Source organism: Stegostoma tigrinum, chromosome 36 (assembly GCF_030684315.1).
Source record: "Stegostoma tigrinum isolate sSteTig4 chromosome 36, sSteTig4.hap1, whole genome shotgun sequence".
Lineage (NCBI taxonomy): Eukaryota > Metazoa > Chordata > Chondrichthyes > Orectolobiformes > Stegostomatidae > Stegostoma > Stegostoma tigrinum.
Window position 1 is genome coordinate 1,506,273 of NC_081389.1, and position 228,283 is coordinate 1,734,555.

Genomic DNA, 228,283 nt, shown 5'->3' on the forward strand with positions numbered 1-228,283 from the left:
CAGGTCCTGCCCTAGTTTGCCTTCCCAAAATGCAACACTTCACATTTATCAAAATGAAGCTCCATCTGCTACTCCTTGGCCCAGTGGCCCATCTGATCGAGGCCCCGTTGTTCTCTGAGATAAGCTCTTTTGCTGTTCATTACACCACCTATTTTGGTATCATCTGCTAACTTACAAACTTTGCCTCCTATATTCACATCCAAATCATTTATAGAAAGCACAGAAACATTTCGCAGAAACAAGCTTTTGTGGTACAGACTTGATGGAGTAAAGGAGCTGTTCTGATTACAAAATCATGAGAGGCATGGAGAGGGTAAGTAGCAAAGGTGTTTTCCCCTGTGCATGGGTTTAAGGTATAAAAGGGACCTAAGGGGTTACTTTTTCACACAAAGGTTGCTGCGTGTATGGATGAGCTACCTGAGGAAGTGGTGGAGGCTGGTATGATTACAGTATTTAAAAGAGACTTGGATGACTTTAGGAATAGGAAGGGTTTAGAGGGTATGGACCAAATGCTGGCAAATGGGACTAGATTTATATGGAAACCAAAAGAACTGTGGATGCTGTAAACCAGGAACAAAAACAAGTTGCTGGCAAAGCCCAGCAGATCTAGCAGCATCTGTGAAGAAAAATCCGAGTTAATGTTTCAGATCTGTTGACCTTTCCTCAACCCTTTTCCAGCAACTTCTGCTTTTGTCGCTAGGTTTATGTCTGGTCGACATGGATGAGTTGAACCTAAAGCTCTGTTTCAATGCTGTATATCTCTGTGGCCGTATATGACGTAACTATATTATCCTATGTGATTTTCCGATTCTATGACATTCCACTTACCACAGAGGTGTGTAATAACTTCTCTGAACAGGTGATTAGAAAATATTCTATAACACAGTCCAGTTATAACACAGCAGGCCAAGCAGCATCATTCATCCAGCTCCACACTTTGTTATCTCGGATTCTCCAGCATCTGCAGTTCCCATTATCTCTGACTCCAGTTATAACACTGTTCTGCTATAACGTGGTTCTTTATTTGTGGTTTTGCTCTAATTTAGTTTCACCTTATGAACCTTAAAAGGCACATTATTGAGATATCCAATATGTGAAGAACTGAAGGTATTGGAATTTCTCAGCAAGGTTGAATTGTGCTTTGTTTTTGGATATGAGCTACACAATTAATGATGCTAGTGAAATGTGTAACACCAACTAAGAACACACTTGGAGCTGCCAGTTTGCTTCCAACTGTTTATTAAGACAACAAGCAACACAAAAGCCATCTCTTCAAAATATATCCTGAGGCTCTCACTGAGCCAGGAGACTGGAAAAGGAGATATCCGTGGACAACAAACAAACAGCACAATCATTTTAAAAAGGAGGAGGTGTGAAGTTTGGAACAATTAAGCAATACATGGGGAGATCCCAGAGGCAGATAAATCCAAGCAGTTTAGTAGCAGAGCCCTTCTACTGGACTGTATCACAGTCTCATGATTGTCATTGTGCACCAGTAATCAGATACCAGGATATAAAAACAATAGGGGCAGCAAGAGGGGGTGGGGAAGAAGGAAAAGTTCATGCAGTTTGATGCTGAAGATTGCATAGCTGGTCAGGAAATGGTCTTCGGTGTCTCCTTGCTCACTGTTTCACCAGTTCAACCCCATCCACTCCTAGTCTGCAAACATCGAGGCAAATTGACCCTCAAACAACGACACTGTGATTTCACAAAGAGTTGCTTTTGTTCTCGAGCGCTGATGGCTTTCTCAGGGGAGGCATGTACATAATCAAAAGGTCCAGGGAGCTTGCAGAGTCTGTCCATGATCGCACTGGTAACCGGTGTCTTCCAGGAGGAATGAGGCGAATGTGTCTCTCCAAATCAAGAAATCAACCTTGAGTTGTCATTAATACATCAGACAGCAAGCAATTACAAAACCACCATAGAAATATTTCTGTACTACCTTGATAAAGCGCCTTTGCCTGTCCTGATAGAAAATACTGATGTTTAAAGAGGTTTTAGCCCTAGTAAGTTTTCCTGTGCTTCCTGTGTGTATAAACTGAACCTTTCACTTTCATTATCTGCCTTGGCCTCCAGTAGAAAGTTCTGAAAGGTATAAGAGACAGGAGGTTGCTAGATGCTCTGGAATAGCCACGCCCAGGTATAGAATCGTGAACACTGGTTCCAAAGGCCTTCAAAAGTCAAATCACTGAGAGCTGACTGTGCCTGGCTCTCTGTTCACCAACAATTCAGGAAGCCCATTGCCCAGTCGTACAGACGAGAAGCAGAGACTTCATGTCTTCAGCCAAATGGGCTCCAAATCCAATCAAAGGGTCCAAAAGGTCATGGAATCAGGGGCAAGCCAGTCTCGATTTCCCACGTAGCCATCTCATTGCCTGCCTTCAGATACGAATGTGGAAAGTGCTGTAGAAATGGGACACAGAGAAAATGCAACTAGATAAGCAGCTCCAAATTTAAATGCGTCAATAAACAATCCCACTCATCTCCCCTTCCCTCTCTCCAATCCCCTCCCCTTCCCAAAACCATTCCAGACAGGCAAACCTAGTTGGAAGGTAAAATGTGTTAAAAATCAATCCAAGTTGAAGTTGCAATTTCGACCTGGTGTGATTGCAACCCACTGTGAAATAGCCCAAATAAATGATAGTTATATAGTCCTGCACTGTAAGCAGAATAAAAAAAACTAAGTTAATCTCTTACCATGCAGAAATAGGGTGAGACTTAATATCAGTCAGTTTGTATTTTGTGAGGGAATGAAAATTGTAAGTTTGAAACTGGTAGAAGAACCTATGGTGGTCTTCTCAGAGACTTGTGGCCAAATAAAGCAACCGTCAGATTATATTGGAAGTAATAGAATTGTAACCAAAAGGAGAACTGGGGTATCACAATAAAAAAAATGGAAAATGAAGATTCTACACTTGAGACTAACTAGTGCTGAGGAAATTTAAAACCTCGTTTCCAGAGGACTGTGGGAAACTTATGGTTTTTCTCCATGAAAGTAAGTAATGTAATAATTGGAATATATGAGAATTTTTGGGGGAAGGAAGAAGTGATCCTTAAGGCCTGGCATTTGTGGATGTATGCAACCATGCTAACATAATTATATTTGATTTGTTTAATTGTTTCTAGATGCAATGAAGTTTGTTCTGAAGAAGGGTTACTGGACTTGAAATATTAACTCTGCTTTCTCTCCACAGATGCTGCTAGGCCTACTGAATTTTTCCAGCAATTTCTGATTTTGTTGGAATAAAGTTTGAGCCTTCTGAAAAAAAATCAAGAAGCTTTGTGGTGTAGTTCTATTAATTAAAATAAGGTTTTCAGATTTCACTTTAAATCTTAATGTGTTCAGGAGGGTGACCACCTAACCCCTACAGGGGATTGGGAGCCCACAGTCTGGAAAGTAATTAAGTCCGTAAAGATTTTCCTAGCAATGGGAGGTGTGCAAGACAGGTCTAAAGATCACAAGTCCTTCACACTTTGTGCCAGGGCAGGAGTGTGCAGTCAGGAAAACTATGTTGTGTAATTTCCATGTAAGTGAGACCATTACAGACCAATTTGGAGCATGGATCAGCATCAATTTCTGGAACGATTTACAAAGCAATTTCGTACAAGTCCAATATATGCAGCCTTGCAGAGCAGATTAGAGAGTGCCAAATCACATTGCTAATGCCACCATTAAGCTAGTCAGAGACTCTCAGAGTTATAATTTAGCATGTTAAAATGAAATGCCTTGCAGCCACAGAGGATTCTAAAGCTCTTCTGTTCACATCCTGTCCCACAATAACATTGCCTTTTGCTCAGTAGGCTCAAGTGAGTCTAGCTGAATAAACAATCAGTATTATATGAAAAAGAATTTTGATTTATCAAGTAAAAACAGAGGAAAAACTCAGCAAGTCTGGCATCATCTATGAAGAGAAACAATTAATATTTTGAGTCTAATATGACTCTTCTTCAAATTACATATTTTATATCTGTTCCTCTGATGCTGCTGAACCTGTTGTGTTCCTCCAGGTCTACACTGTGTTACCAATTTTGGTGTTGTCAGCAATTCTGTTTTTCTGAATTCCATGTGCTTTAACCTTTTATGTGCAATCAGTTTTAATTAAAAGTGAGAAAATATTTACCATGCAATGCAAAGTAACTTTTCTATTAACAAATCTGACTTATAGGGATAAAATGCCACACTAGTACAGGTGAATTGACTTGTGCTAATTTCCAGGAAGACTTTGTCAATTTTTTTATTTGGAAGAGAAACCAAAAGTCACAGGTCAGTTGTAAATATCACTATGAGTTCAAGATATCTTGATTTGTTGTTAGTAGCGATTGAAAGATTCAAGACTGTTGGAAATTGCTGTTACCATTCATTAGGTCAGGTTCAAAAGACTTAGTTGCATGATCTGAATGACCAAGTTGTGAGTAATTGTCTAACAAAGCAATAGTTATTAACCATATCTTACTGAAACTTGCACAGCAAGGATAAAGTTGATCTCCTGACAGCTGAGGATACTGGCAGAGGGAGATGTATAATATTGTTAAGCGTTTAGATCAAATAAATAGAAATTGGTTCCATGTCTGAAGGCTTGATAAATCAATTGGTCCATAATTAACTTAATTCATGTTGATTGACCAAAGATCAAAAGGCATTGTGAGAAAAAGCACTTCTACAATAGTGGTTGGGATTTGGAATCCACTTCCTTTCTGATAAGGTGGTGTATACTGATTTAAATTAGTACTCAAAAGGAAATTATATAAATATTTGGAGGGAAAAAAAAGAAAGAACAATTTGGCTGGGAGTGAGTTGTTGTAGGATTGACTGGATTTGTCTTTGAAAGAACTGGCACCACAGTCAATGGGCTGAATGGCTTCCTTCAATACTGTACAATTCTATTCTATAAGACACAGTATATCACAAAGATGTTTAATGGAAGCTTTTGACAATTAAAAAGGCAAAAAGTAATCCTCTTTCCAAATCTGCCAGACGTGATATCAATCAAGCAGACTGGATGGTGTCAAGCTTCTTGAGTGTTGTTGGGGAATTGCATCACATCCTTTTCTTGTGTTTTGTAGATTTTGGATAAGCTTTTTGAAAGGCAAGAGGTGAGTTACTCGCTCCAGGATTCCCAGCCTCTGATCTGCTTGTGTATCCATTGTATGTGTAGACCTCAATTCAGTTTCTGGTCAATGGTAACACCCAGAATATTGATACTGAGAGATTCAGCAATTTCATTGGATGTCAAGGGGTGAAGTACAGATTCTCTTTTTCTGAAAATCATCATTACCTGGTACATGTGTGACCTGAATCTTACCTGTGACTTGTCAGCCCAAGCCTGGATATTGACCAGATCTTGGTGTATTTGGACATGGACTGCTTCGGTAACTGAGGAGTTGCAAATGATGCTGAACTTTGTGCAATTATCAGTGAGCATCCCCACTTCTGACCTTATGATGGAGGTCATCAATGAAGCAGCTGATGATGGTTGGGCCTAGGATCCTACTCTGAAGAACTCCTGTAGAGATGTCCTGGAGCTGAGATAGCTGACCTACAGCAGGCTCAACCATCTCTATGTCTGCTAAACGGAACCCAGATCAGCATAGAGTTTCCCCTCAATTAATTTTGCCAGTGTTCCTGGACACACCCCTCAGTCAAATGCAGCCTTGCTGTTAAACTGAACAAAAGGGTTACAGTGGGGTTAAAGTGGCCATCAGAATTCCCCATGCGACTCTCAGTAGTGAATTCAGGAAAATCAAGCTAATTTTATTTTCTATTTAGAACTAAAGCAATTGAAGTTGTAAATAATATTTGTTAAGAGAGATCAGTGATATATTTCTGAATAGATCAATGCACATTTAAGAAAGAATCAATGTGTATTTATAAATGGGTCAAGTATGTATTGTCAACAGGGCAGAGCAAATTTATGAATGGATCAATTATTTATTTATGAATGATTCTATGCACACACACACACATATATATATTTACAAATGTGTCAGCCATATGTTATGAATGGATCAATACATATTACTGAATGGATCAATCAAACATTATGAACGTGCCTGTGAATGGTAATGTACACCATTTTGTCGTGGAGCACAGGTAGGGAGAAGCAATGTTTTTACATTTCAGATAGATCTCTGTAATTTGAAATTGGCATGACTACACTTCACTTTGTGTGAAAAATCCCAGCTTCTTACTTGGCTTTCCATCATTTCAGAAATTAAGGTTCTAGTGGCTGCTCCTATATCCTGAATGAATCTTAATTGTCTCCAATCAAGAGGGAACTCAAAACGTTCTCACTTCCTAGTCAAGAAGGTAGACGTGGCTAGGATTGGATTAGAACAGCAAACAAAATTACCACGAGGATTTGTACCCACGGGAATTTCCAAATTGAAAGAGTTAAGTGTCAATTGTTTTCAATTCATCCAGCTGCTAAACAAGCTGCTAAATAATTGGAGGTCTTCCCAGTTAATGAAACACAGTGTCTCCTTGACTAACTTATGGAACATGTTGGGGGAAACGGTAGATCTATTAACTTGGCTTGGGAACAATGGCTGTTCTTATACAACAGAATTAACATAAAGAAAAGCCCAAAAACTGATCCATAGATAACAAAACTAGGTTTGTGGAATCATAGAGATGGAACCACTGTAGAAGAGATGGGAATAGTGGTTAATAACTTGATCAAGATGTATATTTAGGAATTCAGCTTTTATAAACTGGCCAGTGATTGTTTAGGAATAGGTGAGCTGTTTTCTTAGGAGTTGCATCAATGTGCATTTCAGAATAGAGTAACCAGAAAGGATAGATGCACATAACAAGTCAGAGTTGGAGGGCTGAAGGATATAGCTGGGTATATAATCAGTGTAGCCATACAGCAGAGCAAAACGTAGGGAGAGAGGGTGGTAGAGGGTTGTCGGGTGGAATCTCCAGCTCTCCTCAGTGCAATAAGTGTGTTTAATTCAGCAAGATAGTAGTTTACCCAAACCCCAGCAAACTACTCAACTACTCAGGAATCAGGTTCTCTAAGTGGGAAGGCCCATGGTTGATCTTCCCTTCCCACCACCAACTGGGGCCTTAAAGAGACCAATTAGGGAGCACTAAAGGCTCTTGAGTTGGTGCCACTGGGACTGATGCAGCTGCAGGCGAGGCTGTTATAATGTGGAGTTTACAGATGGAGGTTTCAGGGTCCCTCAATCCAAGAATCTCAGCCCCTGATCGAGAGACTGGACATCAGGAAGTGAGGAGAGACACCTGCTGAGATCCATCTCCCTAAGCCCTGGCCCCTGTCCTTCCAGCAACAGCCTACCACCTTTCTACCTGCCAGCTCAAGATTCTATCGGAGTGCGGTAAATTCAACAGAAGCCTAATACAAAGTGTTAGCAGACAGGGAGCTAACAGCCTTATCCTCAGTTCTGGACAATATTGCAAAAGTCCTTCCCATAAGCCTTATGTGGCCAATTATTGACTAGCTCGTACCTATTCCTGCCTGGCTCATAATTTTTTTTGCTCTAGGCAAGATGGGGAAGTGGCAGCCCAGTAAATCAGCAATGTTAGACTTTCAATCTGATACGTTAGAGAATGTCCCTCAATATACAATCATTTGTGCAGGAATGGGGTATGACCATTGGCCAGAGGGATATTCTATTGCACTTGCTTGGCCCCCACTCCTGATGCCCAACCCCAGAAACCAGAACCACTTTCTCCATCTTTCCCTGTTACCACAGGTCTCATGATCTTGGTTATCTTTCGAGCTGCAGCCTTGGTCCTTGTGTTGGTACTACCGAGTGCGGGACCCCCATCCACTTCCCATACCAAAACACACTTCATTCATTCCCACACTAACCCCATTACCCATCCACACACTAGCCGTGCCTTCCCATACTTGGACCAGCTCCTTTCCTCCCTTCTCCGTCCCAGAACCAGCGCTTCCTCCTGACTCCACACCAATCCCACCCCAAAACCCCATCCCCACTCCAGATTCTCCCCTCTCCTCCAAATCCCTTTTCATCCCTGCACCAGCCCATCTTCCCCATTCCTGAACAGCATCTCCCTGTTTCCCCTATCCCCACATGAGCCCTTCCCAACTCCCCTCATCCTTGCACCAGTCCCTCCACATCCCTACACCATCCCTCTCCCATTTCACACTAGCCCTTCATTCATCACTGCACCATCACCTTCCCATCCCACTTCCTCCCCCTTCCCATTCCCTTATTTCCACACCAGCACCTCCTCTGACCAGCGGCACCCACCTCCCCACACCAGCCCCTACCCCTATCACCGCTGCATCCTCTCCCCATCCCTCCCCCATCACTGCACCATTCCCTCCCCTATCCCTTTCAAAGGTGAAAGTACTTACACTGAACCATGTAATCTGTGTTCAACATTTACTCTAATTTTGAAATAGGATACATGCAAAGTCTTGCAGCCTTCAGAAACAGTCTGCTATGTAATCTAGATTCATTATTCTCCCTCATGGTCTTTCGCTGATTTTGAAGTACTGACTGAAGTGTCAGAAAGTTGCTTTTCTTATCCTGACCTACCTGAGGAAATCGGGTGCTTTGCCAATCATATTCTCAAAATCCGGGTAGTTAAGCTTCCCATCACCATCCAAATCAGCTTCTTCGATCACTTTCTCACAGACCAGGGTCACCTCTTCGGGTGCGAGCTCCTCCCGGGTCAGCTTATTGAGAGTCTTCTCCAGGTCAGATTTGCAGATGAAATTGTCCGTGTTGAAATCTTTTGGAGAGAAAAGCAATACATTGTGTCGATAACAAGGTGTAGAGCTGGATGAACACAGCAGGCTAAGCACCATCAGAGGAGCAGGAAAGCTGATGTTTCAGATCGAGGCTTCTGAAGAAGGGTCTTGACCCGAAACGTCAGCTTTCCCGCTCCTCTGCTGCTACTTGGCCTGCTGTGTCCATCCAGCTCTATACCTTGTTATCTCAGATTTTCCAGCATCGGCAGGTCCTACTATCTCTGTAACATTGTGTAGATGTACAGACAGATAGAAATAATGAATAGGAAAAGCTCAATCATCCATGAAGCCTACTCCACACTCACAACGGTTGGTGCTTTGTGATTAGCTACCAGCCAGCTCTCCCCACCATTCCCTTCATAGGTGGATAAACACTGGCGGTGCAAAATATCCTGGAGAATTTCCCTATTATTCCCATAATCCAGGTGATCACTTTAGATAGTTAATCAACTTTCCCACTATTTAACAGAGATCTCTGTCCTAGTCAAGAACTGTTCTGTCTCCTTCTTGAAGAATTAACTGTTATGACTAATAGTGGCTAAATTCATTTTGAAGTAAAGGACCGCACTAAAGCCTATCCTGACTCTGACCGTCTCTCTGTCAGACAGTAACCCAGGAGAAGTCAGCCACTTAATTTCATTTGGGGGGGAAAACCAAACAAAAAAAGGCAAAAAAAAAAGATAAACTTACAAACTTGTGACAGATGCAATTAACAAAGTAGAGTTTGGTATTGGCAGACAAGCTGGAGTTGGGCAAAAAGGAGAGGTATTTGCAGCAGCAGCTTGACATTTACCATTGCCAGAGATTTGGCTAAAGAAATGTTTGCAGCTTAAACATGAAAAGGAAATGACACAGTTTGAATTATAATGGAAAAAAACACAAGGGGAGAAAGTGTTTTTTAACATCACAGGTTGGAACTGAACACATAAAGTGGACTTAAAATAGCCGAGAGATAGGTAAAAAGTAGGAGTACCGATGTAGGCAGTGATGGAGAACACCTCCTTCATCGCTTAGACCCAGTGGGGATCTGTTTAAATATGTCCAAGCATCACCTAATTCGACAAGGAGGGTTTAAAAGCCTTTTCCATTTCATTTAAGAAAATAGCTAAACAAAGGAAATAGCTGGTGACTATGTGGGTTTTGTTGATCCAAATAAAGTTGCTAGATAGTGAGGTATTTGTATCACTGTCAGAGAAAGTATCTGGTGAATGTGAGGAGGTGACAAAAAAAATCTTAAACGCATATGAGCTAGTACCAGAAGCCTACAGACAATGTTTTAGGAATTTAAGGAGGGAAACTGGTCAAACTTACATTTAGTTTGAAAGGATCAAACAGAATAATTTTGATAGATGGACAAGAGCATTGAAAATAGATCAGACATATGATGCTCTTAGAGACAATTATTTTGGAAGAGTTCAAAAATTCACTTCCTGAAGTTGTGACAATCCATGTGGAAGAGAGAGTTAAGATTAGTAACAAAAATGGCAGATGATTATGAGTTAGTTCATAATTCAATGTTTGGCTTCCAACATCAATTTCAATCTGTGAGAGATAGAAACTGAGGAGCACAGAAAACCTCAGGTGGTAAGGGAAAAGGAAATATCATTGAAGATATTAAAGTTAGGTGTTTTCACAATAGTGAAGTCTCAATGTTGGTTTAGAGAAAGCACTGGAAAGAGATGCGGGAAATAGGATAAGCCAATGAGTTTTGTTGAATTGGTAAAGCAAACCACAATGGAAACTAAAAAGCTGCACCAAAATGCACAAGGGCTTGGTTGAGAGGAAAGTGCTAGATCTCTTTACAGAGTTTACCTGATTGGTTAAGGTTTATTCATGTGGACCAGAAGGAGTAAATTCAAGTTAAAAGCTACAAGAACAAGTCAATCCTTAGTGAAAGATGAGAAGATATGTAATTCAGATGCCAGAAACTGTGGTAATTTGTGGAATTCATAGTAAGAACAGCAGTGTTTGTTATATGAAGTGAGATTGGAGGGTCCAGTGAAAAGTGGTGAAGTGGTAGTAGAAATAATAAAACATTCTTTGTTCTGAAAATACAGTACCTTGGTGAGGATCCAGTTGGATCACAGCTGGGAGTGATGTCTACAGTGGTTAAAAAGCCAATGGAAAATCAAACAACTGAAGTGTTATATTTTGGGATTTTCCTGCGTGGTAACATGGTCACAAAGCCACAGGTTGAAGCAGGAGCAAAATCAAAGAGTAAAGATAAGGAAGGTGAAGTTTAATTCCAAAAACTATGTTCGATCAAATGGCTGAGAAAAATACAAGAAACAGGTTGCGGACAAAGTAGATTTTTTTTAGTTCAGGGAAGCCAGCTGAATTACAGCAGAAAGCTGAAAAACAATAGGAATTGTATCAAAAAGCTTACATAGAAGAATCTGAGTGTATCCCAGAATGTTACTATCTTAAATATGAAGTCTTGATGAGGACATGGAGACCATCGTGTATTCAGGCAGATGGGAAATGGGCAGAAGTTCATCAAAGGTAATATTGGTGAGTTATAGAAAATAGGTGATGCAGATAACACTTGAGGTACCAGAAGGAGATCACTTAGGAGTAAGAAAACCTCAAGCCAAAATGCAAAATGCTTTTCTATTGGCCTAGATGATATATGGATGTGGTTGAATTCAGCTAGTCATGTCACACTGTCAGCTTAAAGGAAAACCTCAGACAGTAGTCTAGACTATCTTCTTAATATATTTTGAGGGGGTTTAGTCTGGTCCATAACTGCAACTACAAGTAGAATATTTTTTATCACAGTTGAGGATTCTGTTACACAGTGAATTCCACTCTAACTCCTTCCAATGAGTAGTAAAAACAGAGTGCAGAAATTTTGATAAACTTGCGCTGTGAATCCCAAGTGAATGTAATTTATGAACAGCACGTTCAATATCACAGCTCAGATTGAAAAGGAGCCCATTGATAGATACGTGACTATATTAACATAGCTCACATATCTTGTGAATTCAGGCACCTGAAAGATGATCCTGTCAAAGATACAATTATCTTAGGAATGAGAGATCCTACCATGACGGTGCAACTGCTAAGAGAAAGGTATCTAACTCTCAAAGAAGTTATGAATAATGCACAGAAGCTCTGAGCTTGTAGATCAACAGCTACAGCATTTACACAGGAGGACAGAGGAGTTTGTCCATGATGTGGGGAAAATCCCAGGCCTGCACATTCCTTGATAAGCAGTTTAGACCTACCCACTGTGTCGAAACGCGGTCTATACCTTTCAAGTGCAAAAATGTGGAGGAAAGCAATAACTACTTATAGAAAGACCAACCAAAAAAAACAAAGTCCCTGGACAAATTACAAATAGTGTGGTCATCACAGAAGACAAAAGAAAGTACACCAGGCATCAGGAAACAATGCTTTATCTTCAAGAAGCTAAACTATTCTACATGCAAGTGTTTAGCTAAGAAGTAGACCAAAAACCATAAAGGTAATAACCACAAAGATATCAAGGCAATGATTTGTTTAAATTAATTGTGGCACCAGAGAGATTGTTGAATGAAGCTTTGTACAATTCAATCAATACCTTCGAGCAGGTTGACAACATCAAATCGCGAGGAGTAAAATGAAAACAGTTATAATGAAAACAGCTAAGTGAGATAATCAAATTAATACAAAATGCTGGGTAGACACTAGTGCTTCCTGAAACATTATGAGCTTTAAGGAACTATGTGAAGTTACAACAGATGGGAATCCAAGAGTGAAACCTTTGAAGGTAAAGTTGTGATGGAACACAGTAACTCTGCGATGGAATGATGCTCAGTCTGACAGGATAAATTAATCTGAGAGCCCAATGCTTGGCAAGATGTACAATCCAGAATTCCACATCTCAGCAGAAGTAAGTCAAAAGCTAAACCCCCCAGAAGGTATTGACACTGTTTCATAGGCCAGATCAACTGATAGACAGACAAAGAGACAATACAAGTCAGAGAGGATCTGATTGCCAAAACAATGAAATCTTGAAGCTGAAGTCACAAAATTACATGATTGCATTGTCAGACACAGGAAATGCAACTGAATGAAAGATGTGTTTAAGGCAACAGTGTTGTACAGATCAGTAAAGTCAGCTGAGAAGACTTTGAAATTGAATTATTATTCCAACCAGCAGATGTTGGATAAAAAGCCAACAACCTGCATGTGTGCCATCACAAAATCCAACCACTTTAAAGATTATGTGTGCCATGTGTGTAGAGACCAAAAGAAACAGAGTAACTAGAGTAATGAACACTTTGCAGAGGTGGAATGGAGTAATGAACAGGAAATCAGTTGTTTGTAAATTGGACAAAGTGGTTACTACATAGCCTAAAATAACTGTGCAACCTAAAATAAATTTATGTGCACTAAAAAGATGTTTGGATGGAAATTGCATTAATTGTCACAGTTATGTGACCTCTGCCATGAGATACTCACTAGAGGCAGTCATCTTACAATCAGTTCAATAATGACAAAGCACAAACTAGGTAAGGTGAGACTGGATCAGTCAGGGATACATTCACTGAAGTTTAGAAAAATGATGAGGGGGATCTCAAAAAAACCTATAACATTCTAACAGGACCAGACAGGGTAAATACAGGAAGGGTGTTCCTAATGACCGGGCATTAAGAACAAGGGAACACTGTCTAAGGATATGGGTTAGGCCATTTAGGACTGGGATGAGGAGATATTTCTTCACCCAGAGAGTGGGGGGCCAGTGGAATTCTCTGAGACAGGAAGTGTGTGAAGCCAAAGAACTGAATGTTTTCAAGAAGGGTTAAATATAGTTCTTGGGACTAAAGGGATCAAAAAGGACGAGGAGAAAATGAGAACAGGTTATTGAGACGGCTGATCAGACATGGTCAAGTTGAATGATGAAACAGGCTCAAAAGGCCATATGGCCTAGTCCTGCTCCTATTTTTTATGTTCCTATGTTTCTAAACATGTCCTGTGAACTCTGAACATAAGCCTCCTCCCACAGTACTTCAGGGGGACGTGCAGGAAGAGCCCTCCATCCCAGGGCTCCTTCCAGAGTTACTCATTTTGCAAAATACTGACTGCCCCAGGTCCCCACACACTGCAGTCAACTTCCCACTAACCCTTCAGATGTTTTGGTCATGAATTCAGCCAACTGATGAGGTCAATCCATTAAAGTTGACCAGATTTTCTGTTGGCTCAAGGTAGGCTGAATTCTCATCCAGAATGTTATTCCCTGTCGGAGAGACAAGACAGTTCTTCTTCAGACTAACTCTATAAGAAATTATTTGCAAGAACAGAATCTGAAGCATGAATGCTACAAAATTTGTGATGATTTTAAATCTACTTTAAACGAGAAGAACGGTTACGTCTTTCCAGAATCAACTTTCGGGTTTTGTGTTTCTGATTGTCCCCTTATAGTTTCTGGGTCTGTCTTGTTCTGCTCTACACACGATTCATTCAATAAATGAAGGAACTGATTATTGTACCATAGATTTTGAAGGCATAGATAGCTTTGAGCTCTCTGGGAGCCATTTCACTAAGCACCGAGAACATGTCCACAAAGTCATTAAAGCTCAGATTCCCAGCACCATCCTCCGAAAAGGTCTTCACTATTTGTTCCTTGAATGGATTCTCCTGTGAAAACAAACATGTTGGGTTTTTAAACAAAAAGAAACACTTTGCATTTGTCTCTCCCCAACATCCCCCATGATATTCCTTACTGGGTGTACTCTGAAAGGGTTAAACATCCAATTCTTTTCTCTCACTAGCCTCACAGTAATCCTTCACAAGTGTTAATATCCCGTTCTCATTCCTCATTACAGACCCACAGCATCGTAATAACAACTAATTCTGTTGTGAAGGCTGATGGAAAACATTCAGCATGTGAGATACATTCAAAATCGCAACATGTCCTGAAGCCCAATTCCTTGCAGATGATTTTTTTTTAGAAGCAATAAAACTTAAAAATGTAAATTCAAGGAGAAATAAATTAAGTAAAGGAGCATTACCCCTGCATTCACCTTCACAGCAAGTAATTAAATTAAACATAATCTTCAATATGTAGGGCTGAATTTTACAGATTTTTGACTAAGTATCAGTAACATTGAGTCTTTTGGAGGGTACCTCGCTGAGAGGCCAGGCGAGATTGCTCACTATATCTTATCAAATTTTCACTATGCACCCAACCCTCTGGTGTCCTTCATGTTCAATTCTATTCCAATCTTATCACATGCTGTTCCTGGAACAACTTGCCCTTCAGCCAATATCTGCCAAAAGACCAGCATTCCCTATGCCAACATCATCTTTGCGAGGCCACTGTGCAACCCAACAAGTAATCCAGTGTTGCTATGCACTAGTGGCACAGCAGCTGCACTGTCCACGGCACATAGTCAGCATGCTGGCATTCCCTCACACATAGAGCCCCATTCTCTCACGCTAGCTATTGTTTAACCCCCAACTCACACAGTTTACCTGTCCTTACCGACATCTTGTGGAAGCAGCCTTGCTAAGTCACTGCTACCCAGTCTCCAATGCTCACTGGACATCTGCAGCATGGATAGCTGGTAGCCCAGAAGGGAACATCACAGACAGGCAAGCAAACATGAGCTTTCATTTGCAGGTAACAAAGGCATTGGTAGCTGCAGACCAAGCGCACAATGCTGACCAAATGCAATTGCTATTTAATGTCCCATGCTGGTCTACTGTACCCTGCTGTCATTGACTGCAGAAAGTTATCAATCAGGTCCTGTCTGGCTTGCAGTGCCCAATGCAGCTGAGCTCTGTAATACACAAGGATAGCTTCCTCTTCTCCATGTCTTCATCATCCTCCACGGAATATTGCTCCCACTTCCCCAGTTCCTCAACATCCAGCACATCACATTATTGCCTGCTCCAGAGTACAACCTCCCAGGCCAGCAAACTTAGTCCAGACAATACACAAGCCCCCCACATCCCCACCAACAACCTCCACAGGCCCTGTCCCAGCAGTGGATCCATATTTCCTGGGTTACATCCAATTTGGGGACTGGACAATTTCCACCAATTGGAGCAAGTTCCTTAGCAAGAGACAAGATTGTAATTGATACGGAGACAGTAGGAACTGCCGATGCTGGAGAATATGAGATAACACGTGTGAGGCTGGATGAACACAGCAAGCCAAAGTTATTATTAGGCTTGGACTCTGTCAGTTAGATCATTCAGTGGGTAACTCCATGGACAGAAGTTAATGCTCTCTGCAAGGCATCCTCATGCTCCATTTCCACCTGTGAACCTGTTAAGTCAGGGGTGTCAAGGCTCTTAGACAGCCATTCAATTGGGCAATTATCACTGACAATGCAGTTGTCACACTTGTAGCCTGACAAACTCACCCTCTCATGTTTGCCTTAGAAATCCCAGAAGCTGGGGTGGGTGTTCCTAATTCAAAAACAGTCAGTGCCTTATCAAGGGTTCATTATCAAGATGGGTGGAGGGTGCTCTGAAAGCCATGTCCTCCACACCCCCCACTCCTAGTCCTGACCCAACTTGCAACCTCTACACCACCATTCATTCTCCTGGTGCTGGGGTTCCCTCGGCTTCTCTGCCAGCGATTAGCTGGCAGCAAACACCACTCCACCAGTGATTGGCTGGCAGCAAACACTACTCCCCCATTAATTGGCTGGCAGCAACAAATGCTCCCCACTAATTGGTTGGTATTTGCCAGGGCAATATCTTCAACCTCAGGAACACAGATCCCTCAGGGGTCTCAAGGGATCTTAATACACAGGCCTTCCTCAAACATGACAGGGCTGTCTCCAATTCAGATACATAGAGGCGGCGGTGAAGTTGGTTCCCGTGTGAGTTCAGGCAGCATCAGCAGCTGCTGCATCGGTGAGGTGGGCCCAGAGTGGACTCGTGGCAGGGGTGGAGTCAGTAGAGTTTGGAGCCAGTTTGGTACCCGGTAGCATTTGGTGACATCTATATCAGTGTACTCATAGCAGCAAGGGTGTTGGTGAAGATGAGGTCGTGCCAAAGAGTGATAACTTTCGATCCACCGGCAGTGTGGCAAAGGGAATTTGTGCCTGGCCACCAGGCCTGGACTATGTCAGAGCAATTCACACAAAGGACTGTAAAGTTGGGTACTTACTTTATTTCTTCACTTTTCTGCCTTCATATTCTGTTCCAGTTTATTTTTCTGTGTTTTAAAATGGTGCTGGTGAGTGGAAAATCTATTCAACATTTTTCACTGTATATTGTAACAAGATACACATGACAATTAATAAATCAAATATTTAACCTTTGCTCAAAAGACTGGAATACACAAGATCTAGGCTTAGATGATGCTGAGTGCATTCAGGCAGTGGTAAAAAGTTAGCAAGGGGAAAAAGGACATGTAGAGAAACTTGTTTACTCAGAGTTGTTAAGACTTGGAATGTCTTTGAATTAGGAACACCCACCCCAGCTTCTGGGATTTCTAAGGCTAACATGAGAGGGTGAGTTTGTTACCAGAAAAGGACAGAATGTGCAAGTGTCGTATTGTGCTGAGGAACCATAAAAGTGCTGGGAAATTCAATAAAAGAACAAACTTAAAGGCTGTTTATCTTCATGTACAAAGCATTCAGAACAAGGTAGTCGAATTGACGGCACAAATACAGGTAAATGAATATGATCTCTTGTTAGCTCCATGACGTAATAGTCATAGTCACAGGGATATATAGCACAGAAGTAGACCCTTCAGTCCAACTCGTCCATGCTGATCAGATATCCTCAATTAATTTAATCCCATTTGTCAGCATTTGGCCCATATCCCTCGAAGCCCAACCTATTCAAAAACACATCCAGATGCTTTTTAAATGTTGTAATTGTACCAGCCTCCACTATTTCCTCTGATAGCTCATTCCACAAACACACCATACTCTGTGTGAAAAAGGTACCCCTTAGGTCCCTTTTATGTGTTTCTACTCTCACTTTAAACTTATGCTGTTTGGTTTTGGAGAGTGGGAAAAGACCTTGTCAATTTACCCTATCTATACCCTTCATGATTTTATAAACCTCAAAAAGGTTACCCCTCAGGCTCCAACCCTTCAGGGAAAATAGCACCAGCCTATTTAGCATCTCCCTACAGCTCAAACCCTCCAACCCTGACAACATCCTTGTCAATCTTTTCAGAACCCTTTCAAGTTTTTGCTCTAGTGAACTATCCCTAATGCACTTTATGAAATCATTGTTGTAGATACCCTTTACAATTTGATTAATGCAAGTAACATGAATATTAAAGTCACGCCAATGTATTGCTCTATACTTTTTACATGCTCCTATTATTTGATGATTGATAACTTTCCCATCCCTCCTGTCTCTGAAAGCTCAAACATTCCTCAATGTTAAATTCCCTATTTTGAGATCATATTCATTTACCTGTATTTGTGCCGTCAATTCGACTACCTTGTTCTGAATGCTTTGTACATGAAGATAAACAGCCTTTAAATTTGTTCTTTTATGGAATTTCCCTGCACTTTTATGGTTCCTCAGCACAATATGACACTTGCACATTCTGTCCTTTTCTGGTAACAATCAGTTCCATCACTAATCTGTTACCCTACCTTCTCCTTTACCTTTGATTTTATAATTTTCCATGCAACTGAAACCTTCCCCCACATTATTTAATTTAAGATGCTACCTACAGCCCTAGATATGTAATTCGTCAAGACCCTGGTCCCAGCATGATTCAAGTGGAGCCCATCCCATGAACAGCTCTCGCCTTCCCCGGTACTGGTGCCAATACCCCATGAAGTCAAACCTGTTCCTCCCACACCAATCTTTGAGCCACACATTTATCTCTTTGCTCTTGTTTACCCTGTACCAATTAGCTCATAACTCAGGTAGCAATCCAGAGGATATTATCTTTCTACTTCTGCTTTATAACTTGGCCTTTTACTGGTCATATTCCCTCCGTATATTCTACTTACATGGACAACGGCAGCTGGATCCTTCCCTTTCTAGTCCGAGTTCCTCTGCAGCCCGGATAAGAAGTCCTGAACTTGGGCACAGACAGGCTACATAGTCTTGGAACTCTCAATCCTGGCCACAGAGAACAGTGCCTATTCTGCTGACTATATTGTCATCTTCCCAACAGACCCCATTCTCCCCAAAGGGAGCAAAAATTTCAAACCTGTTAGACAAGTTCAATGCCTGAAGCTCCTTCAGCACTCTCTCCTGGATTCCTCTACCTGCCTCTTTTGTAGTCACATGCTCCTGTTCCTAACTACTGATTTGATTTAAGTTGATTTATTACTGTCACACGTACCAAGCTAGAGTGAAAAGTGTTATTTTACGTGCTTCATAGGCAGACAGTATTACACAAGTACATCAGGATACAGAACAGGGTGTGGAATATAGTGTTACAGGTGCCAAGAAGGTGCAGAGAGAGATTAATATTACCATTTAAGAGATCTATTCAAAAACTTAACCCTAACAGTGGGGAAGAAGCTGTTCTTGAATCTGTTCATATGTGTATTCAAACTTTTATATCTTCTTCCCAATGGAAGTGAGTATAACCAGCTCAGAGGAACTGGGTGGGAGGGGTCTTTGATTGTGTTGGTTGGTTTTCCGAGGCAGCAGGAAGTATACTCGGAGCTGGAATTCCCCAAACAATCAACACTTGCTACAGATGCAGTCATGATGAACCATAATGGAGATCACCAGCTCCTGTGTCGTGTATTTACAACACATCTCCCAGCCCTGCATTGACTTCCTTAGTTCTTAACTTGTTTTTTTTTAATTCCTACTAGTCTTTTAGTTTGTAATCTGTAAATATTTATCCTATTTACCTTCAATCTGAAAGTAATCTATAACAGATAGTAAAATTAGTAGCTGTTACCAACCGGTGAACTCAAAGTTTTTCTGTGATGTCACTCATTGTATTGTGCTGGAACCCCAAGCCTGGACTTCAAAGTATCCTGTTATAAAGAACTTACAATCTATGAACCAAAGAGCAAGCAAAAAGCACTTCTTCCCCTCCGTACTGAATTCTCATGCTACTCCAAATTCCCAAACTATATTCTCACTTTGGCTGTGTCTCACTCCAGATATGATCTCTCCTTCTTGCAAAGCTTACTGAAGGTCAGAAGCGGGGATGTTTGTTGATGATTACACAATGTTCAGAACAGTTTGCCTGCCCTCAGATACCAAAGTAGTCTATGTCCAAATGCAGCAAGACCCAGGCAATATCCAGGCTTGGGCTGATAGGTGGCAGGAAATATTCATAACACACAAGTGCCAGACAATGACTATCTCTCATAAGAGACAATCTAACTATTGTCCTTTGATATTCAAAGGTGTTACCATCACTAAACCTCCCAATATCAACATTCCTGGGCCTTATATTGACCAGAATCTTACCTGAACAATATAAATACCATGGTTGCAAGAACAGGTCAGGGGCAAGGAATCCTGCAGTGAATAACACACCTTCTGACTCCCGAGTACCTGTGCACCACCTACAAGGCACACATCAGGCGTGTGATGGAATACTCCCCACCTGCCCAGAAGAGCGCAGATCCAACAACACACAAGAAGCCTGACACCATCCAAGACAAAACAACTGCTTGACTGGCAAAACATCCAACACCTTTAACATTCACCCCTTCCACCCTCAATGCACAGAAGTCGCAGTGTGTACCATCTAAAAGACGCACTGCAGAAATTCACGAAGGCTGCTCAAACCGCACATTCCAAACACACAACCACCATCATCTAGGACGAGGGCAATAACATAGGATCACTAACACCTGCAATTTTCCCTTCAAACTACTCACCAACCTGACTTGGAAATATATTGCTGTTCCTTCAGTATCACAGAGTCAAGATCCTAGAACTCCTTCCTTATGGGCATTGTGGGTATAGGCGCACCAAATGAACTGCAGTGGAAGGCAGCCAACCACCTTCTCAGTGGCAACTGGGGATGAGCATTAAATGTTGGCCCGGCTAATGATGCCCATGGCTCAGGAATGAATAAAGAAGCACTTCCTAAAGCAAACCACTGTGAAACTGCCGTGGAACTGAAACTCTGGGCAACTTTATCCAGCCCTGGAAGACATGGGCCTTTATGTAGGCTGCAATTCTCATTAACACAGTGAGCTGATTCTTAACAGTATTAGGAATATATAAAAGACCATGAAGCTGTCAGATTGTCATAAAAATCCAACTGACTTTACCAGAGTCCTTTAGAAAAGGCAATCCACTGTTCATTTCTGATCTAGCCTACATGAGACTCCAGTCTTATCCCAATGTGGTTGACTATTAACCTCACACTAGCAAGTCTTGTGTGCAGGAAAACCAGCTCATGGGAAATCACCCTCATCCTGAGATTAAATAATGATTTGGAACTACAAAATTCTTTATGTAGCCCCATGATGTGCAAGCTGTTTTCAGGATTGTCATGGTTAATAGCGTTTTGCAGTACTCAGGAATAAGGTATTGATAATGCATGTCACTTTCCACAGTTTAATTATATTAGTGCTTATGCTGGCAAAGGATGTGAATGATAAAATGCAGTTTTATCAAACAATGCCATGCCACATAAACGAGCTGCATTGACTGAGTCAGGTTGAGTCAACACTGTGACTATGTTTGATGCATTGAGGATAATTGGGCTGTTTACGGAATAGACTGTTCCTGTACACTTGGACCAAGTTGGCCTGATGAACAAGATAATAAAATGTGAGGCTGGATGAGCACAGCAGGCCAAGCAGCATCTCAGGAGCACAAAAGCTGACGTTTCGGGCCTAGACCCTTCATCAGAGAGGGGGGTGGGGAGAGGGAACTGGAATAAATAGGGAGAGAGGGGGAGGCGGACCGAAGATGGAGAGTAAAGAAGATAGGTGGAGAGAGTATAGGTGGGGAGGTAGGGAGGGGATAGATCAGTCCAGGGAAGACGGACAGGTCAAGGAGGTGGGATGAGGTTAGTAGGTAACTGGGGGTGCGGCTTGGGATGGGAGGAAGGGATGGGTGAGAGGAAGAACCGGTTAGGGAGGCAGAGACAGGTTGGACTGATTTTGGGATGCAGTGGGTGGGGGGGGAAGAGCTGGGCTGGTTGTGTGGTGCAGTGGGGGGAGGGACGAACTAGGCTGGTTTAGGGATGCAGTAGGGGAAGGGGAGATTTTGAAACTGGTGAAGTCCACATTGATACCATATGGCTTCAGGGTTCCCAGGCGGAATATGAGTTGCTGTTCCTGCAACCTTCGGGTGGCATCATTGTGGCACTGCAGGAGGCCCATGATGGACATGTCATCTAGAGAATGGGAGGGGGAGTGGAAATGGTTTGCGACTGGGAGGTGCAGTTGTTTGTTGCGAACTGAGCAGAGGTGTTCTGCAAAGCGGTCCCCAAGCCTCCGCTTGGTTTCCCCAATGTAGAGGAAGCCGCACCGGGTACAGTGGATGCAGTATACCACATTGGCAGATGTGCAGGTGAACCTCTGTTTAATGTGGAATGTCATCTTGGGGCCTGGGATAGGGGTGAGGGAGGAGATGTGGGGACAAGTGTAGCATTTCCTGCGGTTGCAGGGGAAGGTGCCGGGTGTGGTGGGGTTGGAGGGCAGTGTGGAGCGAACAAGGGAGTCACGGAGAGAGTGGTCTCTCCGGAAAGCAGACAGGGGTGGGGATGGAGAAATGTCTTGGGTGGTGGGGTCGGATTGTAAATGGCGGAAGTGTCGCATCATCCTCCGACACTTCCGCCATTTACAATCCGACCCCACCACCCAAGACATTTTTCCATCCCCTCCCCTGTCTGCTTTCCGGAGAGACCACTCTCTCCGTGACTCCCTTGTTCGCTCCACACTGCCCTCCAACCCCACCACACCCGGCACCTTCCCCTGCAACCGCAGGAAATGCTACACTTGTCCCCACACCTCCTCCCTCACCCCTATCCCAGGCCCCAAGATGACATTCCACATTAAGCAGAGGTTCACCTGCACATCTGCCAATGTGGTATACTGCATCCACTGTACCCGGTGCGGCTTCCTCTACCTTGGGGAAACCAAGCGGAGGCTTGGGGACCGCTTTGCAGAACACCTCCGCTCAGTTCGCAACAAACAACTGCACCTCCCAGTCGCAAACCATTTCCACTCCCCCTCCCATTCTCTAGATGACATGTCCATCATGGGCCTCCTGCAGTGCCACAATGATGCCACCCGAAGGTTGCAGGAACAGCAACTCATATTCCGCCTGGGAACCCTGAAGCCATATGGTATCAATGTGGACTTCACCAGTTTCAAAATCTCCCCTTCCCCTACTGCATCCCTAAACCAGCCTGGTTCGTCCCCTCCCCCCACTGCACCACACAACCAGCCCAGCTCTTCCCCCCCACCCACTGCATCCCAAAACCAGTCCAACCTGTCTCTGCCTCCCTAACCGGTTCTTCCTCTCACCCATCCCTTCCTCCCACCCCAAGCCGCACCCCCAGTTACCTACTAACCTCATCCCACCTCCTTGACCTGTCCGTCTTCCCTGGACTGACCTATCCCCTCCCTACCTCCCCACCTATACTCTCTCCACCTATCTTCTTTACTCTCCATCTTCGGTCCGCCTCCCCCTCTCTCCCTATTTATTCCAGTTCCCTCTCCCCATCCCCCTCTCTGATGAAGGGTCTAGGCCCGAAATGTCAGCTTTTGTGCTCCTGAGATGCTGCTTGGCCTGCTGTGTTCATCCAGCCTCACATTTTATTATCTTGGAATTCTCCAGCATCTACAGTTCCCATTATCTCTGGCCTGATAAACAGCTCATTTACTCCTTGTCTACCTATCCATTGTAATATTTAAATCTCATGTCCATGATTGGGCCTGTATACTCAATGAGGTCCCACTAGGTATCACTCAGTATTTTAATATCAATGAGTTATATGTTTTACTTCCTTAATAAATCAAAACATATGACAGCCCTGTTTAGCCCATCCAGAAACCATTTCTGTTGTTTTGTGTTACCAAAACAGTTCCTTCTTTTTTGTAAGAGACTCTCCAATTTCTTCAGGGATGTTTTTATAGTTCTCCAGTTGTAGCTCAGTGTGGTGCAGAAGACATTCAACACAATGTTACCTGTGCTGAAGCATTTTGGCTATGAAGAGAGATTAGGTAGGCTGGGGTTGTTCTCCTGCGAAAAGAAATGGCTGAGAGGAGACTTGATTGAGATGTATAAAGTTCTGTGGGGCATATGCAGGGTATGTAGGAAAAGTCATCCCTATTGTCAATAATCAGGAGGTATAGGTTTAAGGGAGGGAGGAAATTTAGAGGGGATTTGAGAGAACTTTTTCACCCAGAGGGGGATGATTATCTGGAACTCACTGTCTGTAATGATGGTAGAGGCAGGAACCATCGCAATGTTTAAAAACCATTTAAATGAATACTTCTGAAACACAATAGCAATACCAGACTTTGGGCGAAATGCTGGGAAATGGAACTGGAGTAGATTAGTGTTTGACAGCCAACACAGACATAATTGGCCAAAGGACCTCTTTCACTGCAGTAAATTTTTACGGCTATGAGTAGGTGATGGAAATGCTGCCCTGAACCAGGCACAGGATAATTCATGACAGCATCCTACAGTTTATTTTTACATTACATGGGTCAGTTTTAATATGCTGTCTTCCCACCATGCAGACTCAATATTGGCACTTTACTATGGGGAGGGGCAGGGGGGGGGGGGGACGGCTACATATGTCACAGAGGAGACCATTCAGCTCATCATGCCTGTGCAGTTCTTTGAATGAGCTGTTCAATTAATTCCCATCCCCCTCCTCTTTTCACAGAGGCCAGCAATACTTTTCCCTTTTCAAGTATTTCCCCAATTCTTTTCTGAATTTGAAACAAGTCTGCATCAGTATGAAGCAGAAATCAAAGTAGAAATTGTTGGGAAAACTCAGCATCTGTGGAGAGAAAGCAGAGTTAACATTTTGAGTCCAGCAACCTTTCTTCATAAGTAGGGAAAAGTAGGCACATATGCTGAAGATGGGGTAGGGGCAGCAGCAAACAATGGGCGGAGATGAAGCCCTGAGTCAGGACAATAGTTGGACTGACAATGGAGTGGGTGATGGTCAGTCTGTGGGAATCAATATCTGGTAATAGAGACTATTAGTGGCTTAAAATGAGGATGGCTGTGCTAGCAGCCCATGTGATGACAAGGCCTGGTATGTGGAAGTTTGGGTAAGGACATGGCAGAAGATGTTCAAGTCCTAAAATTAATAAACTCGACACTAAGTCACAAAAGTTGAAAGGTTCCCAAGCAGGAAATGAGATTCTGTTCTTCCACTGAAATTTGCTGAATCAGCGCAGCAAGCCTGGACAGGGTGTGGGCCAGAGAACATGGTGTGTTGAATTGGCAGGCAACAGAAAGTTCAGGGTCATTTTTGCAACAGAACACAGGTATTCTGCAAAGTGGCCACCCAGCTTGTGCTTTGTCTTATCAATGTAGAGAAGACCACATTGTGAGCAGCAAATACAAAGTACATTAGATTGAGTGAAGTGCAGGTAATTCGCTGCTTCACCTGGAAGGTATGTCTGGGGCCTTGGATAGTGAGGAAGGAGTAACAGAAACACAGAGCAGCATAGTCAGGGGAATAGATACTGTTCTCTGCAATAAGGACAGGTAGTCCCAAAGGTTGAATTGCTCACCTGGTGCCAAGGATCAGGGCATCTCTTCTGGGTTGGAGGGGAACTTGGAGTGGGAGGGGAAGGATTCAGTTGTTGTGGTCCACATAGGCACCAATGACATAGGTAGGATCAGGAAAGTGGTTTTGCTGAAGGATTATGATAATCTCAGAGCCAAATTAAAAAAGCAGAACCACAAAAGTAATAATTACCATTTTGCCACTTGAGCCACGTGCAAGGGAGTGTAAGGTAAATAACATTGTAAATGTGGGGCTCACATTGGAGAAATGGGTTCAATTCATGGGGCACTGGGAAAAAGAAACATTCTATATAACAGGCTTCACTATGGGAGATGACAGCCCTGTGGAATTATCACTGGGCTGTTAATGTAGAGACCAAGGTAATGTTCTGCGGACCTGGATTTGAATCCCGGGTTTGTGTTGTTAAATTATGGGTTATACTCCATGTGGATGTAACTGGGGAATTGATAATGGGGAACAGGGAAACAAACAAATAATTTAATCCTATAATTTGCATCTGTCTTCTTTGTAGAGGTGTCATAAATTTGTGTAGAGCGATCATGAATTGGAAGATAGGAGCCAGAACTCTTATAAAAAGAGAAGAGTGCATGGTTCCTTTAAGAGTTAGAGTGCCTTTCTAAGCTTAGAGGTTTGTACAGAAAATGCATCTAAGCAGCCGAATAGGTACAGCCAGTTCTGAAATGGAAACATGTATCAATTGGCTGTATGATTGGAAACCTTCAGCTTGTTTTGTTGTTTTGGCAATGAGCTGGAACCAGCCAATTAATTAAAATCAAGCGTTTGGCAATTGAAAGCGAATTGAATTTAAATCTGATGGTTTTGACAATCTCAGACCAATGGCATTGTAAGAAAATCAATATGTCATCCAAGGCGAGGGTTTTTGAAAATCGGGATGAGAGCGAAGTGCCATCTGAGAAAAAAAATTTAGCTCGCACAAAAAATTGCGAAGCTGTCTAAGAAATCACCATGTATCCATTTTTAGCTAAGAGTCCTCACAGAAGACTTCAGAGAGAAAACATCCCTGACAGCTGGATCAGCAGAAGAAAGGCATATAGACTTTGACAGACTAAGTTTTCTTATTACTTGGGTTTATATAAGTAGGACTTGTGTTTAGTGGAACAGCATACCAGAAGAATTTAGTTCAGTTAGGGAACAGTTAGTAGTTAAGGGAGAATTGTCCAGTTTATTAGTAATTCTATTAATTTGTTCACTGTTAGAGTTAGATAAATAAATTGTTGCTTATAAAGTGAATATCAGGGATTTTCTTTCATTTGATCACCCTTCTCCATAACAGTTTACAGATTAGGCAAGGTGAGGTGAATGAGGCCTCTACTGCCTCAGTAACAGACTGGAGGCTTGTGTTTCAATTTTAATTATCAGAGGTGTTCAATCTCCCTTTCCCTAACAGTTTGAGAGCTCATCTGGGATCTGGCCGGTTCATGTATGGGATCTGAATGGATTTGGACAGATTTAAGCAGATTTAGAGATTAGTGTCCTAGATCTTTAAATAAAACTTAGGTGAGAAAAACCTGTTTAGTTTTGGTTACTTGTGATTGGTTAAATCAAAAGCTAAAGAGGTTCTGGGATTTGAAGATGCTTCCAAATTTGCCAAGAAAGTTTAGAAAAACCGGGAAAGGATATACTTTTAGAATTAGCAAACAGGTTAGAATTGCATTCAACTAGGGGCAAGTGGAAAACTGAAATTGTGAAGGAGTTAGTCAAGTATTCAGGTGTACCGATGCAACAGGAATGAGTGGGGGAACTAGAAAAAAACTAAATTCTAAATAAGACAACTGGTGTTAGAGAATGAGAGATAATAGGAACTGCAGATGCTGGAGAATCCGAGATAACAAGGTGTAGAGGTGGATGAACACAGCAGGCCAAGCAGCATCATAGGAGCAAGAAGGCTGATGTTTTGGGCCTAGACCCTTCTTCAGAAAGAAGTTAGAGAATGAAAGGGAATTGAAACAGTTTGAATTACGGTTACAAGCAGAGGAAAAACAAAAACAAAGAATGTTCACGTTGGAAAAGATGAAGTTGGAGCAAGAAGCAAAAAGACTTAAAATGGCATATAGAAGTGAGGAAGAGCAAACCCATTGTAGCCAACAGCCTGGTAGGGATACATAAACAAATATGTCCAAACATTACCAAACTTAGATGAAAAAGATGTAAGAAGCCTTTTTTATTTCCCTTGAGAGCTTGGTTAAACAGATGAACTGTCCAGAGAGTGTGTGGGTAATGATAATTTAGACCAAGTTGGTAGACAGGGCTAGTGAGGTGTCTGCAGTGCGGTCAAGGGAAGTATCAGGAGACCATACAGGAGTGAAACAGGCTATTTTGAGCATCTACAAATTTGTACCAGGAGCATATAGACAACAATTCAGAAATATAACAAAGGAACCAGGTCAGACTTATGTTGGGTTTGAAAGAATTAAACGTAGCAACTTCAATAGATGGGTGAGAGCATTAAAGACAAATGAGGATCTTAGAGGGATTATTCTGCTGGAGGGATTTAAAAACTCACTTTCAGAGATGATAAGAACTCATGTTGAGGAGCAGAAACTTCAAACAGCGAAAAGAGTTGCAGAGATGGCGGATGAATAAGCATTAGTGCATAAATCGAAATTGAGCTCCTAACAGTAATTTCATTCCATGAGGGATAGGAATTAGGAAAAAGGGAGATCCTTCAATGAAAAACAAAAAGTAGATCACACTGGGAGCAGTTTACCACAGGTGAAAAAAGAAACCCAAGAGGGTGAAAGGAAGGTGAAAGGCCTCAGATGTTTTCACTGTAATAGAGGGGATCACACAAGTCACAGTGCTGGTGGATTAAGAGAGGCACTGAGAAAAAAGATGTGGTAAAAGGCGCTAACCCAGTGGGATTAATTGAGGTAGTGAAGGAAACCCCAAGAGAAGTTGAGGAGCTGCAGGAGAGTGCACAGCCTAGTTATGGACTGGATAGTGAGACACGCCCAATCTCTACAAAGACCTCACCTCTGTGGGCAAGGTTTACTCAGGAAAAACAGGGGGAGAAGGTAAAGAAGTTAAAATATTGAGAGATACCGGAGCTGGTCAGTCTCTAATAGGAAGAGATGAAAATATTTGTGCTCCTTCTGAAATGTTACCCGAAAGAGAGATAATCTGTGAAGTAAATGGAGAGAGATTTAGTGTTCCCCAATGCAAGATTAGGAAATCCAATCAAGACTGGGGAAGTGACAATGGGAGTGACTGAAAGAAAATCTATTCCAGGAAAATAGTTTATTCTTGGAAACGACTTAGCGGGATCAAAAGTGGGAGTGATGCTCCATGTGGAGGAGAAGCCGAAGGAAAACCATGGAACAGAGGAATTGAAAGAAAAATGCCCTGGAATTTTCCTGGACTGTGTGGTAACAAGATTCCACAGTCATAAGTTACAGCAAGAAGGAAAAACCAAAGAGAGAGATGTAGGAATTGAGGTCCAGTTAGCTGGCACCCTGTTTGATGAAATGGTAAGGGAAAACCTGAACAGGCAAAGGATCAGGCAGAGGTGTTTAGTTCTAAAAGATTACTGGAGTTACAACAAAAAGATTAGACAATAAAAATTTATATTATAAATCCTACTCAGAAAAGGAATCAGAATGTATTCCTGAGTATTATTATCGAAAGGGTAGAACCCAAAAGGATTGGGTGAGGAGAAATGGGCGGGAGTTCACCAGATTATGTTGTCAGTAGCAAACAGGCAGAAAGTACCGTGGGTAGGACACAAATTACTGGTAGGAGGTTAACGAGGTGTGAGGAAGACTCAGGCTAAGATACAAAAGCACTTCCCATGGCCTGGATTGCATAAAGGTGTGCTGAATTTTGTCGTACCTCTCATATATGTCAAATGGTAGAAAAGCCACAGATAGTAATAAAACTAGCGCCTTTGATGTCAATTCCTGCATTTGAAGAACCTTTCACATGGGTTATGATCGATTGTGTAGGGCCCCTCCCTAAAACCAAAAGTGGAAATCAGTTTGCTAACCACAATGGATGTCTATCAGATTTCCAGAGGCAATTCCATTACAGAACGTCACAGCCAAAAAGGTTATTGAGTTGCTTGCTTTCTTTAACTGTTATGGACTACACAGGGGGATTCAGTCAGACCAAGGGTCCATTTTACTACCAACCAGTTTAAGGAGGTCATGGATAGTTTAGGTATCAAACACTTTAAATCAAGTGCGTACCATCCTGAATCCGAGAGAGCACTGGAAAATTCACATCACACCCTAAAGACCATTTTGAGGGCTTATTACCAGGATTACCCAAACAATTGGGATAAAGGTGTCCCATTTATATTGTTTGCCATTAGAGATGCCCCAAATGATTCCACTTGGTTTATTCTGTTTGAGTTGATATTCGGACATGAAGTAAGAGGTCCTTTAAAATTAATTAAGGAAAATGTTGATAGGTCTGAGGTCAGAGATGCCACAGTGGATAATGTATCTGAAGTGATAAAAAGATTAAACAGAGCTGGTGAATTAGCTAGACAACATCTGAAGGTGACACAGCAAGAAGCGAGAAGCAGATAAGAAATCTATAATTGGGACATTTGCCCCTGGGAATAAAATATTGATGCTGTTACCAGTGGTAGGAGACCCCTTCAAAGCAAGGTTTAGTCGTCCTTATCAGGCTGAGAAGTTGAGAAGTGAATTATCTGGTAAAGATGCCAGATAGGAAAAGACTCTATCGAGTATGTCATGTGAATATACTGAAACCATCCCATGACAGGGAAAGGGAACCAGAGAAACAGAGATTAATTACTGCCCCTCAGAGTGCGGAATCAAAATCAGATGATTTGGATTTTGATGTGCCTCAAAGTAAGTTAAATAATGAGGAAATCCTTGGAGAATGGGATAGGGTAGTGAGTCATCTGTCTCAGGAACAGAGAACTGAATTGAAAAGCTTGTTGCAGCAAAATGAGGACATATTTAGGAATAGAATGGGGAGGACTAATATTCACTCATTGAATCACTACAGTGTGGAAACGGGCCCTTTGGCCCAATAAGTCCATGCTGAACCTCAGAGCATCCCGCCCAAACCCATCCCCCTGTAATGCACCTATGGGCAATTTAGCATGGTCAATTCACCTAGCTGGCACATCTTTAGACTGTGGGAAGAAACCCATGCAGACACAGGGAGATGTGCAAACTCCACAGAGATAGTCACCTACGGGTGGAATTGAACCTGGGTCCTGGTGCTATAAGGCAGCAGTGCTAACCACCGAGTCACTGTGCCACCTCTATACCATCACAGTACCTGAGACTGAATTAAGGAATGCTGTTCCTTTAACACAACACCTCTACAGGCCTAATCTTCTCAACACCACATAGGTACAGAAGGAAGTGGAAGTGATGCTGCAAGAAGATGTCATCGAGCCAAGTCAAAGTGAATGGAGTTCACCAATCGTATTGGTTCCCAAACCTGGTGATACTCAATGAATCTGCTTGGATTATCAGAAAGTCAACGCCATAACTAAATCAAACTCCTATCCAAATTCAAGACTGGAAGACTGTGTGGAAAAGATTGAACAAGCTACTTACATCACAAAGTCAGACTTACAGCGTGGTTACTGGCAAGTACCTTTGTTGGAGACAACGAAAGACGTTTCTGTGTTTGTAACCCCAAATGGCCTAAATCAATTAAAAGTAATGCCCTTTGGAATGAAGAATGCACCAGCCACATTTCAAAGAATTATGAACAGAGTTGTGGCAGGATTGTGGCAGGATTGACTAATTGTGCAGTCTTTACCAATTACAGTGATCTTTAGCCCTTCATGGAAAAACCACATGGTGTATTTGGCGGAGCTCTTTGAAAGACTATGGGAGACAAAACTAGTTATAAACTTAGCAAAAACTGAATTCACGAAGGCAGAAGTGATGTTTTTGTGACACGACATCAGACATGGAAGGTTAAACATGAAGACAAAGGCCATTGAGGAATTTCCAAGACCATCCTCTAAGAAAGAGGTGCTTCAATTTTTGGGACTGAGTGGATTATACCGGAAGTTTGAATCAAACTTTAGTAGTGTGGTGGCATCACTGCTGGATTTGCTAAAGAAGAACATAAAATTTCAGTGGATGGAACGATGCCAGGAGGCATTTGAGAACTTAAAAACCGTGTTAACCGGCGCACCAGTTTTAGACACAACAAATTTCTTAAACCTTTAAAGTCACGATGATGCCAGTGATCTAGAGCTTGGAGCTGTATTGATGCAGTAGGATGATGGCGGATTGGTTATTTTTCAAAATTCAATACACACCAGAGAAAATACTCCACCATTGAACGAGTTATTGGGTTTGGCACTGGCTTTACAACATTTAAATGTTTATGTTACAAACTATATTTCAGAGGTGGTTTTATATACATACTCACAACCCTCTCACATTTTTGGAAAGATTTAAGGTCAAGAATATGAGGCTATTTCATATGTCTTAAGTTATTGGCCATTAAGTTACAGGGCATATGTTACAGGTTGTAAAAATGTTATTGCAGATGCATTATTGTGGTCTTAAAAGAAAATATGTGTAGAAGATTGGACCGTACCAGTTCTGTGTCATATACATATGCAGAATTAGTATGAAAGGTGTAATTTTAGGCTACTGACCTGTGTATTTCGTGATAATGGTGTTAAGGTTTTTAAAAAAGGTCATTTTTTCATAATGATGGTTCATTTTTACCCTTAAGAGGCACTGTGTTACGAAGTTGTGTAGAGTAATCGTGAATTAGAAGGCAGGAAGCTAGAATTTGTATGTAAAGAATAATAAGGGAGAACAGTGCGTGGCTCCTTTAAGAGGTAAAATGCTTTTCTAGGATTAGAGATTTATACAGAAGAGAAAATGGTGTCTGTATGTCACTGAAGATGTACAGCCAGTTCTGAAATTGAAACACATTTCAATTGGTTCTGTGTTTGGAAACCTTTGGCTTGTTTTGATGTTTTGGCAACTAGCTCAAATCAGCCAATTAATTTAAATCAAGCAATTAGCAATTGAAAACCAACTGAATTCAAATCCGATAGTTTTGACAACCTCAGGCCTATTGTAAGAAAATCAATATGTCATCCGAAGTACCTAAGGAGAGGGTTTTTGAAAATCAGTGTGAGTGCGAAATGCCATCTGAGAAAAAAGCATTTAGCTCTCACAAGAAATTGCTAAGCTCTCTAAGAAGGCACCATCTGTCCATAAAAGTTACCATGGCACTTCTAGCTAAGAGTCTTCACGGGAGGCTTCACAGAGAAAACATCCCTGACAGCTAGATCAGCACAATAAAGGTGTTTATGACTGAGAACAGCAGAAGAAAGGCATATAGACTTTGAGACACTAAGTTTTAATTTATTTTCTGATTTCTTGGGTTTATATAAGTGGGACTCGCTTTTAATGGAAGAGCATTCCAGTAGAATTTAGTTCAGTTATGGAACAGTTAGTAGTTAAGGCAGAATTGTTCGGTTTTTTTTAGTAATTCTGTTAATTTGTTCACTGTTAGGGTTAAATAAACAAATTGTTACTTGTCATTTATAAAGTGAATATTAGGGATTTTCTTTCATTTAACCTCCCCTTCTCTGTAACAGTTTAACAGATTAGCGAGATGAGGTGAACCTGTCTTGGTTTTGAATTTCATTATTAGAAGGGGATGTAGGGTTGGCACGGTGGCTCCATGATTAGCACTACTGCCTCACAGTGCCCGAGACCCAGGTTCAATTCCAGCCTCAGGCGACTGTCAGGTTTCCTCCCACAGACCAAAGATGTGCAGGGTAAGTGGATTGGCCATGCTAAATTGTCCACAGTGCCCAGGGATGTTTGGGTTAGAGAAGGGAAATGCGGGGTAGGGGTAGGGGTAGGGGTGGGATGCTCTTTGGACAGGCAGGCAGGCAGTGTGGACTTGTTGGGCTGAATGGCCTATTTCCACACTGTAGGGTTTCTATGATGATACTCCCACCACAACAGCTTAGGCTTTTCAATTTTAATTATTAGAGGGTTTCAATCTCCCCTTCCCAACAGAGGACAGTATAAACATCACAAAGGTATCAAAAAAGCAAGTGTATAATGGGTGGAAAGGTTATGTAACAGTCTCTGTCAAGGGAGACAAAGCATTTGACAAACTGATGGGATTGAAGGTAAACAAGTCAGCAGGGGCCAATGCCCTGCATCTAGGAGTTTTAAAGGAAGTCACTCCAGAAATACCGGAGGCATTAGTGGAAATATTCTAGAACTCACTGGATTTCAGGACGGCTCCAACACACAGGAAACTATACCAGTTAATGTGACATCCTATTCAAGAAGGGAGGGAAATAGAAAGCAGGTAATTACATATCAGTTAGCCAAACACTTATAACTGAAAAAAAATAACAGACTCCAAGACTAAGGAATAAATAACAGGGCATCCGGAAAAGCTTATGGAATCCAAACAAAGTCAACATAGTTTTATAAAAGGAAATGTTTGACAAATTTGCTAGGGTTCTTTGAGCACATAATGAGCAGAGTTGATATAGGGAAATTGATAGATCTACTGTATTTTGATTTACAAAAGGTATTTGATAAGGTACCACAAAAGGTTATTGCAAATGTTAGGAGCTCACAATATTTTGGGTAATACAATAGCATAGATTAAGGATTGGTTAACAGACATTAGACCAAGAGCCAGGTTGATGGGTCTTTTTCAGATTGGAAAGATGTAAACGATAGAGTGCCACAAGGATCAGTCCCCTATGCCTCAATTATTTACAAGCTATGTTAATGACTTGGGGTGTGGGTAGGGGAAGGGTAAGGTGGGTGCCGAATATAATGAATCCAAACTTGCTGATAATCAAAAGTAGGCAGGAGGACATACTGCGATGAGTACATAACGAATCTGCAAGGGATATGGATAAGTTGTGAGTGTGCAAAATGTCAGCAGATGTAGTCAAATGTAGGAAAGTGTGAGGTCATAAACTTTAGTAGGAAGAATCAAAAAGCAGACCATTATTTAAATGAAGAGATTCCAAACTATTGCAGCTTTTCACTATGCTTCAGATTCCTGTCAGTGAGTCAGTGCACAAGAGAATACACCTTGTACTTTGGAGATAATGGGAACTGCAGATGCTGGAGAATCCAAGATAATAAAATGTGAGGGTGGATGAACACAGCAGGCCAAGCAGCATCTCAGGAGCACAAAAGCTGACGTTTTGGGCCTAGACCCTTCATCAGAGATGGGGATGGGGTGAGGGTTCTGGAATAAATAGGGAGAGAGGGGGAGGCGGACTGAAGATGGAGAGAAAAGAAGATAGGTGGAGAGAGTATAGGTGGGGAGGAACGTGGAACAGTCCATCTTCCGCACCTACACAGGCCCCAAACCCCACCTCTTCCTCCGGTACATTGATGACTGTATCAGCGTTGCCTCTTGCTCCCCAGAGGAGCTCGAACAGTTCATCCACTTCACCAACACCTTCAGTTCACCTGGGCCATCTCCAGCACATCCCTCACCTTCCTGGACCTCTCAGTCTCCATCTCAGGCAACCAGCTTGTAACTGATGTCCATTTCAAGCCCACCAACTCCTACAGCTACCTAGAATACACCTCCTCCCACCCACCCTCCTGCAAAAATTCCATCCCCTATTCCCAATTCCTCCGCCTCCACCGCATCTGCTCCCACGATAAGACATTCACTCCCGCACATCCCAGTCCAAGTTCTTCAAGGTCCGCAATTTTCCCCCCACAGTGATCGAGAACGCCCTTGACCGCGTCTCCCTTATTTCCCGCAACACATCCCTCACACCCTGCCCCCGCCACAACCGCTCAAAGAGGATCCCCCTCGTTCTCACACACCACCCCACCAACCTCCGGATACAACACATCATCCTCCGACACTTCCGCCATTTACAATCCGACCCCACCACCCAAGACATTTTTCCATCCCCACCCCTGTCTGCTTTCCGGAGAGACCACTCTCTCCGTGACTCCCTTGTTCGCTCCACACTGCCCTCCAACCCCAAAACACCCGGCACCTTCCCCTGCAACCGCAGGAAATACTACATTTTCCCCCACACCTCCTCCCTCACCCCTATCCCAGGCCCCAAGATGACATTCCACATTAAGCAGAGGTTCACCTGCACATCTGCCAATGTGGTATACTGCATCCACTGTACCCGGTGCGGCTTCCTCTACCTTGGGGAAACCAAGCGGAGGCTTGGGGACCGCTTTGCAGAACACCTCCGCTCAGTTCGCAACAAACAACTGCACCTCCCAGTCGCAAACCATTTCCACTCCCCCTCCCATTCTTTAGATGACATGTCCATCATGGGCTTCCTGCAGTGCCACAATGATGCCACCCGAAGGTTGCAGGAACAGCAACTCATATTCCGCCTGGGAACCCTGCAGCCTAATGGTATCAATGTGGACTTCACCAGCTTCAAAATCTCCCCTTCCCCCACTGCATCCCTAAACCAGCCCAGTTCGTCCCCTCCCCCCACTGCACCACACAACCAGCCCAGCTCTTCCCCCCCACCCACTGCATCCCAAAACCAGTCCAACCTGTCTCTGCCTCCCTAACCTGTTCTTCCTCTCACCCATCCCTTCCTCCCATCCCAAGCCGCACCCCCATCTACCTACTAACCTCATCCCACCTCCTTGACCTGTCCGTCTTCCCTGGACTGACCTATCCCCTCCCTACCTCCCCACCTATACTCTCTCCACCTATCTTCTTTTCTCTCCATCTTTGGTCCGCCTCCCCCTCTCTCCCTATTTATTCCAGAACCCTCACCCCATCCCCCTCTCTGATGAAGGGTCTAGGCTCGAAACGTCAGCTTTTGTGCTCCTGAGATGCTGCTTGGCCTGCTGTGTTCATCCAGCCTCACATTTTACACCTTGTACTTTGTTCTCTAGATGCACCTTATTGTCTGAAACAATTTCTTTGAAATTAGTGTCTTTGTCAACCAATGTTTACATCGCATGAGTCTGCCTTGTATCTTCAGACTTTTAGAACCGAGTCAATTGGCGGAGCTTAGCGTTAATGTTGTGGGTTCAGCCCATTGGATTGAGAACTAATGAGAAATCCATGTCTCCTCTCCTGGAGTACCCATTGCAATTTGAATTCAGGTCAATGGGCAGCATAAGCCTTGCAGGGTGCTGATGGCTGGGTTGTGCAGAGATCCCACCCCCGAGAGTGGCCTACCTACTAAATGCCTGCTGTTCTACAATGTTTTGTACAATGCCGGCAGGAGCCATGATTGTGATGTGAATTCGCACAGGCCTTCACCACTCACCATGGCTGGAATCTTGGAGCAAATGAAGGTGAGCTAGGATGTTGAGGGAGAAGTCTCTGGTGAAGGGTGCAAAGATGTAAGGGAGGTGGGGGCATTTTAAAGGCAAGGTTGGGAAGAAGTCAGGGAGCAGTGAGGGGGTGGGGTACCACTCCTCCTGATGTCAGGACTGTCAGAAGCACAGAATATTGTTATGGGGCAGAAGGGGGACCAACATGCCATTAAACAAACATCATTACGTAATGTCTTTCTCATGCTTTGTTCCCAAAACCTTGAACACCCTCTTGAATGCCTCAAACAGGTACTGAGGCTGAACCGCTGGCCCGGGAAACCATTGGCAAACTGAGTAATGATGGTCTTCGGGAAGCAGGAAAGTGAGACCCATATCCCAGAACAGCCACTAAACTTCAGTGATCTCAACAGTGGTGTGATCTGAGTGCCTCATTAATCTACTAATTAGCCTATGAACATGTTCCCCGCATCTGTTGGTACCCACCTGACAAAATGGTGGCCACTTTTCCTGCTGGTGGGCCTGATCTGCCCAATCTCCCCTATCCAGCATCGTCAGCTACATGAGGCTACTCCAAGGGTCCATCATTCCAAGCAATTATCTGTCAGTCCTGACAACATGAAGCTTGTAGGTTGAGGGGTGGTGGTGGTGGTCATCAGGTGCACTTGAAGTGTCTCTACTTGTGGGCTAGAAAGTCTGGGTTCAAGTCTCACTTGCCCCGGAAGTGCATCCTGACTGATTGATTTAAATTAATGAAAGCTCAACACTTTGGTTTAGATCCTCTTCCCATGCAGCCTTTGCCTACACTATTCTTTCCAATACATCAGCCTCCCTCTGAGCCTAGACTATGGACCAACAGAAGTTCCCTCCTTCCGGTTACCATCAGTACAAATATAACTCTCCATTAAGTGCAACATTCTGCCTATAATTTCTACCTTGTTAATTGAGGAAAAAGGAACCACTGACATTACCTGTTTGACTAAGCTTACATTACCCTGTTCAATTATATAAACATCCCATTACTTGTGAAAAATGCCCTGTGTTCAACAGTGAGTGGAGCTGCATACACAGCTCTCCCCATTCCAGTACCTTTAGCTCGGGCATGTTTGTTATGAGTTGAATTGGAATTTTGACGTCTGGCTCGTTCGTATAGTCCATTGGCACTATGTGTGGGGCCATCTCGTGGTATCTACCATGCAACCTGCAGAGAAACCAAAGGCAAGCTTAGAGAACCTTGACCATGCCTGTGTTCATTTGCAATTTAGCTCGGAGCCCTTGCCAGATTCCATTTACAGTTCATCTTGTTCCGCGCTCCATAATCACTGAAGTTGGCATGGTGCCTTTCTCCTACAACTCAGCCTCAGAACAGGGCAGGGGTCAACAAAGTAAATCAGAATCTTTTGGCATTTTGAGTAGTGTTATCACGTCTCCAAATGCGTGTAATGACTTTCATTGCATTTCAATGCTTTCACCCAGCCCCTTTACCATGTGGTACATGAGATTTAAATGTCTGATATGAAGAGATTTGTCTCACTTTCAGCTGAATTTGTTTAAATTCCTGTTCCTGGTTGATCAGATTTAAAGTAATACTTCTGCAAGGAGCTCTTGAAGCATCTCAGTTGGGTGAAATCTCATTGCTTAGGATCTAGGCAGCACAAGGCCATCCAGAGGTGTGCTGTGCGTAGCTCTGAAATACCTGATTGAGTGCAGTAAGCACCACCACACAGAAGGACTAGAAGACCGATATAAGGTTTGTGCACAGCCAACAGTCTCTATAATAACACAAATCATATTCAAGTAAATTGCAGCAAAGGTATAAACATCATTATTATTTACTCAATAAAACACTGATAGCTAAAACATGAGTATTGCTGAGGAAGAACTTGATGAAGCCTTTTATCTTGCACTCATCAGTCACAATTTGCAAGAATACCATTGTAAAGGAAAACAACATTTCTATATTGAACGAGAAGGGACTAATGTTTGGTTGGCAAGTGGTTTCTGTTCATGGCATTTCCATGGATGAATGAAAGAAAGAGCAAGTACATGAATTGCGTATGCTTCAATTCTATAAAATAGTTGACAGCCATTCTCTGATTCTCTCCTCAATGCCCTGATCAATCAGAGTTAACCTGCCCGGTTTAAATTGAAACGAAACTTTGCACTTAACTGCCAGTCATGATCTAATGAATATATTCTCCTGGCAACACCTCTGTCAATCAGAATCCAATTACCAACCACTCAACATACCATTCTCATTCAAAGTAAACAGTTTCCCACATTTACCTCAGCATTCTTCGTGACGTGTCCTGATGACAGGAGAGCTAGCCAATTGGAAACAAAATTGACTCAAATGTAGGCGATAGAGGGTGGTGGTGGAGGGTTGTTTTTCAAACTGGAGGCCTGCAATCAGTAGTGTGCCGGGTCCACTGCTTTTCATCATTAATATAAATTATTTGCAATTGAATGTAGGAGGTATGGCCAGTAAGTTTACAGATTACACCAAAATTGGTGGGGTAGTGGACAGTGAAGAAGGTTATTTCAGAGTACAATGGGACCTTGATCAGATGGGCCAATGGGCTGAGGAGTGGCAGATGGAATTTAATTTAGATAAATGTGATGTGTTGCATTTTGATCAGGCAAATCAGTTCAGGACTTATACGTTAGGCCCTGGGGAGTGTTGCCAAACAAAGAGACCTAGGGGTGCATAGTTTCTTGAAAGTGGAGGCACATGTAGACAGGGTAGTGAAGAAGGTATTTGGTACGCTTGCCTTGATTGGCCTGTGTATTGAGTATAGGAGTTGGGATGTCAGGTTGTAGCTGTAAAGGATTTTGGTAAGGCCACTTTTAGAATACTGCATTCAATTTCTGGTCTCCCTGCTATAGAAAATACGTTGTTAAACTTACAAGGGTTCAGAAAAGATGTGTAAGGATTATGCCAGGATTTGAGGATTTGAGCTATAGAGAGAGGCTGAATGGACTGGGGATTTTTTCCCTGGAGAGTTGAAGACTGAGATGTGACCTTATAGAGATTTATAAAATCTTGGATAGGTTGAAAAACTAAGATCTTTTTCCAGGGTAGGGGAGTCACCAGATGGCATAGGTTTGAGGTGAGAGGGGAAACATTCAAAAAGGGGTAACATTTTTATGCAAAGGGTGGTATGTGTATAGAAAAAGCTGTCAGAGGAAGTGGTGGAGACTGACATAAGTACAATATTTAAAAGGCCTCTAGATGAGTATATGAATAGGAAGTGTTTAGAGTGATATGGGCCAATGCTGGTAAATGGGACTAGATCAGTATAGGGTATCTGGTCAGCGTAGACGAGTTGGACCGAAGGGCCTGTTTCCATGCTGTATATCTCTATGACTCCATGACAGGAAGGCAAAAAACTTCAACAAAATTTTCAACATTACACAATAACTCTTCTAGTTGGAGCAGAAAAGTGGATATTCTCATCCCCGCAAAATCACTTCAGTCTTTGAGGAACACAAAACAACATGGTGCGGCACTATTAGGCAGCTACAACACATGTCCTTGGCTGAGTCAACAACTGAAGAGGAGGAGAATAAAGAATGACACTGTCTAATTACACGGACCTGGTTACCCACATGCACTGAAAGACTGTGACAGACTGAAATGGAGACAAATACTGCTTTAAAAGAAGTAACAGCTCACAGTAACCAACAAAACTGACCAGACTAGAATATATAGGGCCCAATGTTTTAAAAAGCATAACTCACAATGAAATATGCAGAGACCCATGGGGAATGCAAGGGCAAACCTCTTTATATGGCTGGTGGTAATGACTTGGGATTCACCTGCCTATGAGGAAGGTGGGAGTAGAGGCAATGAATGGTTTTAAAAGAAAAAACGGGTACATAATGGAAATAAATAGGATCAAGTGAGGAAGTGAGGCTGACTGGATCATTCGACAGAGAGCTAACATAAATGCAATAGGCTGAATGGCCTTCCTCCTTTGCTGCCAGAAATAACTTTATGACTGCATGTATTTTGAAATAGATATGAGAAGGGAAACCCCAGGATAATTTCTGTGTCTTTCCTTTGTATAAACGGTGATACCTCATACACTGTATGAATACGAAGGATAAATATTTAATTGTGCTCCCTGCACCAGGTTCTCAGGGCTATTTTTACCTGGTCCCAGGCTGACTGAAGCCACTTTAATTGTGGCTTGTTTTTCTGTCACTAGTGGAGGTGGTGGGAGAGTATTGGTTAGGTCATGGGCTCAATCCTCCACACCGATGGTTCAAAAAAGCTCTGCCTCCTTACCTTACCCCATTGTTTGTGGAATATTTATCCTCAAGCTCAAAATAACCAATTGTCTCTCATGAATGGGGAGAGACATCCCTGGTCTTTCATGGGTGACAGCTTGTTAAATTTGTTCCTTTTCTGTCACTGAGAGAGAACGAGGAGAGAGAGACAGACAACCATACACTCCTCTTATGTGAGACTTCAGTGCTGCACATTTATAACAGGAGAAAAGGTTAGATTTCCTAAAGTGTCTGTACTTTAAAACTGTCTAAGGCCATGGTTTAGTCTGCATTTTCTCAGATGGGATCAATAGTGTACAGGACAAAATATGGTATTATTAATGTTTTTAAATTCCAAGTAGGGTCAAAGAACATAACCATAAAATGGTGACAGCACAAAAGGAGGCCATTTAGCCCATTGTATCAGTGTCTGCTCTCTGAAAGAGCAATTCACTGGCATCAAACTCACACCTTCCCCTAGCCATTACTTTCCCTGCTGCAATTTCCCAGACAGTTTCATCTTTCCACAAAACCCACATTTAGATACAGCCATTTCCAACCCAGTGCCTGTTTACCTGCCTATATCCATAAGGGCTCTCACCAACTTTTACAGATGTGCCAAAGAAAACATCCTATCTGGGTGTAGCACACCTTGGCACGACAACTGCTGTGCCCAGGATCATAAAAAACTACACAAAGTTGTGAACACAGCCCAATCGATCACACAAACCACCTTCCATCCATTGATTCCATTTGCTCTTCTCAATGCCTTAGAAAGGCAGCCAACATCAAAGACTTCTATCCTAGTTACAATCGCTTCCAAACTTTTCTGTCAGGAGAAGACACAAAAGTTTAAAGACATGTAACAACAGATTCATGAATAGCTTCTTCCCCAGTGTTATGAGACTTCTGAATGGATCCCTCATATTTCAAACCTCATGTTGATCTTGCTTTTGTGCACCTTCCATGCAGCCATAACCTTGAATTTCTCACTCTGTTTAACCACACTATGATCTCTGCATGGTATGATTTGCCTGTAGTGTATATAATACAGAACTTTTCACTGTACTTACGCACATGTGACAATAATAAATTAAATCCAATGTTGGTATATCTCACACCATCTCTTAACAGTGACAAAACTGATCAAGCAATTGGATGTACCTGGTCCAGATGGCATGAGACATCAGTTTTCCTGTTGGGACTTACAGGAAATGCAAAGTCTAGTGACAGCTGTTGTGAAATCTAATCAAATGTGGCTGATCTACTAGTGATCACTTCATCAAGTTAATTAATGTTAACCACTAGTAAATGCTTTAGACATGTTAAACACAGCAAACTGCATTTGGTGAAGTTTCTTCCTGCTGATATCAATATAACTCAGTGAGTATCATTGTTCTTTGTAGTCAGAAGGTTGTGGGGTCAAGCCCCATTCGAACTCCATGAGCATGGCCTGAATTTTCACTTGCACTGCAGCACTGAGGGAGCTCTGCATGTTCAGAAGAGCTGACTTCAGATCCAGCATGATTGTTCAAATGGTGAGAATGTTCATGGTGTATCGGAAAATCGGGAAAGCTCACTCAATATCCACACCAGCACTCAGCCTTTAAAACCATCAAAAACCAAATGCAGCAGTTCAAGGAGGCAGCACACCTCCAGCTTCTCAAGGTAATTAGGGAACAGGCAATAAACGCTGGCCAGCCAATGACCCCACATTGCGCAAATAAGTCTTTTTAAAATCTGTAACACTTACTGTATGTATACATTTTTCACCCAGTCACCTCTCATTCTTTCTCCAATCCCTTTGAATAAATATTCCACCAATAGTACAATTTCTATCTACTCTTCTGAGACCCCTCATGATTTTGAATACTTGAATCATCTCTCCAGTCAAACCTCTCTCCTCTCTTTGATCAAATTTTTGGTTGTATGTTCTGATTTCTATTGAGACATGCTATACAAATACATGTTGTTGTTGTAAGTTTGCAGCATATACCCAGAGTTAGGCTGGCTTGGACCAGGTTTCTTCCCTAGAGACCCTCAGGCCCCGAACCCATTTCCAGCATGAGCAATTTCTTCCCAGGGAATCTGCCCTTTCCCTTTCACACAAATTCCTGAACGTTTAGAGGTTCAAAGCAATAGTTTACATTTTCTAATACAGTAGTTCCTTCTCCCTAATGAGGCTGAGAGTGTCAGAATGTCATGGCCTCACTGAGATCCTCCTTACTGTGGCACTGATGCCAGCTGAGCCGACAGGACAGCGATTACTTTCAAAGGCACCGTGCCGCTGGGTCCTGCAATCTCCCCAGTCCAGATAGCAGCAGCCAGCTTGTTAATGGGGCTCTTCACAGCTACAAGCACAGACATGTCTATCAGGACCATCCATTCTTTTTAATGAATGGTAATTATTACACTTAACACTCCTTATCTCATTGCAAGGGGCTGGCATTATTCTTGACAAGTGAATGAATTATCACAGCAAAGCAGATTCACAGCTTTGTATTGCTGCTGATTCAAATGAATTCTCCCTCAGTCTTCTGCAGGTGCTCCCCATGTATCTGTTTGAACATGAAATAGTTCCATTTTAGATGCTGCAGAAACAGGGCAATAAACCTCAGGAGTTTAGATCCATAGAATCCCTACAGTGCGGAAAGAGGCCTTTCAGCCCAACGAGTCAGAAATGAGCCTCTTAACATCATTCCAACTAGACCCAACACCACCCCTTATCCCGGTAAACCCCGCGTTTCCCATGGCTAATTCATCTAACCTTCACATTCCCGGATACTATGAGGCAATTTAACGTGCCCGATCCACCCAGCCTGCACATCTTTGGAATGTGAGAGGACACTGGAGCACCTGACAAGAATTTACACAGGCTCGGGGAGAATGTGCAAATTCCACACAGTTGCCTAAGCGTGGAATCGAATCCAGGTCCCTTGCGCTGTGAGGCAACAGAGCTAACCATTAACCCACTGTGCTGCCTGTATTAGTGTTTTCCTTCCTGTATCCATGGTACCATTTTAAAAGTATTCTGATTTGACAGCCGTGTCCCCTCCATTTTTCCACAGATTCCTGTCTCGGGCCTAGCCCCATCTGATTCTATTACTATAAGACTCCTCTCCATTTACCTGCCCTAGGTTCTGAGTTGTTTAGAGTTTTGGCGCCATGTTCTCATACTCAAGATGTCTGTCACCAACCTCTCCAACTCTGACTACCTTCTTCTGCGCACTGCAGATCTCCACTCTCTAACTGTGACTTATTCCAAACTCTGCAATGATCCTTGCCTGGAAGCAGGTAGGCCCAAGGCTTGTTAATTGGATGGTGAGTTGCAGAATGCAGAGAAAGCTCACTGTGGTTATTCGGGGATCAGGTTCGGGCACTGCCAAAATGTTGCTTTTCTCTAATACATCTGAATAATCAACATATGCCCTGAATATGGAGGAAAGAACCTGGTCATTCAGAACCTCAAAGTTATTCTACCAATTCAAATATTCACATGGTTGCTTTGTGCCTGAATTCCACAAATTCAACCTGGCTCAATCTTGAAATCCTTAATGCACACATTTGTCCCTTTTCCCAACCCACCAAAGAACTATCAATCTCAGCCTTCAACTGACTTGCTATGAACTGTCAGAATCTCCCACTTATTGTCTATCTCCCCATCAGAGAGAATAGTGTCTCTGTATCCACGCTATCAAATTCTTTATTATGTTAAACTCTTTGATCAAATCACACCCGCAAATTTCTCCACTTGGGCAACCGAAGATAAATTTATGCATTCTGTTCCTGTGATTTAAGTCTATTACGCCTAGGCTTGGAAGGTTCCCATCACCAAACAAGGACTAGCCAACTGTTCTCAACATGAATTGCAAAAAGCCATTTGTCGAGTTCTTGAAGCTGAAAGAACAGAGCCCTCGATAAATCACGGGGAAAGGACTACATTTAAATCTTGGTTCATGTTTGGTGTCAATGCTGTGGGGTGGGGTAAAAGCAGTTCAATTGCAGCCTAAGTCATTGCCATAGTGACACGAGTCCCATGGGAGGTGGAAGTGTGCATACAATTTACTGGAGAGGAACAGTGTTATCTTCATGCACCAGCAGTTACATATAACCCACTAATGCTTTCTTCATCTTAATATGATATGAATGGAGAATGCATAAAATTTTACAGTCCAGAAACCTGCTATTCAGCTGTTGATACTCCTCTCACTCCCCCGATCTCACTTCATCCACATATCCTCCTATTCCCTTCTCCATTATGAGCTTATCCAGGTTCCCCTTAAATATTGCAGGAATGACTCAGTGAATCGCAAGGCTCTGTGAATTGTGCTCCAAAAATCTGGATATCTAAGAAATTTCATCACAATCCTGCAAATGCTTCACAAAGACATGACTACAACTGTCTTGAGTGGCGAATCTGAAATAGCCACCTTCATAATCCAAACAAGGTTGTCTGAAGGAGTATTTATACCTAACAGTGGTTTTTCATCTCATTGCGGATTAACTGCACTCCGATGATAATCTTAAGTACTGCCTCAATGGAAAATTAGTTGAACTCAAGTTGCCTCTGTGAAGAGACTGAACTCCCATAGCTCCCATAGACATACACGACTGCAGTGTCACTATCCACTCTACACCACATTTACATCCCATTCTCTAACTAGTGGAGTGCCACAGGGATCAGTGCTGGGCCCACAATTATTTACAATATATTCATGGCTTGGATGACAGAGGCAACTGCACTGTTACCAAATTTGTACATTACACATAAATTAGTGGGAAGACAAGTTGTGAGGATGTCACAAAGAGTCTGTGGAGGACTATAGGCAGGTTAAATGTATGGTAAAATTCTTGGCAGATGGAATATTATGAGGGGAAATGTGAGATTATGCACTTTGACAGGGAGAAAAAGAGAGCTGAATATCACTCAAATGGCAAAAGACTGCAGAAAGCTGCAGCCCAGAGTTGGGATTCGGGAGTCTTTGCACATATATCACAGAGAGCCAGCATCCAAATTCAGCAGGAACAGGGAAGGCAAATGAAATGTTGGCCTTTATTTCAAAGGGCATAACGCATAAACATAGAGGAGTATTGTGAAAATGATACAAGGCATGAGTTAGACCACAGCTGGAATAGTGAGCAGCTTTGGGCCCCTCACTTCAGGAAATATATACTATCATTGGAGACAGTGTGGAGAAAGTTCACTAGACTGAACCAGAATGTGCACGAATTTTCTTATGAGGAGACTGAGTAGCTTGGGCCTTTACTCACTGAAGTTTAGAAGAATGGGAAGCAAAATACTGCGGATGCAGAAAATTTGAAACAGACAGAGAATGCTGGAGAATCTTAGCAGGTCTGGCAGCATCCCTGGAGAGAGAAACAGAGTTAACATTTCAACTCTGATATGATTGTTCTTCACAAAATTAATAGGGGACATGACAGGGTAGATGCTGAGAGGTTGTTTCCCCTTGTAGGAGAGTCTAAGACCAGAGGGTATCATCTGAGTAAGGAATTGCCCAGTTAGGATAGAGATGAAAAGGAATCTCTTAGACGGTAGGAAATCTGTGGAATTCTTAACCACACAGGGCGTATGAGGCTGGGTCATCAAGTATGAAGCTGTGATGGGCAAATGTGTAACTCATTAAGGAACAAAGGGTTATGAAGGAAAAGGCAGGAAAGTGGAGTTAAGGATTATCAACCATGATCTCATTGAATGGCAGAGCAGGCTTGATGGGTTGAATAGCCTACTCCTGCTTGAATGTTCTATGATCTTACAGTCTCGCAAGGTCTTCAAGTGTGCACACAAGAGACTTGGCCTTTCTTTGAACATAACCAGGACAAAATTGATATCAACCCACACCTTGTCAGTCAATATTCCACCTCTAATATTCCAGAACCTCTCCTTCAATGCATGGTACAAGTTCAGCAGTTCTCATACTTTGAAAGCCACTTATCTTAAAGGCCAACATTGACAAGATGATCCAATAGTGTGAATCAGTTGCAAAAGCAAAATTGCTGGAAAAGCTCAGCAGTTCTTGGCAGCAAATGAGAAGGCAAAAAACAGAGTTAACATTTCAGGTCTGGTGACCATTCCTCAGAGCTTGGGCAAGAGAAAAGATTGGAATGGGAAAACAATGAAAACATTGGAAAGAGGAGTAGAATTTCTTCAAAGTGGGCATGCCTAGAAGAGATGCGGCAGTGAGTGAAATACTAAATAAAAACCATGCTCTCCAGCATACACTGGCGCATTTTAGGTTGGGCAGAGGCCGAAGAAGAGAGGTTCTGAGAGGAAATCTGGGAAAGGAGGAATATCATGTACAGATGGAGAAAAATAACATCTTTTTACAATTTTTAGATTCATTCGTGGGACAATGGTGGCACCATCTGGGCCTTCATTTATTGCCTATCCCTCGTATGGGGACGCAGGATTATGGGTAGAAGGCAGCAGAATATCGTAGAGAAACATGTCACCCATGATCGAATGGGAGAGCTGGCTCGATGGGATAAACGTGTATCATATGGTTTATGGTCTTTCCTTTGAGGAGGTGGTGGGTAGCTGCCTTCCTGAGCTGCCGTAACCCTGCAGGTAGATCCATGGTGCTATTCTGGAGGGTATTCCAAGTTTTTGACCCAGCAACACTGAAGAAATGAAGAGATATTTCCATATGAGGATGGTAAGTAGCTTGGAGGGGAAACTGCAGCTGGTGGTGTTCCCATCCTACCTGGATGGAGCTGAGCTTCTTGAGTGTTGTTGGAGCTACACTCCTTTGGGCAAGTGGGGACTATTCGCTCACACTCCTGACTTGTGTCCTGTTGATTTTGGCTAGTCAGAAGGCAAGTTACACACTGCAGGATTCCTAGCCTCTGACCTGCTCTTGCTGCCACAGTACTTACGGGTCCATTACATTTTCTAGTTCCACAATGTTGATAGAGGAGGATTCAATGATGGTAACTGTTGTGAAGTTGCAAAGTATTTGTGAATTGGAAGGTAGAATGATAGTGGGGAAAAGATTGTGAAGTCTCTTTAAGCGGTCAGAGTTTTTTTTGTACTTAGAGATTTTTAAAAAAATGTATATCTGTGAGCAGCATCTGGAAGTTGCCAGTACAGAGAACCTCAAAAGGTGAAACAGGTGTATTAAAAAAGCCTTACAGGTGGCAGGCAAAACAGCAGTATTTTTTTGATGTTGTGATGAGTTTGAATTTGGCCAATTATTAAACAAGCACCTTGATACAGAGAGCCAATTGAATTTAAATCTGAGATAACACGGTGTAGATAACAAAGTGTGAAGCTGGCTGAACTCAGCAGGCCAAGCAGCATCAGAGGGAGCAGGAAAGCTGGCATTTCAGGTGTTGACAACATTGAACCAATCCTATGTAAGATGCATACTATTAAGTCATTACGGGTATAAGGTCTAAGGCATTTTTGAAAATCATGAGAGAGCCATCTGCCATCCGAAAAGGTGAGCCAATGTTCACCTGCAGCAAAAAGAAATTTAAGCCTGGCTCTCACAAACACTGTAAGCTCTACAAAAGTATCACAGCAGTTTATGTTAAAGACCTCACTGGCGAAATTGCAGAGAAATCCTTCTAACAGCAGGCTTGGCAGAAGAAAGGCATTTGCAGCAGAGAGTTCCAGAAGACATACAGTCTGTGTGAGTTTGGAGAGATTAAGTTTTAATTCTTCACAGAGATAGTAGGAACTGCCGACGCTGGAGAATCTGAGATAACACAGTATGGAGCTGGATGAATACAGCGGGCCAAGCAGCATCAGAGGAGCAGGAAAGCTGACGTTTCAGGTTGGGACCCTTCTTCAGAAATGGCGAGGGGAAGGGAGGCCGACGTCACTCCACCCATTGCCAACGTCGCTTTGCCCACCACTTTCACAGCCAGCATCTCGAGACAGAACAATAATACAGAGCTCTGCTGAGTCTTCAACGGTCAGTCCTCGGTAAGGGGCTCACCTTTGTCCCCCTCCACTCACACATTGATGAATATAACTCCTATCTAAATATTGAGCAGTTTTTCTGCCGCCTCCACCTCCACGCTTATTTCTTTAATCATGAAGCTAGCCCTCCTCTATTGACCCCTCCTCCTGCCTCCAATGCACCCCCTCCTCCTGGGCACCACCCCAAGGCCTCCTACACTCCCTCGACTTCTTCATCTCTAATTGTCAGAGATATCGATCACCTCGACCTCTCAACCCCCTCTCACCCACTTAAACCTCTCCCCCACAGAATGTGCAGCCCTCCGCTCCAATCCCAACCTCATCATTAAACCCGCGGATAAGGGAGGCGCAGTTGTAGAATGGCTACTGACGTCTACATTACTGAGGCCAGACGCCAACTCTCCGACACCTCCTCCTACTTTCCCTTGGATCATGACCCCAACCCCAAGCACCAAACCATTATCTCCCAAACCCGCCACAACCTCATCACCTCAGGTGACCTCCCACCCACAGCCTCTAACCTCATCATCCCCCAACCCCACACCTCCTGCTTCGATCTGCTTCCCAAAATCCACAAACCCCCCTGCCCCGGTCGACCCATTGTCTGCGCCTGCTCCTACCCCACAGAACTCATCTCCACCTATCTGGACTCTATTTTCTCCCCCTTGCTCCAGGAACTCCCTGTCTATGTCCATGACACTACCCACACTCTCCATCTCCTCCAGAAATTCTAATTCCTCATTTTCACTCTGGACATCCAGTCCCTATACACCTGCATTGCCCATGCCGATGGCCTAAAAGCTCTCTGCTTCTTCCTGTCCTGCAGACCCGACCAGTCCCCCTCCACTGACACCCTCATCCACTTATCCAAACTCGTCCTCACCCTCAACAACTTCTCCTTTAATTCCCCCCACTTCCTACAGATAAAGGGGGTGGCCCTGGGTACCTGCATGGGCCCAAGCTATGCCTGCCTCTTTGTAGGATACATGGAACCATCCCTCTTCCAAAGCTACACTGGCCCTATCCACCATCCCTTCCTCCAATACATTGATGACTGTTTCGGCGCCACCTCGTGGAGCTCGAACAGTTCATCCACTTCACGAACACCTTCCACCCCAACCTTAAGTTTACCTGGACCATCTCTGACACCTCTCTCTCCTTCCTGGACCTCTCTGTCTCCAACTCTGGCATCCACCTGGAAGCCGATATCCATTTTAAGCTTACCGACTCCCACAACTACCTGGAATATTCCTCCTCTCACTCACCTTCCTGTAAAAAAGCATCCCCTATTCCCAGTTCCTTCATCTCCGCTGCATGTGCTCCCAAGATGAGGCATTCCACTCCCAAACATCCCAGATGTCCTCTTTTTTCAAAAACCTCAATTTACCCTCCACAGTACTCAAAAATGCGCTCGACCGTGTCTCCCGCATTTTCCGCAACTCATTCCTCACATCCCCCATCCGCAAATATAACCAAAACAGAATCCCCCTTGTCCTCACATACCATCCGACCAACCTCCAAATCCAATGCATCATCGTCCGACATTTCCGCCATCTGCAATCTGACCCCACTACCAAAGACATTTTCCCTCCCCACCCTTATCTACTTGCTGGAGGGACAACTCTCTCCATGACTCCCTTGTCCGCTCCACACTCCCCTCCAGTCCCACCACCCCCAGCACTTTTCCCTGTAACCGGAGCAATTGCTACACCTGTCCCTATACCTCCCCCCTCACCCGCATCCCAGACCCTAAGAAGACCTTGCACATCAAACAGATGTTCAGCTGCACATCTGTTAATGTGATATACTGTATCCGCTGTTCCCATTGTGGCTTCCTCTACATCGGGAAAAACAAACGGAGGCTTGGGGACCACTTTGCGGAACACCTACGCTCAGTTCGCAACAGACACCTGCACCTCCCAGTCGCAAACCATTTCAACTCCCCCCCCACAGCTCTGACGACATCTCCATCCTGGGCCTCCTACATTGCCACAATGACGCCACCTGAAAGATGCAGGAACAACGTCTCATATTTCACTTGGGAACCCTGCAGCCCAATGGTATCAATGTAGATTTCACAAGCTTCAAAATCTCCCCTCCCCCAACCGCATCCCAAAACCAGCCCAGCTAGTCCCCACCTCCCTAACCATTCCTCCCACGTCAAGCCCCACCCCCATCCCCTACCCACTAACTCATCCCGCCCCCCCCCCCCCCGACCTGTCCGTCCTCCCTGGACTGGCCTATCCCCCCCTAACTCCCCACCTACACTCACCTTCACTGGCTCTAATCCCACCTCTTTGACCTGTCTGTCTCCTCTCACCCCATCTTCTTCTTTATCCATCTTCTATCCACCTCCCCCCTCCCCCTATTTATTTCAGAATCCCCTTCCCCTCCCCCAGTTCTGAAGAAGGGTCCCGACCCGAAACGTCAAGCTTTCCTGCTCCTCTGATGCTGCTTGGCCGCTGTGTTCATCCAGCTTCACACCGTGTTATCTAAGTTTTAATTTATTGTTTTCTTATTAATCAGGTTTAAATAAGTAGGATAACAAAGTGTGAAGCTGGACAAACACAGCAGGCCAAGCAGCATCTCAGGAGCACACGTGCTCCTGAGATGCTGCTTGGCCTGCTGTGTTCGTCCAGCTTCACACTTTGTTATCTTGGATTCTCCAACATCTGCAGTTCCCATTATCTTAAATAAGTGGGACTTGTGTTTATTCAAATAACATTCCAATAGAATTTAGTTCTGTTAGGGAATGGTTAATACTTAAGGGGAAATTGTTTGGTTTGTTAGTATTTCTTTTAATTTGTTCATTGTTAGGGTTAAATAATAAATTGTTGGTTGTTCCTTATAAAGTGGAGATCAGGGAGTGTCTTTCTTTTAACAATTTTGAGCAGATTACAAAAGGAGTGGTGAGATTCTCTGGGTTTTCCATGCGGCAATTATTAAAGGGGAACCCCTACTCCAGTCATAACTAATTGGGGCTTGTTTTTAGTTCAATTATCAGAGGGTTTCAGCCATTCCTCCTTCCCTAACATAACACCATTGAATGCCAGGGGCAATTGGTTAGATTCTCTTTTATTGGAAATGGTCTTTGCCTGTATCTGTGTGGTGTAGGCGTTACTTTTCAGCCAAACCTGGATGTTGTCCAGGTCTTATTACCTTTGAACATGAGCTACTTCTAAGATCTCCTGAATGGTGTACAACATTGTGCAAGAGGACTTCATGTTGAAGCGGGGCGGGTGCGGCAGAGACACCTCTGAGAGATTAAGCACACAACGACACTACATGGCAACAGCGCACGGTGACACTGCACATTGACAGTGTACAGCAATAGCACACGGCATCACTGTATGGTGACAGTGTATGGCAATAACACACAGTGACACTGCACAGCGACAGCGCATGGTGATAGCACATGGTGATACTGCACAGTGCCAATTGTTTAAGAAAGGCATTGGGAAAAGGTGCTTCCACTGCTGTAATGGGGGGGCACACAAGCTCACAGTAGATTTAGCAGTAATCTGTGGAATAAGTGGGAGAGATTTAACGTTCCCCTGTGTAAGATCAGGTTGGAAAGTCCAATCAAGGCTGAGGAAGTGTCAGTGAGAGTGATTGAAAGAATGTCAATTCCAGGAATACAGTTTGTTCTTGGAAATAACCTAGCAGGCTCAATGTGGGAGTGACGCTCCTTGAAGTGGAGAAGCCAAAGGAAAACCAGGAAAATGAGAATTTGAAAGAAAAATACCCTGAAATTTTTCTGGACTGTGTGGTAACAAGATTCCACAGTCATAAGTTACAGCAAGAAGGAAAAACCAAACAGAGAGATGTAGGAATTGAGGTTGAGTTAGCTGACACCCTGTTTGATGAAACGGTAAGGGAAAAACCTGAACAGGTAGAGTATCAGGCAGAGGAATTTCCAACACCACAAGAAAGAGGTGCTTCAATTTTTGGGACTGAGTGGAAGTTTGTACCAAACATTAGTAGCGCGGTGGCACTACTGACAGATTTGCTAAAGAAGAACACAACATTTCAGTGGACAGAGCAATGTCAATAGGCATTTGAAAATTCAAAAGCTGTGTTAACCACCTCACCAGTTTTAGACAGAACAAATTTCTTGAAATCCTTTAAAGTTGGTGTCGATGCCAGCGATGTAGGGGTTGAAGCTGTGCTGTTACAGGAGGATGATGGCAGAATTGAAAGGCCAACTGGTTACTTTTCAAGGAAACTCAATATCCACCAGTGAAAATACTCCACCACTGAAAAAGAGTTATTGAGTTTGGTACTGGCCTTACAGCATTTTAATGTTTATGTTACAAACAATATTTCAGAGGTGGTTGTGTAAACAGACCACAACACTCATCTTTTTGGAAAGATTTAAGGATGAAAGTATGAAACTATTTCATTGGTGCCTTATGTTAAAGGCTTTTAATTTATAAATTGTACATGTTACGGGTCATAAAACAATGCGTTATTACAGATTTAAAAGAAAATATACATATAAGATAGAACCGGTACAATCCAATGTTACATATATGTGCAGAATTCATATGAAACGTGTCACTTTAGATTACTGACCTCTGTATTCAGCGATAATGCTGTTGAGATTTAAACAAAAAAAAAGCCATCCTTTCATAATGATGGTTAATTTTTTCTTAAGGGAGAGGTGTTACAAAGTTATGTAGAATACTCATGAATTGGACAGCAGGAAGCTAAAATGTGTTTGTAAAAGTAAAATGGGAAACACTGTGCATTGTTCCTTTAAAACATGTCTTTTCTGGTGCTTAGAATAAACATGGATGTGTGGCCAGCTGCTTGAAGTGTAGATGCACACAGATAGCACCCAAATGGAAGCATTTTCTACCGAACAGCCAACCAGCATTTTTACCACGATGGTTGATTTAGCCAATCAATTTAAACCAAGACCTTAGATACTAAAAGCCTATTACATTTAAATCTGATGGTGTTGACAACCTGAAACCAATCATATTATAAGAATTTGATTTGTCATGGGGGTATATAAGAAAGGTTTTTAAAGATTGGTTTGACGAAATTGGGTAGAGTAATTGTGGGGTGGAAGGCAGGAAGCTAAAATGTATGGTTCCTCTAGGAGATTTGTGCTTTGTCTATACTTAAAAAAAACTTTAAAATGTATGTCTGTGAGCAGCAGCTGAAGTTGCTGGTATAGAGAGCCTCAAAAAGTGAAATGGTTGTATTAAAAAAAGACCCTTCCAGGCAGCAGACAAAGCAATAGTCTTGTTCTGATGTCGAGATGATGTTGGATGTTGATGTTGAAACAATTGCCACCTGTCTGAGTTAGCACCATTCAACTCTCAGAGGAAGCCCATCTAATTAATCAAAAGTACCACAGTATTTTAGCTCAAAGGCCTCATTGAAGAAATTATCAAGACAAAACATCCCTGGCAGCAGAATTAATGGAAGAAAGGCATTTGTGAAGAGAGTGGAGATGACAGAAGATTCTAGAAGACAGTCTGTGCGAACTTGGAGAGATGTAGTTATAATTTAAAGCTCCTTATTAATTAGATTTATATTAGATCTATATTAGATTTATGTTATATAAATTATATAATTTATATTATATTTAAACAGCATTCCAGTATAATTTAAAACAGTTAGGCAGTAGCTAATAGTCTAAGGGGGAATTGTCAGTTTGTTAGTAATTTTGTGAATTTGTTCATTGTTGGGTTAAATAAATAAATTGTTTCTTGTTATTTGTAAAGTGGAGATCAGGGATTTTCTTTCTTTTAACCACTCTTTTAATAGATTATAAGGGGAAAGACAAGCTTCTCTGGGTATTTCAGGGCAACTGTTTACAGGGGAACCCCGTCTCCAGTCATGAGAGTTTGGGGCTTGTGTTTTAGTTTAAATATCAGAGGGGTTCAGCCAATCGAGAACCAACTGCCAAGAGACAGATTACACGAGGAAAGACAAGCTTCTCACTGGTATTTCAGGGGTATTTTCTTATTTTGGGGGTAATTATTAGAAGGGACAGTGCATGGTAACAGCGCACTGGCTCAGTCAGCAATGCCCACATGCTATGAATGAATGTGAAAAAACACTGCACAGTGATAGCTCTCAGAGAAAGCACCATCTGGATAAAAAGGTAGCAAGGCATTTATAGGTAAAAGTCCTCACAAAAATAGTTACAGAGAAAAACATCCCTGACAGCAGAATCAGCAGCACAAAAGACATTTGTGACATGAGATTGACAGAAGAAAGGCTGGAGAAAGACAATCTCTCCAAGTTTGCATTGACTAAGTTTTAATTTATCATTGTCTTATTAATTGGGTTTATACAAGTTGGACTTGTGGTTATTTGAACAGCATTCCAGTAGAATTCAGGTCAATTAGGGAGCAGCTAGTAGTATGGCAGAGGCAGGGAGTTTTTCGGTTTGTTAGTAATTTTGGTAATTTGTTCATTGAAGAGAGTTCATTGGGTTAAATAAATAAGTTGCTTCCTGTTATTTATAAAGTGGATCAGGGATACTCTTTCTTTTAACCACTCTTTTAACAGATTACATGAGGAAAGACAAGCTTCTCAGTGGTATTTCAGGGGTATTTTCTTATTTTGGGGGGTAATTATTAGAAGGGACAGTGCATGGTAACAGCACACTGGCTCAGTCAGCAATGCCCACACGCTATGAATGAATGTGAAAAACACTGCACAGTGATAGCGCACAGTAATGCATTGAGCAATATTGCACAGCAATAATATACAATAATACCAAACAATATCACAGTAATACTGTACAGCCATACCACATAATAGAAACGCAAAATAACATCACAGAGCAATAGCACAGTGTGACAAAACAAAGCAAGATCACACAGTAATCCTGCAGTTATAATGCAGAGTGACATCACACAGGAATCTACATCACGTTGTAAAACTTCACAATAACATGGCAGAGTAAGACTGAACTGGAATACCATACAGTAACTCCACACAGAAATAATATCCAGAAACAACACATAGTAAGACCACTCACTAACACTGGCCTGTAACATTGCACAGTATTAGGGTATGATTACACATTAATTAAGTACATTATCACTGCACAATAACAACTGAGGCCATAGTGACAGCCCTTAACATCAAGATTACATTTGACTAAGTGTAACACCACATGGGAAAGCTGGGTTGATTTGGAAGGATGAACATGGATTTCTAAAGGGCAAATTGTGCTTAACTAACTTGCCAAAAGGCTCAATGAAGATAACACTATTGATGTGGTGTACATGGATTTCCAGAAGACATTTGATACAGTACCATGATGTGGAGGTACCAGTGTTGGACCGGAGTGCACAGAGTCAGAAGTCACAGGACACCAGGTCATATTCCAAAAGGTTTATTTGAAATCACCAGTGCTTTTGGAGCACTGCTTTCTTCAGCCTGAAAAATATCTATTGACCATTACTCTGTTTCCTATCACTTGGTCAATTTTGCATCCGGGTTGTTACCCTTTTATACCATGACCTACAACTTTTCTCATCTGTTTATGATGTGGTACTGTATCAAAGTCAGAAGTCACATGACACCAGGTTATAGTCCAACAGGTTTATTTGAAATCACAAGCTTTTATAGCTCTGCTCCTTTGTCAGGTGAAGTGGAAGGAAGTGCACAGACACAGAATTTATAGGTAGAGATATAGTGGCAAGATAATTCTAGGTAATTAAGAGTGTCTAAAGATAAGTTCAAATAGTGAGAGTGGAGTGTCGACAGGCTGAATAACAAGTTTTTGCAAGTGATCAAAAGTGTCAGATGGTGTGAGTAAAGTGTGAACAGTTGAATAGCAAGTGAAGGGATGATCTATGATCTGATTAATTAAAGCAGAGAGATAATTACAAAAAATTAAAAATAAGATGGTGCAAGAGACAAACCAAATGACTGCAATAATATGATAGATATAACAGTCACATTATGGGAGTCTAACCAAAGTAATAAGTAATCTAAAACTGTACAAACTAATTAAGGTAGAGAAATAATAATAAGCTCTCAAGGCAATGGTGTCAACACAGAACAATAAGGAAGATTTTACAGATACAGAACAGTGTGGTGGGGTTAATGTAGCGCAACATGAACCCAAGATCACAGTTGAGGTTGTCATTATGGGTGCGGAACTTCTCTGACAGTTTCTGCTCTTCGATTCTGTGTTGTTGTGTAGCTTCAAGGCTGTCTTGAAGGGTGTTTACTCGAAGATCAGAAGTTGAATGTCCTTGACCGCTGAAGTATTCCCCCACTGGGAAGGAAGGTGATTGTTGCACTATGTCCATTCAACCATTGTTGTAGCGTCTGCATGGCCATGCCAATATACCATTCCTCAGGGCATCCTTTCCTACAGCATATGAGGTAGACAACAATGACGGAGTCACGTGAGTTTGTACTGTGTACCTGGTGAGTGCTGTTTCCAGGTGTGATGGTAGTATCCATGTCAATAATCTAACAGGTATTGCAAGGGTTGCTGTGGCAGGGTTGTGTGGTGTTATGGTCCTGAAGGCTGGGTAGTTTGCTGTGAACGATGGTCTTTTTGAGGCTTTGGTGGGATATTCATTATCATCAATGACATGTTGAAGGCTGCAAAGAACGTAGCATAGTTTTTCCTGTCTGAGGATATACTGGATGATAAAGGGTACTCTATTGATCCATTTGAGAGAAGGTGGAATCAGATGTAACAGTATTACAGTTGAATAAAGGCAACTACAGATGCATGAGGGAGGAGCTGACCTGGAGAGGACACTAGCAAAAAAGACAGTGTAACAGCAATGGCAGGAAATCCTGGGAGTAATTTGGGAAACACAGCAAAAATTCATCCCCAGGAGAAAGAAGCATGCTAAAGGGAGGACAAGGCAACAATGGCCGATAAGGGAAGTCAGGGACAGCATAAAAGCAAAAGAGGAAGTATATAATGCAGTGCAGGGCAGTGGCAAGCTAGAGGATTGGGAAGCCTACGAAGGCTAACATAGGACAATGAGAAAAGAAGTATATAGGGAGAAGGTTGAATATGAGAGTAAGCTAGCTAGTAATATAAAAGATTGCAAGAGTTTATTTAGTTTTATACAGGGCAAAAGAGGCAAAAGTGGACATTGACCTGCTGGAAAATGACAGTGATGAAGTAATAATTGGGAACAAAGAAACACTCAGGAACTGAATAAATAGTTTGCTTCAGTTTTCATGGGTAAGACACAAGTAATATCTTCAAGAGAGTTAGGGGACAGAGGTGAGTATGTTGTGTTATGACAGGGAATGGCCGAACACCTCTGATAATTAAGCTAAAACACTAGACCCAATCTGCCACAACAGGAGTAGGCCTTCCCTTTAATACTTACCACTGAAACACCCAGAGAAGCTCATCTTTCCCCTTGTAATATGTTATAAGGGTGGTTAAAGAAAGAAAATCTCTGACCTCCATTTTACAAGTGAGAAGAAACAGTTTATTTATTTAACCCAACAATGAACAAATTGACAAACTGACAGTTGCCCCTTAAATTGTTTAAATAAAGGTAAGTCCCACTAATATAAAATCAATTAATAAGAAGCAATAGATTATAAATTAATCTCTCCATGTTTGCACAGACTGTCTTCTGGAATCTTTTGTCTTCTCCGGTCTCTTCACAAACACCTTTCTTCTACTAACTCTGCTGTCAGGGATGTTTTATCTTGATAACTTCTTCAATAAGAACTTTAAGCTAAAATACCACGGTACTTTTGATTAATTTGATGGGCTTTCTCTGAGAATTGAATGGTGCTAACTCTGACAGGTGGCAGTTGTCGCTCTCCAGTTTTCCGAGTGCCCTCATCTTATATACCCGTAATGGCACAATCAAATTCTTATAATATCTTCAGGTTTCAGGTTGTCAACACCATCAGTTTTTAAATTCAATTGGCTTTGAATCAGTGAGTTTGGGTTTAAATTAATTAGCCAAATTCAAACTCATTGTCCTAACATTGAAACAAGACTGCTGTTTTGCCTGCCGCCTGTAAGGTTTTTGTAAATTCACTTGTTTCACTTTTTGAAGCTCTCTATAATGACAACTTCAGCTGCTGCTCACCAACATACATTTTTTAAAAATTTCAAAGTACAGACAAAGCACAAAACTCTTAGAGGAATCTCACATTTTAGCTTCCTGCCTTCCACCCCACAATTACTCTACCCAACTTCGTAACGGTTGACCACCACCAAGGGGAAGGTGCTGGAAAAACTGAAAGGTCTGAAGGTGGGCAAATCACCTGGACCAAATGGACTACACCCCAGAGTTCTGAAAGGGATAGCTAAAGAAATTGTGCAAGCGTTAGTGTGACCTTTCAGAAATCAGTGGAGTCAGACATGGTCCCATAGGATTGGAAAATCATGAACGTAACCTCTCTATTTAAGAAGGAAGTAAGACAAAAGTTGGGAAATTACAAGCCGATTACCCTGACCTCGGTCGGTGGTAAGATTTTGGAATCCATTGTGAAAAATGAGATTTTCAAATACTAGGATGAGCATTGTAAAATAGGGTAAAGTAGGCATGGTTTCACCAAGGGGAGGTCATACCTGACAAATCTGTTAGAATTCTTTGAGGAGGTAATCAGCAGGTTACACCAAGGAGACCCTACGGTCTTCCAAAAGGCCTTTGACAAGGTGCCACACAAGAGACTGCTGAATAAGACAAGGGCCCATGATGTTAGAAGCAAGGTACTGGCATGGATAGAAGATACACTTGATTCACACTAAACAACTGCAACCCCCCACCCCCACCACCCCCCCCACCCCCCCGCCCAGTCGCAAACCATTTCAACTCCCCCTCCCACTCCTCAGACGACATGTCCATCCTGGGCCACCTGCAGTGCCACAACGATGCTACCCGAAGGCTGCAGGAACAGCAACTCATATTCTGCTTGGGAACCCTGCAGCCCAATAGTATCAATGTGGACTTCACAAGCTTCAAAATCTCCCCTCCCACTACCACATCCCAAAATTGCCCAGCTCATCCCCGCATCCCTAACCTGTCCTTCCTCCCATCTATCCACTCCTCCCACCTCAAGAACCACCCCCATCTCCTACCTACTAACCTCATTCTGCCCCCTTGACCTGTCCGTCCTCCCTGGACTGACCTATCTCCTCCCTACCTCCCCTCTTACACTCACCTTTACTGGCTCCATACCCGCCTCTTTGACTTGTCTGTCTCCTCTGCACCTATCCATCTTCTATCCGCTCTCCATGCTCTCCCTATTTATTTCAGAAACCCTTTCCCCTCCCTCATTTCTTAAAAAGGGTCTAGGCCCGAAATGTCAGCCTTCCTGCTACTCCTATGCTGCTTGGCCTGCTGTGTTCATAGAAGATAGAACATAGAACATAGAACAATACAGCGCAGAACAGGCCCTTCAGCTCTCGATGTTGCGCCGACCTGTGAACTAATCTAAGCCCCTCCCTCTACACTATCTCATCATTATCCATATGCTTACCCAAGGATAAGGATCTTCATCAAGCTCTACACCTTGTTATCTTGGATAAAAGATTGGCTGTTTGGCAGAAAACAGAAAGTGGGGATAAAAGGGTCCTTCTCAGTTGGGCAGCCAGTCACTAGGGATGTTTCACAAGGGCCAGTATTGGGGCACCTTTTCACTTTACATACTGATGATCTAGGTGAAGGAACCTAAGGCATTCTGGCTAATTTTGCAAATGGTACAGAGATAGGTAGAGGTACAGGTAGTGTTGAGGAGGGGAGGAGGCTTCAGAAAGAGTTAGACAGGTTAAGAGAGTGGGCAAAGATATAGTAGCTGGAGCAGAATGTAGGAAAGCGTGAGGTCATGCACCTTGGTAGAAAGAATAGAGGCATAGACTATTTTCTAAATGGGGATAAAATTTAGAAATCTGAAGTGCAAAGTGACTTGGGAATCCCAGTCCAGGATTCTCTTAAGGTAAATTTGCAAGTTGAGCCAGTAGTTACGAAGACAAATATAATGTTGGCATTTATTTTGAGAGGACTGGAATATAAAAGCAGCGATATGCTTATGAGACTTTATAAAGCTCTGGTCAAACCACATTTAGAGTATTGTTGGGAAATTTCAGGTTCCGTACCTCAGGAAGGATGTACAGGACCTGGAGCGGGTCCAGAGAAAGTTCACAAGAACGATCCCAGTAATGAAGGCCTAACATATGAGGAATGTTTGGGGATTCTGGGTTTACATTCGATAATTTGGAAGGAGTTTGGAAGGATGAGGGGGGAGCTAATTGAAACTTACAGAATACTGAATGGCTGGACAGATTGGACATTGGAAAGATGTTTCCATTGGCAGGAGAGACTAGGACCCGAGGGTACAGCCTTCTAGTAAAGGGAAGGCTCTTTAGAGCAGAGATAAGAGAAACCTCTTCAACCCAAGAGTGGTGAATCTATAGAATTCATTGGCACAGAAGGCTGTGGAGGCTTTGTCATTGAATATATTTAAGACAGAGATAGATAGATTCTTGATTGTCATGGGGATCAAGGGTTATGGGGAGAAAGCGGGAGAATGAGGCTAAGAAACGTATCAGCCATGATTGAATGGTGGAGCAAACTTGCTAGGCCAAATGGCCTAACTTTTGCTCCTATGGCTTATGGTCTTATGGTGTCCTGTGTTTGCCTTATGAGGAGGTCGTTGCCATTTTTTGCTGTGGAATATCAGAACCAGCGACTGATGGTTGAGCATCATATCCCATTCTTATGAGGGTGTCTTTCAGTGTCTGTAGGTGTCCGTCATGTTCCTCCTCATCTGAGCAGATCCTGTGTATACACAGGGCTTGGCTGTAGGGGTTTAACACCATCACCTTGAGAACTTGTTATTATCTCTCTACGTTAATTAGTTTGTACAGTTTTGGATGACTTGTTACTTTGATTAGAGCCTTGTCATGCGACTCTTATACCTATTACATTATTCCAGCTATCTAGCCATGTTTTATTTTTGATTTTTTGCAATTTTCTCTCTGCTTTCTTTAATCATCATTAACAGGTCATCCCTTCACTTGCTATTCAGCTGTTAACACTTTATTTACACCGTCTGACACTTTTGATCCTTGTTATTCAGCTTTTCAACACTCCACTCACACTCTTTAAACTTATCATTTGACGCTCTTAATTATCTGGAATTATGTTGCCATTATATCTCTGCCTATAAATTCTGTGCCTGTGCACTTACCTCCACTTCGCCTGACAAATCTCCGAAAGCTTGTGATTTCAAATAAACCTGTTCGGCTATAACCTGGTGTCACGTGACTTCTGACTTTAATACAGTACCACATCATATACATGTGAGAAAAGTTGTAGGTCATGGTATAAAAGGGTCAGTAACAAGCTGAATGCAAAATTGGCCAAGTGATAGGAAACAGAGTGTAACGGTCAACAGATATTTTTCAGGCGGGAGAGAGTTTGGTAATCACTAGATCATTCGAGGTCAGTGCCTGGACCTTTGGCTTTCCTGATATATATTAACGATCCAGATCTTGGGCTGTGTGAGATCATTTCAAAGTTTGCCAATTATACGGTTGGATCACACAATGAGGATTGTAAACTGTGAGAATAGTGTGGAAATCCAAAAGGATGTTGACAAGTTGATGAATAAGTGGCAGATAAGGTTCAATGTAGAGAAGTGTGAGGTGGTGCACTTTGGTCGGAAGAACATTAAGAGACAGTACAAAATAAGGAGTGCAATTTCAAAGGGGGTATAGGAGCAGAGGGACTTGGGTGGTACATGCACACATCCTTGAAGGTGGCAGGGCAGATGAAGAAAGCAGTTCATACATCTTACAGTGTTCTTGGCTTTATTAATAGGGAGATAAAATACAAAACACTTGTTGGACCTCAGCTGGAATATTTATTGTGTACAGTGTTCAAGCCACTTTATAGGAAAGATGTGAATGCAGCGGAGAGAGTACAGAAGGAATAATTCCAGGGATGAGGAACTTCAATGATGAGGATAGATGAAGGAAGTTGAAACTGTCCTCCTTAAGGAGTGAAGGCTAAAAGGAGATCTGCTACAGGTTTTCAAAATCACAAACAGGCTGGACGTTGTAGAGAGGGAGAAGTTGTTACTGTTCATAAAAGAAACAAGAATGAGAAGGCATAGATTTTAAAACAGATGCACAAATGAAGCCAAGGTAATGTGAGAAAAAACATTTTCACACAGCAGGTAGTTATGGTATAGAATGCACTACCTGGAAATGTGATGGAGGCAGGATCAACTAATGCATTCAAGATGGTGTTGAAAGATAATTTGGGTAGAAATAGTGCCCATGAACATGGGAAAAATGCAGGAGATCGACACTAGGTAACATGATGCAAGCATGATGAGATGAATGGTGTCCTTCTGTGCTGTAACAATTCTACAATTCTGTGAGGAAACTCAAGCAAAACTGAATCAACGTGTATCAGTGGGAAACTCTCTTCTGGTTGGAGCCATACCTGGCACAAAGGAAGGTTTTTGTTGTTGGTGGTGGTTAGTTATCTCAGCTTCAAAACATTGCTGCTAGTGTTCACTTGGATAATGTCCTAGGCCCAAAACCTTCAGCTGCTTCAGTGATATTTCCTCCATCATAACATTAAAAATGGAGATGTTCAATGACTGCACAATGTTCAGAACCATATTCAGTCCTCAGTTAGAAATAGTCCATGCCCAGATGTAGCAAGGTCTGGACAATATCCAGGCTTGGGGTGAAAGTGGTATGTAATATTCATGTCACACAAGTGTCATGCAATGGGCATCTCCAATAAGAGAGAATCTAAGCATTGCCCCTTGTTACTCAAATGGCATTGCAATCATTGAATTCCCCACTATTAACTCATCAGAGTTACCATTGACTAGAAACTAACATGAACAAGCCAAATCAATACTGTGGCTAGCAATCCGGCAGTGAGTAGCTCAGTTCCTGATTCCCCAAACCCTGTCTCCCATTTACAAGTCACAAGTCAGGAGTGTGACGGAGTACTCCCCATTTGCCTTGATGAGTACAGCTCCAACAATGCTCAAGAAGTTTGACACCATCCAGGACAAAACAGCAGCTTGTTTGGCATCACATCGCTAGCATTTCCTTCCTTCAGAAGAAGCAGAGTCCATTGAGATGCGCTGCAGAAAGACACCAATGCTCCTTAGACAGCACCTTCCGTACTCAGGACCATTTCTATCTATAAGGGTAGGGGCAGCAGATACATGAGAACACCCCATCACCTGGTGCTGTTTCCTTCAAACAGCATAGGGACATCTGGTTGCAAAAAAGGTGAAGCCAAGGGGCTTCACCAGTAACAAGTAGCTGAATAGCCTGGAGGTGGAGGTGAAATTGGAAGCCAAGCTGTAACAAGGTGGGGTACATTCATTCTGAATACTGGAGTTTGAGGGGGAATATCATGGGATTATTGAGTCCATAAAGGGAACTGACAAGGAAGGCAAAGTATCAGTTTGTAGCTTTAACTACAACTAAGGGGCTAGAGGTAAACACTGACCTGAAGCAGCACTTGCGGTAAATGAGATATATAACAGGCTTTTCTCTGAAAGGAAAAATAATCCCTCTTGGCCCAAAACTTCACAAAGGCTTACGGTAGACCTGTAAAACATGTCAAATGTCAGGTGGTAGGAGAACCTCAATATATGATTAAACCAGCACCCTAGATATTCATTCCAGGTTTTGGAATATCATTTAGTCACCTGTTGGTAGGTGTGGGATCATTACTGGAAACAAAACAGGGCATAAATATATCTTTACGATAATGAGTTTGATAACATCTTTCTCAGAAGACACTCTTTTAAGGACGAATACAGCTAGTGTTAACAGTTTTCTCACTCTTTAATGGGCTGCCAATTGAGATACAGTCTGATCAAGGTTCCAACTTTATGTCTAACATTTTCCAAGAAACCAGTTGCAATTTGGCTATAAGAAATTGAAGTCAACTGTCTATTATTCACAAACACATGGAGCTTTGGAGTGGTACCATCAGACTCACAAAACCATGATTAAGGCATACTGTCACAAATACCCACTGGATTGGGACAAACGATTAGATTTTTGACTAGTTCCTACCAGAGCCAATGGACTGACTGTAGCCCATTCCCTTGGCTGCAGTGGCATGGACACCCTGACCAAGACGTCCATGACCAAAAACCCAAACATGGTAAATGCCATGGACCCCCGATTTATAGCTGTCCCCACTGACTTTGTGCGGACACTTTGCTAAGAAATTAATACATGGTTGCTTGCCTGCTGGAGAGTGCAGAACTGAGGAAGGCTCACAGGACCCGAAATATTAACTCTTTTTTTTTTCTTCACAGATGCTACCAGACCTGCTGAGCTTTTTCAGCAACTGAGTGAGCAAATGTTAAGACAGCAAGTGCGCTGTCCTGAGGTGCAGCCTGGTCCAGTCTGCGAGCTGTGCCTGTATAAAGCGTCCCTGCCGCAGCCTTTCAATGCTAGTTGCTGGTGTGTCCTTCAGTGCATGTCTGAGCTAGCAGACTGCACTGCCAGTGGATGGTAGAACTGCCAGCATTCGATATATGGTGGCAGCTACCAAATGTCTGTGCTTAAATGGTGCATGCAGCTGGTGCCTGAGATATGCCTGAGGTGTTGCCATCCAACGTACAGCATGGAGGTGGTTTGGAGCAAGCAGCCAAATGAATCCACCAGGTACATGCCCTGATTTTCTTTCTGGCTTTTTCTGGCATCTAGCTTGTTTGGCAAGTTTGGTAAGACAGCAGCCTGAATATTAGTGGGGTGAGCTGTTGTGTTTAAAAGGCACTTAACAATCAATAATGACTGCCAACATGTACCTCACTGGTACCTAGTGAGAATCAGTTTTGTGAAAAATATAAAAGATTAGATTCGATTCCCTACAGTGTGGAAACAGGCCCTTTGGCCCAACAAGTCTACACTGCCCCTTGGAGTATCTCCACCCAGACCCATCCAGCAAGTTATCTCGACATTGAGATGGACCTTCATTGTCACTTGATTCCACCACATCTCTAGCAATAACCCATGTCAGTCTCACCCTTCTAAGATTCTGTATCTTGTAATACTGCACAGGAATGTCACACATGTAATACTGCATGGTAATACTGCACAGAGAGATTGCAATAGTGAATGCTCTGCACAGTAAAACCACACAGTAATCATCCTTCGAAAGATAAATGTTGAAAACACTGTCAGCGAAGTCTTGACAAAGTCTCTTCAAAGTTTCTTGTTGTCTTTAATGATCTGGTTGTAAGTTATCAGTAAATCTTGTAACTTTAGTTCCCATTTTGGTTCCCTCAGATTACTCAGAGAATTATGTCCCTTCTCCCTGTCCCCGTTGTTAACAGACATCAGATCCTGACTAATAGCTTTAGAAAAAAGAACATTCTTGGCATGTCTTCGGTCAGTAAGTAGTTGTGTGCTTTCTGCTCAACAGATAAAGTTAACAATGACACCTGTTATCACAATGCCTGTTCTTTGCATAACTCAGTTGAATTTTTGTTTCTAGTGACACATTTTCTCTCCTTCATAACTAATGGATGCACCACTCAATAGCAACAGGTTTCAGTCCTTCTGATATCCAAAAAGACCTTCTAGATTCATAGTCATAAAGATTCAGATGTTGGCCATTCATCCCATTGAGCCTATGCTAGTCTCTGTGGGGCAATCCAGTTAGTCTCATTCCCCTGCTCCATCCTTGCAAATTTATTTCCCCCAGTTGTCCATCCAATTTCCTTTTGAAATTGTTGACTGTCTTTGCTTCCCTCACAGGCAGAGAGGATCAGGTCATTATTGGAAAGTTACCAAGTTACAGGCAATGCAAGCTCCCATTAATCATTCATTGAATCTTTTGACCTGCACCATTGGATTAGTCATTTGCAAATGCGATGTTGAATTACCGTCTTGGGTGGGGATACTGTTTAGGAACAAAACAGGGGAATTCTCTCCAGTCCTGGCTGATATGCTATCCCTCACTCAAGATCATGAAAAACTAAATGTTTGCATTACAGATTGTGGAATCTTGCAGTGCATAAGATTGCTGCTCTATTTCCTATATGTTACAGGAACAGGCCATTCAGTCCAACTTATCCCTGTGGATGCTTATGCTCCACTTGAACCTCTTCCCATCCTTCCTCATCTAAATCAACTATTGTAACCCTTGATTCCGTTCACCCTTTCATTTGTTGAACTTCCCTTTCAATGTATTCATACTATTTGCTTCAAACACTCTCTGTGGGCACAAGTTCTACATTCCCATGACTCTTTAAGTAAAAAGATTTTCCCAAATTTCCTATAATGTTTCTAGGTGACAATCACATAATAATGGCCTTTCATTCTTATGGTCATGTCTACAAGCAAACATGTTCTCTGGGCTGGATTCTCACGTTAGGGGGTCAAACCCATGTTCCAATCCTGCATGTGATTAGAACGCAACGCAATTTTCCAAGAAAATGCTAATTGGTGTCTGCATAGGTGGGGGGACATTGATGGCCTAGTGGCCTATCACTAGGCTATTAATCCAGAGACCCGGGTAATGTCCTTGGGGATCTGGATTCATCTCACCCTGGCAGATGGTAGAATTTGAATTCAATAGAAATTGGGAATTAAGAATCCAATGATGATTGAGAATCCATTATTGCTTGTCAGAAAAAAAAATTCTCATTCACTATTGTCTTTTAGAGAAGGAAACTCCAGTCCTTACCTAGTCTAGCCTACATGGGACTCCAGATCCACAGCCAATGTGGTTCACTCTTAAACTGCTCTATGGGCAACTAGGGACGGAAAGTAAATGCTGGCCTAGCCAGTGACATCTTAATTCCATGAATGAACAAAATAAAACATAGATTTGCCAAAGGAAGGTCAGTTAAGGGTGGAGGTGATGTAATGGTCCAGTCACTAGACAAGTAATCCAGAAGCCAAGGCCAATGATCTGGGAACCCAGCCTTGACGGATGGTGATATTTTAAAAATCTGACATAAAATCTAGTCTAAGGGTGACTATGTACCATTGTTGATTGTCACAAAAACACATCTGGTTCACTAATGTACTTCAGGGAACAAAATCTGCTGTCTTTCCCTGGTCTGACTTACATGTGACTCCAGACCCACAGCAATATGGTTGTCTCTCAACTGCCCTCTGGGCAATAAGAGATAGGCTGGCATTTCCAATATTACTCATATCCCATGAACAATTAAAACTAAAGGACAGGAAATGGAGACTTCCTCTTGGCATATTTAGTAAAGTTTTGCAAAATAACAATGCCCCCCCACCTATGCAGACACCAATTAGCATTTTCTTGGAAAATTGCGTTGAGTTCTAATCACATGCAGGATTGGAACATGGGTTTGACCCCCTAACATGAGAATCCAGCCCAGAGAACATGTTTGCTTGTAGAGATGACCATAAGAATGAAAGGCCATTATTATGTGATTGTCACCTAGAAAGCTGCGAGAGTCCTCCAAAGCTGCGAGAGTCCCGTTCCGTTGGGCAATGGAGTTGGAAGGCAGCTTGTGGCTGTAGCAGTGACCGTGCAGACTCAGACTGACTATGATCTAACAGAGTTAACTAATCCCTGACGGGCGATTGATTATTAGACCATTATCATTCACAAGGCAATATGCTCCTGCCAATGCCGCAACTTTGCCCATGGATTAAGTCCCTCAATATGTTCACTATATTCCCAAATAAACCACTTTGGTTGGTCACAAGCCAGAGGCTCCAATGAGTCAGACCTTTTCAGGGATGTTTTGAGGATGTCCCTAAACAACAAAGATACCAGTCAACAAGGTCCTTCCCCTCAGAAATAAAATTCCAAATTCTATCTTCTCCCAAGATGCCATTAAGTGCCAACATGCCTCATTTTCCAGGCACTATATTAGAAAGCAGGACAATCTTATTTTGTAAGCGCATTTAGAGGGAGCAGAGGTTCCACCATCTGAATATTAATCAGACACTCAGTAGCTCTGTTAATCTAAATGAAGCTTTTTGTGTGTTCTATCAACTATTCATACCTTGCGGCTTTGGATTCATGTTTCTATGACTAAGGCAGGTTGGTGGAATATTTCTCCCTCTGTAAGCTCTGGAGTGACATTTCCCAGCAGCCTGGGCAATTATTTTATTCTGCATGAAACCAGGATGGCAGCGATCTTCTTTCCAAATTGGAACTCACAAGCTGTGCCAACAACTTTGAAGACACCCAACAATAGCAAGCAATGTAATATATCACAATTGTTATCTATTATCCTTCAAGATCCCATCTAAACATGGGAGAGTGTATATATTCCTCCCAATACAAGCCCACTGGTCATTTTGAAAGTAGCTGCTAAACAACTGAACTAAACATCTTATAATTCACTAGCTCACTGCTGGGAGCTTGTCTTTATCTACATCACCTTTCAGATCCTCAACCCTTCACAAAACACTTTAAGATCAATAAAGTACTTTCAAAATGTAGACACTGTTGTAATACTAGAAACACAGCTTATTTGCACACAGAAATTTCCCACGTTAGTGATGTGATGACAATCAAGTGATCTGCATTCAGTGATTCTGGTTAATTCTTTAAAATGTCTGCATGGAAAGTAATGAGCCCTGGACTCCATGGAAAACCCACTATGAATTCCCACTGGTCATGATCCTTATTGGGGAAATATATAATGAGCTCTGATCAATTTCTGATCTCTGCTAATTTGACAAAGGTCAGTCCATCAACAAGTGAAACATTGCTCTGCTGTCCCCGTGCAGAGGGAGAAATCTGATTCTTGGGATTTAAACATCAGTGGTTATTTTCAGGCTTTGTGTGGCATCCGTCAGTCTCGAGAGACCATGGATCTGCGCCTGGACAGTTTTGATTCAGCTGCTGGCGGTAGCGCAGTGTCTGTTGTGGCTGTACAGGCCCACACGGGAGTGACAGTTTCGGTTACAGCAATTTGAAGACAAGCTCCTCCAGTGTTGCCGTGTTGCTTTTTTTCCGTCGAGCTCGCTTTTCATCAGTGGCAAGCCTCAGTTTCTTCTCTCCTCGCTCCAGCCCTCTGTGTAGTTCCCGTCTCCAACGTGAACGATTTTTGCAACATCTTCCCATCTCTCGATGTCCAGGTCCATTGACTTCACATCTCTTTTGTAGACGTCCTTGAAAACGAAGATGAGGTCGTCCTCATGCTCTCTTGCCGATGGCCAATTCCCCGTACAGCATGTCTTTCGGGATCCTCCCATCCGGCATACGATGTACGTGACCCAACCAGCGGAGGCGGCATTGTTGGAGTAGGGTGAAGAGGCTGGGTACCTGGGCACGGGTGAGGACTTCGGTGTTGGTGACTCGGTCGGTCCACTTGATGTCCAGAATTCGTCTCAGACTGCGAAGGTGGAAAGCGTTGAGATGCCGCTCTTGTCTGGCGTAGAGGCTCCAGGCCTCACTGGCGTAAAGCAGTGTGCTGAGGAAGCACGCCCTGTAGACTGCAATCTTGGTGTTGGTAGTCAGCTTTTTGTTCTCCCAGACTCTCTCAGTCAGCCTGGCGAATGTGGAAGCTGCTCGTCCGATCCTCCTGTTGATCTCGGAGTCCAGGGAGAGGCTATCTCTGATGGTGGAGCCGAGGTATGCGAATTTGTGGACTACCTCCAGCTCATAGTTGTTGATGGTGATGACAGGGGGGTGCTCAATGCCTTGACCCGGCATGTTGATCTTCTTCAGGCTAATGGTCAGGCTGAATTCCTGGCAGGCTCTTGAGAGGTTGTCCATGAGGCGCTGCAGTTGCTCTTCAGAGTGTGCTGCCAACGCTGCATCGTTTGCAAACAACATGTCTCTAATCATGTCTCTAATTTACAGGCTAATATTTTAATTATTCATTTGGATTTCCCTGTGCCTTATTGGATAAGAGTCCAAGGGAAGTGATTTTAACTAGTTCTAATTGGTACAGACCAGCTGATAATGTTGATAAAATTACAATGACACACTTACTATCATGTTAAGGATAAAGGTCAAATACTGAATTTTGTCAGCAATTGATTAGCTCTGCAGATTACTTTACTTAACATAATAAAACACATTACAAATTGTGAAGCAGATATGACAGTTAACTGACTAATTTATGCGTATGAGGTTTGCCAACATCTCAGCAGATTGACTGCCAGGCAGAGTTGTAACATTGAATACATACATCACATATAGTCTTTAAAGGTGAATTCACTTCCAGGCAAGGTACACATACCATGTGTACTTTTGTGTTTGTCTCCATTCAAACTGCTACCAAGCAGCCAAGGACAGGGTGTCTATTGTTCTCTGAGAATCGGGATGTTTTGTCAGAGAGCCTCCCCTTCCTGCTCCCTAAGAGTATTTTTGGAAGGTCAGGAGAACCCAGAGATCTGTCCATGATCTCACAAGAATAATCAGGGTCTGTCTTCCCCCAAAGCAACACCCTTGGCAGCAATCATATAGCCACTGTGCCTGCACCATCTGATCAGAAGCAGAATAAAGTTTTAAAAACATTAAGAAAAGAGGGAAACCAAGCGGAGGCTTGGGGACCGCTTTGCAGAACACCTCCGCTCGGTTTGCAATAAACAACTGCACCTACCAGTCGCAAACCATTTCCACTTCCCCTCCCATTCTTTAGATGACATGTCCATCATGGGCCTCCTGCAGTGCCACAATGATGCCACCCGAAGGTTGCAGGAACAGCAACTCATATTCCGCTTGGGAACCCTGCAGCCCAATGGTATCAATGTGGACTTCACCAGCTTCAAAATCTCCCCTTTCCCCACCGCATCCCAAAACCAGCCCAGTTCGTCCCCTCCCCCCACTGCACCGCACAACCAGCCCAGCTCTTCCCCTCCACCCACTGCATCCCAAAACCAGTCCAAACTGTCTCTGCCTCCCTAACCTGTTCTTCCTCTCACCCTTCCCTTCCTCCCACCCCAAGCTGCACCTCCATCTCCTACCTACTAACCTCATCCCACCTCCTTGACCTGTCTGTCTTCCCTGGACTGACCTATCCCCTCCCTACCTCCCCACCTATACTCTCCTCTCCACCTATCTTCTTTTCTCTCCATCTTCGGTCCGCCTCCCCCTCTCTCCCTATTTATTCCAGAACCCTCACCCCATCCCCCTCTCTGATGAAGGGTCTAGGCCCGAAACGTCAGCTTTTGTGCTCCTGAGATGCTGCTGGGCCTGCTGTGTTCTTCCAGCCTCACATTTTATTATCTTGGATTCTCCAGCATCTGCAGTTCCCATTATCACAGAATAACACTGCAGTTGTGTCTCTATTAGGAGAAAGCCACTTTCAATATCATTGCCCAGGATCTGGCAAAAATAAATCAGGGCAGCTGGCAAGATGGATATAGAACTGGCTTAGACATTACAGACAGGGCGACGGTAGAAGGGTGCTTTTCAGAATGGACAATTGTGACTGGTAGTGTTCCACAGGGTTCAGTGCTGGGACCTCTGCTGTTCATGGTCGATAGAAGTGATTTGGAGAAAAACATAGCTGATATAATTAGTAAGTTTGTGGACAATACAAAGATTGGTGGAGTTGTGGATATTGTGGAGGATTATTAGAGTATAGGGAAAGATATAGATCAGTTAGGGCATGGGCAGAAAAATGGCAGATGGAGTTTAATCTGCACAAGAGTAAGTTGATGCATCTGGAAGGTCAAGTACAGGTGGAAATTATACATTGGTAGAATTATAGAACCCTCAGGAGTAGTGATATGCAAAGGCATCTGGTTCAGCAGGTCCACAGATCACTGAACGTAGTTAGATAAAGTAGTAAGAAAAGCCTATGGCATGTTTGGTTTGATTGGAAGGGGCATTGAGTATAAGAATAGCAAAATTATGCTGCAGCTTAATAGAACTTTAGTTAGGCCACATTTGGAATATTGCATACAATTCTGAGCACCACACTACCAGAAGGATGTCATAACCCTAACCCTAATCCTAATCCTATTTGGCCCATTGAGTCCACATTGCTAGACCAAAGACCATCCCTCCCAGATCCATTCCGTACCTACAACCTGCATTTCCCATGGCTAGCCCACCTAGCCTGCATAACCGTGGGCACAAGGGGCAATCCACCTAACCTGGACATCTATGGACTGTGGGAGGAAACCTGAGCACCTGGAGGAAACCCACACAGACACTGAGAAAATGCATGAGAAACTCCTCACAGACAGTTGTCTGAGGATGGAATTGAAACCAGTTCCCTAGCGTTGTGAGACAGCAGTGCTAACCACTGAGTCACTGTGCTGCTTTGGGCAGGGTACAGAAAAAGTTTACCAGGATGTTGCTTGGTATGGGAATTTTAGCTATAAAGGAAGGTGGGATAGTCTGGGTGTGTTTTCACTGGAATGCAGGAGGTTGAACGATAATCTGATAGAAGTTTATAAGATTGTGAATGGTATGCATAGCATGGAAGTATGCGGCTTTTTCCCAGGGTGGAGGGGTCAATTATTAAGGGCAACAGGTTCAATGTGCAGTGGGGAGATGGGGTTTGGGGACGTTTAAAAGAAGTGTAGGGAAGTTTTCCATACAAAGGGTGGGGAGTGCCTGGAACTCGCTGCCAGAGGAGGGGGTGGAAGCAGACACAATAGCAGCATTCAGGAAGCACCTGGATGAGTACATGGATAGGAAGGGAATAGAGGGGTACGTATCCTGTAAGTGAAGACAGTTTTAGTATGGAAGGGCAAAATGTGTTGTTGCTGAAAGGCCTGTTCCTGTACTGTATTGTTCTTTGTTCTTGAATTCCTCGCATTAGCTGAAGCAAATTTTGAATATGACTTTGAAAAATAGAAGAATGAGTTTGTCATTACCGCCTGGTTCAGATATAAGCAAATACTCAGTTAATAACACTGTCCTCTACAACTAGTAGGATTCAGGTTAAAGTCCCAACCCAAGAGGCCTGAGCACAAAATCTTGGCCAATTCTTCCAGTGCATGACTGAAAGTGTGCAATGTTGTCTGTTTACAACGATGACCATCTACGATCGTGTGTAACAGCCAAAATAACTAATTTGAAGAAGAGGAAGGGACTAATCCCTCATCCTGGGCAACATTTATCACTCAATCAACATCATTAAAGAAAAACATTGATATTTGCAGTTCGTTCTGTGCACCGATTGGCAGCCAAGACTTATTTGGAGAATGAAGGCCTTAATTCAAGAGGAAAGGTTAAAAATATTGGGCCTTTACCCACTGGGTTTAGAAGAATGAGAGTTGATCCTAATGAAACATGTCCAAGAGGACATCACAGGGTGAATACTGGGAGGGGGATTCCTCTTGTGAGACGGTCTGGAACTATGAGACAGAATGACAGTTTCAGAGCACAAAGTCTCCCTTATGTCATGTAGACAGGGAGAAATGTTTTCTTTCCAAGAGGCATGAGTCTGTAGAATTCTCTTCCCTGGAGAACACCAGACACCAGGTCATTGAATTTATTTGAGGCTGAGTTAGATAGATTTTTGATAGATTAAGTGAGTCAAAGGTTATGGGCACCAGACAGGAAAGTGCAGTTGACAGCACAGATCAGCCAAGGCTGTATGAATGGCTTCCTCCTAAGTGCTATGACCTATTCCTCATAACAGTCACATCATAAAAGAAAGAACTTCATTGACTAAGATAGCAAGGGTGCAAGAAGGAACAACATGAATGAAAGACATTTCCTTCACAAAGCAAGGCAGAAATTGAAGTGAAGCAGTAAGATGCCAGAAATTGGTGACTTAGTGTCACAATGTTTTTTTTAGAAATGCACCAATCTGTGCCATTGGGTAGGACATTGCGACAATTGAGAAGTGCTGTTGATAGCACGTGGAGTGATTATAAGTCTACTCACTGGACACAGAATCTGATTGGATGGAGTAGAATGCAGGCATTATGTCAAACCAGTTTTACAGACTTCAGAGACCGGGATGGTTTACCTCACAGAGAATAAAGACCCACCCTGGACAATAGCAATGAAACTAAATGCCCTGTCAAACAGAAAACTGGCATTGCATGGCAGGCTCTCGACTTGACCACACTGACTAACAATGGCCTTCTTCCTTGGATTTTGTGCAAAGGACAGGAATGATTCCTAAATAACCTTTTTAAATACAGCTGAACACTGACAATAATGGATGAAGCCACATAAACCCCCAGCCCTGAGAGTGAACACATTATTTGGAGGTTGTTAAAAGTCAATGCTTGAAAACCTCTCATTAAACCAGACGATTGAATTTAATCAGAGCTATATCTCTTCTTTACAGCTTCTTCCAGTGTCTGGAGTTATTCAAACAAATGTGTGTCTTGGAAAGGAATTGATGTTAAACACCACAGGACTGCAATATCTGCCTAATGGTGAAAGAGCAGCTAGCGAAATGTTTGATTACAGCTGCAAAAGTGTTGCTATCAAGAGCTGACTCAGCAAAGAATCCATGGAAAATGATGACAGAGTGGAGCTTGGCAGAATTCCATTGGCTAAGAACACCACAACATTGTCTTGCTCACTGGCCTGGAACCTTTGCAACACTAACACACAGTGATTCTCACAGTCCTGTAATAAAGCATTAACACCAAATGCAATCTCTCATACTGACTACAATGTTTCAGTCACAAGCCTTTGTACTACAGCAACATTTTCCAGACACACAGGTCCTGATTTTAAAATGTGGGCTGGGGAGAACACCTGCGCAAGACCTCAAACATTGGTCAAATCTAACATGGTCTCCTCATCTGTCCACTTGATTTTTTAAATTCATTCTCATAGTAAGATTTTTAATGAATATTTCTCCTCAGTGTTTACAGAGGAGAGAATTATGAATGCTAACAAAATAAGGGAAATAATTGGGGATGCGTTGGACGACATACATATGACCAGAGAGGATGTGTTTGCAGCTTTAGATTGCATTAAGGTAGATAAATCCCCTGGGATTGATCAAGTCCATCCTCAGACATTGTGGGAGGCTAGGGAAGAGGCCCTTGCAGAGATTTTTGCTTCATCTTTAGCCAATGGTGAAGTTCTGGAAAACTGGAGTTTGGCTAGTGTTGTTCCATTGTTTAAGAATGGTAGCAAAAACAAGCCAGAGAACTACAGGCCAGTGAGCCTGATATCAGTGGTAGACAAGTGATGGAGAGGATGCTGCAGGACGGGATCAACCAATATTTGGATAGTCAAAGTCTGATTAGGGATAGTCAGCATGGGTTTGTGCATGGGAAGTCATGCCTGACAAATCTTTTAGAATGTTTTGAAGTGGTAACAAAGAGGACAGACAGGGATTGGGCAGTGGATGTTGAACTTAAGTAAGGCCTTTGACAATGTCCCACACGGCAGGGTAGTCATGAACGTTAGGTCGCACGGGATCGAGGGGGAGCTAGCTAATTGGATTCAAAACTGGCTCGAAGATAGCAAGCAGAGGGTGATGGTTAAATGTTGTTTCTTGGACTACTGGTGTGCCACAGGGGACCTTTTTGGGGACATTTGTTATTTGTTATTTATATAAGTGATCTGGATGTGAATATACAAGGCATTAGTAAGTTTGCAGATGATACAAAATTAGGGGGTATCGTTGATATCAAGGAAGGTTATCAAAAATTACAGAGGGATCTTGATCAGATGGGGAAGTGGACTGAGGATTGGCAAATGCAATTCAATACAGATAAGTGTGAGATGTTACACTTTTGAAAGTCAAAGCAAGGTAGGTCTTAGACAGTAAATGGTAAGGTCCTGAGGAGTGTTCTGGAACAGAGAGACCTAGGAGTACAAATACACAGTTCATTGAAAGCAGAGTCACAGGCAGACAGGGGTGGCAAAGAAGGCATTTAGCATGCTAGCCTTCATCAGTCGAGGCATTGAGTATGGAAGTTGGGATGTTATGTTACAATTTTATAAGTTGTTGCTGAGTCCGCACTTAGAATATTGCGTGCAGTTTTGGTCACTCTGTAATAGGAAAGACATGGTTAAACTGGAAAGTGTGCAAAGAAGACTTACAAGGATAAAATCTGAAAGAACTGCGGATGCTGTAAATCAAGAACAAAAACAGAAGTTGTTGGAAAAGCTCGCCAGGTCTGGCAGCATCTGTGAAGAAAAAAATCAGGGCTAAAGTTTTAGGTCTGGTGGCCCTTCTTCAGAACATTCTGAGGAAGGGTCACCAGACTCGAAATGTTAACTCTGATTTTTTTCTTCACAGATGCTGCCAGATCTGCTGAGCTTTTCCAGATTTATGAGGGTGTTGTCAGGACTAGTAAACCTGAGTTACAGGGAGAAGTTGGCCAGGATAGGATTTTATTCCTTGGAACGTGGAAGAATGAGGGGTGAGCTTATTGAGGTGTATAATATATTGAGGTATATAAAATCATGAGGTGCATAGATAGAGTGAATGCATAAGGTCTTTTTCTCAAGGTTGGGGAATTGAAAACCAGAGGGCATAGGTTTAAGATAAGAAGAAATAGATTTAAGAAGGAACTGAGGGGCAATGTCTTCACACAGGTAGTATATGGGATATACTGGTGCGTGTATATGCATAAATATATACTGCGTATATATGGTGCATATATGGGACGGGCTGCCAGAAAAAGTGGTTGAGGCAGGCACAAAGCACCATTTAAAATACATTTGCATAGCTACATGGATTGGAAGTGTTTAGAGGGATATGGACCAAATGTGAGCAACTGGAACTAGCCGAGTGGGCCCTATGGTCAGCATGGGCCAGTTTGGGCCAAAGGGCCTGTTTCCATGCTGTATTTCTCTATGATTCTTTGATTCTACATGGGCATCGCTCAGCAGTAAAGTGGTAAATGATGTCATCAACAGTGCTATTAAGCAATCATGGGCAGCTGGGTGGCACAGTGGTTAGCACCCCTGCCTCATAGCATCAGGGACCCAAGTTCTACTCCAGCCTTAGGCAACGGTCTGTGTGGAGTTTGCTCATTTTCCCTGGGTCTGCATGGGTTTCCTCCAGATGCTCCAGTTTCCTCCAGATGCTTCAGTTTCCTCCTAGTCCAAAGATGTGTGGGAAGATATGTAAAATGGATCTGGATATGATGTTCTTTGGAGGGTCATTGCAGACTTGATGGACTGAATAGTCTATTCCTGTGCTGTAGGGAGTCTATGAATAACCTGCTTACAAATACTTAGTTTGGGTTCCGTCAGGGACACATTACAGTCTTGATCAAAACATATGCAAAAGAACTGAATTCAAGAAGTAAGGCAAGATTGACTGTCCCTGATATCAAGGCAGCATCTGACTTTGTGTGGAATTAAGGAACCCAAGCAATATGAGATTCAGTGGGAATCAGAGGAAAGCTTTCAATTGGTTGGAGTCATATCTGGCATAAAGGATTATGGTTATGGTTGTTGGGGATCAGTCACCTCAGCTCCAGGACATCTCTGCAGGAGTGCCCTAGGCCCAACCATTTTCAGTTGCTTCATCACAGTCTTTCCCTCTATCATAAGGTCAGAAATGGGAATGTTTGCTGATGACTGCTTGACATATATAATAATATGAGGAGCATACACAGGGTAGAGAGGCAGAAACACTTCTCCTTGATGAAGGGATCACTGACCAGGCATCACAAATATAAATTTTGAGAGGATGTGAGGACAGGAACGCACTGCCTGTAAGGATGGCAGAGGCAGAAACCCTCATAACACTTAAAGAAATAATTAGATGTTCACTTGCAATTCCAAAGCTGCAGGCCAAATGCTAGAAAATGGGATTGGAATAGCTAGGTATTAAAGTGTGAAGCTGGATGAACACAGCAGCCAAGCAGCATCTCAGGAGCACAAAAGCTGATGTTTCGGGCCTAGACCCTTCATCAGAGAGGGGGATGGGGTGAGGGTTCTGGAATAAATAGGGAGAGAGGGGGAGGCGGACCGAAGATGGAGAGAAAAGAAGATAGGTAGAGAGGAGAGTATGGGTGGGGAGGTAGGGAGGGGATAGGTCAGTCCAGGGAAGATGGACAGGTCAAGGAGGTGGGATGAGGTTAGTAGGTAAGAGATGGAGTTGCAGCTTGGGGTGGGAGGAAGGGATGGATGAGAGGAAGAACCCGTTAGGGAGACAGAGACAGGTTGGGCTGGTTTTGGGATGCAGTGAGGGGAGGGGAAGAGCTGGGCTGGTTGTGTGATGTAGTGGGGGGAGGGGACGAACTGGGCTGGTTTTGGGATGCGGTGGGGGAAGGGGAGATTTTGAAGTTGGTGAAGTCCACATCGATACCATTGGGCTGCAGGGTTCCCAAGCGGAATATGAGTTGCTGTTCCTGCAACCTTCGGGTGGCATCATTGTGGCACTGCAGGAGGCCCATGATGGACATGTCATCTAAAGAATGGGAGGGGGAGTTGAAATGGTTTGCGACTGGTAGGTGCAGTTGTTTATTGCGAACTGAGCGGAGGTGTTCTGCAAAGCAGTCCCCAAGCCTCCGCTTGGTTTCCCCAATGTAGAGGGAGCCACAACGGGTACAGTGGATGCAGTATACCACATTGGCAGATGTGCAGGTGCACCTCTGCTTAATATGGAAAGTCACCTTGGGCCCTGGGATGGGGGTGAGGGAGGAGGTGTGGTGGCAAGTGTAGCAGTTCCTGCAGTTGCAGGGGAAGGTATCGGGCGTGGTGGGGTTGGAGGGCAGTGTGGAGCGAACAAGGGAGTCACGGAGAGAGTGGTCTCTCCGGAAAGCAGACAAGGATGGGGATGGAAAAATGTTTTGGGTGGTGGGGTCGGATTGTAATAGCTGGAATAGCTAGGTGGCTGTTTTGACCATTGTGTATGCAATGGGCCAAAGTGCCTTTCTCTATGCTGTGACCTCTATGACTCTGTATTTAAAAAAGAGTTAACAAAGTAAGCATTGGTCCTGGTGAAAATGAATGTGGAAAATTAGAGGGTAAAGAGATGAGAGATCATTTACATCGGGCTCACGAGATGGGGTATAAGTAGCTATACCTGAAAATAGCTAAAAATCAGGAATTGAAAGGGAAGGAGAAACACAAGAAAATTATGATAACCAGGAAGTAGCACCAACTAAATTGTTGGAATTGCAACTTGACAAGGCCCCAGGTCTTGATTGATTATACCTAGGGTTCTTTAAAGATAACAAGAACTGCAAATGCTGGAAGTCTGAGTTGATACAGCATAGAGCTGGAGGAGCACCGCAGGTCAGGCAGCTTCAGAGGAGCAGGAAAGTCAACATTTCAGGTCAGGACCCTTCATCAAATCTTAAATTGATGCGTTGAGTTTTATTTTCCAAAATTCATTAGATCTGAGAACGGTCCCTTTAGATTGGAGAAGAGCTAACAGCTAATAGCTCCCTTATTGCAAAAGGCAGGGAGGCAGAAAGCCGCAAACTACAAGCCAGTTAGCTTAACATCTGTCATAGGGAAAATGTTAGAAAGCGCTCTTAAGGAAGTTATAACAGGGCTCGTGGTTAAGATAAAAGCAATCTGGCAGGACCCTTATCAAATGGAAATCATGTTTACTTAATTTATTGAAGTTCTTTGAAGAAATAACTTGTGCAGTAGATAAAGGAAACTAGCAGATGCACTGCACTTAGATTTCCAGAAGGAAGTTAATAAAATGCCACATTAAAGGTTATAGCAGAAAATAAATGCTCATGGCGTAGGGGACAACATTGGCATGGATGAATGATTGCCTTGCTAACAGGAAACAAAGAGTGAGTCTTTTTCAGGCTGGCAGGATGTCACGAGTGATGTGCCACCTGGGGTTTCAACTCTTTACAATTTATATAAATGTTTTGGATGAAGGGATTGAAGGCTTTGGAGCTAAATTTGCTGGTGACACAAAGAAAGGTCAGAAAGTGAGTTGTGAAGAAGACACAAAGAGCCGACAAAGGGAAACAAATAGATCAAATGAGTGGGCAAAGATCTGGCAAATGGAGTATAATGTGACAAAGTGTGAAATTGTCCATTTTGGCAGAGAATTCTTTTTAAAAAACCATCTTATCAAAATATTTAGAGGTTGCAGAGGGATCTGGGTGCCTGTGTGCATGGATTTGCCATACAAGTAGTATGGTTAAAAGAACAGGTCAGAGGCTGTAAATTCTGTGGCAAATAACACACCTCCTGACTCCCCAAAGCCTATCCACCATCTACAAGGCACAAGTCAGGAGTGTGACAGAATGCTCCCCACTTGACTGGATGGGTGCAATTCCGACAACACTCAAAAAGTTTGACACCGTCCAAGATAAAGCAGCCCACTTGACTCACACCATATCCACAAATATCCACTCCCTTCATCACCGAAGTTCAGTAGCAGTAATGTATACTGTCTATAAGACACAGTGAAACCTGAAATAAATATAGAAAAGGGTGGAGAATCTCAGCTGGTCTGGCAGTATCCGTGGAGACACAAACTGAGATAACATTTGACCGTTCTTTAGAAGCTGAATAATCTGCAGTTATCACTGGTAAATCTTCAAAACCATGTGTGACAAGACAATTGTATTTCAAACAAAGATTATTTGTTCATCTACATGAATATCTTGGCAAGGAATGTGAATGGTCTTACTTTGAAATGCTGAAAAATCTCCTCACCACACACCGAACCAACTTAACAGGAGATGGGATTCAGTTGACAAACGGTCAGGTATAGACCCATCACAGTAAAAACAAGGAACTTATCTGGGCCCACTAATTAAATACATAATGTACAGAGTCCGACAGACCATATGATCTGCCCCAGAAGCATTCTTTTCAGTTAGCAACCTTTACTAAAATGATCAGGTGTATTTTGATTGCAAACAAATATTCTGAGGTTGCAAAATCAAAACATTAACTGTGTTGTATATCATGGTTCTTTTACAAGACTTGACACTCATAACCGAAAATTGAAATTATCCAGGGCCAATTTTATGTCAAATGCTCTTGGCACATAACCTTGCCCAGCAGGATGGACTATCAAAAGTTTGCAAAACCCACTGCCAGCACAATTTTCTATTCATTAGTTTAGATGGATGAGCATTTCATAAATTTACCTGACATTATTACAATCTTTACAAATGCTCACTGAATTTCAATTTCACCAAGCTTTGGTTCCACTGTTGCCCTGTAACAAAAACTTCCAGCAGCATGGTTCCTTGGAGTGAGTGCTCTGAATATCTGAATTAATCAATAGTTAATTGATTGATTGATCGACTGGAGATCCAATTTCACCCACCCCAAAAACCCCTTCCAAAACTCCTGGTCCATGAGAGGTAATAATCCATTCTAAAAATCCTGTTGGCAATTGCTGGTGTTTAAAGACAAATCAAAGTACCTTGTAAATAATTATCAGGACTGCACCATGAGATTTCATCTTCATAACAAAAGCAACTTTATTGTATAAAAAAATTAAACAAATCAAGTACTATTAATTTAATACTAGAGTTTGTAGCTACTTATGCTTTTTACTTCCCTCCAACTGCTCCCTTACAAGACTTCTCTTATGCTTTATAAAAGTCCTTAAGTTTCATTCATTTCTGCGTAGAGGTCAACTAGAATGTACATCACACTGCCAAAGTCACTTTTATTCTTCTCTAAGGTATGACATTTCATGAAGATCTTTCCATTGACTTCCAGCTAAGCAATCATCCAAATTCTCTTCAAAACGCCCGATCAAAGTCAACTTCCCAACTGAAACTTAGGCTTCACAGTATTCTTGCCTATGATTAAAATATCAGGGATATCCTGGTTTTTGATAGCATTCTATGCTCCCACATTTACTGTACATCTACTTATCCCATAGCTGATTCCCAGTGTCTGGCAGCTGATTTCTCTCCGCCTATTCCAAGCTAACTATTCCCAAATGAACTACAAATTGCCTTCCATGAAGGTTGCTATAGATTTTTCGCCCTTCAAGCCAGACAAATATTCCAGCTTCCTTTCCCTTCTAAGCTGAACTCAAGCCTCACTTGCAATCCGCAAAGTAAACCATAAAGTTAGTGCTTATTCTGCTTAAGATGCAGGCCTGGCTCTCACATGTTTCTAACTTAGCGAGCCACAGTCTACACATGATACAAAACTGCATGACAAAAATCCGATCCCCACTGCCGCCCCCATGACAATGTGGCATGCTTAAGAATATTTTGAAATAGAAATATAACGAAGCTATTTTACCTTCAATGCAACTGTTTGATTTGGAAAACAACCCAATTGCTTAATATATTGTTAGTCAAGTTTTATGACTCTTCTGCAGATCTTCTGGCTTCACTAAAAGATTAAGGCCTAAGTTAATTAAAACTAGGCTGGTTTGATATCCCTTTACACTATAGAGGTATTTATCAGTTACTTAGGGCAGGCCTTTCCATCTTGCTTGCATTTAACACTTTAATTCCGAAAAATAACAGGTTTATTCTAACACATATGAATTATGAACTTTCTGACCCCACTACCAAGGACACCTTTCCCTCTCCACCCATATTTGCCTTCCGGAGGGACCACTCTCTCCGTGACTCCCTTGTCTGCTCCATACTCCCCATTAGCCCCACCACCACTGGCACTTTTCCCTGCAACTGCAGGAAGTGCTACACCTGTCCCTACACCACCCCCCTCACCCCCATCTCAGGCCCTAAGAAAACCTTACACATTAAAAAGATGTTCACCTACACATCTGCTAATGTGGTATATTGTGTCCGCTGTTCCTGATGTGGCCTCCTTTATATTGGGGAAACCAAGCAGAGGCTTGGAGACCGATTTCAGGAACACCTATGCTCAGTTCGTGACAAACGACTGCACCTCCCAGTTGCGAACCAGTTCAACTCCCCGACCCACTCCTTAGACAACATGCCCATCCTGGGCCTCCTGCAGTGCCACAACGATGCCACCCGAAGGTTGCAGGAACAGCAACTCATATTTCGCTTGGGAGCCTTGCAACGCAATGGCCTTCACAAGCTTCAAAATCTCCCCACCCCCGACCTCATCCCAATACCAGCCCAGCTCGTCCCCGCTTCCTTGATGTGTCGGTCTTTTCCCCCACCTATCCACTCCTCCCATCTCAATGACTAACCCCCATCCCAACTCCCTATCTACACTCACCTTTGCTGGTTCCATCCCCGCCTCCTTGACCTGTCCGTCTTTTCTCCAACCCATCTGCTCTCTCACTTCAATCCCCAACCCCACCTCCTACCTAACAGCCTTATCCCTGCATCCTTGACCTGTCCATCTTCCCTTGACTGACCAACACCCATCCTAATTCCCCACCTACACTCACCTTTACTGGCTCCATCCCTGCCTCCTTGACCTGTCCATCTCCTCACCACCTAACTGCTCTTTTGTCCACCTTCTATCAGCCTCCCCCCCCTCTATTTATTTCAAAATCCCCTTCCCCCCGCCTTCCTTTCTGAAGAAGGGTCCAGACCCGAAACGTCAGCCTTCCTGCTCCTCTGATTCTGCTTGGCCTGCTGTGTTCATCCAGCTCCACACCTTGTTATCCTTGAATTATGAACTTGATATTTGCAACAATTTAGTGGAAAGGGCAAATGTTACAAAATTCATTTATTAGATTTTATTTTTCATTATTTGTGTTGTAAAACAAACAAATATAATTTATAATAACTATTTTTTCAAAACTATCTGCTGTGGGTAGCATTATTTACAGCTGTATGTGCGACTTATCTTTTTGCTGAGTAGCTATTTGAACAAATTTGAAAGCTTTATTTTAGTGGGTGTGATTTTGACCATGCATGGGTCAAGTAACAATCTGGATTCAGTATTTTTTACATGAAGGTTTTGTCCTGGTTTCCACTCACATGCTGGAGTCACACGTTGTAATTATTGCATGTTCTGTCTATCTGAAGCCGATCACAATAAATTAAAAATTATCAGATTAGTTCAACTCATGTCCAGATTGATGGATGGTTTAATTTTGGATACACTGTGAAAGTTTACCGGAATTGCAAATCCAGGAGCAACTTAGGAATATGGATAATAACAGCAGATCTGAGCCAAACAGCCTCCTTTTCCACTGTAACAGTTCTATTAATTGTCCTCACATTCTCACAAAGTTATCCGGAGAGGAGGTCTGTTTATGAAGTTAGGTTAGAGGACTGAAATAATCTGGGGTAAAAATAATTAATAACACCCTATAGTTAACCCTAGCATTGATGTTTTATGATTAACAGAAGGTCCTTCATAGTCACGTACAAGGGGCTTGATTGAAGAACCAGCTTCAAAAAAGGGGCGTCCAATGAGAGCCATCCCTTCCTTTGCTGCCAACTTACTTCCCCATGACCTTTACCCCTTGATCCCTTGTCACTTTACTGCATTCCCTGACTCTCCATGTTGCCCTCACTAAGTTCTTCAGCCATCCTGGACCTCTGGAGAGTGCAGAGCTGGCGGCAAACATCTCTCCCATCGGTGATATTATGCAAGACATTCTGATTGAACATCAGATCCCTCTGGGTGGGATTTTTGTTGCTGGGCCTTTGATCCTGGACAAGGTCCAACACTGTCCAACGATTGTCACTCAATTCCCTTTCCAAGAAGTGGTGACGAGGGGCCCATTGTCTTTGCAGCCAGTGGGCAAGCCCCCTGTTGTATCCATTAAATATTGCCTGATATTTCTGCTCATGGGCAATCAAGACTGAGGATACACTGTATCAAATGAAGAGGTCTTTACACAAAGCTGGGAAGGAGTTTCTCCTCTCAGAGTGTTGAGTGTTTGGAATTCATTTCCCCAGAGAGCGGTGGAGGTTGGGTCTTTGAATATATTCAAACCTAAGTTGGCTAGATTTTTAAAGTGGTAGTGTCAGAGAGTCGTACAGCACAAGATGTCCTTTGGACATCAAGTCTGTGCCAATCTATCTATCCACAATAAACTCACATTCCACCACTGAGCCTTGAATGTCGTGACATTTTAGTGCTTTGTCCACGTGCTCCTTTAAGTTCTTGAGGTTTCGCACCTCTGCTACACTCCCAGGCAGTGTATTCCAGGCCGCCACCACTCTGTGGGTGAATACATTTTCCTTAAATCCTCTCTAAACCTCTTTCCATTCACCTTAAAATTATGCCCCCTCATTATTGGCCCTTCGACTAAGGGGAAGAGCTGCTTTCTATTCACCCTGTCCAAACCCCTCAATGTTATACACATCTATCAGGTTCCCTGTCTGCCTTCTCTGCTCCAAAGAAAATAACCGAAGCCTATCCAATCTCTCTTCATAGCCAAAATGTTCCATGCCAGGTGACATTGTGATGAATTTCCACTGCAATTATGTCCTTCCTATTGTGAGACAACGAGAGCAGCATACAGTACTCCAGCTGTAGCTAAAGCAAAGTTCCACACACCTCCAAAATTACCCTCTTCTCTTATAATCTATCCCATACTGATAAAGCAAGCATCCCATACACCTTCTTAATTACTTTGTTAACCTGTCCTGTCACCTTCAGGGATTTGTGAGTCAGCACCCTAACTTCCCTCTGTTCCTCTGAGCTTCCTAGATATTGAATCATGCAGCACAGAAATAAGCCCTTCAGCCCACATTGTCTATCCCAGCCAACAAACACCAAACTTGGTCTGTAGCCTAGTATGCCCTAGCATTTTAATTTCTCATCCAAATGCTTCTTTAACATGGTCAGCATACCTGCCTCTGTCACTCTCTCAGACGGGAAATTCTCTATTTCTACCACTCTCTGGGTGAAAGCATCTTTCCTCAGATTTCCTCTGAACCACCTACTCCGCACCTTAAATTTATGCCCTGCTGTTCATTGAGTATTCTTTTGTCTTACCTTTAATCGATAAATTGAGAGTCAAGATTTATGCAGGGACAAGGGATGGTGTGGAGTACAGGAAAATGGAGGCAAGGTTGCTATCAGATTAGCCATGACTTTATTGAATGGCAGAGAAGACCCATGGGGGCAAGTGGCCTCTTTATACTCCTATCTCATGAGTCTCCTTATTCTTAGCCTTGGTATTGAAATTTTAACAAATCTCTGCTGCATCTCCACAGTCCAAATTAAATGATTACATTTTTCCCTGGTGCCTGATTTCTTAATTAATTTTGGTCTCTTGATGTATCATGTATCTCTCTCTCAGAAAAGGTATCCATCCATTCATACAGCAGATTGAATCTAAAGGTCACGAAATGAGTCATAGAATTTCTATGTGATGTTGTAAACGTGATATGGTCACACTATGGGATTAGAATACCACACTTTAAGCCATCAACCACGATTAAATTCTTTAAATGGCTACTTGATCTCTAACAGCAATCTGGAAGAACAAGAAAATGGAAATATAAGATGGCCAGTTTAACTGCGTCTGCTGTAACATTTCCCTATTTCCATCTTTGCTAGTTCAAACTGAGCTTTATCCAGTTTAGGTTGTATAAGTCTTTCTTCACTCCTTTCCAGAACATCGCATCATTGAGACAGTGATCATCACTTCCCTCTTTGTCACACACTTATTGCTTCCTTCATATTTTTGCTGGGTAGTCGTCCATTGAATGAAGGAGCCATTTTTACCACAACTTCACACCCCACACAGCATCATGAACAGCAGGAGGCCATTCAGCTCATCAAGCCTATCCAGGTAGATCATGACTGACACCAGGACACTTTTCTAGATGATGAAATTTGCTCCCTTCTCAGGAGCAATAGTTAGGAAAGCTTAACTGGCAGCTACCAGGGAATAGCATGTCAGTGAAAATGGGTTCCCCTGTCTATACTTTTTCTAACTTTATACTAATTTACATAATTGTGGAGTTGGTCTGTGCTCTATTTATAAGCTACATTGTGGAGCCTAAGGGTATTATTCTACACTTCATTAATGTGTATGTATTAGGTTTGGATCATAATTATTTGAGTTACAAATTTATGTGGTGATTATAAATGTTCAAGTCTCAATATGGACCATTTTCCTCAGACTCTTTCCATGTGTTCATGCGATGTGGGCATTGGTGGCTAGACATGTATTGTCCATCATATTGCCCTGGAGAAGCTGAGGGTGAGCTGCCTTCTTGAACAGCAACAGTGAAGGGACAGTGATATAGTTCCAAAAAAGGATGGGGGCTGAATGATTTGGAGGGAGATTTACAGATGGTGGTGTGCCCATGCACTTAGGTCTGGAAGATGATGCCAAAGGAGCCTCATTAAGTTGTTGCAATGCATCTTATAGATGGTACGCAGTACTGACAGTGTGCATCAGTTTGGACGGAATGAACGTTGAGGTAATGACTGGGATGTCAATTCCTACTTTTTCCAGATATTGTCGAGATTCTTGAGTATTGCTGGAAGTATGGTCATCCAGGCAAATAAGGAGTTTTCCATCATACTCCTGACTTGTGCCTTGTAGATGTTGGATAAGTTTTGAGAGTCAGGAGGTGAGTTACTCTCTGCAGGAAGCCACAATATTTATATATTTGGTCCAGTTAAGTTTCCTGTCAGTAATAACATTCAGGAAGCTTATGGTGCTTCCAGACAATAGCTGCTGCACTGGGAGTAATCCAGAGGGAAAATAGGTGTTGTTCCTTAGCTTGTATTTTGCTGTTGTATTCTGCACCACAAACTCTCTCTCTTCCTGGCTTTGCTGAGACCAGACTGGATGTTATAACTGCCCCTGGGATGTGTAACCACTCTGTCACAAAGACCATTTTCTCCCATTCCTGTTGCACTGGGAGTGAAGAGGAGCTGGGTGTTCAAAAGCCCCTGGATTTGAAGGCATCAGAGACTCTATTAAGCTAAACTCTTGAATATCTGAACATTGATTGGTAGCACTTGACAACAGTGTGTGAAGCATTTTTGTTGAAGAAAATATGGTATTGTCATGGAAGCACATCAATCATTACAGGCACGGGGCTTGTTGAGATGGTCACTGTGATGAGTGATGACAACTTTGGTGTTTCCCAGGATGAATACTGATTAATTTTGTTTGCTCAGTGGCTTTTATCTCCCTGTGCAAGATGAAACTTATTAAACTTCAGTCAAAAACAGGAACACCTAAAGCACATTCCTTGTGGTTTGTGATTAAACAAACCAGAGATTCTTAGTGTGGAAATATCTCAATGAGAAATGCCGATCAGAAATGTAGATTGAAATAGGGCAGGCACCAGTGGAGATAACAAAGTGTGGAGCTGGCTGAACACAGCAGGCCAAGCAGCATCTCAGGAGCACAAAAGCTGACGTTTCAGGCCTAGACCCTTCATCAGAAAAGGGGGATGGGGAGAGGATTCTGAAATAAATAGGGGGAGAGGGGGAGGTGGGCTGAAGATGGATAGAGAAGATAGGTGGACAGGCGAGTATAGGTGGTGAGGTAGGGAGGGGATAGGTCAGTCCAGGGAGGACAGACAGGTCAAGTGGGCGGGATGAGGTTAGTAGGTAGGAAATGGAGGTGCGGCTTAAGGTGGGAGGAGGGGATAGGTGAGAGGAAGAACAGGTTAGGGAGGCGGGGATGAGCTGGGCGGTTTTGGGATGCAGTGGGGGGAGGTTACGTAGAAATGTCCCTCTTGTGTGCCAAAACTGGCCCTAAATCCCACCTCTTCCTCCATTGATAACCGTATCAGCACCGCCTCATGCTCCCAAGAGGAGCTTGAACAGTTCATCCATTTCACCAACACCTTCCACCCCAACCTGAAGTTCACCTGGACCATCTCCAACACATCCCACACCCTCCTGGACCTCTCTGCCTCCATCATGGGCAACCACCCTCCTGCAAAAATTCCATCCCCTATTCAAAATTCCTTCGCCTCTGCTGCATCTGCTCCCAGGATGAGGCATTCCGCTCCCGTACATCCCAGATGTCCTCATTCTTCAAGGACCGCGACATCCCACCCGCAGTGATATGGAACACCCTCGACCGTGTCTCCCGCATTTCCCGCAACTCATCCATCACACCCCGCCCCTTCAATAACTGCCAAAAGAGAATCCCCCTCGTCCTCACATACCACCCCACCAACCACCGCATACAACGCATCATCCTCCAACACTTCCGCCAACTACAATCCGACCCCACCACCCAAGACATTTTTCCATCCCCACCCTTGTCTGCCTTCCAGAGAGACCACTCTCTCCGCGACTCCCTTGTCCGCTCCACACTCCCCTCCAACCCCACCACACCCGGTACCTTCCCCTGCAACCGCAGGAAGTGCTACACCTGCCCCCACACCTCCTCCCTCACCCCCATCCCAGGCCCCAAGATGACTTTCCAATATTAAGAAGATGTTCACCTGCACATCTGCCAATGTGGTATACTGCATCTGCTGTACACGGTGTGGCTTCCTCTACATTGGGGAAACCAAGCGGAGGCTTGGGGACGGCTTTGCAGAACACCTCCGCTCGGTTCGCAATAAACAACTGCACCTCCCAGTCACAAACCATTTTTAACACCCCCTCCCGTTCCTTAGATGACACGTCATCCTGGACCTCCTGCAGTGCCATAATGATGCCACCTGTAGGTTGCAGGAACAGCAACTCATATTCCGCTTGGGATCACTGCAGCCCAATGGTATCAATGTGGATTTCACCAGCTTCAAAAATCTCCCCTCCCCCAAATGCATCTCAAAACCAGCCCATCTCGTCCCCGTCTGCCTAACCTGTTCTTCATCTCACCTAGCCCCTCCTCCCACCTCAAGCCGCACCTCCATTTCCTACCTACCAACCTCATCCCGCTCCCTTGACCTGTCCGTCCTCTCCAGACTGACGTATCCCCACCCTACCTCCCCACCTATACTCTCCTCTCCAGCTATCTTCTCTTTTATCCACCTTCGGTCCGCCTCCCCGTCTCTCCCTATTTATTTCAGAAACCTCTCTCCATCCCCCTTTTCTGATGAAGGGTCTAGGCCCGAAATATCAGCTTTTGTGCTCCTAAGATGCTGCTTGGTGTTCATCCAGCTCCACACTTTGTTATCTCGGATTCTCCAGCATCTTCTCAGTTCCCATTATCTCAGGCACCAGTGGAGCATGAGCAGACAACTGTAGTCACTAAGTGTCTCTCAGTACTGATCCTACACGTTACATTATAGTGATATGTATGGATAAAGTGATGCTACAGACAAGAGATTTCCAATAAGTGCATATAGGAGAACAAGATGAAGAACAAAGAGGAATGAGCAACCAGTTTCACTCTTGCTCTTGCCCTGCTGCTACTGAAGATTCATTAGCTTGGATAAATACTGGAGGCGGCCATTAAGACCCCTCCCCAGCCGGTTCCAGCATTAATTGCGATTCCAGTTAATCTGTAACCATCCCCTTATTTAGGCTTGTGGACCCATGATACAAAAATCTCTCAATCTCAGAGGTAAAATTTGTAATTGATCAAACACCAGTTGTCACTAATTGCAGAGAGTTCCAAACACCTCATCCTATCTGTGTACTAGTACTTCCTGATTTCACCCCTAAAAGGTCCAGCTCTCACTTTTAGATCTTCACATCGTAGACTCTAAGGCAGTGGAATTGATTGTATCTACCCCAATACCTTTTAATACCTCAAAAACATCAATCAATTCATCCCTTAACGTTCTTAATTCCAGGGAACTTGATCTCTTGGTGAGATACTGCAGCACATCTTGTAGATGGTACCTACTGCTGATGCTGAGTGTCAGTATAAAAGGACTGAATGTTGAAAGTGGTGCATAAGTCCCAAACAAACAGGCTGCTTTGTCTTGAATCGTACCAAGCTTCTTAGTGTGGTTGAAGCTACACTCATCCAGAGAGGTGGGGAGTATTCCATCACATTCCTGACTGTTGTCTTGTAAATGGTGCACAGGCTTTGGGGAATCAGGAGTTAAGTTGTATCCAGCTTCTGACCAGGTCTTTCGGCCGCTATAGTTATATGGCTAGTTCAGTTCAGTTCTTTCTCAATGGTAATTCCAGGATGTTGCCATTGAGGAATTTAGTGATGGGAATACAATTGAATGTCGTGAGGAGATGGTTAGATTTTCTCTTGTCGGAGATAGTCATTGCCTAGCATTTGTGTGGAGTGAATGTTATTTGCCACTTGTCAGCACAACCCTGGGCATCGTCCATACTTTGCTACATTTGGATAGGGACTGTTTCAATACCTAAAGAATTATGAATGGTACTGAACACTGTGTAACACTGTCAACCATCCCCACCTCTGCCCATCAATCCCACGATGTCTCTTGCTGCTCAACCAGTTTCCTAAGCAGGTCAACTGCGTGCCTTCAATCCCATGAGCTTCACAAGTAGCTATCAGCTTCTTATGAGTGACTTTCTCACAAAAAAACTAGAAACTATTTCCACTGGTTGTAGATTCTAGAACTAGGGGGCATAGTCTGAGAATTAGGGCTAGGCCATTCAAGACAGACATTAGGAAGTACTTAAACACACAAATTGTGACTGAGATTCGGAACTCTCTTCCACAAATGATGTTGGATCTGTTGTTAATTTTAAATCTGAGATAGGGTAATTGTTAAGAAAATGTATTAATGGATATAGGCTGAAGGCAGGCAAATGGAGTAAGGCAACGGATCATTAATGATCTCATTGAATGGTGGAACAGGCTTGATAGACTAAATGACCTACTCCTGTGGCTATGTTCCTATGCTTTCTGAAGTCCGTATAAATAACACGCGACAACATTCTCGTGTCTGCTACAATAATAATTTCTTCAAAAAACTTCAATCCTATACATCAGACATGACTTACTATTTACAAATCCATGCTGCTTTTCTCTGATCAGCTGCAAATTTTCAAGGTGATCCAGACACTCCATTCTTAATTTTGGACTCTGTTAATGTCGCTCCTACAGATACTAGATTAATTGGCTACAATTCCCTGTTTTCCTTCTGTGATTTTAGCAGACATGCACAATTTTCCATTCTAAAGCAACAATTCCCTCGTCAAAAAGATTCTGAAAGATTATATTAGAGTATCTATATTGTTCTCAACTACATCCTTCATGATTTTAGAATGGGAACAATTTGGTCCTGGGATTCTTAATGATGATATTAATTTCTCGACAAATAAAGGGGGTCCTATAGAAATCCATAAAACTCTAACAGGACTAGACAGGGTATGTGCAGGGAGGATGTTCCCAACAACTAGGAGTGGTGAATCAGGGTTCACAGTCGAAGGATAAAGTTTCCTTGATCTGTCTACCATGGTGATCACTTCCTCCAACTGTAAACATCAAAACTTAGTAATTATTCAACAGATCTGCTACCTTATTATCTCCACTGAGATTAGGAGATGTTTCTTTGATCAGGAAGTGGTAAGCCTGTGGTAAGTCTGCCAGGGAAAGCAGTAGAGGCTAAAACATTGAATGTTTTCAAGAAAGAGTTAGGTATAATTCCCAGGCTAAAAGAATCAAAGGGAGTAGGAAGAATACAGGAACACGGTACTGAATAGGATGGTCAAACGTGATCATAATGAATGGAAGAGCAGGTTCACAGGGCTGTAGTGTCCAGTCCTGATCCTATTTTCTATGTTTCTATGTTACCATGACTGCTATTTTGCTAATGTTAATTGTGGTTGCAGTGATTATACTGAAGTCAGCCAGATGGACTTCATAGCATATGAGTTGCCTGATGGGGGCTATTAATTTGGTCCAATCAGGGAGCCCTGGATGACAGATAAAAAGGCAAGTGTCAAACATTCTGACACACTGACAGCTGGCTCTGACAGAGCTGAACCAGTGTCAAGGACTGTTCATGTGTAAATAAAGGGTGACTTGGTGATGGGATACTGACCTCTGTGGAGTTATTTCAGTGGCAATGCAAGTTAAGCATGTTCTTGAAGAAACCTGCTCACAACAGTCATCCTTGAGTTTGGGATAACCATTTCTGGCATCATGCAATTATTTGGGAAGCTTGACTTGTTCAATCCCGCTTTCAAAGACTGTGCCCGTTATATGGAAAGAATGCATTATTTTTTCCAGGCAAATGACATTGGGCAGATGCAAAGCAATGAGTAATTAATCTGATTGCACAAGGGCCTGCAACATTGTGGTTATTAGGAGCCTAGCTTTCCCTGAGGCACCCGAAACTAAACCTTTCAAAAGTTGACAGATTTAGTTAAAGAATATTACAATGCTAAGCCTCCTCTGAGACACTATCATTTTTATTCAGCAATTCAAGAACAAGGGAAATATGTATTGAGATTTTTGTTTAGGTTAAGATGATTGGCAGAGACATGTTACTTTGGTTCAACTCTTAATGAGATGCTGTGGGATCATTTAATACGCGCAATTAATGATGCAAAAGTGCTGACTAGCTGAATGCCAACTGTGTTTCAAACAGACACTACAACTGACTTTATATTGGAAAATGCAGCAAGTGGAGCCCTTGCGTGGCAGGGTATTCCAATAGAAGTGGACACTTTCGCCAGTCGAACTAAGATTGGGTGAAGGCAGCTACATAGCCACGTTCAGGAAATACCTGAATAGAGGGACTCTAGGTCAGCCCACCCCAAAAATCCCAAAACAAAGCCAAGCATCAGACAAATGGTTAAAATTTTCTTCAGGATCTAGGCCAGCAAGCCATCATAGAAACTGCCGATATACAGATTCATGACAGCAAAAGAGTTCCACTGGGACCTAAACTGAATAAGATAACTTGTAGGCTGGTATCGGGGAGAGCGCACCCCGTGGAAAGTTCACCAACATCTGGCTAGGAACAGTTAAATTGCTCAGCAAAATCCAAATCAGAACCTATCAAAATAAGTAACTGGTTAAATGATCATCCATTTCTAACAGAGGTTGATTCCAGCTGTTTCTGTGATCACAGAACTAGTCATTTACTTAATTTGCTCTGGACTACAACCGTTAAGTTTGTGCAAGATCTCAGCTAGGCTGAGAACCTATACCAGGGAACCTTTACAGATTCAGGGTATAACTTTGGATTCTAGTCTCTTATAAGAAGCATCTGGCCCTGTTACCAGTGATTGTAGAAAAAGGCTCAGGCCCAACATGATGACGCAAAAGTGGTTGAAAGAGATGTACCTAGATTGGCTCAACGTTTTTCAATTAGAAAAAAACTGCTTGAGTGAAGTCATTCTTAGATATCTGTAAGTCTTTTAGGAAGTTCAATCGACTGTCAAAGGAGCCAAGGCCACCTTGAATGTTGACCAGGAAGCAAGCCCATGATTCTGTAAGGGCTGCCCAGTACCACTTGCCTTACAGGCAAAAGTGGAGGCAGAAATCAGAAGGCTGGAAAATGAAGGAGTTATCAAACTATGCCAGTTTTAGGAATGGGCAGCACTGGTCATATCGATTGTGAAGCCCCAAGTGTCAGTTCGCCTCTGTGGGGATGCAAACAAATAGTAAGCGGCATCTTGCATCTGGATAAATACTCAATTCCTTCGTGTAGAGGATTTATACACAAAACTGGCAGGGAGACTGCACTTCACAAAGCTGGACATGGGCCATGCTTATTTGCAATTACATTTAGATAAGGATTCCCAGAAGTATGCTATAATTAATACCCATAACAGTTTGTGCCAATATACGAGACTGCCATTTGGGATATTATCAGCCTGTGCCATTTTTCAGCAATGAGGGAAAACATTTTACAAGGTCTACCCCAGGCTGCTATTTATCTAGAAGTTATGCTAAGGGAGGACCAACATGGAGCACTTACAGAACTTGGACCTAGTCCTCACTGTTTCTCCTAGGTGGGTGTACACCTAAGAAGGGAAAAAAATGTGTTCCAGGAACCCCAAGTGATCTGTTTGGGCCACAGAGTCAATAAGACCAGATTACACCCATGTGAAGATGAAGGGAGGGTGATCACGTCTGTACCAGAGCTTAGGTCTTTCTTTGGGCTGTTGACTTATTACAGAAAGTTCATATATAACCTGGCCTCCATCCTGGCACTTTTGAATCAACTGTTAAAGAAGGGTCAGCCTTGAATATGGTTGCGTGGCTAAGCTTTCAGGGAAGTGAAGAAGCAGCTATCATTCTTTAAGGTGTTGGCATACCATGATCCCAAGCGAGATCTAGTATTGACACGCATAGCGTAAATACGCTCATATAGCGAAGCAAGTTCCACTAATAACTTAATGGACGTAAATTTGTAATAATAACAGACCATAAACCCCTGCTAGGTCTCCTTAAAGAGGACAAATCAGTGCTGCCCATAGCTTCAGGCTGAATTCAGCAATGGGCTCTAATCCTAGAGAACTTGGGCCTAGTCCTCAGCTGTTTCTCCTAGGCAGGTGCAAAATTACGCGTTGGAACATTGTCTTGGAGGCCAAATAGCAAAAGCGGATGCTTCCTGCTGGCAGGTACACCACTGGTGGTAGCACCATTGAAAGAGTCCATAATATTTTTAATTTTTTGGGCACACTTTCAGTCACAACCAACAATATCAGATTTTGGATACAGAAGCATCTCATCCTGGCAAGCCTGAAACTGGTGGTGATGGAGGAAACTAAAGGGCCATCATAACCTGAATTAAAACCTTTTTGGATGCAGGGAGATGAGTTCATGCCAGAGGATGTCATTTTTAATAGGGAGCAAGAGTGATTGTCCCCAGCAAATGTTACCACCAGATATTGGCTCAACTCCACCAGGATCATCCAGGAGTCTACAAAATGAAGATGTTGGCGAGACGTTATGTCTGGTGGTCAGGATTGGATGCGGACATAGCTGTGTCGGTGGGATAGTGCTCAGAGTGACACGGACAAAAATTACCCGCTAGCAGCTCCCCCACATTCGTGGGAATAGTCGGGTAAACCCTGGACTCGGTCACACATCAAATAATGCAAGTCCTTTCATGAACTCAGTGTTCTTGGGCATTGTAGATGGCCACTCAAGGTGATTAGACATACTTACAGCTTACTCGTCAACACAGGAAAGATGATGGAAAAGTTGCACACATCTTTTGTGATACACAGACTCCAGAAGTGTTGGTTATAGATAACAGACCATTGTTTACCAGCAGGGAATTTGAGTATTTCTTGAAGTGAAATATGATTTGACATATAAGGACAGCTCCATAACACCCATTGTCCGATGGTCTGGCAGAAAAAACAGTCAAAACTTTGAGGGCAGGCTTGAAGAAACAGCCTATAACTTCGCTAAATACCAAACTGTCCCAGTTCTTAAATGATTTTAGGATGACCTCTCATGCAAATACAGGGATCATTCCAGCAGAGTTGCTTAAAGGAAGGCTTTGCTCCAGGTTAAATCTGATCTTCCCAGGCCTGCGGGGGTTGTGGTTTGGGGGGCAGGTGACATAGCATCAGGAATCCCAGCACCAAATGCCAGACTCTGCCAAGCAAGAGAGGCCGTTTACTACAGGGGACAAAGGTTGGCATAGGAATCAAGAGAACAGACCTGTATGTTCAACACAAAGTGAGGGCCAGTGATGTACAAAGTTCAGTAGGAGCAACAGTCCCGAACAAGCACGTAGGCCATATGAAAGTTTCAAACCCGCAAACAGCGTGGGAGCAAATGTCCCCAGCTCTTCAGAACAATCGGAAGGACAGTCAGAGCCCATGTGTTCTCCTCTCTGTTAAGAGTAGAAGAGACTTCTGGTCTTTTCCACCAGAAGGGATGTGAACTGTGTGTTGTAAGCTGCCCATACCCAGCACAGAGTCAGAGGAACCTCACCTGATGCTAAAACATACCAGGTGATTCAAGAAAAAGGACTCAGATAGGGAGGGATGCAGTGATTGTAACAAGGTCAGCCAATTATAATGAGCTCCCTGATAGGGCTGTTAATCTGGTCTAAACAGAAAGCCCTGGTTGACAGATAAAGAGAACTGACTCTGAGAGGGCTAGATCAGTGTCAAGGACTCTCCACGTGTAAATAAAGGGGTGACTTGGTGATGGGATATTGACTTCTGTGGAGCTTCCTGTCTAAATTCAATAGTAACTTCCTTTATCTGCCTAGGATACTGATCACTTCCTTCACTGTAAACAGTAAGACATAGCAACACGTCTGCCGTCTCAACATCTTCATGGACAACATCATCTTCTCAGTTATAGAGTGCCCAACATTGCTTCTGATCACCTGATAAAGTGAACAGATATTGGGGTTTCATACAGTCTACGTGCTTGTTCAGGGCTGTCGCTCCTGCTGAACTTTGTTTGTCACTGGTCCTCACACTGTGTCGAACATGCAGGTCTATTCCCTTGGTTTCTGCACCAACCTTCGTCCCCTGTAGTAAACGGCCTCTCTGGCTTGGCTGGGTCTGGCATTTGGCGCTGGGATTCCTGATGCCATTTCACCTGTACCCCCAGTTTCCCCCCACCGAAGGTCAGATTTAACCTCGAATTCTTGCTCACAGGATCCTGAATAAAAAGTGAAGGGTTCAAATTCTACAACAGAGACTTTATCGCCTGAAATAAAAACTGAACGTGCTGGAGAAACTCAGCAAGTAGGGCGGCACGGTGGCTCAGTGGTTAGCACTGCTGCCTCACAGCACCAGAGACCCAGGTTCAATTTCAGCGTCGGGCGACTGTCTGTGTGGAGTTTGCATATTCTCCCTGTGTCAGCGTGGGTTTCCTCCCACGGTCCAAAGGCGTGCCCATTAGGTGGAATGGCCATCTGAAATTGCCCATTGTGTTCAGGGGGGGTGTAGATTAGGTGGGTTATAGGGGGATGGGTCTAGGTGGGATGCTCTGAGGTTCAGTGAGGACTTGTTGGGCCAAAGGGCCTGTTTCCACACTGTAGGGATTCTAGTTTGCAGAGAGAGTAATACAGTTAAAATTTCAAGTCCAGTATGGCTGTTCTTTTGCAGATCTCCATGCTTTTACTTCATCACATGACCTAGGTTGGTACTTCAGTGCAATACTGAAAGAATTGCTTCATCATTGGAACGTTATATCTCTGTGGCACAATGTTAAACTGAAACACTGAATCCCTTCTCAGAAGAAAGTTAAAACTATCTGGGAATATTACAAAGAAAAGCAGGGGATGTACCCCAGAATGATCCCTACGTGTTGATCTGGTTGCTTTTTTCACTGACATTTATGTGCACAGCTTGGCTTCCACATTACCTGTATTACAACAGTGGCTACGCTTTCCTAGCAGTAATGCACACTGAAGTGTCCTCAGGGAGTGTAACATGCTGTAGATAGGCTTCTGTTTTGGAGGAGATTTGCTTCTGTTCCTGGGAACAAAATCGGCATTTGTGGCACCTTGGTCACACCAACCCATTCTCAACACAAGACAAAAGAACAACAGAAATAAATTTGTTTTGTGGCTTGCTGGTGTCTGATGAGCCATCCTGTCAGACAATTGTATGAAAACCAGGAACATGTTTTGAGCTAAGATAACAAAGTGTGGAGCTGGATGAACGCAGCAGGCCAAGCAGCATCTCAGGAGCACAAAAGCTGACGTTTCGGGCCTAGACCCTTCATCAGAAAAGGGGGAATGGGGAGAGGATTCCGAAATAAATAGGGAGAGAGGGGGAGGCAGACCGAAGATGGATAGAGGAGAAGATAGGTGGAGAGGACAGTATAGGTGGTGAGGTAGGGAGGGGATAGGTCAAGGAGGCGGGATGAGGTTGGTAGGTGGGAAATGGAGGTGCGGCTTGAGGTGGGAGGAGGGGATAGGTGAGAGGAAGAACAGGTTAGGGAGGCGGGGACGAGCTGGGCTGGTTTTGTGATGCAGTGGGGGAGGGGGAGATTTTGAAGCTTGTGAAGTTCACATTGATACCATTGGGCTGCAGGGTTCAAAAGCGGAATATGAGGTGCTGCTCCTGCAACCTTCGGGTGACGTACATGTCGTCTAAGGAATGGGAGGGGGAATTAAAATTAAAATTAAGTGTGGAGCAGACAAGGGAGTCACGGAGAGAGTGGTCTCTCCGGAAAGCAGACAAGGGTGGGGATGGAAAAAATGTTTTTGGTGGTGGGGTCGGATTGTAGACGGCAGAAGTGTCGGAGGATGATGCGTTGTATCTGGAGGTTGGTGGGGTGGTATGTGAGGACGAGGGGGATTCTCTTTGGGCAGTTATTGCGTTGGCGGGGTGTGAGGGATGTGCTGTGGGAAATGCGGGAGACATGGTCAAGGGCGTTCCGTACCACTGCGGGGGGAAGTTGCGGTCCTTGAAGAACGCGGACATCTGGGATGTGCGGGAGTGGAATGCCTCAACCTGGGAGCAGATGTGAGCGGAGGCGAAGGAATTGGGAATAGGAGATGGAATTTTTGCAGGGGGGTGGGTGGGAGGAGGTGTATTCTAGGTAGCTGTGGGAGTCGGTGGGCTTGAAGTGGACATCAGTTTCTAGCTGGTTGCCTGAGGTGGAGACTGAGAGGTCCAGGAAGGTGAGGGATGTGTTGGAGATGGCCCAGGTGAACTTGAGGTTGGGGTGGAAGGTGTTGGTAAAGTGGATTAACTGTTCGAGCTCCTCTTGGGAGCAAAGAGGCGGCGCGGATACAGTCATCAATGTAACGGAGGATGAGGTGGGGTTTGGGGCCTGTGTAGGTGCGGAAGAGGGACTGTTCCACATAACCTACAAAGGGGCAGGCATAGCTGGGGCCCATGCGGGTACCCATGCCATCCCCTTAGTCTGTAGGAAGTGGGAGGAATCGAAAGAGAAGTTGTTGAGGGTGAGGACAAGTTCGGCTAGGCGGATGAGGGTGTCGGTGGAGGGGGACTGGTTGGGCCTGTGGGACATGAAGAAGCGGAGAGCCTTAAGGCCATCTGCATGAGGAATGCAGGTGTATAGGGACTGGACGTCAGCTTTTGTGCCCCTGAGATGCTGCTTGGCCTGCTGTGTTCATCCAGCTTCACACTTTGTTATCTTGGATTCTCCAGCATCTGCAGTTCCCATTATCTCTGATCACCTATTCTGAGCTATATACTGTATAAATACTGTCGCTACAAAAGCAGATCAGTGGGCAAGAATCCTGCAGCAAGTAACTCACTTCTCGAGTCTCCAAAGTCTGGCCACCATAAGGCACACATCAGGAGTGTGATGGAATATTCCCACTGGTCTGGAAGGGTGCACATCCAACAACACTCAAGAAAATTGACACCATCCAGGGCAAAACAACTAGCTTGATTGGTGCATCACTCACCAACATGAAGTCCCTCCACCATCGATGCTCAGTTGCAGCACTGTGTACTATCTACAAAATGTACTATGGAAGTTCACCAAGACTCCTAAGACAGGACCTTTCAGGCACACGGCCACTTCCATCTAGATATGTTGAAACACCACCATCTGCAAGTCCCCCTCCAGTTACTCACCATCCTGTCTTGGAAATATATTGTTATTCCTTCATTGGGTGGAACTCTTAGAATTCCTTCAGTTTCAACAGCATATGGGCTGCAAAAGTTCAAGAAGGCAGTTCACCGTTACCACCTCAAGAGAAACTAGGGATGGGCAATAAATATTAGCTCAGCCAGTGATGCCCACATTTTTTTTTGTGAAATAGGCACATCTCCAGGTTTCAGTTTAGGAGAGACTTTCTGGTGAAATAATAAAAAATACTTCCAGGAAGGTGGGCTCTAACAGTCCCTTTCACTTTGTTGTGTAGCAACAATTCTGACCATAGTAATGGAGAGCCCTGAGGAAAGAGTTTAGTGTATTTTTATATCCAGTTGAAATGCAGTTCGTAAAACAAAGGACAACAGATATTGAGGTTGGCCCCAGAATAAAAACGACGTCATCGCATGTTACTGTAAAGAGTTAGCATGAAAACATTAGGAAACCTGAGCGTGTATTATCATCCAATGGTAATCATGACACGCTTCAATCTGTGCCACGTTCCACTGAATTAGAAATCACATTTTCTTTGTTATTCACACCTAAACCTATCCCATTCACAGAGATTGACCATGCCACGAAACTCGCTTTAAAAAAACCCATATGTCAAGAGGATCCCTAAAGGGTTTCATTGAGTGGGACGTTTGGCAGATCTCATCAGTCTGGCCGCACAGCGTGAGATCTTTTACATGGAAATGATCAATGCTTAAATCAATCTTTTATTGTTGTCCCTTTGCAGTGAGTTATGAGCTCCAGATGGTCAGGCAGATACTGAGCAGGATGAGTAAAGCTGTCTCATCTAATCAAAGGCTTCATAGATTGCGCATAACATTACTGTAACAAGAGACAATTTGCAATTTTAACCAGCAAATAAAAAACAAAGTCAGTCCAGCTGTGCTCCAAGGGATTACAAAATAAAGAATAAGAAATATTTGCATTTATATAGTGCCATCACAACGTCTCAAATTACATCCAAAATAGATTTTAAAATGTCACCATCACTGTAATGGAGGAACTGCTGCTGCAAGTTTGCACAAAGCAAGATTTCAAATGTAGAGATTGGATCACTAATCTTTGTAACATTGCTCAAGGATAAAATTAGAAGTCACATGGCACTAGGTTATAGTCCAACAGGTTTATCTGAAATCACAAGCTTTTGAAGCACTGCTCCTTCATCAGAGTGCTCAAGGATAGGGATTGGCCAGGGTACTGACAGGAACATTACCATTCACTTTTAAAGTTTTCCCATGACATCTTTTACATTCATCCAAGATCGACTCTCCTACAGAGTGCATTCCCTCATCACTAAACTTCTGATAGGGTGACACTCCCTCAGTATTGACCCTCCAATAGTTCTAAACTCCCTCAATACTGACCCTCCAACTGTCTTGTGCTCTCTAAATACTGCAGTGAAATGTCTACTTTGAATCCTGTGCTGATGGCCCAGTTCTGTGCTGAACCTGGAGCCTTCTGAACTGAGACAGCTACCAGCTGAGCCATGGGTGATGGAGTTGGAATCCCAACTGGAGTTAATAATTCAGAAGTTACATTCATGGAGAACCAGTGTCCCAGTCAATGTGAAGCAAGACCATTCGATCCTGCCAGTATCAGCCCGCTCCAGACCATGAATGAATATGTTGGTCATTCTAAGCAAAACTAAGAGAAAAATTGAGGCATTGTTGATGCAAGGGCGAAGGTGAAGTAGGAATATTGGAGCAGGCAGAGGCTATTCAGCCCTTTACGTGGAATTGCCCCTGAGGGACTCCTAAATTTAAAGTAGTGTCCCCTGGATCTAGACCAACCCACAAGTGAAAACATCATCTCCACATCATCTGAACAAGACCATTCAAAGATCTCACACCCATCAATCATATCGTTCCTTCCTCTTCAAAGACTGTGTGATCACATTAAGATCACACCAACTTTTCTCTAATTTGGAGATTTCATATATGTTAAGGGCACATTTAAAGATGAACTAAATGCAAGGCCTCTTTACACGACCTCCACCTTTTGCAAGCCAAGGATACATCTTCAGTGATCAATCAAATCTCCAAACACAATAACACAAGGTCTCAACAAAACTCAGCTTGTATTGATCCAAACTGAACTAACATATGGTATACAAATGAACAGCTTTCTTCAGGGCAGCTGGTGCTGCCTTAATTTCCTTTCTGATCATTGTTAACAGTGAATGATGTTCTCTTCACTGTTGGCCCATTATCATCACTGTCACTCTGCTCCATATCAGCTATCCCATCTGTGTCATGATAAAGATTCACTTTGCAGATCTTCTGCTGCCCATGTATTAGTGCTCAATGATGACGAAAGGCCTGGTTCTCCAGTAAAGCCAGTCAAACATAACAACCTTCATAAACAGTTTGCAGCTTGATTTGTCTTCACCCTGTACAGTTTCTTCCACTAACAAAACTGCTCTGTGCATTACTTTGCAAAGGCATTGATTTCCTTCAGAACCTGTGCAATTATTCCCCCCTTCCCAGGATATTTACAAATTGTAGGAATTGTTCCAAGCTCTCACTGTGTCACGAGGCTTCTTTCACTGGGTCAGAAATCCTGACTGCTATGACCACAGTCAGTAGTGGCAACAATGCTAACCTGGTGACTAAACAACCTCAAGCTATCATTCAACACAACAGGGTCAAATGAGAGGTCAAGGGAACTGAGGAACAATCTTTAGATAAGAATCTAACTCAGAAATTCCCTTCCAAATTGCCTGTAAGCTCCTTCTTAAAAAGTATTTGGTCATCAATCCCAACATTTCCTTATATCAAACATAGATTGATAACAGTGATAACAGCTTTTGTGCTCCTGAGATGCTGCTTGGCCTGCTGTGTTCATCCAGCCTCACACTCTATTATCTTGGAATCTCCAGCATCTGCAGTTCCCATTATCTTTGATAACAGTGAAGTACTTTTGAATGATTTACTGCATTAACAGTGCCATAGCAACGTTGAAGTGAATAATAACCAATGTTTGTTCTGAAGAACCGATCTCACCTAAGCACATGGCTGTCATATATTGTGGTTTACCAACCAATGGCGGCTTTTGGTTGGGATAAAGTGCCGTCACCCATCCTTTTTTCTAGATTTTTAAATTAATCTGTTCAGAGGTGTTGTGACAGACCTCTGGAAAGGGTGGAGCTTGAAGCCAGTCCTCCTGACTCAAAGGTTGGGATGCTACCACTGCACAACAAGCACCATCAATCCTCCTGTCTACTCTTTACAAACACCCCAAAATAAAGTTAAGCAACTGTTGTAACATAAACACAAACAATTAATGGGAACTTATAAAAGATGAACAGAAACATACTAAATCCAAATCCCAGTGTCAGGGATGATAATGCAGCCCAGGTTCTGTGGTGCCTACCAGTCTCGAAAGGTCTTGACTATACCAGTGAGTACCACATGCTCCATCTCCAGGGGCACGTGAGCGTGGACATAATCATAAAGTAGGGGCAGACAGTCAGACACAATAAGCCCCTCCACAGCCCGCTGCCTGGACCTACAAATGGCCATTTTAACCACACCCCCAAGCAGGCCCATGAAGATGTCCTCCTACTTGCCCACGCTTCCCCACATACGGTTTGCACAGGGTTGAAGCTCAGCCAATAATTTAGGAGCAGTCTCAAATAACCCCACAAAGACTGGTATTCCATCACCAACTCACCCTTTATTTACATGTAGAAAATCCTTGACTGGGGCACAGCCTCAGCAGAGTCAGCATCTAGAATTTCTGACGCTCCTGCTTTTATCTGTCAGCCAAGGCTCCCTGATTGGACCAGATTAACAGTCCTAATTAGGGAACTCATATTCTATGATGTCCACCTGGCTAACTTTGTTACAATCAGTATGTCCCTGCCCCCCCAAGTCTGAGGGCTTGGCTGGTACATTTTCTTGGAGACACTCCTGGGGTGTTTTAGCACTGAACCAGGTTCCTCTGACTTGGGATCTAATATGGGCAGTGTGTAAAACATAGGAGCTCGCCTCTCACACAAGGAACACCTCAGTGAGAAATCATTCTTCTTCTGCCAGCAAAGGCATTGAGGCAGCTACTTCAGTCATGTCCATCTCAGTTTCCAGGGGTTCATCAATGCGTAACAGAGTGGTGAACCCGCGGGTCCAGGGAGCCTTTCCAACAGCACCCGCATTGTGTATGAGTTCTTGGCTTTCATATGGTCTGTGTGCTAACTCAAACTTTATACATCACTGGTCCAACATCACGTCAACCATGCCTCTTACCCATGCAGGATCATTGCCATGGTTTTTATCCCAAACTACCTTGTAATAAACTGTCTTGAGGAGTCTTGAGGCTGCATTAGCACTCCTGATACTGTTCACCTCCCCCATGGCACACCCAACTACCCCCATATCTGGGAACATTAGATTATAACCTGGCAGGGAGCCTCAGACCCATTAGCAACTCTATCAGTACTATCCCTGCAGTTGCATGAGGTGTGGTCCTATAATCAAACAGGAACAATGATAGCTTGGTATCTGATGAGGCTGTAGGCTGTTTCTTCAAGTCTGCCTTCAAAGTTTGGACTACTCTTTCTGCCAGGCCATTTGATGATAGATGTTATAGAGCTGTCCTTATTCGTCAAATACCATTCAACTTTACGAAATACCCAAAGTCCTTGCCTGAAAATGACGGCCCATTATCTGTGACTGACACTTCTGGGTGTCCATGTACTGCAAAAGATGCGCACAGTTTTTCTATTGCCGTCCCCATGTTTGACTGGACACTATGCTAGTCCAACCACTTTGAGTGGGCGTCTACAAAGACTAAGAACATTGAGCCCATGAAAGGACCTGCATAGTCAACATGTCACCTAGTCCAGGGTTTACTCAGCCATTCCCACTGATGTAGGGGAGCTGCTGGCAATTATTTTTGTCCTTGGCAGTCTGGGCACTGCTTTACCAGCTCTGTGTGCATCCAGGCCTGGCCACCAGACATAACTTCTCACCCGCATCTTCATTTTGGAGACCCCCGAATAACTCTGGTGGAGTTCGGCCACTATCTGGCAGTGGCCTTTGCTCGGGACAACTGTAGGCTGGTCTCTCTGGGTCCAAAAATATTTCAAGTCTGGTTGTGACAGCCCTTTCATTCTCCCCCATCACCACCAGTTGTTTCACTTTTGACCAGAATAGGTCTTTCTTCATCCAAAGTCTGACATTGTCATCTGTGACTATCCAGAAAATTTAAAAGCATTACAGACTCTTCCTACACAGGTAGTAGCACTGGTAGTGTATGTGCCTGTGGGAGGCAGCTGAATGCATCTGTATTTGTTATTTAGCCTCCTGGAGGGTGTACCTACTTACAATTATATGCACTTAGTATTAGAGCCCACTGCTGAATTCAGCCTGAAGCTATGGGTGGCACTGCCTTGTCCTCTTTAAGCAGACCTAGTAGGGGTTTGTTGTTCATTATTATCACAAGTCTTCATCTATAAAGGCATTGGTGAAACTTCCTGCCTCCAGATATGACCAATGATTCTTCTTTCTTGATCTGGGTATATTTATGTTCTGTTTTAGCCAAAGTCCTGGATACATATACTATTGGGCTACCTATGAACTAAAACCAGCCGGATGCCGTACAAGGAGGCAATGTAGGTCAATGCCAGATCTCGCTTGGGATCAGTGTGCCAACATCTTAGAGGTTGATAGCTGTGTCTTCACTTCCCTGAAAGTGAGGACTTGTCTATGTGACCATTTCCAGGGTTAACCCTTTATAATAAGGAGTTGTTGCAAAAGTACCAGGATGGAGGCCAGAATTTGTATGAACTTCCCATAATAACTTACCAGTCCAAGAAATGATCCAAGCTGCTAGACAGGCTTGAAAGCCAAGGACCTGTGATTGCCCTCACTTTATCTTCCAATGGGTGTTACCAGTCTTGTTGACTCTCTAGCCCATGTACGTCACTTAGAATGCCTGGAACACACATTTGTCTCTTAGGTAAACCTACATCAGAAAAATGTCTAAGGACTATGTCCAAGTTCTCTAAGTGTTCCTTATTAGTCTTCCCTGTTCTTTGCATGTCATCTAAATAAATGGTGACCTGATGTTGACCTGGCAAAATGTTCTCCATCATCCAGTGAAAAGTTGCATGAGCTGATAGTACCCAAAATGCTAGTTTTGTACATTGGTACAAACACTTATGGTTATTAATTCCAAACATACTTCTGGGAATCCTCATCTAAATCCAAATATAAGTAAGCGTGGCTCACATCCAGCCGAATGAAGGACAACCCAACGCCCCACTCCAGCTTTGCTCAAATGCTCTATTTGAGGATTGAGCATTTATCCAGCTGCAAAAAGCAGTGTACCATTTGTTTTAAATCCCCAAAAAAGGTAAGCTGATCAGTCAGGTTTCAAAATTGGAATGATCGGTACTGACCATTCTGAAAATTGGATTGGTTTCTTGATTCCTTCATTTTCCAGTTTTCTAATTTTTGTCTCTACATTTGCCTATAAGGCATATGGCACTAGGCAGGCCTTGCAGAATCATGGAATTGCTTTCTGATCAACTTGCAAGGTGGCCTTATCTCGTCTGATAGTCCCTGGACCTTCCTGGAAGACTTCCCGGTGTTTACTTAGGACTTCACTCAGGCAGCCATTTTCTAATTTAAAAATGTTGAGGTGAATCTTTCACAACTAATTTTCCCCCATCAACTTTGCCCCGAAGCTTTTTACTACAATGCTAGTAACTGAATTGGCTGCTTCTCATAAGAGACCAGAACCAAAGTTCTAACTTTAATCTGTAAAGGTTCTCTCATATATATTCACAGTCTAGCTGAGGTCTTGCAAAAACTTAGTTTTAGTTAGAACATAGAACATAGAACATAGAAAAGTACAGCACAGTACAGGCCCTTCGGCCCACGATGTTGTGCTGTGGAATAATCCAAATCCAAAATTAAATAACCTAACCTACATTACCCTCAATTCACTGCTGTCCATGTGCATGTCCAGCAGTTGCTTAAATGTCACTAATGACTCCGCTTCCACGACTACCACTGGTAAACTATTCCATGCGCTCACAACTCTCTGGGTGAAGAACCTCCCTCCTACGTCTCCTCTATACCTTCCTCCTAACACCTTAAAACTATGACCCCTCGTGGCAGTCAATCCTGCCCTGGGGAAAAGTCTCTGGTTATCGACTCTATCCATGCCTCTCATTACCTTGTACACCTCGATCAGGTCACCTCTCTTCCTCCTTCTCTCCAGAGAGAAAAGTCCAAGCTCAGTCAACCTCTCCTTGTAAGACAAGCCTTCCAGTCCAGGCAGCATCCTGGTAAACCTCCTTTGCACCCTCTCCAAAGCCTCCACATCTTTCCTATATTAGGGCAACCAGAACTGGACACAATATTCCAAGTGTGGTCTCACCAGGGTTTTGTAGAGCTGCAGCATAACCTTGCAGCTCTTAAACTCGATCCCCCTGTTAATGAAAGCCAAAACACCATATGCTTTCTTAACAACCTTATCCACCTGGGTGGCAACTTTGAGGGAGCTATGCACTTGAACTCCAAGATCCCGCTGTTCCTCCACACTGCCAAGTATCCCACCTTTAATTCTATATTCAGCATTTAAGTTCAACCTTCCAAAATGCTCCAACTTGGAACTTCAACTTTTTGATCAGTTCTTTCCCTTTCCAGAACAATTTTAAAACTAATAGAATTCAGATCACTTACCCCAAAGTGTTTCTCCACTGACACCTCCATCACTGATCCGACCTAATTTCCCAACAGAAGGTCAAGTATTGTTCCTTCTCTAGTAGGTACATTCACATTTTGAATAAGAACATTTTTCTTGATCACAGTTCACAAATTCCTCCCTGTACCAGCTCTGAACAGATTGACTGTGGCAGTCTATGTTTGGAAAGTTAAAATCTCCTACCATTATAACCCTATTTTTCTGACAGCTGTCTGAGATAGCTTTACATATTTACTTCTCAATTTTCAGCTGACTACTGGAGGGCCTATAATACAATGCCAACAAGGCAATCATCCCTTTCTCATTTTTAAGTTCCACACATATAAGGTCACTGGGCAATCTCGATTTGTTCATAAAACAAACTTTACTGCAGTCTTAGGAGTTGGTTAGTTCAGTTGGTTGGACAGCTGGTTTGCAATGCAGAGTGATGCCAACAGTGTGGATTCCATTCCTGAGGTTGTAATGAAGGTCGATCCTTTTCATACTCTCCTCTTACCTAAGGTGTCGTGACCCTCAGGTTAAAGCACCACCAATTGCTTCTTAATGAGACAGCAGCCCCATGGCCTGTTAAGACTATAGTTGAGAATAAAATGTTGTTTAAAAGCTGGTTCTGCGATCACCGATACGGCCACATTGGTATTAACTTCCAGTAGAACCAGATGGCCATTTAATCAAACATTTATTTGAATCGAGGAACAAATTACTACAGATGCTGGAAACTAAACTAAATCAAAAAAAAAATGCTGGCGGTCACAGTGGGTCAGACAGCATCCATGGAGAGGAAGCAAGCTAAAGTTTTGGGTCTGGATGACTCTTCATCAGCACTGAAAGAAGTGTCATCTGGATCTGTAATGTTGGCTTACCTGACCTGTTGTGATCTCCAGCATTTTTTTCTTTTCAGTTTAGTTTAATTGATCCTGATTTTAATGTTGCTAAGCAACTTAGCTGTTCCAACCTAGACTTCCAGGATATGCACTGACCTATGAGCTCTCTTATAGAATTTAGGTCTAGGAGAACTCTTTTACTGTCTCAAGTCCACATAGCGACTGCAAATGGCTTACTGGCTAGATCGTGAAGAAAATTTTAACCATTTTCCCAAGGCTTATCCTTGTTTTGGGGTTTTGCCGTGGGCCAACCTTGAGTTCCACCGATCAGGACACCTCCTGAGAGAGGCTAGTTATTGCCTGCACTCAAGTAGTGTACTCCAAGCCCAGACTGGCAAGGCTGCTCACTTCCATCAGAATACCTTGCAATGCACATGGTCCACTTGCTGCATTTTCCAATGATAAAGACAGTTGCAGCACCTGTCAATAGGCACTTCTGCATGGTTCCATCGTTAATCTCACATTCCAAACAGTCTTGCAGTATCTTAGGAGAGTGCGGGTAAGTGGAGTTGAAATGCCTATCAGCCATGATTAAATGGCGGAATGGACTCGATAGGCTGAATGGCCTTACTTCCACTCCTATGCCTTAAGACCATAAGATCATATCTCATTAAGGGATGAACCAAAAGTCACATGTCTCTTCTATTCATCTTAACCTAGCCAAAGATCCCAACACAGATTCCCTTGGTTCTCAAATTGCTGAGTAAAATGATAGCATCTTAGAATTAGAGCTGGCTTCAGTTATAATAATCTTTAACTGAATCTGACAACTCTTGAAAAGGTTTTAAGCGTCCGGTGCCTCAGGTAAAGTTAGGGTCCAAATAACCAGAAAAGCTGCAGGTCCACAGCTGCCAGGAAAATTACTCTTTGCTATTCATCTGCTCCAATATCACTTTCCCAGAGAAAATAACCCATATTTCCCCCCCACACACTAACCCAGGGTTTGATGGCAGGCTCAAATGAATCAAGCTTACCAAATAATGGCATGATACCAGAAATAAAATCCAAAACAACTGCAGATACTGTAGATCAGAAACAAAAAGAGAAGTTGCTGGAAGTACTAAGTAGGTCTGACAGCAGCTGTGAAGATAAAAAAAATCAGAATTAACTTTTCAGGTCCAGTGACTCATCTGTTTGAGGAAGGGTCACTGGACCTGAAATGTTAACTCTGATTTATTTTTTCTTCACAGACCTGATGATATCTGAAATGCTCATCCCAACTCAAAGAAGGCTATTACAAGCAAGTTTCTTCAGGAACCTGCTTTACTCTCTTCATCAGTGAAATAACTCCACAGAGGTCAGTATCTCATCACAAAGTCACCTTTTATTGAGTCTGAGTCAGCACTCTGAGAGTCAGAAGCACTGACATTCCTCTTTTTATTTGTCAGCCAGGGCTCTCTGATTGGGATTATTAATCCAGGCCAATCAGGGAATTCATATTCAATGAGATCCAGCTGGCTGACCTCGTTACAGTGACATCACAGCCCCTTTAAAAAACTGAAGAGGGACTGTAAATGAAAGCATAAAGCATAAATGTGGAAACCTGTCTCTCCCTGGCCACACAAACTACATGTGGCCTGGCACCTGGAGTACTTCCTAAGTACGTAATTGCATGGGAGACTGCTGCTGCAGATCCCTAGTGGAAAAGGAAAGGACCCCTTTGCAGAGGAGTCCCCTCCATTGGGATCTCTTCCAATTGTATCTGAGAGGCAAAGATGAGCACGTGGAGAGTGCGGCAGCAACTACACCATATAGGAAATGCTTCCGCACCATTTTGAATAGCGTGGGGGTAATTTCCCTGACGTAGATCAGATTGTGGGCATTGCATCCCAGGGTATAGGCAATTGCACAAGGCCAATCAGCATCTCAGGAGCACAAAAGCTGACGTTTCGGCCACCCTTCATCAGAGGATGATGAAGGGTCTAGGCCCGAAACGTCAGCTTTTGTGCTCCTGAGATGATGCTTGGCCTGCTGAGTTCATCCAGCCTCACATTTTATTATCTTGGAATCTCCAGCATCTGCAGTTCCCATTATCTCTTCACAAGGCCAATGTTGAGTTCTGGATGCACAGCGGGGTTCAGATCGTCTGAGCCTAATGCAGGTATAAACCAATTAATTCTTGAGCAGTAGCACAGCCAAGAGCTTCAGTCGTGAGGCTCACAATGACTCAGGCTTCATATTGGGCATTGGCCAATACCATCTTGGCCAACTGCTCTGGCATTATCCAGTCCACTCTTTCACCATCCAACACATCTCCATCTCTGGAGAGGCCAGCATCCCAAGCCCTCTCCTCTGCCAGCCAACAGAACATATACTGAAACAGGAACTTATTCCCGGGCAGCAACACCCTTATAACAGCCACTACTTCCGCAGGGAGTGTGTCCAGGAAAGAGCTTGTGAGGAGGAAACAATAAATCATTGCTCCTGGATCAGCTTCTGGAATTCCCTCACCGAAGTCATTTTGGGTCAGCCCACAGCAAGTGGACTGCAGCGGTTCAAGAGAGCAGCTCACCACCACCTTCTCAGGGGGTAGCTAGGGATGGGCAATAAATGCTGGCCAGCAAACAACACCGACATCCCACAAATGAAAAAAAAAGCTCACAGATCCAACCCTTCGGTTAACAGCTGAATACTCTGACCAACTGTGCCACAGAGGTGTACACTAGATATTATTTTTTTAAAATAACCTCGCTAAACATGTTACTGCACACCTCTGGCACAGATGGGACTTGAATCTGGGTCTCCTAGTTCAGAGATAGGGGTATTACCACTGTTCCGCAAAAGCCTTCAATTCTCCTCCAAATCTGAGGGCTTGTTTTGTTAGCAGTAGTAGAAAAGCTAGCCTATTGAAAAACCAAGTAACCAATGTCAATTGTTAAAGGCCTTCTAGTTCATTGATGCACTTTAGGGAAGGAAATCAGCCACCCTTACCTGGTCTGGCCAACATGTGACTCCAGATCCACAGCAATGCAGTAACATTCACTGTCCTCTGGGCAATTACGGATCAGAAAAATTCTGGCCAAGCCAGTGGGGCGCATGTCCCATAAATGAATTTAAAATAAATGATGATTTAATCTTAACGTGAAGAGGCATTTGTCTTAACAACAAAATAGCAGTAATTGCATGATAGCAATAAATACAAGTTACATTGACTAGTTACATGTAATTTCAAAAAGTACAAAGAGCCGGAGATGACATGTTTATCTCCCAAAGGACTTCATGTTAAACTGCTGATTCACCACCCAAAGGCTGTATGACATCATCAGCTCAAGTAGAACTTGATGCAGCTTCAGCATTAACTCTTTCAGGACCATTACCTTATATAACAATCCCTGGGCCAAATCAAGGAGCTCATACCTTAAATGGACATTTCTGTTCTTGCAAAATATACCTGATAAAATTTCACATGAAAGCCTGGACATTGATTGATTGGACTCTTAAATCATATGATTAATTCTGATATATTTTATTTTTAAGTAATTTGCAACATTTTGATCCTTTCTTTTCTCTTTCTTTCTTCAATGCATGAGTGTGTGAATGTACGCTGTGAGCTGTTCCCAATAGGTTCCGAAAGCTGCAATAAACTCTTTTTTGTTTTAACCTTATAGAATTTACTATGAGTCTATTCCTAAATCGAATTTCACAACAGGGTTTAGAGAAACACACCATTGCCTATTTTTAAAAGGAAAAATATTTTAAAAAGCAAGTTAAAAACCAACCCACTGTACAGACTGCAGTGGAAATTTAATTCCATCTGTGATAAAAGAGAAACTTATCATCTTTCTAGTATCATTTTAACTAACATAAATAAAAAGGGTGCGCTCCAGATCATGGGGTCATTTAGGTAAGTGGCCAATGACACCAAACCAGAAAGAATATTGAGTGTGATGCTGCAAAATTGATCCTCTGACCAACATTTACTTTGAATGTAGCTGGGAGTGATTCAAATCTAGGAAATCCTAATAACTGTTTTCAAGGTTATTCAAAGTGTTGGGGCTCATTAACTGGGGAAGAAAAACTTTGATATTGTTGTGCTCCTGTTCTGTTTTCCTAACACAAAGTTATCACTCACATAGTGTTCAAGTAAATGACGTAGGTTCAGTTTATTTGAAAATCTAACATAGGTTTGATCATCAGACAGAATGACTCCAGAAGTTCTGTACCTGTAGTTACATGTAACTGCACCCAGTACAGTAGTCTGTGACCCCTAATGACTGCTAGTCACAAGGTCCCTGGCTGATTGGCATACTCTAGAGATGGGAAGGAACCAGGCCTCACACTTAGAGTAGTCTATAATACAGCAATCAAGGTAGCCAGAAAATAGAGAAAAGTAGGTTAGGCCTCGTTGGAAATTTCTTAAGGGAAACTGAACTTGTAACAAATGCTGCAGAGATAGTAGGAATTGCCGATGCTGGAGAATCTGAGATAACACAGTGTGAAGCTGGATGAACACAGCAGGCCAAGCAGCATCAGAGGAGCAGGAAAGCTGACGTTTTCGGTCTTGACCCTTCTTCAGAAATGAGGGAGGGGAAAGGGATTCTGAAATAAATAGGGAGAGAGGGGGAGGCAGATAGAAGATAGATAAAAGAGAAGATCGGTGGAGAGGAGACAGACAGGTCAAAGAGGTGGGGTTGGAGTGAGTGAAGATGAGTGTAGGTGGGGTGTTAGGGAGGGGATATGTCATTCCAGGGAGGACGGACTGGTCAAGGAGGCAGGATGAGGCTAGTTGGTAGGAGATGGGGGTGGGGCTTGAGGTGGGAGCAGTGGAAAGGTGGGAGGACAGGTTGGGGAGGTGGGGACGAGCAGGGCTGGTTTTAGGAATGCACTGGGGGGAGGGGAGATTTTGAAGCTTGTGAAGTCCACATTGATACCATTGGGCTGCAGGATTCCTAAGCAAAATATGAAATGTTGTTCCTGCAACCTTTGGGTGGCATCGTTGCGGCGCTGAGGAGGCCCAGGATGGACAAGTCATCCAAGGACTGGGAGGGGGAATTGAAATGGTTCGCAGCTGGGAGGTGCAGTTGTTTGTTGCGAACTGAGCGGAGGTGTTCCACAAAGCGGTCCCCAAGCCTCCACTTGGTTTCCCCAATGTAAAGGAGGCCACAACGGGAACAGCGGATGCAGTATACCACATTAGCAGATGTGCAGGTGAACCTCTGTTTGATGTGGAAGATCTTCTTAAGGCTTGGGATGGGGGTTGGGGGGGAGGTATAGGGGCAGGTGTAGCACTTCCTGCAGTTGCAGGGAAAAGTGTCGGGGGTGGTGGGGCTGATGGGGAGTGTGGAGAGGATGAGGGAGTCATGGAGAGAGTGGTCCCTCCGGAAAGCAGATAAGGGTGGGGAGGGAAAAATGTCTTTGGTGGTGGGGTCAGATTGCAGATGGCAGAAGTGTCGGAGGATGATGCATTGGATTCGGAGGTTGGTGGGGTGGTAAGTGAGGATGAGGGGGATTCTGTTTTGGCTGTTATTGCGGGGAGGAGATGTGAGGAATCAGTTGCAGGAAATGCGAGAGATGCGGTCGAAGGCGTTTTCGACCACTGTGGAGGGCAAGTTGCGGTCCTTGAGAAATGAGGACCTCTGTGATCTCGGGAGCAGATGCGGCAGGAGCAAAGGAATTGGGAATAGGGGATGGCCTTTTTGGAAGAAGGTGGCCTTTCTGCAGTAATTAATGCTGGTGTTGCAATGGCACTTACATTCCATGAAAGAATAAAATACACAGACTGAATGCAGTTGATTTGCTCAGAGTTGGGTAGAGGTTTCACAATAGTCACTTTAACCAATTAGTTCTCACAGTTGATCTGATTGTCAGAACTGAAGGAAAAGCTAGAAATAACCTGCATTTATAAAGCAATTTCCACCACTTCACAAAGTACCAAAGTGCTGTACAGCCAATCAATCATTTTAGAAATTTAGTCACTGTTGTCAAGTAGGAAATAAACACTATATATGCAAAGATTTAATCCATGGCTTTTAGAATGAATTAGGTACAATTACAGAAGAAAATAGATACAATTAGTCCCAGACCAGCAGAGAAAGAAACCTGAAAAGTATAAAGAAATGATTGGACTCAGAGTTAGAAAAAAAAGAAACCATTTGGAAATGTTTTTAAAAAGATTTAAAATGTGATTTTTAAAATATGGAACATTTCACTACCTAAAGAAGAGAATCCAGTTTCCTTTCTGAACCAGATAGGTTGATAAGTTCACCATTATCATGGTGTTAAAAGAATACTTAGACTATTGATAATGAGAGTGGCACATTTAAAGGGCAATTAATGTCAAAATCTATTAAGAATAACAAACAGGCTTTACATAAATAGGCTAAATGTGAAATGTTTGTATAAAGCAATAACTTTACCATTACATTTTTAAGATTCGCCATTCATAATAGATGTCTTTTTTGCTATCAGTCACTGGTCAATTTGCACATTAATAATTGTGTGTACTATTTGTGTCACTTAGTTTCCAGCAATATCCAGCAAATTGTAACCATTGCCAGCATGAGTCAGAACTACAAAAAGCCATCTATATGATATATGCCATCTATAGTTTAAACACAACAAATATATTACAAGGCAAGAGATTTTCTATTCATGTTGATATTTAGTGAATATCTCTTGTTAAATATACCACTTTTAAATCATATTTGTGCAAACATGAGAGGAGGACAATTTTTTCCATGCAGTGAGCAGTTAGGTCAGAATGCACTGCTCAAGACTGTGGTGGTTATTTGTAAAGGAAGGTATTGCTGGGTAATGGGAAGAATGGCAGGAGGTGAACCCCTCATTCAGAGATCTAGCACAGCCACAATAGACTGAATGGCCTTCTTCAGTGATGCTACAATTCTGCAATTTTCCAAGTGTTATTTTGCGAACTCTTGATTTTGCTGGTTGCTGTTAGCATTAACAGAGTATATAACTCATTTATGTTTCATCTGACAGTGTCAGAGAGAGAGACTGAAATTTTCAAGCAGAATAATCTTTGTCTGATTCCACCAACAATCAAGCCATGAGTGGACATATTGGATTTCTCATGCTAAGGACTGTCTGGAGCAGCTCTGTAGCTAATTACTCCCAACATTTGCCAAAGAATTATAAAGTCTATCATTCCATAAGGTAGTCAGACTAGAATTCTGTTTCACAATGTTTAACCACAATAAATCAAGATTCGAAAGACTTAGGAAGTCTTTTTCTGATCTGATCCCACCTTCATTACAATGACACAATTGACACAATGAAAAGATTTTCATAGGATGTCTCTTGGCAGCCAATGACTTCAATGTGAAGCAGAGGAAACTCTCCGTTGGTTGAAGTCAAACCTGGCACAAATGTTATAGTCGCTGGAGATCAGTCTCTCAGTTCTAGGACGCCTCTGCAGGAGTCTCTCAGGATAGTATGTTGGGCCAACCATCTTCAGCTGCTTCATCACTGACCATCCTCCAAGCTAGGGTCAGAAGTGGGGATGTTCACTGATGATTGCACAATGTACATCAGCATTTGCAACTCCTCAAATACTGAAGCAATCCACATCCAAATGCAACAAGACCAGGAGAACACCAGGTGTGGGCTGAGAAGTGAAAGTAACATTCATTCCATACAAGTGCCAGGCAATGGCCATCTCCATCAAAAGAAAATATAACCATCCTGATCGCTTGACATTCAATGGCATCACTATCACTGAATTCCATACAATCAAACCTAGGCGGCTACCAAGACCAGAAACTGAAATGGGCTAGCTATATAAATACAATGGCTGCAAGGGCACTTCAGATGCTAGAAATCTTGCAGTGTTTAATTCATCTCCTGACTCCCTAGAACCTGTCCAACATCTACAAGGCACAAATCAGGAATGTGATGGAGTAATCCCTATTTGCCTGGAAAGCTTCAGCTCTATCAACACTCAAGAAGCTTGATATATCCAAAATCAGAACAATCTACTTGACTGGCACCATATTCATTCCTTTCACCACCAATGCTCAGTTGTGTCAGTGTGTACCCATCTCCAAGGTGCACCTCCGAAATTCACCAATTCGCCTTGAACAGACCCTTCCAAACCCATAACCTCTACCACTCCAAAAGATGAAGGTGGCAGAAACATGGAAAAACCACCACCTGCAAGATCCCCTCCCAGCCACTTGCCATCCTTAACTAGAAATGTATTACTGTTTGTCACGGGGTCAAACTCCTAGAAGTCTCTCCCTATCAACATTGTGGGTGTCCCTACACCATGTGGACTACAGCTGTCATGATGGCAGATCACCACCATCTTCTCAAAGGCAATTAGGGATGGGCAACAAATACAGGCCTAGTCAACAACAGCCACATCCTGTGAATGAATGTAAAAAGTGTAGTCACTGTTATAATGTAGGAAACATGGCAGCCAATTTGCGCACAGCAAGCTCCCAAAAACAGCAATGCAATCATGATCAGCCAATGCTTATGTGTCATGTTGTTTGGAGGATACATGTTGATTGGGACATTGAGGGAAATTCCACTGCTTGCTTTTGAAATATGTTCTAAGAATAAAAAAAGCCACTGAACTCTTTCGGAGCAAAAGGGAACCCAATATGGAGTCAGATAATGACAGTATTAGCATTGACCACACATCAAGCAGGGAGGATTTACAGATCTATGGTGATTGTTGGCAAAGTTACAAATAAGCAACAATGTAAATGATGCAGACAGGACTGTACACTGTAATTGCACTACTCAGTCTGATAGCTTCGACTGTTGTAATCTTAACCCACAGAATCCTGAGATGTTAAACCCAGACTCCAGTTGCTCTGTCTGGAGTCTCCTTGCTACAGAAAGGATGTTGTGAATCTTGAAAGAGGTCAACAAAGATTTCCAAGAATGTTGTCAGGGTTGGAGAGTTTGAGCTATAGGGAGAGGCTGGGGCTATTCTCCCTGGAGCTTCAGAGGCTCAGGGGTAAACTTACAAAGGTTTATTAATTCAGGAGGGACATGGATAGGGTAAATAGCCAGGGTCTTTTCCCTGTGGTGGGAGGGACCAAACCCAGACGGCATAGGTTTAAGGTGAGAGGGGAAATATTTAGAAGGGACCTAAGGGGCAACTTTTTCTCAAAGAGAGTGGTGCGTGTATGGAATTAGCTGCCAGAGGAAGTGGTGGAGGCTGATACAATTATAACATTTAAAAGGCATCTGTCTGGGTATACAAACAGGCAGGGTCTAAAGGGGTATGATCCAAATGCTGGCAAATGCCACTAGATTTATCTGGGATATCTGGTCGGCATGGACAATTTAGTCTGAAGGATCTCTTTCCCAGCTGTACATCTCTATGACTCTACGACTATAAAAGATCCCAACAACAATTCCAAAGAAGAGCATGAGAGCTTCATGATATCTTGGATAATGTTTATCCCTCATTCTCAAAACCAGATTATCATTATATCCTTTCTGCTTATAGACAGCTCAAGTCAACAACTGTGCTTCTCACATTGTTACTACAGTGACTACACTTCCAAAAGCATTCCATCAGCTGTTTTTGGACATTCTGAGAATGTGTAAGAAATAATCCAAATGTTCTTTCAATGTTCCATGGCACAGAAAATAGCTGCTCAGCCTGCTCTCATTTGCACGAAAATGGTCACTGTCTAATACCCAGTCCTGTAGAAAGTCAGAAAGAAAAAATGAGACAGAAGGAAAGGAAAAAAGAAAGACGGACAAATAAAGAAGTCAATGAAAAGGTAGAGAAAGAGGGGAAAGTAAGAGAGAGAAAGGCGAGACAGAGAAAGATAGATAAAGAGGAAGATGAAGGGAACAAGAGACACAAAGAGTGCACAGAGAGAAACAGAATGAGATGATAAAGGGCAAGAAAGGAACAGAAAGATTTTGAAGGAAAAAGAAAAAGACAGGGAAATGAAGAAAAATTGAGAATGTGAAGGAAAGAATGAAATTGAAAGGAGAAAATGAGGATGGATCAGAAATGACCCAAATGTGAGAGACAGAAGTTTTGTGCAATATTTTATAGAACAGATTTATGTATTTTACTGTCTGTTCAACGAGGTGTGGGGCTCTGCCTGGACGAAGGCCATTATACAGGTGTTCACTGGCCTGAAAATGTAACTCCAATAAAGGATGGATACAGACGAGAACTTCACACAGTGCATTGAAAACAGCAGACCCCTCTGACCCAGTTGATTGAGACTGTCTCTTAGAGATTAAGATGGAAAAATCCAAAATATCTGGGGAGATAGTGATGCCTTTGTTCATTTTCATTTACATCACAGAAGGAGCCATTTGGTCCATTGTGTGCATGCTGGCCAACAAAGAGCTGAGTACCCTAATCCCATTTTTCAGCTCTTGGCCCATAGTCCTCGAGGCTATGGCAATATAAGTAAATATTAAAATACTGCTTAAAGGTCCTAAGAATTTCTGACTCATCCATTCTTTCAGGCAGAGAGTCCCTTGACTCTCACCACACTCTGCTTCAAAGATTTTCTCTGCAAATATGCTTTTAGCCTTCTACTTCTTACCTTAAATCCATAGCCCCGGGTTGTTTACGTCCCTACAAGTGGAATAAGTACCTTCCTTTCCACCCTGTCCTCCTCATAATGTTATACATCTCTGTGACGTCCCTCTCAACCTCCACTGCTCCAAGGGAAACAATGCCAGCCTGTCCAATCTTGCATCACAGCTCAGACCCACCAGTCCAGCTGTATCCTGTTAAATCTCCACTGCATCTTCTCTGGTGCAATCACATCCTCCCTACAATGCAGTGACCAGAACTTTACACAGCATTCCAGTATAGACCTGACCAGCATTTTATGCAGCTCTGGAACAACCTTCCCTGCTACTCTGTTCTATGCTAATAAAGCCAAGGACCCTATATGCCTTCTTAACCATATTATCTACCTGCCGTGCTATCTTTGGGGAGTTCTGGCCACCAACGTCCCTCTGATCTTCAGTACTTTCTAGGGCCCACCATATAGTAATGTAATCTCTTGCCTTGTTGGCACTCCTCAAGTGCATAACCTCACACTTTTCTAGGTTATACTCAATTCCCACTGCTCTGCCTGACTGACCATTTAGTTGTTAACTTTCTGAAGTTTTCAGCTATCTTCCTCACTATTTATCATACTGACCAATTTTCACACCATCTGTGAACTTCTTGACCATACAATCTACACCTAAATCCAAATCATTAATGTACGCCACAAAAAGCAAGGGACCCAGCAGTGAGGCCTGTGGAACCCACTGGGAACAAACTTCCAGTCACTGAAACATCTCTTTACAATCACCCTCTATTTGCTGCCTCTCAGCCAATTTTGGATCCAATGAATTGCTTTGCCTGGGTTCCCTGAGCTCTTACTTTCTTAACCAATCTGCCATGAGGGACCTTATCAAAAGCCTTGCTGAAGTCTTTGTAGACCACATCAAGTGTATTACTCTCAACAAAATCTCAATTGATTTGTCAAACGTGACCTGAATAAATTCCTTAATAAATATATTCACAACTGCCTGGATTCAATAAGCATGGTGTCTGCTGGTGTTAGGCATGTTCCAGAGAAAGCATACTCAATGCGGCTTGTGGCTTTAAGTCCCACTATCCAGGCTTGAGTATCAAATGCTAGGTACTCCCTTTTCATTAAGATCCCAATGGGAGACTGATAGTAAAAGTAACAGCCTATGGGATCTAAAGAAATTTGGCAAATTGGGTCCTTAATTGGCTGAGTGGCAGAAAGCAGAGAATGGTGATTGAGAGGTTTTTTTCCCCTACCTGCGAATCTGTAACCAGTGAGGTCCCAAAGGGATCAGTGTTGGAGCCCTCGATGTTTGTGGTTTATATAAAACAATTTATACTTGAAAATGGGAGGGTTGATCAGTAAGTTTGCAGATGATAAAAACTTGGTGAGGTGGTAAATGCTGAAGAGGATAATCTTAGAATACTAGAGGATATAGATGGGCTGGTCAGACAGTAGCAAATGGAATTTAATTCAGATAAATTTGAGATAATGCACTTTGACAGGACAAACAGGTAGAGGAATACATGATGGACAACAAGGTCCTGAGAAGCACCAAGCATCAGAGGGACCTTCGTGTCCTTGTACACTGGTCTGTTGAGGTACAGGTGGATGAAGTGGTTAAAAGGCATCATGGATACTTGCCTTTATTAGTAGAGGCGTTGAGTTTAAGAAGAGGGAGATCACACTGGAACTGCATAAATCATTCATTTCAGCCACAGATAGAATATGGTGTGCAGATCTGAGGTACACATTATGGGAGGGATGTGATGACACTGGAGAGGGTGCAGTGGAGATTTACCAGGATGTTTCCTGGGCCGGAGGTTTTCAGTCGTGAAGAGAGATGGTCAGAGTGGGGTTATTTTCCTTAGGGTATAAAGGAGATTGAGAAGGGACATGATTGAGATGTACAAAATTATGAGGAGCATGGACAGGCAGACAGGAAGAAACTTTTCCCCATGATGGACGGATCAATGACTGAGGACAAATATTTAAGGTAAGGGTCAGAAGGTGTAGAAGGGATGTGAGGAAAATCTTCTTCACCCAGAGAGTGTTGGGAATCAGGAACTCACTGCCTATAACAGTTGTAGAGGCACAGGCCCTCCTTTCTATTAAGAAGTACTTAGTTGGGCACACAAAGCTTTAAGGAAGCATTTCTTTAATTTGCAAAATTAGAAACGACAAAGATCTGAGTGTGTACTTAATTCACTTTTTTCTAACTGGTGGGTCAAGTGGTTGAAAATGGGATTAGAATAGTTAGGTGGTTGCTTTTGACCAGCAGGGACATGATGCGCAGAAGGGCCTTTTTCTATGCTGACCATGACTCTATGTAGTCCAGAGGGAGTACTGCATTGTTAGAGATGACAACTTTCAGAGAAGACACACTGTCTGTCCTCTCAGATAAATGTTAAATACCCTCCAAATGTCATATAGATCTGGATGTGGCTGTGGCTGTGAGCTTGTGAGAAAGAGAGGTTTCAGGATTACAAAATAGTAACCAACTAAATAGTTTATGACTAAATATGAAATAACTCCACACAGGCCAGTATCTTCAACAGCAGGGTCAAATGAGTCAAGCTTTCCAAACAATGGTGTGATGCAAGCAATGCTTACTCCAACTCAAAGGCAAGTGATCATACAATCCCTACAGTGTGGAAACAAGCCTTTCGCCCCAACAAGTCCACAGCAACCATCAGAGCATCCCACCCAGACCCATCTCCCTATAACCCATCTACTCCACACATCCTTGAACACCATGGGCAATTTAGGATGGTCAAGCCACCTAACCTGCACATCTTTGGACTATGGAACAAAACCAGAGCACCCAGAGGAAACCCACAGAGACACGGGAGAATGTAGAAACTCCACACAGACAGTCACTCAAGGCTGAAACTGAACTCAGGTCCCTAACACTGTCAGGCAGCAGCACTAACCACTGAGCCACCATGCTACCTCAGTGTTGCAAGCAAGTTTCCTCAGGACGTGCTATACTATCTTTGCTACTCAAATAACTCCACAGAGGTTGATATCCCAGCACCACGGCACCCTTTATTTACATATGGATAGTCCTTGACACTGATCCAACACTATGATTGAACAGTATGTCTGACACTTCTGTTTTTATCTGTCAGTCAGGGTTCCCTGATTGGGCCAAATTAACAGACCCAATCAGGGAACTCATATGCTTTGAGGTCCACCTGGCAGACCTCATTACAATCACTACAAAATATTTTGTGAATATTCAGACATCAAATCTAACAGGGGATTTTCCAGCTACCACCTTCAGCAAAACAACATGAAGAGATGGGAAAAGTTGTGGAGTTATTGGATACAATGCCTACATACAGAGGAGGGAATGGGCAAGCTGGAAAGTTGAATGAAACCCCAGTAAGAACCAACATCATATGGACAAACAGGAAAATAGAGAATAAAATTTGGCAAACATTTCAGTGGGAGGCTGAACGCAACTTGAAGTTTCCCACAGAATCTATCATTTTCAATGCAACAGATCATTGGGATTACCTTGGAAGGGCCCATATCACCAGGCTGTCTGCGAGCCTCACCTTCTAACCATCAGTGCTTTGTCTTCTTTCCTGTCTCCTTCTGCATTCTGTGAGATTTGGGTATTTAGTTTTTGATTTCCACATAGGGACGCTCCAGAGGATCAGGGAGTGATTTCTCCTGAGATAGAGACTGGACCAACCTTGGCACCAGAAGTGGCCTCCTCCTTCACTCTATGTACAGGGTATACTTCAAAGTATATGATCAGTGTTTCGATACACCTACACCAGTTGGGACTGTCTCTTCAACCTGTTTCAGACTCCAACTGAAGAGCTGCTTCAATTACCTATCAGAGCCTGGTTTGAATAGCCAGCAATCCCACTGATCGGACAGAACATCACTTTGCACCAATTTATTTGGCTCTTCTCTGCTTTAGTGAAGCATTTCTTTCATTTTCAAAATCAGAAAGGGTGGAGATCTGAGCGAATAATTGATCTCCTCTTTTCTAATTGATGGGTAATACTGGAAAGGGCAATATGCAGTGTGCTAGTTAGTGCGCTGTGCAGTGGAGGTGTAATATAAATTTGTGTAAAATATTGAAAACATTGCTATGCACTAAATGCACAGTGAAATTCCACTCATGAAAGTGTATAGGTTTGGAAAAGAGGTCCACTTCTTTAAAGATTTTTGATTCTTAAGTCTTTTTAGATGCACAGATAAAGGGTAAAGGGTAATTATATAAGGCTGGCAATAGGAAAGGGTTAAAACCAAGGATAATGGGGCAAAGCTTGAGTGGAGATGTTGGATAGGAGTCTGAAAGTATAAAGAAGAGTTAATATTGGAAAATATTATAAGAGCTACCTGCATGATGATATCATCTGGATTTGTGGGCAGAACAGCTTAAGATCTTAAACTTCTTTGAAGTTTCTGTTACAATGTCTGCTGCTGGTAACTAACATGTAATAAACTAGATCTTATTAAAGCCCATTGGGATCAGACACTCTTTGAGTTACAGCAGGAAGTGCTTTCCTCTCCTACACTAGACCAAGCAGACCTTGGAGTCTCCTACTTTTAAAAAGGTTGGTGGTAGTAATTCTAGTCTGTGGTGCAAACTGAATTTAACTCAGACTACCATCTACACACAGACTTGCGGTTAAAAGGCTAATCTCACCCAGTGAGGGCACTCAAATACAAATCACCAGAGATTAAAATGGGAACTGTAAATCACTTGGAGCAGACAGACCATTAAATTTGACAGAATGTAGATATACATATATGTCTCCAATATATTGTACTCTTGCCATTGAGCCAGCTGTTTGGTATGTAGGTCCCACTTCAGAGGGAGTACTGCATTTTCAAGGGCGCTGTATCCAGACTTTGTGTTAAACTAAACAACCTCACTGCCTCCACACCTCCCACCACCAGCATCTGACTTTTCAGATCCCGCTGTTTGCTGGAAGAGAAGGTGGGGTTTTTTTATTCCCAATGTGATATTAAAGACTCTGATTAGTTGGTGCAAAATTCTGTACCTGTTTATAGAAGCTAATTGTGTACAGTTTGGCTGCTGCTTTAGAAGACGGACCACACTTCAAAGTTGACAAAGTTGACTATAGAGCAGCAACATTCTAAAGTCCTAACTATAGGCTCTCTCTTTCAAATGAAGGCATTCGTGAACAAATCTGCTTCTGAAATATAGACAAACTGAGAGGGCAGCAATTAGCCTTATCAATTTGGCTGCCTGTCAATCTGGCAAACATACAGACCTGTTAAAGCTTATTGGCTATCAGATTGGGAATATAAGAATCTCAATACACAGGAGAGCCACAAACCCACAACAGCCCAGTCAGGTTACCACTCACCGAAGGATCTCTTTGCGGGTAAAAAATGTGCAGTCCTGTAAGAGAGAAAACAGCAATTTTAGTTCAACTGTACTGAGGGAGTAACCACAATATAATGTCTCTTTACTGGGGAAGCCCATGCTTTTATGAATGACTGCACACGGCAGTCAACATCCACAGCCAGGCGCCTAATGGCAGGTCTGTCCTTCAATTGTTAACGATTCAGATTTATTGCACAGTAATCAATATTAGCTCAGTCACCCACATTTCAATAGGTTGATTGTTAAAATTACCAATTTGCTCAATGGCCTTTGCCACAAAAGATAATTTGGTTTCTTCTTTATTCAATGGTTCAGCCACATACCAGCAAGAGACATTGGAACAAGATTATCCTGCTTTCACAGAGACTGTGCATGTGGAATAGGAAACCTGCGTATCACTAAATTAGCCTTGTGTGATATGCCATTGTTTCCCAGGCCTCCTTATCAAAACCACACAAGGTTGATTGGTATTCCGACTGGGCACAGTCAATAGTCCTCACAAATCTCTCAGAGTTACCCAAGGTTTTAATATCACGGCATTATCTTGAGTGCACTACTGGAACGCAGGTCTTACCACAGCAACATGACCATTACTATGGGCAAGGCAATGAAGAATGTCCAAATCCAGCCCAGGCCAAATTAGGAATCAAACGCTCCTTGCTGCCACCACCAATTTGATCCATATGAACTGTCCAACTGAGCCACTGGTCAAGTGAAACGGTGTCGAGCCCTTTATTTGTATAATGTCAAGGCCTAAGCTTCCTGTGGATTCTGTACTCTGACCTTTTGGCCATTGCCCATTTGGAGCTCATTATTTCCAGATGCTATATTGTGAAGTTAGGTGGCTTTTCAGTGACTGAAATCATGAATTAATTTCTGGACCTTTCTTCCCTTCTTATCACTGTTAGACCATTCAGAACTATCTAATTCTAATACAAAATAATTGATAAAATAATAATAAATCAGTTGGAAGATTATTATAATTGGTGTGAGTTTGCTTCTGGCTGGTTATTTTACCTAATGCAGCAATTACTCCCCCTCATTACATTAGACCCTGGGTGTGAATATCAAGGTATTGAGAGTCCAACAGACTTTGATTACAGCAAACTAAGATATCTAAACATTACATTCACAGGCTAGCGTTAAGATGAGCAGTTATAAAGAACAGCATGCTTTAAGGAGAGTGCCACATTTTGAGTTATCCTTATGTAAAATGAAGTCAGAGACCTTTACACTCTCAGGTCACCTGCTATGTTATCATGACGGAATCATGAGCATGTCCCTTAAAGGTACCAACCATGTGACAGAACTTAACAATAACCAAATAAGGACTAAAATCTGATCAATCTTGAGTCAAAATTATTGAGACAGTGTCAAAAATCCAGAGTGTAAAAATGCCAGCCTGTTCAACATTCATCAATGGGCTAATGGTAAGATTCTTAGCAGTGTAGATGAGCAGAGAGATCTCGGTGTCCATGTACACAGATCCTTGAAAGTTTCCACCCAGGTTGACAGGGCTGTTAAGAAGGCATACAGTGTTTTAGCTTTTATTAAGAGAGGGATCGAGTTCCGGAACCAAGAAGTTATGCTGCAGCTGTACAAAACTCTGGTGCGGCCGCACTTGGAGTATTGTGTACAGTTCTGGTCACCGCATTATAAGAGGATGTGGAAGCTTTGGAAAGGGTGCAGAGGAGATTTACTAGAATGTTGCCTGGTATGGAGGGAAGGTCTTACGAGGAAAGGCTGAGGGACTTGAGGCTGTTTTCATTAGAGAGAAGAAGGTTGAGAGGTGACTTAATTGAAACATATAAAATAATCAGAGGGTTAGATAGGGTGGATAGGGAGAGCCTTTTTCCTAGGATGGTGACGGTGAGCACGAGGGGGCATAGCTTTAAATTGAGGGGTGAAAGATATAGGACAGATGTCAGAGGTGGTTTCTTTACTCAGAGAGTAGTAAGGGAATGGAACGCTTTGCCTGCAACGGTAGTAGATTCGCCAACTTTAGGTACATTTAAGTCATCATTGGATAAGCAATTGGACGTACATGGAATAGTGTAGGTTAGATGGGCTTCAGATCGGTATGACAGGTCGGCACAACATCGAGGGCCGAAGGGCCTGTACTGTGCTGTAATGTTCTATGTTCTATGTTCTATGTTCATCAATCTTTACTTGAATGCGTCACGGTACAATACAATTGAGCAAAAGGATGTCTGCTAATAATTTTAAAAACTCAGAAAATTCACTTAGGTGCAAGTGTTACCTAACTGATGATATGCAACTCCGTACAGTGAAATGTGAAACCAATGGCTGAGCACTTCAATTAAGAAAACAGAAGTTAATCTAGACCTTGGGGCAGGATTATTTAAGATGTCTAGTGTTACAAGATGAGCTCTTACACCTGACTCCCTTTAATTATTAAGGTTCTCTCTACCCTCTAACTATTTTTCCAATTCCCCAAGCAGCATATTGTGTCATCACATTGGGTTACCACAGTGACAAAGGGACAGATCTACCTGGCAAGTAACAGCAATGACTGGAACTGTGCAAACTGAAACAGGAGCCAGATTCAGTTCAACATTCAATTATTGAAGCATGCAGGACACGCAAGACTCAAACATACTTCAGATCCTCACTCTGTTTGCAAACTATCAACTGTTTTAAAAATTAGTTCACAGGATGTGGGTGTCACTGGTTGGACCAGCACTTACTGGCAGATAAGTATCAACCATATTGCTGTAGGACTAGAGTCACATGTGGACTAGACAAGGTAAGAACACCAGGTTTCCTTCCCTAAAGATCATCAATGAGCTAAATGGATTTGTCTTGTCCTTCCCCGCCTTCTTCTCTACCCTCATCGGAGACTCTAGGATCAGAGGGCATTATCTCAGATAGAGGGTTGCCCACTTAAGACAGGGATGAGGAGGAATCTCTTCTCTCAGGGGACAGTGAACCTGTGGACTTAAGTATATTCAAGGTTGCAATAAATTTTTAATCAGTAAGGGAATCATTGCCAATATGACACGCCTTTATTACAAATGAAAAAAGGCAAAAACTGGGTAATTTTAGATGAATTAACCAAGCACCTATTGTTGGAAAAGTATTGGCCTCAATTATTAAGGAAGTAATTAAAATAAGGAAGAAAGCTGGAACACAAAGGGACTTGGGGGAACCTGTACATGAAACACAGAATGGGGTAGCACACAGGTAATCAGGAAGACTAGTGGAATGTCAGCCCTTATTTCAAGAGCTTTGGAGTATAAGAGTAGGGAAGTCTTACTGAATTGTACAAGGTGCTGGTGAGACCACACCTGGAGTACTGTGAACACTTCTGATCGCCTTTTTAAGAAAGCTGATACCCCTCATGTGCACTTTGCTGCACTTTATCCATAATCCTTGATTCTCCTAATGATCAAAAATTTATCTATCTATATACACAAGGATTCCAACTCCACAGCTGTCTGTGGCATAGAGTCCCAAAGACTTACAATTCTCTGAGAGAAGATGAGGAAGGGAGGGTGGCTTTTGGCCTAATCTTGTCCTAATGCCTAATCAGGCATTGAATGCTTTTTAATGAGGGGAAACCCACCTCACCCCAGGATATGCTGGTAGTTTGAGGGAAGCGCAGTCATGCTACACCATTCATATTTAGCCCTCGAGCCACCAGTACATTCCAAATGACCAAATGACTCAATGGCAAGTCAAACTGATTCCCATTCTGAGTGGACAAGTTCTCTATATGAGCCAAAGCTCACCTCCATCTTAATCATTGGAGGTCTATTTGCTGCTGAGGCTGCTGGGAGTGCACCCAGTGTCCATGTCCCCTCACTCCCTCCCTGGCTGCATTTAGGCCAGCCTACGGAGCCTTATTTCATGACTTCCCAAAGTGGGAATCAGTATCAAGATGGCTAACTGTCATCCCTGCCTTGCCTCTACTCCGAAAGGACATCTCCTCACTCCTCGTCACTCACTGACGCGGTCGTAACAATTTTTATGCATTGCACAGTAGGAGCAGGTTTGGAAGGCACTGCTGTTTTTAATGCAGGAATGTGGGGACTGTCATATACAAGGGTGAAGAAAAGAACATAAAAATTGTCTGAGAACAGATATGGCAATAGGACACACAATAGCTTTAGATACTGCAGCCATAACATGTCTGAGGGTGCAACCGAAACTAGTGAGTATTGTCTTTTCAATGTAGGTTCACATGCCGTGTAACTGTCTGTCTGTGACCTCTGACATTGTCCATCCTTGAACTCCACTAATTCAAGGAGTACTTTATACGGGAGCACAGATCTATAAAACAATGCCCCAAAAATACACTCCACTTTTCAATTTAAGAAAATCAATGGCTGGTTTGCAAGGAATTCACAAAATAGTGTCAGAAATTTCAGCTTTTTATATTCTCTGTTCTGGATGGGCGCATCACTGGCTGGTCAGCGTTTGTTGCCAACCCTTGTGAAAGTGATAGAGAGCTGCACTCAAGAGCCATGGCAGTACATATGCTATAGGTAAGCCCACAAACAACATTCAGAAAGAAGACATGGTTTGCATTCCGTGTGGGAGTGGAATACAGAAAATTAATGATGTCCAAAATAGAAAGATTGAATCATTAAATTTGGGAATGATATTTCTCCAAAACCCTCCATGCCTGTTTTACACAGAATTCCCAATTGAGAGCTGATTTACCTCTTCTCAGAAATCCACATTGGTCACACAGCAGAACATTGAATGTGTCTGGTCCACTTCGTTCCAGCTGTGTTTTTGTCTCAACTCAGTTTTTACTGATTCAAAGAGTTTAGGAACTGAGTAATGATCTGAGTGAGTTGTTCAAATCAATAAAAGGATTGGAATGGTGAAAATATTTCCTCCACTAGGGAATAAGGAATGAGATGCTAATCATAAACTTCGAGCTGGACTATTCAGGAGGGAAATCAATAAAAGATTTTTCAAAGTTTGGAAGACATTTTTGTCCTCTAAACTATGATGAATTTTGGAGGTCAATTGAGGAGCTCATGAGAGATATTGATGTTTGCATTTTTAAGGGCATTAATGGTTATTGAGCTAAAGCGGTTAATGAATTGAGATGCAGATCAACTTAGACGCAATTGAATGACGGAGCAGGCTTGAATGGCTGGGTGACCTATTTCTTCCTGTTCCTACACTCCTCCGATCTTTCTCCTACGAGTAGGAATATTGTCCAAACCTCAGTGCAAATGAGATTGATTTCATCCAAAATTCCCTTCAAAGATCCATTATAGCATCTTCCAATACTGTAGTTTCCCACCCACTGTGGTTGACAGGGCCCTCAACTGCATCTGACCTATCACCAGTGCTTCCACCCAGGCCCCTTCCCATCACTCACAACACTGTGATCGAGCCTCTTTTGTTCTCACTTTTCATTTCACCAGCCTTCACATTCAAAGGATCATTCTCTGCCAATTCAGGCAATCCCAGCAGAATGCCACCACCAAACACATCTTCCCATCACTTCCCTGTCTGCATTTCACAGGGATCCTTCCCTCCAGGATACCCTAGTCTATTCCTCGACCACCAACACCACCTCCCCCCTTCCCATGGCAACTTCCCATATAACTGCAAAAGGTGCAAACACCTGCCCTTTCACCTCCAACATGCTCACTATCCAAGGGCCCTAACAGTCTTTCCAGGTGAAGCAACATTTCACCTGTATCTGCTCCAATCCTGTGTACTATATTTGTTGCACCCAATGTGGCCTTCTCTACATTGGAGAAACACCCACAGTCTGTGTGCAAACATGACCCTGGCTTATCTGTAGCCAGTCATTTTAACCCAGCATCCTTCTCACATGCCCACTTGTCTGTCTTCAGCATGCTGCAATGTTTGGCAAATCACAGCAAAAACTGGAAGAGCAATATCTCATCTTCAGGCTAGGCAGTTTACAACATTCTGGACTCAATACTGAGTTCAATACCTTCATGTTGTGAGCCTGTTCCTTCCCTTTCTTTTAGCTTTGCTTGTTACATTCTCTGTCACCAAGTCATCTCTCACCCTCCCCTACTCCAGCAGAACTGACTGTTTTTTCCAGTCTGGCAGTTAGGCATGCCATTGTAAAGAAAGATGAGCTTTCAAATTGGCTTCTATCTTTAGTGGAACTCATAAGAAACACAAAGACTCCTTCAAAGTTTATTAGTACTTAACAGTAATAGTATTTATCAGGCATTGCACTGATACTAGCAACCCAGAGGCATAAAGCATCATACAGTATCCTTTGACGTTACAGCGCTATTCACGTCCATTGACATCCCATTAGCCAAAGAAACACCGCACACATTACCAGAGAAAACAGAAATGCTGACCAACAGCTCCATCAGCAAGGACAACATACTCAGACTACTGAACCTATGCTTCACCACACACTTCACCTTTAACGGTCAAGTATACAAACAGATTAATGGCACACCTATGGGGTCACCCATCTCAGGACATATTGCACAGGCAGTCATGCAAAGATTGAAACACACGATCCTCCCCTGCACACAGCCAGAAATGTGGATATGATACATGGACGACAGATTTGTCATCATTAAGTGCACTAAGTTAGAAGAGCCACACCACCTCATCAACCACCAGGATCAAATTCACAAGAGAAAAGGAAAACAACAATCGACTTCTGTTCCTCGACTTCAGGGTAGAACGAATGATGAATGGGGAACTCCAAATGACAGTATGCAGGAAGGGAATCCATATTGGCCAAGCCATCAATTTCTACAGCAATCATTCCAATGTCCACAAATAAAGCTATGTAAGGGCACTATTCAAATAGGCTGCAATCCACCAGAACTTTGCAAGAAGAAGGAGGAGCACCTATACAAGGTCTTCACTATCAGTGGATAGCCCACCAACTTCATCTACAGATGCTTAATAGATAGTCAACACCAAGAGAACACAATATGCCCTAGCACACTGGCCACACTATCATATATCAAGAATTTATCGGAACTGATGGTAAGACTCCTATGGCCACTAGGAATCAGGATAGTACACAAATCCACAGCCACACTATGACAAGCACTCACCCTATATCCACAGTATGCAGGACCAACATAGTGTACAAAATACTGTGCAAGGACTGCCAAAAACATTACATCAGCCAGACAGGAAGGAAATGAGCCATCAGGATACACGAACACCAGCTAGCAGCAAAACAACACAATGAACATTTCAATATGCTCGGACAACGAAGGCCATCAATTTAACTGGGACAATGTGACAATCCTAGCTCAAGCCAACCATAGACACATATGGGAATTTCTAGAGGCCTGGTGCTCCATCCTGCAATCAATAAACATGTGTAATTAGACCAAATACACAAACCCTTCTAAAAAAGAACCAGAAATGACATAATACACATCAACAGACCAGATCATATAAATGCTAAGCAGAGTAGAACAACATTGCTTCATCAAAGGCCACACTGATGATGTTACCCAGCGTGGTGACAAAATGTTTGAACTACAACCAGCCAGCTTGGTACAGATGCACACAGACAGATACGGATGTACAGATGCACACAGACTTGCTGAGTTTTTCCAGCACTTGCTGTTTCTTTTTCGGATTTCAGCATCTGCCTCCCTTTGTTTTTAGATGACTGCACTTATACAGTGCTTTTAGTAAGATAGAAACGTGGTATGGTACTTCAAAGATTTGTTTCAATTTGTCGTCAGTAGATATTAATATGAAAGTGGGTCAAAGAGATAGGTTTTAAGTGTGACGGAGCATAAAATGCACCCACTCTGCCAATGTCAAGTTGCGCCCAAATTTTGACCCAATTTAATCAGAGTGGACCCAAGTGTAGTCATGGGAGAGTGGGGTGTAAAGCAGCAAGAACAACCTAGGAAGAAGAATCTGGAGTAGGAGGAACTCAGATAAGCAGCAAACCCATGTCAGGTACTTAGAACCTATACAAGATAGCTTAAAGAAAATTTCCAACTCATTAAACCTTCTGTTGTGCACATTCAGCATAAGATGTTAAGGACCTGTGATGGGGAAAGCTCTTCAACTTATAATGATTCTAAAAATAAACTATTTACAAGTACAGGAAGTGCAGAACAGGGCTGAATTCTCACAACTCTCTGGACACCATCTGGGAAGTGCAAGCACTGGGAGAATGGCTATGGTAAGGGTAGGGAGGCATGCACAAAAATCTTCCTGTAGCCTCAGCATGTAACCAGTGGTGGAAAACTCACTGGCGTAATTATCCACTGGGACACCAACTGAGACAAATAAGTGGCCAATAAGGCTTGGTGCAAACACCCACCTGTGTGTACCACCATTAGGTAAGGCTGCCTCTCTGAGATGGGGAGGCCCTTCCTTCTACTGGTAGCACAGTGGCTCAGTGATCAGCACTGCTGCCTCACAGCATTAGAGTCCTGGGTTCTATTCTATCCTAGGATGGCTGCCTGTGTGGAGTTTGCACATTCTCCTTGTGTCTGTGTGAGTTTCCTCTGGGTCCTCTGGTTTCTTCCCACAGGCCAAATATGTGCAGGTTAGGTGGATTTGCTATGCTATAGTGTCCAGGGATGCAGAGACTAGGTGGGTTAGCCATGAGAAAATGATGGTTACAGGGTGGGATGCTCTCTGAAGGTTGGTGTAGACTCAATGGGCCAAATGGCCTGCTTCCCCATTGCAAGGATTCCATGATTTGCTGGCCCACATATGGACATGCCTTGGATGATGCCCCAAACTCCCCTCAAACCCTCTGAGTGCCTTGGCCGCCCATCAGACTCCAGACCTTAAATTTTACTTCTCTTAAAGGGCCCTTTGACAGCGAGGCACCCTTTCCTTTGTCCTGAAATTCCGGCAATGGTCAGTCCTAGTAATGGCGCTGATATGGCTGCTGAGTTTTTTTTAAAAATTCATTCACAGGATGAGGGCAACGCTGGCTAGACCAGCATTTTTTCCCAATCCTAACTGTCAACCACATTGCTAAGGGTCTGGAGTCACATATAGACCACAGCAGGTGAGAACAGCAGTTTCCTTCCCTAATGAGTATTAGTGAACCTGCTGGGCAGCTCCTGCCCCTAAAAATCAATTCATGGTCATTAGAGTCGTAATTCCAGATTTTTACTGAATTCAAACTCCACCATCTGCCATGGCAGGATTTGAACCCGATTCCCCTGAACATTACGTGGGTCTCTTGATTAACAGCCCAGCAATAATACCGCTCGGCCATCACCCTTCCTTATTAGGAGGCTCTCTGATTGGGCCAACAATTTCAGGTGGCACAGAAAGGAGAGGGCACCCTGAAAATGGGCTCAATTCAATTGTGGCCTGATAGGCAACCAGAGTGTGGGGTGGGGGGCAGAGAAATGACATCAAAGACACAGGGGTGACCTTTGCCACATTGTCAACTGGATAATAGCACCAGCAGTGCTGTAGTAAATGGCCACCACTGGTAAAATGCACTTGTTGGACCCCAAGCAGAGATTTAAAGGGCAGCCTCTTTGGAAAACCTACCAGTGTCTCAGTGAATGGATTGTTGGCCTGAATGGAATGTAAGAAAAGGAAAGTCTTGCTAAAACTATACAAGACACTAGTCAGACCACAGGTGGAACATGATGAAGATTTTCGTTCCGCTTTTAGAAGGAAAGATATACTAGCTTTGGAGACAGTCCACAGAAGATTCACTGGGCTGATACTTGGGTTTGGGAGGACTATCTTATGAGGAGAGGGTACGTATGTTGGGCCTGCACTCATTGGAATTTAGAAGAATGACAGGCAACCTTATTGAAACATACAAAATTCTCAGATGCCTGACAGGGTCAATGCAGAGAGGTTGTTTCTCCTAGCAGGAGAGTCAAGACCAGACAGTATATTCTCAGAGTAAGAGAATGCCCATTTAAGACAGAGATGAGGAGGAGTTTCTTCTCTCAAGATGGTAGTGAGGCTGTGGAATTCTTTCACTGCGGGCTGTTGATGCTGGGTTATTAAGTATACTCAAGGCTCAGATAGACAGGTTTTTAAATCAGTAAGGATGAGGCATGAAAGTGGAGTTGAGGATTATCAGATCAACCTATTTCTGCTCCATGAACTGGACGTCCATGGTGAAAATGAGGTGTTGGGGACCGGGAAAAACCCTTCTCCCGCCTCCAACACAAATCCTCCTCCTGGACACCACCCCCAGGCCTCCTACCCTCCCTCGACCTCTTCATCTACAACTGCCATTGAGACATTAACCGCCTCAACCTCTCCACCCCTCTCACCCACTCCAACCTCTCCCCCGCAGAAGGGGCAGCCCTCCACTCCCTCTGCTCCAATCCTAACCTCACCATCAAACCCGCAGACAAGGGAGGTGCAGTTGTAGTATGGCACACTGACTTTTACATTGCTGAGGCCAGATGCCAACTTCCCGACACCTCCTCCTACTGTCTTCTTGATCATGACCCCACCCCCAAGCACTAAACCATCATCTCCCAAACCATCCATGACCTCATCAACTCAGGTAACATCTCATCCACAGCCTCCAACCTCATTGTTCCCCAACCCCACATGGCCGCTTCTATCTCCTTCGCAAAATCCACAACCCGCCTGCCCTGGTCAACCTAATGTCTCCACCTGCTCCTGCCCCACCGAATTCATCTCCACCAGTCTGGATTCCATTTTCTCCCCCTTGGTCCAGGAACTACCTAACTACGTCCGTGACACCACCCACATCCTCCACCTCCTCCAGAACTTCCAATTCCTCAGTCCCCAACACCTCATTTTCATCATGGACATCCAGTCCCTATACACCTGCATTCCCCATGCAGATGGCCTCAAGGCCCTCCTCTTCTTCCTGTCCCGCAGACCCGATCAGTCCACCTCCACCGACACCCTCATCTGCCTTGCCGAACTTGTCCTCACCCTAAACAACCTCTCTTTCGATTCCTCCCACTTCCTACAGACTAAGGGGGTGGTCATGGGTACCCGCATGGGCCCAAGCTATGCCTGCCTCTTTGTACGTTACATGGAACAGTCCCTCTTCCGCACCTACACTGGCCCAAAACCCCACCTCTTCCTCCGTTACATTGATGACTGTATTGGCGCCGCCTCTTGCTCCCAAGAGGAGCTCGAACAGTTCATCCATTTCACCAACACCTTCCACCCCAAATTCAAGTTCACCTGGACCATCTCCAACACATCCCTCACCTTCCTGGACCTCTCAGTCTCCATCGCAGGCAACCACCTAGAAACCGATGTTCATTTCAAACCCACTGACTCTCACAGCTGCCTGGAATACACCTCCCCCCACTCACCTTCCTGCAAAAATTCCATCCCCTATTCCCAATTCCTTCGCCTCCGCTGCATCTGCTCCCAGGATGAGGCATTTCACTCCCGTACATCCCCCATGTCCTCATTCTTCAAGGGCCACAACATCCCCCCCCCGCCCCGCAGTGGCCGAGAATGCCCTCGACCAAGTCTCCCGCATTTCCCGCAACTCATCCCTTATACCCTGCCCTCGCAATAACCTCCAAAAGAGAATCTCCCTCGTCCTCACATTCCACCCCACCAATCTTTGGATACAACGCATCATCCTCCGACACTTCCACCATCTACAATCCAACCCAACCACCAAAGACATTTTTCCATCCCCACCCTTGTCTGCCTTCCAGAGAGACCACTCTCTCCGCGACTCCCTTGTCCGCTCCACACTCCCCTCCAACCCCACCATACCTGGCACTTTCCCCTGCAACCCGCAGGAAGTGCTACACCTGCCCCTACACCTCCTCCCTCACCCCCATCCCAGGCCCCAAGATGACTTTCCACATCAAGCAGATGTTCACCTGCACATCCGCCAATGTGGAATACTGCATCCGCTGTACACAGTGTGGCTTCCTCTACATTGGGGAAATCAAGCGGAGGCTGGTGGACCGCTTTCCAGAACATCTATGCTCGGTTCGCAGTAAACAACTGCACCTCCCAGTCATGAACCATTTCAACTCCCCCTCCCATTCCTCAGACAACATGTCCATCCTGGGCCTCCTGCAGTGCCATAATGATGTCACCCGTAGGTTGCAGGAACAGCAACTCATATTCCGCTTGGGAACCCTGCAGCCCAGTGGTATCAATGTGCATTTCACAAGCTTCAAAATCTCCCCTCCGCCCACTGCTTCCCAAAACCAGCCCATCTCGTCCCCACCTCCCTAACCTGTTCTTCCTCTCACCTATCCCCTCCTCCCTCCTCAAGCCGCTCCTCCATTTCCCACCCACTAACCTCATCCTGCCTCCTTGACCTGTCCGTCTTCCCTGGACTGACCTATCCCCCCGCCAGCTCCCGACCCATACTCTCCTCTCCACCTATCTTCTCCTCTATCCATCTTCAATCCGCCTACCCCTCTCTCCCTATTTATTTAAGAATCCTCTCCCCATCCCCCTCTCTGATGAAGGGTCTAGGCCCAGAATGTAAGCTTTTGTGCTCCTGAGATGCTGCTTGGCCTGCTGTGTTCATCCAGCTCCACAGTGTGTTACCCTATTATTCTATTGGCATCACATCAGCATAACTCCCTATCTTGCTGATGCTCCCACAGTTCTTATAACATTGTAGCAGCTGTTTTAAGTTCCAAATATATGAATAATTAAAATATAAATAATTATGAAAGCGCACTTTAAATTCCAGAGAGTTGGAATAAATGAGTCCTTTTCAGAGAGGGAGTGGTGGGCAGTAATGAGTGGGGTACCGCAGTGTTCAATGCTGGGACCTCAGCTGCTCACAATATACATTAACAATTTGGATTAAGGAATTGAATGCAATATCCTCCAAATGACACTAAGCCAGGTGGCAGTGTGTGCTGTAAGGAGGATGTTAAGAGGCTGCAGGAGGACTTAGACAGACTGCATGAGTGGGCAAATGCTTGGCAAATGTGGCTAAATGTGAGGGTATCCACTTTGATAGCAAAAACAGGAAGATAGATTATTATCTGAATGGTGGCAGTGTAGGAAAAGGTGAGCTGTAATGAGACCTGGGTGTCATGATGGAACAGTTGCTGCAGGCTAGCATGTTGGTGCAGCAGGTGGTGAGGAAAGCTCATGCTGCCCTTCATAGCAAGAGTATTTGAGTATCAGATAAGAATGTCTTGCTGCAGTTATACAGGGCCTTGGTGAGGCCATACCTTGAGCATTGTGTTCTTCTAGTCTTAGGAATGACATTCTTGCTATTGAAGGAGTCCAGTGAAGGTTCACCAGACTAATTCCGGAGATTGCAGGGCTGGCATATGGATCAATAGGGCTTGTACTCATTGGAATTTAGAAGATTGAGTGCAGGGAAGGCATCTCATTGAAGCATGTAAAATCCTGATTGGTCTGGACAGGCTAAATGTGGGAAGAGTGCTTCCGTCGTTGGGGAAGTCCAGAACTAGGGGTCACACTCTTAAAAAATGGGTAAGCCATTCAGAATTGAGATAAGGAAGATTTTCTTCACCTAGAGAATTGTGAACCTGTGGAATTCTCTACTATAGAAAGCTGTCGGGGCCACTTCGTTAGACATGTTCAAGAGGAGCTGGATGTGGCCCTTGCAGCTAAAGGGATCAATAGATATGGAGAGAAAGCAGGAGTGGGATACTGAAATTGCATGATCAGCCATAATCATATTGAATGATGGTGCAGAGTCGAAGGACAAATGTTCCTATACTTCTAAGTTTCCATATTACTACAAAGTTATGAGTAAACAGGTTAGAGTTTGTAATTATACACCAGGATTTCAATTGTACTTCTCATCATAGAACATAGAACATAGAACATAGAACAGTACAGCACAGAACAGGCCCTTCAGCCCACAATGTTGTGCCGACCATTGATCCTCATGTATGCACCCTCAAATTTCTGTGACCATATGCATGTCCAGCAGTCTCTTAAATGACCCCAATGACCTTGCTTCCACAACTGCTGCTGGCAACGCATTCCATGCTCTCACAACTCTCTGTGTAAAGAACCCGCCTCTGACATCCCCTCTATACTTTCCACCAACCAGCTTAAAACTATGACCCCTCGTGCTAGCCATTTCTGCCCTGGGAAATAGTCTCTGGCTATCGACTCTATCTATGCCTCTCATTATCTTGTATACCTCAATTAGGTCCCCTCTCCTCCTCCTTTTCTCCAATGAAAAGAGACCGAGCTCAGTCAACCTCTCTTCATAAGATAAGCCCTCCAGTCCAGGCAGCATCCTGGTAAACCTCCTCTGAACCCTCTCCAAAGCATCCACATCTTTCCTATAATAGGGCGCCCAGAACTGGACGCAGTATTCCAAGTGCGGTCTAACCAAAGTTTTATAGAGCTGCAACAAGATCTCACGACTCTTAAACTCAATCCCCCTGTTAATGAAAGCCAAAACACCATATGCTTTCTTAACAACCCTGTCCACTTGGGTGGCCATTTTAAGGGATCTATGTATCTGCACACCAAGATCCCTCTGTTCCTCCACGCTGCCAAGAATCCTATCCTTAATCCTGTACTCAGCTTTCAAATTCGACCTTCCAAAATGCATCACCTCGCATTTATCCAGGTTGAACTCCATCTGCCACCTCTCAGCCCATCTCTGCATCCTGTCAATGTCCCGCTGCAGCCTACAACAGCCCTCTACACTGTCAACGACACCTCCGACCTTTGTGTCGTCTGCAAACTTGCTGACCCATCCTTCAATTCCCTCGTCCAAGTCATTAATAAAAATTACAAACAGTAGAGGCCCAAGGACAGAGCCCTGTGGAACCCCACTCACCACTGACTTCCAGGCAGAATATTTTCCTTCTACTACCACTCGCTGTCTTCTGTTGGCCAGCCAATTCTGTATCCAAGCAGCTAAGTTCCCCTGTATCCCATTCCTCCTGACCTTCTGAATGAGCCTTCCATGGGGAACCTTATCAAATGCCTTACTGAAGTCCATATACACCACATCCACAGCTCGACCCTCATCAACCTTTCTAGTCACATCCTCAAAAAACTCGATAAGGTTTGTAAGGCATGACCTACCCCTCACAAAGCCGTGTTGACTGTATTTGATCAAGCCATGCTCTTCCAGATGGTCATAAATCTTATCCCTCAGAATCCTTTCTAACACCTTGCAGACGACAGACGTGAGACTTACCGGTCTATAATTGCCGGGGATTTCCCTATTTCCTTTCTTGAAGAGAGGAATTACATTTGCCTCTCTCCAGTCCTCAGGTACGACTCCAGTGGAGAGCGAGGATGCAAAGATCTTCGCAAGTGGCGAAGCAATTGCATTTCTCGCTTCCCAAAGCAGCCGAGGACAAATCTGATCCGGGCCTGGCGACTTGTCAATCTTAATGTTTGACAAAATTTTCAGTACATCAGCTTCCTCTATCTCTATCCATTCCAGCATGCACACCTGCTCTTCAAAGGTTTCATTCACTACACAGTTCGTTTCTTTCGTAAAGACAGAAGCAAAAAACTCATTTAGGGCTTCCCCTACCTCCTCAGGCTCCACACACAAGTTCCCTATGCTATCCCTGATCGGCCCTACTCTTTCTTTGACCATTCTCTTATTCCTCACATAAGTGTAAAATGCCTTTGTGTTTTCCCGGATTCCTTCTGCCAAGCCTTTCTCGTGCCCCCTCCTGGCTCTCCTCAGACCATTTTTGAGCTCCTTCCTTGCCTGCATGTAATCCTCTCTAGCTGAACTTGACCCTAGCTTCCTCCACCTTTCATACTTTCTCATATCAGCAGCCACTAGTCCTGATGAAACTCACCCTCTTAGGATCCGATAATTTGTGTGCATTCATTGGCATGATTCGTTTGGATCAAACAATAAACAGTCGAAGCCAAAACATTTTTTCTGAGTTCCCACCATTTTGTTTCCTAGCAATTTTCTTGGGTTATACTTAACATCAGCTGACAGAGCTGGCTCTTTGAAAGAATAGTCAAGCTGAGCTCAAACCCCTGCTCAACTTCCTGTCAAAATGATTTAAATAAATCTGTTTTCATCACCTTATCAGGGCAATAATCCAGATCATGAATACTGTGAATTAAGATATTTAATTGAATACGTACAGTTTGGAAGCAGGCCATTCGCCCCATCACATCCACACTATTATGTGTGAGCTGAGATTATTCTGAAAATGACAGTTTGTCTGCATGGGATAAAGGGAACCCATTGTCATCTAATGGTGCTTGTCAGGAGTCACGTTTTATTAAAAACAAATGAGATAACATTACACTTCTGGGTACATTCTAAAAGAGGGAAAGCTATCAAGGGGGAACGTTTCTGGGAAATATGAGAGTTGCAAAAACTAGAAAGTAGTGATAATGGGGGATTCTAATTATCCTAGCATCAACTGGAATAGCACACAGGGCAGAAAGGGAGATGTTTTGCAATATTTTCAGGAAGTTTGCAGATCAATGTGTTCAACTCACTTATGTAGGAGGCATTTTTTGGGAATGCAGTGGGCCAAGCATATTAAGGTTCAGTAGAGGAACTTTTAGAAGACAAGGAATCATAGTATCATAGTTTAGGCTGGTTATGGAAAAAGAGAAGGAGAAATCTAGAGGAGTACGTTGGGTATATTGTGTACACTGGAATCAGGCATGACTATTTCAGGACAATAAGAACAGGTGGTGTGGGTACAGTTGAGGTGCTTTCTTTACTTTGAGGTGGAAAGGTAATGTAACAGATGCTTGAGCTCCCTAGGTAATAAATGTGATATGGATTAATATGAAGCAGAGAAAAGGAGTGTACAACATATATCAGGTGGATAATTCATTTAAAAGAAGACTGAATATAGAAAGTTCAGAGGAAAGGTGAAAAAAAAACTAAAATAAAGGAAAGAAAGACAGAGTCTAAGAAGAAGTTGGCATCTTATACAGGGTTACCTAGGACATATAACACAGAAACAGGCCATTTGGCCCAAATAGTTAATGATGGTATTTATGTTACACTTAAGTTCCCTCTCATTTTCTTCACCTAAACCTACTATTGGTTTCAGAGCTTCTTTCAAGCTCTGTTGGCCTGGAGGCTGCCCAAACCTGTTATGCACTCATATGCGTGCCTGGATCCCTCATAAATGAATTGATACTATTCACTTCACAGTAGTAAGTGCTACATTCTCACTATTCTTTTGGTGAAGAACTTAATTCTGAATTTCCTGTGTATTTCTGACGACTGTCTTATATTAATAGCCTCTGGTTCTGTACACAAGAAAACATTCGTGAAAACTTTTCATCATTTTAAAGACCTCTTCTGTGTCACCACTCAGGCCTAATTTCTTCAGGAGAGAAGGTATCCAGATTGTCAATTATTTTTGTATTGGTATACAGGGACTCCCTGGTTTACAAACGTCCAACTTATCAATGTGATTGGGTACAAGGCTGTAATTTTAAGGATCTGACATAAGAACATTTTCTGTACTAACAAACAACTGTTTTACTTTGTACTGCATTATTTGCATACAAATTGACTTGCAAACAGACTCTGTTCACATCCCAGGGCCTGCCTGTACTGTTATGATCACAATTTCTGGGAATACTGGACAGGTCAGACCCGGAGTGAAACCTAGTTTGATAGACAATCAGTTTTATATTTTGCAATTGGTTACAGCGCTGGTTAGTTACTGAACAAATTCACAACTGGCTCTCAATGTTCTTTTATTGCACAAAAGGGAAGATAAAACAAACCTTTATATACACAACTGGGCAAGTTCTTATCATAACCAGGGAAAAGAAAGATCCAGAGATAACAAGGTGTAGAGCTGGATGAACACAGCAGGCCAAGCAGCATCAGAGGAGCAGGAAAACTGATGTTTCAGGTCTGGACCCTTCTTCAGAAGGGTTTGAAAACTAGTCTACGCCCAAAACATCAGCTTTCCTGCTCCTCTGATGCTGCTTGGCCTGCTGTATTCACCCAGCTCTACACCTTGTCATCTCAGATTCTCCAGTATCTGCAGTTCCTATTACCTCTGAAACAGGATTCTAAGGCCTGGCCCAATGCACAGATTTTGCATAACTTCCCTATTATCTCTAAAAATAAAATTTACTGCTTAGTTTGTTATTCTGTGCCATTGATAACTCGAGGCACAACATTTGATTAGTGTATTCATGCTACAAGATTCCCTGTTTATTTACCCTACCTAAACTCACTTTCCAAATAATGTAATCTGCCTATTCTCCCTACCACATCTCTGCTGAACTTAATAAAAGGGAATCCGAATGCCTTCCAAAGACATATAAGTAGTAAAAGAGTAGGGGAGGAGTCTAGGTCAGACCAGGTAAATGATGGCCTAGTGGTATTGTTAATGGACTAGTAATCCAGAGGCCTAGGCTAAAGCTCTGATGATATGGGTTTGAATCCTAGTCAGATGGTGAAACTTGAATTCAAATAAAATCCGGAATTAAAAAGCTAGCTGAATGGTGTCTATTTTCAGAAACAAAAAACCCATTTAGTTCATTAACATTGTTCAGGGAAGGAAATTTGCCATTCTTACCTGGTCTGGCCTACAGCTTAACTCCAGATCCACAGAATTAGGCTTCTGGGCAAGTTGGGATTGATAACAAATGTTGGTCTCACCAGCATCCATGAACAAATATCTTTAAAAGCCAGAGCCAAGAAGGGAAATAATGCATCGGGAGTTTAGCTGACAAACTAATTAAATATTTTACATCTGCTTTTATCAAAACAGAAGGCCCATCTGATGTCATGGTGAAAGAGGGAATCTTTTACACATTAGCTGGACTAAAAATTGATAAAGAGGAGATAGTAAAAAGACTGTCTGTACTTAAAGTTAATAAGTCACCAGGACCTGCTGAGGTAGTTTGAGAATTCCAAGGAAAATTACAGAACTTTCATCATGATATACCAATTCTGCTTAAATATAGGTGGCAAAGGACCTTGTTCATAAAATGAGGCCAACAATTCCAGACTCCACTTTGATTACCACAGTGTGAAACTTTTAGAAATAATATTTCAGGAATATAATAATGGCCATTCAGACAAACATGGATTAATTAAGGAAAACCAACATGGTTTTGTTCCAGGTAAGTGAAGTTGACTGAATTATATTGGCTTTGTTGGTGAAGGATTGATGAGAGTACTTCAATAGATGTGGTGTACATGGATTTCCAAAACAGCTTTGATGAGGGACAAATTTGAGTCTGTGGAATAAAAAGGACAGTAACAAGATGATGTGAAGTTCACTGAGTTTCTTAAACTAGAGGAAGATTTATCGTGGACTTGCTCAGAGATCAACATTAGAACCACCGGTAATGGGAACTGCAGATGCTGGAAAATCCGAAATAACAAAGTGTAGAGCTGGATGAACACAGCAGGCCAAGCAGCATCTTAAGAGCACAAAGGCTGACGTTTTGGGCCTAGATCCTTTGTCAGAAGAAGGGCCTAGGCCTGAAACATCAGCTTTTGTGCTCCTAAGATGCTGCTTGGCCTGCTGTGCTCATCCAGCTCCGCACTTTGTTATGTTACATTAGAACCACTGCTTGGCTTTGATCAATAACCTTGACTTGATAGATTTAAACATAGGCATGGATTTAAGGAAAGATGTAAGTTTAAGAGGAAAGTTAGGGAGGACTCATTTCACAGTGATTGGCAGGGGTCTGGAATGCTGAGACGGTGGATGAATCAGAAACTCTTATAATATTTAAGTAGTATTTATTTATCCACTTCTGTTGCCATAGCCTCCAGGACCATGGACCAAGAGCTGGAAAATGAGATTGAATAGTCAGATTATTGTTGACCTCATGGGCATAATGGGATGAATGGCCTCCTGCTGTGCAGTAAACCACAATGAGCAATGAGCATATGACTTGAGTGTACAAACTGTAACATCAAAATATGCAGTAAACACAAAATTTGCAACGTGAGATGAAGAAGAATTAAAAGGACTCAGACAGATTGGTGGAATTGGCAAACAAGTAACAGTTGCCATTTAATGCAGAGAAGTGTGATGTAATTCACTTTCATAGGAAAAGTTGCCAGAGAGAAGTGATAAACTAAAGGATACAACTCTAAAAAAGGTGTAGAGAGAAGAGGAACTGGATGTAGATGGGCATTAATCATTGAAGTGGCAGAATAGTTTGAGGGAAAGATTAATAACATACAGCATCCTGGTATTTATCAATAGGGAAATAAAGTACAAGGGCAAGAACATTATGGCACTAGCTCCTCCTCAACTGGATCACCATGTCCAGTTTTAGAACATAGAACATAGAACATAGAACATAGAACAGTACAGCACAGAACAGGCCCTTCAGCCCACAATGTTGTGCCGACCATTGATCCTCATGTATGCACCCTCAAATTTCTGTGACCATATACATGTCCAGCAGTCTCTTAAATGACCCCAATGACCTTGCTTCCACAACTGCTGCTGGCAACGCATTCCATGCTCTCACAACTCTCTGCGTAAAGAACCTGCCTCTGACATCCCCTCTATACTTTCCACCAACCAGCTTAAAACTATGACCCCTCGTGCTAGCCATTTCTGATGCAACATTTTGGCAAGGATCTTACGGTATTAGAGAGAGTGCAGAAAACATTCAGGAGAGTAAATTAGAGAAGATGGGCAATAGAAGTGTTCAGGGTTAGGGGTCAATGGGCAATATTTCCATCAGTGGAAGGGTCAAGATTCAGTGGACACAAATTAAAACAATTTGTCAAAAGCAGAGGTGACTTGAGGAATCTTTTCCTTACATAATGAATGGTAGGAATGCACTGCTCAAGAGTGTGGTTGAAGCAGATTCAATTGTATTTTTCAAAAAGACATTTGATCAGTGAAACTGAGAGGTAAACGCAGGGCAACAGGTACAGCGAAATGGATCTTGTAGTAATCTGGTGCCACCTCAATGGGCTGAAGGTTCACTTTTGTATTGTAAATATTACATGATGCCATGATTAAAGATGAATTTTGACACTGAGAGTTATATCCTCCCTGTTAGCACATTTCCATCTTGAAACATTATCTTGGATTATATTTAATTATACAAAGTCCCCAGGGTGCAAGATTAATCACAGGATCTTGTAAATCTTCTACTGCAAATGATATGGAATAATAATCAGGAGACACAACCTAATTTTTACACTGAAATCATAAAACTATTAGCATTTAGCATTTGATTTAAAGAGCCATTTGATATTCTTGTAATATTTCTTCACTGAAACTAAGCTAAACTGAGACTTATTGGGTAGGTAGTGGCCTAGTGGAATTATTGCTGGACTGCTAATTCAGTGACCCAGGTAAAGCTCTGTGGACCTGGGTTTGAATCCTGCCATGGCAGATGGTGGAATTTAAATTCAATAAAATATCTGGGATTAAGAATCTAATGATGACCATGAGCTGATTGTCAGAAAAAGGCATCTGGTTCACTAATGTCCTTTCGGGAAGGAAACTGCCTAGACTGGCCTACATGTGACTCCAGACCCACAGTAAGGTGGTGGACTCTGAACAATTAGGGATAGGCAAATAAATCCTGCCTGGTCAGTGAAGCCCTCGTCCTGTGAATGAGTACCAAAAGAAACAGGACTGGAAACTTAGGAATGTAATTGCAAAAATTAAAGACTTGCATTTGTATATTGTCACCTCGAGACGTTCCTAGGTGTTTTACAGACAATAAAATATGTTTTGAAGTGTAAACACCGTTGTGACGTAGCCAATTTTCCTAAAGCAAGATCCCACAAGGAGCTACTCAATAATAAGCATTGAATCTACTCCAGTGATGCTGAGAATTGCGGGACAAATGTTGGGTCAGGAATCATTGGAGTAGCGGGAGAGAAATCCCCTGCTTTCTTGGAGAAGACACCTTAGGAACTTTTACAGACACCTCAGAGAGAAAAGTTGGTTTAACTACTCCAACCAAAAGATTGCATTTCTCTTGCCAATTGCCCTGGTGACTTTGTACTGTGACTTGAACGCCATCCTCATAGCTTAGAAATGGCGAGGAGTGGAAGAGGACAAATAACTGAGAACGCAGCTACCACCACACCATGGAAAATCTACTGCAGGATAAACGACAGCCGCTGGAGCTGATTTGCGATCGCCCTGAGAGGAGTTTCAGGACTATATTGTCATTAATGGCTCATGGATCATGTGCAGCTAACTGATGGGGATCTGCTGACATGCCGTTTCACTGCAATCTTACATTTTGCAGCATCGCTAATCACGTTCTATCGGAGTTTTGCAGTTCTTAGCTGGCTGCGCTGATACCAGTTCGAGCTCGTAACAGTCCTGTGAAATATTATCTGTTTATTCTGATGGGTGAATTGGGTTCATTCATGACTCTTTTGTAATTAATGAGTTTGTTTCTTCCCTTCATTCCCGTGCCTCTAAGACAGGGAACGAGGTTGCGGGTGGAGGAATCTGTCAAGAGCTGATTGTTTGTGCCAGGCAATAGTGAGGCGAAATATCCCCCGAGCAGGAGCAGGATGCGGCTTAATGCAGCTTTGTCTCGAAACCATTCACAGATACAACCTTCCACTCCGCACTCACTGAACTCGGCTTCATTTGGCTTTTAGTGTTAATGCCAAGTTTCATTTGCCTTGTCCCTGGTACCAATCCAATTCCCTCCCTTACCCAACACAATCTCTCCCAAAAATAAATCAGCCCCACGTTTGACTGAAGATCCCCCTTGCTTGGCCGCTGGGATCTGTTCAGTTAGGCAGGCTAGGCGATTTTTGAGGATTACCATAATCAGAGAGAGAGAAAAGCATTTTCTGGTTTTAGGCGTTGAAATCTGGAGAGTTTTTTTAAAGCACACAAAGATTTTTTTAAAAAGCTTGGAGCAGGGAAAGTTTATGTTCATTTCTGACCATTTTTCAATCTCCCTGGTTTACAACTTTGGTGGAAGTGGTGAATTTCAGATTGTGTATTGTTTTCTGGGTTGACGACGAAAGAAAGAAACGAGTAAATATGTTGATGACGGATGATCAACAACATTCACATCAGACACAACACTCGCTACTTGGAGAGGAAATATTTTGGCTGCAAATGAACAGGGATGCGTCGCTACTTAGTTTATTTTTTAAGAAGAGCTTTACTCTTGTTAGTATCACTGGTGGGGTGGGGGTGGGTAGTTTCATTAAGAGCTTCAGTGGCATTTACCCCCACACGGGTCATTCCTTCCCACACCCCAGCCTTCTCACCCTCTTACCTGATAGGCGTCTAGTTGTTCATCAGTAAATATCGTCTGCTTATTACCCATCGTACAGCACTGATATGCCTCTTGTTTAGATGCATCACATTGGCAATCCCGGGTGCCCCTACAGTGGGCATTTAAGGCATTTACACGGTGCGATCCCAAGCATGAGATTGCCAAGCCCGCATTAAATTCCAGAAGCGGCAACCATCATCAGTCAGTGGATGTGTACAGATGCTTTTCGAAAAAAAAATCTTCTCAATGTCGGGTACAAGTTATGAAGGTTCAACCGCTGACGCCAACCCTGGGCTAAGAAGGGAACGGCGACATTTTTCTCTTTTTTTCTTCTGATACCGAATTCTCTTGTGTTTTTTTTTCCTGAATTCCCACACCTTCCGGCCGTTCCAGCACCGAAACTGGGGGACAGCTCCTCCGAAGCTTCTGGCTTTCCTGCAGAGGGAGGAGAGCACCAGGGGGCGCTTTCTCTTCGACTGGAATGTGGTTGGAAGGTGTTTTAAACTCTCAAAGTAGTGCCTGTTATTATTTCCCAACAATGTGGATTGTAGCATGAAACCCTGTAATGCCAATGCAATTCCTACAGTTGCATCCTCCCCTTTAGTGAATGCAAGCACTGGGGGGAGGGCAGCTCCGTCGGTTGCGCTCCCTTTTCTATGAGGCATTAAACTGTATGGGCATATTTTGAAGAACATCTCTGACTTTGATAGGAGGATCGACAAAGGTGACTTGATTATCAAAGCATCCCAAAGAGCGGACATTTTCACTCACGTGACATTTTCCAATTTCAGCTCATCAGCTGCTGAAGCCCTCACTCGTGCCAATGTTAGTTTCGGACATGACTATTCTAATACTCTCCAGACAAGATCCTTACCTGCTTTCCTCCACATCCTTGAGGTCATCCGAAACTCAATCACCTGGGTCTGAACACTCACTCACTTCTCACCTCTGCATTCACTGATATACACCAGCTCATGATCCTACAATGCCTCCAGTTTGAAATTCTCGTTCTTTATTTCAGTTTTTCAGTCTTCCAATCTCTGCCACCTCCTCCAACACTACAATCCCTTTAAGATATTGGTGCCATTTCTCTGATTCCGGCCTTTAGTTCATCTCATTCTTAACTGTCCAACATTAGAACTTTCATTTGACAAGTTCTGGAATTTCCTACTTCCTCTAGGGCATCACTTACCTCCTTGAAGGGGCTCTCTTGAAACCTTACTTTGGGTCATGCTTTTGATCAGCTGTCCTAATGTCACTTCATGTGACTCAGTGCCAAATCTTGTCTGATAACACTGTTTTAAAATGCCTTGAGATGTCCTCTACATCAAAGGTGCTACAGAAATTAAAATACTTTTGTTGTTGAGTCACAGAGGCATGTTTTCAAAAGAAGACAGGAGAGTGAAAAATACCTGAGAGGTTTGAGAAGGGAGGTTAAGGGTGAGGGTTCGACACAGTCAACATTGGAGTGATGAAAATTGGGGATTCGTGAGGGGTTTAAATCGGAGGATTGCAGAGCTGAAAATGTAAATTGAAAAGTCAAGAAGGAGGAAACCACAGGCATTCTGCCTAGATAACAAAGTGTGGAGCTGGATGAACACAGCAGGCCAAGCAGCATCTTGGGAGCACAAATGCTGACATTTCGGGCCTAGACCCATCATCAGAAAAGGGGGATGGGGAGTGGATTCTGAAATAAATAGGGAGAGAGGGGGAGGCGGACCAAAGATGGATAGAGGAGAAGATAGGTGGAGAGGAGAGTATAGGTAGGGAGGTGATAGGTCAGTCTGGGGAGGACAGACAGGTCAAGGGGGCGGCATGAGGTTAGTAGGTAGGAAATGAACGTGCGGCTTGAGGTGGGAGGAGGGGATAGGTGAGAGGAAGAACAGGTTAGGGAGGCGGGGACGAGCTGGGCTGGTTTTGGGATGCAGTGGGGAAGGGGAGATTTTGAAGCTTGTGAAATGCACATTGATAGCATTGGGCTGCAGGATTCCCAAGTGGAATATGAGTTGCTGTTCCTGCTACATGGGTGGCATCATTATGGCACTGCAGGAGGCCCAGAATGGACGTCGTCTAAGGAATGGGAGGGTAAGTTGAAATGGTTCATGACTGGGATCTAAGGAAAGGGAGGGGAGTTGAAATGGTTTCTAAGGAATGGCTGGGAACCCTGCAGCCCAATGGTATCAATGCGGATTTCACAAGCTTCAAAATCTACCCCCCCACTGCATCCCAAAACTAGCCAAGCTCGTCCCTGCCTCACTAACCTGTTCTTCCTCTCACCTATCCCCTCCTCCCACCTCAAGCTACACCTCCATTTCCTACCTACTAACCTCATCCTGCTCCCTTGACCTGTCGGTCATCCCCAGGCTGACCTATCCCCTCCCTACCTCCCCACCCATACTCTCCTCTCCACCTATCTTCTCCTCTATACATCTTCGATTCACCTCCCCCTCTCTCCCTATTTATTTCGGAATCCTCTCCCCATCCCCCTTTTCTGATGAAGGGTCTAGGCCCAAAACATCAGCTTTTGTGCTCCTAAGATGCTGCTTGGCCTGCTGTGTTCATCCAGCTCCACACTTTGTTATCTCAGATTCTCCAGCATCTGCAGTTCCCATTATCTCCAACATTCTGCCTAGATTCTTGATTGGGGTGGGGGTGGGGTGGAGATTATCAGAGTTTGGTGGAAATGCAGATTAATCAGTAAACAGTCTTGAGGGGTCAAATGACCTATAAATGCTCCTAATTTTTCTGTTTCTGCAAAACAAATGAAGAATCAAGAATCCTGTTTCTAGTTTTTATTTACGCATATCTGTATTAACGGTAACCAAAATGCAAAGGACATCAAATCTGAAACAAAAAAACTAGAAATTGCTGGTGAAACTCAACAGGTTTGGAAACATCTACAGAAAGAAAACAGAATTAACATTTCAGATGCAGTGATAATTCTTCAGTTCCACAATATCTGCATTGGCTTTCTTCATTTTTATGAAAATGCTGAAAATCTATTTTACAAAACTATCTACTTAATAAAGTGAAGCCAATAAGTAAAACCCTGTTTGATTTGAAGGAGGGACAGCAGGAGTTTGCTATAAGTGCTCTCAAAACAAAGCAGAATTATTAGCCAGGTTGTATCAGTGATAATGGGAACTGCAGATGCTGGAGAATCCAAGATAACAAAGTGTGGAGCTGGATGAACACAGCAGGCCAAGCAGCATCTCAGGAGCACAAAAGCTGACGTTTTGGGCCTCGACCCTTCGTCAGAGACCCCTACATCTACTCAACCTCTCTTCAGGGCTAGCACCCTCCATACCAGGCAACATCCTGGTGAATCTCCTCTGCACCCTCTCCAAAGCATCCACATCTTTTTGGTGATGTGGCGACCAGAACTGTACGCAGTACAGAAGGCAATTCATCACCACCTTCTCAAGGGCAACTAGGGAGGGACAAAAATCCCCGAATTTCAGATACGTATGTTGCGTTGTTTTTCATTTCAACTGCTTCTTTGTGAGTCCCATGTCTCACTGCTCTCAACAACAGCAACTTACATTTAAGTAACAACTCTTGCATAAAGAAGTCTCAAAACATTTCATCCTGGTGTAGAAGGGTCACATTTTCAGAGAGAAAAAAATCCATACCATGCCTTAAAATGAGATACTGGGACACGTGATCAAAGAGATGAAGGAACTTCTCCTAAATTCACCTGTGGAACAATTGAGTTTGCTGGATGTGTTGAGATTTGAATTGATTGTAGAGGGCCAGGATAAAAGGAGGCTCAGGGCTGGTGTGGGAGAGTGAAGCTGGTCATAGCTCAGCAATGGTATTGTCTCTCATCCACCATCACAATAGACTTTCCAGGTGGACCCAGTGACCAGAAATAACACACGGTTGAGACACTCCTGAATCAATCCAGGTGTTGGGCACACCTTGCATCCTGCAAACTTGATTGATCATTTGCCTTCATCTGGAGACAACTTGTTATTTTCTCCACAACCATTGGCAGAAACGGGACTCACTTGCAAATTCTGCATCATCATAAGCATTCTGTCTTGCAGTAACTCTGCTCATCACATTGCCTCAGCAACGCACTGCTCAATTTACAACGTCCCTCTCTAATTCCATGAACTTTCAACTTGGTTGTACATTTTTCACTTTGTTGAATGGGTTCTGAAAGTCAAAATCAACAGCAAGCCATCAACCAGCTGGGGTAGACCCTGAAAGGATTGCAATAAATTGTTTGGGTCAGACATTTCCTCCATAAACCAGCATTGCTTCTGATTTATTTTGTTTTATTTCTCCTGATTCTTTGACCTCTCTGCCCCTCTGTCCCTAAGAACTGTTTTAAAACACCATGTGAAGCTTTTCATACTGTGATGATGACAGGAAAAATCACTCTCATTGCCCTTCTGTTTAGAGCTAGGAACACAGGCTGTGGAACAAGGTAAATCATAACAATTTATCCCAACACTTTGCTCCTGAATATTTACATATAAATTGGACATTCAAATGTTAAGATAGATTCTGGTGTTTAAAGGGCTCATATTATGAGGCAAGATTGCTATAGGTCAGACATGTGTTCTCACAGATATTGAAGCTTATGGGTATTAGTTGATGTTTCTACTGGAGAAATGAGATCTCAGAATGAAATGTGGCTCGATAGATCATTTCGATTTTCTTTCACATGTTGGTTGAATTAACTCCACAGGTATCCCACTAGATACTAGGTTCCTGCACTGATTCCTCTTTGACTATAGGACCACCCCTCATGCAACTACAGAGATACTCCAGCAGTGCTGCTGAAAGGGGGAAGACTCCACACCAAGTGAAATCGAATTTTCTTGGACCTGGCAGTGGCAGTAGTTAGTTCGGGGCGCGGTGGGGTGGGGGGGTGGTGCATCCAGAACACCAATGCCATACATAAGACTTTGTTAAGCAAAGCACGTAGTTTGCTGTACCACTGGATGATTGATGATTTGGAGCTGTCCTTATATGTTGAAAGTCATTTGTAAAAGTACAACTAGCTCAAATTCACCATTATTTAAAGTGCAATTCTTCCAAAAGAGTGTCTGACTGCACTTGCCATTACAACTCATGTTTACAATATACATTAACATTTCAGATCAAACATTCTCTGGATCTTGCAGCATCTGTGAAGAAAAATCACAGTTAATGTTTCAGGTCCGGTGACCCTTCCTTATCAGTCCCAAAATGTTAACTCTGCTTCTTCTTCACAGATGCTGACAGACCTGCTGATCTTTTCCAGCAACTTCTACTTTTGTTCCTGATTTACAGCATCTGCAGTTCTTTCAGTTTCAATTCTGTAGTTCTTCTTGGTTTCACAGTTTTCAGCTCCCCAGCATGTTACGATGAGCAGGTATTAGCCAGTGTCCTCACTTCACTGAAATTCTGAAGCGGCTGTCCAGAGATTTAGTGCTTACTTCATTGTGAACATTCTGAAAGTGCCAATCTACAACGTGGTCTCTAACAGGTCTCTGCACCAGAAGACCATAACTGATTTGATTGCCCTCCACTAGCAGCTGTTGCCTTGGTATGTCAGCCTGGGAGCAGCCACAGATATTGATTTTTGGGGGTTCACGATTAGATTCCCTTCAGTGTGGAAACAGGCCCTTTGGCCCAACAAGTCCACACCACCCCTTGAAGAGTCCCATCCAGACCCATCCCCCTTTAACCCACACACTCCTGAACACTACGGGCAATTTAGGATGGCCAATCCACCTGGCCTGCACATCTTTGGACTGCGGGAGGAAACCGGAGCACCCGGAGGAAACCCACGCAGACACAGGGAGAATGTGCAAACTCCACACAGACAGTTTCCCCAGGCTGAAATTGAACCCGGGTCCTTGGCGCTGTGAGGCTGCAGTGCTAACCACTGAGCCACCGTGCCGCCCTATGATCACAGTTACCAAATATAGAAGATCAACAGTTTGTAGCAATGTTCTGGTAGTTACGTTTGTTAAGAAACAGCAGTTTGGATCTGATACTTTCATTGATTAGATAAAGAAGGTGTGTAATTGTAACTTTTGGGGATGGTTCGCTGATACTAGAGAACCAACAGGATGTTAGGGCACATTGTTGTGTTGTTGTGCATAATGTCTTGTTGAAGTTGTGAGGGTAGCATCCTGTTCTCTAGCTGATCTGTAAGGAAACTCTTTCCCAGGTCTTCCTCAGGTCCATTTTCCATGTGGTGAAGATAGCTCTCTGACAACTATCTGATTGAGAATTTGCCTCTGCTCTAAACATTTATTTTTGGATCATATTTTTGGGGCCAGGTTATTTTCTCTGTGTCATCCAATTGCCTGAACCGTTCCGGTCAATGGCCATGGGACAGTTGCGCATTAAATCAGATGAACATTGTCTCCCTGCCCACCTTAATTTTCACTGCTAGTCCGATGTGCATTGTGACTTATGTGTTACTCTTAATTCTTCTCTTTCATTTTCCCATGCAGAATTTTGGAAAATGTTAATTGCTATTGTAATGTCTGTTAAATGATGTGGATGAGAACATGGGAGGTATGGTTAGTAAGTTTGCAGATAACACCAAAATTGGAGGTGTAGTGAACAGCAAAGAATAGTACAATGAGTCCTTGATCAGATGGGACAATGTGCCAAGGAGTGATAGAGAAGTTTAATTTAGATAAATGTGAAGTGCTGTATTTTGGAAAGGCAAATCAGAGCAGGACTTATACACTTAATGGTAAGGTCCTGAGGAGTGTTGTTCAACAAAGAGACTTTCGAGTGCAGGTTCATAGTTCCTTGAAAGTGGAATCACAGGTAGACAAGATAGTGAAGAAACCATTTGGTATGCTTGCCTTAATTGGTCAGTGCATTGACTATAGTAGTTGGGGGGATCATGTTGCAGCTGTACTGGCTATTGGTTAGGTCACTTTTAGAACTCTGGTCTCACTGCTATGGAAAGATGTTGTGAAACTTAAAAGTGTTCAGGAAAGAATTACAAGGATGTTGTCAGGGTTAGAGGATTTCAGCAATAGGGAGGGTCTGAACAGGCTGGGGCTGTTTTCCCTGGAGTGTCAGAGGCTGAGGGGTCACTTTATAAAAACATGAGGGTAACAGATAGGGTGAATAGCCAAGGTCTTTTCCCCAGGGTGGGAGAGTCCAAAACCAGAGGACATGGGTTAAAGGTGACAGGGGAAGGATTTAAAAGGAACCTAAGCGGCAATTTTTTCCACACAGAGGGTGGCACGTGTACGGAAATGAGTTGCCAGAGGAAGTAGTGGAGGCTGGTTCAATTATAACATTTAAAAAGTCATCTGGATTGGTATACGAATAGGAAGAGTTCAGTGGGATATGGGCCAAAAGCTGGCAAATGGGGTCAGCTTAATTTAGGATTTCCGGTCGGCATGGACAAGGTGGACTGAAGGGTCTATATCCGTGCTGTACAACTCTATGACTCTATATGAAACACAGTAAAATACTAGGAAATTACAGTTTTTCAGGGATTCCCCAATTTCCAACACAAAGCGCTGAGGTCTGTGTACAGATGATGGAGAAATTGAGAAGAAACTCGACATTTAAATTGGAGTTTGACCATTCAGAGTTAAGTCAAAGGCACTTCATTCCATAGAGTGGTGTGGAAATCTGGAGATTTTAGATAAAGGTTGTGGGGCAATGGTCAAATGGACATTTCAAAATTGAATGATACTTTCATTAGATAAGAAAGTAGATCCAAGTAGTGTAAATGCCTTTCGAATACACTCACAATTACCTAACTGAACAGTGGAACAGGCTCAACAGACTGATTGGCCTCTTCTTCTTCCTTACCATGAAGGGACATTTTTATCTTCTTCACCTCACCCATAACTAAATGTTGCCCATCTTTTGAACAAATCATCTCTTTCCACTGCAGTTAAGATGTGATGTGAATTTGTGCCCCCGATCAGGAAATCGATTCAAAGAAATTGCCAGAAATTTGCAGGATATTCCTCAAGCTTTGATCCAACTGATGAACATGGAGATCAATCATGCTCGTGGATTCCTAATGTTGATTTGCAATTCATCAAGTTTCATGCACAAGGCACCAAACAATTGTTGCTACTTTTGGGTGAACCGAAGTTTCCAAGATAACTTATTCCTTCTGGCTACTGCACCACTTTGCTGTCCTTTTGTTACCTACAATGGTAGTCATTATCAGAATGCTATCTGCGGATGCTTGCTGTGTACAAATTGTGTTTTGTACACAACAGTCAGATTTCTAAACTACTTTGTTAGTTAAAAGAGGGATTTGTGATGCCCTGCTCTGCTGCAAACCATAATACAATTACAAAATTTTCTTTCTCTTAGCTCATGGTAGGGCATCAATCATTTTGCACTGTCTCGCGGGGGCCCTGTCAACTGGAAGCCTGGAATCTAAATCTCAGTGAAGTTGTAGACTTGCTTGCCAAGCCAGTGCATTGGATTGCAACAATTTGTCAACCTGCTAGGTAACATCATCAGTGTGCCTCCAGTGAAGCATTGATCTTCTGTCCCGTTTGTTATTTTCATGCCTTAGCTTGCTGGGGTGGTCAGCGTCACTTCTGGTTCTGTTTTTCAGTGGTTTGCTTCTCAGGTCCTGTTCAATGCATTTGTTGATGGACTTCTGGTTGGAATGCTAGGCCTCCAGGAACTCCCTGGCATGTCTCTGTTTGGCTTGTGCTATTATGGATGTGTTGTCCCAGTCAAATCCGTGTCTGTTGTTACCAACACGATAGACCACAACATGGCTAGACACACTAGTCACCCGGAGATAGTTAAGAACTGCCAATGCTGGAGTATGAGATAACACAGTGTAGACCTGGAGGAGCACAGCAGGCCAGGCAGCATCAGAAGAGCAGAAAAGCTGACGTTACAGGTTAGGACCCTTCCTCTGAAGAAGGGTCATGACCTGAAATGTCAGCTTTCCTGCTACTCTGATGCTGCCAGGGCTGCTGCGTTCCTCCATCTCCACATTGTGTTATCTTATACTAGTCACCCTACCATACATCAGAGGCATATCAGAAACGACCACAAGACTACTCAGGCCCCTGTCAGGTATCAGCAAATCAACAACTACTCTGCAACAACTACTGACAAACATACCCACAACCAATAAAACTAATGTAATATCCAAAATACCATGCAAGAACTGTGAGAAACATTGCAGAGGCCAAAATGGAAGAAAACTGTTAATAAGGGTACACGAACAGCAACAAGCCACCAAGAGACACAAACTATTCTCACTGGTCTCAATACGCACGGACAAAGAGGGACGCAAATTCGCCTGGGACAACACATCCATAATAGCACAAGCCAAACAGAAACGTGCCAGGGAATTCCTGGAATTCCAACTGGAACTCCATCAACAGACACATTGAACCAGACCCAATACACACACCACTGAATAACAACTGGAAGTGATGCCGACCTCCCCAGTAAACCGAGGCACATAAATAACAAAGATAATGGGAACTGGAGATTCCAAGATAATAAAATGAGGCTGGATGAACACAGCAGGCCAAGCAGCATCTCAGGAGCACAAAAGCTGACGTTTCGGGCCTAGACCCTTCATCAGAGAGGGGGATGGGGGGAGGGAACTGGAATAAATAGGGAGAGAGGGGGAGGCGGACCGAAGATGGAGAGTAAAGAAGATAGGTGGAGAGAGTGTAGGTGGGGAGGGGATAGGTCAGTCCAGGGAAGACGGACAGGTCAAGGAGGTGGGATGAGGTTAGTAGGTAGCGGGGGGTGCGGCTTGGGGTGGGAGGAAGGGATGGGTGAGAGGAAGAACCGGTTAGGGAGGCAGAGACAGGTTGGACTGGTTTTGGGATGCAGTGGGTGGGTGGGTGGGTGGGTGGGGGGGAAGAGCTGGGCTGGTTGTGTGGTGCAGTGGGGGGAGGGGACGAACTGGGCTGGTTGAGGGAGGAATCTCCCCTTCCCCTACTGCATCCCTCAACCAGCCCAGTTTGTCCCCTCCCCCCACTGCACCACACAACCAGCCCAGCTCTTCCCCCCCACCCACTGCATCCCAAAACCAGTCCAACCTGTCTCTGCCTCCCTAACCGGTTCTTCCTCTCACCCATCCCTTCCTCCCACCCCAAGCCGCACCCCCCGCTACCTACTAACCTCATCCCACCTCCTTGACCTGTCCGTCTTCCCTGGACTGACCTATCCCCTCCCTACCTCCCCACCTACACTCTCTCCACCTATCTTCTTTACTCTCCATCTTCGGTCCGCCTCCCCCTCTCTCCCTATTTATTCCAGTTCCCTCCCCCCATCCCCCCCTCTGATGAAGGGTCTAGGCCCGAAACGTCAGCTTTTGTGCTCCTGAGATGCTGCTTGGCCTGCTGTGTTCATCCAGCCTCACATTTTATTATCACATAAATAACAAGCCGGGCAGAACACCAATGTTTCACTGGGGGCGCACTGCTGATACAACCTTAGCAAGGTGACAAAACATCCTGCTCAGTGAGCAAGTCTACAACCTCATCTACAAATCTTCTCAAAAAAAACTTTAAATCAAAATCTCAGTATTTAGAGATTATTTTGAACATCTTCAGCGCTGAGAGAGGATATTAACAGAAGAAATCCAGAACACTGGATACAGTCTGAGGATAAGGGTCCAATCATTTATGGCTGATGTAAGCACAAATTTCTTCATTCAAACGGACTGAGAATCGTTGGAATTCTCTTGCCTCGAGGATTGTAGCTGGTTGTTCCATTGTTGAAAGGGTGAGACAGGCTGTCAATTGGGAATTGGGGAGGGAAAGTGGAAGGGAAGGCTGAAATCAACAACAATTAATTGAGCAGCACTGAAGGTTGATGGGGCAAATGGTGTTCTTATGTCAAATAGTAAGTATTCCTTTCGGTTTACATTTTAAATATGTTTATACTCAAAATACTGTAAGTGAATGTTAAGAGCGTTACTAGTTACAAAATCAGATTAAATTATCTCAGGAGGATTGCCAAATTTGGTTGGACCTGTTCCTGGAGATTTGTTAGTTACATTATCTCCCGTCTTTATAAGTTATAAAACCACCTCTCTTTGTTTTTACTGCCTCTAAGTTTCGTTAGCAATCAATAAAGGTCTCTAAACACCCACCGGAGGGAGAACCTGTTGCTTCTTTCGTTCAGGCCTTCAGTATAGGGGGGTTAGCAACGCCTTCGGGGGCAGTCCTACTTTACGATACCAACGTAGCGGTCGGTTACCCCGGTGACAGAGTGGATCCTCCGGGGCCCGGACATGCGGGGATGGAGGTGAAAGACCGAGAGGGGAGTGAGTGTCCTCCAGACACAAGCTCAGGCTCGGACCCAAACCCTGACCCTCCCCGCTCCCGACTCTCCACGCTTCAGCCAACCTCTTCCTCCACCCCCAGGGGCTATCCCGCTCCGGCCACTCGCCCCCACCCTCGACCATTCCCTCTCCGGCCTCCCGACCTCCGACTCTCCCTGCTCCGGCCGCTTACTCACTGACCCCTGACCCTCCCCGCTCCGGCCACCTAGTCCCCTCTGACCCGACCACCTGTTCCTCGAACAGATCACTTTGACCCTGACCCTTCCCTCTCAGGTCATTTCTGCCCCCACTGACCCTCCCTGCTCAGGCCACTTTGGCAACTTAGTCCTTCCACCCTCCCCACTATGAAAAGGTCCCAGACCTTTCTGATTCAGGCCACTTGACCCTTCCAGTCACCAACTATCTGACCACCTGAACCTCAACTTCATCCCAACTATGAAGTCCCAACTATGAAGCCCCAACTTTCCCCCCCATTAATAGTTACCAATTTTCTATCTGATCCTGACCTCCAACCAGCGACATCACCCCTGATAAAATCCCTCCCTCTGACTACGTTACCTTGACTACCCCCACTAATCCAAATCCATCTGACCCAGACTCATATTCCTCACACCCACTTGATTTTGACCTCTGCCCCTCCACTCCCAATTACTTTAACACACAAACCACCCTCACCCAACCCCAACACATTACCACCTTTACCTCTTGATCTAATACTGAGCAAGTGTTCCTTTTCTGCATCTTTTTTCTTCCAGGTGATGAAAATGTGAAAGTCACAGTTCAGATGCTCAAATCCAGAACTGGACAATTTGAGTTGGAGTCAATTCTTTTTCTGAAGCTGAAGAATATTGGTGAGTGATGGGCAATTAGAACATTAGTGTGACCCATTATTCTGAATTTCTGTCAAACTGACAAGAGTTTGCGTCAGTTGCATCAGATTCATGTTGGTTTAATTTGATGCAGTGAAGTTACTTTCATTACAACATAATATCTAGTCACGATGGTCCAGTGGTTAGCACTGCTGCCTCACAGCACCAGGGACCGGGTTCGATTCCGACCTTGGATGACAGTGTGGAGTTTGCACATTCTCCGGGTGCTCCAGTTTCCTCCTACAGTCCAGAAATGTGCAGACTGGGTGGATTGGCCATACTAAATTGCCTGTAGTGTTCAGGGATGTGTAGATTAGGAGAATGGGTCTGGGTGGGACGCTCTGAGGGTTTGTGTGGACCTGTTGGGCCGAAGGGCCTGTTTCTACACAGTAGGGATTCTATGAATATATTGTTTATTTCTGTAGCTGTGCTCCTGTTATACACTACAGTGCCTTGTACTTTTGTGACTTATTAAAAAACTTTGTAACTAATAGATTACTGTTTGAAGTGCAAGGGTGTTTTGTATACAGAATAGTAACTAAATTTACATCCAGTAAAAAGCCAAAACCAACAGAAATAAACATCTAGATAACTTGTCTCTTTGCAGGTGATAGTAGGGGCTAAATCTTGTTCAGGATACCATAAAGCCTTCCCTTTAGTTTGCATTCTACCACATGATCCTTTCTAATTGGCAGATGTGGCTTCGGTTTAACTCCTCAGCTGCAAGTCTCTAATTAGCACTGTAATTAGGAGGTTGTTAATCATGGAAATATGGTCTTTATCTGAGTTTAATAGAAAACTGACATTACTATATTCTCTTGCTGCTGATTTAATATTTGCCTGAGTAAATCTGAGGATAAGCTAAATTATCAATGGTAATATAGTGAATTTATATGAACCTATAACTAAAATACTATGTTATGCTAAAAATATTAATTAACTGCTCAATTCTCCTTTGCAGCAATTCAATGCGGGAACAGGAATTGCCCTCTCAGCCTTTTGCCACCTTGCCATATTCTCTACATTCATACACTTATTTTTGAAAAGCACATCTTTTCTTCCCCTCTCTCCCTTTTTCAAAAATTATTTGCAATTATCTCTGCCTTAATTGGTTGGATTATAGGTCATCCCTTCAATTGTCATTCAGCAGTTAAAACTTTACTCTCACTGCCTGACAGTCTTGATCACCTGCAGAGGCCTATTATTCAGCCTGTTGACAGCTTGACAAGCATCAAGATCTTGAGACACTCCATTCACACCATTAGTATGATTTTTTCGATGTCTGATTATAAATTCTGTGCCTGTATGTCGTCTCCTTACTTCAGCTGATGATTTCGGCAGCATTCCAAAAGCTTGTGATTTCAAATAAACCTGTTGGACTATAACCTGGTGTCGTGTGACTTCTGACTTTCTCCTCCCTTTTGCTGGTCTCCTTTATGCTCTCCTCCCCCTACTTTTTTTTCTTGGCTGTGTATGTTGTGTAACAGAGGAGACAGTAGAGCTGTGGTAATGTCATTGGACTGGTTATCTAGAGGCTACGGCTAATGCTTGGGAAGGGGATTCTCATCAGAGAGGCTGGTATAATTGAACTAATTGGTGGAATTGAAAGCTCTTATCAGTAAGGGGGAATAAAAATAATTGATTGTCATCAAATCCACTGAAGACCTTTAGGAAAAGAAATCTGCTATCCTTACCCACTTTGGCCTACGCAACAGCAATGTGGTTGACTCTTGACTGTCCTTCGCAATGGCCTAACAAGCTGGTCAATTCAAAAGTAATTTGAAATTGGTGACAAATGGATAGCTGCAGCCCATCAAAGAATAAAGGAAACAAAGTTTCCCTGGCAGGAGAGTATAACTAATCACGCTGTGCTTTAAAGTCAGTTGCTGTGAAATATTGTGGATGATCCACTGTCTTTTGAGGCCTCCTGGGAGAAGTGTAGTAATTTCAGCACAGAATGTGGCCAATTAGCTCTTCATATCAGTGCTTGTCATACATCTATGCACCTAAGTTCAAATTAGTATCTTGTCATTCAGCAATCTCAACACACTTCCACCTCTGCCAAGTGCAAAGTAATTCATTTCCTCTGGCCCACTTTTTAACCATTCTTTATTATAAACCAGCAATCAATACTGAATAAAATAAAACTAGACTTTTTTGACCGCTTTCATTAGCACCGGACTGGACTTTGTTGCCAATTAAATTCTAACAATTTAACCATCCTACAGTTTGCAATATCCAATATTAGAAAGTAAAAGCAGAAACAAAATTAATTAAAATGGAAGAATATTCTTCAATTTAAAGATTTGCCAAGAATAAATGCAAAAAGAATGATTATTTCTGGTCTTGTTCACTGCAGGGATCAGCAATCTTGGGTGTATTGGAGACTGTGTAAATGTAGAAAGACTGGACTTGTCAGGAAATGACATCTCAAATCTCTCCCCTCTCTCATCACTGAAAATTCTGGCAGTGCTCAACCTGTCAGCCAATCGGATCTCAAATGTTGGTAAGCTGACTGTCTTGATCCACAAACAACAATGTGACAAGCTTTACATAGACCAGGAAGTTACATCTGTTCAGCAATTCCCACAATTGTAAACAGAGGCAACACAGCTATATGCATTAGAAATAGGTCATTCAGCTCCTCAAACCTGAGCCTGCATCAATCAGATGGTTAATGGATGATCTGATTGTAACCTCAACTTCACTTTCCATCGAAGTACTTTTGGATCCCTTGACAATCAAGAACAGTGTGTCTGTTTAGTTTGTCTCAAAAAGACAAACTCCTTGCATGTCCTAATGATTTGTGCAACTCTTGCCACTGAACAATCCTGAACACCATTGAGAAGGATGACAAAGGAATGCTAGCCAGACTTGTTTGAAAGATTTATTTAGCAGTTTACCTGTCCAGCAGTCGCATGAAACTTTCACAGCCAATGAAGTACTTTTGAAACGTAATCGCTATTGCAATACAGGAAAGGCAACAGCCAATTTTCACTGAGCAAGTTCCAGTAATGAGCTGATAATCTATTTTTGTGATATCAGTAGAGGAATAGATGTTTGCCAAATAATAACTGGGAATAATGCACCACTGTTCTTTGAAATAGTGCTGTGGAATTATTTGCATTCTTCCCAAGCCAAATAGGGGCAGGAGTAGGCCATAGCACAGGTGATCTTTGACCTCCATTTTGTTGAATACCCATATCCTTTAAATCCCTCTTGAGACAAGAAAATACCATTTTTGCTCAAAACTCTTCCAGCACAAACATCTTCCACAGTGTGACTAATAAAATGTTATGCAATGGGTAACAGGAAATTAAGGCCATCAAAATGTCAATGTTGGGATCAGATAAAGGTCAAGGAAAGTGAGTTCCTTTATGATTCCGAGTGAGCTGTAAAAATACTTTTCAACCTACCGTTCTCTAATAAGTTGTGGAACCTGGCCATCTTTTGGAGGTATTACCTCTTGAAATACTTGACTGTCATTTTCAGAATGTTATACTCAGCAAGTATTTTTTCAACAGGCTTATTTAACACTGAATCATGTGCAATTATTAATTATTTGACCTGTGTATCACATGAGCGACAATGGCTTGTATTCTTCTTGAGGGGAGAAGAATACTGCTCGTGTTGTCGGAAAGAACAGCTGAAATAGAAGAAATGATATGATTGGATGGGGGAGGAAGAAGAAAACCTCTGGAGGGCAAGTCATAAAATGCGACCTTGATATTCAAAGGTGCTTCAAAAGTATCAAGTGGTAAATGGAATGATGTGATTCAGAAATCCGAACATTAACAAAGACTGTCTGTGTGTATCTCTAATTGAGTGATTTTGTTGTTAGAAACTACAGCAATTTCAAATACTGAAGAAGCAGCAGGGGTTCAATATTGAGACATCTGTTTTAAAGACATTGTGACAGTTGATCTTGGTATAGATTAGGACGATGCTGGTGATTGTAACAGATGGCAAACCTGACACTATACCAATTGTTGTAACTTCAAACACAGACATGAGATGGTTTGGTGACAGTGGTTGCTGCCTTAGTAGATATAAAGAGTAATGATTAGACCAATAGGATAGAAACATAGGAAAAGCCTAAATCTAGCTTGTTTCTTAGTTGCATGATGCAATGAAATTGGATTTGTTGAGTACATATAACACTTGGTATCAATGAATAGACACAGATATGAGCAGAGGAAAATAGTGAGACCAATTGTCAGTCAATGCAACACAAAGCAACATCATAATTAGTGCTTGAACTGAGAAAGAAACAAAATTGGATAGGCTTCAAATGAGTTAGTATAGACACAGTGGACTGAATGGATAACTTTAAAAGGCATCTGGAAAGACACATGGACAGACAGGGAATGGAACAATACTGACCATGTGCAGGTAAATGGGATTAGTTTAGAATGGAACGATGGCTGACACAGACAAGGTGAGCTGAAAGGCCTGCTCCTGTGCGGCCCTGTTCTATATTCCCTTGCAATGAGGGAGGAGTTTGGGAAGCATGAGATCTAAAATTATCCATTCCCTGAAATTCATGCTGACAGGTACCACATGGTAGCTTTCAAGATCATCTCTTCCATAATCTCCCTCAGGGTTGATTACTCTCTCATTGAAATAATGTTTCCACAGATTAGTTGTGAATTTTCTGTCTTCAATCACAGGCCATGACCTCTGTTTCTACAGTGCTGAAAGAGGTGGAATAGCTTGTTATCATCGACAATATCTGGATGGTTTCTGGAATCTGAGATGTTAATGAATGCCATGAAACCCTGACCAAGTTACAACAGTCATGTTCCTGCTCTAACAGGCCTTCACCGAGTTTACACTTTTCAGGATTTCACAGCAGCAGTACTGGGATGGCCAAAACTGTGTGTCGTATTGTAGAGGTAAAGTTGTCAAAGAGATGACTGGTGGTGGTTTAACCTGAGGGTTACCACGCCTCAGGCAATGGAAGAGGTTGGGAAGGAGAGCCCTTCATGGCAACCACAGCCAGTACCGCAATTGAACCCATGCTGTTGGTGTCACTCTGCAACCTAAATCAGTCATTCAGTCAACTGAGCTAAACTACCCACTCCCACCCCAACTAAAGTATTGTAAAGGCAATTAATGATTTATAAAGCATCATAGGTTCCCTGGCTGATTCACTCTGCATTGACCTTTTAGTGAATTCCAACATTGGATTTGCTTTCTTCACTTCCATTGAGTATTGTTAGTAATGGCAATTCATTGTCAGTCATGACTCCCAGGGTTGGTCTTTGCTACACATTATTTTCTTTCCATTTTGAATTGTTTCCTATTTGGACAAGCTGCTATGCATCATATGCGGGCACCAGAGAGGCAAACTGTGGAGCTGAGGCCACATGAAGATCAACCATGATCTTACTGAATGGTGGAGCAGGCTTGAGAGGCAGAATGGCTTACTTCTGCTACTCAGTCCTATGATTGAATAATATTTGTGTGATGTTTCCAGGTTATTTCAGAGAGCTCACCAATTTCACAGGCCAACTTTGTAGGGTAGGTACCAGTCTATGTTTTAGAATAATGCAAAATGGAGTGAGTCCATTCAACCTACTGTGCCTGTACTAACTCATTGAAAAACTTATCCAATTTTGTTTTATTTCTTTCTCCTCCTACTAATGTTAGTGCCCCTGTGCTATACTGACTGATATTGACAGTATATACATAAGGAATCAAAATTCAGATGTTCCTGGACTACTACAAACATTGTGCAGAGTGTATGTTTGCAGAGCCTTCAGTGCAGTCCCAAAGCTTGGTTCTAGATGATTCTAGTCTTAATGACACCAAATAAAATGTTGAATATAGCATATGCTAAATTGTGTCAGGAAAGTATTTCCATTTAGAATCTAACCTGTAGTTATTATGTCCCTATATGATGGCTTTTCATTGAGATTTGTTTTTTCAGATTGTGTCTTGTCTTCATAGTTGAACAGTGATCAGAGAAATGAATGAACTGTTTCTAAATTATTAAAATCTGGTTTCAGCACCTCATTCCTCATTAGCTGAATGCGCTGCAAGTTGGTGCGGAATTTACAAGAAGCCTGATTAGACATGTACTTATACAGAATGAAGACTTCAGCGGAACGCTGAGTCACTTTGGTTTGCCTAGGGGCTCCTACTCAGAAGAAACCTGATGCTAGCATTTTGCTTTGTTCAAAGTCCAAATGGTTTTGGCATGATAGTTTTGTGTTGATTTGAAGCTTCTGTGCCCGCGGTTTCTATAACAGAAGAGGGTATTCTTGACTAACAACTAAGGGATCAGGAGTTATAAGCACTGCCGTACCTGGAAAGCTAGTAGATCCTGCATTCATATAGTGTCTCACATAGCATGAGTACATTCTAATGCATGTCATTGCCAATGAAGTAACTCCAAAGTATAATTTAGGAAACACATCAGCCAATTTATGCACAGTGGGCTCCCAAAGACAACAGTGGTGCAATAAGATTGAGAGACAGATTTTGCCTGGATTTTAATGTTTGCCTGAGAAGAATGTATTTTCCTCTTGCAGAGAGGTTTTCTTTCTTTGCAGAAGGATACCTTTTAAGCATAGAAATATAGAAAAAGTTACAGGAGTGGGCCATTTGTCTGTTTGAGCCTGCTCTGCCATTCAGTGTGATCATGGCTGATCATCCAACTCAGTCACTTGATCCCACTTTCTCCCCATAACTTTTGATCCCTTTATCCCTAAGTTATCTAACTCGTTGTAAACATTCAACATTTTGGCCTCAACAGCTTTCTGTGGCAGAGAATTCCACAAGTTCACTATTTCTACATGAAGAAATTTCTCATCATCTTTGTCCTAAATGCCCAACTCCATATCATTAGACTGCAATGCCTGGTTCTGAACTCATAGAATGATACAGGACAGAAAAGGTCCTTCAGCCCATTAGGTCTGAACCACCAGTGGAACACTAAATCTACATCAGTTTCACTTTCCAATAATCAGCCATAGCCTTGAATGTTATGATATTTCACACTCCTATCCAGATACTTTTTAAAGGATGTGAGGTTGACTGCCTCAGCTACACTCCCAGACAGTGCATTCCAGATCACCACCTGTCAGTGGAAAACTTTCCTGTATTTTTCTCTAAACCTCCTGCTTTGCACTGTAAACGCATGCCCTGTCAGTACTGACCTTTCAACTAAGGGAGCAGCTGCTTTCTGCTCACTCCGCCCATGTCCCTCATAAACTTATATACCTTTATCAGTTCCCCCTTAACCTTCATTGCTCCAAAGAAAACAATCATAGGTATAGATAGAGTAGACAGCCAGAGACTTTTTCCTAGGGTGGAGTAGTTACTACTAGAGGGTATAGTTTTAAAGTGAGTGGAGGTAGAGGTAGGGGAGAAGTGAGAGGTATGTTCTTTACGTAGAGAGTGGTTGGGCTGTGGATTGCATTGCCGGAGAGGGTAGTGGAGTCGGTCTTATTAGGGGCATTTACGCAGCTATTAGATAGGCATGTGGATGATAGTAAAAGGTAGGGGTGGATATACCTTAGGATTAGGGTAAAAGTTCAGCACAACATCATGGGCTGAAGGGCCCGTACTGTGCTGTACTGTTCTATGTTCTATCTCAGCTTATCCAGCCTCTCATCATAGCTAAAATGTTCCATATCAGGTAACATCCTGGAGAATCTCCAAAGTACCCCTCTCCCACACCTACCCAGTGCAATCACATCCCTCCTATAGTGTGGTGAACAGAAATGCACAGAGTATGCCAGCTGTTCCCTAATCAATGTTTTGTACAGCTCCAGCATAATTCTTTGCTCTTATAATCTCAGCCTCAATTGATAAAGGCAAATGTGCTGTGTGTGCTCTCTTAAGAACCCTGTTAACCTGTCCTGCCACCTTCAGGGATCTATCAGCAAGCAACCCAAGAACCCTTTGTAGGATCTTCCCTGTTTTTAACCTGCCTAGCCCTGTTATTCTAGGTATCTATGAAATCCTATCTCATTCTTCTGAACGCCAGCAAATATAGTCCTACCTTATTCAGTCTCTCCTCATAAGTCAGTCCTGCTATATTGGAATCTGGCTAGTAAACCTTCCAATGTAAACCCACTGAGCAAGCAGCAGACATTTTGTCACACCAACAGTAGCAAGCATGACTTGAATAAAATGGCAGTAAAAGCAGCATTGTGGAGGTGGTCCATCAATTTGAAACATAAATGGACTTGTCTGGTGTAGGCCGGGGATGTTTGTCCTCTCACTGAGTGTGAAAACACTTCACTTGTAGTGTGTTTTTTTCTTTTTTAAAATAACTTTGACAATGCAACATGTTACAATGAATGTGCAAAAGAAAGGGCTTTATTTCTGCTACAGCTGACAAGGGTGAACAAACTTATAAACATTATTGCCAGAAATTACAGTCCAAGTTAAAATAATGAAACATACCAATCAATATTTGATTGGAGATAATGGGAACTGCAGATGCTGGAGATTCCAAGATAATAAAATGTGGGGCTGGATGAACACAGCAGGCCAAGCAGCATCTCAGGAGCACAAAAGCTGACGTTTCGGGCCTAGACCCTTCATCAGAGAGGGGGATGGGGGGAGGGAACTGGAATAAATAGGGAGAGAGGGGGAGGCGGACCGAAGATGGAGAGTAAAGAAGATAGGTGGAGAGGGTGTGGGTGGGGAGGTAGGGAGGGGATAGGTCAGTCCAGGGAAGACGGACAGGTCAAGGAGGTGGGATGAGGTTAGTAGGTAGCTGGGGGTGCGGCTTGGGGTGGGAGGAAGGGATGGGTGAGAGGAAGAACCGGTTAGGGAGGCAGAGACAGGTTGGACTGGTTTTGGGATGCAGTGGGTGGGGGGGAAGAGCTGGGCTGGTTGTGTGGTGCAGTGGGGGGAGGGGATGAACTGGGCTGGTTTAGGGATGCAGTGGGGGAAGGGGAGATTTTGAAACTGGTGAAGTCCACATTGATACCATATGGTCCGACCCCACCACCCAAGACATTTTTCCATCCCCTCCCCTGTCTGCTTTCCGGAGAGACCACTCTCTCCGTGACTCCCTTGTTCGCTCCACACTGCCCTCCAACCCCACCATACCCGGCACCTTCCCCTGCAACCGCAGGAAATGCTACACTTGTCCCCACACATCCTCCCTCACCCCCATCCCAGGCCCCAAGATGACATTCCACATTAAGCAGAGGTTCACCTGCACATCTGCCAATGTGGTATACTGCATCCACTGTACCCGGTGCGGCTTCCTCTACATTGGGGAAACCAAGCGGAGGCTTGGGGACCGCTTTGCAGAACACCTCCGCTCAGTTCGTAACCAACAACTGCACCTCCCAGTCGCAAACCATTTCCACTCCCCCTCCCATTCTCTTGATGACATGTCCATCATGGGCCTCCTGCACTGCCACAATGATGCCACCCGAAGGTTGCAGGAACAGCAACTCATATTCCGCCTGGGAACCCTGCAGCCATATGGTATCAATGTGGACTTCACCAGTTTCAAAATCTCCCCTTCCCCCACTGCATCCCTAAACCAGCCCAGTTCATCCCCTCCCCCCACTGCACCACACAACCAGCCCAGCTCTTCCCCCCCACCCACTGCATCCCAAAACCAGTCCAACCTGTCTCTGCCTCCCTAACCGGTTCTTCCTCTCACCCATCCCTTCCTCCCACCCCAAGCCGCACCCCCAGCTACCTACTAACCTCATCCCACCTCCTTGACCTGTCCGTCTTCCCTGGACTGACCTATCCCCTCCCTACCTCCCCACCTACACCCTCTCCACCTATCTTCTTTACTCTCCATCTTCGGTCCGCCTCCCCCTCTCTCCCTATTTATTCCAGTTCCCTCCCCCCATCCCCCTCTCTGATGAAGGGTCTAGGCCCGAAACGTCAGCTTTTGTGCTCCTGAGATGCTGCTTGGCCTGCTGTGTTCATCCAGCCCCACATTTTAATATTTGATTGGGCCTGGCCAGGCACCGCCCCCCCCCCTCCCCCCCACCCGACCCCGGGTCTTGTCCAAGTTAATGCTTATGCTGACTCATGCATTTGAGTCTAGTTCAAACTAAAATTAATTGCATTAAATTGGAATCTGATGCCAGGAAAATTATGGTCCATTCATTGGTGGCAGTATGGTGGATGAGTGGGTAACACTGCTGCCTCACAACACATGGACCAGGGTTCGATTTTACCCTTGAGTGACTGTGGATTCCACATTCTCCCTGTATCTGTATGGGTTTCCTCCAGGTGCTCCGGTTTCCTCCCACAGTCCAAAGATGTACAGATTAGGTAGATTGGCCATGATAAATTCCCTGTAGTGTTCAGGGATTTTCAGGCTAGCTGCATTAGCCATAGGAAATAGGCTGGGGGTATGGTCCATATGAATGGAATGCTCTTCGCAAGGTATGCATGGGCTTGATGGGCCAAATAGCCCACTTCTGCACTGTAGGGATTCTATGATTTTATTTGGAGTTTGTGTCTTAGCAGAGGTAGTGGCAGTTATTGAAGAGCATTTAATCATCACGACGCATTGTGACAGGAGCTCCCGGGAGACTTCATTTGAAACTCCAGTGTAGTACTGGTGTAATGCTCCAGTTCAAGATGCAAATAGGACTAGATTAATTTAGGATATCTGGTTGGCGTGGGCAAGTCGAACCAAAGGGTCTGTTTCCATGCTGTACAGCTCTGTGGCACTATGCTGCCTCTGTGTGATGAGATGTTACACCTATTGTCTGATTGGGTTGATGTGAGAGATGCATTGCACTACTTTCAAGAATAACTATGATGTCAGATGCCCTGGTCATAGAGATGCGTAGGTTTCTGGGAAACATGCAGTTTTAATGTCAAGACATTTTTGCGCAAACGTGATGACTAGAAAGGCAAAATAGCGTGGATATGGAAATATAGAGTCATAGAGCTGTACAACTTGGAAACAGACCCTTCAGTCCAACTCTTCCATGCTGACCAGATATCCTATATTAATCTAGTCCCATTTGCCATATCCCCCTGAATTCTTCGTATTCATATACCAATTCAAATGCCTTTTAAATGATGTAATTGTACCACTTCCTCTAGCAGTTCATTTCATACACGCACCAGCCTCTTTGTGAAAAAGTTCCCCCTTATGTCCCTTTTAAATCTTTTGCTTCTTACCTTAAACCTATGCCATTTATCTAAATTAAACTGCATCTGACATTCATCAGCCCATTGGCCCATCTGTTCAAGGTCTTGTTGAATTCTGAGGTAACCTTCTTCACTGTCCACTACACCACCAATGGTGTCGTCTGCAAACTTACTAACCATGTATCCTATGCTCACATCCAAATCATTTACATAAATGATGAAAAGCAGTGGACCCAACACCGATCCTTGTGGCACACCACTGGTGTTACTCCAGTCTGAAAAGCAATCCTCCACCACCACCACCACCAGCTGTCTTCTACCTTCAAGCCAGTTATATATCCAAATGGCTAGTTCTCCCTGTATTCCATGCAATCTAACCTTGCTAGTCAGTCTACTATGGGGAACCTTGTTGAATGGCTGACTGAAGTCCATATAGATCACTGCTCTGCCTCCTTCAATCTCTTCATTATTGAAATTAAAGTAGAAAGTGCTAGAGAGACATGACAAGTCTGGCAGCATCTGTAGAGTGAGACAGAGTTGACATTTTGAGTCCAATATGAATTATTTTTTTCAGAACCTTCAGTCCTTCTCCAGCTCCAAAGAGGAGGCATGTTGGAATTGAAACATAGACTCTGTTTCTTCCACAGATGTTGCCCAGACCTGCACTTACTGTTATAGTACACAATCGTGACTTTTTGCCGTTAGTTGAATGTTATTGTTCCTATATATAATGCTCTCACTTGCAACACTGCATAGTAGGGTAGATAGCCTGTAAAAATAGATGGCATTTGCATAGATGCAGATAATCAGATTGTGTGCTACAGTTAGGTAGTAGAATATACTGACAAGATTGGAACTACTCCTGTCAGTTACTCACAGGCTAAACTAGCACAAACATTACGTGATAGCATTTTCCCAAGAGGCAAAGATGAAAGGAGATTCTCTGTTATTCTTAAACTTCCTGGGCTGGATGGGGTAAGCATGGGTAGTGGTGGCAAAGCGTCAGATAAATTATGTGTATTGACATGATAAAGAGTTTAGGAAACAGAATGGTTGAATCAAATACTATGACAAGATTAAAAATTAGGTTTGATTCACACAAAGTAAGGAACCAGTTGAAAAGAGATTGAGAGAAGGTGTGTGTGACTCCAACAAGGTCCAAATGGCCTCCTGCTTGTTGTAGAAGATTTAATCTTTATCACAGTTGGTCCATTTTAGTATTGCCTTTTTTGGGGCATCTACACATTTCACTCTATTGATCATCTGTGATAGCCTTTTTTTTAAAATAGAGCACTCTGCTCCTGAATGGTATGAATAGATTTTGAAGAAAGTTCTGCTATGGATTTTCAGATCACCAATTGTATTAAAATCCCTCTCTGTTTGAAGGTTCTGGAGCTGGGAATGTAATCATTCCACAAGGAATCCTAAGATTAGAAATAAGTTGCTCATATAAGTGTCATTTACTCTGAACATAAATCCAGAAAGGTTTTCATGACTAGCATATGCATGAGAGTTCTGATCTGCTCCCGCGCAGGGTTTGGTAACAAAGGTGCGCAACTTTGAAGGTTCTGAATCACTCCCAACTTGTCCCCTCCCATACTTTCTAGTCTGCCTTTCCCCTCCACCTCCCAACCCCACACTCCTTTCTCACACACTCACTCACATACTCAAACTCACATATACCCTGATCCCCACCAGGGTGTGTAGTGATGGGTGCCACCTTCAATTTGGAAAGAGCAGTATCAGTCACAGTGAAAAATCGGCATTCTTTAATCTCTACTTTTGAGAGACGTTTAAGAAGACATTTTATTTTGCTATCGTAGATCCCCTACGCTCCTGTGAAAACCTACAAAACCTCAATTTATCAGGAAACCTAATTGGCAGGTAATTGTGTGATTTTTTTTGCCTTTTATGTAGTGTTTAAATTGTGTTCTATACATTCCCATATTCGGCAAATGTTGCTGCATTTAGGTATTGCAACGTTAAGCAAAATCTTGCTTTTAAATACCTGTCTTGTAGTGTCGATAGTCTTCTTTCCCTCTCTGAGCTGAAGAATCTGGAGATGATTCGATTGAAAGACACTGTTTGCAACTTTAGTAATCCAGGTAACTTGTTTTACGCTGAATAATGGTTCAGTTTCTGTCAATTTTACTTCTGAATCAGAAGATCATAGATTTTCCTAGCAAAAACCTGGGCGAACAAGTGCATTGCTTAGGGAGTGCTGCATAGTTAGAGGTTGAGTCTTTCAGATGTGATATTCAATTGAGGCCCTACCTACTTTATTGGGTGCATATTAATGGTCTTGTGGCACTGCTGTCTTAAATAGGAACAGGGAAGTTATCCCAGCCAATATTTATCTTCAACTAACATCATTAAGACAGACTAACTAGTCATTCCCACATTATCAGTTGTGGGATCTTGCTGTGCATTAATTGATTGCCACAGTTTCAAACATTGCACAGTAGCAATAGTTCAAAACAGAAAGTACCTCAGTAACTGTAGAACACTCTGACATCCTGAGGTCATGATGACTGAAGATAAATGGAAGTCTTTTAATCTTTGAAAGCAATAAAATAATTGGACACAAATCTGGATAATTCCTTTCCTGATATGTTTCTTCGTCTGTGTAAGTGGCAGAATTGCATCAGTCGAGAGGCAGGAGATAAATCTTCAGCCTTCGATTATTTATGGTGCCTTGGCTGCAAGTAATGATGCAAGGTTAAAGGAAGGGTGTCTCATTTAAAGCTACTTAGTCACCGTGTAATGGTGCCTGTACAAATGTAATGCAGCATATATTTTATATGTGAAGTTAAAACGTTTTTAAAGGATAGAATAATTTCTGCTTCCATGGTAACACCTTGTTGGCACTGTAAAATGCTCAAGTCAAATGCAAAAGTTTTTGCATCAAAGCCAATCATTTTTACAGTAAGATATGATGGTGAAGTCTTGTTTTTCAGTTTGTATGAACACTGCGTATCACAGTACAATGTTGGAAATCTTTCCGAAAATAAAATGCTTAGATGGTGAGTAAACCTTCTGTATTACAGTTTACAACACAGTCAAATTTGTTTTGTTTTTAAGTTTGGATTGCAATGTAGCAGCTTTACTAATTTCCACAATGCTTAGGCCTCCATTGGGGCCACTTTTGGGCGCTCTGAGAACCTGGCAGAAAAGGGGAGTTGAGGCCTAGGGCAGTCAGCCATGATCTAATAGAATGCCAGGGCAGACCTGAGGGGCAGAATGACCTACTGCTCCTGTTTCTTACGTTCTTACGGATAAACAGATACTGTTGCAGCTGTGGTACTGGATTAACAACCTACAAGCTTGAATTTGAAAACATGGATTAGATAGTTGTTAAAATTTAAACATGTGAAATGTCCATAGGCAACTCTTTTCTCTCTCAAATCAGCCTTTTTGTGACTGCAAGATTGACTCTGACTGTTCCTTGTGGTGATCAACCAAGTTGGGCGGCATGGTGGCTCAGTGGTTAGCATTGCAGCCTCACAGCACCAGGGACCCAGGTTCGATTCCAGCCTCAGGCAACTGTCTGTGCAGAATTTGCACATTCTCCCCATGTCTGCGTGGGTTTCCTCTGGGTGCTCTGGTTTCCTCCCACAGTCCAAAGATGCGCAGGCTGGGTGGATTGGCCACGCTAAATTGCCTATAGTGTTCAGGGGTGTGTGGGTTGTAGGGGAATGTGTCTGGGTGGGATGCTCCGAGGGGCGGTGTGGACTTGTTGGGCCAAAGGGCCTGTTTCTACACTGTCGGGAATCTAATCTAAAAATGTTTGACAAGGAGAAGATTCCAATAACCTTTTGCAAACTCCCCAATCATCTCGTACACAAATCTACAGCAAGCACCATAAACTTGAAATCAAGATAGAATCCACATTCTCAGCTTATGTTCAAGATACAGCAGTACAATTATGAGACAATGCCAAACAGATGAGGCAACGGAACTACACCACCTACAAGCACACCAAGAACAAGAAACGGAAGAAACTTGGTATCGTCACCAGCAATAACCAAGTCTCCCCAAGTACCACAGTTGAAAGCAGTATTACCACGGGAAAATCCATCGTCAGCTTGTCTGACCACACCCTTCAACTAGACCAGATCGAAGTTCTCAGCTGAGGACTCAATTTCTGCCCCACCACCAAAATGGACCCCATCAGATTTCAGAGGAATTCTTCAAAGTTTCCTCCACCAGTCCAAAGATGTGTAGGTTAGGTGGATTGGCCATGCTAAATTACCTGTAGAGTTCAGGGATCTGTAGATTAGATGAGTGTGTAGGGGGATGTGTCTGGATGGGATGCTCTGAGGGTCATGTGGAGTTGTTGGGCTAAATGGCCTGTTTCCACATTGTAGGGATTCTATGATGATAATTCTACGATCTATGATTCATCAGCTGCACTCGTAAGGTAGCATCTCACCCAGATACAGCGCTATGCCATCTGTGTTCTCAAGACCAATCGCAATATTGTCATTAAATCAGCAAAGGAGGAACTATCATCATACAGAATAAAACTGACTACTGTATGGCTGCTTCAGCAGCTGAACAACCGGAACACTACAGACAACTACCTGCTGATCCGAACAAAGAACGCATCTGTCAACTGAACAGACTGGTCAAGACTTTTGATCCAATCCTTCAGAATTTCCCTACGCACTCTCATCCCACGTACAGCCCCCAGGAGACTTCTACTGCCTTCCAAGGATACACAAAGTCGACACACCTGGACGTCCCATCATATCAAGCAATGGGACCCTGTGTGAGCACCTCTCTGGCTATGCCGAGAGTGTTTTATAACCCATTGCACAAAGAACCCCCAGCTTCTGTTGCAACACTACAGATTTCTTAAAGAAACACAGCACCCACGGATCAGTCAAACCAGGAACTTTACTCGTCACGATGGGTGTTTCAACACTCTACACCAGCTTCCCCCATGATGATAGCATCACCGCAACAGCATCACTACTCAATACCACCCAAGTGCTAATCTCCAGAGGCCATCCTACAACTCATCTACTTCATCCTCGACCACAATGTCTTCACGTTCGACAACCAATTCTTCATCCAGACACAAGTAATAGCCATGGGGACCAGATTTGCTTCCCAATATGCCAAAGTCTTCATGCACAGGTTTGAACAAGATTTCTTTGCTGCACAGAACCTCCATCCAACGTTATACTCCCGATACATTGATGACATTTTCAACCTTTGGACTCATGGCGAGGGATCACCTGAAACAACTACGTAGCAATATCAACAAGTTTCATCCCACCATCAGACTTACCATGGACTACTCTTTAGGATCAGTCTAATTCTTGGACACCGACATCTCCATCAGGGATGGATACCTTACTCTACTGCTTTTGACTGAATATTTAAAGTTAGAGAGTGATCATTGCACTTGCACGGAAGTAGAGTTTTTAAAAATTGGAAAGTTCCATGTTGGCGGGAGAGCTGTTTCTGGTAAAACATTTTCTCCCTGTTCCATTACAGTTATTTGTTCTGGTGATATTCACAGCTTCTATTTTATATCATTGATGTGAAATAATTCAAATTGTGCAGTGAATGAATTTGATTCTTTTTGTTCTTTCAATTGAATTAAAAAATTAAAATATTGAGACACTTGAGGCTTTAAAAGTAGTTTTTTCTTCTGTTTTTATTTGCAGGGGAGAGGCTATCAGGAAGGGGTAGCGATTTGTACCAGCTCTGCAAAGAGATGGATGATTCTCTAAAAGGTTTAGTGCCTTTTTATTGTAATATTGGTAAGATTATAAATGGATGTGTGTTTTTGCTTTCAACCCAAGTGAGTGCTGACAATGAATCAGAGCCTGAACTCTTTAAGTTGAGTGCTTTTTGGTTCTGTGCTTCTAATTAAGTTTCTTTCATTGTAACCCTGATCTAGTTTATTTCTCTGGCACCTTGCTATTTTTATTTCTATATTTTCAGGAGTGTGATTTTGTTTCGTAATTAAAGTAACCTCACTGTCATTTGAGCAAACCTTGTTTTAATCCTTTGATGGTTAAATAACTTGGCCAATTATTTTTCCAAGCAATGTTTTGACTTTTTTTTCCTAATCTCCCACAGTTTTAATAAACAATATTGTAAGGTGTCGCTCTTGGCAAGTTAGTAAACAGGTTTTTTTTAATAACATTGGGAATGTTTGATAATAAAGTGCTGGAGGTGTTATTAATAAAGTATGACAAGACTAGTGTTATAGGGAATGTGTTCAACATTTATAGGATGTTATCAGTTTCATATCAGAGAGGCTTGTTGTAGAGCAATATAGCACTGAAAGTCACCATTCAGCCCTAAATTTTGTGATTTGTTTGTAACTTTCTGCAGTTCAAATGCTTAAGACAGATCCTGTTCACACTGGAATCTATTTTTAGGAGTTTTCTTCCCATAGTTTGATTACACTTCACTTTATTTTTAGCAGTACTGTTCTTTATCTTCCTGTACGTGTGCCTTATTTTAAAGTTGACGTATCTGTTCTGTTGCATTTCTGTTTCTATTTTTCTAATACACCGGTTCAGAAATGTTATTACCTCTGGAGAGGTGGGACTTGAACTCGACCTCCATGCCAGGGTAGGGACACCACCACCACTACGAATCTTCTCCTCAAAACCTGTCCACCATCTACAATACACAAGTCAGGAGTGTTACAGAATACCCTCTGCCTGCCTGGATAATCACAGCTTCAACAGCACTCAAGCAGGACAAAGCAGACTGTTCGTTTGAAACCTTATCCACCTTCTTCAATACTCACTCCGCCAGCACCTGCACAGTAGCAGCAATGTGTACCATCTACAAGATGCAGTACAGTGACTCAGCAAAGCTCTTTGGATAGTATTTTCTAAACTGGCAAATTCTACATCTGATGAGGACGAAAAGCATGGAAATGCCTCCACTGCAAGTTTCCTTCCAACCACACATCATCCTCACTTGGAAATGTATCAGCCATTCCTTCACCATTACTGGGTAAAAGTCCTAGAACTCCCACCCTTTCTGTGCTGTGGGTGGCCTTACTCTGTAAGCAGTGAAGTGGTTTAAGGAGACAACTCACCACCTTCTCAAGCGCAATTAGGGGTGGACATCAAATGCTGCCCCAACCAGGGACACCCTCATTCCACAAGCAATTTTTTTTAAAGTTTGTTATTGAAAACTAGGTGCATTCAACCTTACCATATTTGTAGCAAGTTTTATCTTGTGTTGTTGCTTATCCTCCTTATGTTGACAACTCATTCTAATGTTTTTAAAAAGAACAAGAGCATGACTGCCCCAAAACACACACAAGTATCTGTACAGATGCAGTACTGATGTTCCAAGTGCCAATAATGTGATATCGTCCAATTACTCAGTAAACTTAAATCATTAATATTAAGATTTCTGCCTTTTAAAATTTATTAAATGAGCAATCAAGGAGAACTAATTGGAAATGTCAAAGATTGGTTTTAGTTATAAAATGAAAGTTAGGAAATAGATCACGCAAATGTATAGTACAAATTATCAACTCACTTTACAGAAGTACAGATTTGGAAAAACTAAAGGTAGCTCTCTTTTTTCATCTGGAACTATATATACACCACCCTTCTAATTTAGAATTTTCTTTGTTATGTGAACACCTTGGTGAGTAATCAAGAAGTAGCAGGCCCCTGGCTGGAAGGCAGACAATTACGAGAAACTGTGAGGTTCCATAGTGTCTCTTTGGGCACCCTGAATAAGTCACACATATGTCCCACAGAAAATACAGATTGATTTTTTTGAGGATATGATAAATGTACATAGGTGCATATATATTTTATCATTTTTAAATGTTTTGTTTTATATTTTTATTTAATATTTTATATTTCATATTTTATATTTTAAATGTAGGAAATTTCATAAATAACTAATTTAAAAGGCTCCGCCTTTGAGGAGATGTTGCAGTTTGTGTTTTGAATTGCATCCCCACCACAGCATGTGTTGGGATATCAAAAGCAGGGAGAAATGGGTCTGTAATGCAGCCTGCCCCATTTTCCAACCATGTAAATGATTCAAATGTAAACTCAGATGAGATGTGCTGTACCATATGCAGTGTAATGGTGTGTCTTGAGTGTTTAGAGGAATCCCCTTAGACCTTCCAGCTTCTGAAGAAATGCCATACTCATGAAGAGAAAAGAAACACAGCAGCAAATAGTTTATAGAAATGCAATACTTTATGTAGAATTGTTGACCTCTGATGTAGCATTTATTTTTCCAGCTCTCTGACAGGTTTTGTTGCTTCAGTTCTCTGTATAATATGTAAATGAATGTGTTGTGTCATAGAAGGGAAAAGTGTAAATCACGTAATGACTGGAGGCATTCTCAGGACAACCCTAGAGCAGAACACAAAGCCATTCAGCTCACTGTCCAGCATTGTGGAAGGATTTTATTTTGGTTTTCCTTTAACTTACAAACATTGTTGACCACTGATGGCATCACTGGCAAGATGCCAACTGCTTAGATTTCTACGGCCATTTCAGAAGGAGGTTAAGAGTCAGCCACATTGGTGTGAGTCTGGAGTCATATGTAGGCCAGGTCAGGTAAGGACTTCTTTCCCTGACAGGCATTACTAAACCCATGAACTGTTATAACAATTATTGATAGTTTCATGGTCACCATCACTGACACTATCTTACATTTCCAGATTGATTATTTTTTAGAATAAAGTGATAGTCAATTAAACCAAATCAGCCTCACTATCATTGGATTCACAATACCGTGAAATTAAAACCTCCAAATTGCTCCATTGTTCCTAAACAGACTTTATGAATAATAGACCTTGGATACCAAGTTTATAACTGAAACAAAAATTAACATTTTATTATTAATGTAACTTTACCAAACTCAGATAAGCAATCAATTGATCATAATCCCTGCTCTCACACAGACAGGCAGGTACAGTTGAGGGATAAATTACAAAGAAAATACTGTGCCATTTCAGTAAACTGTTTCCAATGATGAATACCAGGCCTTCATGAAGTCCAACGAAATGATTTATTCACAGGCAGGTAGAATTGTACATCTTGTTTGAATTCTGAAGTCGCTGGTTAATGCAAACAGTTTCAGCAGATTCCTTGAAATATTTACTTATCTCTCACAGACCGGAATGCTTTGCTGAGAACATTCAACAGCTCGATAACTGGATAAAAAAAACCAGAGAGAACAAAACACAGAAGCCTCCAAAAATCGCTCTCATGCCAAAACCCAGTCAGAATCATTTTCTGATGTTTTCAATCAAAATTCTGTGGTTGCCTAAGGTTTAGCACTGGTCCTTCTTTAATTGACGGCTCAGTGCTGATTTGTTTACGGTATCCTTAGATCAGTAATTAAGTTAGTGTCATAGACTTATTCAGCATGGAAACGTACCCTTCAGTCCAATTTGTCCATACTGACCAAGTTTTCCAAACGAAAACTAGTTCCACTTGCCTGCATTTGGCCCATATCTCACTAAAACTCTCCTAATCATGTACCAGTCCAAATGTCTTAAATGTTGTAATATACATGCACCTACCACTTCCTCTGGCAGCTAATTCCACATATGAACTACCTTCTGTGTGTAAAGGTTGCCTGTAGGTCCCTTCTTAAATCTTTCTCCTCTCACCTTAAAAATATGCCCTCCAGTTTTGAACTCTGCTATCCTACATAAAAGACCTTTGCAATTCACCTTATCTTTGCCCCTCATGATTTAAAAACTCCTATACGGACACCCTTCAACCTCCCATGTTCCAGCCTTTTAACTCTAAGCCTCCAGTCCTGCAAACATCCTTGTAAATCTTTTCTGAGCCATTTCCAATTTATTTATATCTTTCCTGTAATGGGTGACTAGAACTGTACACAATTCTCCAAAAGTGGCCTCACCAACATCCTGTACAACTTCAACGTGACGTCCCACTCCTATACTCAATGGTCTGAGTAATGAAGGCAACTTTCAAAGAACTATGTACCTGAACGCCTAGGTCTCTTTGTTCAACGACACTACCCACGGCCCCAACTGCAACATCTCTGCATTCTCCTCACAGCTCACCCTTCCACCCAGCTTTATGCCATCTGCAAATTTTGAGATATTACGTTTAGTTTCTTCATCTTAGTCATTTCATTTATACTGTAAATAGCTGGGTACCTAGTACCAATCCTGTTGAACTCCTGCTATTCAGAAGAAGACCCATTTATTCCTGTTGTTTATTTCCTGTCTGCTAACCAGTTTATATGGTTATAGGAGGATGGGTCTGGGTGGGATGCTCTGAGGGCTGGTGTGAACTTGTTGGGCCGAAGGGCCTACTTCCACACTGTAGGGATTCTATGATTCATTAACTGTATAAGCCCTGCAGTTTTTTGTTTTACCAAAATACACTACCTCACATTTATCCAGATTAAACTCCATCTATTGGCCCAATTGATCACAATCCCTTTGTAATCTTCGAAAACCTACTTCCTTGTTGGCTATATCATCAATTTTGGTGTCATCCAGACTTAATAACCATGCCTCCTAAATCCACATCCAGACTGTTTATATAAATGACAAACAACAGTGGACCCAGCACCAATTCCTGTGGAACATCACTGGTCACAGACCTCCATTACCGCCCTCTACCATCAAGCCAATTTTGTATCCAATTGGCATGCTCTCCTTGAATGCTATTTGATCTAACTTTACTAAACAGTCGACGATGCAAAACATTGAAGGCTCTTCTAAAGTCCATGTAGACAATGTTGTCTATCTTTTTGGTCACATCCCTAAAAAAACTCAATCAAGAAATCATAATTTCCCACACACAAAGCCATGCTAACTACCCCTAATCAATCCTTGACTCTCCAAATACATGTAAATCCTGTCCCTTAGAATCCCTTCCAACAACATGCCCACCGCTGATGTCAAACTCACTGGTCTATAGTTCCTAGGCTTCTTACAGCTTTCCTTAGATTTGTATTGTCTTACTGGTTAGTTCCCAAAAGCAAACATTTGTCTTTGGTTTCATGTTTAAAACAGGCTACTATTCAAAATTTAACTCTTAACTTCAACCCACAGTTCTAAACCAATTAAAAGAGAAAAAGACTAACAGTGAGGACTTCTACATAATTGAATTTAAGTTCTGACAGCTGCCTTGACATGACTTGAACCAATAGTGTCAGTGCATTGGTCAAAACCACTGGATTGTCTGTACATTATCACAAAACAACCATCTATTTTCAGAATATCTGTGGTCACATATAACCTGCAATTATTTGAGTGGAATCCCATTTCTATTCATGAAAGTATTGACAGGAGCTCCCAGGTGGCCAGGAATTAAAGAACTCCACCAACCCCAAGTGTAGCCTCCCACCTTCTCCCTCCCACCCTTCACCAAACCCACATACATTTTGTTCCTCCACACATAGCCTCCAAATCTTGTTAGCCCATGTCTGATAACCCTCTCTGGTTTTCCTGTCAAAAATCCAGGCAGTGTGGCTATCTTCTTCCTGGGGCCTGCTTCCAGTCCCAGCAGAACTCATTATCACATCCTGATGCTATTGAGACTACTGGAGCTGCTAGCCAAATAGACTAGACAGGCTTTCTCATTCTCCCCTTACTCTCCTCTCTCATTTGGATTATGATTCTTTTGTTTGATCACATGTGCCTCACTGCCTAGTCCATCATTTATTGCCTGAACTTTGAGACGGTGGTGGTAAGCTACTTCATGAACCAGTACAGTCCATGTGCTGTATGAACCCCCACAGTACTGACAGCAAGGAAGTTCCAGGATTTTGACTCAGTAACACTGAAGAAATGACAGATTTCCAGGTCAGGATGATGTGTGACTTGGAGAGGAACTTGCATTTGGTGGTGTTCCCATGTGTCTGCTGCCTTTGTCCTTCTCGATGGTAAGGATTACAGGTTTGGATGGTGAAAGAATTCAAGTGAGTCATTGCAATGCATCTTGTAGATGGTACACAATGCTGCTACTGAACAATCAGTGGTGAAGGGAGTGGATGTGGTGCCAGTCAAGCAACTGCTTTATCATGAGTGTGTCATGCTTCTTGAGTGTTATTGAAACTGACCTCCTCTAGGGAAGTAACAAATATTTGGACATAAAATGGACAAGCATTGTATTGAAATTCATGTTTGATTATTCTTTTGTGTAGAGTCTGGAATGTTTTCCCACTTAAACATTTTAGCGTGTGTAAGCATATTTCTCGCTCGTGAGCCACACTAGATGTTGTCATCAATTTTGCTAATGTTTTGCATTTGACAATGCTGATACAATCTGGTACATTAGAAATTTCCTAAAGTTGGTCCTTGCTGGGGGAATAACATCTGTAATTGAAAGTTGTAACCAGCAGTTGGTAGTGTAGCTCCATATTATCACAGGATTTCATTTTCTTGACACACCAAAACTATTAAATAGAATTATTTAAATGTGAAAAAATTGTTCACTGTCATGGAATATGAAGAAATAGAACTTTATGAAGAAGAGTATGGGGTGTTCTCCTTTGCTAACATTAATCCCTCAACCAACATTGCTGTGGTGACAGATGGCTATGTGCATATTAGCTGCTGGGTTTCCTACATTGCAATGATGATTAGCCTTCAAAAGTAATTTGACAATGAGGTGGTTTTGGACATTGTGAAGTTGTGAAAGGTGCTACTTAAATCCAGTTTTGCTCTTATTTTCAGAAATGTGCAGCAGCGGTCATGTTGGTGAACTACCTGATCACAAAAAATGGGTTGAGGACAATTACTGGGAGCTCAAACCAATACAGAAAACTCAGCTGAATGAAGCCGTTGAGAAGTTTTATTGTAAGGGCTCTTCCCCTGTTGTTTGACTGACTGTACAATTTGGTGATTCTATTTTAAATGTAATTCTGACACTTTAAAACCTCAGTTACATTGTTAAATACTAATTATTCTGACATACTTATTTTTAATACATAGATATTTTGAAGGAATGCAGAGAGCTCAACAATAAGGCTGCTGATGTCATTGAGAAAACAGAAAGGACACTAAGTAGTGGGAAGGAATGAAACACACAGTAACCACAGTTACAAAACCGTGTAACTGTGAACCTGAAGTCTTCTCATCTGAATTATTTTTATTTCCTGTTCAAACCAAAGAAAGGGATGGTCCTTTAAAATTCTGATTGTTTTCTGAACAAATATTTAGGTGTGGTCAGTCATGAAAATGTGCCTCTTTGCCTTAGCCTCAGTAGTAGCTAAAACCACTGGTCTGTTTGTACTGGAGAGAGATGCCTATGGTCCTTTATGGACAATGGCTGATCATCTAAATAATTACCTTTAAGTGAAGTGTTTACAACTTGAAGCCATGAAAATAGAACATTATGGACCAAGGAAGACATCTAACCTACATGGATTTAAATCTGTTTCTCTACCTCACTTTTGACTGACAACATTGTATGTTTATCAATTTTACGCTTTCTGGACCCAATACTGTTACTTTTTTAGTCATTCACTACTGTAAAAATGCAATAAAATGATTTAATTCTGCTTAAAACTTGGAAATTTGACAACTTAGCTGGAACAAATTATTTATGTAGTGATTAAATGAAGTGATTTAATTCACCTTTGTTGTGCTGTATCTTGAAGTACCACACCCATATTAAATTCAGACTGAGGCTTAAGGAGCAGGATTGCCTACTGTTGCTCCTAGTTCTTATGTTTCACTACTCAGAAGACTTTCAATGACAGTAACATTAAAATGCAAATTTATTTCCTGAACATTGCTGCGGAAAATACATCTCCAAAATGAGATTTCTAAATTTTAACTTAGTTACACTGAACATATGAACAAGTGAACACCTTAACACCTTGCTTGGACAAAAGGAAAAACTTAGATAACTTTTCATATAAAACTTGTAACCTGCTTCTTTAACTTGACTTGTTTTACCTGCTGTCAGAGTTCAGTTCACTTGTTCCTTGGAAATTCATAATGATTTCTTATCACTGGAGTTTGAAAGGATTGATTATTTTCAAACGGAACTTCTGAAACAAACCTTATCATTGTAAAACAAGAGATAACAAGGTGTGGAGCTGGATGAACACAGCAGGCCAGACAGCATCAGAGGAGCAGGAAGGCTGATGCTTCGGGCCTAGACCCTTTTTAAGAAATGGGGGAGGGGAAGGGGGTTCTGAAATATATAGGGAGAGAAGATGAGGCGGATCGAAGATGGATAGAGGAGAAGATAGGTGGAGAGGAGACAGACAGGTCAAAGAGGTGGGGATGGACCAGTAAAGGTGAGTGTAAGTAGCGGGTTAGGGAGGAGATAGGTCAGCCCAGGGAGGATGGACAGGTCAAAGGGGCAGGATGAGGTTAGTAGGTAGGAGATGGGGTGGGGTTTGAGGTGGGAGGAGGGTATAGGTGGCAGGAAGGACAGGTTAGGGAAGTGGGGACAAGCTGGGCTGGTTTTGGGATGCGGTAGAGGGAGGGGAGATTTTGAAGCTTGTGAAGTCCACATTGATACCATTGGGCTGCAGGGATCCCAAGCAGAATACCAGTTGCTGTTCCTGCAACCTTTGGGCAGCATCGTTGTGGCATTGCAGGAGGCCCAGGATAGACATGTCGTCTGAGGAATGGGAGAGGGAGTTGAAATGGTTCGTGACTGGGAGGGGCAGTTGTTTATTGCGAACCGAGTGTGGGTTTCTGCAAAGCGGTCCCCAAGCCTCTGCTTAGTTTCCCCAATGTAGAGGAGGCCACAATGGGAACAGCGGATGCAGTATACCAAATTAGCAGATGTGCAGGTGAACATCTGCTTGATGTGGAAAGTCTTCTTGGGGCCTGGGATTGGGGTGAGGGGGGGAGGTGTCGGGGCAGTGTAGAACTTCCTGTGGGTGCAGGGAAAGGTGCCGGGTGTGGTGGGGCTGAAGGGGAGTGTGGAGCGGACAAGGGAGTCATGGAAAGAGTGGTCTCTCCGGAAAGCAGATAAAGGTGGGGAGGGAAAAATGTCTTGGGCGGAAGTGTCGGAGGCTGATGTGTTGGATCTGGAGGTTGGGGGGGGTGGTACGTGAGGACAAGGGGGATTCTGTTTTGGTTGTTATTGCAGGGGCGGGGTGTGAGGGATGTGTTGCGAGAAATGCAGGAAACATAGTCAAGGGCGTTCTCGGCCACTGCCGGGGGGAAGTTGTGGTCCTTGAAAAACAAGGACATCTGAGATGCACGAGAGTGGAATGCCTCATCCTGGGAGCAGGCGCAGCAGAGGCAAAGGAATTGGAAATAGGGGATGGCATTTTTGCAGGGAGGTGAGTGGGAGGTGTATTCTAGGTGGGACTCAGTGGGCTTGAAATGGATATCAGTTTCCAGGTGGTTGCCAGAGATGAAAAGACAGGTCCAGGAAGGTGAGGGATGTGTTGGATATGGTCCAGGTAAACTTAAGGTTGGGGTGGAAGGTGTTGGTGAAGTGGATGAACTGTTCGAGCTCCTAGTGGGAGTACAAGGCAGCGCCGATACAGTCATCAATGTAATGGAGGAAGAGGTGGGGTTTAGGGCCAGTGTAGCTACGGAAGATGGATTGTTCCATGTAATCTACAAAGAGGCAGGCATAGCTTGGGCCCTTGCCCATGCAGGCCACCCTTTGTCTGTAGAAAGTGGGAGGAATTGAAAGAGAAGTTGAGGGTGAGGACAAGTTTGGTGAAGCAGATCAGGGTGTCAGTGGAGGGGGACTGGTCGGGCCTGCGGGACAGGAAAAAGCTAAGGGCCTTGAGGCCATCTGCATGGGGATGCAGGTGTATAGGGACTGGACGTCCACGGTGAAAATGAGGTGTTGGGGACCGGGGAATTGGAAGTTTTGGAGGAGGTGGAGGGCATGAGTGGTGTCATAGACGTAGTTGGAGACCAAGGGGGAGAATTGTAAAACAAGGCTATATACAACTGAATTGTATCCTCGTCTGCTTTGTATTCAGCTCAATTCCATGAGCTAAAGTCCAGCTTTTCATTAGCCTTGACTATTTTTTGTGCCTCAATAATTTGTCTTTTGGACATACATTGAGTGACTTTGCTCTTCCAGTTTCCGGTTTCTCTTCATTTTGGAAGTATTCTTGTCATGGATACAAGGTAATATGATACTTTCCCACATTGAACTCCATTAGCCACAGGTAAATCGATTCACTTAGTCTGACTGTATCTGTTTCTAATTTCATGCCTCCATCTTTCATTGCTAACTGTTTCACAAATTGGTGATCTAGTTCAACTGTAATTAACAGAAATAGAATGGTTTCCATCTTTACCATAATCTTTCAGCTCATCATTTGCAGGCCAGATTATACAAACTGTGATACCCATGTAGATTGTGAAAAAATATTATATTATCTGCTTTGTTTAAAATAGAATGGTGATTTTTGGCAATTGTGTTTCCTGTTGCTTTTTCTGTAGTTTTAAACATTAGACATTCTTCTTGGATTCCTTGTCACTTTGCTCTCCCATACGTTAATCTTATACTTGAAAGAGGGTCCTTTGCTGCCTAATATCTGTTAGTGAACCCAGGGAACATCCTGCCATTGCGCTGCTATTTACTGCATTCTATCGCACTCCACCACATATTCTCCTTGACTTTGGAGGATGGAAGAACATTCAGACTGTGACTCTATACCTAAACCAGCAGAAAACTTTAGCGTTAAACATGTAGCTAGTGCAAACAGGATATTTATAGCCGTAACCTTTGCTACTCTCGAAACGTCAGAACAAAAGTATTTGTTCTGTGATATCAGGCTGAGCCTTAAAACAAATCTCATTGTCTGGTGCCTCAAACGTTATCCAGATGAAGCAGCGATATACATGTATTTCTTTCAATATGCTGTGTTTATTGCTCACACTGCAGCTACCCCTATACTGGAGACATGAAACACAAGATTTAATAGGCATTTATTTGCAGTGCTTCCACTCACTCTGCAAGCATGACACTAATTCTTATGTCATTTAATTCAGCAGCTTGCTTTCTCACTCAGACCTCTGCTCTGGGCATTTATTTTTCCATCTAATTAATTAATGAGTCACATCTTAGATGCTGCTTCTTAAAAACAAACTTAACTATCTGAAAATTCCTTACAAGTAGCTGATTCGGTGGTGGATCCTACTCTTCTTGCAGCAAAAGCTCATTAAATAACTGTCCCTGCTGCTGATTTTCCCATGATTTGTCATCATATCCATGTTACAATGCTGTAAAGATCTGTCTGGTTATAGAGTTATACAGCATGGAAACACTCTTCGGTCCAAATTGTCTGCACTGGCCAGACATCCTAATCTGATATCTAATGGTCCCATTTGCCAGCATTTGGCCCATAGCCTCGAAACCCTTCCTATTCATATACCTTTTATTCCAGATGCCCTTTAAATGTTGTAATATAACCGGCCTCCACCACTTTCTCAGGCCGGTCATTTCATACATGCAGAATCCTCTGCGTGAAAAAGTTAGCTTTTGGGGTCCTTTTTAAATCGTTCCCCTCTCACCTTTCAAACCTATGCCCTCTAATTTTGGACTCCCCATCCTCGGAAAATGCATAGACTATTCATCATATTCATGCCCCTCGTGATTTTGTAAGTCTCTGTAAGGTCACCCCTCAGACTCCACGCTCCAGGGAAAAATTGCTACAGCCTATTCAGCCTTCCCCTGTAACTCAAAGCCTGAGGATCACAGATTGTTACAGCTCAAAAGGATGCCATTCAGCCTTTTCTGATGAGTGTCTAGGCCTGAAACGTCAGCTTTTGTGCTCCTAAGATGCTGCTTGGCCTGCTGTGTTCATCCAGCTCCACACTTTGATATATCTGCCATTCAGCCCATTGAGTCTACACTCTAACCCTCACCCTGTATATTCTTCCTTTACAGTTAACACTTGATGCATGTCGTTTTGCATATTTTGATTTTTTTTATTTCGTTCATTGGATGTAAGCATCATTGGCTGGACCAGCATTTATTGCCAAGGAACTCAGGTGTTTGCAAGGCTACTTCAGAGGGCATTTAAGAGTCAAAACTATGGACCTGGAATCACATGTAGGCCAGATCAGGTAAAGAGAGCAAATTTCTTTCCCTGAAGGGCATCAGTGAGCCAGGTAGGTTTATACTTCAGTCAATAATGGTTGTTACATGGTTGCAATTTGACTGGCTTTTAATTGCACCTCTCTTTTCATTCAGATTTCATCATCTGCCATAATGGAATTTGAACCCATGTCCCCACAGTGTTGTACACTCTGAATTATTAGATAAGTGACATTACCACTGTATTGGAACCTTCCCCAATTTACCTGCCTCCATCACACTCTCAAGCAGTGTACTCAAAACCCGAATTACTTGCTGCCTGAGAGAGTTTATCCCAATATCACTTTATTTTAATTTTGCTTACCAATTGTTTTAATCTGTGCCCTCAATTTCAGTTCTGCCAGGCCCTCATGATTTTTGAATACCCCAATGACATTTTCTCTTTGTCTATTTTTCTCATAGGAAAACAATCCCAACTTCTTCAATTTATCATCAGAACTGAAGTTCGTCATCACTAGACCCATTCTTGTCATTAGAGTCATTGAGTCCCATAACACAGAGACATGCCCTTCAGCCGAAATGGGTCTGTGCTGACCAAAATGTCCATCCACGCTAACCCCATTTCCTTCTAAACCTTTCCTATCCATCTATTTGTCCAAATACCTTCTACGTGTTGTTAATGTACCCACCTCAACCGCTTATGTTGGCAGCTCATTCCATATGCCTACCACCCTCTGTGTAAAACAAAGTTGCCTGTCAAGTTCAAATGTATCTTTTCCCCTTTAAGGACAAAGGAGGGAAGTTATGCAGGAGTCAGAGAAAATGAGTGAGATTCTTGATTAGTAACTTGCGTCAGTATTCACTGAGGAGAGGGACATGACGGATGGTAAGGTTAGGTATAGATGTTTGATTACTCTAGGCCAAGTCGACATAAGGAGGGGAGAAGTGTTGGGTATTCTAAAAGGCATTCGGGTGAACAAGTCCCCAGGTCCAGATGGGATCTATCCCAGGCTACTGAGGGAAGCAAGAAAGGAAATAGCCGGGGCCTTAACAGATATCTTTGTAGCATCCTTGAACACGGGTGAGGTCCCAGAGGACTGGAGAATTGCTAATGTTGTCCCCTTGTTTAAGAAGGGCAGCAAGGATAATCGAGGTAATTATCGACCGGTGAGCCTGACATCAGTGGTGGACAAGCTGCTGGAGAAGATACTGAGGGATAGGATCTATTTACATCTGGAACAAAATGGGCTTATCAGTGATAGGCAGCATGGTTTTGTACAGGGAAGGTCGTGTCTTACCAACCTGATAGAATTATTTGAGGAAGTGAAAAAGTTGATTGATGAGGGAAGGGCTGTAGATGCCACATACATGGACTTCAGTAAGGTGTTTGTTAAGGTCCCCCATGGTAGGCTGATGGAGAAAGTGAAGTCGCATGGGGTCCAGGGTGTACTAGCTCGATGGATAGAGAACTGGCTAGGCAACAGGAAACAGAGAGTTGTAGTGGAAGGGAGTTTCTCAAAATGGAGAACTGTGACCAGTGGGATCCATGTTGGGACTACTGTTGTTTGTGATATACATAAATGATTGGAGAAATGTACAGTTGGTGTGATTAGCAAGTTTGCAGATGACACTAAGATTGGTGGAGTCGCAGATAGTGAAGGGGGCTGTCGGAGGATCCAGCAGAATATAGATAGATTGGAGACTTGGGCTGAGAAATGACAGATAGTGTTTAATCCAGGCAAATGCAAGGTGATGCATTTTGGAAGATTCAATTCAAGAGCGAACTATGTGGTAAGTGGAAAAGCCCTGGGGAAAATTGATGTACAAAGAGATCTGTGTGTGCAGGTCCATTGTACCCTGAAGGTGGTAATGCAGGTGGATAGAGTGGTCAAGAAAGCATACGGCATGCTTTCATTCATCAGACTGGGTATTGAGTACAAGAGTTGGCAGGTCATGTTGCAGTTGTATAGGATTTTGATTCAACCACATTTGGGGTACTGCGTTCAGTTCTGGTCGCCACATTACCAAATGGATGTGGATTCTTTGGAGAGGGTGCAGAGGAGATTCACCAGGATGTTGCCTGGTATGGAGGGCACTAGCTGTGAAGAGAGGTTGAGTTGTTCGGGATTATTTACATTAGAAAGACAGAGGTTGAAAGGGAACCTGAGTAAGGTGTACAAAATCAGGAGAGGTAAAGACAGGATGAATAGCAAGAGGCTTTTCCTCAGAGTTGTGGACTCAATTACTAGGGGGTCATGATTTCAAGGTGAGAGGGGAAAAGTTTAAGGGAGATATGTGTGGAAAGTTCTTTATGCAGAGTGTGGTGGGTGTCTGGAACACGTTGCCAGTGGAGGTGGTAGAGGTGGACACAATAGCATCATTTAAGATGTATCTGGACAGATGCATGAATGGCCAGGGAGCAGAGGGATACAGAAGCTTGGAAAATAGGTGATAAGTTTAGATAGAGGATCTGGATTGGCGCAGGCCTGGAGGGCAGAAGGTCCTGTTCCTGTGCTGTAATTTCCTTTGCTCTTTGTTTTTTATCTTAAACTGATGGCCTCAACTCCCCAACCCTGGGAAAGAGACTGAGTGCTTTCACGCTATCCATGCCTCTCATGGTCTTATATACCTCTAGAGGATCCCCTCTCAGTCTACATGCTAAAGAAAAAAGTCTTAGCTTGTCCAACCTCTATAACTCAGACCGTTGAGTCCTGGCAACATCCTTGTAAATTTTTTCTGCACTCCTTCCAGTTTAATAACATCCTTCCTATAGCAAAGTGACCAAAACTGATACTCTAGGTGCGGCCTCACCAACATCCTGTACAACTGCAACATAACTTCCCAACTTCTGTACTGATTGCCCTGGCTGATGATGGCCAGCATGCCAAAACACCCCTTCACTGCCCTGTCTACCTGTGACTCGACTTTCAGAGACCTGAACTCCAAGGTCCCTGTGTCCACTCCTTAAGGCCCTACCATTCACCATGAAACTCTTACCTTGATATGACTTCCCATATGACACCTCACACTTATTTATGTTAAACTCCATTTGCCATTCCTCAGCTTACTTCTCCAGCTGATCGAGATCCTGCTGCAATTTCTGATAACCTTCCTTATTGTCCACAGTACCGCCTATTTTACAGTCATCCACAAACTTACTAATTATTATGCCTTGTACATTCTCATCCAAATTATTGATACAGATAACAGCAGCAAAGGGCCTAGCATTGACCCCTGAAGCACACCACTAGTCACAGGCCTCCAGTCCAACAAGCATCCTTCCATTATTGCTCTCTATACGCTTCCTATCATCCAAGCAGTTGTGCATCCAATTTGCCAACTCTCCCTGGATTCCATGCGATCTAACCTTCCAGAGTAGCCTACTATGTAGAACTTTATCAAAGGCCTTACTGAAATCCATATAGACTACATATACCGCACTGCCCTCATCAACCCTCCTGGTCACTTGATCAACACATTGTAACAAATTTGTGAAGCATGAATCATTTCTACACCATCTCCAGAATTTTCACATTCTTCCAAAAGTGTAATGCTTAGAACTAGATGCCATACTCCAGCTGATACTGATCTAGTGTTTTATTCAAGTTCAACATAACTTCCTTCGTCTTGTACTCTCTACTCCTATTAGTAAAGACCAGAATACTTTATTCATGCTTTATTTAACCACTGTCTGAAGCTGCCTGGTTGCAAACAATGACTTATGCATATAAACACTCAGGTTCCTCTACTGTTGCACTCCCTTTACAGCATTGCGTCTTGTTTTATATTGTCTCAGGACTTGATTTCAAAATGTTGTACCCTGTGCAGGTAAGCCTATATTCTCAATAAACAAGAGTGTATCTTCACAGTCTCAATATTTGGGTAAATTTAATGAGGTTTGATAATATTCCCATCTAAATGGAATACATCATATAAGATCGTAAGATGTACGAGCAGAAGTAGGCCATTGGCCTATTTGAATCAGCTCTGCCATTCAATGAGATTATGGATAATCTGACAATCCTCAATTCACTTCCTACCTTTTCCCCATGACCCTTGATTTCCTTACTGATTAAAAATTGTCCATTTTCAGCTTTGAATATACTTAAAATCCCAGCCTTTACAGCCCTCTGCAGTAAATAATTCTACAGATTCACTGCCCAATGAGAGAAGAAATTCCTCATTTCTATCTTAAATGTGCTGCCCCATACTCTGAGATTAAGCCCTGTGGTTCTAGATTCTCCCACAAGGGAAACAACCTCTCAGCATCTATCTGGTCAGGCTCCATAAACATCTAATGCATTTTGATAAGGTCTCCTTTCATTCTTCCAAACTCTAAGGAGCACAAGCCCCATCTACCCAACTTCTCCTCTGAAGACAGTCCTTTCATACTCGGTATCAGCCTAGTAAACATTCTCTGGAGGGCCTCCAATGCTAGTATATCTTTTCTTAGATAAGGGGACCAAAACAATTCATAGTATTCCACCTGTGGTCTGACTAGTGCCTTGTTTTCATTTCTATTTGACGCCCAAGTCTTCAATAGCTAGGCCTCACAAGTCTTGGCTCAGCATACATTCATAGTTGTCGCTGTCTTAATAACTTTATTCATTGATCTGTATTTAAGTGCTTAAATTGTATTAAAGGAGTCCTATTAGAAAGTTCTCAATCCTTGCATATAAACAAACAAATCAAAACCTTCCTCAACTACATTAATTTCTATATCAATCAATGCTGCATGACAATGATATAACAACAATCTTTCAGAAGTTAACATAAACGATTATCAAAAGCCAATCTTATCTCTGACTGTGCAAAGTGTTAGGGAGTAATGGATTAAAAAAAAAGTGCAATGATACAATGAAGACAGACATGTTTGATTTTTATTCAGGATTGACACTGACAGCTTGATCATTCTTTCTGCAAAGTGCTATCTTATTCGTAAAATTTGTAAACCAAAGCATTATAAAAATAGTTAGGATTGAATATGACAGGTCTTTCAGGAAAATTCAACACATATAAAATCAACAAGATCCACTTGATTCAACTCAATATTTACACAATACAATACACACCATGTATACAGCCCAAGGGCAATTGGAAGTTAATGAAATGCAGTGATATAATCTACAGCACATTTCACCCGGAGTTGCCTCAATACTTTTCAATATTCTTGATTTACAACATGCACCGTCTGTGAAGCACTTGGGTTTTTATTGTTTTCTGCCCTTGGTACAAATGGCTGAAAGGTCTCAAATCTTGCTGCACAGTGCCTCAGCTGCCCCAAGCTCCAGCGAATCCCTCAACACGTATGCAACACTCAGCCAGGATAACTGGAAGACCAGTAGATTTTGGAGAGATTAAACAGCGTCTTTCCCAGAACATCCAGCAAACCACAATGAGGAAAATGTACCTGGGGGTACAGCAAGGCTTTCTGTACCATTTGCAAGCCTGACACTAGAGATCACTTTGTGGATAAGTCTATAAATTTCTGAATTAGCAGAAGATTGTATTCAAAATAATTTCCTGTCAAGGTTACAAATCAGAGACAAATCATATACTGTACCCAAATATGATGTTAAATTGTTCCTAATAGCTCTGGGAAGGATTAAAAAGAACATTTGAAGAAAGGATGCTAAGAGAAAATCAAAAAAAAACCTCAAGATAATTAAAGGAATTAATGGTGTAGATGTAGAGAAGATGTAGGAGACGTAGAACATAGAACATAGAACATAGAACAGTACAGCACAGAACAGGCCCTTCAGCCCACAATGTTGTGCCGACCATTGATCCTCATGTATGCACCCTCAAATTTCTGTGACCATATACATGTGCAGCAGTCTCTTAAATGACCCCAATGACCTTGCTTCCACAACTGCTGCTGGCAACGCATTCCATGCTCTCACAACTCTCTGCGTAAAGAACCTGCCTCTGACATCCCCTCTATACTTTCCACCAGCCAGCTTAAAACTATAACCCCTCGTGCTAGCCATTTCTGCCCTGGGAAATAGTCTCTGGCTATCAACTCTATCTATGCCTCCCATTATCTTGTATACCTCAGTTAGGTCCCCTCTCCTCCTCCTTTTCTCCAATGAAAAGAGACCGAGCTCAGTCAACCTCTCTTCATAAGATAAGCCCTCCAGTCCAGGCAGCATCCTGGTAAACCTCCTCTGAACCCTCTCCAAAGCATCCACATCTTTCCTATAATACGGCGACCAGAACTGGACGCAGTATTCCAAGTGCGGTCTAACCAAAGTTTTATAGAGCTGCAACAAGATCTCACGACTCTTAAACTCAATCCCCCTGTTAATGAAAGCCAAAACACCATATGCTTTCTTAACAACCCTGTCCACTTGGGTGGCCATTTTAAGGGATCTATGTATCTGCACACCAAGATCCCTCTGTTCCTCCACGCTGCCAAGAATCCTATCCTTAATCCTGTACTCAGCTTTCAAATTCGACCTTCCAAAATGCATCACCTCGCATTTATCCAGGTTGAACTCCATCTGCCACCTCTCAGCCCATCTCTGCATCCTATCAATGTCCCGCTGCAACCTACAACAGCCCTCTACACTGTCAACGACACCTCCGACCTTTGTGTCGTCTGCAAACTTGCTGACCCATCCTTCAATCCCCTCATCCAAGTCATTAATAAAAATTACAAACAGTAGAGGCCCAAGGACAGAGTCCTGTGGAACCCCACTCACCACTGACTTCCAGGCAGAATATTTTCCTTCTACTACCACTCGCTGTCTTCTGTTGGCCAGCCAATTCTGTATCCAAGCAGCTAAGTTCCCCTGTATCCCATTCCTCCTGACCTTCTGAATGAGCCTACCATGGGGAACCTTATCAAATGCCTTACTGAAGTCCATATACACCACATCCACAGCTCGACCCTCATCAACTTTTCTAGTCACATCCTCAAAAAACTCGATAAGGTTTGTAAGGCATGACCTACCCCTCACAAAGCCGTGTTGACTGTATTTGATCAAGCCATGCTCTTCCAGATGGTCATAAATCTTATCCCTCAGAATCCTTTCTAACACCTTGCAGACGACAGACGTGAGACTTACTGGTCTATAATTGCCGGGGATTTCCCTATTTCCTTTCTTGAAGAGAGGAATTACATTTGCCTCTCTCCAGTCCTCAGGTACAACTCCTGTGGACAGCGAGGATGCAAAGATCTTCGCAAGTGGCGAAGCAATTGCATTTCTCGCTTCCCAAAGCAGCCGAGGACAAATCTGGTCCGGGCCTGGCGACTTGTCAATCTTAATGTTTGACAAAATTTTCAGCACATCAGCTTCCTCTATCTCTATCCATTCCAGCATGCACACCTGCTCTTCAAAGGTTTCATTCACTACAAAGTTGGTTTCTTTCGTAAAGACAGAAGCAAAAAACTCATTTAGGGCTTCCCCTACCTCCTCAGGCTCCACACACAAGTTCCCTATGCTATCCCTGATCGGCCCTACTCTTTCTTTGACCATTCTCTTATTCCTCACATAAGTGTAAAATGCCTTTGTGTTTTCCCGGATTCCTTCTGCCAAGCCTTTCTTGTGCCCCCTCCTGGCTCTCCTCAGACCATTTTTGAGCTCCTTCCTTGCCTGCATGTAATCCTCACTAGCTGAACTTGACCCTAGCTTCCTCCACCTTATGTAAACTACCTTCTTCCTTTTCACAAGAAGCTCCACCGCTCTCGTCATCCAAGGTTCCTTTATCTTACCCCTTCTTGCCTGTCTCAGAGGGACATATTTACTCATCACTCCCAACAACTGTTCCTTAAACAGTCTCCACATGTCTATAGTTCCCTTACCATGGAACAACTGCTCCCAGTCCATGCTTCCTAACTCATGTCTAATCGCATCATATTTTCCTCTTCCCCAATTAAATATCCTCCCATTTTGCCTAATCCTCTCCTTCTCCATAGCTATGTAGAATGTGAGGCAGTTATGGTCACTATCACCAAAATGCTCTCCCACCACAAGATCTGATACCTGCCCCGGCTCGTTTCCGAGCACCAAGCCTAGAATGGCCTCTCCCCTCGTCGGCCTGTCAACGTACTGCGTTAGGAAACCCTCCTGAACACACCTTACAAAAACAGCTCCATTCAAATCTTCTGCTCGAAGGAGGTTCCAATCAATATTAGGAAAGTTAAAGTCACCCATTACAACAACCCTACTGCGTCCACACTTTTCCAAAATCTGTCGACCTATGATTTCTTCAATCTCCCTGCTGCTATTGGGGGGCCTGTAGTAAACCCCTAACGAGGTGACTACTCCCTTGCTGTTCCTAATTTCCACCCATACTGACTCAGTAGGCAGATCTTCCTCGACAATGGAAGCTTCTGTAGCTGTGATACCCTCTCTGATTAGTAGTGCTACACCCCGTCCTCTTTTTCCCCCCTCCCTATTCTTTTTAAATGTTCTAAACCCTGGAACATCCAGCAACCATTCCTGCCCATGAGAAACCCATGTCTCTGTTATGGCCACAACATCATAGCACCAGGTACTAGAGTACACCATTTTGCTCTTCAATGTCCCAACACCTATCTTTTTTCATTATCTCATAATATCTTTCTTGAACAAAAAATTTCTCAGTATTAATCAATTAATCAATTTCAAATTACTACTGCCATTTTCTCAGTTAAATTGCTTCTATTCGCACTCCTGACACAGCTGTCTCTAATTTTGAGGCCTAGTCTGATATTCCCCAACCAGACGTAATTCATCTCTATCTCTTCGTATATTACTCTACATATCATACAAACTTCAACTTTGTTAGTAAAGGAGCAATGTGGTGAGTGGAGGATTGGCTAACTAATAGAAAATAAAGTTGAGATAAGGGGAGCATTTTCAGTACAGCAGTGTGTGGTTAGGTGGAGTGCCATGAGGTTCAGTGCTGAGACTATAATTATTTATAATATATATTAATGGCTTGGTCGAGAAAAGTAAGTTTACTATCAACAAGTTTAGAGATGCCACAAAAATATTTGGAAAAGCAAGTGGTGACATTGACGCAAAGAATCTACAGATGGATGAAGGCAGTTTAAGCAAGTGGCAAAAATTTGAAGATTGAAGATATTGTGAGGAAATGTCAGGTTAATAGGCACCTTGGCAGGATAAATGGAAGAGCTGAATATTGCATGAATGGAAAAGGACAGCAGAAAACTATGGAACAGATGAATTTGGAAAACTTTGTGAATAAATCACTAAAAGCTAGCATATAAATTCAGAGTTAATAAGGACAGCAAATGGAGTGTTGGCCTTTATTTCAAAGGAAATAGAGAATAAAAATAAAGTTTTACTAAAATTATACAAAACTTCAATCAGTCTGAATCTAATCAGACTGTTCCCTTGCCAAAGAAAAACTACACTGGTGTTGGAGGCTGCCCAGAGAAGGTTGTCTAGGGTAATATTGGACATGGAGGGATTTTCTTAGTTGGAGAGGTTGGTTGGGTTGGGACTGCATTTATAACAACATAACAACTAGCAGTAAAAGAAAACAATTCAGACCCTCAAGCCTCCTCTGCCACTTAATAGAGTCATGGCTGATCTCATCTTGGCCTCAACTCCACTTCTTGAACGCAGTGGTGGAAGTGGTGAGAGCACAAGCTGGGGCAGCCGGGAGGAGAACTAATATATTCAGGCATTGGTAAACCCGAAACACTGCACATGTAGTGTCTCCCACCCATCCTCCTCCTCTAACCAAATAAAAACTGTATGGAGGGTCGATAAGGTAGGCTTTTCTTTTCTTTATTCTTTTGGCTATCTAAGGTAGAGAGAATGGAAGCTAGGGGCAGTTGTATGCTCCTCTTGGCGGATGTGGGAGGTAAGGTTCACCCACTAGTGTCCCTGCTGACTTCACCTGCGAGAAGTGCACCCAACTCCAGCTCCTCACAGGCTGCGATGGGAAATGGAGCTGGATGAACTCCAGATCATTCGGGAGGTTGAGGGGTTAATAGAGGGGAATTACTGGGAAGTAGTTACACCTAGGATACAGGATGAATGTAGCTGGGTGACCATCAGGAGAGGGAAAGGGAATAGGCAGACAGTGCAGGGATCCCCTCTGGCCATTCCCCTCAATAATAAGTATGAGTATACTTATAATAATAAATAATAATAAGATAGAGTTTACAGGATTCTTAAGGGGGAGGGTGAGCAGCCAGAAGTCGTGGTACACATCAGTGCCAATGACATAGCCAGGAAAGGGGATAAGGACTGAAAAGTGAATATCGGAAGTTGTGATGGAAGCTAAAAGTCTCAGGATTACTACCAGTGCCACGGGCTAGTGGGGGCAAGAATAGAGACCGAGTTCAGCTGAACACTTGGCTACAGAGCTGGTGTAGGATGGAGGGCTTCAGATATGTGGATCATTGGGATACCTTCTGGAGAAGGTGGGACCTCTATAGGAAAGACACGTTGCACCTGAACTTGGTGGGGGGGCACCAATATCCTGGGCAGGAGGTTTGCAAGAGCTGTTTGGGAGGGTTTAAAATAGTTTGGCAGGGGGATGGGAACTGGAGCTACAGATCAGAGGATCAGGTAGCCGGTGTACAGGCAGATATAGCAAGCAGAGGATCTGTAAGGAAGGATAAACAGTTCATAGGGCAATGTTTCAGTCAGAGTGATGGGTTGAAGTGTGTCTATTTTAATGCAAGAAGTGCCAGGAATAAAGGTGTCGAACTTAGAGCTTGGATCAGTACTTGGAGCTATGATGCTGGGGCCATTAAGGAGACTTGGATAACACAGGGGCAGAATGGTTGTTGGATGTTTCAAAAGAAATAGGGAGGGAGGTAAAAGAGGTGGGGGAGTGGCTTGCTATTCAGGGATGGTATCACAGCTTCAGAAAGGGAGGTTGTGAGGAGGTTTGCTCCGCTGAGTCAGTGTGAGTAGAAGTCAGAAAGAGGAAAGGGGCAGTCACTTTATTGGGAGTTTTCTATAGACCCTGCACCCCCAATAGCAACAGAGACACTGAGAGAACAAATTGGTATAGAAGTAATAGGATTATTGTCGGGGTGACTTCAACTTCCCCAATATAGACTGGAACCTCCTAAGTGCAAATAATTTGGATGGAGCAGAATTTGTCAGGCGTGTCTAGGAAGGATTTCTGACTCAATATGTAGATAGGCTGACTAGAGGGGAGGCCATATTGGATTTGGTTCTTGGCAACGAACCAGGTCAGGTGTCAGATCTCTCAGTGGGAGAGCATTTGGTCACAACTTCCTGACCTTGACTATAGTCATGGAGAAGAATAGGAGAAGACAATATGGGAAAGTATTTAATTGGGAGAGGGGCATTACAATGCTATTAGGAAAGAACTGTGGAGCATAATTAGGAACAGATGTTCTCAGGAAAATGCACAACAGAAATGTGGAGATAACCAAGTGTGGAACTGGATGAGCACAATAGGCCAAGCAGCATCTTAGGAGCACGAAAGCTGATGTTTCGGGCCTAGACCCTTCATCAGAAAACTTCTTTTCTGATGAAGGGTGTCGGCCCAAAACGTCAGCTTTTGTGCTCCTAAGATGCTGCTTGGCCTGCTGTGTTCATCCAGCTCCATACTTCATTATCTCAGATCCTCCAGCATCTGCAGTTGCCATTATCTCTGACCGAAATGTGGAGGTTGTTTAGGGAGCAGTTGCTATGAATTCTGGTTAGGTTTGTCCCACTGAGGCAAGGGAAGGATGGTAAGATGAAGGAACCTTGGATATCAAGACATGTGGAACATCTAGTCAAAAGGAAGGAGAAAGCTTTCTTAAGGTTGAGGAAGCAAGGATAGGACAGGGCTCTAGTGATCAACAAGGTAGCCAGGAAAGAACTGAAGAATGGACTTAGGAGAGCTAGAAGGGGGTATGAGATAACCTTGGTGAGTAGGATCAAGGAAAACCCTAAGGCTTTCTCTACTTAAGTGAAGAAAAAGGATGGCCAGTGTGAGGGTGGGGCCATTCAGGGATAGTGGTGGGAATTTGTGCACGGAGTCAGAGGAGGTAGGTGAGGTCCTTAATGAATACTTTGCTTCAGTATTCACCAGTGAGAGGGATCTTGATGTTTGTGAGGACAGCATGAAACAAGCTGATATGCTCAAACAGTTTGATGTTAGGAAGGAGGATGTGCTAGAAAAACATGTGGATAGATAAGTCCCCTGGGCCAGACAGGATATACCCAAGGTTACTACGGGGTGCGAGGGAAGATACTGCTGCCCCTTTGGCAATGATCTTTGCATCCTCACTGTCCACTGGAGTAGTACCAGAAGATTGGGGGGGGGGGGGGGGTGCATGGCAGATGTCATTTCCTTGTTCAAGAAAGAGAATAGGAATAATCCTGAGAATTACAGATCAGTCAGTCTTACTTCTGTGGTGGGCAAATCATTGGAGATGATTCTGAGAGATAGTATTTATGATTATTTGGAAAAGCACAATTTGATTAGAAATAGTCAGCATGGCTTTGAGGGGGCAGGTCATTGCCTCACAAGCCTTATTGTATTCTTTGAGGATGTGACAAAACATATTGATGAAGGTAGAGCAGTGGATGTGGTGTATATGGATTTTAGAAACACCTTTGATAAGGCTCCACATGTAGGCTCATTCAGGAAGTAAGGAGGCATGGGATTCAGGGAAATTTGGCTGTCTGGACTGACTGGCTGTCCAACAGAAGACAGAGGGTGCTAGTAGTTGGAAAGTATTCAGCCTGGACCTTGGTGACCAGTGGTGTTCTGCAGGGATCTGTTCTGGGACCTCTGCTCTTTGTGATCTTTATAAATGACTTGTATGAGGAAGTGGAAGGGTGGGCTAGTAAGTTTGCCAAAGACATGAAGGTAGGTGGAGTTGTGGACAGCGTAGAGGGCTGTTGTAGGTTGCAATGGGACATGGATGTAGAGCTGAGCGAAGAAGTGGCAGATGGAATTCAACGCAGAAAAGTGTGAAGTGATTCATTTTGGGAGGTTGAAATTGAATGCAGAATACAGGGTTAATGGCAGGATTCTCGGCAGTGTGGAGGAACTGGGGGGATCTTGGGGTCCACATCCTTGTATCTCTCAAAGTTGCTACCCGAGTTGATAGAGTTGTAATGAAGGTGTACGGTGTGTTGGCTTTCATTGAGTGGGAAATTGAATTTAAGAGCTGCTAGGGTATGCTACAGCTCTATAAAACCCTTGTTAGACCACACTTGGAATACTGTATTCAGTTCTAGTCGCCTCATTATAGGAAGAATGTGGAAGCTTTAGAGAGGGTGCAGAGGATATTTACCAGGATGCTGCCTGGACTGGACGGCAGGTCTTATGAGGAAAGGTTGAGGGAGCTAGGGCTTTTCTCATTGGGGCGAAGAAGGATGAGAGGTGACTTGATAGAGGTTTACAAGATGATGAGAGGCATAGTAGAATGGACAGTCAGAGACTTTTTCCCAGGGCAGAAATGACTATTACAAGGGGACATAATTATAAGGAGATTGGAGGAAGGTATGGGTAGCTGATAGGTTCTTTACACAGAGGGTGTTGGGTGTGTGGAATGCGCTGCTGGCGGTGGTAGTGGAGTCAGATACTTTAGAGACTTTTAAGCGACCCTTGGATAAGCACAATGGTGATAGTATAATGTACGGTATGGAGGGTAGTTTAATCACAGTAGGATAATAGGTCAGCACAACATCGTGGGCTGAAGGGCCTGTACTATGCTGTACTGTTCTATGCTCCACTTTCCTGCCTGCTTTCTGTAGCTTTTTAATGCAGTACTAGTTAAAAAACTGAAGATCCCTTCCTTAAATTTACTCAATGTCTCAGCATCCACTCCAATTGGTGCTAGTAGACTCTGTAGATTCATGATCCTTCAAGAGAAGTAATTTCTCTTCTTCTCTATTTTAAATCTGCTATCCCATTAGCAAAAGCTCATTGGATCTAAGAAGAATTAGAGCAAAATCTTTTTGAAACATTCTTAAGGGACGTGCTGCGAGATTGTTTTCCCTTTACAGAGAATTTGGGACCAGAAGGCATAATCTCAGTGTTAAGGGATCGCACATTTAAAACCAGAAGTCACACAAAACCAGGTTATCGTCCGTCAGGTTAATTTGGAATCATAAGCTTTCAGAGCACAGCCCCATCATCAAGTGAAGTGGGACAGAAGAGAACACAGAGACACAGAATTTATAGGCAGAGAGATTAAGGACAGAGATCAAAACATCACACAACTGGTATGAGTGGTGTGTCAAATAATAAGTCTCTGCAGATGACCAAGAGTGTTAGACAGGCACAGGACCTAAACAAAATTAGCTTAAGTATATCATCATTAATGGGGTAATTAACATGCAACCGAAGACTAACAAATCCCCAAGACCTGATGGTTTCTATCTGTGGGTTTTAAAGGAGGTAGGAGAGCACATTGTCGACGCCTTAAACATAATCTACCAGAGTTTTCTGAATTCAGGGAGTTGTACCTCTGGGCAGGAAATTTCTACGTCACTTTGCTTTTTAAAAAGGGTGACTGGGGGAAGCCAGTGAATAACAGACTAAACATCTGTGGTGGGGAAATTGCTGGAGTCCATAGCCAAAGATAAAGTGACTGATCACCTCAAAATATTTCGGTTAATCAGGAGGTTAGGTGATGCCCAACAAGTCAAATGTTTTTGCAAGAGGTGACAATTGTGGTGAACTGAGGTAAGTCAGTGGATATTACTTCTTTGGATGTCATAAAGACTTTTAGAAGGGTATTGACAAAATCCCACACAAGAGAACATAGAACATAGAACGTAGAAGATAGAACAATACAGCGCAGAACAGGCCCTTCGACCCTCGATGTTGCGCCGACCTGTGAACTAATCTAAGCCCCTCCCCCTACACTATCCCATCATTATCCATATGCTTATCCAAGGCTAAGGAGACTGTTAACTAAGGTGGAAGCCCACAGAACTAAGGGAAAATTACTGACATAGGAAATTGGTTGAGTGGCAGGAAACAGATTTGGAATAATGGGTAAGTCCTCAAATTGGCAGGGCGTGACTAGTGTTGTCCTTCAGGGATCGGTGTGGGAGTTTCAATTATTCACAGTATTCATTAACAACTTGGATAATGGCATAGAAAAATCAAATAGCATAAAATGACAACAAGATAGATTAGATGAATGGGCAAAACTGTGGCAGATGGATTTTAATACAAGATAGTGTGAGGTTATCCATTTTGGACTGAAAAAAGGTTAGATCCAGTAGCTTTAGAAGACACAAAGTTAAACTCAGTGAATGTCCAATGAGATTTGCGATCCAGGTGCATAGCTGTCTAAATTCCATGAAAGCGTGTAGAAGATTGTCAAGAATTCTGTAAGGGGATGCTGGCTTTCATGACTAAAGAGCTGGGGATATGGCTGCAGACGTTATGTTGCAGTCGCACAAAACTCTAGATAATCCTACTTAAGAGTACTGAGAGCAGTTCTTAGGAAAAATGTTTTAGCCGGAGAGGGAATACAATGCAGGTTTACAAGGATGATGTCTGGCTTTCAGTGATTATGTTGTGCGATTAGACAGGTTTTCAGGATGTTTACAGGGAAAGACAGGGTTAATAAAAATAAACTACTTCCACTATTTGAAGATTCTAGAACTATGGAGCATTATGTAAGGTTTAGCGCAAAACCATTCAGGAAAGATGTTAGAAAGCACTTGTACGTACAAAGAATAGTGGTCGTTTGGAACTTTCATCCTCAAACAGAGATTGATGTTAATTTAATTGTTAAATTTAAGATCACCTTTTTTTAAATTAAGCGAGGGTATCAACAGATAAGCGATCAAGGTAGCCGTAAGGAGATAGGCCATGAACTAGCCATGATCTGACTAAACTGCGGAGCGGGCTTGATGGGCCGAGTGGCTACTCCTCCAATTGTCTGGGGCCAAGACAATCTTGATTGACAGGGGGCGGGCCATGATGACGGAGATGGGCGAGTCCTGATCCCAGGCAGTGGGCGGGTTATGGTGATCGAATGGGAGCGGGCCCTTATCATTGGCAGCGATGGGTCATGTGATCTAGTGGGGGCGTGTCACAGTGATTGGCAGATGGCGGACCACGGTTGTGGCGAGTGCGGCGGGTCTAGGCGATTGACAGATTTTGCAACCTATAGAAATTCAGAATGCGTACGCGGTAGAAAATTCCGGTATTGATTGACTGACGCTGCAACCAGTGGCTATTAGAGGAGGCGGGAATTGCTCAGCGGGCGGGCTCTGATTTGGTGACGGGTGTGAACGGAAGGCAGGGCTGTGAGCTCCGGTTCTGCAGAGTTAACATGGCAGCGGCATTGACAGTGTGGCGGAGTGCGGTAAGGGCATCTGGGGGAACCGGTGAGAGGACTGCGGGGGCGAGGCATCTTGCGTGAGGCCCGGGGGGAAGGAGCCTGAGGCTGATTCAGATGGGCCTGGGGCGGGCGGAAAGGAAGCTGCGGCCTGTGACTGAGGGAGATGGCGGGTGATTTGGGAAGGGCTGTCGGTCCCACTGGAGCTGCGCTGACCTTCCCTTCCCTCCGTTGTGAACCCCTCAGGTACAGCGGCTACTCGGAGCGGGGAGGAGCCGGAGCACGGTTTCCAGGAGCTTGTCGGAGGTGAGTACCCTAGGGACGGAGAGTCCACTGAACCTGCCACCCCGCTCCCCCACGTACCTGACCCAACCCGCATCCACATCCCCCATGCCCCTCATCCTCATCCCTATCCCCCGCATTCCACATCGCCGTCCCCGTCCCCCGCATCCCACGTTCCCATGGGCATTGATCCATAGACGTGGATGGTGTACTGAGGACCTGGGTTCAAATCCGAATCTAAATTCGATAAATATTTGAAATTGAGTCTAGTGATGACTGTGAATCGGCAAAACCATCTGGTTCACCAATGTCCCTTCGAGAAGGAAAGTCACAGCCATCCTGACCTGTTTTCACCTGTGTGTGAATCTAGTGTTGACTCTAAACTGCCGTCTGGGTAATTAGGGATGGGCAACAAATGCTGCCTGGACAGCAATACCCTCATCCAGTAAATGATTTAAGAAAAATTCACCCATAGAACATAGAACAATACAGTGCAGAACAGGCACTTCGGCACTCGATGTTGTGCTAACCTATGATCTAATCTAAGCCTCTCCCCCTACACTATCCCACCATCATCCGTATGCTTATCCAAGGACTGTTTAAATGCCCCGAATGTGGCTGAGTTAACTACATTGGCAGGCAGGGCATCCCTTACCACTCTCTGGGCAAAGAACCTGCCTCTAACAGCTGTCTTAAATCTATCCCCCCCCTCAATTTCTAGCTATGCCCCCTCATACAAGCTGATGTCATCATCCTAGGAAAAAGACTCTCACTGTCCACCCTATCTAATCCTCTGATCATCTTGTATATCTCTTAAATCACCTCTTAGCCACCTTCTCTCCAATGAGAACAGACCCAGGTCCCTCAGCCTTTCTTCATAAGACCTTCGCTCCAGACCAGGCAACATCCTGGCAAATCTCCTCTGCACCTTTTCCAATGCTTCCACATCCTTCTTCCTGTAATTTGGCGATCGGAACTGCATGCAGTAGCCCAAGTGAGACTGCATTTGCGTTTTATACAGTTGCAGCATGACATCACGGCTCTGGAACTCAATCCCTCTACCAATAAAACCTAACACACCGTAAGCCGCCTTAACAGCACTATCAACCTGGGTAGCAACTTTCAGGGATCTATGTACATGGACACCAAGATCCCTCTGCACATCCACACTACCAAGAATCTTTCCATTGACCCAGTATTCTGCCTTCCTATTATTCTTCCCAAAGTGAATCACCTCACGTTTATCTGTATTAAACTCCATTTGCCACCTTTCAGCCCAATTCTGCAGTTTTTCCAAGTCTCCCTGCAACCTGCAACATTCTTCCACACTGTCCACTGCTCCACCAACTTTAGCAAACTTACTAACCCATCCAGCTATGCCTGCGTCAAATGACAAACAGCAGTGGTCCCAAAACAGATCCTTGAGGCACACCACTAGTAACCGGACTTCAGGCTGAATATTTTCCATCAACCACCACTCGTTGCCTTCTTACAGAAAGGCAGTTTCTAATCCAAACTGCAAAATCTCCCTCAATCCCGTGCCTCTGTATTTTCTCCAGTAGCCTACTGTGTGGGACCTTATCAAAGGCTTTACTGAAGTCCATGTGCACTACATCAACTGTCCTTCCCTCATCCACATGCTTGGCCACCTTCTCAAAAAACTCAATGAGGTTTGTGAGACACAACTTGCCCTTGATGAATCCATGTTGACTATCTCCAATCAAATTGTTCCTTGCTAGATGATTATAAATCCTATCTCTTATAATCATTTCCAAAACCTTTCCTACAACAGATATAAGGCCCACAGGTCTATAATTACCTGGGTCATCCCTACTGCCCTTCTTGAAGTAGGGCACAACATTTGCAATCCTCCAGTCCTCTGGTACTAAACCTGTAGACAAGGATGACTCAAAGATCAAGGCCAAAGGCTCTGCCATCTCCTCCCTAGTTTCCCAGAGAATCCTCAGAAAAATTCCATCTGGCCCAGGGGATTTATCTTTCTTCACACCTTCTAGAATTGATAACACTACCTCCTTACTAACCTCAATCCTTTCAATTCTAATAACCCGTAACTCAGTCTTCTGTACAATATTGTCCTTTTCCTGAGTGAAAACAGATGAGAAATATTCATTTAGCACCTCTCCGATCTCCACAAGGTCCACACGCAACTTCCCACTTCTGTCTTTGACTGGCCCTATTCCTACCCTAGTCATCCTCTTATTCCTCACATACCGAACGAAAGCTTTGGGGTTCTCCTTTATTCTACCTGCTAACGTCTGCTCATGTCCCCTCCTTGCTTTTCTTAAGTGTCTCTTTAAATCCTTCCTAGCTAATCTGTGACTCTCCATCGCCTCATCTGAACCATCTCGTCTCATTGTCACGTAAGCCTCCCTCTTCCGCCTAACAAGAGATACAATTTCTTTAGTAAACCACAGTTCTCTTACCTTATCACGTCCTCCCTGCCTGACAGGGACATACCTATCAAGGACACGCAATATCTGTTCCTTAAACCAGCTCCACATTTCGATTGTCCCCATACCCTGCATTTTGCTAACCCATTCTATGCCTCCTAAGTCTTGCCTAATTGCATTATAATTGCCCTTCCCCCATCCATAACTCTTGCCCTGTGACATGTTCCTATCCCTTTGCATTGCTAAACTAAAGGTAACCGAATTATGGTCACTCTCCAAAGTGTTCTCGTACCACTAAATCAAACACCTGCCCTGGTTCTTTACCAAGTACTAGATCCAATGCGGCCTCCCCTCTTGTCGGCCCTTTGACATACTGTGTGAGGAAACCCTCCTGCACACGTTGGACAAAACTGATTCATCTGACGTACTAGAGTTATAGCATTTCCAGTCAATGTTGGGTAAGTTCAAGTCTCCCATAATGGCCACCCTGTTTCTTTCACTCCTGCTCAGAATTGTTTTGCCAATCCTCTCCTCCACATCCCTGGAACTTTGTGGAGGCCTATGAAAAAAAACTCCCAGCAGTGTGACCTGTCCTCTCTTGTTTCTGACCTCAGCCCATACCACCTCAGTAGACGAGTCCTCGTCAACCACCGTTATACTGTCCTTGACTAACAAAGCCACACCTCCCCCTCTTTTACCACCTTCCCTGATCTTAATGAAAGATCTAAACCTTGGAACCTGCAACATCCATTCCTGACCCTGCTCTATCCATGTCTCCAAAATGGCCACAACATCAAATTCCCAGATACCTATCCATGCTGCAAGCTCACCTACATTATCCTGGATACTCCTGGCGTTGAAGTAGACACACTTCAAACCAGCTTGCTGTCTGCCAGCACACTCCTGTGACAGTGAAATCCTGTCCATGTCCTCACTACTTTCATCCTCCTGTATACTGGAACTACACCACAGTTTCCCATCCCCCTGCTGCGCTAGTTTAAATCCACCCAAATAGCACTAGCAAACTTCCCACCCAGGATATTAGTACCCCACTGGTTCAAGTGGAGACTGTCCTGTTTGTAGAGGTCTCACCTTCCCCAGAATGAGCCCCAATTGTCCATGTACCTGAAGCCCTCCCTCCTGCACCATCCCTGCAGCCGCGTATTCAGCTGAAATCTCTCCTGTTCTTTGCCTCACTATCACATGGCACGGGGAACAAACCAGAGATGACAACTCTGTTTGTTCTAGCTCTCAGCTTCCATCCTAGCTCCCTGAAATCCTGCCTGACAGCTCTATCCCTCTTTCTACCTATGTCGTTGGTACCTATGTGGACCACGACTTGGGACTGGTTACTATCTCCCTTCAGGACTCCAAAGACACGATCCGAGACATCACAGATCCTGGCACCTGGGTGGCAACACACCAACCGTGAGTCTCTTTCGTTCCCAACAAACCTTCTATCTGTCCCTCTAACTATTGAGTCCCCAATGACTAACACTCCTCCTATCCCGCCTTCCCTTCTGTGGAAGAGAGACAGACTCTGTGCCAGAAATCTGCACCCTTCTGCATGCCCCTGGTAAGTTGTTCCCCCCCACCCCCCCAACAGTATCCAAAACGGTATCCTTGTTTTTCAGGGGAATGACCGCAGGGGATCCCTGCACTGATGTTTTTCCCGCCTTCTGACAGTTACCCAGCTTTCTTCGTGCTTAGAAGTACTTCCCTCTAACTCTTATCTATCACGGACTCTGCCTCCCGAATGATCCGAAGTTCATCCAGCTGTCTCTGCCCACCGTCCCCATCCCCCTTCCAATGACCAGTTGTTCCTTTTGCAGGCCAACCGTCCATCACCCTCACCCCTGCTGGCTGTTCCTGACCCCTCATCCCGCCCACCCACTGTCTGTTTCTCACCCCCTGTCGTCCGCACACGCACATCTTACTTGTTTACGGGATGAGGGTGTCACTAGTTAGGAGCTTGTTAGGCAGCATTTATTGCCCATCTCTAAATGGTCAGAGGGCAGTTAATGAATCAACCACATTGCTGTGGGTCTGGAGTCACATGTAGGCCAGACCAGATAAGGATGGCAGTTTCTTTCCTTAAAGGACATTAGTGAACCAGATAGATTTTTCCAACAATTGACAATGGATTCACAGTCGTCGTTAGACTGTCAATTCCAGATATTTGTTGAATTCAAATCCACCATCAGCCGTGGTGGGATTCGAACCCGGGCCCCCAGAACATTGTCTGGATCTCTGGATTAACAGTCCAGCGATAATACCGCTAGGCCATCGCCTCCCCCTGCTATGAAGCTAACCCCTGAAGAAGCAAGCTAACATTTTGACCGCTGCTTTTAGATAAGATACTCTTTCTGCTCTACAGGTGACTTTTCAAGGACATTATGTTTGGTAATTGCTGATCTGGTAAGATAGTGCAGGCCTTGTACTGGGTTTTAAGTCTTTGCTTAAAGTCATTGAATTTACAAGTAAAAAGATGTAACATGGAGATGTTGGATGCCTGATATCCATGGGAATGCCCAAAGCAATAATGGTATTTGTTAGACTGCAAGCATGGCCATTAGAAGTATTTGTTAGGAATGATGTATGACTTTGTCTGCCTCCGGGTGTAGTACATCCTGTGATAAACAGTTATGAAATAAAGGGATCTGAAACAAATATAGAAATTGCTGGTGAAACACAGCAGGTCTGACAGCATCTGTCACAACTCAAAACATTTACTCTGCTTCTTCCCACAGGTGCTGCCAGACCTACTGAATTTTGCCAGCAATTTTTTTTTCCCAGTATCCACAGCAGTTTATTTTATTATGAAGTGAAGGGATGTGGATAGGCTTTGAAACTCACTTTATATGGTGAAGGGATTGTGAACAAACTGGCTGGTTCTGAATGTTCACAAAAAGCATGGCTGCAGAGCACACTGTAGCTGGATATCTGAAATGTCCCTTGTGTCTCTACAGATGGGATTGGATCATTTAGCTACAGTGCTCGGAATTTATTGATGCTGTGTCTGCTTTCAGTTCCTGATACAAGAGCAGTTGTTATGGATAGTACTCAGAAATATATACATGTTCCAGGTAATTGGAAACACTCTTGTTCAAAGAATTTTTAGGCTACAGGCGATGGTAATTGGAATATCAAATGATAATAAGCTGTATAGGCACAATGGGCTGAAAGATCATGACCCTGCTGTAATACTCTGGATTCTGTCATATTATATAATCAATGTAAATAGGACTTCAGATTTAAAATTGTATTTTTCAACAGGATTGAGTGCTCACCAGACTGTTAATCTGTAAATTACTGTTCCTATTCAGGCACGGACAGTGACATTGATCCCAGGTGATGGCATTGGCCCGGAGATATCTGAAGCTGTAGTGAAGATTTTTGATGCTGCGGAAGTAAATGCCTTTTAAGTGATTGTGCAGTGCAGATTTTGAATTTAAATTGTTTTTATGAAATGGTTTTAATTTTAAGGTTATAAATTGGCATATATTCAAGACTGAAATGAACATTTTTAATACCGAAACATCAAATATACCACGTGTACTGGGTGGCCTGCTCTGCTTTCCCATGTTTTCTGTTCTTATTCCAATTTCTTGTTCTTTCTATTTGTCAGTTATTTCAGGAAAATGATTTCCCACAGTACAAGCACAACATATTCCAGTCCTTTTCTCCACACAGTCTACCTAAGCAGAATCTTTAAATTTAGTATTGTTTCATGTACTTTGGTGCCAGCAACATGCTTGAGACTTTGATATTGTGCAGTGCCTTGTAATCAGAAGATGTATGCTTGAAATAAATTAACCTACAATCCCATCCAACCTCCAACGTACATAATTTATACTTTGGAATGGAGCAAATTCCTGCCCCTCAGTTCATGGAGTGACCATAGCTCCTCAGCTTAGACTTTGTGCAACTTGCTAAATAAGTGTGTGTGTAATCTGATAGGAATTCCATTGATAAAGTGGGATTAATAGCTGTGTGACAATTTGAAAGACTAACAGTTTGATAATTTTATTGGGGTTTCCATTATTGCCTCTTTAAAATAGTGGGAGATGTCATTGGTGCTAAAACCAGCCTGTGATATTTAGTATGGTAATGCCCATTGCAGTTGTGAGCTACCTCAGTTACCTCATTCACTGCTGAGTGCAGTTGAGGCAATGAGGAGAAATTTAAAATGCTGCCACTATGGTAACAGAATGAAAACAGCCCGCACTCAGAAATTCCTTGGTTTTGTTTTTGAAGGTTCCCATTCGTTGGGAGGAGAGGACAGTTGCAGCCATCCAAGCATCCAGCGGGCAATGGATCATTCCTCCAGAGGCCACAGAATCCATGAATGCCAACAAGATCGGATTGAAAGGTGCATAGTAGGTGCTAGTGCGAAACCACGGCTGGTGTTTGATGCCTGTGCTGGCTAACCATTTGGAATACTGTGGCTTATTGCTAATGTGGAGAAAGGACATGTCCTACTTTCCTTGTGCTTAGAGAAGGTGATGGCAACTTAAGCCTGTCAGGCTGTTGTAGATTCAGTGAGAGCTGGGGTGATAAGTGATTAGGGCTTGGTGTGATTAACAGTGTGGGCTATATTTTGAATAACCTTAAGTTTACAAAGGATAGAATATGGAAGGTTAACCAAGCAAGCATTAAAGTGGTCAGGGGTCACAAAGACATAGATGAGAGCTGCAGCAAATACATTTAAGAACAAGATTCCAACCAGAGATCAGAGAGGTTGTATTTGTGTTGAACCTCAGGGTTGGGAGAGATATTAAATGAATATTTTGCATCAGTTTTTACTGTGGAGAAAGAAATGGCTAGCAAACTCAGGGAAATAACATTCATGTCTTAAACAGTTTACATTACAGAACAGAAGGTGCTGGAGGTCTTAGAAAATATAAAGGTGGATAAATCTCCAAGACCTGATCTAGTATCTCGCAGAACTTTGTGGAAAGTTAGGAAAGAAATTGTGGGGCCCCGTATGGAAATATTTGTATCATCTGTCACTATGGGTGAGGTGCCGGATGACTGGAGAGTGGGTAATGTAGTTCTTTCCTTTAAAGAGATAGAAGGAGAAGCCTGGCAACTGTAAACCCACTGGTCTTACTTCAGCAATAAGCAAATTGTTGGAAGTGATTCTGAAAGATAGGATTTCTATGCATTTGGAGAGACAAGGAATGGAAGGGATCGTCAGCATGGTTTTGTGCGAGGGAAATCATATCTGACAAACTTGATTGAGTTTTTTATGAGGAAGTACCAAGAAGATTGAGGGCAGGGTGGTAGGCATTGTTTACTTGGACTTTAGGAAAGCCTTTGACAAGGTCCTACAGGGTAGACTAATTAGAAAAGTTAGATCACATGAGATTCAGGGTCAGCTTGTCAGTTGGATACAAAATTGGCTTAACAGCAGGAGATAGTGATGGTAGAGGTAACAAAGTGTGGAACTGGAGAAACACGGCAGACAGACAGCATGAGAGGAGGGGGAAAGCTGACATTTTGGGTGATGGTAGAAGGTCTTTTTGACTGGAGGCCTGTGACTAGCGAAGTTTCATAGGGATTGGTGCTGGGCCCACTTTTGTTTGTCATTCATATAAATGACTTAAACGAGAATATAGAACAGTACAGCGCAGAACAGGCCCTTTGGCCCTCGATGTTGCGCCAACCTGTGAACTAATCTAAGCCCATCCCCCTACACTATCCCATCATCATCCATATGCTTATCCAAGGACTGTTTAAATGCCCCTAATGTGGCTGCGTTAACTACATTGGCAGACAGGTCATTCCATGCCCTAAACACTCTGAGTAAAGAACCTGCCTCTGACATCTGTCTTAAATCTATCACCCCTCAATTTGTAGCTATGCCCCCTCGTACAAGCTGACATCATCATCCTCAGGAAAAAAAACTCACTATCCACCCTATCTAATCCTCTGATCATCTTGTATGTCTGTATTAAATCCCCTCTTAGCCACCTTCTCTCCAATGAGAACAGACCCAAGTCCCTCGGCCATTCTTCATAAGGCCTTCACTCCAGACCAGGCAGCATCCTGGTAAATCTCCTTTGCACGTTTTCCAATGCTTCCACATCCTTCCTGTAATGTGCTGACCAGAACTGCATGCAATATTCCAACTGAGGCCGCACTAGCGTTTTGTACAATTGCAGCATGACATCATGGCTCCAGACCTCAATTGCTCTACCAGTAAAACCTAACACACCGTAAACCGCCTTAACAGCACTATCAACCTGTGTGGCAACTTTCAGGGATCTATGTACATAGACACCAAGATCCCTCTGCACATCCACACTACCAAGAATCTTTCCATTGACCCAGTATTCTGCCTTCCTATTATTCTTCCCAAAGTGAATCACCTCGCATTTATCAGCATCGAACTCCATTTGCCACCTTTCAGCCTAATTCTGCAGTTTACCCAAGTCTCCCTGCAACCTGCAACATTCTTCCACACTGTCCACCACTCCACCGACTTTAGTGTCATCTGCAAACTTCCTAACCCCATCCACGTATGCCTGCGTCCCAGTCATTTATAAAAATGACAAACAGCAGTGGTCCCAAAACAGATTCTTGAGGCACACCACTAGTAACCGGACTCCAGGCTGAATATTTTCCATCAACTGCCACTCGTTGCCTTCTTCTAGAAAGCCAGTTTCTAATCCATACTGCAAAATCTCCCTCAACCCCGTGCCTCCATATTTTCTCCGGTAGCCTACCATGTGGAACCTTATCAAAGGCTTTACTGAAGTCCATGTACATCTCATCAACTGCCCTTCTCTCATCCACATGCTTGGTCACCTTCTCAAAAAACTCAATGAGGTTTGTGAGTCACAACCTGCCCTTGACGAATCAACGTTGACTGTCTCCAATCAAATTGTTGCTTGCTAGATGATTATAAATCCTATCTCTTATAATCCTTTCCAAAGCTTTTCCTACAACAGATGTAAGGCCCACAGGTCTATAATTACCTGGGTCATCTCTACTGCCCTTCTTGAACAAGGGCACAACATTTGCAATCCTCCAGTCCTCTGGTACTAAACCTGTAAACAAGGATGACTCAAAGATCAAGGCCAAAGACTCCACCACCACCACCTCCCTAGCATCCCAGAGAATCCTCAGAAAAATCCCATCCAGCCCGTGGGATTTATTTACCTTCCCACCTTCTATAATTGATAACACCTCCTCCTTACTAACCTCAGTCCTTTCAATTCTAGTTGCCCGTAGCTCAGTCTTCTCCTGTACAATATTGTCCTTTTCCTGAGTGAAAACAGATGAGAAATATTCATTTAGCACCTCTCCGATCTCCACAGCGTCCACATACAACTTACCACTTCTGTCTTTGACTGGCCCCATTCCTACCCTAGCCATCCTCTTATTCCTCACATACCTATCGAAAGCTTTGGGGTTCTCCTTTATTCTACCTGCTAACGTCTGCTCATGTCCCCTCCTTGTTGCTCTTAACTCTCTCTTTTAAATCCTTCCTCGCTAATCTGTAACTCTCCATCACCTCATCTGAACCATCTGGTCTCATTGTCACACAAGCCTCCCTCTTCTGCTTAACAAGAGATACAACTTCTTTAGTAAACCATAGTTCCCTTACCTTATCACGTCCTCCCTGCCTGACAGGGACATACCTATCAAGGACACGCAATATCTGTTCCTTAAACCAGCTCCACATTTCGATTGTCCCCATCCTCTGCATTTTGTTAACCCATTCTATGCCTCCTAAGTCTTGCCTAATCACATTATAATTGCCCTCCCCCCATCTATAACTCTTGCCCTGTGGCATGTTCCTATCCCTTTCCATCGCTAAACTAAAGGTAACCGAATTATGGTCACTCTCTCCAAAGTGCTCACCTACCACTAAATCAAACAACTGGCCTGGTTCATTACCAAGTACCACATTCAGTGCGGCCTCCCCTCCTATCGGCCCTTTGACATACTGTGTCAGGAAACCGTCCAGCACACATTGGATTAAAAAAAAATATAGAAGGCATGTTTGATAATGTTTGTGGATGATGCCAGTGATGAAAGTTATCTAAGATTACAAAGTGATCTTAATCAATTGGGTCATTCGGCTGAAGAGTGGCTTGGAGTTTAATTTGAATGAAAGTGAGGTATAATATTTTGGTAAAACAAACAAGGCTAGGACTTGTTCAACTAAAAGTAGGACTTTGGGTAGGGTTTAGAACAGAGAGATCTAGTGGTTCAGGTACATTATTCTTTGAAGTTTGCATCATATGTAGATAAGGTGGTTAAATGTTTCACGCGCTGCCTTCATTGCTGAGACTTTTGAGTATGGAAGTTGGAGTGTTATGTTGCAGTCGTACAGACTGGTGGCGAGTCCTCTTCTGGAGGACTATTTCTAGTTCTGGTTGTCCTGTTTATAGGAAGAATATTATGGAAGGCCTGTTTTCCCTACAGCAGGGGATTTCAAGACTAGAGGGCATATTTTTAAGCTGAGGGGAGGGAGATTTAAAAAGACATGGGGACAGTTTTGTTACGTACTAGTTCATGTGTGGATTGCACTTCCAGTGGATGTGGGAACAATTACAGCCTTTAAAAACATTTAGATAAGTAGACAATTAAATGTTTGGAGGGATATGGGCCAAGGCAGGCGGGTCTAGTTTGGGATAATGATGGGCATGAGCTTGTTGGACCGACGGGTCTGTTTCCGTGCTTTCTGACTCTTGACTGTCTTAAGCGTGAAGATGGGCAGTGTTGTAGAGGTGCAAGTAGGCAATCTTTTGGTGATAATGTAGATTTGTGGTTGGAATATCATCTTTGGGTTGGAACCATTTGATTCAGCTTTAAAGAGATGAAATCAGTGGCTAAGAACAGAGTTCATCATCAAAACTGAAGGCACCGTCATCCCAACCTTTTAGCAGAGGAAGTTTCTGCTTCTAAGGACGAGAAACCTAGCAGGTAGTTAAAATTTGGAGACAGTGGAGGGGTTGAGAATCAGAGTCTAACAATTCCATCCATTTACTATTGAAGTATTTGCATTTCAGTACATGTCATAAATGTTGTCCTGATTACATGATTTCTTGTCATGAAGACTTTTCCATCTTTGGCACTTCTATTTCCTCGGTATGTTACAGGAACAAGGTGTCTTCTGTCAGTCAGAACTGCAGTACCTGTCTCCAACTTTATACTGATCATTTCACATACTGTGATTTAAATAACGTCTGTGCAATGTGAACATTTTAGTCTCCGTTGAAAGGTGTGTGAATATACTTTTGAATTTTGATTTCAAAGTAGAGACAGATTGATATGGGCCAGTTCTGTGAAGTTTTTCGCTTTAATTTTTTTCCAACAGATCTGATCTGAATGCATCAGGTACAAGAAAGTGTGTGACTGCAGTAGGCTGGTAGACTGCCTGTGTTAATGAATAAAATGTTTATACTGTTGTGTTTATAACATGTAAACACATTACAGTAATCAGTTTACTTCTGACTTCAGGACAAAAGGTTCACGGTTTCAGTTCAGAAAAATCTGTTGTTCGGTTCCGAAGAGAACAGATTTTCTTCTAGCGGGAGAGCAAAACCATGAGCAACAGGTTTATTCTGCAAATCATTTGATGCTGATTGAGTCACTTGGTTGAGAATATTAAGTAATGACTGTTTGTCATCATTAAATCCCTGTCAGAAATGACTGGCATTTTCTCCTCTGATTCAACGAGTTATTATTTATTTAACATGGTTTACTCTGATATCAGAGTGAGGAATGGTAACGCTGTCACTTTCTATCTTAAACTGGCTGCTTATCACTGAGCAGCACCTCTGCTGTGACATTCTGAACACGTATTCTTGAGACATTGTTTTGAGACATTAACTCTGTTTTCTCTCCACAGATGCTGCCAGACCTACAGAGTTTCTCCAGCAATTTCTGTTTTTATTCCTGAGCACTTGTATTTCCTTAGTCAGTCTGCTGCAGGTTTCCTGAAGCAGCACTTTTAGGTTTCAACCAAAAGGCAGATAAAACAAATGAGTGCGTTTATCTCTTTATCATTTCAGAGTTCTGGGGCATGTCTGCCGTTTTTCCTTGGTGACACTCACTGCAGCAATGACTCAGTCACAAATGTTGTAATCTTTCAGGGCCTTTGAAGACTCCTGTTGCAGCAGGGCATCCTTCAATGAATTTGCTACTTCGCAAGACCTTTGACCTTTACGCAAATGTGCGTCCCTGTGTATCAATCGAAGGTTATAAGACTCCCTACAGTGGAGTGGACCTTGTTACAATTAGAGAAAATACAGAAGGAGAATACAGTGGCATAGAGCACGTGGTGAGTTCCTGTTTATAGTAAACGATACCGTGATTTTTAAAATTTGATTTTGGAATGAGAACGATGCTGGCAAGGCAATAGTCATTGTTTATCTCGTGTTGCTTTGAGAATATGAACCACCTTAAACTGCAGTTTATGGTGATGCTGATCTCAATGTCTGGGGTCAGCACAGGCAGACAGGCTGGTGAAAAAGGCATACAGGATGCTTGCTTTCACAGCAGTGACATAGAATATAGGAGCAAGGAAGGCTTAATACAACTTTATAAAAACATTTGTAGGGCCACAGAGGGAATGCTGTGTGCAGTTCTGTTTGCCAAACTACCAGAAGGTCTGATTGCACTGGAGAGGGTGTACAGGAGATTCGCTAGGTTTTGCTTGGGATGGAAAATCCCAGTTATGAGGAGAGATTGGATAGACTGGGTTGGTTTTCCCTGGAGCAGAGTTGCGGGGGAGGGATATGATTGAGAAGCATAGACAGGGTAGAGAATCTCTTCGCCATGGCAGACATATCTAAGACCAAAGGGTTCAAGTTTAATGTGAGGACTAAGTGGTTTAGAGAAGATCTGAGGGATACAATTTTTACCCAAAGAGTGTTAGAAATAAGCAACGTGCTTCGTGAGAGGATAGCAGAGGTAGGTACGCTCTCTTCATTTAAGAAGCATCTGGGTGAGCACCTAAAATGCCAAGGCATAGTTAGCTATGGACCAAATGCATCTGAGTGGAATTAGTGTAGATTAGTGTTTGTTGGTTGGCACAGATGTGGTCAGCCGAAGAGCCTGTTTTTTTTAATGATCTGTGACTCTGTATGTGAGAATGGTGTTAATAAAGTGATATTAATCCAGCAACAGTGAAGGAATACGGTTGATGTATGCCCAAGTCAGGACAGAGTTGAAATTGGAACTGATTGTACTGTCTTGTTATTGCTGCTTGTGGCCTCAGGAGAGCAAGAGAGAAACTGTCAGTAACTTCAGTGAATTGTAGTGTGCTCTGATGACACAAGATCTCAATCAGCCAAACCATCCTGGATACAGCGAAAGCTTCTCGAATGTGCTGGCTGACCTGTCCTGGCAAGTAATGTATCATCTGCCGAATCAGTTTATTCTGGAAGGCAGTGAGGTCTTGAGAGATCGGGGGTAAGCTATGTTTGAGTGTTCAGCTTCCACCCTGGTTTTGTTGTAACAATGTGACATGACCAATCACATGAGCTAATGAAAGCTGACATTTTCCACTTGGTAGTGGTGATGCTGTTAATGGTTACACAGACCGCTTGCCTGAGTTTGTTTTAATCTGGCACCTGACCCTATCTGCTGGTCTTCAGCCCAGGTCTGAATGTTTTTTAGGGCTTACCAAAAGCTAAATGGACACATTCATTACCAGAGGAATTTTAAACAAAATTAAATACTACGCAGTCATCATGGCCTGTTCCACTTGTTGCTTTTGCTGTGAAGGTTATTAATGAAACACATGAAATGGAATAATCTGAAGATGTTGCCCTGAAAACTCTGACAATTTATTATCTGACTGGCCTCACATAGTAGACTGACTTGCTTTATGTCAGATGTGATTTCTAACCGGAGAGTTTCTCTTTCACTCGATTCTAACTTGGCAGAGCATTACGCGATGGATAGCTCTACTCGGCTCTCTACCATTCACTTTATTTCCACTTTTATTGGAGGTGATTCAGAGGAAGTTTACAAGATTGATACCCAAAATGAATTGGTTGTTTTGAGAGAGGTTGGACAGTCTAGGCTTGTGTCCATAGGAGTTGAGAATTGAGAGGTGTCTTGATTTAAATGTGTGAAATATTGAATGATCTTGGCACGGTTAACCTGGACAGTGTGTTTTTGCTTGTAGGTCAGCCCAGAACTTAGAAACATAAAAAATAGGAATGGCACGGTGGCTCAGATGCTTAGCTCTGCTGCCTCAGTTCAACTGTCTGTGTCGCGTGTTATCACCGTGTCTGCATGGGTTTCCGCTGGGTGCTCCGGTTTCCTCCCACAGTCCAAAGATGTGCAAGTTGGGTGAATTAGCCATCCTAAATTGCTCGTGGTGTGTTGATTAGGTGCATTAGCCACAGGAATTGCAGGTTTATAGGGATAGGTTAGGGGAATGGTTCTGGGTGGGATGCTGTTTGGATGGTTGAGGACTTTTTGGGCTGACTGGCCTGCTTCCACGCTGTGGGGATTCTGTGAGGAGCAGGAGTAGGCCATTTGGCTCTTTGAACCTCCTGTGCCATTCAGTATGATCATACTTGATCGTTGAGCCCTGTACCCTGTTTCCACTTTCTCCCTTTATCGTTTTACTGCTTTGACACTAACAACTACATGTACCGCCTTCTTGAAAACATTGATTGTTTTGTCCTCAACCTCTTTCTCTGTTAGAGAGTTGCACAGACTCATCACTGTCTGGGTGAAGAAATTTCTCCTCCTCTCAATCCTAACCCTGTATCCTTAAACTGTGACCCCGGTTCTGGACTCACCGGTATTTGGGAACATCTTTTCTCTGTTTACCCTGTCTAGTCTGTCCAGAATGTTTATAGCTTCCTATGAGCTCCCCCTTGTTCTTCTAAACGCTTGTGAACGTAGTTATAACCAAACCAGTGTCTCGCTTCAGACGTCAGCCCTGCCATCCCAAGAATCAGCCTGTAAACCTTTGTTGCATTCTCTCCATAGCCAGAGCATCCTTCCTCCGATAAGGAGACCAAAACTCCACACAATATTCCAGATATGGTCTCACCAGGGTCTCTGTGCAGTTACAAGAATATGTCCCTACTTCTGTACTTGAATACCTTCGCTATTGTACCATTTGACTCCTTCATTCCCTGCCATACCTACGTGTTTACTTTGTGACTAGTGTACAAAGACATCCAGGTGTTGTTTCACTCCCCAACCCCAACCTAACCCCCTTCTGTTTTTGCTACCAAAGTGAATAATCTCTCATTTATCTACATTATACTTAATCTACCATGTATTTACCCATTCACTCCTTATCTAAATAGCACTGAAGCATCTCTGTATCTTCATAGTTCACCTTTCCACCCAGCATTATGTCATGTGAACTTGATTTTATATTTGGTTCACTTATCTTTGTAAAATGTCATATCAGTCAAGGCTTTGGAACTAGTGTAAGTAGCAGTACATTTTTGGTGGTGCGGACTTGATGGGCCAAAGGGCCTCTTCTGTATAGTATGTTTCTATCTAAATTGTTAATATTTTGTGAATACCTGAGGTCAAAGCACTAATCACTGCAGTACTCTAGTAGTCACTGCTTGCCATTCAGAAAATGACCCGTCCATTTCTACTGTTTCCTGTCTGCCAATGAATTGTCATCAGTGCCAACTCGTGCGTGTAATTCACTGACTAGTGTGTGCTAACTGTAGCTGATGCAGCAACAGTCAGGTTTGTAAGCAGCCAACCTCTTGGCCCAGTTATCTCTCTGTCAGTATGCTAACCTCAATCCCATACGCTTCAGTTTTACATGTGGGACATTATCAAAAACCCTTCTGAAAGTTTGAATAAACCATATTCATTGGCTCCCTTGTCAACTCTTGGAGTTACACCCTTAAAAATTGTAGAATATCAAGTGTGATTTCCCTTTCTATGTTGACTGTCCAATTCTGTCAGTTTTCCAGTGGTCTTCTATAATGGAGTTTAGGATTTTCCCCTATTTCTGATTGTAAGGGACCCACATTTGTTTTAACCTGTCTTCTCTTCCAAACCTATGGAAGCTTTTACAATCGGTTTGTACATTTCCAACAAGCTTACGCTGATACATTCTCTTTCCTTGTCTTAATCAATACCTTTATCCTCGTTTGCTGAAATCTGAAGCGGTCCCAATCTTCAGGTCTATTGCATTTCATTTTTTTTTTGGCAAACTTGTATGCCCCTTGCTTGGACATAATAAAATGCCTAAGTTCTCCTGTTAGCCATGGTCAGGCCACCGTTCATGGGTTTTTCTTTTGCCAGACGAGAATGAACAATTGTTGCACCTGCTCCATGCGCATGTTAAATACTTAGTTATTGCCTGTTCACCATCATCCCTGTAAGTAACATTGTCCAATTTATCATAGCCGCTAATGTCTTGAACAAGAGAATGTCTCTGTCCTCAAAGGATGACCACCTAATTTTGAAACAAAGGGCCGGTGGAATAAACAAAATGCAGGTGACTACTGGAGCTCTCGAACCAATCTGGCTCCTTCCCTGCCATCCTCACTGCAGCGCATACTCATGCCACCTCTTAGTCATACCATCTCTTATATGAACAAAGTTGCAGGAGTTCCTGCTATTCTTTTCCTTCTAGTTTCCCTAGCCTGAGACTAGCTCCTGGTGTTGTTCAAATCTCTATTGTGGTGAAATGTGCTTTTACAAGGATTGTGCAAAGCTGCTTGTCCTGTGAGGCAATTGTATCAGTTGCAACGTGTCAGTAGAACTGCAAAACCAGACACGCTGAGGAAAGTTAGAAGCTGATCCTGAATTTCTACATGTTGTTCCTTAATTCCAGCACTAACATGTGGATTATCATTTATCAGGGTTAATTCACTAGTCTGGCTCTGCCTGTAAGGACTTGGGACATTTTGTTTATCCCAGTGGGTTGAAGAGGTCTGAATGAATTGTCATCAGTGCCAACTCGTGCGTGTAATTCACTGACTAGTGTGTGCTAACTGTAGCTGATGCAGTGACAGTCAGGTTTGTAAACAGCTACCCACTTGGTCCAAAATGACAGGCAAAAATCTCATGCTTAGAGCGACTGCTAGAGGTATCAGAGAGTGGCTTCAAAGCATTGGAGGTCTGATTCTCACTCACCCTGAAGTGATGTCCGTGAGTTGTGTGTAGGGCTTGTCAGCTTATCTCCCTGTGGAACGTTAGAGGTTTCAGTGGTTAATAGTCTGGTCTGGCAACTTTAACTGCCACCCCCTCCCCAACCTTTTCAAAAGCTGTTTCTGATTAAAAGGAGCTCTTGAGGATACAGCTGTTCTTACCCCTGATGTTTCAGCTCTTGGCATCACCTACTGGTGTTTATCCTTACTGAGTGTGCAAAGGGCATATCCAATTCTGAATGCAGATTATTGAATATCCTATTCCTGTATAGATGCAGGTAGCTCCTGAAATATCCCAGTAGCCATGTCAAGTGCATTGTCTCATCTGAAACCCCACAGGTGAGAAAGTTTTTTTGATTTCTGGTGGATGCTAATGTTGAAAAAGCAAGGTCACTGAAATAGCAAAATTAGTCTTGACATCCTGTAGGCTCGTAAGTGGGAATGCTTTTGATTGCTATGTTTATATCTACTGTATTTACGTGGATGTTGCACCAAACGCAATCTGCGTGTCATATCCCCTACAGTCAAGTAACTGAATTAAGATTATGGAGGTTGTAAACTTTGTTTTGCTGTGTCTGCCCGCTTTGCAGATTGTTGATGGGGTGGTGCAGAGTATTAAGCTGATCACAGAAGATGCCAGCAGACGCATCGCGGAGTTTGCATTTGAGTATGCAAGGAACAACCAGAGAAGCACAGTAACGGCTGTGCACAAAGCCAACATTATGTAAGTGGAATTCAGTCACACTTTTACTGGCAAAGATTCTAACTTACTTTAAAAATTACATATTCAACTCTATTCCAAAGTTGTCGCATCTGAAAATCCAGCCAGTATTGTGTAAAGCTGCAGGGGAAACTATGATATGGATGAGAAAAGCTCAGGAGACAGCCCATGGGGTCTCACCTGTTTCACTGATCAAATGTGTTCTTAGTTGTGTAGACGGCATGCTGAATCTTCCACATTTGACATCCTGGAGGTGACTATTGACCAAAAACCGAACTGGACCAGCCACATAAATACTGTAGCCGCATGACCAGAGCTGAGACTGGAATTCTGTGGCAAGTAACACCCTAACTGCCTCCCCAAAGTAAGAAATGTGATGAAACTCTCTCCACCTATCTGGATGAGTGCAGTTCTATCAATGTTGAAAATGCTTGACACCATCCAGGACAAAGCAGCCACTGGATTGGCGCATCATTCATCCCCTTCAACATTCACTTCTTTCGCAGCTTTTGCACAGTAGCAGTAGTGTGTACCACTTACAAGGTTCACTGTAGTAACTCACCAAGGCTCCTTTTGCCAGTGCTTTTAAATCCACGACCACTACCATCAAGAATGACAACGCAGCAAACGCATTCATCGCCTGCAAATTCCTCTGTCATTTTATTATTCTGACTTGAAGCCAAATTACAACATTCTTTCATTTTTTTTGTTGGGTTGGAATCCTCAAAAGTCTTGCCCCAAACACTCTGTGTCTGTCCCATCATCTGATGGACTTGTACAGTTGATTACTGCTCACCTAAGCCTCTAGGAAAAAGCAAAGATGTTCACAATCTATAACTGATTAAAAAAAAATCCATAGATGTGTTTCTGTACGGTTTTAAAGTAGATTTGTAGCTCGGGTTGTAGGTGTTGACGTTGCTTAGCTCGCCGAGCTGGTTTCTTGTTTTGCAGACGTTTCATTGCCTTGCTTCGTAACGTCTTCAGTGCAGCCTCTGATGAAGCATCAGTGTGTTTTCCCACCTGATTTTTAAACTCTGGTGTCCATTGAGATGGATTGCCTCACTTCCAGTTTTCGTTCGTACTGGTGTGTGTATGGGGTCGAATTCAATGTGTTTATTAATAGCATGCTTCATGGAGTGCCATGCTTCCAGAAATCCTCGTGCCTGTCTCTTCCTTAGCCTGTCCCAGGATGTTGTTGGTGTTGTCCCAGTTGAAATGGTGGTCCGACTCGCTCATCTCAATCCACGTGCATAAGGAGAACCACCGTTTCAGAGGTGAGGCAATCCATCTCAATGGACTCCAGAGTTTAAAAATCAGGTGGGAAAACACAGCGACACTTCATCGGACGCTGCACTGGGCATGTTACCCAGCGTGGCAACAATGTCTGCAAAACAAGAAACCAGCTTATTGAGCCAACCAACCTCAACATGTTTCAGAGATAGTAGGAAATGTAGATGCTGGACAATCTGAGAAAACAAGGTGTAGAGATGGATGAACACAGCAGGCCAAGCAGCATCAGAGGATGAGCTGGGCTGGTTTTGGGATGTGGTACAGGGAGGGGAGATTTTGAAGCTTATGAAGCCCACATTGATACCATTGGGCTGCAAGGTTCCCAAGCGGAATATGAGTTGCTGTTCCTGCAACCTTCAGGTAGCATTGTTGTGGCACTGCAGGAGGCACGGGTTGGACATGTTATCTGAGGAATGGGAGGGGGAGTTGAAATGATTCGAGACTAGGAGGTGCAGTCGTTTATTGCGAAATGAGCATAGGTGTTCTGCAAAGCAGTCCGAAAGCCTCCGCTTGGTTTCCCCGATGTAGAGGAGGCCACAACGGGAACAGCGGATGCAGTATACCACATTAGATGATATGCTGGTGAGCATCTGCTTGATGCGGAAAGTCTTCTTGGGGCCTGGGATGGGGGTGAGGGGGGAGGTGTACGGGCAGGTGTAGCTCTTCCTGCGGTTGCAGGGAAGAGTGCCGGGTGTCTTGGGGGTGGAAGGGAGTGTGGAGCAGACAAGGGACTCCTGGAGAGAGTCGTTCCCGCCAGAAAGCAGATAAGGGTGGGGAGGGAAAAATATCTTTGGTGGGATCGGATTGCAAATGGTGGAAGTGCCGGAGGATGATGCGTTGGATCTGGAGGTTGGTGGGGTGGTACACGAGGACGAGGGGGATTCTGTTGTGGTTGTTATTGTGGGGAATGAGCTGCGGGAGACACGGTCAAGGGTGCTGTCGACCACTGAGGCGGGGGGAGTTGCGGTTCTTGGAAGAACGACATCTGAGTTGTACGGGAGAGGAATGCCTCATCCTGGGAGCAGATGCAGCAGAGGCGAAGGAATTGGGAATAGGGGATGGCATTTTTGCAGGAAGGTGGGTGGGAGGAGTGTTTTTTGGTAGCAATGGCAGTTGGTGGGCTTGAAATGGATATTGGTTTCTAAGTGGTTGCCTGAGATGGAAACAAGGTCCAGGAAGGAGAGAGAGGTATTGGAGATGGTCCAGGTGAACCTATGGTTGGAGTGGAAGGTGTTGGTGAAGTGGATGAACTGTTCGAGCCCTCGTAGGAGCATGAGGCAGCGCCGCTACAGTCATCAATGTAACGGAGGAGGAGGTGGGGTTTAGGGCCTGTGTAGGTGCGGAAGAGGGATTGTTCCATGTAGCCTACAAAGAGGCAGGCATAGCTTGGGCCCATATGCGAATACTCATGGCCACCCCCTTTGTCTGTAGGAAGTGGGAGGAATTGAAAGAGAAGTTGTTGAGGGTGAGGACAAGTTTGGCTAAGCGGATGAGGGTGTCAGTGGGGGGGGACTGGTAGGGTTTGCGGGACAGGAAGAAGTGGAGGGCCTTTAGGCCATTTGCATGGGGAATGCAGGTGTATAGGGACTGGACGTCCATGGTGTTGGGACTGGGGAATGGGAAGTTCTGGAGGAGGTGGAGGGTGTGGGTGGTGTCACAGACGTAGGTAGGGAGTTCCTGGACCAAGGGGGCAGGAAATAGAGTCGAGATAGGTGGAGGTAAGTTCGGTGGGGCAGGAACAGGTGGAGACAGTGTCGACCAGCTCGGTCAGGTTTATGGACTTTGGGAAGGAGATAGAAGCGGGCAATGCGGGGTTGGGGAACGATGACGTTGGAGTCTGTGGGTGGAAGGTCACCTGAGGTGATGAGGTTGTGGATGGTTTAGGAGATGATGGTTTGGTTTCATGATCAAGGGGGCGATAGGCGAAAGTGTCAGAGAGTTTGCGTCCGGCCTTGGTGATGTAAAGGTCAGTGCGCCATACTACAACTGTGCCTCCGTTGTCTGCTGGCTTTATAATGAGGTTGGAGCGGAGGACTGCACACTCTGTGGGGGAGAGGTTGGAGTGGGTGAGGGAGGTGGAGAGGTTGTGGCGATTGATGTCTTGACGGTAGTTGAAGGTGAAGAGGTCAAGGGAGGGTAGGAGGCCTTGGGGTGGTGTTCAGGAGGAGGGACTGTGTTGTAGGTGGGAGAAAGGGTCAGTAGAGGGAGGGTTAGGTCACGGTTAAAAAAGTAAGCACGGAGGTGGAGGAAAAACTGCACAATGTGCAAATGTGACCAGAATTCGTCCATGTGTGGGTGGAGGGGGACAAAGGTGACCCTTTACTGACGACTGACCGTTGGTCGTCAGTAAGGAGGAGGTCTGGCGGGATGGTGAAGACTCTGCAGGGGTGGGTCTCCTCTGCAGCTGATGACTGGAGGCAACGGCGGAGCGACATCGGCTGTGGGCCATGCGGCATCGTCCAACCGTGACAACGTGTACATTCAGAACATTGAGATCCTTCAGA

The 228,283-nt window shown here is 43.2% G+C and overlaps 3 protein-coding genes across 7 annotated transcripts in view; 2 read left to right on the forward strand and 1 right to left on the reverse strand.

Annotated features, from left to right (window-relative positions):
* Window positions 1-1,249: 1,249 nt before the first annotated feature.
* Window positions 1,250-148,898, reverse strand: cib2 (calcium and integrin binding family member 2). 2 transcript variants are annotated; one of them, XM_048520771.1, is made up of 6 exons: window positions 148,474-148,898; window positions 125,339-125,373; window positions 37,741-37,852; window positions 14,226-14,373; window positions 8,537-8,732; window positions 1,250-2,404 (listed from the first exon to the last, which is right to left on the reverse strand). In XM_048520771.1, exons 1-6 carry the CDS (start codon window positions 148,522-148,524, stop codon window positions 2,383-2,385), a joined length of 564 nt encoding a protein of 187 aa, XP_048376728.1. In that variant the 5' UTR covers window positions 148,525-148,898; the 3' UTR covers window positions 1,250-2,382. The 2 variants fall into 2 exon arrangements, with proteins under 2 accessions (XP_048376728.1, XP_048376729.1); XM_048520772.1 differs by lacking the exons at window positions 125,339-125,373; window positions 148,474-148,898 and adding an exon at window positions 43,691-43,795.
* Window positions 148,899-158,913: 10,015 nt separating this feature from the next.
* Window positions 158,914-185,205, forward strand: lrrc61 (leucine rich repeat containing 61). 4 transcript variants are annotated; one of them, XM_048520882.2, is made up of 9 exons: window positions 158,914-159,095; window positions 160,504-160,599; window positions 162,977-163,123; window positions 173,544-173,604; window positions 173,740-173,825; window positions 174,678-174,743; window positions 177,399-177,494; window positions 184,406-184,528; window positions 184,664-185,205. In XM_048520882.2, the coding sequence occupies exons 2-9, from the start codon at window positions 160,533-160,535 to the stop codon at window positions 184,750-184,752; spliced, it is 735 nt and encodes a 244-aa protein (XP_048376839.1). In that variant the 5' UTR covers window positions 158,914-159,095; window positions 160,504-160,532; the 3' UTR covers window positions 184,753-185,205. The 4 variants fall into 4 exon arrangements, with proteins under 4 accessions (XP_048376839.1, XP_048376837.1, XP_048376836.1 ...); XM_048520880.1 differs by lacking the exon at window positions 158,914-159,095 and adding an exon at window positions 159,218-159,306; XM_048520879.1 differs by lacking the exon at window positions 158,914-159,095 and adding an exon at window positions 159,672-159,730.
* Window positions 185,206-205,873: 20,668 nt separating this feature from the next.
* Window positions 205,874-228,283, forward strand: part of idh3a (isocitrate dehydrogenase (NAD(+)) 3 catalytic subunit alpha) — a 50,276-nt gene continuing 27,866 nt past the window's right edge. The window contains exons 1-6 of the mRNA XM_048520935.2: window positions 205,874-205,986; window positions 206,206-206,265; window positions 211,979-212,062; window positions 212,910-213,024; window positions 218,765-218,952; window positions 224,359-224,492. Of these exons, the coding sequence (XP_048376892.1) occupies window positions 205,954-205,986; window positions 206,206-206,265; window positions 211,979-212,062; window positions 212,910-213,024; window positions 218,765-218,952; window positions 224,359-224,492 (614 nt within the window). The 5' untranslated portion in view covers window positions 205,874-205,953. The remainder of the gene's footprint in view (window positions 205,987-206,205; window positions 206,266-211,978; window positions 212,063-212,909; window positions 213,025-218,764; window positions 218,953-224,358; window positions 224,493-228,283) is intronic.

Bases quoted from the DNA above. Each gene is read 5' to 3' on its own strand.
- cib2 (XM_048520771.1), bottom strand. From the start codon at position 148,524: ATGGGTAATAAGCAGACGATATTTACTGATGAACAACTAGACGCCTAT. The intron at 14,374-37,740 runs GTACTGGAATGG...TTGTTTTCACAG, and splicing joins CAAACATGCCCGAGCTAAAG to GAGAATCCATTCAAGGAACA. The intron at 8,733-14,225 runs GTACAATAATCA...TCTCTCCAAAAG, and splicing joins CTATGCCTTCAAAATCTATG to ATTTCAACACGGACAATTTC.
- lrrc61 (XM_048520879.1), top strand. From the start codon at position 159,706: ATGGAGGTGAAAGACCGAGAGGGGA. The intron at 163,124-173,543 runs GTAAGCTGACTG...TTGCTATCGTAG, and splicing joins CAATCGGATCTCAAATGTTG to ATCCCCTACGCTCCTGTGAA. The intron at 177,495-184,405 runs GTAAGATTATAA...TCTTATTTTCAG, and splicing joins GCCTTTTTATTGTAATATTG to AAATGTGCAGCAGCGGTCAT.